A 288,358-nucleotide genomic window follows, 5' to 3' on the forward strand; every position below is an offset into this window, starting at 1 on the left:
TCGGAGAAATGAGGTGCATTCCGTGATATAACGATATTTTCAATATTTTTAAAACTACCGAAATGAATATGTCACGTGAGTATCCATTTTCACAAGGGACTTCGGAATTAACTTTTAAACACTCCACGCGAGTTCGACAACCGATAGCTCAGCGGACACCATTGCACGATAGCCATCATTCCAGAAAACCACTCATCCGTATCTATTTTATTTATAGACTCTTGACGTCCTTTATACCTTTTTTATTACGAAAATGTTTGCCGGAACACTATATTCTCCAATATTTACACAGCAAATGAATACAGGGTGAATACCTCACGTATTGTTATACTTGTGTAATTCCTGAACATTCAACTACTTTGCCATTTAAATACTGTTTGCAAGTCTTTTAAAAAAAACTGTGCTAATTTAAGATGGTCAATCGCATGTTTTAGTGGACACCACTACTGAAAAGAGTACCAAAAGACCCTTCTGTGAAGAAGGCATAAATAACTGTTTAAACAACATTTAACGGCAATTCGTTGTCATTTAACCTAAGTCACTTGCACAAGAGTACTGTTTCACTTATTTATGAACAAACCTTTATCTGTAATTATTGTGAATGATCTGCATGTGACAGAATAATCATAACATTTTTATTTAAATATTGTTGCAATGTATTAGATTAGTCCAGGAAATGGTCAAGCTGATTCAAATCATGTCAGTACAGCTAAAGGACGATGTGATTTTTGGTGTGGATGGACTTCAGCCAGTGGAAGAGCAGGCAGTAGCCGAGAACTACAGGAGTCAAGTGGAGCCTGGAATTTTTCCAGTGAACAGCTCAAGGGAGAATTATGGACACTTGGATGTTCATCCTGGAAGAAGGCAGCCCTACCTGTGGTATTGTCTGGTTTTTGATGGAGTGGGTGATAGATCCTGGACGGTATATAGCTGCTACCATACTTTCACATCTGAAGGGACTTTATATTTCGAGCGGTCCTAACAAATGTTCTCCATAGGGACTCTAACGTTTCCGCTATTATTACCGAATAGAGGACAGATAGGGTATGAGTTTGTACTCGCCATGTCGCATGTGTTAATTTGTAAATCATCATGCTGAACTCTGAAATTTTTGAGCTGGTCAACTTTTCGTATGCTGTGATTGCGAAATGGATTTAGTTTTCGTGTTACTTTGATGACTATTTAGTTTGGGGATTTTGCTATCTTTCTCGTAACGCTCTGAACTTAACTTTATCGCATTTGATAAGGGCATTTTCTGTCTGTGTTTTAAGGGCATATCGTAGGACCACTTCCCGATTATTTGATATGTCCTTTCTTGAATAAAGATTTTTCAACATATTTCTCTGTCGTCAACATCAATTACAGATGTTTGAATAGACTCCTTGTTATTAAATCATTTATTTAATTTTTCTTTCGTATTTCTGTGTATTTCATTAACTGCCAGTTCTAGCAAATGCAGACACTATTTGACTGCGGTTTCACAGCGAATTACCTGCAGGGCATGAAAGCTGATGTGCGTGGCTCGACCCTGTAACTACAACGAGCTATTATTTTTAAACAGAGCCGTGCATAGCGCAAGTATCTAAGTACGAGTAACCCCAAGTAAAGATGCAACTGATTTACTCGTATAGGACACTGTTTGGAAGAGACATTACACCAGCAGTAATTGTTAGGTAATGTCGCATGATGCGAATGCAGACTGATTTTTGCCTATTGTTAAGAGTGAAAGCTGCTAATTCTGGGAAATATACTGTTAACAACAAACGACATTAAAAATATATACTCAGAGGCCAGTGTGAGAATTCCCAGGTTCCTGTACAGAGGGCGACACGAGGATCGAGCATTTACACAACGCATTTCTTGAACTGTCCGCTTCTGAAGCCAAAATACCCTCTGTGAATGGGAAACGTTACCGCATAATATAACGCCATGTGCCACATGCGAATGGACATAAGCAAATCAGACTAATTTTCGTGCTGGATTATCGCTTACTACAGATACTATTCTAATGGCAAATACAGTAGCTTTTAGTTTTCGAACAGGATCCTGAACTTGTCCTCTCCATGACGTCTTACCATGTATCTGAACAGCTAGCAGTTTGGATGGTTCAGACTCACTAATCTTAAGCCCATTCTGTGTAATACAAGTATCAGTGTTAGTTGAACTGTGTGTTGGAAACTATGGTTCAGCATCAATTTATTTTCTACAGTCCATGAACTTACGTCTCGAACTGCACTGTCTGATACATTGCCTATTTTTCGCTCACAAGGAGTCCCTCCATACTATAAATCACGGATTTTGAAGCGCTTCAAATATGTTGTAGAGGCACTTACTCTGAGTACCTGGCTAGCCTGTTTTTTTAGCAACAGGCGTTGGTTTTTGAGAAAATCGATTTTCAACTTGATTGCGCGCTTTGTATATCCGCAACATTACACATATTTCGAGCTAATCAGCGTAGCGCAGCCGTAGAGGTTTATGGCTACCGCGCCAGAGATACCGTGTTCGAATCCTGTATGGGTACTTTTTTTTTTCAAAATCGACCGAATTTTACAATTTTATTTCAAAGACTATCAACAGTGTAAGGTGTGCGAAATTATAAAGATGTGTTCAATTATTAATTTTTTTCAAATATTCATTCCGTTTGTGGTTCGCAGTTGGAGTTCCATATGTTCGTACAATGGTCGCTTCTTGTGTTACCTGAAATCGACCTCCGCCCATTATCGCTCCCTCTCCCGTGAATACCATTAGCCCTAATGGGAACCCCAGCTCACAGGCCAATGAGGATGCGATTTGCGTTCCTTTACTTTCTCATTTTACTACAGATTCAGTTGCACGCAAAGCGTCTCTAGTGCCGTGTGTTAGAAAAATTCTGTGAAATGGAAGAACCAAGTGTTTCTGCAGTAATGCAGCCAGAAGATCATCCACAAGTAGAGGAGTTGAACGAAGAATCGAAAGGCGAAATCACAAATGCCATTAAATACGCGGAAAATCTACTCCGCTATTTGAATTTCGTAACGAATACACCGCCTAGCATGATCTCCGCCAATTCCGTTGCAATTGGCGATGAGATATGTATCGCAATACAGGATCTCTTGGTCGAAAGACAGATCATTATTGATGATGAATTGATAGATTTCAACGAAGAAGATGAATTGGGAGAATATGATGCGAATCACAAACTGAATGAATATTTGACAAAATTAATAAATGAATATATCTTTATAATTTCGCACGCCTTACACTGTTTGTTGATATTCTTTGAAATGAAATTGAAAAATTCGGTCGATTTCGAGAAAAAAGTACATGACCAGGATTCGAACATGGTACCCCCAGCGCGGTGGCCGTGAACCTTTACCGCTGCGCTACATAATGCGCTATGTAATGCTACGGATATATAAAGCACGCAATGAACTTCAAAATCCATTTTCTCAAAAACCACGGCCCGTCGCTAAGCAACCGGATAGCCAGATACTCAGGGTAGGTGCCTCTACAACATATTTGCAGCGCATCAAAATCCGTGATTTGCAGTATGGAGGGTCCCCTTGTCAGCATCCTTCACTACCAAGCTGGCGTCGTCAGCAATATTTTAGAATCGCCTGTCATGTCACAATGCGTGTCATTTACACACTGTCCAGGCACATTAATACGACGTGTCTCACGGATCGCTGCGAGGTGTGCAGGAAGCGAGTCAGTGAGATTCTGGAAGGTACCGACAGGGATGTGGCGTCATGGAGACCCCAGTATCGTTGCCAGCTGCGATAGGTTTCTCGGTTGAGGATCCGTGACGTGAACAACTCAATCCAGGTGGTCCCACAGATTGTCGAATGAGTTTAAATCCAGGGAGTTTACTCGTAATGGGAGTATCGTAAACTCATCCTGGTGCTCTTTGAACAATGCATGTACAGGGCTATTACAAATGATTGAAGCGATTTCATAAATTCACTGTAGCTCCATTCATTGACATATGGTCACGACACACACTACAGATACATAGAAAAATTCTTAAAGTTTTGTTCGGCTGAAGCCGCACTTCAGGTTTCTGCCGTCAGAGCGCTCGAGAGCGCAATGAGACAAAATGGCGACAGGAGCCGAGAAAGCGTATGTCGTGCTTGAAATGCACTCACATCACTCAGTCATAACAGTGCAACGACACTTCAGGACGAAGTTCAACAAAGATCCACCAACTGCTAACTCCATTCGGCGATGGTACGCGCAGTTTAAAGCTTCTGGATGCCTCTGTAAGGGGAAATCAACGGGTCGGCCTGCAGTGAGCGAAGAAACGGTTGAACGCGTGCGGGCAAGCTTCACGCGTAGCCCGCGAAAAATTGGCTCATGCCACAACTGGAGACCGACAGCGCCGACTTCATCTTTCAACAGGATGGTGCTCCACCGCACTTCCATCATGATGTTCGGCATTTCTTAAACAGGAGATTGGAAAACCGATGGATCGGTCGTGGTGGACATCATGATCAGCAATTTATTTCATGGCCTCCACGCTCTCCCGACTTAACCTCATGCGATTTTTTTCTGTGGTGTTATGTGAAAGATTCAGTGTTTAAACCTCCTCTACAAAGAAACGTGCCAGAACTGCGAGCTCGCATCAACGATGCTTTCGAACTCATTGATGGGGACATGCTGCGCCGAGTGTGGGACGAACTTGATTATCGGCTTGATGTCTGCCGAATCACTAAAGGGGCACATATCGAACATTTGTGAATGCCCAAAAAAACTTTTTGAGTTTTTGTATGTGTGTGCAAAGCATTTTGAAAATATCTCAAATAATAAAGTTATTGTAGAGCTGTGAAATCGCTTCAATCATTTGTAATAACCCTGTACATTGCTAACTGTATGACACATTGTATCGTCCTGCTGGTAGATGCCATCCTGCTGAGGAAAAAAAAAACTGCATGAAGGGGTGGACGTGGTCCGCAAGGATGTAAGCATACTTGTGTTGATGCGCTGTGCCTTCCAGAATGGCTAAATCACACAGGGAATGCTACTAAAACAATCCCCAGACCACAACGCTCTCCCCTCTGGCCATGGAACCTTGCAACCCCTGTTGCAGGGTGTTTGCTTTCAGACGTTCCACGGCCATGGAGCATAACATGTGATTGATCTGAAAATGCCAGCTGTCGCCAATCAGTGGACGCCCAGTTGCCGTTACTGACGTACAAATTCCAGCTTTCCTCGCTGATGAACAGCAGTCAGCATGGGTGCACGAACCAGCTATTAGTATGAGTGACATATCTTAGGTGTTGCGAAACAACTCAAATTACTTAAGAAAGGCAGGTCTTTCGATCCAGATGGTATACCACCCATGTTCCTTTCAGAGTGTGCAGATACAATAGCGCCTTTCTTAGCAGTGGTATACAACCGCTCACTTGACGAAAGGTCTATTCCTAGAGGCTGGAAAGTAGCACAGGTCACACCAATATTCAAGAAAAGAAATAGGAGTAACCCACTGAATTACAGACCCATAAAAATGGCTCTGAGCGCTATGGGACTTAACATCTGTGGTCATCAGTCCCCTAGAACTCAGAACTACTTAAACCTAACTAACCTAAGGGCATCACACACATCCATGCCCGAGGCAGGATTCGAACCTGCGACCGTAGCGGTCACGCGGTTCCAGACTGAAGCGCCTAGAACGGCTCGGCCACACCGGCCGGCTCATGCTCTCCTAAACGTCAGATACATTGCTCCATTTCCGCATTACGACAACGTCTGCTCTGTTTTCCCGGTCCGCCCCCCCCCCCCCCCTCCTACGCCAGCAAAAATTTGTATACCCTCCACTGTCAGTGCTGACACCTGCCGTGTGTAAGTTGTTGTTGTACACTTGTAAGTAGGCTGTTTATGTTTTCTTTATGTAAGTAGGCTGTTTATATTTTCTTATTGGCAACGTTACGTAGCGCTCTGTATGAAAATCACTGGCTGTGCTGTGTGCAGTCTGTGGCTAGTTTGCATTGTTGTCTGCCATTGTAGTGTTAGGCAGCGGCAGCTGGATGTGAACAGCGCGTAGCGTTGCGCAGTTGGAGGTGAGCCGCCAGCAGTGGTGGATGTGGGGAGAGAGATGGCGGAGTTTTGTAATTTGTCATGAACTGCTATATATATATTATGACTATTAAGGTAAATACATTGTTTGTTCTCTATTAATATCTTTCATTTGCTAACTATCCCTATCAGTAGTTAGTGCCTTCTGTAGTTTGAATCTTTTATTTAGCTGGCAATAGTGGCGCTCGCTGTATTGCAGTAGTTCGAGTAATGAAGATTTTTGTGAGGTAAGTTATTTGTGAAAGGTATAGTTTAAAGTTAGTCAGGGCCATTCTTTTGTAGGGATTTTTGAAAGTCAGATTGCGTTGCGCTAAATAATATTGTGTGTCAGGTTAAGCACAGTCGTGTATAAATTGTTCTAAGGGGACGTTTCACACTGACGCCGAACATAGGCGGTGGTCACGTTAACGTGACTGGACCGTGTATATGTAAGAAACAGCTGTGGTCTCACTGGAGGGCACCACCATTCAGACCATTGTTACAGCAGACGCCGCTCAATTCCGACCTGTCGCCACTCGGACGGTGTTCGCATACTGAAACTCTCTTATACTTCCTCCACGGGTCCTTCGAATCATGAAATTCATCCGACGCTAGTTTTGCCAGCCGTCACAAAGAGCGCTGACACCTGGAACTACCTCTCTCGCTAGCGGAAAATAGAGCGCGGATGGAAATCATTGCACATATTGCGGGTAAATGGGGGCACACCGCACATATTTACCAAGCTCCGGATCCAGCTCTCAGTTCGTGCAGTTTCTGTCTACAGTTGTCATCAGCTGGCGAGGCCAACAATTAACGCAGTAATAGCAAACCGCTATTTGCGAATGGTCGTCGGGCAGTTGAACACCGAGCGTCTGCTGAAATCCAAATTCAAACGCCTGGACTTAATGACTGTCACAATCAGTAGTCCAAACAGAACTCTACAGATTAGGTAGTTCTTTTCACTCTGTTAGGTTATTTAGTGAACAAGTGTGTATTGTGGGGGACCTAGAAACAACTGAGAGGCTTCGTACCGCTGTTGCCCTCATTGGCCTATAACCCCACAGTAGGCCACAGCAGCCCACCCACCTCACTGCCGCTCCACACCGAACCCAGGGTTATTGTGCAGTTTGACCCCAGTAGATGCCTCCCCCCACCCCTCCCCCGGGAACGTCTCATACCAGACGAGTGTAACCCCAATGTTTGTGTGGAAGAGTAAGTATGGTGTATGCATATGTGGAAATGGTGTTTGTGCAGCAATCGCCGACATACTGTAACTGAAGCGGAATAAACAGCCCGCATTTGCTGAGGCAAATGGAAAACCGCCTTGAAAACCATCCACAGGCTGGCAGGCACACCGGACCTCGACACTAATCCACCGGGCGGATTCCCGCTCGGGAAGCTGCACGTTGGACCACGTATTAACTGTTTTAGAGATAAACGCCCTATCAGCAAATACGTTGCAAGTGTGCAAACCCGCTACCTTGTGCAGCAACTGTTACTCTGTGTTAGGAGATTCGCTTCCCGTTACCTTGGATTTTGGTATAGTGAGATGCACGTAGTATAGTCAGATGCACTTGGTATAGTCAGTACAACAATTTGGAACGTGGTGCTATTGAACAGTGTTACACATTAAGAGGACAGATCAGATATGAAATGAAGTAGACGAGCAAAGTAGTCTACTAAAAGATCATTACCATAGTAAGCGGCAGGTCAGTGGAACATGTGCTACGACGTCCAGGAGTAGGTATTTGACTTGAATCTGGAAGGAGCAGTAGGAGAAAATTAGTACGAGGCAGACGAGTACTAGGATATGCGAAGCAGTTTACACGGAGTGTAGGGTGCTGCAATTACGCAGGGATAGACGGAACGCAACACGGGACCAGTCTACAGCGTGATAGCTTAGGTAAAGGCCGCCGGCGACTTGCGAAAAGATCTTAGTATGATTTATTCTTCAGAGACACAGAAAAACATCCACAAGCATCGTAGAAATGGAAATTAAGAGTCTAAGGAAAAAGCAGAAGAGACAAGATCAATTACAACGAGCACAGAGTCATTTAAGCATTCATTCTTTCCGCATTCTAAATGTGAGCGGAACAGGAAGAAACCCTAATGCGTGAGTCACTGGCTGTGAACTTCATAGCGTTTTTCAGAGTTTAGATAAAGAGTAGAAATGCACTAATTCGAAAATAAATGCACCAACATAGTCACAAATACTACAAAAACAAAAAACGTCAGAGGCTCACGGAAAAACGTACTCAAAGTAATACACCTGCACTTTGATATGACTGAATATCGTAAGCTTGTTTTTACAGAAAACAGAGCAGAGCATTGCCTTAGAACAATAATACCATCCTGACATTTGCAGACGAACACGTCTTACCAATCAAGGAGCCACGACAAGCGTGCCCTACCCACGAGAAGTGGCTATGGACCGATCAGAGCGTTACCCCCACACGTATTCTCCTCAAGTCAGTGTGCAATGTGTGCTCGAGGCTACTTCGTATCAGTCTTATCTAGTTTCTGTCGTATTCAGTTTGCGTATTGAGTGTCTACATGTTTCTCCGCCTGCTGTAATCTCTCTTATCTAATTCTCGTAATCCCTGAGTGAAACATACGATGCTGGCATCAGAACTTCCGATCAGTCCTTGTCGCATAACGGTTCTCTAAATTCAGCCAACAGAGTTTCGCGACAGCAGCTTTGTCCTTCTTCCCAAGATTCCACCTGTCCAGTAATATCGTTTCATTTATCTCAATTACTTACCGGAAAGAAAAGCAACAAAAATAAAAATAAAAGTTTTTAACACAAGAGAAAAAGTCGTTACTTAATTTTAAAACGTATGGATTGTTTTTAGTTTTTAATCGCGAAAATGAGAAAGAATTTTATTACTATTACTATTGCTCTTATTATTATCATTAATACTAATGTAATACGTGTAGAAAAAAACATACGTACTTTTTATAATACAAAGGAGGAACACAACCTTTCTTTCTATTTTACATATACATTCTTATTTTATAAATTTTAATTTTCTGTTTGAGGCCTTGGAACGGCATCGATGTTTATTGACACAAAACCTGGCAGACAACAAGAAAAACCTATGTGTCGGAGTTCGCAGCTCGTGGTCTCGCGGTCGCGTTCTCGCTTCCCGAGCACAGGGTCCCGGGTTCGATTCCCGGCGGGGTCAGCGATTTTCACCTGTCTCGAGATGACTGGGTGCTTGTGTTGTCCTCATCGTTTCATCATCATTTATGAAAGTGGCGAGTTTGGACTGAGCAAGGATTGTGAATTTGTACGGGCGCTGATAACCGCGTAGTTGAGCGCCCCACAAACCAAACATCGTCACCTTTGTGTCGGAAAAGGAATAATGGTTCAAATGGCTCGGAGCACTATGGGACTTAATTTCTGAGGTCATCAGTTCCCTAAAACTTAGAACTACTTAAACCTAACTAGCCTAAGGACATCACACACATCCATGCCCGAGGCAGGATTCGAACCTGCGACCTTTGTGGTCCCACGGTTCCAAATTGTAGCGCCTAGAACCGCTCGGCCACCAAGGCCGGCGGATAAGGAATATCCGAGATGAAAAAAATGTGGTTAAGTACCGTACTACAGATCCAAAGGTCTCAGGTCTATACTCCGTCAGTTCTTGTTATGTCTATCACTTCTCTTACCTCTGGCAATGCTCGTTAACATGAAAAATTCCACGTTACATGGTGGTTCTCACTCCACGACAGGCTATACCTTAGGTCCTGTTTTACAACTGGCTGAACGAGTCAGTTCAGAGACTGGAAGGAGGCAAAGGCCAACCATTCCCTACAGGTCCATACCCACTACAGCACTGTGACGTTTAACCAACTTTCTGGTTGATAAAATCTTCTACTAATTCTTTGGTATCAGCAGTACCGACCCAATCCGATACACTGGATTTGTTCAGTGTCTGGTATCACGCCGACTTTCCAAGGATTCCAAAGGGTGGAGCAGTACTCTACAATCGGTCTTAGTAGCGTATTGTGAAATGGAAAGAAGATAGACCTAATAACTTCTGGTCAGACGAATAGACGGTGATATCAACAGCAGCAGAAAATGGCATAACTGGAGTAGGATACGTTATGAAGTATTCTGGTCTTCTGCAAGTCTTCTGGTCCAGACTGTATACCAATTAGGTTCCTTTCGGAGTATGCTAATGCATTACCTTCATACTCAACAATCATATACAACCGGTCGCACAACGAAAGATCCGTACCCAAAGACTGGACAGTTGCACAGGTCACACCAATATTCAAGAAAGGTAGTAGGAGTAATCCACTAAATTACAGGCCCATATCGTTAACGTCGATATGCAGCAGGATTTTAGAACATATATTGTGTTCGAACATTATGAATTACCTCGAAGTAAACGGTCTATTGACACACAGTCAACATGGGTTTAGACAACATCGTTCCTGTGAAACACAACTAGCTCTTTATTCACATGAAGTGCTGAGTGCTATTGACAAGGGATTTCAGATCCATTCCGTATTCCTGGATTTCCGGAAGGCTTTTGACACCGTACCACACAAGCTGCTCGTAGTGAAATTGCGTGCTTATGGAATATCGTCTGTTATGTGACTGGATTTGCGATTTCCTGTCAGAAAGGTCACAGTTCGTAGTAATTGACGGAAAGTCATCGAGTACAACAGAAGTGATTTCAGGCGTTCCCCAAGGTAGTGTTGTAGGCCCTTTGCTGTTCCTTATCTATATAAACAATTTGGGAGACAATCTGAGCAGCCGTCTTAGGTTGTTGGCAGATGACGCTGTCGTTTATCGACTAATAAAGTCATCAGAAGACAAAAAAAAACTGCAAAACGATTTAGAAAAAATATCTGAGTGGTGCGAAAAGTGGCAGCTGACCCTAAATAACGAAAAGTGTGAGGTCATCCACATGATTGCTAAAAGGAACTCGTTAAACTTCAGTTACACGATAAATCAGTCTAATCTAAAAGTCGTAAATTCAACTAAGTACCTAGGTATTACAATTACGAACAACTTAAATTGGGAGGAACACATAGAAAATGTTGTAGGGAAGGCTAACCAAAGGCTGCGTTTTATTGGGAGGACACTTAGAAAATGTAACAGGCCTACTAAGGAGACTGCCTACTCTACGCTTGTCCGTTCTCTTTTAGAATACTGCTGCACGGTGTGGGATCCTTACCAGATAAGACTGACGGAGTACATCGAAAAAGTTCAAAGAAAGACAGCACGTCTTGTATTATCACGAAATATGGGAGAGGGTGTCACTGGAATGATACAGGATTTGGGCTGGAAATCATTAAAAGAAAGGCGATTTTCGTTGTGAGAGAATCTTCTCACGTAATTCCAATCACCAACTTTATCCTCCGATTGCGAAATTGTTTTTTTGACACCGACCTACATAGGGAGTAACGATCAACACGATAAAATAAGGGAAATCAAGGCTCGTACGGAAAGATATAAGTGTTCATTCTTTCCGCGAGCTATACGAGATTGGAATAATAGTGAAATGTGAAGGTGGTTCGATGAACCCTCTGCCAGGCACTTAAATGTGATTTGCAGAGTATCCACGTAAATGTAGATCAATAGGAAAGTAAGCCAGGGAGTGAGATATTGTGAACAGTTCAGTAGTAGATTTGTACTTTTGAGAATAGACGGCAAACCATCGCCAAGAATATAGTTCAGGTATACACGCTGGCGTCACAAACGGAAGCTGAAGAGATAGAGACAGTTTATGTGCATATTGAATGAGTAATCTGGTACATAAAAGAAGATGGTAATCTAATAACTACTGTGTACAGCTTTATACACAAGGATAAGGAGAGATGGGCCGCAGATTGGTGTGACGACAGTCCTCTTGGACAACGTGGACAGGAGCAAAAATTTTTAGCGAACGAGTTAACACAGTAAATAGAAGATTTACTTAACTTGTATTTCTCTGAGTGTACGAAGATGCATAACAAATAATGCAGCAAGAATTAAAGAGACCAGCTCATACAACAGCAACAAGGATGAGGCTCACTGTACTAAACCACGAAGTCGGAGCCGAGACTATGCGGTGTCTCCGTAGTGTCACGTGGTGGAGAGAGGTGGCTGGCAGCCGGCGGCCATCCTGTGCTGTGGCGGCAGGGGGCGCTCGCGGTATGGAGCCACCGGGGACTGTGGCTCAGCAGGCGCGCACCACTGGCTCCACCAGAACCCGCGCGACAACTGCCGACGTCTGACGAAAAATAGCGATTCCGTTGCCAACTTTGACGCCCGAGGCGTGGTATCGACATGTGACACCACACTAACTGTGGGGGAGTGGAACGTGGTAGTAAGCAAAGGAAATAACAGAAGAAGGAGTTACGGGAGAATATGGCCTTAGTACTATGAACGAGACACAAGAAGGATTAATTTAGTTCTGCAATAAATTTCAGTTGGTAACAGCGAACACCCTGTTCAGAAGTCACAAGAGGAGCAGGTATATGTGGAAAAGGCTTGGGAATATAAGAAGACTGCAACTGGACATGTCACGGTCAGTCAGAGGTTCTGAAATCAAAAGTGGGATGTGGAATAACGAAAAATGGTTTGAAACGTTTCAATGTCTCTGAGGTTATAGATACTATGTAAGTAGGCTGTTTATGTTTTCTTATTGGCAACGTTACGTAGTGCTCTGTACGAAAATCACTGGCTGTGCTGTGTGCAGCCTGTGGCTAGTTTGCATTGTTGTCTGCCATTGTAGTGTTGGGCAGCGGTAGCTGGATGTGAACAGCGCGTAGCGTTGCACAGTTAGAGGTGAGCCGCCAGCAGTGGTGGATGTGTGGAAGGAAATGGCGGAGTTTTGAAATTACATATATTATGACTTTTGATGATATTAAGGTAAATACAGTGTTTGTTCTCTATTAAAATCTTTCATTTGCTAACTATCCCTATCAGTAGTTAGTGCCTTCAGTAGTTTGAATCTTTTATTTAGCTGGCAGTAGTGGCGCTCGCTGTATTGCAGTAGTTCGAGTAATGAAGATTTTTGTGAGGTAAGTGATTTCTGAAAGGTATAATTTAATGTTAGTCAGGGCCATTCTTTTGTAGGGATTTTGAAAGTCAGATTGCGTTGCGCTAAATAATATTGTGTGTCAGGTTAAGCACAGTCTTGTATAAATTGTTCAAAGGGGACGTTTCATATGTCGACCCTTAGCCTAAGATACCTCACTGGAATCTTCCGATTTTTTCTTGTAGTTTGTGTATTTAGTGTAGCTTTTGTTTATTGCTAGCGCGTAATTGTAGAGAGAATCTCCTTTGTAGTTGCAGTCTTTCATTGTTGTACTGTAAAACAGTTGTGGCATGCATGTAGATTTGCACCAAGTATTTCGCAGCTGCGCTTGCAATTAACTACATATTATTTTCAGTGCTATGTTAATGTGTTCTCTTATTTTTGCTATCCAAATTGTGCTTTTCTGTGTTATCGTGTGAAATATTGTGACAATAATGGCGTGTTAAAAACGTAACACTAGGCTCCAAAGTAAACTGAGAAATAATAGTGACGACGAGCGTAGCTTATCAGCACCACTGGGTAGTGAATTAATAGACATTCGAAGTAGTAATTTGGTAATTGTGCATAGGGATATGGAGCGGGCGGCAAATAATGGTGTAGACAGTCAAACAGGTAGTGAACAGGGAAGCATTATCGATCGATCCGAAATGATAGGACACAATTTTGCAAATACTGCAGACTTAGGTTTTGGGTCCTCACCGTTTTCTCAAATGAGTCAAGACACATTTTCTGCTTGTCAAAATGTGAATGCTGCCGGTGAAAACGCACTGCCAAAAAGCATAGAGAAACAGATTCCAGACACTAATACATTATTATTGCAATTAATGCAAAAAATGGAACAAAATCACAAACAAACACAGCAACAGTTACACACAATGGAACAAAATCAGAGACAAACACAACAAAAGCTTCAAAAGTTAGACTCATTGGAACAAACTCTCGAACAAACACGTGAAGATTTAACTGCTGAGTTACATAACATTGAATCGAAATGTCAGAAAGTCTGTAATGACGTAAAAACACAAATTTGTGAGCATTTTCAACCTATTTTTTCGCGGCATGAAAATGCATTACAGAATCACGAAGCAGCCATAAAAGAACTGCACACCATTGTTCATGAAAATCATGAGACCTTGTGGGCTAAAATTGACTCAGTTGCATCTACCGATTTGGTTACGCAACTTTCAAAAACTCAAGAAAACTTAAAGGACACAGTAGATACTCTGAAAATTGGTTCAGAAAGACACATGGAGGAAATTAGTTCATTATCAGAGAAAGTAGTTGAACTTTCGGATCAGCTAAATAATTTATCTACGAAGGTAGATGATAATCTGAATGACACAAAACCGGTAGTCTTTAATAATACAGAAGAGTGCGAACAAATTAGGAAACTGAAACAAAATCTGAATCAAATTAATACGCAACACCAAAGAAAAATCCACGAAGTACAAGATCAGCTGACACAGGTAATACAAGAATTACGTATTTCAGAGGACACTCGCACTCCAATACGGGAAGAGGGATATAGAAATGCGGAACAGCCACAAAGTAATAACACAGGACAGTTCGGAAATTATGAAAGATATTGGCAAGGTACACCGAATTTTGAGATGGAACCGCCGAAACGACGTAACAATGACCGATATGCGACTCGCCGACATGATGATTTTGACTATAAGCTGTTCATTACTACACGTAAATTCAAAACGTTTAAGAATTCTGCCAACGACATTCATCCACAAGTGTGGTTCCATCAATTCTCTTATTGTTTTCCTCCCAACTGGTCATTGGAGCACAGGTTAGAATTTATGTGTGGCTACTTGGAGAATGAACCAGCTGTAAGAATGCGATCGGTCATTCACGATTGTCACAGTGAAGGAGAATTTTACCATGCGTTCCTCTCAGCATATTGGTCTCAAGCTACACAAGACCGAGTAAAACATAGCATCACAATGATGAAACATTTCGAACAATCTGAATTTTCCAGTCTTGTCAAATATTTTGAAGACATGTTGCACAAGAATCAGTACCTGTCAAACCCATACAGCCCCTCAGAACTCATACGCATTTGCTTAATCAAATTACCTGAACATTTAAGAAGTATTATTTTGGCAGGACGTTGCAAAGACGACATTGAAGCTTTTCAGGGACTCCTAAAAGAATTAGAAATTGACACAGACAGTCGCCGGATGCGAAAACAGGAAAACAATCACTACAGGTCACATACGTCACAATTCCGTGACGACAGAAACAATAACTGGACATGACAAGGCTATTCTTACAACGCAAATCGTGATCAAAACAGACACCACCCATATGACAACCACTGGCAGAGAAATAATAGATACAGAGAAAGATCGCATTTTTGTAGTAATGAATATGACAGAGATTACCTTAGAAACAGACAATATGGGAACCAAAAAAATTATTATCAAGGGAGACAGAATAACTTCAGACGCAACGGTCCAGCGCGCAGTTACGATTCAGGGAGAAATTCTCCACCACGTGACCGACAGGAAAGAAACTATGGAATGTACCGACATGACGACAGACGATATGATCGTAACGACAGACCTGAACTGCATCAGAACTGGCGGGATTTAAACAGAGCAGAGCCCTCTCGGCAAGGCGAATTTGTAGAAGTTAGGTCTCCTAATCCCAATAATGACGTGCGCCAACAAAGAAACAGACAATGACTCGCACCGCAGGCAGCCACTTGCGCCCGCTGGCTCAGGGAAAAATAACATTGACGCTAACCTTGAGCAAAATTCCAGTATTCTTTACCGACGTATACCACATGATAATTGCGTTAAAGTTGAAACTCTGCACACTAGGAAGAGTAAAGGTTTACACCACATTTCACATGTAAAACCGTTTATTGAAAAATAATCTGCTTTTTAACTTTGTCTTTGACATAAAACGTTTCATTTCACGTTACTAGTATGCTTTAGAAACCGTTACCATGCAACAACGTTTAAAGTTAAATATCCAGTCAAGAACCAAGAGAACTTATTCAAACAGAAATTACGAATGTATTGTTATTGCAAACAGACGACAGAGTGTTATTGTGTGTGTACATTCTTGCTTGTTAGTTGCACGATTACGTAAAGACTATAAGGCTTACATACTTAGAATATATACTGCTAATGAGATTTTAATGCAACGTTTTGGTTTACTTGAAAAGATACTCTTTATTTGTAGTACATTCGGTGAGATTAACGATGACACAGTGGTTAGTTTATGTGACAGCTACACGATTTTATCACGACGCTACTAATGAGTGACAATTTACAATATTGCTCTTGCGGTGTATCTGTTTTATATCTGCACAGTTTTTCTATATTATTCTGGAAAGTAAAACATGTTTTAGTAGTAACTTTTGTGGTATAGCTACAATGAGACAGCCTCTTTCGTAGCACAACAATACATTACAGCACAGTACTTTCTTCATCACGGCAATAAGCGTAATAAGTAAGATATCTATACGCAAAGCATTTCACTTTTGTTTATCATGAGGTAAGTACATTGACTTCTGCAGAACTTAGCTTTTGGAGGACGATAACTACGACACTTCCACAGAGATTATCTTACAGCAAGACGCACATTTAACGCTACAGGACACGTATTTGAGTGATTAATTTTGTACTAAAAACATTTATTTTCAAAGATATTTGAAGTACAATGATACAAAGGTTTTCCGTAATACATTTCATTCCATTCTTGTAATCTGTAACACCTGAGGGTATAATTACATTAATCCTCAGGGGGGTACACGCCTACTTTGTGTACCATGTGTTTGGCAAGCACAAGGAGCCCTAGCTAACATGGTATTTGCTTATACAACTTTACATATCGGTACCATATTTCTCCAACACAGAATTACACAGCTACCTGATTATTTGACAGAGAAACAAACATTTTTTATTTACTACGTCAGTGATAGATGTTTACGTAATTACACTGTTGTATAACTTCACACTTATGAAATTGTATTTTGTCTGTACTGTGTGAACTTTTCATATTTTTTCAGAACCATTGTGATACTATGAGAGCTTTGAATGATGTATTTGGTATGAGATCATGATTTTTAAAGTATGTTTGAGGTAGATGACACTACTGAAATGAGCAGAGAATTTTCTTTAGGTTTTGAAATTATTGCGGAAAGCTACGACATTTTTGAGATTTGACTGAGCTGTTATGATGTTATTATTACGACGACGATGTGTATTATGCTGCTGAGGTATGTTTATGATTAATAGGCTGAGGCTATATGAGTTATTTGATTATGCTTCATATTTATAATGATGAAATATTGAAGAGTGTCGATGAATACGTATATGTGTAATAAGGTAAGGAGTAATGAATAGTGGGTAGGGACTCTTGACTTGTGAAAAAGGATGTTGGAAACCTAGAATCGTACTTTAAGAGTTATGAAATGTGTGTAAATGCGTGAATGTATCACAATGCCAGCGAAAATTTTTTGGACATTGTTATATTTACAGGATTTTGTTTCTACACATTTGTAACGCTAATTCTTGACCTGTGAAATATTTTTATGAGACTGTCACTGTAGCAGAAACTGCTGTCGTAAATATTTCAGTAAGAAAGGTAAGTGACCACCTGCATGTAATGCGTTTTGGGCGCCCAGCAGACAGGTAGTCGTCTGACAAAAGAAAGCCATTAGTGTGTGCGCATTTCAGAGATAGAGGTGGAGAAAAAAAAAAGGGGAGACCATTAACCTCGCTATTGACATTCCTTTGTAGAAAGCATCACAAATATTACACGCTCATTGCTTGAAAACATATGATTACTCGTACTTTGTGCTAATTACTGAAATGCTTATGAATTGATGGGAAATATTCGTACATCTGCACACCTGATTATGACAATGGCTGCTGGCCATCTCTACGAGGACTGCGGTGGGTCTGCATCTTTGATGGCCCACCAATACCATACTCTCTACCAGGACTACAGTGGGTCTGCTCTGTGATGACCTACCTACCAATCTTCTTCAAACCGTTGAATGACTCTGCTGTGGGTTTGCTCTGTTGTGGCCCATTACCTGTCTGCATGTCAAGAGTCAGCACTGTCTTTCCATTGGAAGGACAACACTACTTCTTCAAGACTGCATGGAAATCCACTACTTCCGTGTGCATTGTCTTTTACTGCTCAGACTTTGAAAAAAAACCACTGAAATTTTACTGTGATGAACAATCTGGACTGTCTTTATGGACTGTGAGAAAATTTTAGCTTTTGACCAACATTGTATAAATAAGTGTGTGCATTTGATATCCTTGTTATTGTAATTATGAAAAATTTTATCAAATCATTATTGGCCACTGGCCAAAAAAATTTGTAAAATTTTTTGTGGGGAGCATGGGGGCTATGTAAGTAGGCTGTTTATGTTTTCTTATTGGCAACGTTACGTAGCGCTCTGTACGAAAATCACTGGCTGTGCTGTGTGCAGTCTGTGGCTAGTTTGCATTGTTGTCTGCCATTGTAGTGTTGGGCAGCGGTAGCTGGATGTGAACAGCGCGTAGCGTTGCACAGTTAGAGGTGAGCCGCCAGCAGTGGTGGATGTGTGGAAGGAAATGGCGGAGTTTTGAAATTACATATATTATGACTTTTGATGATATTAAGGTAAATACAGTGTTTGTGCTCTATTAAAATCTTTCATTTGCTAACTATCCCTATCAGTAGTTAGTGCCTTCAGTAGTTTGAATCTTTTATTTAGCTGGGAGTAGTGGCGCTCGCTGTATTGCAGTAGTTCGAGTAATGAAGATTTTTGTGAGGTAAGTGATTTCTGAAAGGTATAGTTTAATGTTAGTCAGGGCCATTCTTTTGCAGGGATTTTTGAAAGTCAGATTGCGTTGCGCTAAATAATATTGTGTGTCAGGTTAAGCACAGTCTTGTATAAATTGTTCAAAGGGGACGTTTCAACTACTATAATGAATACCACCGTAGGCAGTTCACCAGAAGAGAATAGACTTCTCGAAAAATAGCAGTCATAAAAGACACAAATATACACACAATGAAGGTAATTACGAAAAAACCTTGGGTAAGAGAAGAAATTCCTCAACTGATCGATGAAAGGAAGAAGTACAAATGCGTTCATGAAAAAAAACCAGGAATGCAGCAACAAAAGTCATATACGAATTAAATAAATAGGATATGCATAGAAGCAAGGCGAAATGGCACGACGAAAAATGTGAAAAAAAGCGAAAAAGAAACCGTCGTCGGAAGGAGTGACTCCGCACACAGAAGTGTCAAAACAATCTCCAGTGAAAATAAATACATGGTGTGCAACTTCGCTTCCGCCGTTTGCCGATAGTTGGTGACAACGGTAAGCAGCGGACGAAAGAAACAGATCGCAGACGTCAGGCAGCTAGCTTGGACCTCGATCAACATAACCTCATTCAAACGTTAGTCAATTTGTGTCTGCGTCATAAAGTTGTTCTTGATTGAAAATGTCAGTTTACGACCTAATTCTCGTCACTTGCGGGAGGTGTTACTGTTTTGTTTCAATATGAAGAAAACAGCGGCTGAATCTCATCGAATGCTCTCAGGTACGTATGCCAAGGACGCTATTGGTGAAAGAACGTGTCGTGAGTGGCTTCAACGCCTCAAGAACGGTGATTTTAACGTCGTAGACCGGGTTAGTGGTGGAAGAGAGAATGTTTTCGAAGATGCAGAACTGGAGACATTGCTGAGTGAAGACTCGCGTCAAACTCAAGAAGAACTGGCACGATTAGTGGGAGTGACACAGCAAGCCATTTCAAAACGTCTCAAGGCTATGGGCATGATTCAGAAAGAAGGAACTTGGTTCCCGTGTGAGCTGAAACAGCCGGCCGTTGTGGTCGAGCGGTTCTAGGCGCTTCAGTCCGGAACCGCGCGACTGCTACGGTCGCAGGTTCGAATCCTGCCTTGGGCATGGATGTGTGTGATGTCCTTAGGTTGGTTAGGTTTAAGTAGTTCTAAGTCTAAGGGACTGATGACCTCAGATGTTAAGTCCCATAGTGCTTTGAACAATTTGAACCAATTTGTTTCATTAAAGCCTCAAATGTTGAGGAAAAAACGGCGGAAGCAAAGTCGTACACCTTGTACGAGGGCGTCAGCATTAAAAGTGCAATGCGAAAGCCTCTTTTAACCACACAGAAGAGAATGGGAACATTGTAAGACTACACTCAAGGCATTTGCGATAGAGAGGACATGTGTGACGACGTGATTCAGGAAGAAGTGTGAGTCAATGCTGAAGGCATAGCATCACTACTGTATGGTTAAATGACGATGCCATGGTAATGGGTATAAAATATTCACGAGTTACAATAGTTCAGCATTCGGATATGCGGGCGGGTACTACTCAGGAAGAGGATGTCATCAGGAGAAACAAAATGGAAATTCTACGGATCGGAGCGTGGAATCTTAGATCCCTTAATGGCGCAGGTCGCTCATAACATTTAAAAAGCGAAATGGATAGTTTCAATTTAGATATAGTGAGAATTAGTGAAGATCGGTAGCAGGAGGAACAGGACTTTTGAACAGATGAAAACAGACTTATAATTACAAAATCAAATAGGGGTAAATCAGCAGTAGGTGTAATAATGAATAATGAAACAGGAATGTGGGTAACGTACTACGAACAGTGTAGACATTATCACAGCCAAGATATATATGAAGCCCACACCCACGACGATAGCACAAGTTTATATCCCAACTAGCTCTGCAGGTAATGAAGAGATTGAAGTAATCTGTAATGCGATAAAAGAAATTTCTTGGATAGTTAAGGGAGACGAAAATTTAATAGTAATGGGGGAATGGAATTCGATAGTAGTAAAAGGAAAAGACGGCAAAATAGTAGGTGAATATGGACTCGGGGAAAGGAATGACAAAGGTAGACGCCTGGTAAAATTTTATGTAGACCATAATTTAATCTTCGCAAACATCTGGTTTAAGAATCGTGAAAGAAGGTTGTGTACGTGGAAAGGACCTGGAGACACGGGAAGGGTGCACATGAATTATGAAATGGTAAGACAGAGAATTTCCAGGGGCACATGTAGCTTCTGACTACAATTTATTGGCTATGAACTGTAGATTAAAACTAAAGAAATTGCAAAAAGGTAAGAAATTAAGAAGGTCGGACTTGGATAAGTTGAAAGATTCAGAGAATGTTAAGAGTTTCAGGGGGAGCAATGGGCAACGGTTGACAAGAACAGGGGAAAGGAATAAAGTAGAAGAGGAATGGGTAGCTTTAAGAGACGAAATAGTGAAGGCAGCATATGACAGCACATGTAAAAAAGAAAAGGCCTAGTAGAAATCTTTAGACAAGAGAAGAGATACAGAACTGAACTGATGAAAGTATAAAACATAAAAATGCAGCAAATGAGGCAGGCGGAAGGGAATACGAACTTCACAAAAATGAGACTGACAGGAAGTACAAAATTACTAAGCACAAGTGGCTGAGGTCATAATGTAAGGATTTAGAAGTGTATATCAGTAGGAGAAAGATAGATACTACCTGCAGGAAAATTAAAAATGCCTTTGGAGTAAGAGAAGCAGATGTTCGAATATCTAAAGCTCAGATGGAAAACCAATACTAAGCAAAGAAGAGAGTGCTAAAAGGTGGAAGGAGTATATAGAAGATCTATACAAGGGAGATAAACTTGCAGGTAATACTACAGAAATGGAAGAGGACGTAATGAAGATAAGATGGAGATATCACATTGCGAGAAGAATTTGACAGAGCACTGAAAGACCTAAGTTGAATCAAAGCTCCTGAGGTAGACGACATCCCGTCAGACCTACTGATAGCGACGGGAGAGCCAGCCATAACAAAATACTTCCATCTAGTTTGCATGATGTATGAGACAGGTGAAATACCCTCAGACTACAAGACGAAAGTAGTAATTCCAATTCCAAAGAGGGCACTTGCTGAGGTCCGAATATCATGACCGAACTATCAGGTTAATAAGTCATGGTTGCAAAATACTAATACAAATTATTTACAGAAGAATGGAAAGACTAGTAGAAGCCGACCTCGGGGAAGATCAGTTGGGATTGCCGAGAAATGTAGGAACACGCGAAACTATACTGACGCTACGACTTATCTTAGATGGTAGGTTAAGGAAAGGCAAACCTAGATTTATAGCATTTGTTGACTTAGAGAAAGCTATGGACAGTGTTGACTGGAATACTCTCTTTGAAGTTCTGATGGTACAGGAGTAAAATACGGGGAGTGAAAGGCTACTTATAAATGGTATAGAAACCAGACAGCAGTGACGGGAGTGTAAGGGCTGCAAAGGGAATCAGTGGTCGAAAAGGGAGTGACACAGGGTTATAGCCTGTCCCCGATGTTATTCACTCTATAGAGTGAACGAGCAGTACAGGAAACAAAAGAAAAATTTAGTGTAGGAATTAAAGTTCAGGGAGGATTAACAAAAACTTTGACATTTGGCGATGATGGTTCAAATGGCTCTACGCACTATGGGACTTAACATCTAAGGTCATCAGTCCCCTAGACTTATAACTACTTAAACCTAACTAACCTAAGGACATCACACACATCCATGGCCGAGGCAGGATTCGAACCTGCGACCATGTGATACATGCCCAACTAAAATGTGATACATGCCCAAAATTCTACATTGGACAGACAGGCAGAAGTTTTGAAATTAGATACAAAGAACATATTGATGCTCTAAGACTTGGTAACTTGAACAAATCAGCATTTGCAGCCCACATTGCTGAAGAAAACCATTCAGTGAGAAATATTGAGGACAACTTAAAAATTTTGCATCTAGCAGAAAAAGGAGCCACTATGAATATATTAGAAGAATTAGAAATACACACACACACACAAACAGCACCCCAGACTATATCCTTAACGAACAAACAGAGTTAGCTAACACTCCTCTCCTGAAAAATTTCCAAAAATTACTTTCCAGCCTCCAAAGCAAATAATATTAGTACACCTATCTGCAGATCAAGTAGCACATTTATATGTTACTACAATTCTCACGATGCTAAATGTAATTAAATAGTATACTATTTTACCTATACAGTTCTAAATATATATAAAAAACTTTATAATTAATTTAGCAATATCAACTCAAAAATTCAATGTCTCTGTACTAATGTAAAAGGCATTACAGTTTTGTAAATGAATATATGATCCTTTCCAAACATAGGACATCATCGTCAAATGTTACGATATATCATAGCATCTGTGATACTCATATGTTTGTAAGCTCTTTGTATGTATCAAAACATGTGGTGTGTGGTTGAAATGATCTCAGCGACAACTCTAAAGTGTTCAGTGAGAACTATTTACGTGTGCAACAACGAGGATGCAGTGGGAATGCATTTACATCTGTTGGACGAATGTTATCAAAACAAACACTCGAAACAGACGTTTCACGTAAGTCACATGCAACGAAAATCTGTAACGCAACCATCTGTGTGTGGCGTGTTCATAATTATGTATTATTTATATTTTAGGACAATTAATCTGCAAAAACACACCACATGTCATAAAGAAAGCGTGTAAACCGTCTGAGGATGAATCACAACGATTCGAAACCGGTAACGGTTTCCTTTGAATAAAGGAACTGAAAGTAAATTTGTGGCTGGTTGCTGTCCTAACACCATCAATATTTCTATAGAGTATAGCAATGTATGAAAGTGAAATATGGACGATAAACAGCTTAGAGAAGAAGAGAATAGAAGCTTTTGATATGTGGTGCTACAGAAGAGTGCTGAAGATTCGATGAAAGATTAGACGGATAGATGATGAAATTAATAGTGAGGTACCGAATACAATAGGGTAGAAAAAAATTATGACTAGAAAACGGGATCGACTGAGAGGACACATTCTGAGACGTCAAGGGATCACCAGTTTACAGTGGCAGAAAAAAAAAATGCAGCCGCGTAATGACATTTCTGGAATACTTTTGTCTAGGTAGCATATTTACATGATTACCAATGCAAGATCACAGGTTAATATAAGCGCGAGATAAGCCATTGCAAATGTGAAATGCTGCTACATTAATAACTGGTGTAAACGTGAGAGTGTTGAATGCGAGCAGGCAAACGTGCATGCATTATCTTGTTCAGGTACCGGATGTCAGTTTGTGGGATGGAGTTCCATGCCTGTTGAACTGGTTCGGTTATACAGGGACGGTTAATGCTCTTTGTAGATGACGCTGGAGTCCTCGTCAGATGATGTCCCATGTGTGCTCGATTGGAGACAGATCTGCTGATCGAGCAGGCCAAGTCATGATGTCGACACTCTGTAGAGTATGTAGGGGGTACAACAACGGTATGTGGACGAGCGTTATCATGTTAGAAAATATCTCCTGGAATGCTGTTTATTAATGGAAGCACAACTGATCGAATCACCAGATTGACGTACGGATTTGCAGTAAGGGTTCATGTGATAACCACGGGAGTGTTCCTGCTGTCATACGAAGTCACACCAGAGACCATAATTCCAGGTGTAGATCCAGTGTGTTTAGTATGCAGACAGGTTGGTTGCAGGACGTTAGCTGGCCTCCACCTAATCAACACATGGGCATCACTCGCACCGAGGTAGAACCAGCTTTCATCAGAGAACACAACAGACCTCCTCCCTGCCCTCCAATGATCTCTCGGTTGACGCCACTGAATTCGCAAATGGCGGTTGTTTGGCGTCAGTGGAAAGCACGCTACAGGGCCTCTGGTTCGGAGCTGTCCTTGAAATAACCGATCTGTAACAGTTCGTCGTGTCGCTATGGTCCAAACAGCTGCTCAAATTACTGCTGCAGATGTAGTACGATGCCCAAGAGGCATACACCGGACACACGATAGTGCACATACATAGGAAAAGAAATCCACTACTGTACAGCTACAATACTTATGACAAACAGCTGCCGTAAAATATCTAGGCGTAACTATCCAGAGCGACCTTAAGCGGAATGGCCACATAAAACAGATAGTGGGAAAAGCAGACACCAGGCTCAGATTCATCGGAAGAATCTTAAGGAAATGTAACTCACCCACGAAAGAAGTGGCTTATAAATCGGTTGTTCACCCGATTCTTGAGTATTGTTCATCTATCTGGGATCCCTATCAGGTAGGAATGACAGGAGATAGAGAAGATCCAACGAAGAGCGGTGCGGTTCGTCACGGGATCTTTTAGCTGGCGAGAGAGCGTTACGGAGATGCTAAACAAACTCCTCTGGCTAACTTTACAAGAGAGGCGTTGTGCATCACGGAGAGATTTACTATTGAAGTTTTTGGACGCCACTTTTCAGGAGCAGTCGGAAAATGTGTTACTTCTCCCCACATACATCTCGAGTGTTGATCACGAGGACAAAATTCGATAAATTAGAGCCAATACAGAGGCTTACCGACAATCGTTCTTCCCAAGCACTATTCGCGAGCGGAACAGGGTTGGACGGATTAGATAGTAGTACCGAAGGTATCCTCCGCTACACACCATTAGGTGGCTTGCGGAGTATGATGTAGATGTAGATATAGTGCCACGTGACCGTCCGGTGCCAGGTCTTCTTAGACCACACATGTTCATGACCAACACTGCCGGCAGTGTTGTACACTGGCTACATTCCTGTCAAGTCTTTCTGCAATATCGTAGAAGAAAGATCCAGCTTCTCGTAGCCCTATTACACGACCTCGTTCAAACTCAGTAAGGTGTTGATAATGGCGTCTTTGTTGTCTTAAAGGCATTATTGACTAACATCAACTCACTACGTCCAGTCTCAAAGGTAACTTACGCTCGCCACCGCTACAGCCCTTAAAGCAAACCTGCTTTGATCATCGTAGTGGCGCTACTATCGCCATACTTAGGCGACTGGCAAGAAATTTGAACAGATATCGTCTTTCAGATATAGAAACACGCTTGCTAGCTTCCGTTTATGTCGCAGAACTCGTTTTTGATGTTGTGTTTTTTTCTGTCAGTGCAATATTGGAGGGAAGTGTAGGGGGTAAAAATTGTAGGGAGAGAGACCAAGAGATGAATACAGTAGGCAAGTTCGAGTGAATGCAGGTTATGGTAGCTATTCTGAGATGGAGAAGCTTCTACTAGAGAGAGTAGCGTGGGAAGATCACAACAGTAATAACAGTGAATCCGTCATTAAAGTCAGAGTTTAACAGAGCTTGGGTAGACTTGCGATTACATACGACAGAAACGATGCATTACATTCCTTCAAATTTCTGGAACCATTAGGGGAAGTGGCAAGAAAACGACTATTCACGCTGGTGTGCAGAATATGTGAGACTGGCGACATACTATCAGACTTTCGAAAAAGCATCATCCACACAGTCCAGGAGATAACAAAGGAAGACAAGTGCGAGAGCTACCGCACAGTCAGTTTTTTGGCTCATGGAGTCAAGTTACTGACAAGAATTGTAGACAGAAGGGTGAAAGAGAAAACGATCAGTTTGGCTTTCGAAAAGGTAACAGGTACCACAGAAGTAGTCCTGACGTTGCGCTTGATGATGGAAGAAAGTCTTAAGAAAAATTAAGTTCATGTGATTTGTCAACCGGGAAGAAACGCTCGACAATGTGAAATGATGTGACGTGTTCGCAATTATCAGAAAAATCGATTAATCTGTAGGGAAAGACGGAAAATATACAAAACGTACATGAACCGTGAGTGAACAATAAGAATGGAAGGCCAGATAGGAAGTGCCTCAGATTAAGAAGACTAAAACAAGGATGTAGTGTCTCGCTCCTGTTTTTCAATCTATACATTTAAGAATCAATGACGGAAATAAAAGGTTCAACAGTGGGATTTAACGTCAGGGTAAAAGGATATCAGTCATAAGACTCTCTGATGACACTGCTGTCCTCAGAATAAGTAGAAAATAATTACAGGATCTGCTGAATGGAATGAACAGTCTAACGAGTACACAGTGTGGATTGAGAGTAAACCGGGAAAAGAAAAAAGTAATGAGTAGTAGCAGAAATCAGATTTGCGATAAACTTAACTACAAAATTAGGGATCACGAAGTAGACGCAATGAAGGACTTATGTTGCCTTCGAAGCAAAATAACCCATGGCGGACGAAGCAACGAGGATGTGAACAGCAGACTAGCACAGGGAAAGAATTGAGGAAGAAAATTTGAGGAAGAAATCTCTGAGAATTTACGTTTGTCAGAGCCCTGTAAGGAAATGAAATCATGGACAGCAGGAAACCCAGAACTGAACAGAATCCAAGAGTTCGAGATGTGGTGCTGCAATAGAATGTATAAGAACAGGTGGTCTGATAAGACAAGGAATGAGGTCATTCCCGCAAAATCTGCAAAAACAGGAACATACGAAAGACACCGACAAGAAAAAGTGACATGTTTGTAGGAGATTTGTTAAGACTTCAGAAAATGACTTCCTTATTACTAGTAGCTGCAGAGAGTAAAAACTGTAGGGAAAGACAGAGACTGGAATACATCCAATAAATAATTTATGACATAGGTTGCCAGTAGTAGTAGGGCAAATCCAGTGTAAACCCAGATTGCATTGCTGCCAAATTTATTCAAGATGGCGGATCTAAGATGGCGGCCATAGATGTGGCACTGTCGTAGTGACGTCATGGCGGGAAGTTCCAATTTTGATGAGAAGGTAGGTCAATGGGGCTAAGCATGATTTCTGTTCACAACACTTTGGAAAAGACGCACAACACTGAACACTCACTTGAACATTGCACTAAAAAGTTGGCAGAAATATGACACACGACAGCCGAGGGCAGATGGGGGGAACCTGGACAGATGATGGGAAAGAAAAGGGGGAAGGAGAAGAAAAACGAAGTGGGGAGAGGGAGGGGGGGAAAGCAGCCGACGGAGGATGAGGACTCATAAGAGGGGAGGGGGCTGGGCAGACGCCAGAGGGAGTGGAAAAGGCAGAGGAGGGGAATTTGTATGTTGTTGTCAATACTGACTCGTGACAGTGCGAGCACACTTATTCAAACATTGTAAAACAACATAATCTGTAACTGCACGTGTTCGTTAAACCATCGCTAGTCACAAATGCATTTACAACAACTTTATTCAATATTTATATAGTGCTTCTCTGTACTCTCCGCCAATAGCAAACTTGTGATGTCAGCTAACAAACAGTTGCTGTATGTTGACATTCTTCAGTATTTCCATTGAGGTAACAGTGACACACGCGAGTTGACTACTGTCTTTGATGCTATCCTGGACGAAAGAGAACCGTCTGCCTCTAAACTTATTTGCATCTGCAGTGAAGGATGAAAGAGAATGGATGGAGTGATCGGTTGAGACGGAGTTGTAACGAGGTATGATTTAATGTTGATGCATTCTAGAGAGAGAGAGATAGGAAGATGTTACTGTAGGTCATTTAGCCATCTTTTTTTCTCTTGTTCTGTCGGGGCGCATCAGTTATGTGGCATAACCTGCGTTCGACTCGTAAACAATTGCGCGTTCTGTATATGACTTAGAGCACTATCTACTCGTGATCGTTAACAGCAAACCTCTCAGTCATCAGAGGACTTCCATCTTATGTGTGATGATCTGATGGAAAGTGTGCTAGGGTAGTCCACGCATTCGTGATGACTGCTGTGTCCGGATAGCGTAGTGGTCAGCGTATCTGCCTATTAAGGATGAGGTTCAGATTCCAGCATAGTAGAAATTTTCAACTTGCCTCACTCATCTAAATCACTGTCCACTGGCGGCTAATGCCTTTAATTCCTTTGGGTCTCAATTCGTAGTGGCTGCAGACGTGTCCAAACCAACACCACATAAATCAGGAAATTAATTTTTAACAACAAACATAATTATGATCATCCAGTCAAACGTCTGAAACACGTACTGAACTGTGAACATCCTGAAAATAATCTGACTGAAGTGCTGATTAAGCCTCGCGACTGAATAGTACCAGATAAGACGACAATAAAAAAATTATAAAGAGTGAAAACATAACAAAATATCTGTGCAAGCTCTGAATAGCTGCAGAGCTTCTTAAATATGTTGGGAACGAGTTACAGGGAGAGTCTTTCAACGGATGTGATATACCGAAAATATCCAAGTTGCCCTCTTTCATTTTGTTCTTACATCGCAAGTTCATCCATCCCGTGTTCTTCTAATTTATCCCCATAAAATTGTCTCAAAACGTTGATAGCATTTAGTGTCACACACAGATGTCTTTTGTTATAAATCAGCATATGTAAAGGACTTTTTTTATAAATTACCGCTACCAGTCACAAACTTTGTCAACTATTGTATTACTTATTTATTTAGCCACATGTTTCGAGGTAAACCTCATCTTCAGGCTAAATGGCACTGCAAAAACTACTTTAAAATAAGGCCATACTGATGTTACATAGTCTTTTCGTAAATGCTGTGGTCATCTTTTTTCTTCTGCCGTGGCAGTCTCGTAGTGACGCGCTGGGGTGCCTCCATTTCCGTGCCTCTCCTGGTCACTGTTCACAAATTGTCACTAACATGACAGGAACTTGGAAACGCGATCACAAACAGTTCTGTAGTGCAGTAGGCGACTAATGGAGGTGCGTTCCAAGCAGGGAGTTGTCACTGACTTTCTTTTGGTGTGAAACCAGGGCGTCGCTAATGTTCACGGCTGCTTGCAGCGTGTCTACAGAGACCTGGCAGTGAACAAAAGCACAGTGAATCGTTGGGCGAGACGTCTCGTCATCATCCCAACAAGGTGGCGCAAACCTACCCACGTGCTAGCAGGCCGAACATAGCTGTGGCCCTTCAGTGTTGTGACGTGCGGCCACTCTCGTTCAATGTGATCGACGGACCATAATCAATCACTTTGCTGCACAACTGAACGTCTCTATCGGTAGTGCTGAAACACTGAGTTCCTCGCGTCTAACAGAAGACCATAAAGAGCACTAGACTGTCTGCGGAGACTTTCTTGTGCGTTACAAAGGTGTTCGTGACACTTTTTGTCGAACATCGTCACATGCCATGAAACATGGGTTCATCACATCGAACCAGCATCAAATCAGCTATCCGCAGAGTGGCGCCACACCACGTCTCCTCTGAACAAAATGTTCGAAGTCGCACCTTCAGCCGGTAAGGTCAAGGCGACATTATTCTGGAACACTGAAAGGGTTATTCTGTTTGACATCCTCCGTAATGGTCCAACGATCAACTCTGAAATGTATTTTCCTATCCTCAGGAAACGGAAGAAACGTCGCCACAAAAAGCAAGCGAACTTCTCCTTCTCCATGACAACGCACTGCCTCACACAAGTCTGCGCACGCGAGAGGAGCTCACAAAACTTCACTGAACTGCTCTACCTCATCCACCCTACAGGCCGGGTCTCGCACCTTCCGACATATGGCTCAGTGAAGGATGCGCTGCGAGGGAAGCGGTACGTGGATGACGGAGAAGTTACTGAGGCAGCAAGACGATGACTCTGGCTTCGACCAGCAGAGTGGTACCATACGGGCATACAGGCTCTGACGGTAAGGTGGCGTAAGGCCGTCCCATTGAATGGAGATTATGTTGAAAAATAGGGTTTTGTAGCCAATAGAGTAGGGAATAATATGATGTATTGGACTCCTGGATAAACCCAACCCGCTATCAAAGAAACATTTGTAGCATTACTTGTTGAATGGTCCTGGTATATTAATCTACGTGAAGTTTTATTCACAGCTTTCGCAAAGTTTTTTGCATCCCGAGAAGAATTCCAGTTACCTCGAGGTCTCCACTTATAAGCTATTTGTATTTCCCATCGTGTGTAAATGTGAGTAACAGTTTAAAGTTTTTCGTATGAGTCCATCTGGTTAACTACATGAGCAAACGGAACAGAACGCAATTTGTTCGCATTGCGAACATGTACTACTTTCACTCTTACTTTACAAGCGTCCATGAATAAGTCGCAGTCATTTATAAGGAACTGATGGCCAAGAGTCTCCATAATAAACACGATATCACCACAAAAACGCATACCATCTTCCTTGGAGAGGAAAAAAACTCACTTTCGTATCTGTGTTGCTTGGTTGTGTGAGCTGCGCCACTTACTGTCTTTAGCATCACACCGCGTAGTTAGTTACAGACTCCATAGGTGGAACTTACCAAACAGTGATTGACTGTATCGGACCTTTGAACAGAATGCACATGGATTCTGGGAGGGCTAGAATCGGAGTGTGCGCCTGTCGCGGCGTATTTGGGTGCTGACAGGAGTGTGTGTGTGGGTCTGTCTGTCTGTTTACATATGCATAGCGATATTACAGTACGCAGGTTGTTCGTCATTTCACTTAGTGTCCTTGGTTACGTAATAAGTTCCGTAAGGAATTATGTAATACGAGATGAGAGCTTATGCCTCCGTGTTCCCCTTAGCAGCAGTGATAACCTCGCCCCTCCCTGAAACAGTTAATCAGTCCCACTGTAACGGCCAACTGCAGAATGGCAGTGAATAAGAAGATAGATCGACATGCACGTTGTTTGTTTAGTCACCCACGAGCGGCTTCAAGCGTCAACAAAGCCATTTTATCACGCACGGAACAACAACATAGAATATTAGAGGACACGTCATAGCTCATAGTCAAACAAACTAAGGACATGTAAACGTAGGCTTCCGCGGCAGTTCTCACAGTGAATACTGACTGAAACTAAGGACATGTGCAAATTGGACGTAATTCTGTTAAAAGACCACACATAAATTCCAATACATCTGATACTTGTATGTATCAACAGAAAAATTTATACAGGTATACAGGGTGTTCCATTGATAGTGACAGAGCCAAATATCTCACGAAATAAGCATCAAACGAAAAAACTACAAAGAACGAAACTCGTCTAGCTTGAAGGGGGAAACCAGATGGCGCTATGGTTGGCCCGCTAGATGGCGCTGCCATAGGTCAAACGGATATCAACTGCGTTTTTTTAAATAGGAACCCCCATTTTTTATTACATATTCGTTTAGTACGTAAAGAAATATGAATGTTTTAGTTGGACCACTTTTTTCGCTTTGTGATAGATGGCGCTGTAATAGTCACAAACATATAAGTACGTGATATCACGTAACATTCCGCCAGTGCGGACGGTATTTGCTATATTTACCCTTGTTAAAATGGATCGGTTACCAATTGCGGGAAAGATCGATATCGTGTTGCTGTATGGCTGTTGTGATCAAAATGCCCAACGGGCGTGTGCTATGTATGCTGCTCGGTATCCTGGACGACATCATCCAACTGTCCGGACCGTTCGCCGGATAGTTACGTTATTTAAGGAAACAGGAAGTGTTCAGCCACATGTGAAATGTCAACCACGACCTGCAACAAATGATGATGCCCAAGTAAGTGTTTTAGCTGCTGTCGCGGCTAATCCGCACATCAGTAGCAGACAAATTGCGCGAGAATCGGGAATCTCAAAACGTCGGTGTTGAGAATGCTACATCAACATCGATTGCACCCGTACCAAATTTCTATGCCCCAGGAATTGCATGGCGACGACTTTGAACGTCGTGTACAGTGGGCACAAGAGTAATTACGGGACGATGACAGATTTTTTGCACGCGTTCTATTTAGCGACGAAGCGTCATTCACCAACAGCGGTAACGTAAAGAGGCATAATATGCACTATTGGACGAGGGAAAATCCACGATGGCTGCGACAAGTGGGAATCAGCGACCTTGGCAGGTTAATGTATGGTGCGGCATTATGGGAGAAAGAGTAATTGGCCCCCATTTTATCGATGGCAATCTAAATGGTGCAATGTATGCTGATTTCTTACGTAATATTCTACCCATGTTACTACAAGATGTTTCACTGCATGACAGAATGGCGATGTACTTCCAACATGATGGATGTCCGGCACATAGCTCGCGTGTGGTTGAAGCGGTATTGAATAGCATATTTCATGACAGGTGGATTGGTTGTCGAAGCTCCATACTATGGCCCGCACGTTCACCAAATCTGACGTCCCCGGATTTCTTTCTGTGGGGAAAGTTGAAGAATATTTGTTGTTGATAATTCTTCCGGGTTATATGGCCGTGGTCCATGGAATACTTCTATTCCTAACGTTTCGTCCAATACTACGTTGGACATCCTCAGAGGTATGGCTGGTCCTGTTGAGTCCTGCCGACTGACGAGTCGGGCGTCGGAGAGCGGCCAAAATACCGAGGAAAGTGGGCGTACTCTAGCTTGCACATAGTAGCAGAGAGAAAACCAGTCAAAGATAAAATGTAACTATCGATAATAGTCCGTCATAGATAAAAATCACTTATCGATTCTGTAACGCCACTGTCTATATCTCGCTTAATTTCAAGGCCTCTTCTTTTCTATTAAAATTATCTTCATGTTATAAATTTCAAGCTAGAGAAGTTTCGTTCTTTGTAGTTTTTCTGTTTGACGCTTATTTCGTGAGATATTTGCCCCGGTGACGATCAATGGACCATCCTGTATAAAAATCGATTTATGTACGCCTACATGCGTTCCAGTGTAGCTCTATGATGCTGCAAGCAGTTTAAACCATTCTTCATATAGAGGGCCGTTCAAAAACATGGACCTAATTTATTTAATGTTTATTTTACAATATACAGAATGAACTGATATACATATCAAAGCAAAAGATTATGAAGTTAGCAAACAAGGATTATAAACTGTTATTTGTGTCCTTCCTTCTGTGTGGCAAACATCTACGCGGAAGCCGAACTTGCACCAGACGCAAAGGATCATCTCTCGTGTTACCGAGTTTTTTGCGAGTAATTTGCAGGATTTGCTTGACGGTACGAAGTACCTCTATAAATCTATCGAGGACTCGTCGAATCTGTGCCAGACAGAGACGATGCTCTGAGCGTAATAAAGGTGGACAGATTCGCTATCAAGCAGGCGGTTATACAATGAAGAGCCAAAGAAACTGGTACACCTGTCTGACATCGGGCAGGGTTCTCGCGAGCACTCAAAAGTGCCGCAGCACGACGTGGCGTGGACTCGAGTTATATCTGAAGTTGTGCTGGGGGTAATTGATACCACGAATCCTGCAGTGCTGTCCATAAATCCGTAAGAGTACGAGGGGGTGGAGATCTCTTCTGAACGGCACGTTGCAAAGCATCCCTGATATGCTAAATAATATTCATGTCTGGGGAGTTTGGCGGCCAGCGGAAGTGTTTAAACTCAGATGAGTGTTCCTGAAACCACTCTGTAGCAATTCTGGACGTGTGGGTGTCGCATTGTCCTGCTGCAATTGACCGTCAGAATGCACAATTGATGTGAATGGATGCAGGTGATCAGACACGATGCCTACATACATGTCACCTGTCAAGAGTCGTATCTAGACGTATCGTTGTTGAGACGTATCAGGGGTCCCATATCACTCCAACTGCACACTGTTTACATCATTACAGAGCCTCCACCAGTTTGAGCAGTCTACTGCTGATACGCATGGTCCATGGATTCATGAGGTTGTCTCGATATACCCATGTAAGTCTACCCGCTCGATACAATTTGAAACCAGACTCTTCCGACCAGGCAACATGTTTCCAGTCATCAACAGACGAATGTCAGTGTTGACGGGCCCATGTGAGGTGTAAAGGTTTTGTGTCGTGCAGCCTGTCATCAAGGGTACATTGGCTTCTTGTTCCTACACCCACATGCAGCCACCTGTTTCACACATCATTAGTTTCGGAAGTTCGTTCCTGCAGATGTTAAACTTTGATGTGCATTATTGAGTAAACTGTTATATTCCTACTTGTCGATTATTACTTTTATCCAGATGTTCTTCATAAATTTCTCAAATAAATACAGCCAGATTTCCTTTAGACCAATTATAGACCACAAAAGTTTATATTTCATGTGTTTCATTTCCAATCTTCAGCTGTACTAATGCTTCTTGTTCAGTAAAAATTGTATGGAACTCCATAGGTTGTACAGTTCTTATATACAAATATATTTTACTTCTATGAGAATTTATTAAATCAACAGACTTGTTTGTATCTTCACAGAATAATTTGATATAATGTTTTAGATCATTAAAATATCTTTCTCTATGTTATTTTTATGTACATCTAAACGTTTATCAACTATGCTTTCAACAAGCCTAACACTTAAAACACATAAAATAATTTATCATCATCCAGTCTGCTGCTATAACATGACGAAAATCTACCTTTTAAATACAATTTATATTGAACACCAAATACATTAAAATAGTTTTTCTTGGCATAATGTTTAGATGTAGCAATATAGTTAAGCTCTTCTTTCTTTATTTATCCCAAATTATCTACTACATCTTTTAAATGTAAACATTCTTTTTCTTTTTCTTGTAGTTGTAGTTGCAGTTGTGTTTGTTCTTCTATTTTTGATTCATTTTCCAGTAGATGAGATTTGTTTTGTTCTGTACTCCTTGTATATTCAGATAATTAAATGTATATATTCAAGTGTTATATATTAATCTTTAATTTCGTCAATAACTTTTATTTTCAAACTCATTACACGTTTCTTAAAATTTTTTGTTGTTAGAAGTATTCAAGTTTTCTTATATAAATCATTAGGTGTTACATTTTTAATTCATTCTGTATGTATTCATATTCTAAAGCAAGTGAATTATCATTTTTTTAATTGTTATTAGTCAAGATCGTAATTATTTAAAGACTGAGTAAAGTTGGGCTTTATTTTTATAATTTTTTTCACATCCTGCCTTCATAGGATCTGCATTACAAGTCAGACCATAATGAATAAAACAAGTATCATCTGTAATACACACATTTTCCCTGAAACAATAGAAACCAAATACCTTTGTATTAACTTCTTAAATAAACCTGATAGTTATTCTTTTGAATAGATTCAAATATATTCATCATAAATGAATCAACATTAGATGTACTCACTATAGCTGCCATTTAAGGAAAATAATTTTTGTTACATTTTTAATATTCTAAATTCTTCAGAAGATAAACTGTTATCCATTGGAATATTAAATTTTTGCAGGTTGTCAAATTCTTGACACCTTCAAAATCTTTGTAATTTCTTTTATGGAGATGAAATCTATATTTACATAAACAGTTAAAAATGTAGCCCACTGGATATCTTCATAAGTAAAGCATAAAATAACCTTTGTGACTAATTATTCTCTTTGAATAAAGAAAACCAGCAAATCTAAAGCAGTCTTTTACTGCAACAAATATCTTTAAACTAATTTCCCAAATTAAGTTGACAATCATTTTTCTGAATAAATTCAAAAATATTCACAGATGCTTCTGAATTGCAAACAGCATTAGGTGTACTCGCTGGAGGTGCCATTAAATGAAAATCATTTTTATTAAGAAAATTATTTTTTAATAATCATTCTCTTTAAGAAATTTAACATAAACATTTTATATTGTTTAATTTTCCAAGTATAACATTCACCAAACCAGTATCTTTTAATTTCTAGGGTGTATGCTCATACACCCTGAAATTCCATAATTAATAAAGCTTAAATTCTTTATAACTACAGTTGTCTGGAAATGGTTTCCATTTTCTAATAAAAATTAATTCTTATAAATGGAGAGCCTGTAAGTCAAAGATTTAAAGGTAGAGCAAAACATCTAGGAATAAAAGATTATTCTAAACTGAGAAAGCAACAACTTATTGATCATCTCCCTGACACAAAAGTTGTTTAGTTTCAGTGCATGTTCTTATTAACAATAGCAAAAATGATATTAACATAAATAATGAGGCCAATGAACTAAAAACAAATCAACAGCAATTTACTCAAATGATTCATCTTATGTGTAAAAAATTAAGTTTTTGGCAATTACATGCATTTGATTAACAAATGATATTAATGGAAAATAGCTGTTGATTATATTAAAATGAAAATCCACTTGATGAAATAGCATGGACGTATCTAAGATCACTATGTCATGGATTATTTGAAAACTTTATGATAGAATTTCATTATAAATTAAATTGGGAAGATACAATAAAATATTGTGAAATATCTGAAAACTTCAAAACAGAATTTCAAAATAAGTTTGATTGGTTGTGCATATCAAAGTATCACAAAGTAACTGATAATTTAATAAGAGAATTTCAATTTAAATTCAACTGGCAACATATATCAAAATATCAAATATTATCTGAAGATTTTATAGGAGAATTTCAAGACAAAAAAGATTTGGTTAGCATGCCATATAATCCAAAATTGTCCAAATATTTCATTACAGAATTTCAGGATAAAATAAGTTGGGAGGATATCTCATATGATCAAGAATTAGCTGAAGATTTTATGCAAGAATTTCAAGATACATTATATTGGGAATATGTATTAGTTGATCAAGAATTGACTAATGAATGTATGCAATAATTTCAGGACAAACTGTTTTGGGATACTGCAGCATTTGATCATGAATTGTCTGAAGATTTTTGAAGAGAATTTCAGGACAAATCAATTTGGAATGATATATCCATACACAAATATTGTCTGAAGTTTTATTATAGAATTTAAAGAAAAGTTTAATTAGGGATATGTTTTAAAATATCAACAACTAGCACCACTTCCATATTAAAAATAATAAAACCTTATGAAACAATGCAGCAGGCTGAAGATAGTGAATGACATAGCCAGGAGTCTTCTGAAGCAGTCACTTGTTCTCTATGCTTAATTGATCAAAATTATCTATTTCAAAACATAAATATAGTCATACTTTTCACAAAGAATGTGTGAACTGGGAACATGTTTCTTGTGCTATGTGTAGAAATGTTATTAAAAGAAAATAATTAAAAATTTGTTGTACAAAATCAAATATATCATTATTCAACTCTTCTTAAGTATAATCATTCAAAATACTAAAATATTTATGGTAGCAAATAGTTTGTAAATTTTCTCTCTATGTCTGATATAAATTTTTAGAATTAGGTTCATAATTAATTCTTAATATTTCTTCAAAAACTGGATGTCTATTTAGAAAAGTGTAAAGTTGCTTTCGGAAATTTTTCTTTGTGTTCTATAACATAATAATTATATTGAATGGCAAATAATGTTAAAAGAATGAAGTTGGTCTTAAATTCTAATCGAATGTTTGATGATCAACATATGGTAATAATGTGTCTATTTCTCTGTTTCTTTTGCTTATTATTCCTACCACATTATGAGCTATTCCAGTGAGGCCTTGTATATCTTCAACTTTGATTTTGTTTAAATTTTCCAAGTTAGTTACTTCCTCTTTAATTTTATTCTCCATTTTTATGAATCGATGGCAAAAATTCATGTGTAACCTATTTGTTAAACTATTTAGCTTCTTCTTTATGTAGTTTAAAAATTAAAGAATAGAGTCCCCCCCCCATTGATGAATTGTGTAATTTTTTCATTATTAGTTTTACCTCAAAAAATTGGAGGGCCTTAAATTTTGTAAAATTGTTTTGTCATCTTCATTTATGTGTTTGAAAGCTTTATATACTTTTTGTATTATAGAATTACAGCGGCATATTCAGATTTAATCTATGGATTATTTTGCTCACCAATAATCATAAAAACTTGTTCATTATTACATAGAAGGTTGTTGTGGATTATGTCGATCATTCATTCCAGTTAATTAAGATAATTTTTAATATATTTTTTGATTATTAATAAAATTTCATATATAGGTAATTACTACCCACCAGCCATGTGGAGCACATATTGGACTCGCCGCAGACTTCTAGTACTCAGCCACACACAATTCATTTCATCAAAGTGTACAGGCCTGAAGATGACATTGATGCAATGTCAAAACTAGTAGCCAAATAAATATAAAATCTTAAGTACAGCTGGAGGAATTGCATGTTTAATAAAAAAAATTATATCAGCTGTGTCCCACCATAATCCATTTTAAATATGGATGTACAAAGATTGATCAATTATTCTACATACTGCAGGTTCAGTAGATAATCTCATCTCACAAGGTTGGGGAATTCTCAGTGGTAGCTCCCCATCATTTAGGTCTGGGAATATCTGGCAGTAAAAGAGCTGTCACGAAAAAGATAGAAAAAACCAGTTGCAAGTTTCCCTAATCAAAAAGTCCAAATTTCTTAGAAGACATTCTGCAGTTGCTGCAGAGATTGCCAACTGAATGGAATGACAGACACACCTTATAAGTATTGAATGTGGAATCTCCCTTTTAAGTATTTCATATACTCCATTATCAATATTGACCAACACTCTACCATTATCTGTTGCTTTAATAGCTCATAAAACAGACTCAGCATTACATTTTTCAAGCTTCATTGGTGTGAGAAATGGCGACACAATCTTGTGAAATGTTTTGCTATGATAAATTATAGCTGCTGCTAGAAGTTCATTGAAACTAATATCAGTTGGTTCACCAATTAAAATACTGTACATAATGTCATCAAAATCATTTCTCAGATGTTTTGCAAAGGAACATTCTTGATAATAGCACTACACACTGTACAATGTAAATTAATCTGGCTTTATCTTTGAACCTATTTTTATACATTTCTCATGAGTGGTAACTCAACACTATCGCACAATGCCCAAACACAAAAGGGAGAAGTGACCATTCAGCTTTTTTATGTCCTACAAATCCTCCACAGCTTTGAATGAGAAGCACGAGCACAACTACTACTAACACAAACTGAACAATAAGTGATTAATATGAATAATAGCAAGTAGTATTCGTGAATTTGCATTTGGTTCAACTGTTCAGTCCTCGACAATGGAAATACTATGATTATAATGAAATTATACATTGTATCATGCCTTTGAAGTTAGTTAACTCATGTCATTGTTTCAAACTTTTAAAGTACTTTAGCATTTTGTTAATTTGAATATATTATGCTTACATCTTTAAACAATACAAAACGAAGTATAATAATTCCCTACTTACATACTTCTTGCATCCATTATTTACATTAATGCATATCCATAACAATTAAGCTTATGTTTCTCAACTGATTTGGTAGAATAACCAGTTGCAGGAAAGTAATTTTTTATAACCTGTTAAAAGCAATTTGAAGACACTGAAACACAACACTAAACTTTAGGAATGAACAAAACACATTTTTCGAAGAATTTAATATTAAAAAGACTAGAATTCAGCCAGATAATATTATAAGAAGACTAAATTTCCCATTGGCAACAAGATCTTAAATTTTTCAACAAGATGGTCTATCAAAAAATTAGATCTAGTTGGAAAACAACTAAGTTGGCAACACTGAATACCAGTATTTGTCTTCCACAAAAGCCTTTAGAACAGCCAGCTTGCATTTACATGTACTCACTGACTCAGCCTAATATTCATTGTCAAAGGATAATGTGATTAATCCATCCAACACTTCTCGTACTCGATCCTGGGAGTATTTTGTTTCTGAAACTCACGTGCAGATGTTAAACGTATTAATCTGACTTACAAAACTTTTAGAATTTGAATCTAAAGTGGTTCACGCTTTAACTTCTAAATAATCGCTTCTGTCTTAATTATAACACATAATTTTGACAACCGCTGCGCTTAGATTTTCTGTTATGGACTAACTATGCTGAAGTGCTATTACTTCCAAGAATGAGCTCAGCAGTAGCAGGTCTATGTATACATATATAGAATATGTGGACCAGAATAAGAATAAACCTGATGTAAACATTACGCCATGTATTCTTCCGCGATTGGATTTCTTTTCACGTGGAGCGGAAGCCAAGCTGTATCCAGTACAGTCAAGTACCATCATAAGGATACTTTTTATGCTGTGTCACACGTACACGGACTGAGTTATAATGAGGGACTACAGCTTTAACGGTGCATTAAACTTGGACAGCACTGACCAGTCAGCTGGTCAAAGTAACCTGCAATGATGTGAGCAGTTGCAGTTCAGACATAAAAGGAGACAAACAAAGAAACAAAATTGTTTAGAATGTTATATAATTTTTAAAGAGAATGAAATAATTTTCGGTAACACACCTGCACGCTTCTTAGGTGACCAGACGGAAAGCACAAAATGCTCTTGCTGTCACCTAACGTAATATTCTAAGTACAAACACGAGTGATGAAAATTCCTAACTTAAACACAGGTTAATTTTTCTGAGCGATCTATGTGTGATACAAAAGCATACTACAGGGATTTCACTGTACTGTTGAATGCTGAAGCCACTGAAGGTGATTACAGTCAGTCGTATGATAATCTGTTAGGTCCTTCCGTATCTGAATCCGAGAAATACAATTAATTTTTGCAACTGCCATTTACTACGTCTATGAAGGGTCAATGATCAACAGAACCCCACGTACACACCCAGGCGCCGCATTTTCTCTTTTTATAACGCGCCGTTGTATACCGTACCAGTGTACGGCAGTGACACGTGAAAAAGCTGTGTGCGTTAGTTCTAATTCGTCTGGCAGCTAAATAGCCTTGTTATTTCCCGGGCCAAATTCATTTGGCTCCACATCAGTTCTGTTTGGTTCGTATTGTAATGGTACAGCAGCAAATGTAAAATTTAAACATTTATATGGTGTGCTGGATGCTGTGAAAAATTTTTTTTCATGTTTCTACGACACGTATCTACATCTGTGACATAAAACGATGGACATAGTGTGAATAAAGTTATTTGGTTTTACGTTTTTGCCCAGAAAATTACATTGGTAAGTTTTCTACATTTAAACAACCTTTATTAACGATCTTTCATAAAATATTGGTACTTAAGAATGTATATTTGAAATGAAAACGGAAATTTAGCATTCAATATGTAATTAGAAACAAGACGTGCATTATTCATTAAAAATAATTAATTTCACAATTACATAATGTATTTCAAATCGAACGAAGAAAATGGTAACTACGGCGTGACTTGACCTCGCAATTCACAAAACACATTAGTTTAGTAAGCCAACTTGATACTGATTCCGCTATACATGTACTATGTGCTTGCATGTTAACTGTCTCAAATACAATGCCTCGGAAAACTTCAAAACCGTTTTTTTAAGAACAACCTATTTCTCGGCACCTTTCGGCTGTGTAGCTGGTCGTAGGTTGTGTTCCAAAAATGAACAGCATAGAGACAGAAGTGATGACACACTCTGCAGGACCTGACAATCATTTTGCAGGGCAATGCTGAAGCACGTACAGTGCCAGCTGTTACTGATTTGTTTGACTGATGGGGCTGCTAAGTGCTATACCACCTACTGCACTCCCCTGACTTAAGTCCTCGTGAGTTCAACTCGATTTCTGAACTGAAGGAAACACATCACAGCATTCGCTTCAGAACTGCTATAAATTCGTCGGGCAGTAGACCGCACCACTCGAACTGTCTACACAACTGGCACTGCTAAGAGAATCCTACGACTTCCACATCGCTGGCAACGGGTTATACACAATGCTGGTGACTACTTTTAGGGGACTGATGACATTAGAAGCTTTTAGGGGACTGATGACATTAGAAGTTAAGTCCTATAGTACCCAGAGCCATTTGAACCATTTTTTGATCACACGAGATTAAAGTTCCAACCCTCATATATAGCTAAAATATGATTAAGAACAAAGTTTATGGCTGTTAATACATTAGATAATCTTAAAGTTTCGTATAACGTAACTTAGTAATATGATACCTAATACATAAGTAGGATCTACTTCCAAGCGCGTAACGACACCAGTGTATGTGTGCTACGGTTTCTGACCAACCATCGCGTTTGTGTTTGTTTACATCAGGTTTATTCTTATGAGGAACGGAATATAGTCTGCGGTCAAAAGTGGTGTGACAAAAGATGCGACTTACGCTTTGCTGAGTTCGTAATTTTCGAGTTTGAACTCTCCAAAATCTTCACGGGGAACTTAAATCCTCTTTCTATTCTCTTGTGGCCTCGGAATCGTCTCGAAATTTTAATATTGCTAATTATTACAATCAAAAACCGCAACATTAAGGGAGATTCTTAGTGCTTTTAGTTCTCAGAAGGAACTGTACTGAATAACTAACAAATATTTCATGAACACCAATTCTCTTTTCCCTGTCACTGCAGTACATTCTCTGACCGGAGACACAATCCAACACATACAGTCACGACTCACCTCCTCATTTTTGTTAAAGATCGCGGCAGCAACGTTCCAAACGGATGCTGAACTACACTTCTGAAAACGATTTCGGATGAGTGCGAATAGCATCGTTTGTATTGATCTGTGACAGCGCATTTCTATTGGGGAAAAACCCACATAGGCGTGATACTAAAACGTCGAAAGCCATTAAACTGTTTCCCAACACAGAAGAAGCCAATTCTATGATTGTCTGCTACCTCTGAGTTACAATCGGCAAGAATCTCCAACACACTCTTCTCTTAAAGAAGAAGTAATTACATTTACAAAAAGATTCGTATATAAGATTATCGAGTGAAGAATATGTGAATCATTAGACAGCATACAAAATTCTTATGTGTCAAGAAAGGTACCTATCATAATAACTACTGATGACAACAGAAATATATGCTTCTCATGGTGAAACACTGTGATTATATTCTCTCGCTTTCAGCGGAGTAAGCTACAATTATACACGTATTCGAAAGTATTTCTTTATGAGTAAGTTGTAGCTTATGTTACTGAATCAGAGCGATTCAGTTCTTACTACATTTATTTCACGATCATTCATGTCTCTTGATAATTTACTGATGCGTCAAATGCAAAACTATAACCGATATTTCTTTAACTAACGTAGATGACGTTGTCTGTCTTCTCTTCATTCCTCAACAGGTTTTACTTCGCACCAATATAGAAATATGTTCTCAGATGCTTGAGTGGCTCGAAGACTCCTTAAGTAATAAAACCCAGTACATTGTCCTCGATAAGTATTAATCAGAGACGACTAGACAAGGATATCGTTGGTAGTGCCTATGGGAAGGGTGATTGGACAGCACTTGTTCTTTACATTACGTAAATGATGTGACGGATAGGATGCACAGCAGTCTGCAGCTATCTGGTCATGACCCTCTAGAAAGCTGGAAAGTGCCGTCGTTGAGCGACTGTAGGAGAATGCAGGACGACTTACGACAGAATTTGTATTCGGTGTGATCAATTAGTAGTGTGCGCCGCTTGACAATCACGGCGATTAGACAGTGAAGACTCAAAGAAACTGATACACCTGCCTAATATCGTGTAGGGCCCCAGCGAGCACGCAGAAGTGACGCAACACGACATGGCATAGAGTCGACTAATGTTTCAATTAGTGCTGGAGGGAACTGACACCATGATGAAACCTGCAGGGCTGTCCAGAAATCCCTAAGAGTACCAGGGGGTGGAGATTTCTGAATAGCATGTTGCAAGGCTTCACAGATATGTTCAATAATGTTCACGTCTGGGGAGTTTGGTGGCCAGCGGAGGTGTTTAAACTCAGAAGACTGTTCCTGGAGCCACTCTGTAGCAATTCTGACCGTGTGAGGTGACGCATTGTCGTGCTGGAACTGCCCAAGTCCGTCGGAATGCACAATGGACGCAAATGGATGCTCACGTACGTTTCTTTGTAATAGTTAGGCAACGCTCCACCCCCGATATATAAATTATCTAGAATGGTTTCTTTAACAAAAAGTTAGTTTAGATTTGCTAAATTCAAATGTAGCCTCTCTCGTTATTGTTAGCCAACTCACATAATTTAAATAATTTTTCCAGTAATTTAGAGCACTGAACTAAAACAGAACTGATCATTAATGCTTTTCACAGTAATTAAATGGCACATGTTTTCGTTAAATTCTTTTAGCACTTGCATTCGCTACACCTTGACTTCCAACAGTACTAACAAATATTCTATTTTATTTTTTGTACCAGGTTTTCCTGTGGTGGAAATTTTCGCAGCAGCTGTATAGAAATTGCCGTAGTTCAAATGAAAAACGCTGTTTGTATGCTGCACGTTAAGGTTTTTTTTATTTAACTTAAGCATCCAGACGCGTTTCGCCCTAGTTGCAAAGCATCTTCAGCGAGTGTCCAGAAATTATAAGATTTTTACATTTGCACAGAAAGTTTATCGTTTGCACATACAGGTTACCAATTTAAAACAATTCATTGAATTTTTGTAGTTAAACGGAAACGTACTTACGGATCAGCATCTAATTCGTTATATGTAAGACAAGCAGCTTTCTCTTATTTGGCAAACTAGTTTTCAGTTTCCCTTGTGGTCACTGTTTTCGAAATGTGTCACTCAACCTGCCATTTTCTTTCTCTAGAGTGTCATTCGTTCCTGTAAGTGTTGCCAGCTTTCTCAGGTTTTGCTTTCAGCTATTTTCATTCTGTAACCATATGTGTGCTGATGTAAGTTCTGTCGGTGTGAGTTTTGTGTGTGTGTGTGTGTGTGTATGTATGTCTATGTTACCTTTTTATTTTATTAATTTTTCCACTTTTTCTCCATTAATATACTTGGGAGACAAATGAGATTTGTGATTATCTATTGGGATTACTGTCTGTTATATAATCAGTCATTGTAAACAGTAAGTGATTAGTCATAATCACTTGGTCATTTAGTAGTAGCTTTTCTTCAGTCTTTGTTTTGTATATGTGGTTATTTTCTTGCAGGGTAAGGAGGCCTCTTCCTTTATTTTTTCGAACTATTTTCATGTCTTCATCTCTTGTAATAGATTTGTGATTATTTTCCCTTAAATTTTCCTCAAAAGTTGAGTGATTTCTTCCATATTCCATGCTCGGGTATGTTCTTCGTACTGAGTGTCAAATGTTCTGCTGGTTTGTCTTACATATCTTCCATCACATGTGTTGCGTTGTAGTAGGTGTATTCCTGCATTCTGGCAGATGTCTGTGTCTTTTGTTACTTTTGGAATGTACTTTTGGATTGAACTGTCTGTTTTAAATGCTATATTTATGCCTTGTCTTTTGGAAAAAAATGTTATTTTATGTGTGAAGTTGTGCTTTAAATCATTGTTACCATCTTGAACCCTCTTTCTTGTTTACATGTATTCTGTGTGTCGTAGTTGTTCTACTGCCATGTGTGCCTGTCGTGTGATGTGTTGTTTTTCGTTGACTATGTGTCGTGGTTATTGACTGTATTTGTTGTTTAATTTTTTTGTTTGATTTTGTGACTAGATTACTACCGTACTCATTGTCTGCTGCTATTTGTGTGATGATGTCTAGTTCTTTCTGGTAGTTTTCTGTGATCAACAAAATACCACTCAACACAGAAAACAAACAACAACATATTAGAGCATGGAAATACGTGACAAGCCAATCAACTTTTATGAAACATTTAAGAGAAAATAATCACAAAATAATGTAATAGAGGAAGATGTAAAAATAAATAATGAAAGACAGCTCCTAAATTTACAAGAAAATTATCACATATAGAAAACAAAGGTTGAAAAGAAGCTATTGGTAAAAGAGCAAGTGAATATGAGTAACCACTTACTGTTTACAGTGACATCATATAATAAACAGTAATACCAATAGATGATCGCAAATCACATTTCTCTCCCAAGTACATACATAGAAAAAAGATGGTTCAAATGGCTCTGAGTACTATGGGACTTAACATCTGAGGTCATCAGTCCCCTTGAACTTAGAACTACTTAAACCTAACTAACCTAAGGACATCACACACATCCATGCCCAAGGCAGGATTCGAACCTGCTACCGTAGCAGCCGCGCGGTTCCAGACTGAAGCGCCTAGAACCGCTCAGCCACTCGAGCCGCAATGGAGAAAAGAAGTGAAAGTAAATAAACAAATAATAAAAAACAAGTAAAAGTGATGCACAGACACACACACACACACACACACACACACACACACACACACAGACCGAACTTACAACAGCACACAAACAGTTACAGAAAAAAAAACTGAAAGCTAAACCTGAGAAAGTTGGCAACGAATGACACTCTAGACACACAAAATGGCAGTTACAGTTCTGTGTTTCGAAAACAATGACCACAAGGAAAACCTCAAACTTTCAACCAGAAATATAAAGGAAAGCTGTTTGTGTTACAAATAATGAATTAATGCTGACTATAAGTATTTCTCGCTTGTGTAGAGTTGTCAGTGCTAAGGAAAAAGCAACTCTGAGTGATATAACAGTAGAAATCAATGTAGAACGTACGACGAACTTGTCTGTGAGGAGAGTGCGGTGAAATTTGGCGTTAATGGGCTGTGGGAGCAGACGACTGATTGAGTGCCTCTGCTAACAGCACGGCATCGCTTGCAGCGCCTCTCTGTGGCTCGTGACCATATCGGTTGGACCCTAATCGACTGGGAAGGCATGGACTAGTGAGATGAGTCCCGGCTTTCTGTTGGTAAGAGCTGCTGATAAGGTTCGAGTGTGGCGCAGACCCCACAAAGCCATTGACTCAAGTTTTTAACAAGGCACTGTACAAGCTGGTGTGGCTCCATAATGGTGTGGGCTGTGTTTACATGGAATGGACTGGGTCCTCTGGTCCAACTGAACCGATCATTCACTGGAAATGTAAGTATGTTCGGCTACTTGAAGATCATTTGCAGCCTTTCATAGACTTCATGTTCCCAAACAATGACAGTATTTTCACTGGGTCACAACGGTTTGTGGTTGATTTGAAGATCATTCTCAACAATTCGAGCGAATGATTTGGCCGCCCAGATTGCCCAATATGAATCCCATAGAACATGGGACATAATCAAGAGGTGAATTCGCGAATAAAATCCTGCACTGGCAATATTTTCGCAATTATCGACGGTTGTAGAGGCAGTATGTCTTGGTATTTCTACAGGGGACTTCCAATGAAATATTGAGTCCATGCCCTGTCGAGTTGCTGCGCTGTGCCGTGCAGAAGGAGATCTGGCACAGTGTTAGGATGTATCACATGACTTTTGTCACTTCAGTATATTTCATTCAAAGTGTTGGTCAAATACGAGCTTACGAAAGTGTCCACTTTTAACTAGAGAACTTCGACCAGTGACGGCAGAATAGCTAAATTTCTTATGGTAGAGTGTTTAGACATGGGAAAACTTTAAACTGTACAGTTTCTTGTTGAATAGAATTTGTGTGCATGTAAGAACTTATCATATTCCAGTATTCCAGAGCCACTGAGCCAAACTGTTAGTTGCCATCATGGATATTAATGATTAATATACTACCAGTGACACTACTATTTGATAAATTTTGGAAAAAGTCAAATTTAATATTTTTTAATTATTCCAGTATTAAATACGAATGACTTTGACATCGTTTCATTAGTGAGCAGTAAGGCTTTCCCCATTCGTTAGTGTTATTCAACAGATTTCATTTTTATTTAATAGATCGATTAAAAGTTTGTTAAATTTTTTTACGAAGATGGGTCATTATTGATATGAAGGTTAATTAAAGGAGTGGGGAAATCTGTGTTTTGCTGTATATGGAAGTCAATGTAGTGTCGGGTGTATCTTAAGGTAGACTGCAGAGCCGCTACTGTTCACAACACATATGGGGTGTTAAAAGTTGAAAAAGTAAATGTTCCACTTTCCTACAAGGCATACACTATGTGATCGAAAGTATACGGACACCCCCAACAACATACGTTTTTCATATTAAGTGCATTGTGCTGCCACCTACTGCCAGGTAGTCAATAGACATCGTGAGACAGCAGAATGGGGCGTTCCGCGGAACTTCGATCGTAATCAGCTGATTGGGTGTCACTTGTGCCATATGTCTGTACGCGAAATTTCTATTATTCCTAAACATCCCTAGCTCCACTATTTCCAATGTGATAGTGAAGTGAAAACGTGAAGGGACACGTACAGCACAAGAGGATAATGCCGACCTTGTCTGTTGTGATATTATTGGATTTCAGACATTTTGCATATGAGAAAAGGACAGCCATCGAGCTGTAGTTTGTAATGATACTAAGCATGACAACGCGAAAGTAAAGAAACGAAATCTGTTTATAACGCCTATACCAAGACGCCCGGCCAGCGTTTAAAAGGTACTTTTAAACACTATGACTCGCTGGGCGCAGATATTTAAAATCATTGCCGCAGTGCTTGATAGCAAGAAGCTGAGAAACAGAAGAAAGAACAATTTATCATTTGTTAGGAAAATTCTAGAGTCTTTATAGTTAGTTGTACTTCTGGTCGCCGATATGTTAACATGTACTTCATTACCTTTGATGTTTGGTCGCCGACTTGTTAAGACGTGTTGTGTAGCACCGCTGCAAGTTATATTTCATTTAGTGTGAAAAACCACGTTATCACCAAGAAGAAAAAAAAAACGCTTTTGTAAACCTTGTGACGATAAAGAATACTTACACGCACGCCAGGACATTTAATTTTTACAAAATATCACACATACAAAAGCAGCGATTGTTGGACTGCTCCATGTATGAGAAAAACATAAAAATGTAAGTTTTGTATTCATTGTAAATTTGTTAATGTTTATAGTTTAACGCCTTTGTTCTTTGAGAATATATTGATACTTCACTGTACAGAAAATATATGCCTATTCTTTTCTTTAAATTAACCACAAATAATGTTTATGTTTAAATGAACTTTGTTAGAGGTTCGCTCTTTATCGCGGTGTCACGATTGTATTTGGGAGACCATTAATGTGTTCAATTTCCGATCTGACAACTTTTTTACAAAATTTCACTGTTTTGCATTCATTTCCAATTTATTTTTATTATTCAGATAGGTCCCTTAGGTAATTTCATTGAAGAGTCTGATTGCGTGAAGGCAATCCGGGTTAAGAGATCATTTGAGAAAGTATTTTCGCGCAATCAATCTGTACGTCTCCTGAACACAATCGAGAACCGACGCATCGGCGATCATTCATTAATTTTTCTCTCTTTCCAAGTCGTACCAAAAGACGGCCAAGGAGAACTGCCGTGAGTACGCAATTTAGTGTTAAAGGTTGCATTCTTTATCTTGTCGGCAAACATTGCCATAAATTATCATCATCAATGTTATATTTGGTTAAATGTGAGAAGCAAAACCTTTTAAGGCTAGATGTGGCGGCCTAACAGGGACTTGACTAAAAAAACTAATTTGTTCTTTTTATTTTCATGCTACAATCTTGAGAAAATTGGAAGCCAAAACCAGTGATATAAAAAAAAAGGACGCATATGCAGAAAATCGCAGTAAGAATCCACAACAGCAATAAATAGCAGCGCGCAAGAGAACTAATGTGAGTACGATTTTTCATTACGTTTGAAGCTTTGCGTACCGAGCATTCAGTCGGCTCGTGACATTCACTGTCTACGCTTTTTTCCTTTTCCTCAAGCAATTTAATTTTCAAATTTCTGTTTCCTTTTGCTATTAGATCCGCCTCTATCACATCATTTCGCTTACAATAGTTAGAAATAGTTAGCATGAATTTTCACTTTTGTGCATTTAAGTGAATTACAATGGCCGCTATCTGTGCCAGTTTCAGTGCTCTATAAGTGTTTTTCATTTATTTTATCACTCCGGGTGCCATATTGGCATTTTCGTGTGTCAGAATTTGAATTGTTTATAACGCGCAAGCAATATCTGAGAAATCAGGACACGAAATCCTTGGCGTACCTGACAAGCGAAAATCATAATTTAAAAAAATTATGTTTTCTAGCTCGTGCAGTGTAACTACTTTAAATTTACGATGGCTGATGAGCAACCAAGGCAACTTAGACCGCGCGCGGGTGTAAACAAACCTGAATCTCGTAGTGAGGGGACAACAGACGACGAAGTGACACGTGAGCTGTCGGCGCCACAGACCGCGTCGCAGTCACGTGAATGCTCGCTGTCAGATATACTAAAATTGTTTGCAGATATGAAAACCAGTTTTGAAGCAAACATGGCACAGCTTACAAACAAGAGTGATAACATTGAAGCTCACATGGGTAACGTTGACACTCGAATGGGACAGTTAACAAACCAAAGTGACAATATTGAAACGCAAATCAGTCAGTTAGCAAATCAAAGTGACAGCAGGTTCAACAGTTTAGAGGACACTCAACTGCCAATGAACAATATAAATTCTGTTATTACCCACATCCAAGCACAAATCAAAATTTCGAATGACACCATGGAGGAAAAAATTAAAGCCATTACCACTGCTTACGCAAGCGAGCTAAACGCAAACGTACACGCAAAAATTGATAGTGTTCTTTCGATGGTGGAATCCGCCGAGACCAATATTGGTAGCAAGTTCACAGATATGCAGGCCCAAATAGATGTGTGTAAATCAACTGCGAGTGACTCTTTGAAACATTACAGTGATGTTTCAAAGAGAGTAAGCCAGTTGACAGAAGGTGTCAACCACGTTGGCAAGCGAGTTGAAGACCTTGCTCAGCAAATATCCGATGTCAATATTGACAAAAAGATCGCAGATGTCAACACCGGTACAAGCAATACACTTAATAGGGAATTTGAAGAGTGGATGCAATCCAAAAAACAGTACATTGTCAGCAAGGTACACGCTGAACTAAAGGGTACGGTTAAATCTGCTACAGTAGAAATCTTAATCGCTCCCGGTACTTCTGGTGACACTTTAACCAGTGAATTAGGTGAAATCAGATGAGCATTTAGCCACGATCTTTCGGAATGGAAACGTCAGCTAAGCAATGATATAGATCAACTGAAACGACAAGTTACGGAATTACAAGGAGACAATCAAAGTGAGTATTCGCTACCGCCAGAACACGATAATCGTCAATATCCCGAGTGTCAGGTACAATTCTCACCAACAGTAAATAATACGCGTGACGAAACTTCCACGTCACGTATTCATGCCATATCAACTAACACTCGTTGAACTAATGCGAGACGAGAGTGTGCTAAAACACAGCCTTTTATACCTGAAAAACGAAATATACACCCCGTGGTATTTCTAAAATCATTCACAGGTGCTTTTCCAGGATCATGGAACGACAGGCAGCGGATACAGTTCATCTTAGGCTATGTACACGGTGAAGGATCAATTTGGGGTACAGAAATAATAGACAAATGTCACACCTATGCAGATTTTGAAAAGCATTTTTTAAATAAATTCTGGAGTTCAGGTATACAACAAAGACTCCGAAAGGAGGTTTACAACGCCGAACCTTTCAACACCAAAGGAGGAGGTTTGAGACGTATTATGAAAAAATCTACGTAAAATTCAGTATTGGGGCACGCCCATTTCAACCAAAGATGTAATCATGATCTTAAAGTCAAAACTTCCTGTGTCAATAAGAGAAAAACTAGTTAATGTGAGTGAAGAAGACCTAGAAGCCTTTCTTTGTGTTCTTAACAATTTGGATATGATCTATGAGGATGTGCGTGCGAGCGCGCGGAATGATTATAATAATGGACCGCCCGCTCCGCAGCAGCACATAACAAATTGCTTCAATGGAATGTCGTACCAACATAACACGGGACAACCAAACGCTCAGCCTTAAGGCAATCATAACAGTCTCAACCGTCGTAATGGAAAACAATATAACAAATATCCACACCAGAATAGATACAATCCGATTTATCAAAACACACAGCAACAATACGGTAATTCACCGATAAACCAAAACGGTAATTACCAGTACCAGAACAACAAGACGAATAATGGAAATCGTCACAAGGGAAAGAAATGGAACAATTACAACAGACCACAAAGGTACAGTCAGCCGAGTCACTTCACTCCCTCTCACCAAATGAATTTTTCACAGCCGAAAAATGCGACATTTTCTCACCAACCCAACCAACAGTTCAGGAACAATAGTCAGGACAATTCGTCGCATGCTTTTCCTGACACCGCCAGTCATAATAGCAAAGGAAATCCGACCATTTTCTACACACAGGCGAACCAAGCACCAAACGCGATGTCAAATAACACGCAATCAAGAGATGCACAAGTCGTATGGGATACGAACGCAAAATTTCGACCTCGCAAAATACTAGTCAAGTAAAAATAACTGACATTTCAGCTCCACCCCAGTCGGAAGACCATTAGCAGCTTCTTTAGCCACGGGGAAGCTGCGGCACCAATGGGGGTCAACTTCATTAAAAGACATATCAACGTAATTAGATACGAAGACGACAGAGACTTACAGGACGAACTATTAGACGAAAAGAACACCTACGAAAACAACGACCTTTGGGAAAACCAAGTACAAGCGTCAACTCTGATTCATATTTATGATATACCAATCATTGCCATCATCGACACAGGTGCAAATATTAATGCTATGTCTATGTGTGTATATAAAAAGGTGTGCTCTGTAACAAAAATTCCTTCACTTCCTGTACAAGGATGTACTGTATCCGGAGCAGTAGGCTCCCTAGTACAGAAGGTTAGCTTGCAAGTACAAGCAACAATACAATTTAAATCCGACTGTATACAGTGCACATTTTTAGTAGTAAAGAACCTGTCAGTGCCATGCTTGTTAGGAATGGACTTTCTACGAAGAAATCGTGCCATCATTGATTTAGCTGAAGATAAGTGCACGTTAAGACTAGATGATAGGACACTGGTCATACATCAAATGAGAACCAAAGTTAGGATAACCAACCTGGAACGTAAAGTGAAAATACGTAGACTTCCTGACAGGCAACATTACCACCGTGCGGTTGACGAGTTCAGTGACGTCAACAATGACCCTGACTTATTACCAACTGCCGACGAGTTACACATAAAAATTGTGGAAACAGACGGACTCGACGACAGACAGAAGTGTGAACTACATGACCTATTATTAACATTTGTGAACATTTTTTCCAGAAAACCAGGTATCATAGCAGACTATGAATTTAACATGAGAATGAAACCCCATGATACTTTTTGCAAAACAACCTATTCAGTTTCGCAGTCCCGTAAAGAAGCCGTCAAACAAGAAATACGTAAAATGCTTAAGTGGAAAATCATAGAACCGTCCGACTCTCCCTACAGTAGCCCATTGTTACCTGTTTTCAAACACGATGGGAGCGTCAGACTTGTCTTGGACGCAAGGAATATTAATAAAATCATCATTCCAGTATGCACAAGACGAGAACCACTGGAGGAACAACTACAAAAATTCCATAGTGTGAGGTTCTTATCCTCAATAGACCTCCGAAGTAGCTATTGGCAGGTGAAACTATCATCATCATCGAGGAAGTACACAGCCTTTATCTTTGCCGGCACATCCTATCATTTTTGTGTAGTACCTTTCGGTGTCAACATTAGTTCTGGTGTTTCTATGGCAGCACTTGATCATGTGCTAGGACCAAAGTTACTTGACCAAGTCACCGTCTATGTTGACGATTTACTGATAGCAACGACTTCCTGGGAAGAACATTTAACTCTCCTACAAAAGAGCTTTCAAAGATTCTCTGATTTTGGTGTTACCGCAAATTTACAAAAATACAAATTTGCCAAGAAAGAAGTCAAGTTTTTAGGACATATAGTTTCTTTGGAAGGAATCTCACCTGATCCCAGCAAGTTAACAGCAACAGAAAATTTCCCTGTGCCTTGCACTAAAAGGCAACTAAAATGTTTCATTGGATTAGCTTCATTCTTCCGTCGCTTCATTCCGAATCAATCAATGAACAATCCCGCATTGTTAAATTTGCTCAAGAAAAACGTCCACTGGATGTGGACTTCTGAATGCCAAAAAGCCTTTGACAAGTTCAAAGAAGCTCTTCTAAAGAGTAACATTTTAAGTCATCCAAACATGAGTTTAGATTTCTGCATTTCTTGCGATGCATCGTTTCAAGGATTAGGTGCATGTTCATTCCAAATAGACAAAACTGATGGGCAGGAGGAAGTCAAAATAATCAATTTTGCCAGTCGGGTCTTAACCTAATGTGAGAGATCATATTCGGTAACCGAATTAGAGGGATTAGCCGTTGTGTGGGCTTTTCGCCGCTTTAATTACTATATTTATGGTCACAAAATCAGAGTATACTCAGATCATCAAGCACTGAGCTTCTTACTCTCTTGCAAACTGTATCATCCTCTGCTTACTCGATGGTGTTTATTTCTACAAGAGTATGATTTTGAAATTATTTACGTAAAGGGCAAGAATAACATTATTGCTGATGCATTGTCACGTATGCCGGAAGGATTGCCGGAGCCTACTGAATTAATAGAACAGATTTCTAATCACAAAATTTTTCTTATGAAAGATCCTCTACATCGGAGTCACTTTATGCGTCTTTGCCGTCAAATGAATACTCTTCAAGACACAGATCGCAATTGGCTAGAAATTAAACAGCTTCTTCAAAACAACCCTGATCACTCGCTGCCAAAATTTTATAAAGTACACAATGGAGTTTTGTTTCACCGAACTTCTCTGTTGACAGGAAGGTGGTGTGTCTGTATTCCTAAAGATTATGTTGAACATCTCATTTGGTACACTCACCTCTCCTGGGGTCACTATGGCCCAGAAAAATGCAAACGCAGGATTTCAACATACTGCTATGTACCTAATCTTCACAAGAAGGTGCACCAATTATTAAGAAATTGTTCCATTTGCCAAAAGGCGAAACCTTTCAACTTGTCAAATGCCTTACCTTTAAACCCGATATGTACAGAAAGACCACACCAAATCGTCAGTTTGGATTATGCAGGTCCACTTCCTCAGGGAAGAGGAGGTGTGAAGTGTCTGGTCGTACTGTTAGATCTTTTTACCAAACACGTGAGACTCTATGCAATGAAGTCATCTAATATACTTCCACTAATTAGACGTATTGAGAAAGACTATTTTCCTCGCTTTGGCAAGCTTGAAGCCATGTTATCTGATAACGCATCAACTTTCGTGGGGAAACGATGAAGAAATTTCCTTGCAACCAACAACATCAGACAAATTTTGATATCCCGGTACCGACCGCAAAGTAATCCCACAGAAAGAGTATTCAAAGAGTTCAATCGTTTCATACGAACGTATATTCCAAACCAGCAGACACGGTGGATTGATTTCGTCACACCCTTTGAAGAGATTGCTAATAATTTACCTCACACATCAACTGGTTTCACACCATCAGAACTAGTCTCTAAACGACTAGAAAGAAATGAATGGGTAGACCCCATCCCAAAATTACAACACCCTGAAGTAACATTAGACGAAAAGTTAAGACAGGCTCTCATATCTTTAACCACTTATGCCAACCTAAGAAAAAAGGGGCATGACAAAAACATTAGCAAAGTCTTATCGTATCGTATAAATGAATGAGTGCTATTAAAGACCCACTTCAAACCATCTTTGATTCATCATAAGAATCGCAAGTGGCAGCACTTGTATGTAGGACCATATATTATATTAAGAAAGCCGCACATTGGTTGCTATCTATTAGCTGACCCTGTATCTGGACGAATAAAAGGATTATTTCATCACGCAGACTTGAAGAAATACAGAGTCAACCATTGAAAATATCTGTTAAGTTAAGCTGCTAAAATAAAATATACACACACTACAAGTTGTCATACTATGTGTGAAGTACCAACGTATGTAAGAGTAATGCACAGGACTAACATCCTGTCGACCTGCCACAACAAGATAAGTAATTTATATGAGCACCTGAAGTAAAAGACATTTATTGTAGGAGAGCAAGATTTGCCTTAGATGTAAGTTAGTTTTAAGTTAATTGAGCCATGAACGGCCACAGCCGAAAGAGCTGACAAATAAATACTATAGTAGGGACGTGCTAAGTGCCACCTGCTACTACTAGTTTTAAATATATCAAAGCTCTCTCCTCTTGAATGAAATAAATTAAAATGATCATTCAGACCAGAATGATTGCTTGTAGGTAAAAAAAAAATATTAAAGTCGCTTACTCTAATGAGGTAAATGTTATGTTATGCATAAGGAGTGTGTGACAACAAATTTTATGAGACCACCTATGAAACGCAGCAGGCAAAAAGCAGCAGCTTAGCATATAAGAATCAAGTAAGTCAATAACGATCCAGGTAGCAGGAAAGAAGTGCGCAACTCAATTATTTTATTATAATACGGAGAAAACCGTATACGCTCATAACTATTTTACGGCACAGTGCAGCTGAAATACTTACAAAGATCATTTATAAATAAACTAATTTAGTACTAGAAATATCTATTTCAGGTCCTCGAGATACGACGATTTTTTTTTTAGAAAACCAATTTTGCGATACATGGAACATGATGATGATGATGATGTTTGGTTTGTGGGGCGCTCAACTGCGTGGTTATCAGCGCCCGTACAATTTCCCAACCTTTGCTCAGTCCAATTTCGCCACTTTCCTGGATGATGATGAAATGATAAGGACAACACAAACACCCAGTCATCTCGAGGCAGGTGAAAATCCGTGACCCCGCCGGGAATCGAACCCGGGACCCCGTGCTCGGGAAGCGAGAACGCTACCGCGAGACCACGAGCGGCGGACTACATGGAACAGAAGATAGTTAACAGACACAGTTCACTGCTAATACATGGTTTAAGTAATTTTAGATATGGTTAGAAAATTGTTGTGAGAGCTGGATCAGACGACACTGAAACTACTGTATCGATTTAATTATACTATTTGTCATGAAAAACTAAGGTCATAATAATTTATGTTAAGCTCATCATATCATACGTCATTAACACTGTGTCTTCAAATCTCTTCACTCCATAGAAGTCTTTTGTGTTTTCCTCTAACCAGTATCCTTACCATCCTACCTTATCCAGTAGAGAAGTGAATTTTACGAGCTGGTTGCATGATTGATACATACAGGCTATACGAATGGATAGTCATGACACATTGGTTGTCGACGGGCTATGCGTATTCTCCGCAAATTGCGAGTTCAATTAAGATTTGTTATGTGCTATTGCACGACAGGGAACACCAAGCTTCCCAATTTCCCTAATGGTAGTTCGAACACGAACTGTTCATCATGTAAACGAAGCCACATTGACTATGTCTTCAAACTAACGACGTAATAGAGAGAAAATAAAAGAGCTGAACTTGAGAAAAGAGTAACTATTGTAAAAAGAAAAGAATAGCAAGATTTCGGATTTCGAACAAAGTGTAAACCTGAAGTGCCTTGGAAGCACAAACTACGAACAAGAGACACGCTTTTCGTCAGGCCTTGTAGTCACAGAGACTAAATATTTCTTTGTAAATAATTTTTAGACATGATATGTATACTAAATGTTAACTGTACTTTGTAGTAATAATGCAGTCAGTAATAAATAGACACGCATATGCTGCTGCGTGTGAACCGACTATAGACAAGTAATTAATGGACACGTATAAAAGTGGTACGTGTAAACCTTAACATGACGACCAAATAAATGTGAACACGAATTAATAATAACGTGTGAACTGAAAAGGTGACAACTCCAAGAACACGTGTGAAATACCGCGTGTGCAGTAATGTTATAAGTACTTGTACCACGAAACCACGATGTAGAAAGCCGAAGAGTGAAAGTGAATAACTGTTGTACTTACCACAAACGGTACTGTACGCCTTTCCACGGACACATTCTTCGAAACAAATGCGGGAGTCGCCGCATCTGGCTGCTTCCGTAACCCAGAGTCGATGAAAAACTGTGTAAAAACTCACACCACGGCTAGTAGACACCAAACGCTCTGTTTCTCGCAGAATACTGCTGCTAGCGTTGTGGAACTGTCAATTTATTATCACGTGATTGTGACCAATGGACTTAACAATGTGTACGCTGAGCGCTCAACAGTCAATTTTTCTTTGCACAACGAGCGCGGATGCCAAATGTGTTTGAAATGCATTCAAAATAAAATATGATAAAGCATTGAATTAAGCACTCATGTACCTTGTGAAATTATAAAGACACTAATCGGAAGAGTCTTAAGCTCGATTTTGACAATTGCTACCGAATTTACTGACCAGGCCGAGTAATGACGAAAACATGTCGAACCAAATAAAACCAGAAAAATAGATAAATATGAGAATTAAGCATTCCTAAGAGAATGAGACCTTATGTACATGTTGTTGTTCTTGTTGTTGTGGTCTTCAGTCCTGAGACTGGTTTGATGCAGCTCTCCATGCTACTCTATCCTGTGCAAGCTTCTTCATCTCCCAGTACCTACTGCAACCTACATCCTTCTGAATCTGCTTAGTGTGTTCATCTCTTGGTCTCCCCCTACGATTTTTACCCTCCACGCTGCCCTCCAATACTAAATTGGTGATCCCTTGATGCCTCAGAAAATGTCCTACCAACCGATCCCTTCTTCTGGTCAAGTTGTGCCACAAACTTCTCTTCTCCTCAATCCTATTCAATACCTCCCCATTAGTTACGTGATCTACCCACCTAATCTTCAACATTCTTCTGTAGCACCACGTTTCGAAAGCTTCTATTCTCTTCTTGTCCAAACTATTTACCGTCCACGTTTCACTTCCATACATGGCTACACTCCATACAAATACTTTCAGAAACGACTTCCTGACACTTAAATCTATACTCGATGTTAACAAATTTCTCTTCTTCAGAAATGCTTTCCTTGCCATTGCCAGTCTACATTTTATATCCTCTCTACTTCGACCATCATCAGTTATTTTGCTCCCCAAATAGCAAAACTCCTTTACTACTTTAAGTGTCTCATTTCCTAATCTAATATCCTCAACATCACTCGACTTAATTCGACTACATTCCATTATCCTCGTTTTGCTTTTGTTGATGTTCATCTTATATCTTCCCTTCAAGACACCATCCATTCCGTTCAACTGCTCTTCCAAGTCCTTTGCTGTCTCTGACAGAATTACAATGTCATCGACGAACCTCAACGTTTTTATTTCTTCTCCATGGATTTTAATACCTACTCCGAATTTTTCTTTTGTTTCCTTTACTGCTTGCTCAATATACAGATTGAATAACATCGGGGAGATGCTAAAACCCTGTCTTACTCCCTTCCCAACCACTGCTTCCCTTTCATGTCCCTCGACTCTTATAACTGCCATCTGGTTTCTGTACAAATTGTAAATAGCCTTTCGCTCTTTGTATTTTACCCCTGCCACCTTTAGAATTTGAAAGAGAGTATTCCAGTCAACATTGTCAAAAGCTTTCTCTAAGTCTACAAATGCTAGAAACGTAGGTTTGCCTTTCCTTAATCTTTCTTCTAAGATAAGTCGTAAGGTCAGTATTGCCTCACGTGTTCCAGTATTTCTACGGAATCCAAACTGATCTTCCCCGAGGTCGGCTTCTACTAGTTTTTCCATTCGTCTGTAAGGAATTCGTGTTAGTATTTTGCAGCTGTGCCTTATTAAACTGATTGTTCGGTAATTTTCACATCTGTCAACACCTGCTTTCTTGGGGATTGGAATTATTATATTTTTCTTGAAGTCTGAGGGTATTTCGCCTGTTTCATACATCGTGCTCACCATATGGTAGAGTTTTGTCAGGACTGGCTCTCCCAAGGCCGTCAGTAGTTCCAATGGAATGTTGTCTACTCCGGGGGCCTTGTTTCGACTCAGGTCTTTCAGTGCTCTGTCAAACTCTTCGCGCAGTATCGTATCTCCCATTTCATCTTCATCTACATCCTCTTCCATTTCCATAATATTGTCCTCAAGTGCATCGCCCTTGTATAGACCCTCTATATACTCCTTCCACATTTCTGCTTTCCCGTCTTTGCTTAGAACTGGGTTTCCATCTGAGCTCTTGATGTTCATACAAGTGGTTCTCTTATCTCCAAAGGTCTCTTTAATTTTCCTGTAGGCAGTATCTATCTTACCCCTAGTGAGATAAGCCTCTACATCCTTACATTTGTCCTCTAGCCATCCCTGCTTAGCCATTTTGCACTTCCTGTCAATCTCATTTTTGAGACGTTTGTATTCCTTTTTGCCTGCTTCATTTACTGCATTTTTATATTTTCTCCTTTCATCAATTAAATTCAATATTTCTTCTGTTACCCAAGGATTTCTATTAGCCCTCGTCTTTTTACCTACTTGATCCTCTGATGCCTTCACTACTTCATCCCTCAAAGCTACCCATTCTTCTTCTACTGTATTTCTTTCCCCCATTCCTGTCAATTGTTCCCTTATGCTCTCCCTGAAACTCTGTACAATCTCTGGTTCTTTTAGTTTATCCAGGTCCCATCTCCTTAAATTCCCACCTTTTTGCAGTTTCTTCAGTTTTAATCTACAGTTCATAACCAATAGATTGTGGTCAGAGTCCACATCTGCCCCTGGAAATGTCTTACAATTTAAAACCTGGTTCCTAAATCTCTGTCTTACCATTATATAATCTATCTGATACCTTTTAGTATCTCCAGGGTTCTTCCATGTATACAACCTTCTATCATGATTCTTAAACCAAGTGTTAGCTATGATTAAGTTGTGCTCTGTGCAAAATTCTACCAGGCGGCTTCCTCTTTCATTTCTTAGCCCCAATCCATATTCACCTACTACGTTTCCTTCTCTCCCTTTTCCTACACTCGAATTCCAGTCACCCATGACTATTAAATTTTCGTCTCCCTTCACTATCTGAATAATTTCTTTTATTTCATCATACATTTCTTCAATTTCTTCGTCATCTGCAGAGCTAGTTGGCATATAAACTTGTACTACTGTAGTAGGTGTGGGCTTCGTATCTATCTTGGCCACAATAATGCGTTCACTATGCTGTTTGTAGTAGCTTACCCGCATTCCTATTTTCCTATTCATTATTAAACCTACTCTTGCATTACCCCTATTTGACTTTGTGTTTATAACCCTGTAGTCACCTGACCAGAAGTCTTGTTCCTCCTGCCACCGAACTTCACTAATTCCATCTATTTCTAACTTTAACCTATCCATTTCCCTTTTTTAATTTTCTAACCTACCTTCCCGATTAAGGGATCTGACATTCCACGCTCCGATCCGTAGAACGCCAGTTTTCTTTCTCCTGATAACGACATGCTCTTGAGTAGTCCCCGCCCGGAGATCCGAATGGGGGACTATTTTACCTCCGGAATATTTTACCCAAGAGGACGCCATCATCATTTAATCATACAGTAAAGCTGCATGCCCTCGGGAAAAATTACGGCCGTAATTTCCCCTTGCTTTCAGCTGTTCGCAGTACCAGCACAGCAAGGCCGTTTTGGTTATTGTTACAAGACCAGATCAGTCAATCATCCAGACTGTTGCCCTTGCAACTACTGAAAAGGCTGCTGCCCCTCTTCAGGAACCACACGTTTGTCTGGCCTCTCAACAGATACCCCTCCGTTGTGGTTGTACCTACGATACGGCTATCTGTATCGCTGAGGCACGCAAGCCTCCCCACCAACGGCAAGGTCCATGGTTCATGGGGGGGGGGGGGGGCTTATGTACATAAACAATTGTTATCCTTGCCTAATCCAATTTTCTTTTAGACTAAGTTATTAGTAAGTAAGCACATTCTAATACAGATTTTTTTCTGTATTTTTCATGTACGAAAACATAAATGGAAGCACGGACAGGTGTCAAGTGAAATAGACACCGCCACCATACGGCTCAACATGTTGCAGAACCAATCTTCCAGTTCCTGAACCACGTATTTCCAACGCAACATCACAGCCCGACAACTACTCCAACTTCCACAGTGAAAGTGATGCCCTACTTTTCCTCCACTGTGAAAGCGTAATCAATTTCCCCACTCAAGTGCAGTGCTATCATTTATACCCGAGGTTCTACCACTCCCAGTGCAACTCATACCTAAACAAGTGTAGTGAAACATTTTTTTTGCAGGTCATGAGAGCCACAAATAAGTAAAGTGCTGCGAATTTACTGCAAGAAATCTTCGACGAAACAACGACAAAAATATTCCTGTAATATGCCATTATAAAACAAGAATGTCAATTTTTTGTAACATATTTTTTCCACGAGTGCACACAGCACCCAGCCTTCCTGCGAAGTCAAGTAATTTATTTCTTTGTTCTTTTTTAATATTTATTACGTCATGTATAATGTATCTATGTATGTGTATCTTTATCTTAATTTCATTATCTTTTACCGAGAAATGAACATTTGTTATCATTGTACAATACATTAGAAAGAGCACAGTTCAATTGTCATGTAGTTACCCTATGGAGAAATTACTATCAATTTCAATCGTACGAATATACTTACCTGATACTCTGTATGTTAACCACTTTGCCTGATGTAGTGTGTAAAATCTATTGTAAAGAATTTTTGCAAGTAATACCAACTTGTTTCACGAAAGCAATAATATCACGACTACGTGTGAGTCGCGATGATCCTGACGGAGTCATCGCTCCTCACGCGGGAAGCAATGTGATATTATTGGATTTCAGACATTTTGCATATGAGAAAAGAACAGCCATCGAGCTGTAGTTTGTAATGACATTAAGCATGACAACGCGAAAGTAAAGAAACGAAATCTATTTATAACGTGCGCCTATACCAAGACGCGCGGCCAGCGTTTAAAAGGTACTTTTAAACACTATGACTCGCTGGGCGCAGATATTTAAAATCATTGCCGCAGTGCTTGATAGCAAGAAGCTGAGAAACAGAAGAAAGAACAATTTATCATTTGTTAGGAAAATTCTAGAGTCTTTATGTAGTTAGTTGTACTTCTGGTCGCCGATATGTTAACATGTACTTCATTACCTTTGATGTTTGGTCGCCGACTTGTTAAGACGTGTTGTGTAGCACCGCTACAAGTTATATTTCATTTAGTGTGAAAAACCACGTTATCACCAAGAAGAAAAAAAACGCTTTTGTAAACCTTGTGACGATAAAGAATACTTACGCGCACGCCAGGACATTTAATTTTTACAAAATATCACACATACAAAAGCAGCGATTGTTGGACTGCTCCATGTATGAGAAAAACATAAAAATGTAAGTTTTGTATTCATTGTAAATTTGTTAATGTTTATAGTTTAACGCCTTTGTTCTTTGAGAATATATTGATGCTTCACTGTACAGAAAATCTATGCTTATTCTTTTCTTTAAATTAACCGCAAATATTGTTTATGTTTAAATGAACTTTGTTACAGGTTCGCTCTTTATCGCGGTGTCTCGATAGTATTTGGGAGACCATTAATGTGTTCAGTTTCCGATCTGACAACTTTTTTTACAAAATTTCACTGTTTTGCATTCATTTCCAATTTTTTTTTATTGTTCAAATAGGTCCCTTAGGTAATTTCATTGAGGAGTCTGATTGCGTGAAGGCAATCCGTGTTAAGAGGTCATTTGAGAAAGTATTTTCGCGCAATCAATCTGTACGTCTCCTGAACACAATCGAGAACCGAAGCATCGGCGATCATTCATTAATTTTTCTCTCTTTCCCATTCGTACCAAAAGACGGCCAAGGAGAACTGCCGTGAGTACGCAATCTTTATCTTGTCGGCAAACATTGCCATAAATTATCATCATCAATGTTATATTTGGTTAAATGTGAAAAGCAAAACCTTTTAACGCTAGACTGTTGACTGACAGTGACTGCCGACAGTTGAAGAGGGTCGTAATGTGTAATAGGCAGACATCTATCCAGACCATCACACAGGAATTCCAAACTGCATCAGGATCCACTGCAAGTACTATGACTGTTAGGTGGGAGCTGAGAAAACTTGGATTTCATGTTCGGGCAGCTGCTCATAAGCCACACATCACGCCAGTAAATGCCAAACGACGCCTCGCTTGGTGTAAGGAGCGTAAACATACGACGACTGGACGGTGGAAAAACATTGTATGGAGTGACGAATCACGGTACACAATGTGGCAATCCGATGGTAGGCTGTGGGTATGGTGAATGCCCGATGAACGTCATCTGCCAGTGTGTGTAGTGCCAACAGTAAAATTCGGAGGCGGTGGTGTTATGGTGTGGTCGTGTTTTTCATAGAGAACGCTTGCACCCCTTGTTGTTTTACGTAGCACCATCACAGCACTGGCCTACATTGATATTTTAAGCAGCTTGTTGTTTCCCACTGTTGAAGAGCAAGTCGGGGACGGTGATTGCATCTTTCAACACGATCGAGCACCTGCTCATAATGCACGGCCTGTGGCGGAGTGGTTACACGACAGTAACAACCCTGTAATGGACTGGCCGGCACAGAGTGCTGACCTGAATCCTATGGAACACCTTTAGGACGTTTATGGAACGCCGACTTCGTGCCAGGCCTCACCGAAACGCTATCCATACCTCTCCTCGGTGCAGCACTCCGTGATGAAGGGGCTGCCATTCCCCAAGAAACCTTCCAGCACGCGATTGAACGTATGCCTGCGAGAGTGGAAGCTGTCATCAAGGCTAAGGGTGGGCCAACACCATACTGGATTCCATCGTTACCGATGGCGGGCGCCACGGACTTGTGAGTCATTTTCAGTCAGATGTCCGGACACTTTTGATCACATAGTGTAGTACTGGTCACAATGACAGAAAGTTCCAAAAACATACAGATGGAAACAAATACGTATTGAGATACTGGCCACTCCACTCGTCTCGATGGTGCTTAGTACTGGATCGTGTGGGCCGCCTTCCTCTTGACGACCTCTGCTCATTTCTTATTGGCTGTGTGCATGTCTGTGCTTTGCGACAGTGAAGCTGAAGTCTGTGCCCTCTGTTAACGGGCCACCAGAGCATGTTCCACGCCATTTACGATAATCTTTAACCCAAGCAGCCTGTGAGCAATAGACTGGTCAAGGACGTCCATAGGCAGGGCTTTGCTTTTCATCTGACATTAATACCTCAGATTGCCAGCTGTGGAAACCTATAAAGGCGTTGGTGTATTACACACTCATAACAGCGTGCACAAGTTGCAGGAGCGTGCGTGTCATGGATGCGACAAAATACTAGAGAAGTCAGATGCTTCTGCACGATTTCGTGATTTTCTTAGGAGCACGACTGTAGGATATGTAAAAATTACAATTCCATTGAGCACCTCATCTGGTGTCAGTGGACACAGGGTTATGATAGGGAAGAGACTGCTCTATCTCAATCAGTATTTTTTTCTCTACGCCGGTTTATAGTTTTTTTTTTTCAGGAAGAAGATGGGACACCCTACATACAGGATGAGTCAGGAAACACCCATTTAACCATTTAATTTCGTGACTGTTCAAGGTGTTGGAACGTGCTTTTCAGGAAATAATGGTGCAGAGAAGTGTGCATAAATTTGTTATCTAAGAGAAGGAAGCAAGTACCTTTTTAAAAACGAAACCATACAAAACGTTCTGTTCGGAGGGCAGATGTATAAGTAGCTCTGGCGGACTTCTGCATCTAAATATCTCAAAGACACAAAACCACCCCTCAGTTACATTACTTTAAGATACTAAAATGTAGACTTTCACGGCCGGAAATATCATGTCCATTATAATTATACGGGCTGTTATGCCGTGGTCGGTTGATGAATTCTGTGTCGATTCCCAACGTTTCGTCTCCGACTGCGGGAGACATCTTCAAGGGGGTCCGTAGCTCAATGAAAGGTCCAACACACCCACGGGCTCCCGCAGTCGGAGACGAAACGTTGGGAATCGACACAGAATTCATCAACCGACCACGGCATAACAGCCCGGATAATTATAATGGACATTACTTTAAGATTTATACACAATGAAAATTAAATGCAAATGAGAAAATATTTGTCCTTGTGTAGTGAACCAGAGGTAATGCAACGGATTTTACTCCCAGACGCTCCTATTACTCCTCAAATAGATAAATAAAATTAATATAGATGATCAAGTAATCGTTACTACCTAAATAACAAATACGAGGGTCGTAATGCCCCACTTTTTTTCTGAGAACATATTTACTGTCAAGAGTCAGAATTTGGTGGCAATATACATCAATATGTCTAGTACATGCCGTATTTTTCTAAGTAGTTTCCATCACATTCTGTGGCCGTATGCCAATGTTGAAGCAAGAGCATATATTTCCTGCTGGTAAAACCTATTGTCCTGTAGGCGTAGCCATGTTTTCACTGCATGACTGACACTCTCGTCACCTTCAAAGTGTGTTTTCCGTAGAGAATCTTTAAGCGGCCCAAAGAGATGGAAGTCCGAGGGTTCCAGGTCTGGACTGTAGGGTGGATGAGGCAGTGATGTCCAATCCAATTTGGCGATATGTTCCCGAGTTCTCAGACCTGTGTGTGGGCGTGCATTATCGTGTTGGAGCAAGATTTCTGATGGATTCTTGTCCGATCGAACACGTCGAAAATGGTTCTTGAGTTTATTCAGGTTCTTCACGTATGCCTGTGAATTGATGGTTGAGCCTCTTGCCATCACATCCATGAGAATGACGCCCTCACAATCCCAGAAGACTGTCACCATGTATTTTCCGACCGAGGATGTTGTTTTGACTTTCTTCTTTTGTGATAAATAAGGATGATGCCACTCCATGGAATGCTTTCTTGTTTCCGGCGAAAAGTGGTGCACCCAGCTTTCGTCATCCGTAACGATACGTGACAGAAAGGCCTCTTCGTCGATCTCAAAACGCCACAACAATTCAGACGAATTGTCCTTTCTTTGAATCTTGTGGTCCGCTGTGATCATTCGTGCAACCCATCGTGAGCACCTCTTTCAATATCCGAGTGTCTCGATCATTGCAGACGCACTTCCGATGCTGACCGACAACTGCAGAGTTGTGATGCGCCGGTCGACACGAATAAGGGCATCCGCACGATTCAGCATGTCTGGAGCAGTGGCTGTGACAGGACGTCCCGAGCGTGCCTGATCATGGAGTTCTGTTTCTGCATTTCCTGAAGCTGTAACTTTCTTTACCCATCGCCCAACTGTACTCCTGTCAACTGCAGCTTCCACTGCACAGGAACGTTTGTGTATGTTCACCACGGTTTCTTTTTCTGCACACAAGAATTCAATAACAGCTCGCTGCTTGTAGCGTGAGTCGTATGTAGACGCCATTTTGACGCTGTACTACGGCTCTGCCATCTGCCAGAACGGTTCGAAACTTCACCGGCGCACAGAAGAAACATTAAATGTGAAGCACGAACAAGGACGTTTGTCTATGTATATAATGGCTTTAAAAAATGTGGAGCATTACTTATTGTACGACCCTCGAAGAATTCAGCATCGCGACGGAATTATTCCCGAAAGACATGTATGACATGGAACATAGCTTATCACTACACATCTACACATCAATTATCTATATGCTTGTGTTCATAAAATGAAGCGTACTGATGTCTACTGAATACAGGGTCTGAAAGCGACACTAATTCTGACTTTAAAAAGGTATAACCGGACGTGACTGCTCACTCAAAGGCTGATCTCTCAAAGGCTTTTGATTGTGTAAATCATGAAATTCTGCTAGACAAGCTCAAGTATTGTGGCATGAGTGGGACAGTGCACAAATGGTTTAATTCGTACCTAACTGGAAGAGTGCAGAAAGTTGAAATAAGTAGTTCTCGTAACATGCAAAGATCAGCACATTCCTCAAACTGGGGAACTATCAAGAATGGGGTTCCACAAGGGTCAGTCTTGGGTCCTTTGTTGTTCTTATTATATATTAATGACTTGCCATTCTATATTCATGAAGAGGCAAAGTTAGTTCTCTTTGCTGATGATACAAGTATAGTAATCACACCTGAGAAACAAGAATTATCTGATGAAATTGTCAATACTGTCTTTCAGAAAATTATTAAGTGGTTCCTTGTAAACGGACTCTCACTGAATTTTGATAAGACGCAGTACATACAGTTCCGTACAGTGAATGGTATGACGCCATTAATAAATATAGACCTTAATCAGAAGCATATAGCTAAGGTAGAATGTTCCAAATTTTTAGGTATGTCCATTGATGAGAGATTAAATTGGAAGAAACACATTGATGATCTGCTGAAACGTTTGAGTTCAGCTACTTATGCAATAAGGGTCATTGCAAATTTTGGTGATAAACATCTTAGTAAATTAGCTTACTATGCCTATTTTCACTCATTGCTTTCATATGGCATCATATTTTGGGGTAATTCATCACTGAGGAATAAAGTATTTATTGCACAAAAGCGTGTAATCAGAATAATAGCTGGAGTCCACCCAAGATCATCCTGCAGACATTTATTTAAGGATCTAGGGATATTCACAGTAGCTTCTCAGTATATATACTCTCTTATGAAATTTGTTATTAACAACCAAACCCAATTCAAAAGTAATAGCAGTGTGCATAACTACAATACTAGGAGAAAGGACGATCTTCACTATTCAAGATTAAATCTAACTTTGGCACAGAAAGGGGTGAATTATACTGGCACTAAAGTCTTTGGTCACTTACCAAATAGTATCAATAGTCTGACAGATAACCAACAAGTATTTAAGAAGAAATTAAAAGAATTTCTGAATGACAACTCCTTCTACTCCATAGAGGAATTTTTAGATATAAATTAAGAAAAAAAATTATTAAAAAATCAAAAAATAAAAATAAAAAATAAAGAAAAATAAAAAAACACACAAAAAATAAAGTTGTTATATTAACTTAAGTATGTTGTTAAATTAACCTAATTATGTCATGTATTGGAAAATTCGACTCGTTCCACATCATTACGAAATATCGTATTCATGATCCATGGAACTAGTATTAATCTAATCTAATCTAATCTAATCAACTAACATGATTGGCAGTGACTGAGATGTATTGACTGGAGCAAAATACCACAGTGCGCTTAAATCACACAGCGATTGCTGCTGCTGTGAGTGGTTGTTGGTGCAGTGAGTGAAATTCGCTCTAAAGGTTCATGGTGAACGTGCAGCAAAATGCTCATTGTGCACATGTAGGAATCTCTGTGTCACACTGAACGGTGGACCGCCATTTCTTTCTGTTCTCTGAATCCGGCTTCACGTCCAGACCTCACGGCCCAAGCTAAAATCGATTTCCCACCTCGATGGCGCAAAACCGACGCCACTTATCTGCTCCACGGCACCTGACCGAATTTTTCTGTGTTCCACAGCACCCAACCGAATTCCTCTCTTCCTCACACTTCACGCAAGCCTGTGGAACAAAAAGACAAGAAGCTAAAAACCACCAATCGATAATAGTTGCACTCTAAAAAAAGGTTCAAATGGCTCTGAGCACTATGGGACTTAACATCTGTGGTCATCAGTCCCCTAGAACTTAGAACTACTTAAACCTAACTAACCTAAGGACATCACACACATCCATGCCCGAGGCAGGATTCGAACCTGCGACCGTAGCGGTCACGCGGTTCCAAACTGAAGCGCTTCGAACGGCACGGCCACACTGGCCGGCTAGTTGCACTCTTTCTCCAATTGTACACCACATTGTGTACGATACGGTCTCCCTCCATCTACATCTACATCTACATCTACATGGGTACTCTGCAAATCACATTTAAGTGCCTGGCAGAGAGTTCGTAGAACCACCTTCACGGTTCTCTGTTATTACAATCTCGTATAGTGCGCGGAAAGAACAAACACCTACATCTTTCCGTGCGAGCTCTGATTTCCTTTATTTTATCATGGTGATCATTTCTCCCTACGTAGGTCACCGTCAATAAAATATTTTCGCAACTGGAGGGGTAAGTTGGTGACTGGAATTTCGTGAGAAGATATGTCCGCAACGAAAAACGTCTTTGTTTTAATTATGTCCAACCCAAGTCCTGTATCATTTCAGTGTTCACTCTCTCCCCTATTTCGCGATAATACAAAACGTGCAGCCCTTCTTTGAACTTTTTCGATGTACTCTGCCGATACTATCTGGTAAGGATCCCACACCACGTAGCAGTATTCTAAAAGAGGACAGACAAGTTTAGTGTAGGCAGTCTCCCTAGTAGATCTGTTACATTTTCTAAGTGTCCTGCCAATAAAACTCAGCCTTTGATTAGCCTTCTCCACCACATTTTCTATGTGTTCCTTCCTATTTAAGTTGTTCGTAATTGTAATTCCTATGTATTTAGTTGACTTTACGGCCTTTAGATTTGACTGATTTATCGTGTAACCGAAGTTTAACGGATTCCTTTTAGCACTTATGTAGGTGACCTCACACTTTTCATTATTTATGGTTAATTTCCAATTCTCGCAGCATAAAGATATGTTTTCAAAATCGTTTTGCAATTTATTTTATCTTCTGATGACTTTACTAGTCGATAAACAACTGCGTCATCTGCAAACAACCTAAGCCGGCTGCTCAGATTGTCTCCCAAATCGTTTATACAGGGTGTTACAAAAAGGTACGGCCAAACTTTCAGGAAACATTCCTCACACACAAAGAAAGAAAATATGTTATGTGGACATGTGTCCGGAAACGCTTACTTTCCATGTTAGAGCTCATTTTGTTACTTCTCTTCAAATCACATTAATCATGGAATGGAAACACACAGCAACAGAACGTACCAGCGTGACTTCAAACACTTTGTTACAGGAAATGTTCAAAATGTCCTCCGTTAGCGAGGATACATGAATCCACCCTCCGTCGCATGGAATCCCTGATGCGCTGATGCAGCCCTGGAGAATGGCGTATTGTATCACAGCCGTCCACAATACGAGCACGAGGAGTCTCTACATTTGGTACCGGGGTTGCTTTCAAATGCCCCCATAAATGAAAGTCAAGAGGGTTGAGGTCAGGAGAGCGTGGAGGCCATGGAATTGGTCCGCCTCTACCAATCCATCGGTCACCGAATCTGTTGTTGAGAAGCGTACGAACACCTCGATTGAAATGTGCAGGAGCTCCATCGTGCATGAACCACATGTTGTGTCGTACTTGTAAAGGCACATGTTCTGGCAGCACAGGTAGAGTATCCCGTATGAAATCATGGCGGTGAATCGAGGAAGTACAGTACATACTGACGAAACTAAAATGAGCTCTAACATGGAAATTAAGCGTTTCCGGACACATGTCCACATAACATCTTTTCTTTATTTGTGTGTGAGGAATGTTTCCTGAAAGTTTGGCCGTATCTTTTTGTAACACCCTGTATAGTTGAGGAACAGCAAAGGCCTGTAACACTACCTTGGGGAACACCAGAAATCACTTCTGTTTTACTCGATGACTTTCCATCAATTACTAAGAATTGTGACCTCTCTGACAGGAAATCAGGAATCCAGTCACATAACTGACACGTATTCCATAAGCACGCAATTTCACTAAAAGTCTCTTGAGTGGTACAGTGTCAAAACCTTCCGGAAATCCAGAAACACGAATTGAAATCCCTGTCAATAGCACTCCAGCACTTCGTGCGAATAAAGAATTAGTTGTGTTTCACAAGAACGATGTTTTCTAAATACGTGTTGACTGTGTGTCAATAGACCGTTGTCTTCGAGGTAATTCACAATATTCGAACACAATATATGTTCGAATATCCTGCTGCATATCGACGTTAATGATATGGGCCTGTAATTTAGTGAATTACTCGATAAAAGCCGGCATAAACCATTGCTACGATCCTAACAATGTTCGAATTATCGAACAGGCATCGACTGTTACGTTTTTGGACATAACAGTCGGCGATCCAATCAGCACACTGATATTTTGCATGCAGGGGAGACAGCGCGAGTTTTGTACCTCTGTAGCCTCGAAAAAAACGTAAAATTTCTCCCAACGACACAGCTTTGGGTGCCCTACAGTGCTGCCCCATTTCGGCCACTTCAGCGAAATGTTTTCACAGGCCTAACTGATGCCAATCTTACAGGAAGGTTCCCCCAGGAATGAACCTAAGCACCCTTGCAGAAACGGCAGAATGTATTTCTCCTCGGCCGAAAACAAACATCAGTAACCCAATCAGACACAACTCGCAAAAGCAGTCGTAAAATGTTGTGGCTGTGGGCCCTGTGACAGAACGCTGCGACCCTCTGTGGACTCCCAACTTCTCGTGGCCGTCAGCTCCCTGTGGCTTCGGCCGCGTCCTCTGGCTTCCTTGCCAGATCTGTGGCTGTCTGACAAAACAAGCTTCCAGCTCCACCACCTCCAACAGCTTCCTGCATCTAGCTACCACTGATTTCAGTATTACAACCACTGTCAACCCTCTTCGTAATCTCACTGACCGTAGGCTCTCCCCACCCAATGACAGTAAACCAGTTGTCTCTGTCTGCTCAATTAAATAAATGAAATGGAAGAATGGCGGGTCAAAAGGACTTTCCACCTTTCACAAGCCTCCATTCACGGTAAATGTTTGCATGGGACATACGAGGTGGTACGTAGTGGTACGTTCTTATGGGACCGAACTGCTGACTTCATCAGTCTGTAGGCTTACACACTACTTAATCTAACTTAAACTAACTTACGCTAGGAACAACACACACACCAATGTCCTAGGGAGGACTCGAACCTCCGACGGAGGCAGCCGGACATACGAAAGCTGTTCAAAAAACAAGGTGATTTTTCGAATTGCGCGGACAATGTATATTCTATCATCGATCTTTCTTTGTTATGTTGGTGCACATATCCCGAACATAAGTTCACAGTTTCAAGTGTACAGCATACTTCGTTTGTTTTTCACAGATAGAAAGGTTAGACGTGTTTTAGTGTACTTGGAGATTTTTCATTATTATAAAGAATGGAGCAAAGAATTTGCATCAAATTTTGTGTGAAAAATGGAATCAAGGCTCTAAAAGACTTGAAATGTTGACAGTGGGATACGGTGAGTCTGCACTAAGTTAAAAAAAATGTTTACAAGTGATACAAGCTCTTCCACAACGGCCGAGAAGATGTCACTGATTAATCTCGTTCTGGACGCCCCAGCACATCAACAAAGTCGAAGCTGTGAAGGAAATTGTTTTGGAAAATCGTTGAAATGCCGTAAGAGAAGTTGCTGAGGATGCAAGCATATCGGTCGACTAGTTTCACGCAATTTTTTCGGATGTTTTGGACATGAGGTGTTTCATCAAAGTGTTTCCAAAACTTCTCAATTTTGATCAGAAGAACTGTCGCATGAGAATCGCTCACGAGCTCTTTAATGACGTCAGTGATGATTCTTATTTGCTCAAAATGGTCATAGCTGGTGACGAAACATGGGTTTATGGTTATTACGTCGAAACCAAAGCCCAATCTTCCCAATGGAAGCATCCCGGAGAGCTAAGACCGAAAAAAGCACGCCAAGTTCGATCAAATGTCAAATTTTTGCCCACTGTTGTTTTCAGTTACCGTGGCGTAGTGCATCATGAATTTTTGCCTCAAGGTCGTACGGTCAATAAGGTATTACCTTGACGTTATGCTCCATTTGCGAGAAGCAATACGCAAAAAACGTCCGAAATTGTGGAAAAACAATTCATGCATCACGACAATGCACCTGCTCATTCATCGTTGCTTGTGAGAGATTTTTTGGCCAAAACCAACATGACAATCATGCCTCAGCCACCATATTCACCGGATTTGGCCCCCTGTGACTTTTCCTGTTCTCAAACCTGAAGAGACTTATGAAAGGACGACGATTTTCAACGACTGAGGAAATAAAAGCTGCATCGTTGGCAGTACTTAAGGCCAAAAGGTGTTCATGAGAAGTGCTTCGAAGATTGGAAGAAGCGTTGGCCCATGTGTATTGTATCGGAGGAGTATTACTTTGAAGGGACAACATGAATATTGATGAATATACAAATATTTTTTCATAAAAATAGAAAGTCACCTGACATTTTGAACACACCTCGTATTCCGCTTAAATTATGATAGTGGGCATGGAAAAGCAAAAGTCTCGGCTTAAAAATTTACTCATACATCAATTAATCTGAACAAAAGTAAAAAAGGAAGGGGGACAACTTTTCCAACCATAAGAAAGATGAAAGAAAATGAACCAAGAATCAACACAACAAACATACTCAGGGATTGCTGCAGATATCGCTATGTGTACTTTAAAGCTGAATACCTGGCTGAAGGCCATGCTTGAAGCTGCTGACATCTGAGAGGATCGTATGGTCTCTGTAGGCATCAAAAAATGGTTCAAATGGCTCGGAGCACTATGGGACTTAACATCTTAGGTCATCAGTCCCATAGAACTTAGAACTACTTAAAACTAACTAACCTAAAGACATCACACACATCCATGCCCGAGGCAGGATTCGAACCTGCGACCGTAGCAGTCCCGCCATTCCGGACTGCAGCGCCTAGAAGCACAAGACCACCGCGGCCGGCCTGCAGGCATCAGTGTCATCGAGTTACACAATGGAAGACTCAGATGAGAAGTGTTCAGTGTGACAAAAACCTGACACATTTACTGAGGCCTAAGAAGAAATGTCAACAACAATTCAAAGATATTAACACCTCTACAAAAATATGGTAACGCTGATTGCATCTTCAAGAAACAGGACTTGTAATTGAGTTATGATCCTAATATTTACTAATATCCTCCTGTCAACACTCCTTCACTTATGACAATTGCAATAACTGGTAATACAAGTGATGTGTGACATTTGTAAATAATACTAATATGTAGATATGTCTAATTGCGTATGGTGAATCATGATGTTATTGGAAGTTGAATATATTAGTAAATATGAATGTAACTAAATATTAAATGTGTTTGATAAGACTTATGACAGTAATAAGCTCAAGTCTACAACTGAGTAAGTGCATACTGTAAATTATAGTTTGTAGACAGTAAGCTAAACATTAAACTTGCAAATACATACAAACAAAATAGTTGCGTTATATATGTGTCACTGTAAATGCTATCACTGAATAGAATCATATTAACTTTGTAATGATAAACACAAGAAATGGTGTATGGATTAAACGCAAATATTAAATACATATCAGAATATCAACAACAAATGCATGATGTCAGTCACGACATAGTTAACAAAATGAGTAAACAGAGAATATATGTTAGATGTCATGAAGTGCAGGGCTAAGAACAGTGTAAAATGTAACAACATTAAAATATTACAGGAAAAATACAAGTTATTACACGTAATTGTTCACAACCATAGTTTGAAAAGATTTTTTTTCAGTGGCATTTGGGCAAGGTGAGAAATTTTTGACAATCTCATAAATTAGTAGTCGTAGCACTGAACGCATCACACGAATTTACAATAACCCTTCATTACACTCTGCATGACAATAATAACACTTGAAGCTGAGTGGTGAGTTGTGGATGATGTTGTTGGGTAAGCATATTATTCTAGGCTCGGCAGGCAGGGGGTAGGACCTCCTTACAGTAGTGTCTCTGGGTGTGGAACAGCTGTTGGCAGTATTGGACATCCTTCCCTCCTGTCAAAGACAGCGTGGGACGGAACAGTAGACTCTCGTTGACATGCTGGCAGCACAGTGTGAAGGATTGACATTTAAGACAATTTAGGCAGACAGTTGTATTAACTCCACAAAAGTGTTCCTTGACACAACCCATACATGATGTATCTCCTCCAGTTCATCTTCTTGGTTGTGACTGGCTGACAACAATGACAGTGCATGAAGCATGGCTCTATGATGAGAAAAATATGTACAAACAAAGAGGAGTAGCAGAACAGGCGTGTCGTTGCTATCCAAATGCCAGTTGATATAAGCCGGTCCTGATTGGTTCCATTTTCTCGGTCGAAATCAGATGGCTATTCTCGCTCGGAGAAAAAAATATACTTGCGCGTTGTAGGTTATCTCATAGCACAAAGCTGCTTTTGGTTACAACCTGGATGTAGGAAATGAGTCACCGGTACATAATCATCGAGAAGGAATCTGAGCAAATTGTGGGATCTGACCATAGAAAGATATGACTGTACTGGGTCATGATAAATGGTCTGCCAAAGAGGTGTTAATCCTTTCAGGAACCCTCTAGTCGTAGTTGTACCCAGGGGAAGCACTTTGTGGATGCACTGCCCCATGCGCCATGCTATCTGCTTCCTCTAGGAGTTTGTCAATAGTGGGCCCATCCTCCTGGGAAGCCCACTGCCATGCCTGCTTTGCCTTACTATGTCTGCTAACACAGGCGAGGCCACGTGCCTCAGAGATCCCAATGTGTCAGGCTGCCAGCAGCCACAGGAATGCCCCATCAGCTGCCCACCATCACTTGCGTCACCTCCAGTCCCTGCTGCCCAGTTGCCATTTGGGTTGACACTGTGAGTTGTGTATATGATCCATGCCAAGTCTAACTCTGCATTCACCTCATACATGCCATCAGTAATCGACTAGTCGTGATTTGTTTACCGTAATAATTTACAATAGAAAGGATACTGAGTATGTGGATACAAAAATGAACTCCATAATATCTAATACCTCCCCCCCATGAACCATGGACCTTGCCGTTGGTGGGGAGGCTTGCGTGCCTCAGCGATACAGATAGCCGTACCGTAGGTGCAACCACAACGGAGGGGTATCTGTTGACAGGCCAGACAAACGTGTGGTTCCTGAAGAGGGGCAGCAGCCTTTTCAGTAGTTGCAAGGGCAACAGTCTGGATGATTGACTGATCTGGTCTTGTAACAATAACCAAAACGGCCTTGCTGTGCTGGTACTGTGAACGGCTGAAAGCAAGGGGAAACTACGGCCGTAATTTTTCCCGAGGGCATGCAGCCTTACTGTATGATTAAATGATGATGGCGTCCTCTTGGGTAAAATATTCCGGAGGTAAAATAGTCCCCCATTCGGATCTCCGGGCGGGGACTACTCAAGAGCATGTCGTTATCAGGAGAAAGAAAACTGGCGTTCTACGGATCGGAGCGTGGAATATCAGATCCCTTAATCGGGCAGGTGGGTTAGAAAATTTAAAAAGGGAAATGGATAGGTTAAAGTTAGATATAGTGGGAATTAGTTAAGTTCGGTGGCAGGAGGAACAAGACTTCTGGTCAGGTGACTACAGGGTTATAAACACAAAGTCAAATAGGGGTAATGCAGGAGTAGGTTTAATAATGAATAGGAAAATAGGAGTGCGGGTAAGCTACTACAAACAGCATAGTGAACGCATTATTGTGGCCAAGATAGATACGAAGCCCACACCTACTACAGTAGTACAAGTTTATATGCCAACTAGCTCTGCAGATGACGAAGAAATTGAAGAAATGTATGATGAAATAAAAGAAATTATTCAGATAGTGAAGGGAGACGAAAATTTAATAGTCATGGGTGACTGGAATTCGAGTGTAGGAAAAGGGAGAGAAGGAAACGTAGTAGGTGAATATGGATTGGGGCTAAGAAATGAAAGAGGGAGCCGCCTGGTAGAACTTTGCACAGAGCACAACTTAATCATAGCTAACACTTGGTTTAAGAATCATGATAGAAGGTTGTATACATGGAAGAACGCTGGAGATACTAAAAGGAATCAGATAGATTATATAATGGTAAGACAGAGATTTAGGAACCAGGTTTTAAATTGTAAGACATTTCCAGGGGCAGATGTGGACTCTGACCACAATCTATTGGTTATGACCTGTAGATTAAAACTGAAGAAACTGCAAAAAGGTGGGAATTTAAGGAGATGGGACCTGGATAAACTGAAAGAACCAGAGGTTGTACAGAGTTTCAGGGAGAGCATAAGGGAACAATTGACAGGAATGGGGGAAAGAAATACAGTAGAAGAAGAATGGGTAGCTTTGAGGGATGAAGTAGTGAAGGCAGCAGAGGATCAAGTAGGTGAAAAGACGAGGGCTAGTAGAAATCCTTGGGTAACAGAAGAAATATTGAATTTAATTGATGAAAGGAGAAAATATAAAAATGCAGTAAGTGAAGCAGGCAAAAAGGAATACAAACGTCTCAAAAATGAGATCGACAGGAAGTGCAAAATGGCTAAGCAGGGATGGCTAGAGGACAAATATAAGGATGTAGAGGCTTATCTCACTAGGGGTAAGATAGATACTGCCTACAGGAAAATTAAAGAGACCTTTGGAGATAAGAGAACCACTTGTATGAACATCAAGAGCTCAGATGGAAACCCAGTTCTAAGCAAAGAAGGGAAAGCAGAAAGGTGGAAGGAGTATATAGAGGGTCTATACAAGGGCGATGAACTTGAGGACAATATTATGGAAATGGAAGAGGATGTAGATGAAGATGAAATGGGAGATACGATACTGCGTGAAGAGTTTGACAGAGCACTGAAAGACCTGAGTCGAAACAAGGCCCCCGGAGTAGACAACATTCCATTGGAACTACTGACGGCCTTGGGAGAGCCAGTCCTGACAAAACTCTACCATATGGTGAGCAAGATGTATGAAACAGGCGAAATACCCTCAGACTTCAAGAAGAATATAATAATTCAAATCCCAAAGAAAGCAGGTGTTGACAGATGTGAAAATTACCAAACAATCAGATTAATAAGCCACAGCTGCAAAATACTAACACGAATTCTTTACAGACTAATTGAAAAACTGGTAGAAGCTGACATCGGGGAAGATCAGTTTGGATTTCGTAGAAATGTTGGAACACGTGAGGCAATACTGATCTTACGACTTATCTTAGAACAAAGATTAAGGAAAGGCAAACCTACGTTTCTAGCATTTGTAGACTTAGAGAAAGCTTTTGACAATGTTGACTGGAATACTCTCTTTCAAATTCTAAAGGTGGCAGGGATAAAATACAGGGAGCGAAAGGCTATTTACAATTTGTACAGAAACCAGATGGCAGTTATAAGAGTCGAGGGACATGAAAGGGAAGCAGTGGTTAAGAAGGGAGTAAGACAGGGTTGTAGCCTCTCCCCGATGTTATTCAATCTGTATATTGAGCAAGCAGTAAAGGAAACAAAAGAAAAATTCGGAGTAGGTATTAAAATCCATGGAGAAGAAATAAAAACGTTGAGGTTCGCCGATGACATTGTAATTCTGTCAGAGACAGCAAAGGACTTGGAAGAGCAGTTGAATGGAATGGATGGTGTCTTGAAAGGAGGATATAAGATGAACATCAACAAAAGCAAAACGAGGATAATGGGATGTAGTCGAATTAAGTCGGGTGATGCTGAGGGAATTAGATTAGGAAATGAAACACTTAAAGTAGTAAAGGAGTTTTGCTATTTGGGGAACAAAATAACTGATGATGGTCGAAGTAGAGAGGATATAAAATGTAGACTGGCAATGGCAAGGAAAGCGTTTCTGAAGAAGAGAAATTTGTTAACATCGAGTATAGATTTAAGTGTCAGGAAGTCATTTCTGAAAGTATTTGTATGGAGTGTAGCCATGTATGGAAGTGAAACATGGACGGTAAATAGTTTGGACAAGAAGAGAATAGAAGCTTTCGAAATGTGGTGCTACAGAAGAATGCTGAAGATTAGATGGGTAGATCACATAACTAATGAGGAAGTATTGAATAGGACTGGGGAGAAGAGAAGTTTGTGGCACAACTTGACCAGAAGAAGGGATCGGTTGGTAGGACATGTTCTGAGGCATCAAGGGATCACCAATTTAGTATTGGAGGGCAGCGTGGAGGGTAAAAATCGTAGGGGGAGACCAAGAGATGAATACACTAAGTAGATTCAGAAGGATGTAGGTTGCAGTAGGTACTGGGAGATGAAGAAGCTTGCACAGGATAGAGTAGCATGGAGAGATGCATCAAACCAGTCTCAGGACTGAAGACCATAACAACAACAACAATATATAATATCAAAATTAGTATTATAGTTGCTTATCTACTACTTATAATATGTACATGATGGGTCAAAAGTACAAAATGGTGGACATATGAGGGTATGGAGCGTAGTGTGTGTGACTGTCCATGATGTAGTGTGCAGTTAGGAAATTACCAAATCCTATTATCTACCTTGTGGCATGCTATTAATCATGCATCACCCGCAACCTATTACTTCTTAATACAGGGTGATTCAAAAAGAATACCACAACTTTAAAAATGTGTATTTAGTGAAAGAAACATATTATAACATTCTGTTATACATCATTACAAAGAGTATTTAAAAAGGTTTTTTTTCACTCAAAAACAAGTTCAGAGATGTTCAATATGGCCCCCTCCAGACACTCGAGCAATATCAACCCGATACTCCAACTCGTTCCACACTCTCTGTAGCATATCAGGCGTAACAGTTTGGATAGCTGCTGTTATTTCTCGTTTCAAATCATCAATGGTGGCTGGGAGAGGTGGCCGAAACACCATATCCTTAACATACCCCCATAAGAAAAAATCGCAGGGGGTAAGATCAGGGCTTCTTGGAGGACAGTGATGAAGTGCTCTGTCACGGGCTGCCTGGCGGCCGATCCATCGCCTCGGGTAGTTGACGTTCAGGTAGTTATGGACAGATAAGTGCCAATGTGGTGGCGCTCCATCCTGCTGAAATATGAATTGTTGTGCTTCTTGTTCGAGCTGAGGGAACAACCAATTCTCTAACATCTCCAGATACTGTGGTCCAGTTACAGTAGCACCTTCGAAGAAAAAGGGACCAAAAACTTTATTGGCTGAAATAGCACAGAAAACGTTCACTTTAGGCGAGTCACGTTCATACTGAGTTGTTTCCCGCGGATTCTCAGTGCCCCATATACAGACATTGTGACGGTTGACTTTCCCGTTAGTGTGGAAAGTTGCTTCATCACTAAACACAATCTTTGAAATGAAAGATTCATCTGTTTCCATTTGAGCAAGGATAAAATCACAGAAATCGATTCTTTTAATCTTATTAGCTGCAGACAGTGCTTGAACCAATTTCAGACGATAAGGTTTCATAACTAACCTTTTTCGTAGGACTCTCCATACAGTTGATTGTGGAATTTGCAGCTCTCTGCTAGCTCTGCGAGTCGATTTTCCTGGGCTGCGAACAAATGCTTGCTGGATGCGTGCTACATTTTCATCACTCGTTCTCGGCCGTCCAGGACTTTTCCCTTTGCACAAACACCCATTCTCTGTAAACTGTTTATACCAACGTTTAATACACCACCTATCAGGAGATTTAACACCATACTTCGTTCGAAATGCACGCTGAACAACTGTCGTCTATTCACTTCTGCCATACTCAATAACACAAAAAGCTTTCTGTTGAGCGGTCGCCATCTTAGCATCAACTGACGCTGACGCCTAGTCAACAGCGCCACAAGCGAACAAATGTACAACTGAATGAAACTTTATAGCTTCCTTAGTTCGCCGACAGATAGTGCTTAGCTCTGCCTTTTGTCGTTGCAGAGTTTTAAATTCCTAAAGTTGTGGTATTCTTTTTGAATCACCCTGTATTATGTCTAACTATTCCATTCACTATTAAGCTAATTCTTTTTATTCTGACATGCACTTACCAATAGATCTGAAGATATAATTGCAAAACAAATGTGGATCTGCGCAGATATTCTACTGGTAGTTCAATAAATTAATTTGAACGTTCGCTGCGGTGGTGCACACGGTTGAACAACAGACAGTGCAACCTGTGGACAAGCTCACCGACAAACAACAGACAATAGTCGCAAACGTTTGTACTTTTATTTCAAGCTGACTTAAACATATAATATGTGGTCTTGGTCACACCAAAGTGATGCTATGGACTAAAAGCTTATGGTAAGCTATACCTTCTCTTACCTTCTAACAACAGACACTTACAATCTTCCGTGGGTCTAGATTACCCTGGTGATGATAGGCTCGGTTTTGTATAGGAGATTCCTTGCTTAATATTGTTGTGGTGCATAACGAACACAGTCCATTTCAGTATAATTCTTCGCGTATTTCCCGCTCCCTGAAACTCATGGTTGTATGTGAATGACATGGTACAAACTCTCTCACATGCAAAATTACAAGGGTTGGAACTTAAATAGTGGCAACTGTTTATTCACAAGCGATACAAAAGAGTTACATGTTTGCACCTGCTACTGTCCTTCAAAGTTGTCACCAGCGTTGTGCAGAACCCGTTGCCAGCGATGTGGAAGGCGTAGTACACCGTTAGCAGAGCCTGTTCTGTTGATCGTGCGAGTGGAGCGGTCTACTGCATGTCGAATCTCTGGAACATTTCTGAAGCGAATGCCACGAAGTGGTTCCTTCATCTTAGGAATCGAATCAAAGTCACAAGGACTTAAGTCCAGGGTGTATGGTGGATAGTACAGTATGCGCCCGCGCATTGCCGTGCAAAATGATCTACATCTACATCTACATCCATACTCCGCAAGCCACCTGACGGTGTGTGGCGGTCGGTACCCTGAGTACCTCTATCGGTTCTCCCTTCTATTCCAGTCTCGTATTGTTCGTGGAAAGAAGGATTCTCGGTATGCCTCTGTGTGGGCTCCTATCTCTCTGATTTTATCCTCACAGTCTCTTCGCGAGACATACGTAGGAGGGAGCAATACACTGCTTGAAGGTAAGTTCACGAAACTTCAACAAAAGCCCGTACCAAGCTACAGAGCGTCTCTCCTGCAGAATCTTCCACTGGAGTTTATCTATCATCTCCGTAACGCTTTCGCGATTACTAAATGATCCTGTAACGAAGCGCGCTGCTCTCCATTGGATCTTCTCTATCTCTTCTATCAACCCTATCTGGTATGGAACCCACACAGTTGAGCAGTATTCAAGCAGTGGGCGAACAAGCGTACTGTAACCTACTTCCTTTGTTTTCGGATTGCATTTCCTTAGGATTCTTCCAATGAATCTCAGTCTGGCATCTGCTTTACCGACGATCGACTTTATATGATCATTCCATTTTAAATCACTCCTAATGCGTACTCCCAGATAATTTATGGAATTAACTGCTTCCAGTTGCTGACCTGCTATATTGCAGCTAAATGATAAGGGATCTTTCTTTCTATGTATTCGCAGCACATTACACTTGTCTACATTGAAATTCAATTGCCATTCCCTGCACCATGCGTCAATTCGCTGCAGATCCTCCTGCATTTCAGTACAATTTTCCATTGTTACAACCTCTCGATATACCACAGCATCATCCGCAAAAAGCCTCAGTGAACTTCCGATGTCATCCACAAGGTCATTTATGTATATTGTGAATAGCAACGGTCCTACGACACTCCCCAGCGGCACACCTGAAATCACTCTTACTTCGGAAAACTTCTCTCCATTGAGAATGACATGCTGCGTTCTGTTATCTAGGAACTCTTCAATCCAATCACACAATTGGTCTGATAGTCCATATGCTCTTACTTTGTTCATTAAACGACTGTGGGGAACTGTATCGAACGCCTTGCGAAAGTCAAGAAACACGGCATCTACCTGGGAACCTGTGTCTATGGCCCTCTGAGTCTCGTGGACGAATAGCGCGAGCTGGGTTTCACACGATCGTCTTTTTCGAAATCCATGCTGATTCCTACAGAGTAGATTTCTAGTCCCAGAAAAGTCATTATACTCGAACATAATACGTGTTTCAAAATTCTACAACTGATAGACGTTAGAGATATAGGTCTATAGTTCTCTGCACATCTGTTCGATGTCCCTTCTTGAAAACGGGGATGACCTTTGCCCTTTTCCAATCCTTTGGAACGCTACGCTCTTCTAGAGACCTACGGTACACCGCTGCAAGAAGGGGGGCAAGTTCCTTCGCGTACTCTGTGTAAAATCGAACTGGTATCCCATCAGGTCCAGCGGCCTTCCCTCTTTTGAGCGATTTTAATTGTTTCTCTATCCCTCTGTCGTCTATTTCGATATCTACCATTTTGTCATCTGTGCGACAGTCTAGAGAAGGAACCTGGTGGTTGGGTTGCGTATAAAGTGTCGCCGCTTCTTTCGCAAAACTGGTCACAGTCGATGCTCCAAAAACGATCTCTGGCACATTCAATCTTGATCCAACTCCGTTGTTCCTGTTTCGAAAACATAGTGACACCGCTACGTTAGACCGCTCGCTCAAAAGTGACTGTTTTCCCCTCCAGTGTGAGCACGCCGGTGACGTGGGACGGGCAAGTTCATTTGCTCGGAGGTAAGGTAGGTATATCAACAACGTGTGCTATCAGCGACAATAGTAGATTCCATTGCATAGTGTCTCCACAGCAGTGTTGCCACTATTTAAGTTCCAACCTACGTATATTGTGGTGTGCCCAGGTCTCCTTTGTTTGTAGGTACAAAATAAATAGAAACTCCTGTTGTTCGTGGCGTCGTTTGTAAGATCCTCAGTCATTTGATGCTTGATGCGTCTCCTAGCACGGTCTGTGCTATCAATAAACCTTCTTAAAAAAAAAGAAGGAAACCACAACCTGACCACCTCACACATGTACTGCGACGAAGACCATTAACAAGAAACACTCAACAAACAAAAGGGTCCCTAAGCTACACTAGCGTGGACCAAGCTCAGTAACTGAAATTGCATCAGACATCCATACACAGGGTAGCCACAATACTGACTCAAGCGAAAACACAGGCAAACACATAGCTCCAGTGTTATGCAGATGAACATCAATGTCGCCAACAATAAGCGAATAGATGACCAAGTTTATGAGAGAGAACAACACACGCTACGGTCGGAGGTTCGAATCCTGCCTCGGGCATGGATGTGTGTGATGCCCTTAGATTGGTTAGGTTTAAGTAGTTCTAAGTTCTAGGGGACTGATGACCTCAGATGTTAAGTCCCATAGTGAAAAAAAAAGAACAATACAAATACAGTCAAAGTGGGATGACAAGCATTCTGACTTTGTCAGACAAAGGAGAACGACAGAAGACAGCAAAGCACACCTCTGCATAATCTCGTCATTTATGATTTGTGACATAATTGCTCCGTTTGAGTCTGTAGCACAATTTCTCGCCCTCTGTCTCAACGCAGGGGTCAAAAAACAAGCACGTATGAAGATATGCACCATACTTCGATTGTTTCGAGTGGAATGAGGCCACAATAATTACTGCGTTCCTGAGTTGACACAAAGTGCTAGTAAAAGGTAACCACCTACTGATACTAATTTCCCATACAGGAACAGTCTAAACATAACCAAAGTAATCCTAACCTAATTTGAATCTCTATTGTCTCCCTCTGTTAATCACAGAACGAGTGTCCATTACCGCCTTCAGCTGCTGTTTCGACCGCACCTCCACATTTTTGACTTCTTGTTGTCTGCTGTCTAGTTCTTTCCAGTTGAGTTCAGAACACTGATAGGTATTTGTGGGGTCCTACCCACTCGTCTCTTGTAGGATGCCTAAAGGATGCTGCTTTCGCTGATAGCTATACAACAATTCAAGCGAATCACATTAATGGTTTTTATAGCAATAAAGTAGACTGGCAATACCTAACTCTGGTTTGCAATGAGTAGTCGCAAGTGATGGGCGAAATGCAAATAATCAATGTCCTTAGCTATAAACAATGTCCATATAAGCAATTAGTATAAGGCGCTTATCTCTGTATAACAGGATGGAGGGCTCTGCTAGTGTGCATCTCCTACTCCGCGGTTTCTAGTCCGGGTCTGCTAGTGCCGGTGTATTACTGTCCGGCCGAGGTTGGCAGGAGCGGCGCTTATAATCTCTTTGTGTAGAGGCCGCTCCTGTCGTGGTGATGTCCTAGTCTGCATGCTATTGGCTGACGTCGTCTCACTGCTTTCTCTGCTCTTGTGTTTTTCATCTTCATGCCGGCGCTTGTGGTTACGCTGAAACAGTACTTCCTTCATGAAATTTATTTCTGTCATTCTATCTGCAGGGGTACCTGTACTTGTTGTCGCCCATTATCACTTTCTCTCAAAAATCCGTTTCTATTATTATTATTCCTTATCCTGTTTTTCCTCTTCTGCAGGTCGTGGAACTTTCTGTCATAATTCCTCCTCCTCTTTTGTGCGTTTCAGATGCGAACTTCATTTCACGAAGAATGCTTTTAAATGCTTCAATATTGTCTCCACCCCTTCCTGTGAGTATTTATTGATAACTAAGGCAGTTTTATGTAACAGAAACGAATAAATTCACTGGTGCTGCGCTGCTCTTCCAGAAACTGGTTTTTCTCGAGCCTCTAAGGACTCTTGAACCTTGATGATTCGAGGTCTTGACACATCATGACTTCCTGTTTTATCCTGTCTTGCATTTCTTGTGACCAATAGCTGGCAAGGAACCGATCTCCAAATTCTTTTGCAGGCGGCTGTAATACGACGCAACTTCTCTGCTACCAAACCCTCCAAATGTCCACAGACAAATTCCGATTTATATGCTAATGGCCAAGAAATTGCATCGACCAATCAAACTGCACAATCCAAGGGTTGAGGTTCAGTGTACAGGGCGACGTAAAGGCCGGATACACCTCTACGAAGTTCGAATAGTGTGAGGAACCGTAATGGCGTCTGTTATGGGGTGGTTGTGGATTGGCGCAATTATCCTACCTATGGTGACAGTGACGGCATCTTGAAAGCCATCATCTTGGATTTGGGTTATGTGTGTCACATGGGAAGGGGGTCATGTCACACATTATTCTGAACTTCCTCTTTCTCAGGAAAACAAATGTCAAATCTGTTTTAAGGTATCTTTATTTGTGTAGGAGTTATGAGCTGTAAACGTCTGAAATTGCAAGGAGGTGATCAATTCTGTTTATTGTTGCAGGAGATCCACAATGGCACGTACACAGCAGGAACACATTGAAATTTTGTTAATGAGTGGCGGTCGAAATACCAGGGTGATTACTGCTGACTTCAATGCCCAGCATCCTGAGAGAAACGACATTTCACGTATGACGGTATCCAAATTATTGGACAAATTTCGTGCAGCAGGTTCTGTGGTTGACAAGCCGTGCAGTGGACGTCCAAGAATTATGGCATCGTTTGTGAAAAATCCACATCGCAGTACTTGCTGGTTATCAGTGATATCGGATGTCAGTCAGCCTTCAATCTTGTGTCTTGCACACAAACCAATGACACTCATACAGGTTACAGTTGCAACACCATCTCCTGGAGGATGGACCTGATCGGCGGGTGCAGTTTGCAGAATGGGTTGTGGATCAGTGTAACTGGAACTAAACTGCATATAAGTGTTACTCAGTGATGAAGCTAATTTTTATGTGCAAGGAAAAGTAAACAAACAATCATCGTTATTGATCAGATGAAAACCCTTCATGGGTGGATCCCTGTAAAGATGTTGATGGTAAAAAGCTGATGTTTGCTGTGGGATTTGGGACACAAAAAATCGTCGGTCTGGTGTTTATTGATGGAACCTTAAATGGGGAGAGGTATCTTAACATGCTCCATGATTATGTGCTTCTAACGCTGTTGAATCCGCAGGGTGATTTCCCAACCTTCTTCCAACAAGACGGTGCGCCTCCCCACCATGCTGCTGAAGTCAGGTAGTTTCTGGAGGAACAGTTTGGAGATCACTGGATAAGTAGGAGGGGTCCATCGAATGTACAGTTTTTATCTGTCAGGAAGTTCCAAAAGTAGAATTATTCAAAACCACTTGGACCACTTGGGTTTTTCTTGCTCCTAAAGTGCTAGTGCATTTCCAGGGGAAATCTTTGGACGTTACATTAGCCAACATTTTCATGAATCACTTAGAAAAATTAATATTTGAAGACATAATAATAAAGAAAATGCACAACGTCATCTACTGGTACAGAAACATGGATGACATAATATGCATGGTAGATGAACCTAAAAACAGAATACAGCAACTACACAAAGACATAAATACTGTACACATAAACATAAAGTTCACAATAATAAACACACATTCGGCATACACAGAAAACCTACAACAAGTGACATTATCTGAAATGCAACTTGAAACCACCCACAGAACCACAAACAAACAGCAGTCAGATACATGTTAAACAGGCTGAACAGGATCCCCCTAAACACCTCTAAGTATCAGAAAGAGTTAGCAATTATAAAAAAATAGCAATAAAAATGGAACAAAGAAACAATGGTAGACAAACTAAACAAAAAAGAGACAAATAATGGAAAAAACTAACCAAACCACACTAACACGAACAACTTGCACTACAACAAAAAAAAATGGCATACAGTGACCTACCACAGCAAATTCTCTAATAAAACAGAAACATATTCAAAAAACAAAACATAAACATTGCTTACAAAACAAACAATTCCATACAAAAGCACACCCCAAAACTGAAATCAAAACCAGACGGATGCCATCAATGTGGTATCCATCAGCTCAGTTGCAGAGACTGTGAGAAGATATACATTGGAATGACCGGCAGGACATTCGACACAAGAGCATTTAAATACAGTACAAATCATTCAACATTTGCGGGTCATCTAAAAGAAGAATACCATACCCCAGGAAATACTGAAATCGATATGAATATCATAAAAATCAGTGAAGACAGACACCTCATACCTTTCCAAGAAAATTTCCACGTAGAAACAGCATTCACACAAAACAAACAGTTGCTCAATGACCAGATAAATATTGGAAACCAGACTCAATATAGAATAACTGATGCAATTACATGGAGAAGGAAAGAGCCTTTTCCGTCCTTCACCCCCTCCCACTCTCCCACAACTCCCTCCCCCCACCTTACCCACAGTTTCATTTCACTTCTAGCTCCTCACCCCTCCTATAACTCACAGTCCATCACACTGTTATATACTTATGTCCACCGATTAAAAAAAAAAACCTCCAGGGCTATTCCTTCTCTACTCTTACACTGTAAATGAATACTCAGGAACATAATGAAATAGAATTACACATATACAATAATGTAATTGGGAAAAAAATCTTGTACTTCAAAGACAAAGTAGTAGAAAGGTTATGTTGGCAACACTACAAAACACAAACAACAACACATACTTGAAGTACAATTGAAGTACAAAAACAAAATGGTTCAAATGTCTCTGAGCACTATGGGACTCACATTTTAACATCTGAGATCATCAGCCCCCTAGAACTTAGAATTACTTAAACCTAACTAACCTCACAACATCACACACATCCATGCCCGAGGCAGGATTCGAACCTGCAACCGTAGCGGTCGCGCGGTTCCGGATTGAAGCGCCTAGAACCGCTCGGCCACAACGGCAGTGTGTTGTGGAAAACATACGAAGTGCTTAGTGCTGTAGAACATGTAAATAATAGGTGAAAATTATCAATGTCAAAAACATAAAAACATAAATGTGCTAGCAGACCGCATTTCCCGATGTAAGCGAGAAATCAGCCGAAAAGTCACCGTAAATACAAATCCACCTATTCTTAACGAACTGTTTTTCGATCTAAAAGCAAATCGAAATGTAAATAACTTAATTACAGACCACAGATGATGCTTTACCGGTACCTAAATAAATCGAAACGCGTCTCGTGAAAAAATCAAGCATTTTTCTAATTGCAACGACAAAACAAAAATACCATTGTGAGTTAGATTATCCACGCACGAAGGCAAAATATTCAAGAAATAACGTTATCCGTTTGATGGATATTTTAAACGAAGAAGATGAAGCTTTCTTGCTACTATATTATCATATGTTGGAGTCCTTACTTAACGAAGACTGGCGAAGCTGTGTACGACCATATTAATTTTGTGAGCATTCTGTGAAACAATTGGATAAACTTCATGATAGTTCCTTGAAAAAAGTGGACTTGCCTACATGATTTCATCCGTTACTTAAAGAACGGGAGAGCGGAATACGATACCACACGCAAGTTACGTGCAGATCTGACTTTCCAAGAAATTCCTGTGCCTACGACATTTGCTCTGCAAGCAAAGGCTAAGACATAGAAACGCGAAGAGAAACATTCACCGGTGTTATAGTCTCTTTTGCGTGAAATCTGAGACTAAATGACTCTAGGGCCAATACTGCAAACAAATAATGAACATACACTGTATACAAACTGCCTCTTGGCTTCTGTCTCGGGTTCTTCGGCCGACGTTCATCTAACGATTTTTCTGACGTTTCGCCAGCACGAGTGGCTGGCAGTGTCAAAGCTTCACCCTCCATTGCCGGTGGTGAACTGGAGCCGAACTCGCGGCCGCAGACTATATGTACCTGGCGCGCCAACGTCCGAGGGCTTCTCCGTGGTCATTTCCGGTGCGGTTCTCCTCTTGCTACCTGCGATGGTCGTTCGCTGCAGTACGGGAAGCCAGGATCCGTTTACCTTAAGGCTTTCCTCTTTCTTGTTGAAACTGTTCGCGTGTTTTTGTGTTTCTACAGCTTCTCTGAACAAGCGCGTGTGATAGTGCTTCTCTACATCCAGAACTTCCGTGTCGGCGAATTTTATTACATGGTCGGTCTCATTCAGTGCGTGCTCTGCCACGGCCGATTTCTCCACCTGCCCCAACCTGCAATGTCGCTTATGCTCTTTGATCCTGGTGTTAATTGATCGTACAGTCATTCCGACATAAACTTTTCCGCATGTGCATGGTATACGGTATATTCCCGACATTGCAAGTAGGTCTCTTTTCTCCTTCGCCGATCTAAGACACTCTTTGATCTACCTTGTCGGTTTGAAAATCGTCTTTACGCCATGTTTGCGTAATATACGGCAGATTCTGTCCGTCACTCTGGGAATGTATGGCAGAAAGGCCGTACCCGACATTTCTTTTTCTGGTTCCTTACTTCGCCGAGTGTTTGGCTCTGTTACACTTCTAATGTAATTTGTGGAGTACCCATTGCTCCTCAGAACAGTTTCCAGGTGTTGCATTTCTCGTTTGAGGTGTTTCGGCTCACATATTCGTCCTGCTCGCGTTACGAGCTTACTAATCATGCCTCTTTTCTGGCTCGGGTGGTGGTTTGACAGTTTGTGCAGGTATCGGTCGGTGTGTGTCGGTTTTCGATACACGCTGTGTCCCAGGTTTTCGCCGTCCCTTGTGACCAGCACATTTAGAAATGGCAGTTTCTTGTGCTTTTCTACTTCCATGGTAAATGTTAAGTTGGCATGGAGGCTGTTCAAGTGTCTTAGGAAGTCACCAAGCTGTTCTTCGTCATGGCTCCACACCACGAAAGTATCATCGACGTACCTGTACCACACCTTAGGTTTGCAAGTCGCCGAGTCCAGTACCTGTGCTTCGAATTGTTCCATGAAGAAGTTGGCCACCACTGGACTGAGAGGACTACCCATGGCGACGCCTTCCAGCTGTTCGTAGAAATCGCCATTCCACGTGAAATAGCTCGTGGTGAGACATGTATGGAAGAGCTTTTTGATGTCTTGCGGGAACATGGAACCGATGTGCTCCAGGATCAAAGAGCATAAGCGACATTGCAGGTTGGGACAGGTGGAGAAATCGGCCGTGGCAGAGCACGCCCTGAATGAGACCGACCACGTAATAAAATTCGCCGACACGGAAGTTCTGGCTGTAGAGAAGCACTATCACACGCGTTTGTTCAGAGAAGCTGTAGAAACACAAAAACACGCGAACAGTTTCAACAAGAAAGAGGAAAGCCTTAAGGTAAACGGATCCTGGCTTCCCGTACTGCAGCGAACGACCGTCGCAGGTAACAAGAGGAGAACCGCACCGGAAATGACCGCGGAGAAGCCCTCGGACGTTGGCGCGCCAGGTACATATAGTCTGCGGCCGCGAGCTCGGCTCCAGTTCACCACCGGCAATGGAGGGTGAAGCTTTGACAATGGCAGCCACTCGTGCTGGCGAAACGTCAGAAAAATCATTAGATGAACGTCGGCCGAAGAATCCGAGACAGAAGCCAAGAGGCAGTTTGTCTTCAAGTGGCCACGAAAGCCTTAACAATTTTGTATACACTCTATAGTCACCAAACTAAAGAAAATGAACGGGTATTTCCTACGTATTTGATGCGGGCATAATTAAACCCAAAGTTTTTAACGGGTAAGATATCCTGCGCAAACCGTAGAACCAAACAGCTTATATTCAACTGCGACAGCCATGCTACAACAGCTAACAGAATGAGAACAGGGGCTTCCAATTCCATCTACTTACAGACTGCTAAAGCGAGAATCCCAGGACCAGAATCAGAAGTAAATTGACACGCGTTCTTTTGGTTACAGTAAGCTAATCAAGTTTCATCTGTCACTCGCCTACATAGAGAACTCGACGTTGCAGAAGGAGGTCTTTGGAAGTAACGATCAGCAAGTAAGCCTTCAGTTACCTTTCTCTCGCAGAAACGACCGTTTCGACGTGGCAGCGCACTCGAACGACTCTCAAGTAACGTTTACCGCGCTCGGCACTCATGCTGGATTTGCCCGTCAACAAACAGCGCCGCAAGAAGTCGCGGTTCGGGCTTATCGGGCAGAAACAAAGCTCGTGGGTCCGAAAGACGAGCTGCGACGTCTCAGTGCTGAAACACTTCTTGGGGCCAGACACTATAGGATGAGCGTTACTATTGGAAAGACCGATTAAGGCCTCACCTTCATTCGCTCTTCTATGAACTATTTTCGGAGATGCAGTCAGAACGGTCATCACCGCCGAAAACGTAGCCATCCGCGTAACTCAAAGCGACAACCAGATATCTGGTCGAGCATGGACGAAGAGCTGTATGTTGCGCATGAAGAAAGACGTTAACTTATCAATTTATTTCTTTTATGTACCAGACAGTCTGCAAAAGAACAAAGAATTAAGGAATATTTATCAAGAAAAAGAAAAAGAGGCGAGACAGAAAGTCCCCAAGTGACTAAACCGATTGAAATGCATTCCATTTACGATGATTCAAGCCTTTGTAAGGTGGTACATATTAGCACATTACATGATATTTATTCATAAAATAATATATGACAAGTACCACGCGGACAGAGATAGCCATTTGACAGGACGATACTAGTATCAACATGTTGTTGTTGTGGTCTTCAGTCCTGAGACTGGTTTGATGCAACTCTCCATTCTACTCTATCCTGTGCAACCTTCTTCATCTCCCAGTACTTACTGCAACCTACATCCTTCTGAATCTGCTTAGTGTATTCATCTCTTGGTATCCCTCTACGATTTTTACCCTCCACACTGCCCTCCAATACTAAATTGGTGATCTCTTGATGCCTCAGAACATGTCCTACCAACCGATCCCTTCTTCTAGTCAAGTTGTGCCACAAATTTCTCTTCTCCCCAATACAATTCAATACCTCCTCATTAGTTATGTGATCTACCCATCTAATCTTCAGCATTCTTCTGTAGCACCACATTTCGAAAGCTTCTATTCTCTTCATGTCCAAACTACACTCCTGGAAATGGAAAAAAGAACACATTGACACCGGTGTGTCAGACCCACCATACTTGCTCCGGACACTACGAGAGGGCTGTACAAGCAATGATCACACGCACGGCACACCAGGAACCGCGGTGTTGGCCGTCGAATGGCGCTAGCTGCGCAGCATTTGTGCACCGCCGCCGTCAGTGTCAGCCAATTTGCCGTGGCATACGGAGCTCCATCGCAGTCTTTAACACTGGTAGCATGCCGCGACAGCGTGGACGTGAACCGTATGTGCAGTTGACGGACTTTGAGCGAGGGCGTATAGTGGGCATGCGGGAGGCCGGGTGGACGTACCGCCGAATTGCTCAACACGTGGGGCGTGAGGTCTCCACAGTACATCGATGTTGTCGCCAGTGGTCGGCGGAAGGTGCACGTGCCCGTCGACCTGGGACCGGACCGCAGCGACGCACGGATGCACGCCAAGACCGTAGGATCCTACGCAGTGCCGTAGGGGACCGCACCGCCACTTCCCAGCAAATTAGGGACACTGTTGCTCCTGGGGTATCGGCGAGGACCATTCGCAACCGTCTCCATGAAGCTGGGCTACGGTCCCGCACACCGTTAGGACGTCTTCCGCTCACGCCCCAACATCGTGCAGCCCGCCTCCAGTGGTGTCGCGACAGGCGTGAATGGAGGGACGAATGGAGACGTGTCGTCTTCAGCGATGAGAGTCGCTTCTGCCTTGGTGCCAATGATGGTCGTATGCGTGTTTGGCGCCGTGCAGGTGAGCGCCACAATCAGGACTGCATACGACCGAGGCACACAGGGCCAACTCCCGGCATCATGGTGTGGGGAGCGATCTCCTACACTGGCCGTACACCACTGGTGATCGTCGAGGGGACACTGAATAGTGCACGGTACATCCAAACCGTCATCGAACCCATCGTTCTACCATTCCTAGACCGGCAAGGGAACTTGCTGTTCCAACAGGACAATGCACGTCCGCATGTATCCCGTGCCACCCAACGTGCTCTAGAAGGTGTAAGTCAACTACCCTGGCCAGCAAGATCTCCGGATCTGTCCCCCATTGAGCATGTTTGGGACTGGTTGAAGCGTCGTCTCACGCGGTCTGCACGTCCAGCACGAACGCTGGTCCAACTGAGGCGCCAGGTGGAAATGGCATGGCAAGCCGTTCCACAGGACAACATCCAGCATCTCTACGATCGTCTCCATGGGAGAATAGCAGCCTGCATTGCTGCGAAAGGTGGATATACACTGTACTAGTGCCGACATTGTGCATGCTCTGTTGCCTGTGTCTATGTGCCTGTGGTTCTGTCAGTGTGATCATGTGATGTATCTGACCCCAGGAATGTATCAATAAAGTTTCCCCTTCCTGGGACAATGAATTCACGGTGTTCTTATTTCAATTTCCAGGAGTGTATTTACCGTCCATGTTTCACTTCCATACATGGCTACACTCCATACAAATACTTTCAGAAACGACTTCCTGACACTTAAATCTATACTCGATGTTAACAAATTTCTTTTCTTCAGAAACGCTTTCCTTGCCATTGCCAGTCTACATTTTATATCCTCTCTACTTCGACCATCATCAGTTATTTTGCTCCCCAAATAGCAAAACTCCTTTACTACTTGAAGTGTCTCATTTCCCAATCTAATTCCCTCAGCATCACCCGACTTAATTCGACTACATCCCATTATCCTCGTTTTGCTTTTGTTGATGTTCATCTTATATCCTCCTTTCAAGACACTATCCATTCCGTTCAACTGCTCTTCCAAGTTCTTTGCTGTCTCTGACAGAATTACAATGTCATCGGCAAACCTCAAGGTTTTTATTTCTTCTCCGTGGATTTTAATACCTACTCCGAATTTTTCTTTTGTTTCCTTCACTGCTTGCTCAATATAAACATATAAAGGTTAATACTGGTAACGCCAATGTGCTTTGTTTAGGGTGTTTGCTGGTGATACTGCTACGGTCGCAGGTTCGAATCCTGCCTCGGGCATGGATGTGTGTGATGTCCTTAGGTTAGTTAGGTTTAAGTAGTTCTAAGTTATATGGGACTGATGACCTCCGAAATTAAGTCTCATAGTGCTCAGAGCCATTTTTTGTAAATGCACATCACGTAAGAAAATGCCATGTACAGTTGTTACCAGTTTGTGATGATGCTTGTTTGACGATTTAATACTGCTCCAGAAAAGGTACGCAGATCACCGTAGAATCATTGTTTTAAGTTAACTCGAGTGATGCTGCTAGTTTGGATGTAAAGTTTCGTGTATTTAAAATTAACAGTAAATGTGCAGGTCAGAAGAATTGAACAGAGAGTGGTCATGCTTCACCTTTGCATTTTATTCGAGAGAAGTAATTTTGCATATTTAAATTTTGAGTCACATTCCTTATCAAAACAATAAATTAAAGGGTGGACGGCCACAGTTCAGAAATGGCTCTGAGCACTATGGGACTTAACTGCTGTGGTCATCAGTCCCCTAGAACTTAGAACTACTTAAACCTACCTAATCTAAGGACATCACACACATCCATGCCCGAGGCAGGATTCGAACCTGCGACCGTAGCGGTCGCGCGGTTCCAGACTGTAGCGCCTAGAACCGCTCGACCACCCCGGCCGGAGGCCACAGTTAAGAAGTAGTTATGGGTATTAAGATAAGTGAATGAGTGTGGTAGCTGTTATGTATGAGGTACGTCTGAGGCCTCAAATAAGTATGTGGGGGCTACCATTGCAGTACAGACAGACAGCTACACTGTTTACTGTTAGTTCAAATGTTCAAATGTGTGTGAAATCTTATGGGACTTAACTGCTAAGGTCATCATCCCGAAGCTTGCACACTACTTTAACCTAAATTATCCTAAGGACAAACACACACAACCATGCCCGAGGGAGGACTCGAACCTCCGGGTGGGACCAGTCGTTACTATTAGTCTGATTTGTTTTAAATATTTTTGATACTTTATTGCTCTGGGTCATCTGGTTAGACACGTATCCATGACGAGTCACAGAACAAGAAGTTCTATCAATAGGTGACCAGTAGAAAAGTAATTGATGACCACAGTTTAAATGTTTGAATGTAGATTGTTTTTGAGGTACTCTCCATGCAAATCTGGATGAATGTGGCAGATTGGCACAATGGAAGTCAGTGAAAAATAATTAAATAAAATAAAAATAGAGTAATTTCGAGCTTGATCAGTCAATACTACCAGTATTCGCCACATATAAGTCGAAATTTGTTTGCTGAGTGGTATATTATGTAAGGTGGCATATTTTAGCACCTTACATGATATTTATTCAGAGAATAATACATGACAAATACCACGCGGACAGGGATAGCCATTTGACAGAACGATGCTAGTATCAACATATCAAAGTTAATACTGGTACGTAAGATTTTAGTACCGTGCATGTCATCATTGGGAAGATGGTTTGGACGGACACAGGAAAGAGTTGTTTGTGATGTCGAACAAGCGAGGTGGCCGGCAGCTAGCTTCAAACGGCGGCTGCTTTGTCGGTTGAGTGGCACTTTTGTGACCACAGGGGGTATTGGGGGAGCCTGAGAGCTGATAGGTGGAAGAAGAGAGAGAGGGCGTACGTGCGAGACAGAGAGAGACTGTTTCCGGCTGTTGCGGCTAACGGGACACAAATACGGCGCGCCCATGAAAGGTGGGAGATTGGCCGAAAAGCGTAGGAATGCATGTGAGAGGAACGGCAAAGTTTGACGGCAACAAGAACCGCGCGAAAATTCAGAGTCCTGATTGGCCAAAATACGCGTATGGATACATGTGCGAGGAACGGCACAGTCTGGCGTCAACAAGATCGGGACTCCGGTGTCGACGGTGGTGCTAGGCGGTCGCTGAGGGCCTGCTCCTCAAGAGCTCTCACAGGGAAAAGGCGACATCTCGCTGGTGCCTGGGACGACTATCGTAATCTACGTGCGGAGTTCTGGTGATATTAGAGCAAACAGCTGGCAAAGTAGGGCATTGTAATTGAAAATGCGTACGCGTTCCACTAGCTCTTTGCTTGAGCTCTCTGATTCTGTCTCCGTCTAGGTGGAACTTCAGTAAAACCACTTGCGTGGCCAGTATTAACCTAAGTAAGTTAGGGAAAGGGACGATTAGGGGTCGTGTCTCCATTGTACCAATGGTAGGATAGTTAGTTTAGGGAATTAATTTGATTGTAATGTTTTAGTTTAGGAATATTGCTCATCCTGTTTTTTAATGAATAAATGTAAGATTTAATAACAGACCATAATCAAAGCATTGTCACTTCCGTAGGCTTCAAACTACTGATAGAATAAGAGTTTTATTAACAAAATAAATTATCATATTAATTCGATGCAAACGATACTGTGGGTATATTCGCGCATTTAAACAGAGCCGTGGTCAGATAACAGTAATTAGCCAAGAAGTTTCGTAGTCATTATACCCACGTACGTTGCACGTTTACCGTTCTGACTTGCATCTGGCCCATTTTTATTTTATCAGCTTTCATAAGGGAGCAATCATTTTCTTCATATGGCGTACCGCAGCCGCTAAGTTACTGAATCTTAGAACAGAATTGTACCACGGCTGTTATTTTTTGATTTGCAGGTATTTGTGCTCGTTACGCACTGTACCACGAGTGAACGATCCAGGGTTCCGTTCTGGAAGAGGGAAAGGGAGTTTTCACGATTTTTTTATTGTCTCTCCCCCTCTACTTCACCCCCAACCGACCCAAATATTACTTGCCGACATCCCCAACTAACACGCATTGAATTTCAATACTGGGTCTATAACTTTGGTTCCTCCGTTTTGCAGTAGATGGCAGTAGCGGTAAACCGTGGTGTAGGTCTAAGTTGCAAATGTTACACGATAAGTTTAAGCATTTCAAACATAATGCCATCAAAATATTAGTCGATTTGTGATTGCATCGTAAAGTTATTTCCGACTGAATATATCAACTTAGAAGCCAAATTCTCGTCATTCACGGGAATGTTTAACTTTCTGCTTTAACACGAAAAAATATACTGCTGAGGCTTATAAAGTGCTGGGTAAACCTGTGATGAGGCACCTATTGCTGAAAGAAAGTGCAGAGAATGGTTTGAACGCTTTGAGAACGGTGACTTTGACGTCGGAGAACGACATGGCGGTGGAAGAGGTTTTCGAAGCTACTGAAACAGACAGAAACACCCACAGATCGTTATCGAAGGCAACTGATGCGTTTGAGCCGAACACTAAGACAAACGTCCACAATACAGTGACAGACATGAAAAGGCGATCTCGCAGCACAACAGTGCTCGAACTCATGTTGTAAAGTCCGTCAAAACATACTTGGAAACGTTGAAATGGGAAGTCCTGCCCCACGCACAGTATTCTCCAGACATAGCTCCCTCTGACCGCCACACGTCCTGGCTGATAAGCAAATGAACAAGTGCAAATTGGATCGATTCATGGACCTCCTCAAAAGACGTCTAGTTATTCCGCCACGGGATTCGTATGCTGCCCGAAATATACGAGAAAGTAGTGACTAAGGACGGTCAATACTTTGAATCGTAAATTATTTGTAAGTTTTTCACGATAAATTCTGGAATGACGGAAGCCAGGTTACAGACATAACAACAACAACAATAAAAATGTGAATGTTTTAATATAATAATAAGGAATTGTTTAATTTGAACAAAATGTTTTAATGTAAATAATACACGTCTTTAGCATAACTTACCAGACATTACAGATCAGAGAAACACAACATTTGAAAAGGATTCGTCCGAAAATTTTAGAATTACATGAGTCATACAGTTCGTTTATGAACAATAATAGCAATAAGCTCTCAAAACTTTGACGACATACGCAGCAGAAAATCGTAGTGTGGACTCAGCATTATCACGGATCACGGACTATGCCTACGTGTACGTGTGCGAACGCTGGTTTATCACTTTTTTTTTCCTGCCTTCCATTGCTCAGCTGCCTGTGTTTTGCCATTTCTACCTGTGCACTTACAAACTGTGCTGCATCCGTTGACAACAACCGCATGGGTCAGGCTGTGCGCCTTTCTCGTGGCTGGAACGCTTCAGGTCAGGCTGCAAGCACGTTCACGTGGGCTGGCTGTCACGCTAGCAACTGGGAAGTGTCCTATACTAAACGTAGCCGTAGCTTCTAGAATTCCTTGGCATTTCTGAGACTTTAAATTTTCATCCCATTTTATTCCCCTAAAGTTAGGAGGCGAGTTTTGAAATTTACACACACAAATGCTTTTAATGAAATGTTTTTTCGTAGGTTTGTCATGGTCTCCCCCCCCCCCCCCCTTCCCCCGCCCTTGGAATCCCACTTGCAGTGAGAACCACAATCCGTGAAACTGCTAATTGGGATGCTGGTTATGTTCCACTTACAGCTCTCCTTAGTCGCTGAACTACGACAATAGATTTTAAAAACTGGTTTTCGCTGATGCAATTTTAGGGTTTAACGGCCCGTCGGGGTGAGGTCATTAGGGAGAGCGAGAGGACAACAAGTTTGAGTTAGGGATACACGTGGAAGGAAGTCGGCCTTGTCGGAAAACGAGGTATGGAGGGGCGGACGGGGATTTGAACCGGCGCGCTCCTGTCTGAGACTCACGTGCCTTATGACTGCCTTCGGTTTCGCTGTGTTGTGGGTGCGTGTCGCTGCATTGTCCTGGATGGAGAGTCCTGAACAGACATTGAACTGATGTCTGCTATGTCCCAGGGGCCGTAAAAGGTCAGTTTTTGTTTATGCTCCACAGTAATGACATAGCGGACAGTTATTAGTAGCAATCAGAGGATTTTCAGATGATGCAAAGTCTATAAGTCTATAAGAAAAGTCGATCAGGTAAAAACTACAGTAAAATTTAGATACATATGTCGACAAAATATCAGCTTGGTGTAATTGTCTGACTCCACGATTAATGAGTCGCACCCAGGATCAGTGACGTGTTACAAATATCTAGGAGTAACAGTGCGGAGCCGGCCAGTGTGGCCGAGCGGTTCTAGGCGCTACAGTCTGGAACCGTGCGACCGCTCCGGTCGCAGGTTCGAATCCTGCCTCGGGCAGTGCTGTCCTTAGGTTAGTTAGGTTTAAGTAGTTCTAGGTTATAGGGGACTGATGCCCTCAGCAGTTAAGTCCCATAGTGCTCAGAGCCATTTGAACCATTTTAACAGTTTGGAGAGGTATGACCGCATACACTTAGTTGTGGGTAAAGCAGGCAGCAGACTACGATTCGTTGGTAGAGTACCGGAACAGTGCAAGTTTGAGAACAAAGCACTTATACTGGCTATACGTAAATACCGCTCAAGTCTGTAGGACTAAATTCAGGTCAGACTAGTTGGGGATATCGAGAGTGGACACAGTCTTCTTTGCCTGGCTAGACAGTAGAACAGAAATGTTGAAAAATCTTACGTGGCAGACGCTGCAAGAGAGACGCGACATCCTGCTTGGAAAACTTCGTAAACCATTTCTCAGAGAGGAAATTACAATGAGTGTGAGTGCTCTGTGTATCTGCACTGTAGAGCTCGTGCAGCAGGAATCAGGCAAACAACAATTCGCCACAGAGTCATACGTGCAGTCATTCTTACCACATCCCATCTTCGACCTGACAGGAAATATATCTTGATATGAGGCCAAGTAAAAAGAAAACCCGCCATAGTCACTCGCAGAGCGTAACGCAGCCACAGATACAAATCGCGCACAGCAATTTCACGCCAAAGATACACGGGTGGCGGGAGGGTTGACAGCCACCTGGCTCTCGCAGCTGTAGTGTACAGCCGCTCCTCGGCATGGCTCAGTCAACGCCACCTAGGAACAAGGCCTCGCATCATGAGTCTAAGGAGCCTGTGACGTCACGGGTAGGGGTCTGAGAAGCTAGGTAGTAGGTACCGACACACGTGATTCGAAGCGTTTCCATATTGTACTTTCTGCTGATCGTGAGTGGTTATTTGATCTATACTCAGTTACAATGCCCCGAAGGTGTTGTATGCCGAATTGCAGCGGCAATTACGATAATGGACCTAAAGTCAATGTATTTTATTTTCCATCTGACGAGAATTTAAGACGAAAATGGTTATCGGCTGTTCACAGACAAGACTGGACACCGAGTAAGCACTTTGTTGTAAGTATCAGTGTGTTTGTTTGGTTAATGTGTCGTAGTTACTTGAAATGTAGTCCAGCTGAACAAAATACAGTAAACAGAAGAATGTATTTATAATCTCATACCTCATTAATTTTCTTTATATGTTTTAAAGAGAACTGTACGCTTGTTTTTAGATATGTGAACTGCATTTCAATAAGGACGATATTTTAAGCAGTACCAGCATGTATGACCCAAAAACTGGTACACTCTTGATAGCACCGTCGGATCGTCGACGCTTGAGAAAAGATGAGTTACGAAACACGCTCTTAAGTAAAGTACTGTGGCATAATAACTATCTTTATTTCACTTGTATGCTGAGAGATCGGTTTCATACTTCGTTATTAATTTTTCAGATGCTATCGCATCGAAGTTGCCTGGATGCCCATCTTACTTGTAGAGTCATCAAACTGCAGTACGAGGAGACCCAGAAATTCGTAGGGGGCGTTTAGAAAATCGTGCTCTTCAAATTGCTATCCAAGAAAGTGTGGACACACATGCGAAAATGATTGATGCCATATCGTTCGATAGTTTAGAACAACTGAAAACAAAGTTGAGTGAATGTGAAAAGCACAGTGACTGGGTAGTGATAAACAAATCTGACAGTGTGAGCGTAGTGTTACTACAGCATAATCATTTCCCAAGAATTTTTTGCCATGCAGTTATAAGCAGTGGTTTATTACTCAGTGTCTTCAATAATGGTACTGAAGTGAAATGTATTGGAAACATGAAATTTCCCATGAAAGTAAACAACATACAGGTGGTAAGTGATGTTCTTAAGAACATTTATCTTCTGTATAACAGTTCTGAGACTCCTGTAGATAACATTTTGTCTATAATTGACCAGTTATTTCAAAATTTATTACAAAAGTTGCCAGGAAAGGAAACTAAAATTACATTTTTGAAGGAACAGATTTAATTTTTGAAGTGCAGAAGTTCAGCTCAATTTAGGTATGATACTAACTCTATGATAATGTGGTCATTAGTACATTCTATTAGCCCACATTACAAATTTCTGAGGAACACTGATAGTTTTTCTACGCCTAGTCCTAATTCCCTTTCAAGGCTTTGAAGTAAACTCTCAACAAATCCTGTCATTGAGCAACAGGGTGATCAGTTTATGAGCTACATCACAAATAAAGTAGGTACTTTATCCTCAGATGATAAAACTGTGCTCCTGTTGATGGATGAAATTCATCTGAAGTCTCTGCTTGATTACAAAGCTGGAAATGTTGTAGGGTGTGCCTTTAACACTGACAAATTTTTGTGTGCAACCAGTGCCTATGTTTTTATGGTTCAGAGCAGGGAATCACTTTACAAGGATGTGGTATCTATTCCGCCAGTTCATACTATCCAGGATGATGTTCTGTTATCTTACATTAAAGCAGTCATTCTTAAATTAGAAGCAGTTGGATTTGAGGTGGTTAGTATAGTAGTAGACAATAATGCAATTAATAAGAAAGCAGTGTCTAAGTTTTCTACTCCTCCAGATGTGAAAATAAAGTATGATCATACTGTACGCTTGAGAGACGGGAATTACGAAAAAGTATTTTCACCTTTGGAGCTATAGTTTACGAAATTTGAACAATTTAATTCTCCAGTGAGAAGGATTAGCGTTTGTTTACAGATTTATGTATAAAACACCATGAGTAGTCTACCAGGAAAGTGTTTAATGTTTTCATATACGTGGCGCAGAGCTTAACAAGCCGCTCGGCATTTCAGACCCCCTAGTCATGACGTCACGAGTCGCGCTGTGAGGCCTGGCGTTGGCTCAGACGTGCGTCTCGCGGGCCCCGAGGGATTGCTTCATGACGTCATCAGAAAGGCTGAAAGCGTGACAGCGCTGCCTGGTGACTAGAACTGTAAACAACTCTGTTGATTCAAGTGACGTCACACGTTGACTACAGTGTTTATACAGACTTGCCTTCATCTGTTGTTTTGGAATGTCAAATAAATCCAGATTGTTTGAATAAAGATTCCGTTAACAGAAAAAAATGCAGAAAGAAGGTTTAAATGCGAATAATCTGGATTATGGTGACATGATAAATCCGCAGCGTAGTCAAAGTTACATATTAGAGTCGCACGTGATTGATTGAAGCCAAATGATTACAAATTACTGGTCGAAAGGCAGAGTGATTTATAGCATAACACATATTACGCATTGCGGACAATGTGTCTAAATGTTTTTAACGCATTAACTGCATCTTACTAATGTAGGCTAACTACCACTGAGACGTTTGCAGCACGAATTTGTCTTTGAACCCATACCAGCAGTAGCAAATGCGGAAAAACGAATCGAATATCGTAAAGGATGCGTAGTTGAGCGCCCATTGCATTTTTCCAGTTTGTGTACGATATCTGTACGTAATATGTATCAAAACACGTCGGATGCTTGTTCATTTTCTAATATATATTTTTTGGGGATGACCTAGTAGTTTTATTTTTTTATTATGAGAAATGCGTTAAATGTGAGAAAGTGCATTTAAATATGCCGCAAACAAATATTAGGCAAAGACGCATATGTCTGTTACCACAACCTTTATTTCTCAATCGCTGTGTTCCACAACTGTCAACGAAATTATCGCTTTTCAACCTAATGTAGACCTCAGACTATGCTACAAATAAAGTTATTACTCCAGTCAAGGTTTCTAGGGAAAAGTGGGCGAAATCCAGTATAGTGCGCTTGCCCAGATATGTGCTCTTGCCCTGTGTGTGTTACCGATATGCTTAAATTTTGATCGTTGTTTTTCTATAAACAAACAGCTATATGCCAATCACATCTTCCTGTATGTAGTTTCTCAAAAATCCAGTTTATGTGATCTTAAGATAAAAAGAGCTCAATGAGGGAATATTAATAGATCGAAGCAATACTGACATCTCCAAATTGTAAGACTGCTGTAGATGCACTGATTGTCAGAGTGTGTCAGTGGGACAAAACATTTGAATTAAATCACGAAGCTTTAGGTTAGTTTAACTGTTACTTCTTAATGTAGTAGGCAGTCACAATTTTCTTCCGTATTTTTATGTATATACATACTACACAAGCAACCAAATGGTACCGTTCCACTCGCAAATAGAGAAAGGGAAGAAAGGCTGTCTATCATCCAAGTCCTGCTTTCTCATGCCTTCTAAATTTTCTCAATAGTGTTATACAAAATAATACTCGCACATAGTTTGAAACTACTGGTAACCTACCTAGCATCCAGCCTCTGAGTTGCTTCAATGTGTTGCTTAAATCTGACCTGGATCTCAAACTTTGGAGCAGTACTCATCAATGTGTCACATAAGTCTTCTATACGGGTGGTCTAAGTGATCTTCCCCTCATTTCCAGTCACAAAACGTATTCATCTTCCCAGAGGAAGGAAGTAATGATCCTGAAAGCTAGAAATGGTTTTTTTTATTCAAGTGCTGTTTTTCCGACATACTTCGTACAAAGCATTTCAGAATTTTACAATGAGTACTGGCAGCCCTACATATAATGGTAACATTAAAACCCTGTTAATTTGAACCTTAGTGTTAACTAGCATATGCATCCTTGAGTCGAAACATTACGTTTAATTATAATTATAGAAGGAGAGGCTAATAAAATAATTTTTTTACTTTGTATTTTTTTAATATCTTAGGATTTTCAGTTTTCTTCCTGATGTCTAGCAGCAACCTGTTAAAGACTTTCGATCAGAATGTGAAATTCCATTCTGAATTGTAGGCAGGTATGTATAGTCTACATGGACATTGTTTTTCCTTCCAGTATTTTGCAAGTTCATTTCACTGAACAGAGTAAAATTACCCCTATTATGAACAACAAATACTATTAGTGAGTAAATATGTTGACATGTAAGTGAAAGAGTCCGAAGGCCCTGAAGAGACTTCTGTAAGAAGCTGCACTATCGATTTTACACAATAATTTTACTCACATGGATCAAAAGTTCTGTTAACTTGCCATATCAGATTTGAATAATATCGCAAGCTTTTCATAACAGCCTCCATCACCGTCACCAGTAATGGTACTGGTATCTAATGCTATGGTGTACTGTAGCAGCACATTACAAGTGTTTCAATTGAATTGATTCTGCATTATTTCTCTTCCCCATGTCCTTGACATTAATGCTACCAAGTTATGTTCTTGTACGGTAATTAGTTTCCATGTTATAACATGTTAAATATAGAAAGTTTAACTGTAACCAAGCAGTAGTTTTCTTTCATGACAATATAAGTTCCAGTGCACAACTGAATTTAAAAATCTGTCTTGTGGGGTGAAAATCAGTTACTGCTGCTATCTTGTGCTGACAATGAGATGACTTTCATAGAAATACTGAGTTATTTCATTTGTAATACAGTTTCATAGTTTTTGTAGTTGCTCATGATCTTTACACTTGCATGCAATGGGTGTAGCATCAGCATATAGAACTATCCTTGAATTTGAGGAGCAGTATTTTGTCATTTACACAAATCAACAAAAGAAAGTATCCCAGTACAAAGTCCTGGGTATCCTGTATTACCTATCAGTAATGTTAGATCTGTGTGCGCCACTCACCATCCTTATGAGTGAGACCTGATTTATGTTAGATAAGTTTTTATTAAACTTATATTATCAGCATAATTACCAGCCATTTTCCCTTAGTATTTACTATCTCTCTCTACACGCAACTGATAGAGATTAGCTAAAACAAATCTGTAATTTCAGATGGAGGTCTGTCTATATCTAAAATTATGTTTCCTTTCCCATCTATAGCTTATCGCAGAAAGTTGAGTAACACCTTCAACACATAGGAATTACATCTTTGAGCACAAATTATTGCCACTTTTTGCAACATCACCATAAGGTTTGATATCCCTACTGAAAGATGAGCAGAAATGCTTTGTTAATGGGTGCATAATAAGATTCTTTTTTGGTATACCAGTGCTCAGTAATAACTGAAACATGTGGTTTATTAAAACATGCTATTATGTCCAAATCATTGCGCCTATTTCCTAGGCTCGTAAAGTTTTGGAGGATGAGCTTGGTTTGCAGGTTGCATTGTATCCACATATTTATTTTTATTTATTTATTTTTTGTAACCATAAATATCCCCATTAAGCAAATCAGATGTGCTTGTCAAACTGGGAAGAGGAAACAAAAAGGCCACACATGTACAAAATAATAATAAAAGGAAAGATTCCAAAAGAGATCCTGACAGCATAATGTAAAACTTAATTATTTCTGGATATATTACTTCTTATATCCTTCATTCAAAAACTTAAGAAGGCTGTTAGTTTAGTGCCTTCAAGGCATAATGCCGTTTCATTGAGCATCGCAACAATCAAGTCTGAGATAGTAGTGTACTATGATACTACCTATGAAGAAATTGATGCACTGGATGTGAAGTGCACAGTTTAGTCTACCCAGCAGGTGTTCCAGAAGATGGCCCTGCACTGTTCTATACCATCATGAATATACCTATACATTAGTGATATATTCATCACTGACAGAAAATTGAATAATCACATTTTTGCTTCAAGTTTCTGAAATGGCAGTTGATGAGATCATATCTGAAGAGACAGCTATCAACCCACACTTTCAGTATGAGGTAGGACTAGCAATTACCGGAACTCTGAAATGTGGATCTTGTAAACCTAGAGTTGTTCTAGGAAAACAAGTAAGATGTGACATGTGTTCCAGATCAAAGATGAGAAAATAAAAGGTTGCTGTATTAGTTATAGCACACGAATATGCAGTGAATAAGAAGTGTGAAATGACTGTGTTCGCCGGCCGGGTTGGACGAGCGGTTCTAGGTGCTACAGTCTGGAACCGCGCGACCACTACGGTCGCAGGTTCGGATCCTGCCTTGGGCATGGATGTGTGTGATGTCCTTAGGTTAGTTAGGTTTACATAGTTCTAAGTTCTAGGGGACTGATGACCTCAGAAGTTAAATCCCGTAGTGCTCAGAGCCATTTGAACCAACCATTTTTTGGCTGTGTTCAAAGCTATGTAGACTTGTTTAATTCCTGGTTTAAGTAATTCACATTATTTCATTGCTGTTTCCTGCTGTCATCCATTAATACCTCAATGTCAACAACTACTTTGTTACTTTAAAACCTTCAACATGTCCACTGTGGCTGATACAAAGGACAATAAGAGCTACTAACACCGTGCTTGTAAGTGTCATCCGCAGTGAATTTGCAAAACAAGAACATTTTTCCAATTTCATTGAAAGTCCTAATTCAGCTTCCTTTTTCAGGCATGTTTATTTTTAAATATTAAAACTGATGAGAGTTTCATTACTAGACCACTAATTTTGAAATCTGGATGACATCATCCCAGCACTGTAACAAAATGTGCACCATACACAACAGGTTCAATGCAATCTCTCCTCTCCACAAATTTGCACCTCAGATGTGTTGTACGTCATATAATACTACAGTTAATCTTCCATATATCTGAGCAAAACCAGTTCTTGACTGTCCAAGTTTATCTCATCTAGGCATTGCACCTTTCCCTTAACTTTAGTGTGCTTTACAATAAAATTTGTATGAAAAGTTTTCTGTGTAAATTACCTATTCTACACCTAGAGCTAATGCTTGTATAACACAGTGTGCCCTTAGGTGGGTTTACTTGTGTGTCAATATAACTGTCAGGTTTGGTATGAAAGGGTTTCTTGAAATATATTCCCACATAAATTTTTTAGTATCTATTCTCAGTTGCAAAATACATTACGCACTGTCAGTGCCATTTCAATGCAACAATTTTAAATCATGCTGGGGAATATACCAATAACACAGTTCCAGCACACCTCAGAAATTTGATTTTAGTTGCTTCAACCAATGAGAATTACGGACCAAGTCTTGCACTGCCCTGTTTTGTGTATTAACCCGTTGGCTGGCATGAATGTGCAGGTGGTCACAGCAAACTGCTCTGCTGGGGCCAGCAATGATATAGTAACAACCAGGTATCAGCAATTTTACACTTTTATCTTACTTATATTTGATATTCCTCGCCATTTCCAGACTATTTTTGGGTCTGCAATATTTTTTATTTAAATGTCTTACAAAACCAAACGGTTAAATGACTACAAAGTTATTCATGAATTCATTTTTAGATACATATTTAACTGTGTAAAGGATAATTCCTGAAACAGTAATTAGCATTTTAGCTGTTCTTTTTAGCCACGACTGTACCGATGCATATACCAAGCAAATTATGCTTTCAGTCAGTGATTTCTTTTGCCATAAATGACTAGTGAACGCACATGCCAGAGGATGGTAAATAATCATACTTTGCCTCTGAGAAGCAGCAAAGCCATTAGAAATAGCTATGCACATAGTCCAATTTATGTTGAAATTATCACCTGGGTATTTTAATTAAATTTGGTCTACTATAAGCAACATTATAAAGGAATCAAAAGAAACACACACACACACTGAATTAATTTCTTTATTAACAACGCTCGGATTTCCACATCACCATAGAGGTACCAAGCTTGATGCGTTACTCGTTTTTTTACGTGGCGAGTTTCCCCAGTAGGCCTATAAACCATGAAACAGACAAAAAGCTACTTCTCGCTGTCTTCTCTTCTTTGGATTTTCACTTCAGAAACTGAAACATCCATTACAAAAACAGATTACATCACTCACAAATCTGGATTCAGTCACTGCAATTTATACCTATTTTACTGTAAAAAATACTGACTATGATGAATGACGTTAGAATACAGTTACTACACAATTTTTGATCAGGAAAAAGTTACGATGATTGCAACTTAAATACCGAAGCCATTTGTTATGAGAATACGCCATTACCACAAATAATCAACATAGATGCATTGAAAGAAACTTTACTGGATAACATAATGCATCAGAATACTATAGGCACAAAGAATGAAATTTCTGTAGATTTACCATACACTTTACTTTTCTTGAGCATTATAAGATTACTAACGGAAGTTATTTACCGTCCATTATCTGGAATATAAACTATCCTTTCTCCTCTGCAAACATCTGATTTTGCAGCAAGTATTATCATTTTCTTTCCGTGATTGAAAAGCTTTAACGCACACAAATAACAAAACCCGCCATTATACACACACACCCACAATGGATTAGCATGTCATGTTCAAAGAATATCCGCGTTTCGAAAACTACCAGCGATATTGGCTAGCGTGAGAGACGACGTCATGTCATGATGTGACGTCATGATTCCTCGGGGCCCGCGAGACGCTTCTTTGGCTCAGTGCGGCGGACACGAGACACGTTGGCACGAGTGTGGCTCTCTGGCCGGCTAGACAGACGCAAGCCGAAGGCCGCGGCGCCTGAGGCGGGCCTCCCGAGCACTCACCCTAACCTAACCTCTTGAGTGGCCGAGCCAAACACGCGCGTACCGTCGCTGCCACGGGTATTCCAGCCACCGCTGCCCGCCACACACGTCGGCAAGTGTCGGCTGCACTAAAAGCCAAAGGGGGGCTGGCCACCTGTTCGCACTGCTTAGCATCCACCTCTACGTACAGTGTCTGATCAAAAGTACTGTGTTGTTAGTAGAGAAGCAGTGACGACACGTGACTTGGCACGTGGACTAGTTCTCGTATCTTACCTGAGTAACAAATTCACCAGGGACATTTCAAGCCTTCTAAGACTGCCCTAGTAGGACAGGCCTCATGCAGTGGTGCACAGGGACAGTCGAGCGTTGCGTTTTGGGAGCGTTTTCAACGCCAGAGAGTTGCCGACTCTTTAAAGATCCAACTCCTCTGGCTAAAACAGCTTCAAATGTCTCATTTATATACAAATGAGGCGATGTGTTAAATAGTTGAGGTTAAGCATGAAAGCGAGAAGAAGATTAGAAAAGGTTTGAAGTTATGCGAAAAGTTTGTTTGAAGTTGCTAAGTGCTCTCATTATGAAGCACTTGATTAACACAGTCTGAGAAATTTGCGCTGCACTTTAAGCAAAAGCTATTTTTTTACACATCTCAATGTTTTTAACGTCATATCTCCTGAACTGTGTATTGTACGATGATACAATTTCGGAGGTACGTTCAGTGATGTGTGGGGATACTGGCTGCACACTGTGTCGCGAATAGAGTCGATGGTACAGAAGTAACAAATTAAAACGTCGTGCCTGATGCTGAGGCTGGTCTGCGTGAACAGCGAAAAATGTAGTAAGCGTCAAACGTTTTTGAAACTTGAAGCTTCCTGGCAGATTATAACTGTGTGCCGGACCGAGACTCGAGCTCAGGACCTTTGCCTTTCGCAGGCAAGTCCTCGACCGACTGAGCTACCCAAGTCCGACTCACGCCCCGTCCTCACAGCTTTACTTCTGCCAGGATCGCGTCTCCTACCTTCCAAACGTTTTTCCTTTCATCATTTTGTGGGAGGTGTCAACGAAACAAAGATACGTAAAGTTTGAAATTATGTATAAAGCTTGTTGGCAGTCACTAAGCGTTCTCATTGCCAAATACAAAACATAGTTAATAAAGTCCGGGTATTTATGGGCCGTCGCTTACGCAGCCTCAAGACAAACACGCAGATTGGTTCGTTGATTTGGGGGAGCGGACGAAACAGCGAGGTCATCCGTCTCGTCGGATTAGGGAAGGATGGGAAACAAAGTCGGCCGTGCCCTTCAAAGAAACTATCCCGGCATTTGCCTGAAGCGATTTAAGGAAATCACGGGAAACCTAAATCAGTATGGCCGGGCGAGGGTTTGAACCGTCGTCCTCCAGAATACGAGTCCAGTGTGCTAACCATTGCGCCACCTCACTCGGTCACGTAGTTTGTAAGTATGAACTTGTCCTACTGTGTGAAACTTTTAACATACGATTACACGTCTTAATGAGTAGATTATGACACCATTTTCAATTTTTAAATTTGGTCAATAATTGCACGAACTAATGAAAATCAAATTATTGACACCGCTGGAAGATACCCGGATACAAGGTTCCGGGATAGCGGTTAAGTGATGTACAATGACAAATCTGGAGAATGAGAATCTCAAAGTATTAGTTGTTAACAGCCATAATACTCGCAATAAACCGCCAGATCTCACGTGTCCCTCGTAGAAAATAGGAGCCCCCACATCATACTACGAGATGACAGTTGATTGAAACCCGAGGTAGAGTGTAGCGAAATTTTCGACAAAATGTGGAATGTGCATCACTAAGACTGAGTAGGCTCTCCACGGGAGGATTGATCAACACGACGAGCAGAAATGGTACGTCCATTGAGGTCCAAGAGAAATCCATCTGCGAAGTAATACGGACAAGAGTACGTTGGGTGACTTAGATTAATGATGCGATGTTTCTGCCGAGCACCAGATGCAGACACATCGGTCATAGGATGCCTTGCGATTCATCTCTCGCGAATTCGTCTGGTGTTGACATTGAAGATAGCAGACTGAAGGCGGAAATTGTAAATTCCGCGGCTAAAAATATATCCACGCAAGAGGTTAGAGTCCTGGAGGGGAGAAAAAGGTTCTGCCAAAGAATTAGAAGGATCTAGGGAAAAACACTCGTGTGGAACGCAGCTTACTTTATTCTCACTCGATGTCTCGCAAACAACAGGTGCAGGTGAACGGGTAGCTCCCGTCTTTGTCTTCCTCGCATTCTGGAAGGCGTTCGCCACTGTGCCGCATTGTCGACTACTAGCGATCATAGGATGTTACGGAGTGTCATTACATGTGTGCGGTGGTCCGATACATATTTGACTGAAAGGGATGCAGTACGTTGTGTTGGACGGCGAAAGCTGTACAGGGACGAGAGCGGTATCGCGCGTGTCCCAGGCAGGTGGTAAACTGAGCTCCACTGTTCTCAGTGCACATAAACAATGGCAGATGAGCAGAATTATAAGACTGTTCCTGACGACGCCGATGTGTTCTTGGACGATATTAAGAAAATGCAGAAAGACTTTCCATGATGCTACCCCAGGCGGGTGTAGAAATAAATGTGCGCAACAGAAAATTAAAAACGCTAAAATGATGATTTGGCCCTATCTGACTACCCCCTGAAGCAGATCTTAGGATTTCTTAATGCTCTTTTTTCATGTAAATTACAATCTAAACATAAATGAATGATGAAGGCAACTAATACTACTAAATGATAAACGTTGTTGTTCAGTATATTTATTATAGATTAAAATCACCCTTTAAGTACAATTGTCTATATTTCCTAACTAAAATTATTAATCAATCGCCCAACTCTGCCCCTTATTATGACTGTGTGGTCTAATATCACTAACGCGAAATGACTGACATCATCTACGTACCAGACACTAGAAGACACTACTTTTAAAGATAATCTACAGTGGTGTAGAAACTCAGTGAAAATAAACTAACGTCACCATAGCTGTTTAGTTTTATGCCCTAATAAGCCGAGGCAATCTGCGATATCACCGTATGTACTGCGTCCGGTGTGTCGAAGTGATGTTCTGCGATGATGGAAGAACTCCAGCCACAAATAAACGCTTTCAAACACTAGGACGGCATAAGGCGGTCCTCTGACTAATATATTCTAATACTGCCTTCTCCTCTCTGTGTTCTACAGGCGAGAAACGCGAGCTCCCAGCCACAAGGACGGAGTTCAGCGTAAGCATAGGCAGCAGAAGTGCTCTCAATTACAGAACGCTGCGTACTTAACGACTTCCAACCCGAAGGTGAAGTCGAGAATCGTATAGTTTCGCAACAGTACAGTCCCCAACTGTTCTAACTATAAACTCTCCTGAGAGCAAAGACAGCAAGTCCGACTGTACCAACAAAGCTGATACCGAGCGACCGTCACACACGGGCGCTCACAATGGAAGACCTCGTCTCTCCAGCGCTGGCTTCCCAGCAAGGTTCGGCTCCCCTCCATCGTAATTCCGAAAACGAATCATAATCCCGAAACCACAAAATATTCTCCCTCTCTACAGATTTTTCCGTACGCCGACCAACCATATTTTAGTCTTTTGTCGTCCAGTGCGGAAAGTTTGCGAGGAAATACCTATACTCGTACAATGGTACGCTTCTGAGTAAAAATCCTGGGAAATAACCCAGCCTGCGTGGTTTCCGAGGTAACACTTCTTCGCTCCTCTCAGCTGCGCCCGAACTTTCCAGAGTTCGGAAGTATTATCCGGTTATCCTTCTGGCCCTACTACAATAGCGACCGGCCGCCCCTGTATTGTGTCTTCGCTCTCAGGTGTCCAGACTGTCCGTCTTGGCACTTCCTGTGTGGAGCTGGACCACCACACCTGTGTAGGCCTTCCACCCACGGCTTGAGTTCCGCCTGCTGGTTCATTTCCACTGTCGTTCCAACCGCTACTAGTATAGGCAATCATTCATTACGCTCTTCTGATAATAAAGACACTCCGTCACCTTTCATGCAATAAGCGTTAACAATTATTCACAAGGCGTAAGTTACAATATCAGTCTCCTTTATATATTCATATATACGATGTACAACCTATCACATTATACCTAACTGTGTTTGTAGATCACGGCAAAGAATGTGGATGAGTGCTTGTAAGATGCGAAATTATAGCCACCTTACAACTTGGGCAAAATTTGTACTTGATGCAATGAATGGCAACTACCATTGAATGTGGGTGGATGTAAGGTAATGCTCATAACGGAGCGAAGGGACTCGACAATATCTGAGAAAGAGGTTACTGGTGTGCATATTGAGCACCTCGCATCTTGTGTTTACGGTCAACCAATGTGAACCGTGACGATCGCGGAATATCGTTATTAGGGAAGCCCCATAGAACACTTACGAGCAGACACGTTGCGATGGTACTGAGAAATTGCAATGCACGTGTAAAGGAAATCACACACAAGGACCACTCCCAGATTATTGTTACAGTGTCGCGAGTCCTCATCAAGTAGGAGTGACAACAAGCAACGCATGAATTAAGACACACTGCTAGGGTCATCAAAGGAAGGGGCAGAGGAACAGAAATGCTGGGCTACTTAAGTGGGCTTCCTGCGGGGAAATACGACGCACTTCTCGCGAAAGCATTTTGGGTAAATTAAGTGAACCCACATTCGAAGAAGAGTGTGCGAATATTGTTCTGCCACCGTGGTGTATGTGGTGTATCTAGCAAAGCTACCGTGAGGGTGAGATGAGAGAGGTTGGTGCGTGTACAGAGGTGGACAAGCAGCCATTTCACCCTTACTCAGCACGTGAACGGCACAGCACAGAGAATCGCTAATACTGGTAGGATATACCCTCCGCCATGTACTGTCCAAATGTCGATGTAGACAGTTGGCAGAGAAAGGAATTTGAGAACAGACTAAAATCAGCGAAATGACTTATGATACGTGTTGCTCGGACCTTGAAACTCAAAAGAAACTAAAAGCGATACCGTTCCATCGAATAAACGAATCGACACGCCAGAGGGCTGAATCCGCAGCCAGCAAAGTGGCGAGGTGGCCGGCAGCCCTGGGAACCGCGCTAGGCAACAGCTGCTAGTCTGGCGTAGGGGTCACCTTTTACCACTGGTTTGCTGCACACACAGCGGTCTCGCCCGATTGCTTCAGACAGTGAACTTGCGTTCAGGCCAAACATGATTTTTAAGAGTAGAGATTTGGTACTTCGACAGTCGCGGTATTCCACACTTAAATTACGAACCAAACGTTTAACCGTCGCCTGAGGCTAGAGCTTGGACCCAGAAGACGCCGACGTCGACATGCGACACTCCCAGGATCTCGGGGGCAGTCATTTCTGGCGCAACGCTCCGGTCGTCACTCTGCCTGCATTCAGAATTATTTAAGTTCAACTCCCTATCCAGCCATCTTGATTTACGTAGCACACGCAGTCCCTAAGTAACTTCCTGCAAATTTTACCATCTCTGTCTTTTTCTGCCTCAAGCCTACCAATAAACCATATCGAAATCTGAATATTAGATAAATTTTACCACCTACGATTAAGTAGGGCAAAGATTCGTATTCTCTCTACGCATTCTTTTGTCTCTCTCCTTTCAAAGACGGAGACACTACCAGAGAAGTTAGCTCTTGTTCGTCACTGAAAGCAATAAGACGGTTTGCCTTAACTGATCCTCCATTATCACATACTCGCAGCTGAAGAATGCAAATTAAAGTGGCGGAGTACTTAACATTACTGCAACGAAGGAAATTAAAATGCTTGCTCGGAATAATTTTCTGAACCAAGGAAAATTAAGACATCAATGTAATTTGAAAAGATATTGTATGTCTTCTATGTATTAACAATGCGAAAGAATTTTATTTTTCCAGAACCACATGTACAGAATACGAACCCAATATTTTATTGTTATACTATTTATAATCAAAAGACAGAGCCTACACGGCACATAATTATCTAATTCATATGGGACAGATAAGGCAGTGAAACACCAAAAGAATACAAAACAATAAGAAGACAAAGTAAGAAGACCAAACGAATACTACAAAATACTACGAGAATGTTGCAGATTCCGCAGCAAGACGGCATTGTAGCAGGGCAACTGTTGTATCTGACTTCCTTTTATTAAGTTCACTTGTCCACACAAACGTGCTCTGTTAAAATCTATTAGCGCACATGCAGTGTACTTCGTGGTACTCAGATCGTCTCCTGAAGCACCCTAGCCAGTCCAGAACACGAAGCCGCGACGGCCACCAGCCATCAAAGCGACCAGTGAGTGTGGTGCCAGAGGACGGGATTCAAGGACCCTCAAATCGACCCAAAAACAGCTGCCAACGTAACATAGAAATAGGTATACTCGGAGTAGTGAAGCAGCTTAAATCACCTAATGAAAGCAAGTCGTCTAGTGCAGAATGTATACCAATTAGGTTCCTTTCAGTGTATACTGGTGCAGTAGCTCCATACTTAACAATCATATACAACCGTTAGCTCAACGAATGATATCCACCCAAAGACTGGAAAGTTGCACCGGTCACACCAATATTGAAGAAAGGTAGTAGGAGTAATCCACTAAATTACAGGCCCATATCATTAAGGTCGATATGCCGCAGGATTTTGAAACCTATACTGTATTGAAACATTATTAATGATCTCAAAGAGAACGGTTTATTGACACACGCACACACACACACACACACACACACACACACACACACACACACACACACACACACACACACAATGGCTCTGAGCACTATGGGACTTAACTTCTGAGGTCATCAGTCCCCTAGTACTTAGAACTACTTAAACCTAATCAACCTAAGGACATCACACGCATCCATGCTCGAGGCAGGATTCGAACCTGCGACTGTAGCAGCAGCGCGGTTCCGGACTGAAACGCCTAGAACCGCTCGGCCACCCCGGCCGGCTATTGACACACAGTCAACACGGATTTAGAAGACATCGTTCTTGTGAAAAACAACTAGCTCTTTACCCGGACGAAGCGCTGAGTGCTATCGACAAGGGATTTCAAATAGATTCCGTGTTTCTGGCTTTCCGGAGGGCCTTTGACACTATGCCACACAGGCGGCTTGTAGTGAAATTGCCTCAGTTATGTGACTCGATTCGTGATTTCCTGTCAGAGAGATCACAGTTCGTAGTAACTGACGGAAATGAGTAAAACAGAAGTGATTTCTGGTGTTCCCCAAGGTAGTGTTATAGGCCCTTTGCTGTTCCTTATCGATGTAAACGATTTGGGACACAATCTGAGCAGCCGTCTTAAGTTATTTGCTGATGACGCTGTCTGTTATCGACTAGTAAAGTCATCAGAAGATCAAATAAATTGCCAAACGTTTTAGAAAAGATATCTGTATGGTGCGAAAATTGGCAATTGACTCTAAATAATGAAACGTGTGAGGTCATCCGCATGAGTGCTAAAAGGAATCCGTTAAACTTCGATTACACGATAAATCAGTCAAACCTGTAAATTCAAGTAAATACCTAGGAATTACAATTACAAACAGCTAAAATTGGATGTAACACATAGAAAAAGTTGTGGGGAAGACAAACCAATGACTGCGTCTTATTGGTAGGACACATAGAAAATGTAACAGATCTCCTAGGGAGACTGACTACACTACGCTTGTCCGTCCTCTTTTGGAGTACTGCTGCGCGGTGTGGGATCCTTACCAGACAGGATTAACGGAGTACATCGAAAAAGTTCAAAGAAGGACACCACGTTTTGTATTATACCGAAATAGGGGATAGAGTGTCACTGAAGTGGAACAGGATTTGGGATGGACATCATTAAAACAAAGGCGTTTTTTGCTGCGGAGGAATCTTCTCACGAAATTCCAATCACCAGCTTTCTGCTACGAATGCGAAAATATTTTTCTGACACAGTTATTCATATGGAGAAAGGATCAGCATGACAAAATAAGAGAAATCAGAGCTCGCACGGAAAGCTATAGGTGTTCGTTTCTTCTCCGCGCTCCACGAGATTGGAGTAATAGAGAATTTAGAAGATGGTGCTCTACCAGGCACTTAAAAGTGATTTACAGAGTATCCATGTAGATGCAATGTAGATTGCCTCTTTCGTGATAAATTTTCACCAGCTGTATGTGGATGCAAATTGAATAAATAGAAGCCAGTACCATAATGGTTCGGTGAACCACGTCGCATACGATTGTTCGTACTATCGTCTTCCATTTGAGGTGTGTAACTTAAAAACGAAGAAGGAAGAAACATTCCGCCATCAGACCCAGAGTACCTCGTGACGCAGACGGCTCGCCGTGCCCTCCTCGGCCAGCGTCATGCGCCTGGCGTATGCAGCTCGACGGCTCGGTGCTAAACTGCCGGACTACAGAGCCAGAGATCTTGGGTTCGGTCTACGGTCAATCGTAGGATTTTTGCCACTTGTTTTGCTTCTGGAAATGTTTGTTGTTGTGAAAAATGGCGAGTTGCGCTGTTGTTCGGATTCTATGTTAAACTGTGGGTAACAAGCTGGGTGAGGCAGTGCAACAGCTGGAAGGAGGGAAAAGACGGCATACCACCTAGAAGAGAATGGTGGTGCTCTATGTTCCGATTGATGACTACTTTGCTTATGGAGGGGCATTGCGTCAACACATCAGGATCGTTGTCGGCTTCTCAAGTCGGATCACGAGGCTACATTTCTCCCACCGAGGAAAAATCTGTGACAGTGTCGGGAGTTGAACCAGGGTCTTCCGCGTGGCAGGCATAGGCGCCGGCCGCTCACCTACGTTTTTTTTTTTTTATCTCAAATGGTTCAAATGGCTCTGAGCACTATGGGACTTAACTTCTCAGGTCATCAGTCCCCTAGAACTTAGAACTACTTAAACCTAACTAACCTAAGGACATCACACATATCCATGCCCGAGGCAGGATTCGAACCTGCGACCGTAGCGGTCACGCGGTTCCAGACTGTAGCGCCTAGAACCTCTCGGCCACCGCGGCCGACTTTTATCTCATTTTGTTCCATATTGTTCTTTGACTTTGTTCGTGACGGACGTCCGATGACACGAACAGGTTGTTCGTTGATCCGTTCACTCAGTTCTTTTCTTTTTTTTTTCTTTTTTTTTTATTACAATTACAGAGGGTAGCTAAACCCTCTGACCGAACACGCTAAGCTACCGTGCCGGCTGACTACTGAGGCGCACATTGAACAAAGTGAACAAAATTAAAACCGAGTTAACGGAGTGCACAGCGAGTGGACATTCTGCACTTCTAAGAGTCAAATTTCGACAAGAGACTCTGGAAGGGCTGGACGTATTTTGGTACCTAGGAAGCAGAATAGATAAAAAAGGAAGATTCCAGAAAGACACAGCAGCATGAATTGCGCAGAGGAAAAGAGCTTTCTGTAAAAAGAAACAGACATACATCTTGAGATCAGAAAAAGATTCGTGAAATAAAATTTGGGTCATAACTATCTGTGAGGGTGAAATGTGAAGAGCTGCAAAGACAGAAATGAAATGCACAGACAGAACTAAAACGATTAGAAGTCTTTAACATGTGGTGTTACAGGTGGCTGTTGAAGATCAGTAGTATTGATCGAGTAAGGAACGAAGTCATCCTGCACAGGATTAATGAGGAAAAGCACTAAATATGGAACGTACTAGACGGGGAAAGACAGTGACCAGGCACGTATTACGACACGAGACAGTTGTTGAATGGTGGCGGAAGGAAATCAATCGCAGCGGCAGTCCTACATGTGAGTGGACGGGGCGAGTGGTAAGCATTTCGTGCCTTGTCACATCCACTGAAGTACAGGCAATAAATAGTTTTCCTCGTGTTCTTGTGACAATAGAAAGTAATGCAACTGAAGTTGATAAAATCGTAAAGTATGAAGGGAACCATCCGAGTATACCTGTTCGGCTACATAAGCCAGGTGGGAACAGGGGAAAGACTGCACAATTTGCCCACATTGTGAACAGCGTTATTCCTTCAGCTATCGGCCGCTCTTTCTGTCCACAGTTGTAATTCCACGTGGCACGACACCGCCACTAGAGCCTCTGTCGCTTTCGGCAACGTGTGGTTCACAAATTGTAACACAATTGCTTGTACTCTGCTGCGAGCTGAATTTTCACCGTCCGCTCCCAGCACCGTCTGATACAAATTGGGATTTTTCTAGCTCAATTGATACGTGAGTGGGAGAATGACATGTGCAGATCTTAAGGTTCTTCAGTGCCCCGTTAAATGTATCATTTTCCTTGATCAAGTTAGTGAACAACAACAGGGAAAAAGAGATAAAGGTTCTTCAAATGGTTCAAATGGCTCTGAGCACTATGCGACTTAACTTCTGAGGTCATCAGTCGCCTAGAACTTAGAACTAATTAAACCTAACTAACCTAAGGACATCACACACATCAGTGCCCGAGGCAGGATTCGAACCTGCGACCGTAGCGGTCGCTCGGTTCCAGACTGTACCGCCTAGAACCACACGGCCAATCCGGCCGGCAAAAGGTTCTTCACTTGCGCACAACACTAGCGGCCATCGTTATATTTTGAGGCATTTGTGGCTTACCCCGTGTAAGAGAGGTCGCCGACGATGTGGGATACGGCAGTTAAGCCCTCTTCACATGGCAGAAGGCAGCTAACAAAGAGGTGCGAGAGGAAGGGACATCCGAGCTCAACGAGACACAGCGCCGCCGACACACGGCACGTGAGGGTTAACGAGATTTTCCGTACCGGCAGTTGTCGTTTTGATCTGGCTCGCAAATCACACAGTTTGACTAGGAAAATGGACGCATGTGCAATTCGTACGTTAGCCCTAATGAAACGCACATTTCCTCCCCTTTGTTCTGCCTGTAGCATACGTAAACGAAAACTTCAATATTCATGAACATGTAAGACGAAAAGGATAGATAGATATCGAGTCAGTGAGGGCATCGACTTATAAAAGTCCACAAAATCGAACTTACTCGTGACAGAGAGCGCACTTTTATTCACATAACATTAAATATCACAGAAATTATTTCTATTAATATAGTAAAAATTCCCACAACCTTTCAGAAAACGCGAAGTTAAAAAAAAATCTACTGTTTCGTAGCATGGCATCCCTGCCAACTACTTTATGCTGACGTTCTGAATTAAGCGACAGTGTACTTCACGTTACGGTGTTGTGGAGACTTTAATCGAATCGCGGCGCCGATAGGTTATTAACTGACATTCATTTATTGCAAACCATACCAAGAACTACACGGTTTTGATTGATCATCAACGTGCCGTTCCTTAAAACAGGGCACTCTCATAACACGCGAGAATAACTAACTACGAAAATACTTAATCGTCGCAAGTCATTTGATGAAACAAATCGTGCCAATAACGACGCGATCTCGAGAGGTCGGTCAATGCACCGGTCCTTAAATACAGCGAAGGGTTAAGTTGCGCACACAACCCACCAATTACAGGTTTCAATCATAAACATACATTACTAGACATGCAATACCGTATACAGTATCAGTGGTGTCGCTGAAACCAGGAGTTTAGAATAGCAGTAAGGCGACGAGCGCAAAGGACGTGTAAACAGCTGTTTATTTAGCGATTAAACACTCGTAAGAAACGGGAATAAACTGGTGTAGCTACGTTGCCTTTAGGCTTTTCACATAATGGTCAATACAAGCGTCGTGTTTGGCTGTAATTTTTCGTGCAGCAGATGGAAGACAAAAACAAAAGACGTGTCTCAGTACAAGCACAACTAGAAACATCTTACTTTGTGCTTTTGCACTTTATGTAAGCCTAAATAATTACATTAAAGTTTGTCTCATTCGAAATACTGGCAGTATTTAAATAGCTTATGTATATTTTAAGGAGTTCAATGAATATAGTACTAACAGACATAGCTTAATGATGTGCTTTCAACCAGTTTTGATGAACTTTGGATTTTCTTCTAATAATATGCTCGTTATGAAAGTGCTCCTATAAGTAGAACGTGGTATTTGTCGTCGACAACAAGTGTCTTACTTCATTTGAATGTTCAGGCGAAAACTGTAGTCTGCTTTAAACGTGTATATATGTATCTTGATGATTTTCTTATTACACGATTCTACATTTACGATGTATGTGTTAGACTCGACTAGTATGCAAATATTTGTTCAACTGCAGAAATTCTTTTAAATCACCTCGTAAAGCTTAGAGCGCCATTTCGTTTCAGAAAATCGTGCTAGGACTTCTTGACGCCGACCATCTTCCCTCACCAAACGTCGTACTTCAGTAAAAGCGACGTCTTTTGCATTCTAGTTATGTATGTCTGCGGTTTCAACTGAAAACGATAAATACAATATGGCGTCTCGCAAGTTCTGCTCGTGGCATAGAGGGCGTTCTCGATGCTTATTGGCTGTGCTTTACGTGGCACGCTTCCGAAATATCGCGAAACGTATTTTGTGTTTCACGCGACGAAATGGCTCCTCACCGTGAAACAGCGGGAGGTGACGTCAGAAAAGCAGTAGAGCGCCACGTCAGCGCTAGCTAAGTCGTGCCGCGCGACGCCGGCTCTAGGCTGAGGCGAGCTGCGGCCGGCGCGACGGAGGAACGCACAACTGCGACAGAGCGACCCGAGGTCTGGTGTCCAAAACGACAGCTCGCCGGCCAGACGTTGACCCCTCGACCTTCCCCGTGAGACAGCAGCCCGCGGGGTCCCGCACTCGCGCTGCGGCCTGTTTGCGGAGGCAAACGGCACGGCGGGCGCCGAGGCACGCCGTCTGCGCCGCGCTGCTCGTTTTTTGGGGCGTCCCGTCTGGAGCGGGCCAGAGCTCGGGCGCCCGTGTGGTCCAGCGCGCGGCTGCGGTTCTCTTGCGCGGCGCTGTAGCGGGCCCGCCAGAACCGCGCGGAGACAAGTTTGGGGCGAGTGCGCAAGGCCCGGCCCGCCCGCTTTGTGAGAGAGGGGAACGGGCCGTCTGGTCGCCGGGAGTGGGATAGGGAGGGTGGGAAGGCGGAGGGTGGGGCGGGGCGGGTGTGTGGGGGCGACCTTCACTTTCGGGAGGCGACGCGTGAGCAATGAACCCAGCAGACGGCGCGCACTTTTTGGGGCCCCGTCCGGCCCGGCTGCTACCATCTGCCGGCGGGGCCCGGAGTCTAGCGTCCACTCCAGCCTAGGCGACCGCGTGGGAAGGAAAGAGCAGACAGACAGCCGGCGGGCCGTGGCTGACGCGGCGCGGCGCGGCGCGGACACACCATCACGTGCTCGCGGCAGCCCGCCGAGCGGCGCCATCTTGAGTCCGCGGCCGCCAGAGAGGCTCCTCGAGCAGCCAGAGATCCCCGCTGCGCCGGTCGCCAGCCTGCGTTATCGATCTGCACAATATCGACCGGGCAGTCGCACCACCTGCACCATACGTTATTAAAGCTGGGCCTCCCCACACAGCAACCACAAGTGGCAAAACGGTTCGAAGTGCAGCTGCGACGAGACCTGCTGTTTCCACGAGCCACAGTGAAACTTCCCGAAGCTCGGTTTTCGGTAATCATTCAACTGAAATCGTATGGGCAGGCACGATTTTGTCACAGTGCAGGTGTTGACAGTACAGCCGTCCCGAGAACCAATTAAGAGGGAAAAAAAGAACTTTTGAGCCCAAAATTGGATGACGCGCAGAAGCAGCTCGTAGGTATCGAACATGCAAATGAACACGAAAATTCACTGTAACTAAAATACGAGTCGTCGTGGAAACGGTTTATGCGAGTTGATAACAACAGAACTTCAGATGCAATTGTTTAAAAAGGAGGACAAACAGCTTCAAAAAGGAGGACAAAGAAAGAAAAAAAGAGGACACATCAAACGGGTCAACTACAGACGAGGATACCACCCGTCAGCTTTGGACAAGTCACGTGACTGCAGGGAATTACTGTTAAAACTAGCAGTTAACTGTTACTCATGGTCAGGTGGTGGTTAACTGAGCAATATGAAAAAAATTAAAAACATTGATTGCGGTGACAGTGTGGCGTCAATTGTTTTGTTATGTCAACAACACGGAATTGTTTACAAAGCGAAAAACGTAAGACCATTCACGTCCCTTCATTCGGCGCACCACTACCAACATCTACAATTCAAGCAGCAGCTGACGACATGTAAACTGCACTTTAACATTCTGAATACAAATAAAGTTAATGACTATGAAACAATGAAATAAAACCATGACAGTTAATCTGTCGATTTATTTTTTACCTTTATTGGCCACTGAGACTTACGTTCCTGCTCCACATATCTTACATTACGTTTCAAATTCATTTCTCCCTTTCTTGAAAGCCGGATATTTGCAGGAAAGGACATCAGAAAATGTACACTTTCGTTTAGGCATAGCCAAATATTTTACGTAACTCACTCGGCTAAAAATTACACTCACAAATCACTCGTGCACTACAGGGAGCCAAGCCAATACAAAGCGAAGTTACGAAACGAAAATTTTAAATAATCGATATTTGCATTCGCTTATAGGTCGATCAACGATAACAACGACGATCCTGCTGCCTCCTACTAACACCGTCTTCGCGAGTGTTTATCACGAAGGCTGTGCCAATAGTTAAAGCATTTAAGAAAAGAGCAATAGAACGGGACGAATAGTAAATTTAACTGTACTACGCTCAACTTTGTGAAAAAGCTCGACACTGTAAAAATCCGCCCGGAGCTAAAAGGAGGACATGTCCGGATTAATCCGAACGTCTGGTCACCCTAGGATTAACTTCGAATCAAACCACATTTATCGAACCTGTGAGGTTTGAGGATGACACTATAATTTTGTCAGAGACAGGAAACGACCTGGAAGAGTAGTTGAACGGAATGAACAGTGTCTTGGAAGGAGAAGCAAAACGAGGATAATGGAATGTAGTCGAATTAAGTTGGGAGATGCTGAGGGAATTAGATTAGGAAAAGAGACACTTGAAGCAGTAGATGAGTTTTGCTATTTGCGGAGCAAAATAACTGATTATGATCCAAGTAGAGAAGATATAAATATAGACTGGCTATGGCAAGCAAAGCGTTTCTGAAGAAGAGAGATTTGCTAACATCGAGTATAGATCTAAGTGTCAGGAAGTCTTTTCTGAAAGTATTTGTATGGAGTTTAGCCATGTATGGAAGCGAAACATGGACGATAAATAGTTTACACAAGAAGAGAATAGAAGCTTTCGAAATGTGGTGCTATATAAAAATGGTGAAGATTAGAAGGGTTGTTGTTGTTGTGGTCTTAAGTCCTGAGACTGGTTTGATGCAGCTCTCCATATTACTCTATCCTGTGCAAGCTTCTTCATCTCCCAGTACCTACTGCAACCTACATCCTTCTGAATCTGCTTAGTGTATTCATCTCTTGGTCTCCCCCTACGATTTTTACCCTCCACGCTGCCCTCCAATACTAAATTGGTGATCCCTTGATGCCTCAGAACATGTCCTACTAACCGATCCCTTCTTCTGGTCAAGTTGTGCCACAGACATCTCTTCTCCCCAATCCTATTCAATACTTCCTCATTAGTTATGTGATCTACCCATCTAATCTTCAGCATTCTTCTGTAGCACCACATTTCGAAAGCTTCTATTCTCTTCTTGTCCAAACTATTTACGGTCCATGTTTAACTTCCATACATGGCTACACTCCATACAAATACTTTCAGAAATGACTTCCTGACACTTAAATCTATACTCGATGTTAACAAATTTCTCTTCTTCAGAAACGCTTTCCTTGCCATTGCCAGTCTACATTTTATATCGTCTCTACTTCGACCATTATCAGTTACTTTGCTCCCCAAATAGCAAAACTCCTTTACTACTTTAAGTGTCTCATTTCCTAAGCTAATTCCCACAGCATCACCCGACTTAATTCGACTACATTCCATTATCCTCGTTTTGCTTTTGTTGATGTTCATCTTATATCTTTCCTTCAAGACACCATCCATTCCGTTCAACTGCTCTTCCAAGTCCTTTGCTGTCTCTGACAGAATTACAATGTCATCGGCGAACCTCAAAGTTTTTATTTCTTCTCCATGGATTTTAATACCTACTCCGAATTTTTCTTTTGTTTCCTTTACTGCTTGCTCAATATACAGATTGAATAACATCGGAGAGAGGCTACAACCCTGTCTCACTCCCTTCCCAACCACTGCTTCCCTTTCGTGCCCCTCGACTCTTATAACTGCCATCTGGTTTCTGTACAAATTGTAAATAGCCTTTCGCTCCCTGTATTTTACCCCTGCTACCTTTAGAATTTCAAAGAGAGTATTCCAGTCAACATTGTCAAAAGTTTTCTCTAAGTCTACAAATGCTAGAAACGTAGGTTTGCCTTTCCTTAATCTTTCTTCTAAGATAAGTCGTAAGGTCAGTATTGCCTCACGTGTTCCAGTATTTCTACGGAATCCAAACTGATCTTCCCCGAGGTCGGCTTCTACTAGTTTTTCCATTCGTCTGTAAAGAATTCGTGTTAGTATTTTGCAGCTGTGGCTTATTAAGCTGATTGTTCGGTAATTTTCACATCTGTCGACACCTGTTTTCTTTGGGATTGGAATTATTATATTCTTCTTGAAGTCTGAGGGTATTTCGCCTGTTTCATACATCTTGCTCACCAGATGGTAGAGTTTTGTCAGGACTGGCTCTCCCAAGGCCGTCAGTAGTTCCAATGGAATGTTGTCTACTCCGGGGGCCTTGTTTCGGCTCAGGTCTTTCAGTGCTCTGGCAAACTCTTCACGCAGTATCGTATCTCCCATTTCATCTTCATCTACATCGTCTTCCATTTCCATAATATTGTCCTCAAGTACATCGCCCTTGTATAGACCCTCTATATATTCCTTCCACCTTTCTGCTTTCCCTTCTTTGCTTAGAACTGGGTTTCCATCTGCGCTCTTGATGTTCATACAAGTGGTTCTCTTTTCTCCAAAGGTATCTTTAATTTTACTGTAGGCAGTATCTATCTGACCCCTAGTGAGATAAGCCTCTACATCCTTACATTTGTCCTCTAGCCATCCCTGCTTAGCCATTTTGCACTTCCTGTCGATCTCATTTTTGAGACGTTTGTATTCCTTTTTGCCTGCTTCATTTACTGCATTTTTATATTTTCTCCTTTCATCAATTAAATTCGATATTTCTTCTGTTACCCAAGGATTTCTACTAGCCCTCGTCTTTTTACCTACTTGACCCTCTGCTGCCTTCACTACTTCATCCCTCAAAGCTACCCATTCTTCTTCTACTGTATTTCTTTCCCCCATTCCTGTCAATTGTTCCCTTATGCTCTCCCTGAAACTCTTTACAACCTCTGGTTCTTTTAGTTTATCCAGGTCCCATCTCTTTAAATTACCACCTTTTTGCAGTTTCTTCAGTTTTAATCTACAGGTCATAACCAATAGATTGTGGTCAGAGTCCACATCTGCCCCTGGAAATGTCTTACAATTTAAAACCTGGTTCCTAAATCTCTGTCTTACCATTATATAATCTATCTGATACCTTTTAGTATCTCCAGGGTTCTTCCGTGTATACAACCTTCTATCATGATTCTTAAACCAAGTGTTAGCTATGATTAAGTTGTGCTCTGTGCAAAATTCTACCAGGCGGCTTCCTCTTTCATTTCTTAGCCCCAATCCATATTCACCTACTACGTTTCCTTCTCTCCCTTTTCCTACTGAAGAATTCCAGTCACCCATGACTATTAAATTTTCGTCTCCCTTCACTATCTGAATAATTTCTTTAAATCATCATACATTTCTTCAATTTCTTCGTCATCTGCAGAGCTAGTTGGCATATAAACTTGTACTACTGTAGTAGGCATGGGCTTCGTATCTATCTTGGCCACAATAATGCGTTCACTATGCTGTTTGTAGTAGCTTACCCGCATTCCTATTTTCCTATTCATTATTAAACCTACTCCTGCATTACCCCTATTTGACTTTGTGTTTATAACCCTGTAGTCACCTGACCAGAAGTCTTGTTCCTCCTGCCACCGAACTTCACTAATTCCCACTATATCTAACTTTAACCTATCCATTTCCCTTTTTAAATTTTCTAACCTACCTGCCCGATTAAGGGATCTGACATTCCACGCTCCGATCCGTAGAACGCCAGTTTTCTTTCTCCTGATAACGACATCCTCTTGAGTAGTCCCCGCCCGGAGATCCGAATGGGGGACTATTTTACCTCCGGAATATTTTACCCAAGAGGACGCCATCATCATTTAATCATACAGTAAAGCTGCATGCCCTCGGGAAGAATTACGGCTGTAGTTTCCCCTTGCTTTCAGCCGTATTAGAATGGTAGATCATGTAAATAATGAGAAGGTCCTGAATAGAATTGAGGAGAAGAGGAATTTGTGGCAAAAACTGACTAGAAGAAGGGATTGGTTGATAGGACACGTTCTGAGGCATCAAGGGATCACCAATTTAGTACTGGAGGGAAGCGTGGAGGGTAAAAATCGTAGAAGTAGACCAAGAGATGAATACACTGAGCAGGTTTAGGAGGATGAAGGTTGCAGTAGTTACTCGGAGATGAAGAGGCTTGCACAGGACAGAGTAGCATGGAGAGCTGCATCTAACCAGTCTCTGGACTGAAGGCCACAACAACAACGGCCTACAGTAATTTCTCTTCCGACTTCAGTTGTAGGCATTTAAGTACATTTACAGCTAGAACACGATGTAATTTCAGAATTTCAGTAAACTACCTGTATGAATGACAGACTGTCATTAACGACAGACCTTTCGTTTTCTCTGTTTCAGGAATGCAGTGATTTGCTGGAAAGTAAACCTATATAATTAATTACTCTATTACACTTTTTTTTAACTCCAGCACGTTTTGTAGCTATAACATATTAAAAGACTATACACCTTTTTAAGCATAAAAGCTGCTCCTTTTTATCACCTAGCAGTAAATGAAAGACGCATCCTCAGTTTTATGAGAAAAGTGTCCTAACTTATTTTCACTTGGTCACAATATGTTCATCTCCTACAATAGTGAAAACATACTTATTTGCACTTTACTTCCAATAATTTGACTTGTTTGTGACTGTACAACGTGACTCGAATGATACAATTTAATTGTTAATCAAAGATGTATTAAGGTAGGACAGGTCATATGTCTATAAAGTCTGCTGGAAGGAGCAGATAAGCAGTTGCTCAACCACCTACTTAGACAATGATGGGCATCATTCAGCTCCGATATGACGCACTTAGAAGGATTATGGGCAACTTTCAAACTGATTGAAAATCGCGCACTGGAGAAGTATGTGCACACTAAGTGAGACAACGGCAGTAAAAACTCACGTTGGTAATAGCAAAATTTCGTTCAAAAAACAATACGGAGCTGTCAACGGCAAAAGTTAGTAGAAATTTGTCCGTATACTAAAGGACTGATGCGCGAACCGTAAAACAACTTCCACCGTCATACCTTAGCGTATGATCTAGTCGAGAACCCGAGAAAATTCCGGTCCATCACAAAATCGTTAAGCAGGTCGAAGGATTCTATCTAGTCACTCGGCGACCAGTCTGGTGAGGCAACAGAAGACAGCCAAAGGGAAACAGAAGTTTTGAATTTCGCTTTTAAAAAATAATTCGCGCAGGAGGATTGTAGAGAAGTACCACCATTTAACAGTAGCACAGGCTGCTGTATGGGGGACATAGTAATTGGCACCCCAGACGTAGAGAAATAGCTGAAAGACTTGAAAACAAATAAGTCGCCAGGTTTGGTTGGAATTCCATTTCGATTTTACAGAGAGTTCTCTTCGGCACTGACTCGTTACATAGCTTGCATTTATCGAGAATCTCTCGCCCAACGCAAAGTTCTGAGCGACTGGGAAAAGCACAGGTGACACCTATAAAGAGGGTGAATCACCTAAAAAATGCTCAAATGTGTGTGAATCCCTAAGGGACCAAACTGCTGAGGTCATCGGTTCCTAGACTTACACACTGCTGAAACTAACTTATGCTAAGAGCAACACACACTCCCAGGCCCGAGGGAGGAATCCACCTCCGGCGGGAGGGGCCGCGCAATCCGCGAAATGGCCCCTCAAACCGCACGGCCACTCCGGAATCACCTAAAACTTCCACAGCAAATATTACGTAAATGGAAAGTGCTGTTTTCACAGAATGGATTGGTAATCAGGGGCTTGTATTGTTAGCCAATAAAGAGACTGTAATAATACTTAGTAAGTGTATTTTTCGTGCAAACATACATATTTTTAAATTGAACAATACATACTGAAAACTTTGAACATAGATGCTAAGGTTCAGTGACCGTGTCAGAATTATATTAGAATAAATAAGCCCTCGGTCACAAATATTAAGTCAAAATTGACCAGGTTTCGACGCTACTATGAGCGTCGTCTTCAGAATTAAACTAACTGTTCTAAAACATATTAGGTGTATAATACATTAATAAAATTAAAGTTTGTACTGACTGGGAAGAGATGCAGTACTTACAAGTCACTTTTTAAAAAATCTAAGCCGGAAAGGCGACGTCATGAATAGTTGTAAATAAGATGGCGAGCCGCTAAGGGCTGCTCGTACTTGAGTGAACAAGGGTTGCAACCTGGTCAATTTTGACTTAATATTTGTGACCGAGGGCTTATTTATTCTAATATAATACATACTGACGTTAACAAACTTAAAGCAGGGTAAATTAGAATGTCAGTGGTGTTTGTTGCAGGATTCTAGTTCAAAATGGTTCAAATGGCTCAGAGCACTACGGGACTTAACTTCTGAGGTCATCAGTCCCCTAGAACTTAGAAGTACTTAAACCTAACTAACCTAAGGACATCACACACATCCTTGCACGAGGCAGGATTCGAACCTGCGACCGTAGCGCTCTCGCGGTTCCAGACTGTAGCGCCTAGAAATTCTCGATCACTCCGACCGGCTCTCTATCCCACACCACCCGTTTACACTACATGGACGCTAACGTTTCACCTGGCGAAGCCAACGGAGTTGTCAACAGATCAACAGTACATGTTTCGGCGTTTCATCTGGCCATGGTTGGCAAATGTGGCTTCATCTCTAAACAAGGTACATGAAACATATGGAACATCCCATCTTAAAGCCCATGTACGGAAGTTAACACGATTCTTAAAATCGTTTCCTTGCAGCACTTGATCGAGAGAGATGTAGTAGGGGTAGAACATATGTCGCTGGAGAATGCGAAGGGCACTTGCGTGACTCATGCCACTTCCTCGTGCGACTGTGCGGAAGCTAACGTGCGGATCAGCTACTTGTTTCCTTCCGTTACGTTTTCTAGTTTTACACTGTCACTTTCACGTAACTCACGTCGAGATAGTTGACGTCAATTGGGATATTTTTCAGCACACACAGTACAAAAACGAATTGCATTCTTCCTACATTCTCCATACACCACGAGCTTGTCGCCTTTATCTGCATCATCGTCCACTCACCACCTACTGTTTGGACCATCACACACTAACTGACTGGCAAGTCGCAATGCACTCAACGGAGATATAAGCACATGGTAACGAAATATAACAACATCGTACCTAGAAACTACGCACGTTAAATGGCACAAACATGTGTTGGTGTGGAAACTTTGAACAATACGATATCTCTTAAACGACTGGCACTCGATTCCTGTAATGAACAACACTGACATTCTATCTAAGGCGCTGCAGTCATGGACTGGGCGGCTGGTCCCGGCGGAGGTTCGAGTCCTCCCTCGAGCATGGATGTGTGTGTTTGTCCATAGGATAATTTAGCTTAAGTAGTGTGAAAGCTTAGGGACTGATGACCTTAGCAGTTAAGTCCCATAAGGTTTCACACACCTTTGAACATTTTTGAACATTCTAATTTGACCTGCTTTTGGGTTCTTAATTTCAATAGGCATTGTTCCATTTTAGAAAGTGTATTTCTGCAGAAAATACACTTTCTAAGTATTATTACAAGCTGTTTATTAGCTAACAACGGAGCACCTGACTGCCATTCTGTTCTGTGAAAACCGCACATCAGTAGCACTTACCATTTCAGCAATATTTGCGGTGCAAGTTTTAGGTGATTATCCCTGTATAAGAAGAGTAAAAGAATGGACCCGCAAAATTATACTCCAATTTCCTAAATATCGGTTTGCTGCAGAACTCTTGAGCATATTGTTGTATGCCAACCTTGTGTAGGTCAGTAAAACCGGTAAAATTTTCAGAGTCCTAGAGCGGAGCTATCTCACCACATTACGCCAAGTTCAGTCGCGACAACACGGCTCGGATTTAAAATAGGAAACTCAAGGTTTCATGAGCAAATGGAAGTGTTGCCAGCTGTGGGACAAGGTGTCGCTTCGCTACTTGGATCACATTTTCTGTTTAGGCATCGTGCTAGAATCAACCTTTCGCACCGGACTATTGAATTCGATCGTAATTTATTTCCGTTCGATACAACAGTTGCAAATGTTTCTGTATCACAAGATGTACCCACTGCAAAGGTGGAATCGAATAAGCTGTGTATAAGTGCCTTAAAAGTTGTTTTGCATGACAGAATACCAGCCGGTGCAGGAAAACAAATCTGGGTACCAGGAGGCAGAACAATCCAACAGGGGGTCGTGTGTTTGCTGGAGCCAATAACGAGTAATGACATGTTGAATGAGCAACATCGTTTTGAACGTAGGTGCATAATGCGTACAAGGGTTATTAATGTTCAGATTATGGTGCCAATAACCCTGGATAATTTTGGGGGACATGAAGCGAGTCTCTAAATGGATTACTGATAACCACGTTAGAGGTTCTTGAAGAGGAAGATATTGAGGATTCTAAAGAAAAAAGCAAACCATCAACATACCTGTATTGCGAGAAGAAGTCAAACAACTTAAGGGTGAAGACATTAATGGAATCAGTATTAGTACAGTATAAGCATTTGTTCATCCACAAGGAGAGTTACCTGCTACACCAATCACACAACATAGAATACCAACAGGCAGTCATTTGGCAGTATTTAGGAAACAGTAACGGCTACCTGAACATTTACAGCAGTTAGTAGAGGAAATGGTGAATCAGCAGTTATCACATGGGATTATAGAACATTGTAAAAGCCCGTGGTCACCGAGCACCATGATTGTGGATAAGAAGCTGTAAGACGTCATGGTTTCCTGACCTTCATTGCTTACATATTCCGCCCTCACAATCATATTCCGCACATCAAGACGCTTCATTCGAGCCCAAACTCGATAAGATAAAGTCAATGTTGTATGAATTGGAGTGGACAGCATTCGCCCGAGGGAAAGGAGGAACGACCCCGTGTTCGGCTTAAAAGCAAATTCCGCTACATTGTGTGGGAGCGGCCAGCCTGCGCATTCTTTACACATAACACGCAGTTTCAGAGATTTTCACAGGGAGACAGCAAACGCCAAACGCTGATACTACAGATTTCCGGATTGGTCGCCTTAAACGAAACACCATTCTCCCGTTTTAGAAGAGCAATGCTGATTGGCAGACGATATTTCTGACGCCTTGAGCTGAAGGAGTAATGGAAGAGACCGAAAGATATACCCCTTCATGGCTGTTGTGGAGAGGCGCCGTTCCGTTGTCGCTCTTGGAGCGAGGAACAAGTGTCTCCTCAGTACTTCACTGGGAGAGCACCTCTGTCGAGAGCGAATCGAAGTGTGACTCTCTATATTGAGTCCTTGCGATTAAGAGTTGTTCACTGTGTTGGCCGACACACTTATTGTGCAGTGTGAATGGACAGAGTTATAGTTAAACGCCTGCGAGCGAATTTTTGAGTGGCACTGTGGTGGACTCGTTATGTGGCCGGTGCACCATGCCAATAGTTAGACTAGGGGCAAATAGGAATCCTTGACTTCATCAAGGCGTAGGGAGAGTTTGACTGGCGAAGGTCAATCCAGATAGAACGAGAGTTATCTTATTTGTCAGTAGCGAGCTGCGCAGACAGCAGTCATTGCAGCTTACGGTATTGTGCTCTACATCTATTGCGAGCCCCATATTTCCTCCACAACAGTACACTTCACTGCATTTCACATGCGACAGCCTCGACCGTACCTAGCAACATTCTAAAGGATAATTATTCAAGTTGAGTAGGCGCGCCTCTCAGCCATTCTGCCAAGTCAACAACCATCTTAAGCTGTCTATAGAAATTTCATTAGCGAATCCCATCCTTGAGAGGTAACTTCACATTCCGAAAAGAACCAGGATATAACATGTTCAATTCATAACTAAAAGTGCCATTGTGACTTCTCAGAATTTTTGCAAAATAAATAATAACTTTCGTAAGTTTCATGTTTTTCTTACACTAACTAGCACTACTCCAGTACCCAAGTATCCCACTAGTTTTGTAAGAAATTTTGTAAATTTTTGGTCATTTTCTTACAGTGGATGACTCCAGAAGATATTTATTGCTGAAAGTTTTGCAGGCATTTCTCTTTAGAACGTTAGGAGCGTCTGTCTGACTTCTGTAGTAGTGTGGGGCTGGAAATTGCATTTTGCAGGAGCCACAGGGTAAAGGGTACATCTCAGATTAATACGTTGCGCAGAATAACAGAATAGCAGATCAAACCCACACTCACAGAGTCACAAGATGGAACAAGGAAATATTGGCTTTGTTGTGACAATAGATCCTTAAATGTAAAAAAGAAAAAAGAAAGAGTAACAGGGGGTACCCGGTCCCTAATATTACTGACGAATTAGATAATTTTGGTCAGTGCAAATTTTTTTTGCACCCTACATTTAAGAAGTGTATATCATCAAGTTGAGGTACGCCCTGAAGATAGACCTAAAACAGCATTTACCACAACTTACGACCACTTCCAATTTTGTAGGGTACATTTTGGGCTGAAAAACGCACCAGCTACACTTCAGCGTTTATTAGATGGAGTTCTCTGCAGTTTAAAATCAAACAAGTGAATGGTGTATCTCGACAATATAATTATATTCGCAAAAAGCCTGGAAGAGCATGCTTAGCATTTGCAGTTGATATTTGACAGGTTGAGAAATGATTGGCTTACACTTAACATTGATAAATGTCACTTTGGACAATCACAAGTAAACTATTTGGGGCAAATAATAAGCCAAGATGGAGTAAGGACACATCCACGCCTTACATCAGCAATACATGACTTTCTGGGCCCTCAGACAGTAAAATAATAACAATCTTTCCTTGGAGTACCAAAATACTATATAAAATTCGTGAAGGGGTTTGCTGAAGTGGCACAACCCATAACAAAATTATTGCGGAAAGATATTACGTTTAGTTGTACACCTGAGTGTCAGACAGCATTTCAGAATTTAAAAGATATATGAACTTCAGATCCAGTTTTGATTTTTCCGGATTTCACGAAAGAATTCTTATCGTAATGTTTTGGGGGCAGTTTTAGGGCAAATCATTGATGGGGAAAAATACCTAGTTGCACATGCATCTCGTCAACTTAATAAGGCCACACAAAATTATTCTACTACTGAAAAGCAGATGTCAGCATTAATATACGGTACTTATTATTTTAGATGCTATTTATATGGACTAAGTCCACAGTGATTGCCGATCATGCAGCTTTAAAATGACTACTAGGGCTACGAGATCCTTCAAGTTGTTTAATGAGGTGGACTTTTAAACTAAATGAATTTCAATGCGATGAAATTCACAAATCGCGTGTTAAACACACAAAAGCAGACACAGTTAGTAGGAACATTGGTGCATTGCAAATCTCTGATTCGATCTAAAAGATCTACAGAAAGCACAAGCAAATGATAAAGAGTATCAGGTGTATTGCAAACAGCCACAGTTCGTCATACAAGAAGGTTTTTGGTATAGATCAACAAAGTGCTGAGTGCGTGTTGTTGTTCCAGCAGCTTTGCAAACAGAAGTACTAAAGCAATCACATGATCATATCTCATTTGGTCGTGGAGGTAAGATAACAACAGATGGAAGAGTGCAGAAATGTTCTGGTAGAGAACAAGACACGCTGATGTTCAACAGTACGTCAAGAACTGTATTCAGTGTGCACAATGTGCTGATTTATGACATCAAAAGATACAATTACAGAAAGTACCAGAGTCAGACTATCCATTAAAAACAATAGGAGCAGACATTTTGAGGCCGTTTTACAGGAATCAATCGCGTAAGAAATATGTGTTAAAAGTTATCGATCACTTCTGAAGGTATCTGGTAATGGTACCGATACGAGATCAGAAAGCAAACACAGTAGCTCACGATATGGTAAATCATTGGATAATTAAATTTGGGGTGCCGAAAACGATTATTTCGGACCAGTGGACAAATTTCATGTCCGATCTCATTAAGCAGTTGTGCTGCTTAGCGAAAGTTAAGAAATTACATGCAGATACATTCCACCCACAGCCAAATGGTGGTACAAAAAGAGTTCAAGAGACTATATCTAAGATGCTAAGCCATTGCGTGAATTCTCAACGCCCAGACAGGGATGTATATTTGTAATTTGTGCCTACATTCAAAACCTCATACAGCAACAGCTTTATCACCTTACGTGGTGGTATACGGACGCAAAATGGCTTCTCCATTTGCTGTGAATCAACCAAAGGTGGGAAAAGAAGGTGAACACTTCAAGGTATTAGCAAAAACTCTACAGGAAGTCTGGCAAAAGATAAAACTAGCTAACACAAAAACGCTTGAACGTCATGAGCCTGTGGAGTTAAGTAATACGAATTCCCCACAGTATTGGATACGTCAGTGGGTATTACTTACAAACCCTTACCCTCTCAAAGGTAAGACAAAAAGTTTTTTACGAAGTTTCAGAGTTCTTACTAGGTGGTCGAGATAAAGTAACCTATAAATGGAAAGTTACAATTACCAGGACGAACTTCAGTAGTCCATATCAGTAGAATTAAACCTTTTCAAGGCGCCATAGATTCCTTTCCTCAAGTACCAGCGGTGATGACACATATGAGAATTAAGAAGCAAAAGAGTAAACACCGCAAAATAGTCCATATCGGTTGAGACCAAGGAATATGTAGTTGTTTTCATTGATTTACGTAGTTTATTTAGGAATATAGGTATCTTTGTTATATTCTAACTTTTTTCTAAGGAAGAAGGGAGTACACAAAAAGTATTTCCTCTAGGTGATGGCGAGGATGACGCATAGATGGAATGAAGCGAGTGTTGTGATCATGCTCACCGCTGAAGCAGAAGGAATTGTCAACCAGTCTTTACAGAACAGTTTTGTTCGCGCAGCAGCTGGATGTAATCCTCACGAATCGCAGGTAGTCGTTGAGATTGACATTAGACATCTGGGAGGTAAAGACCGAAGTGAGAAGCTTGCAAGATATGTTCTTAGAAGTACTAAAGGAGGCGAAACGGGGCAGTATGATAGGGGATATACGAAATGACTATTATGAACTTAAGTTCTCGTATGATAAGCTGAGAGAGCAGTTGCAGCAAGTGACAGGTACTATTTCATATTCCGTTGCACAGAAGAAGACGGGATGGCTGAATGCTGGTTGGAAAACTACTAAAAACCGAGTTTGGCACAGCAGATAGTGAAGATATTTTAAGTTTGAATAGTTCAGTAGGCCAAGTGCAAGAAGTAGCGAGACATACAGAAAGAACAATGAATTGGCACACGACCCAAGTTGTGGGTATGGAGCAAGGGTTGTTAATCATAACTAAAAGAATGCATAAAATAATTACAACAGTATGCTAATGACACAACGATAAGGATTTAGGAATACTACAGAATCATCTAAAAACGTTGGACAGCAAAGTAGGCAAAGATAGACTACTGAAGGAATGAGCAAATAGTGTAAGTGACGCTAGAACGGAATTGGAAAGAATTCAATAAACTATCCAGCACGCTACGCATAAAAAATTAAGCATTACACTGCTACCCCCGGAAAACTGTAGCAAGGGCTATTGCAAGCGAAAAAGGAATTTTCCGCTGGTGTGCAGCATGTTATTTCCCTAAATCAGTATAGCCTTTTACTATCATGTGTCCATGGTTGAAGTTTATTCTGATAAAGCATGTACGTATATTAATATACAGTTCATAATTAGCTTTAAGTCACAATCTGAGTGTTATACGATTCAAGCACATCCAGTTGGATGGAGTCTTATTAACAGATGGATTAAATTGTCGGTTAATAAAGTGTTACTTGTATCTATACAACTCGAAATGCACGTAGCTCTGTCAGTAGAAGATCTTGGCACGTGTATTAATGAAATTATTACTATTTGTCCCGCATGAGCAGTTCAAACGTATAACTGATCGTTTGAAGTGCAATCATTCTTGGGAAATAGGAATGCGTCAGAGTGTAAGACGGGAGTTAGGAAGTCATGGAAAAATTTTCAGCGAGTCAGAAATCACTGGATTTATTCTGTCTACAAACCACAAGCGGTAACAGTGAACTGTTATAAAATCAAGACTTTCACAGGAATGACAAGAGTAGAATTACAGCTTGTTGTTGTTGTGGTCTTCAGTCCAGAGACTGGTTTTATGCAGAACTCCATGCTACTCTGTCCTGTGTAAGCCTCTCCACCTCTGAATAACTATTGCATCCATTTTAATCTACTGGTCTTCCTCTATGATGTTTACCCTCCCCGCTTCCCTCTAAACTAAACTGGTGATACCTAGATGCCTCATAATGTATCCTAACAACAATCCTCTCTTTTAGTCAGGTTGTGCCAGAAATTCCTCTTCTCCCAAATTCTGTTCAGTACCTCCTCATTAGTTACGTGATCTACCCATCTAATCTTCAGCATTCTTTTGTAGCACCACATTTCTCATCTTGTCTAAACTACTTATCGTCCACATTTCACTTCCATACATGGCTACACTCAACACAAATACTTTCAGAAAAGACTTCCTGACACCTAAATCTATACTCGACGTTAACAAATCTCTCTTCTTCAGAAACGCTTTCCTTTGCCATCGCCAGTCTACATTTTATATTCTCTCTGCCCAAATAGCAAAACTCATCTACTACTTTAAGTGACTCATTTCCTAATCTAATTCCCTTAGCATCATCTCATTTAATCTGAGTACATTCCATTACCCTCGTTTTAGTTTCGTTGATGTTCATCTTATATCCTCCTTTCAAGACACTGTCCATTCCGTTCAGCTACTCTTCCAGGTCCTTTGCTGCCTCTCACATAATTACAACGTCGTCGGTAAACCTCAAAGATTTATTTCTTCTCCATGTATTTTAACTCCTACTCCAAATTTTTCTTTTGTTTCCTTTACTGCTTGCCCAGTATATAGATTGAATAACATCGGGGATAGGCTGCAGACCTGTCTCACTCATTTCTCAAGCATTGCTTCCGTTTCGTGCCCTTCTAATCCTACGACTGCTGTCTGGTTTCGGTACAAATTGTTAATAGTCTTTCGCTCCCTGTATTTGGAACCTACCACCTTCAGAATTTGAAAGAGAGTATTCCAGTCAACGTTGTCGAAAGCTTTCCCTAAGTCTACCATTGCCAAAAACGTAGGTTTGCCTTTCCTTAACCAATATTCTAAGTTAAGTCGTAGGATCAGTATTTCCTCACGTGTTCCAACATCCCTACGGAATCCAAACTGATCTTCCCCAAGGTCGGCTTCTACCAGTTTTTCCATTCGTCTGTAAATAATTCGCGTTAGTATTTTGCAGCAGTGACTTATTAAACTGATAGTTCGGTAATTTTCACACTTGCTTTCTTTGGGATTAGAATTATTGTATTTTTCTTGAAGTCTAAGGGTATTTCGCCTATGTCATACATCTTTCTCACCAGATGGTAGCGTTTTGTCATGACTGGCTCCCCCAACGCTATCAGTAGTTCTAATGGAATGTTGTCTACTCCCGTTGCCTTTTTTGACTTAGGTCTTTTCGTGCTCTGTCAAATTCTTCACGCAGTATCATATCTCCCATTTTATCTTCATATACGTCCTTTTCGCCTTCCATAATATTGCCCTGAAGGACATTACCCTGTTAACCCTCTATATACTCCTTCCACCTTTCTGCTCTCCTTTCTTTGCTTAGGACTGGTTTTCCAGACGAGATCTTGATATTCATACAGGTGGTTCTCTTTTCTCCAAAGGTCTCTTTAATTTTCCTGCAGGCAGTATCTACCTAGTCCCTAGCGATATATGCCTCTACATCCTTACATTTCTCCTCTTGCCATTCTTGCTTAGCCAATTTGCACTTCCTGTCGATCCCTTTTTTGAGACGTTTGTATTCCTTTTCGCCTGTTTCGTTTACTGCATTTCAATATTTTCTCTTTTCCTCAAATACATTCAGTAACTCTTCTGTTACCAAAGGATTTCTAGTAGCCCTCGTCCCTCGTCTTTTTACCTACTTGATTCTCTGCTGCCTTCACTATTTCATCTCTCAAAGGTACCCATTTTTCTTCTACTGGATTTCTTTCCCCTGTTCTTGTCAATCGTTCCCTAATGCTCTCTCTGAAACCCTCTACAACCTCTGGTCCTTTCAGTTTATCCAGATCCCATCTCCTTAAATTCCTACTTTTTTTTACAATTTCTTCAGTTTTAATCTATAGTACATGACCAATAAATTTAGGTCAGGGTCCACATCTGCCCCTGGAAACGTCTTACAAATTAAAACGTGGTTCCTAAATCTCTGTCTTACCATTATGTAATCTCTCTGAAATCTTCCATTGTCTTCAGGCCTCTTCCACGTATATAACCTTTTTTCATGATTCTGAAACTGTTATGTATGATTAAGTTATGCTCTGCGAAGAATTCTATCAGGCGGATTCTTCTGTCATTCCTTACCTCCTGTGCATATTCACCTACTACCTTTTCTTCTCTTCCTTTTCCTACTATCGAATTCCACTCCCCCATGACTATTAATTTTCGACTTCCTTGACTATCTCAATAATTTCTTTTATCGCATCATACATTTCTTCAATCTTTTCATCTGCGGAGCTAGTCGGCATATAAACTAGTTCTATTTTGGTAGGCGTGGGCTTCGTTTCTATCTTGGCTACAACAATGCGTTCACTATGCTGTTCATAGTAGCTCATCCGCGCTCCCATTTTTTAAATTCATTATTAAACCTACTCCTGCATTACCCTTATATGATTTTGTATTTAGTATACTGTATTCACCTGACCACAATTCTTGTTCTTCCTGCCACCGAACTTCTCTAATTCCTACTACATCTAACTTTAATGTATTCATTTCCCTTTTTAAATTTTGTAACCTACCTGCCCGATTGAGGGATCTGACATTCCACGCTGCGATCCGCGCGGAGTGGCAGCGTGGTTTGAGGCGCCATGTCACGGATTGAGCGGCCCCTGCCGTCGGAGGTTCGAGCCCTCCCTTGGGCATGAGTGTGTACGTTGTTCTTAGCATAAGTTAGTTTAAGTAGTGTGTAAGTCTAGGGACTGATGACCTCAGCAGTTCGGTTCCTTAGGAATTCCCATACATTTGAACATCTTTCTCCTGATAATGACGTCCTTCTGAGTAGTCCCGCCCAGACATCTGAATGGGGGACTATTTTACCTGCGGAATGTTTTACCGAAGAGGACACCATCATCATTTAACCACACAGTAAAGATGCATGCCCTCGGGAAAAATTACGGCTGTAATTGCCCCTTTCTTTCGGCCGTTCGCAGTACCAACACATCAAGGCCGTTTTAATGAATGTTACAATGCCAGATCAGTCAATGATCTAGACTGTTGCTCCTAAAACCACTGAAAAGGCTGCTGACCCTCTTCGGGAACCACACATTTGTCTGGCCTCTCAACAGATACACCTCCATTGTGGTGGCACCTACGGTACAGCTGTCTTTATCGCTGAGGCACGCAAGCCTCCCCACCAAAGGCAAGGTCCATGGTTCATGGGGAGAAGTTACAGCTTAGTGGTATATTAATCAATGGGACTGAATGTGATATAGCTGGAGAAGACTTTCATCTACCATCAAGCATCGTGGGAACTACAGTGATTACTAGTGTACAGCTGACATTGTATTGGCCATAAAATCTCTTCACATTTTTATCTGTCCAGAATATTTCTTTCGAAATTACACATAAGGTTCTATGGTAGTACAGAACTGATCGGTGCAGAAAAGGGGGAAATTTCTGTCGATCAGTTGTTAAGATATGTTCAGGAATGTCATCGGGAGCGAAAGCAGAACACAGTTATCATCAGTATAGCAACAACTAGTATAATCGCAGTACTAGCAGTTCTATCTGAAGTTTATCTTTTCCTAAGGAGTAAAATGAGGAAAACAGAGTTACAACTCACACGCGAGATCCCTCTGGAGTGGGATGCACCAGAAAGGAATAGAGAAGCTGTAACACAGGCTACAGTGATAAAGAATTTTGTAAGTGGAGTAAGATTAATGTATTAAAATTTAAGTATTTTTTCCCAAAATTCAGGATGAATTTTTCTCAGACAAGAGGCATATGTAGCATGCCAGATTTGTACAATGCAGTAAAATGAGTAAAATTTTCCAAGTTCCATAGCGAAGCTATCTCGCTACATTACACCTATGTCAACATGAGGCTGCCGCAATGAAACTATTTCCCCATAAAGACTGGATCAGAGGAAAACACGACATCGGCTTTTCTTGCAGCAGACTTCAGCAGAGTGTAGAGGGTCAGAGCAGGCACACAGTGTCCCGTCACCTTCGTTATGTGACGACAGAAAGGCTAAGGTGAATGCAGCTAACGGTACCAAGAGTTTTTACGAACCAGATCTGTACTATAATAAATTCGTTAAGCAACCAGGGCAGAAGGAAAACCGCTATCACCTTCGTAAAAGCAAGCCCTTTGTGGTCATGACGAATGACCTCGGGTAAACATTAGGTACCACTTTTCTCCATAAATACCGCAGCGGTTTAGCTCGTAAGGCAGTCGGTCAGACAGATCGATGGCATACATGACGTATGCACTTGATTCCCTGACTGCAGTGAAGTGACATCTGGCACAAGTCTGTTGTAGATTTCCTGCACTCCGTAGACAGAGGCTGGTAACATACAATATGTACAAGAGCCAAGAGGGAATGATAAGAGTGGACGACCAAGAACGAAATGCTCGGATTAAAAAGGGTGTAAGAGAGGAATAGAGTCTTTTGCCCCTATTGCTCAATCTGTATATCGAAAAAGCAATGATAGAAATAAAAGAAAGGTTCAGGAATGGAATTAAAATTCAAGGTGAAAGGGTATCAATGATTCGATTCGCTGGTGACATTGCTATGCTGAGTGAAAGTGAAGGGAAATTACATGACCTGCTGAATGGAATGGAAAGTCTAATGAGCACAGAATATGGATTGATAGTAAATCGAAGAAAGACGAAAGTAATGAGAAGTAGTAGAAACGAAAACAGTGAGAAACTTAACATTATGATCGATGGTCACGAAGTAGATGAAGTTAAGGAATTCTGCTACCTATGCAGCAAAATAACCCATGACGGACGGAGGAAGGTGGACATCAAAAGCAGAGGAGCATTGGCAAAAAGGGCATTCCTGGCCAAGAGAAGTCTACTAGTATCAAACATAGGACTTAATTTGAGGAAGAAATTTCTGAGAATATGCGTTTGGAGCACAGAATTGTAAGGTAGTCAAACATGGACTGTGGGAAAACCTGAACAGAAGAGAATCGAAGCATTTGAGATGTAGTGCTACAGACGAATGTTGAAAATTAGGTGGACTGATAAGGTAAGGAATGAGGAGGTTCTGCGCGGAATCGGAGATAAAAAGAATATGTTGAAAACACAGCAAGGATAAGGGACAGTACAATAGGAGATCTATTAAGACATCACAGACTGACTTCCATGGTACTAGAGGGAGCTGTAGAGGGCAAAATCTGTAGAGCAAGACAGAGATTGGAATACATCCACCAGATAATTGAGGGCGTAGGTTGCAACTGCTACTCTGAGATGAAGGGGTTGGAACAGGAGAGAATTCGTGGCGTCCGTAGAAAAAAAAAGGCCACTACTGGGAGAGATGGCTACCTCACCATAATCACCAGTATTGTGCAGGAAGGTGTTGTCGTTGAGTGGCTGTAGGAACACACAGGATGATAGACAAAATTTCTGTTTGATCGCTCTACGTATAGAAAAATGTAAGTTAAAGTGAATGAGTAGGAAAAGCAATCCTGTCAAGACCAAATACAGTACGAGTGGTACACTGCTTGACACAGACACGTCAGCTGACTATTTAGAACTACACTGCAAATCGATATGAAATGGATCGAACAGTTAAGTTCGGTAGTAGGAAAGGTGAATGGTCCACTTTATTCTAGTGGTCGAATTCTAGGAATGTGTAGCCCATCTATCAAGGAGACCTTGTACAGAACGGTTGTGTGATCCATTATTGAGAAATGTTCTAGTTCAAAAATGGTTCAAATGGCTCTGAGCACTATGGGACTTAACAGCTATGGTCATCAGTCCCCTAGAACTTAGAACTACTTAAACCTAACTAACCTAAGGACATCACACAACACCCAGTCATCAATGTTCTAGTGTTTGGGATCTCCACCAGGTCGGATTAAGGGAAGACATCGAAGCAATTCAGAGGCGACCTACTGGATTTGTTACTGGTTAGTATTACCATGATGCTTCTAGAACTCAAATGGGAATCCCTGGAGGAAATACGTCATTCTCTGCACGAATCGTTATTGAGAAAATGTAGGGAACCGGCATTTAAAGCTGACTGTAGAACGATTCTACTCCAGCCATCGTACATTGCGCATCAGGACCACAAAGATACGAGAAATTATGGCTCGTATGGAGGTATACAGACAGTCGCTTTTGCCTCGCTATCTCTGTAAGTGGAAGAGAATGTCTAGCAATGCACAAGGCACCCTCCGCCACGTACTGTACGGTAGCATGCCGAGTATTGTAGATGTAGATGTAGTTGTAGATGCACTCCTTGGAAGTGGAGTTGTAGCTGCGAAAGGTGTTGGGCTGAAACAGAAACAAAAAAATACTGTCACTAAAGACCGAATATTCCACGTGAAAATATGCCTATCCTAAATTACTGCATGAACATGGGTTCCTAAACCCTCTTTTCCATAAACTCATTTTCCAAACACTATTTTCGGTTGATCATCGTTCATCATATTTGGATCATACATGGAGCATGAAAATCAAATTTCAGAATCTAGTTTTCACTGTCATGTTGTATGTTACACCTGAATTGAATCAGAAGTCTGATCATGTATAACTTTCCTGAATATCAATGTTTTTAGATAAAGGCATATGTAAATGCTGATTCTTATTAGAACTCAATGGACCGTCATGTGATGGAATGTAATAACACCATGCTCAGATTAGGAACAACAATGTAACATCTCATCACTCAGTCCATTACCATTTGTGAAAATTAGATTATGAGGGACAATCTGTCTTACAGCAGATCTGAAAATATTATCAGCATTAAAATTAGCAATTCTAGGATACTTTATTATAAATGGAAACAAAATTCATAAAGCGTGTCTTTTACAAACGTCACGTGATGAATTTTACACTTTGCAGAGAAATTGCAAGGACTGGAATAATGTAACAAGAACGTTTCGAAACAACAACACTTATTTTCACGATAAAATACATACATACAAATGTAACAAACCGTACCTTTATATACAAGTCATAACTTTTCAGCTTTCTTGCTTTATCCTTAGTGTCTTGTTTTCTTTCTAATTGACAAATGGTGACCAAAAAATCTGGAGTTGACAGTTACACTGTTAAAAGAATTTCCTTTTTTAAAAAAAATTGTCTAAGTTCTTATGTTTGCACAGTTACAGCTTTATCTCTGTCTAAGTATGTAAAACCTAAATTTGTTTTTCCTCTCGCGTACTTGGTTTCTTTTGCAAGAGAGAATGCGTGGAAAAATAGCAATCATTATGCAGCGTATTGAATGTCTCATGATAACAAGACAAGCAATAAAATAAAGATTAAGAAGAGTCGTAACCACAAAATGCTAATGTGGTAAAAATGAGTCAGTTTACAAGCCTTGTAGGTGACAATATCTAAGAAACACTGCCTCAGTTACAAACATTAGCCACTAAGAGAATCTAGCCACTTTGTCCCAATCTGAATATCAGCAGTTATAGGGCCAGACACTGCACCATGTTGAAACTGTGAGTACAGCCATTGCGACAGATGCTCCTTGATCACCCATCAGTCTGCAAAATATGTGTGTCGAGCCATAGCTTTACCAACACGCATTCCCAAATCCAGTTTCCCACAAACTGATTTACCTGACCACTTTTAGTTGGTCGTATAGAAAAAAGTTAGTTGTGTATTTTATAACAAAGCATCATAAATAAAAAAACATAAAACATTATCTACATTGCCGTATAATTTAAGAGGTCATCTGATCTAGGTTTGTTGTTACAGTGTAAGGGAGATTGTAGAATGTAGTATTCAACATTGTCACACTATTTAAATAATAAACTGCAATAAGAATACATTTACCTCCTTGTTCTTTTATCAGCCACCAAATAATATCACACAAAGACATTTTTTTCATATATACAACTGTACACAGGATATAACAAAAATGTATGGCACAAATTGCGGGACACATTCCTCACACATAGACGAAGAGATTATGTTATCTGAACATGGGTCTATGTTGCAACTCATTTTCTCCAACTTATTAATCCAGAGATATACACAAGAATAGAAAGTTAGAATCATGGAGAACATGCACTCTTGGTGATGTCTGGTTATGTTGTGGACTCCATTTTAGTGTTAATGCCCATCAGCTTCTAAATAGCAGATTTGCTGACAGATGGATAATTAGAGATGGACCAATTGCCTGAACGCCATGCTCTCAGGACCTAAGCCAACTCGACTTCTATTTGAAAGCTCTTATGTATGGTATTTATGTACAAGATTTTCAGAGTCTCCATGCCCATGTTATGGAAGTCTTTGAAACCATATGCAGTACTCCAGGGATATATCAGCACATCTGAGATTCATTATGATGGCGGGTTGATGCATGTATCAGTGCCCACAGAGGGCATATTGAACATCTCCTGTGAGAATGAGTTGCATGTGGTATGCTGGTCCACTCCGTTCAGTGTGTTTCCCATGATTAATGAGTTGGAGAAAATGAGTTGTGACATGGAAACAAATCATTTCCAGACGCATGTTCATGTAACATAATTTCTTCATCTACATGTGAGGAATGTGTCCTGCAATTTGTGCTGTACATTTTTGTTGCACCCTGTACAGTACACTTTACTTCAAACTTGAAATTTATGTAAATTAGGAGAACAATTTATTTCAGGTACATACTTGTGTGTGTGTGTGTGTGTGTGTGTGTGTGTGTGTGTGTGTGTGTGTGTGTGTGTCCAGTGTGTGTACAAATAATGTAATCAGTGGATGAAAAATAAACAAAAAGTCAAAAATTTTATTTATGTGTTAGTTAAAACGCTTACCACAAACCCTGAAATATAGCTATATAAGAGTGCATAGCACAATACCTAGCATAATATAGAGAAGTATCTGAAAATTCTAATACACATATGCAAGGCTTATTTAAGAAGACTATATTAAAGCACTGAAGCTCAGCTGGAGAAAGACGTTACACAGCATTCTTCATAACTGACTGTAGTTAATAATAATTATGACAATTGGTTCTACTTAGAAATTTATGAGTTGAGTATAAAATGGCCATCAACAATTCATGTTGGCTTCTCTGCACTTTACTGAAAGCCAAACATTTTGTAGGTGCTGGTAAGCTGTTGAAGATACGTGTTAATGAATAGTGGTAACTTTCTGGACCAAGATGAGTGTCTTAAAATTTTCACGAAAATTGTTCTTGTTGCTGTTACTGATTCTATGGACTAATCTGTTGGTTTGAGAAAGAGATGTATTGCTCAGGACTAATCTCATTGATAAATACAGTAAATAGACTAAAAAGCATTACTAAGAATTTTCAGTTCTTTGCACAGGCTTATGCGAAACACTCTTGAATTATGAATTTTTTCTGCATCTCTGGTGTAAGTTTTCTGCAGCATAAAATTGAGGCGTCAGCTGTTTGCCACATCTCCAAAATACCGGAAAAGACAATGAATTGCTGCTACACTATCAGCCCGCAATGACACGTATCAACACTTAATTAACAAAATTCTATACTCACCTTTTTTAGGATTTTTTAACCTAAAATTTACGTTTACGCTTGACTGGCGGTTGATCCTTTTTATCTAATGTACACTTTTCGTTTTATATGTCTTAGTATACATTTTGTTTGTCTTTGTATGTTGTAGTGGGCTGGGGGCAGGACGCTATGGTGAGTGGTGCCCTGAGGCCAGGTCGAGATCAGGAGGCTGGGTTCACCAACTCAGAAGGTAGATGCCCGTCTCATGTCTTCAACATTTATTGTCCATAAAATACGACAGTTGATACTACGACTTCCAGGCAGTCAGGGTGGGCAGAGCTGGTGGTATTGTACCACCATGGAATATGCTGGTCACCACTCGGCACACAGATGGCAGCATGTCAACTCAGCAGTCATGATGTCATGAGGCTGAGCAGCCCACGTGAGTTATTGCCTTGCGCATTCACGTCAAATACGGCTGTACAACGCTTCAGGGATACGATGGCAAGGATACCCATGGCCCCGTCATAGACTGCACATAGGGTAGGCATCTACCAGCTCTGCTGGGAGTATGTCAACTGATGCATAGAAGTGCCATCGCCTCCCATCAAGAGAGTGAGTCTAGTACCATAGACGTCTGCTGCAGGAATCGAGGTGGGCAGCAGGAGTGGCTCATCTACACGATGACGGATGATGATCAGCTCCCAAGCCCTGCTGGTTAATCCTCCAGGTCTGCCAAATTGTGAAAACCATAGCTTCCCATCAGTCTTGACTCTGTAGTTCATGCTGTTCCTCACGGCGACCAAGGCCCTCCACACAGGACTTGCTGCTCCTTGAAAGATCCAAGGCGACTAGATGAGTAGGCCTCTCCTTTTGATAGGATGCCTACAAACTGAATAGAACTCCACCTGATCAGATGTATTAGGGGCAGTCAAATAAAAGCGAGACAGGTGGGAAAAAACATAAGTAAAGTGTTTATTATTTCGAAAGCAATTACCAATATACATTTACTCCACTATCAGACAAGCTGGTCAATGCCATAATGGAAAGCCGATGTGGTCTACTATGGTGGGGTGGCAATGACATCATTCGTTCTGGTTTTAGCATTTGGTAACTTCTCTTTTTCGCTTCAGGATTTAGTAACTGTGCCTTTCTGACGCTCTTTTCTGCCTTCTCAGTAACCTGCTTAGTTACTCTTGCATCTGACGTAAGCTTTTTGTGACACTTTGTGCAGCCTCCATTATAACAGTATCATGATATCATTTTCCAATATTGCTTGCTCAGGTGCTCAGACAATTCAGGGTGTCACAATAGCTTCCGCGTTTGTTGCAGCGTCAACAGCGATTCTTCCTCGTTGGAATTCAGCATGGCAATTGACCCACTTAGCTCTGCCTCTAGCATTGGGAAAGAACTTTGAAACTCCTCTGTCTGCACCAAGTATACTAATATGCTGTGCAGCATATCCACAGCCTTTAAGAAATCTACCTTAGTTTTCACTGCGGTGCCTCCGAAACAGTTTCGACATCTCATTTTCTTAAACTCAGTCTAGGAAAGCCATATTCTTAAAAAACAAATTTTGTCTAAATTACTTTTTTACTAGTGCAATTAGTTTTCAAATTCCACTCATAATCTTGTTATTATTTACTATCTCACTCACTTCTCCATACTTAGCAGGTAATTCGTTCTCTAGTTCTATATTAACTATCCTCACTTGTATTAATGTACCTTTCCATTGGCATTTGGTGCACAGATGGTTCGCAAGGGGTTACAGTTTTTGTGTTATGACGGCTATAGGCCACGTAAAGCATAATCAGAACCAGCACAGCGCTAGGGTCTGTGACGCTTCCGGTGAATAAAGTATGGTGTTGCTTTAGGTGATAATGTTTTTTATGAAGTGAAACTTCTACTCCACAGTGATTTGTCTCTTTTGCGATGATCTGAATTTGTTCAAGAATGTAGAAGGTCTGGTTTTAAGGTCTCATTTGGAAAGATTAGGTTCTGGGATGGCAATACATCTAGCGGCTTCCCTGGCCAATACAACGTAGATTGTGTCAGATTTATGACAATCGTTCCACTTGAAAGTGGCTGGGAGACAGAGTGTTCTACCAGTTATCTCGCAAGTCATACCACTAATTAACATCCCACTACCTCGCGATTGCAACCTTCTCATACTTCTTGGATTCCCTTGTTCATAACAGTTTACCAAAAAAACTTCTGCAGAGAATACTGAATAAAATCAATGCATGCCCACTTTCTGAAAATAAGAGTGTGGCGACAACACTTCCTTCTGACATTATCTTATCTCAAAACAGTTGTACATCGCATGCCTGCATAATAGTCTGAACCATCCTAGTTAGGCAGCTCATAATACTCTCTCTGGCAACCCTTTAACTCTTCTGCTGATATTATCATATAAGTTTCTTTTTTTTCTGACACCAACATTACTTCTTATGTTGTTACCTGCACTCATTATCCCACAGATTTCCACTCCACTGAATAAGGATGTTTCATAAAGCATTGATAGTGTGCATCCATGCTAGTCACTTGGGAAAGAGGAGTTTGTGTCACTTTCATCTGACTTTCAAAATTGTATGCATTCAAATTTCTGTTCTAGGCACACAGCTTGAAGTATCCTACGTCATATCATTATAACGTGTAACACCATTAACAAAGAAAAAAAGAAAAGTCACCAAAATATAACAATCCATAGTAACAAAAGAAATATGTGGTATAACCCAGATACATCAAAACAATGACAGTCAAAATAAACTATTCAGATATTAACGACGAAACGTTTCACAAACCTATGTCATTCAGTTATTCTGCAATGTGGTCTAAGTGCATATGACACGTTTTGTATTCCTTTATTGTGGAATTTTGCTATTGATGATGATGTGATGATGTTTGGTTTGTGGGGCGCTCAACTGCGTGGTTATCAGCGCCCGTACAATTATCCAATCTTTGCTCAGTCCAATTTCGCCATTTTCCTGGATGATGATGAAATGATGAGGACAACACAAACACCCAGTCATCTCGAGGCAGGTGAAAATCCCTGACCCCGCCGGGAATCGAACCCGGGACCCCGTGCTCGGGAAGCGAGAACGCTACCGCGAGACCACGAGCGGCGGACAATTTTGCTATCTTTCTTTTCTTCTTGGACATGACGTATTGCACTCACGATGACACTGGCACTTTTGGTAGTGCATCTACAGCTTCTTTAAATGGCTGGACACATCCAACTGGCACAATAGAGGTCATCACTAGCAGTTGCAACTTGATGTTGGCAGGTGATGTCATCTCTATGACTTGATACGGTCCTTGATACCAGTTTATGAATTTCTTGGGATTCATCAGTAGAATCCATTGTCCATTCTATATCGAAGTAACTGACATGGTGTTCCATCCATTCTTGTGACTCGAGTACTTTCGTATCTGCTTTTCCACTTTCTGCCAAACATTAAGGCAACAACTTCATAAATTTCTTAACTGAGTCCATTTTTCCCAGTTTGGACTTTATAAGTCATAAAGTGATGGCATCTTCCTACCATTTACTACCTTGTAGATAGTGAATTTTAGAGTAATACGTGGACATGATCAATGGAAGATAGACGCTCCATCGTTATGATGTGTGTTTACATAATAGCTCAATATTTTTGAAATTGTGTGATGAATGTTTTCCATTCTTCCATTCAATTGAGGGTGTAAATGGCTAGCCACAAGCTTATGAATTCATAGTATATGATATAGTTGTTTCACCAGATCAGAAATGAGATTAGTTCCTTATCTGTGATTATTGTGTCAGAATCACCGGATTTTTAATGCCAGTTGTTAGACATGGCGTGAGTCACTGTATTTATCTGTTGATCTGGAACTGCAATCAGTTCAAGATAACATGAAAAGTGGCCTATCACAGGTAATATATAAAGATACCCAATGGTGGTAAGTTAAATGGTCTGAGAATATCGAGACCTACCATTTCAAATGGTTTGGAGTCTTACAGCAATGTTTGTAGTGGGACCTCTTGATGGTTAAGATCTGGATGCTGCAGGCACGATATACACTTTACAAAGTATTGTCGTGCAAATTGTTTCTTTATTCTGCACAAAAATTTTTCGGCTACCCGTTAATCAGTTGCTCTCCTCCATGATCTGACAGAACATAGTAATGTGCTTCCCCCAGAACTTCGTCTTTAAAGGCTGCAGGTTGCAAGATCACTTAATTTCACATCCTAGCGTGTCAGTGTAGTTGACAGATCTCTTAATCTATGTAACCACTTCAGTGTAGCGTGGTCTGTTACTACCTTAAGTTTTCTTTCATAGAGTTAACAACAGAATTATGTAATACCATAGATGACAGCCAGCATCTCTTTTTCCATACCAATATAATTCTGCTATTTATTTAACTGTCTTGATGAATATGCTACTGGGTGTTCCTTACCAACCACACTTTGACTTAGAATACTTCCAGTCGCCATATTACTTGCATCTCAAGATAAAATAAACTCTTTTTCAAAGTTCAGAATCACCAATACTGGGCTAGAGGTAAGTGCCTGTTTTAACTTATCGAATACATTCTGACAGACAGTAGACCACTGAAACTTCGCTCCTTCTCTGACAAATGGCTGAACAGCTCAGCAATTTATGCAAAACCTTTGACGAATTTTAGATAATGATTACAGAGTCCTAGAAATGACTGAAGGAGTTTTTTGTCTGTGGTGGTAAGAAATCACCCACTGCAGAGAAATTACACTTAGATCAGTTGCACACCTTATTGACTAAATACATGCCCCAGATTATTTAGTTCCATCATTGTAAAGTGACATTAATTCACACCCAGTGTCAAATATGCTGTAAATAGCCTCTTGAAAATCGCTGCCATTCTTTGTACATGTTCTTCCATCTTTTTAGAAAACACAGTTATGTCATCAAGATAAGCTATGCACTGTTTCGGTTTGAACCCTTTAAGCACTCCATTTAAAAACCTTTGTGAAGTGACTGGTGCCTTCTTTTATGACCAAACAGCAGTCTACTGTATTGGTAATCACCCTGTAGAACCTTAAAGGTGGTATTGGACTGGTCGATTGGAACTATTTCTGACTGGTGATAATTACTTTTTAAATCCACTGAACAAAAATATTTACATTGTTCTAAGTAGTTGAAAGACTCCATTATGTTTGGTATAGGATATGCATCGGCGATAATTTTTGCATTCAAGTACCTGCAGTTGCAGCAAAACCTGTACTTTTGGTACCATCTTGTGATTTCTTTGGGATAATTACGATTGATGCTACAGAGGGGCTACCACTATTTTCAGTATTGCCATAAGCCAACTGCTGGTCGATAAATTCTTCCATTATCGGCGTACTGAAGTGTTATTTCCAGGGCCAGATTAAAGCTACAGTAAGAACAACACCCAGGGGCCCATGGGAGGCCATGAAATTGAGAGGGCCATGCCATGGTCCTTGTCAAAATTCGTCTTTACTTAGTGAACAGTCTCGTTTCCTGATAAAAGAAAAAAATCTTCAAATTCAGAATGTTAATAGGCTGGATTCACACTAGTCCCATTGTCTAAAGCACCTTCATCGTTGATTTTATTTTTCCTTTACCCAGCCAGCTTCGATGAATACCATAACAGACGTTCTCTGCAGGAGCTGGTGACACTACAGATTTCCATTTCACACCCAGTCGGCGGCCTGCCTGGCATAAATACCAGAAATGTTTGATGTTACTGACCGATGTGGTATTCCTTTTTACTTACAATACTAGACAAAGCGCGACATGTAGGCCAAGATCGACAGGTAGCCTGTGTTGAAAGCTCTCAACGCTTGTGAATGTCAAGCTGTTTGCAATTTCCACTGCCTATCAGTGTGCTGCGTAGGTTTGAGTAAACAGTCCTAACGTCTTGGTCCAACATAGCAGTCATGCATGAAGCGCAGACACAGCCATTGTGTCAGTGTCCGTGTCTGGTGCTATCAGAGCCTGCGATTCGTTTTACGCAGGAGTGTAGAATGGATCGTAAGTACTTGTCAGGTGCAACAAAAAATATAGGTGTGAAATCCTGAAAGAACAGCTGCAGCAAAACCGTTCATAAAATAAATTTTTAAACTGAACTGGCAGTGTTTCTGTGAATATACAGTGTGACGTGAAAAAATATAGAGTTAGTAAAGCTTCATCAGTTCATAACACTGAGGAAACTGTATGTTTTATGCAAGCAAGAATTGCTGGCTGATGAAACCGTTTCACTAGCTGAAATAGCTTGTGACACTGCAGGAGAAACTGGACCATGCCAACATCACCAAAAAGAAAGAAAAATCATCCGAGGCAGGTAAAAGGCTTCAAGCTGTCGATCTCAGTGATCAGGAAACAGCTGGGTATTATAAACGATAATTTTAGAATAAGAACGATTAAGGAAGGTCTGGAAGATATTAATAAAGAAAATGTAAAATTTCCTATTAATAGCTGAACAAGAAGGAGTTTTACTGTTTTTCATTCCTTCTTTCATCTTTGAAATGACGAAAACTTTAGCGAATTTGGCTTGTATGTATTCGAACAAAAGATGCTGTGTACTTCTTTTCTTGCAAGTTGTTCGATTAGAGTGTTAGCTCTCTCACGAGAGATGGTTTAAAAAACTGGCAAAGCTTGCCAAAAGTTCTCTCTCGGCACGAATTGCCCTGCAACCATATTACTGTAATGTGCAAGCGGAAAGAGCTTTTTCAGAGAATTAAAAACTCAAAATTAATGGATCAGGCTACTCAAGATCAAGTTGATCGGGAGTAGAACAGGTGGAGATCTGTTTTGTTAAGGTGATTTTCCGTAGTATATCTTTGGCGAAAGAAATCTGCCATTAAGAGACGACACTGAAATGTTGGGAAATCCAGCTGATGGAAACTTTTAGGGCCATAGAACTAATGGCCAAGTTCGAACCCATATTAAATGATCACATTAATAGTGTGGCTAAACCAGGAAGATTGATTACTTGCTTAAGTAAGGGCATATAAAATGAAATTATTGCCGTAACTTCTGATGAGAAAGCATCTATCATGAAGAATACCACACCTAAAAATAAACGCATTGGACTGTAAGCCAGATGTAAGTAACAAGGAGCAACAACTGAGCGTGCTTTTAAGAGTTGTAGACGTGTTTTTGAAATTACTGTAGTTGTAACTCAAGAAGACTTTTTTTAAGCGAGTGACGCTACTGAAAAAGGTGTAAAATAATAGTTGCTTCAGATACTTCATAAGTATAGCATAATGCTAGGAGATTATCAGGGACAATCTTATATCAACAGAAGCAACACAAAGGGGAAGAAGAATGGTACTCAAGCTCATATTGAAAGGGTACAGTACCGCCCGACATTGAAAATAGATACAACATACTTCATTATTTTTGTCAGAACAACACATTTTTTTTGTAAAATAACTCAATTTTAATTAATACAGCGAACCCGGATACCAGTGTGGGAAAGAGTGACAATTTATTTATTTAATTGATCACATGTGCACTCCCACAAAATAAATCCCTACATCCAGTTTGGTGAGATCTGTGAAATGAATGAATGTATGGTCGTCTGCTAACCGCAGATAGTGAATGTGCATATATGATCATCTTTGAGACGATCCTTTGGCCACCTTTGGTGGGACCAAAGAGATGAAATTTACCTGAGCTTTGAGCGCCTGAAATGTGGCTGACCAATACGGTAGCAAGGTGCTCCCCCACTTCGGCAGAGGTGCGAGAGAACCTGAAGAACGGCCATGTTTCAGCACTCTGCCGCTGGATCTTGTGCTGTTAAGACCTGTCTTAAGTGTGCTCCATAAAAACAAAAGAGTGGAGACATGGTATGCATGTGGAATATTTAAGAGTAGTTTAGAATAATAATTTCCCTATTTCAGGAACCTTTGGTGGGGAGAATTAAATGTCAGGCAGGTAATATTAATGGGATCGTAGTAATCTTCAGAAGTGACCAACGGTCACAATGAAACGACGTGTAACAATAAGTTGAAATACTTCTGTGTGCTTAAGTTAAGCTGAATTACTAGCGTGTGTACTATAAGTTGGAAATATTTAAGAAATGGCGTGTGCAGGACTTGAAATTAGAGACGAGTACTTCCACGTGGTGAGTACTGTGTGAGTCTCAATCTGTGTATGAGACAAAGGATAAAGTGAAGTACTCGTCCATGGTATCAGTTGAGGACTCGCGTGTGTGATGAATATGCTCTTAATATTACTTTGCATGTTATGTTTCCGTGTGACGCTTGATTCAAACTATAATACTCTGAGAGAGAAGCAAGGTGAGTCATCCGTCCATCCAGCAACGCCACTTGTCTTGCATTGCACAGGAAGACGTGCATATATCTCCAGAGTTCATAGTAGGAAAGAAGAATTATGAAGTGGGGCAGTGTCATGAGAACTGGGATAAATACTAATTGAAGTGGGAAAGCTGAAAGTGATAGTGTTGTGACTATTTATTGTGATGTATTCCATGTTATAGTGTGGTGTATGTCATGTAATTTGGGTATGTGTGGTTTGCATGGGAGAGTAGCTAGGTAGTTACAGAGGTAATGGGTTATGCATGTTCCTTTTGTACCGCTTGGTCTGGAGGAAAGTTTCGTGATGATGGTTGTGAGAGTCGAAGTGTGAGATATAACAAAAAAGATCCACCATCCTATCCAGAAAGTGCACTGTAGCGTTGAATAATTACGAGACTATAAGATAGAGAATCACCAATGTAAAGCCATGCCCACTGGGCGGAATTTCTCATGTGTTATTGTTGTAGGTTATAGAATTTGTGTGTTTAGGTTATAGAATTTATCGGAATAAATAAGATAGTGAAAAGAAAAAGATTGGTGGCCTTTTCCTTCGAATTGTATGTTGTCATGATATCCAGAATTTATAATGTGTGCGCCACTCATATTCAGTGCGATGGCCACGTGTTGATAAAAGCCGTTAAACAAAAACAGAAAATGTTGTATTGCCAGTGCGTAGTGAACAGTCAGAGTTCTGTAAATTACTGATAGTCAGATGTGCGTTTCCGTTGCGCATTATTCATACAGGAGGATAATTTGTAACTTTATTGTGTGTACTAGAGTTCATGTTACTCGACAGATAAGAATGAATCCACTCGCTTGGCAGACCACTCATCTTGCAGGCCTGACTGCTTGATGCCACAGTATGAGCAAGGCATGTGGATGCGTCTCAATATAATCGAAGAAACTCCAACGGCTCATTATAACACTTGCTGTGATCATAGCTTGAAGTTAGTTTTAGTGATGCAGTTAAGTCATCTACACTTGCACTACATTTTTTGGTGTACTTCAAAGATAGTTTACATTATTTTATTTTCTCTGTGAAGTCACTGTGTGATACAAGATGGGACACTAAGATTTAAAGTGTCTGGGTGGTGATATCTGAGCTTAAAAAAAAAAAAGACTTGCATTACCAGAATTAAAGAACACTTACGAAAATCATCGATGTGTTTCAGTGAAGTATCTAGTCTCAGAAAAAAAATCACAAAATTGATGTTTTCTTTGTATGCTGTGATATTGCACAGCGCCCTTTACTGTGTCAACGGCGTCAGTGAAGCAGTTCAGCAAGAATGTCTGCAATTGGACACTACAATAAAGTTAATAAACGCAACGCTTAGTTTTATTGAAGAATATAAAGTCAATAGTTATAATAAGGCTAAGAAAGAAGCAGAGGAATTGGTTGCTGCTTTAGGAAATGTTGAATTAATAGAATGCAGATCTGCAGCTGTTAAAAGGAAGTCTTGGTACGAAAGTAAGATTGAACCCATTCCAGGGGAAGAGGGCTGCTTCATGGTAAACTTCGTCTATGTTGTGGAGAACGCTGTTATGTCTTTGAAGGAAGGTTTCAACAGCTCAGTAAGTGCTGTGACGTGTTCAGTGTCATCTATGGCATCAAGAACTTGGCAACAAGGAAATAGGATCTCAACAGAGGATTTATAAATCCTGTAGATGGTTTGAGACCTAGCATGGAGCCAGGAGACACAATTTTACAGGATCCTGTAAATGAATTAAAGTCCCCTATACTTCCACAAACTACCGACACATGTTTAAAAGCACTTCAGTATATCTTCGAAAAGAACTTGCAACACGTTTTCCCAAATGTAACAATTACGTTAAGAATATTTTTGTTAATGCCAGTGTTTCTAGCCTGTGTATAACATCGCTTTTGCAGGTTAAAGATCATTAAGCAACAAGCAATGAGCAACGAACAGTTAAGATCTCTTGCCATAACACCATTGACAAGACAGGTTGCACGTTCGCACGATATGGAGAAGTTGCTGAAGGTCTCCATTGCTCAAAAAGCAAGAAAAGTGGATATTTAAGTGAGTAATATTTAAAATTATCATTTTACATTTTAGAAGGCTTTTCACTCTTTTATTTCTTATTAGAAAGAATAAATTACACGAGTTGCCTAATTTTGTATGGTTATAGTGGTGCATGTAAAAGTTACTACTACCATTGTTAACTCTTACTATCGTGTGGTCAACAGTTATAAAAGATCACGTACACAAAATATAAGAATGCATATCAATCGAGTTTATTTCTGTGTCAGTTATCACTGGCAAGTTGTCTTAGTAGCGGAAACAGGTCAATGTATCACATTAACCTGTATCACAGCTGAATCAGCCACTCATTGCTTCTTAAAAAAAAATTAAAAAAGTACAGTAAAACGCTGAATCGCTACAGTTGTTGCAATTTCTGTAGTAATCAGTGGTTCTCTCAATTTTTAATACATTACAAAACAGACATATACCTGCTTGCTGTTACATGTGCGTGTTAATTTTGCAAACGACATTGCAACAATGAATTTCGCTCCTGACATAATGTGATGCAGAGAGGGCATTTCCGAATGTGAGATCTATTTTGACAGATGTAAGGAAGGCCACTCTGATGTATTTGGAAAAGTATTCAATAATTTACTGTGACAGACACACCTAAATCATTTTGATTGAATCAACTGTGGGTTCTTGGTGAAACATTGCAAATTAACTAAACAAACACTGTTTTTTTGCCTTGCTTCACAAATTTTATTATTGTTATTGCAGAAACTAGGTTCCAGGTTATAACCAAAAATCTAGGATGTGCAGTAACAATAATAAAATTTGTAATACTAGGCAAAAAAACAGTGTTTGCTTAGTTGAGACACACCTAAAATCAATTCAGAACTGGTTTATTATTACTGTAATGTTAGAAACACTTAACACGTTGTTAAGTTGTTATTTTTTCTAATTCTAATATTTGTTGGTTGTGGTTGGTTGTAGATAAGGTTAGTTTATTTTAAGTGCGCATTTGTATATGTTTGTCGCATATTTTCATTGTACTAGTGTATATTTCCGATATTTTTGTGCATATTTAGTTGATACATGCAAACATTTAACACGGCAAAGCCAATTGGCGATCTAGTTGTGGTGACAGCAACGTCGTTTTTACATTTGGAAAAAAGTAAACAGATGTATTTTGAAATCTACAATGTTTTGTGTGCGTACAGTTCGAGCTTAACAAGTTACACTCCATATAAAAAAATCACTGAATTTTAATGCGTTATATATATATATAGGGTGGTCCATTGATAGTGGCTGGAACAAATATCTCACGAAATTAGCATCAAACGAAAAAATAAGACGAACAAATCTTCATGAACGTGACGGGGGAAAACAAATGACGCAATGGATGGCCAACTAGATGGCGCTGCCATAGGTCAAATCGATAGAAACTGCATTTTTTAAAACAGGTACCCCCATTTTTTTTATTATACACGCATAAAGAAAAGTTTTTCAGCACCGCAGTTCCCAGAACTCCTGAAGATAGACGTTGACTGTGGATACTGTATCACAGACACAGTCCCTTAGACTGTTCAGAGATGTCACTAAGCCCGCCCAAAGATGTAAACAACCATGTATGAGAAACGCCTATTAGACGGAGGGGTCTGACAGCCGATCAGTTCCAATCATTCCACCAGGAAGGAGGTACACGGCTCGGGAAGGAGGTACACGGCTCGTGTCGTCTGTAGTTCAACCGTGCCTACACGGTCAATACCGCGGTTAGACCACATCCGCATTGTTACTTTGTTCCAGAAAGGGCTCTCAACAAGGGAAGTGTCCAGACGTCTCGGAGTGAAACAAAGCGATGTTGTTCGAACATAGAGGAGATACAGAGAGACAGGAACTGTCGATGACATGCCTCACTGAGGCCGCCCAAGGGCTACTACTGCAGTGGATGACCGCTATCTACGGATTATGGCTCAGAGGAACCCTGACAGCAATGTTACGATGTTGAATAATGCTTTTCGTGCAGCCACAGGACGTCGTGTTACAACTCAAACTATGCGCAATAGGCTGCAACCTCACTCCCGACGTCCATGGCGAGGTCCATCTTTGCAACCACAACACCATGCAGCGCGGTACGGATGGGCCTAACAACATGCCGAACGGACCGATCAGGATTGGCATCACGTTCTCTTCACCGATGAGTGTCTCTTATGCCTCCAACCAGACAATCGTCGGAGACGTGTTTGGAGGCAACCTGGTCAGGTTGAGCGCCTTAGACACACTGTCCAGCGAGTGCAGCAAGGTGGAGGTTGGAGGTTCCCTGCTGTTTTGGGTTGGCATTATGTGGTGTCGACGTTCGCCGCTGGTGGTCATGGAAGGAGCCGTAACGGCTGTACCATACGTGAATGCCATCCTCCGAGCGATAGTGCAACCATATCGGCTGCATATTGGCGATTCAATCGTCTTCATGGACAACAATTCGCGCCCCCATCGTGCACATCTTGTGAATGACTTTCTTCAGGATAACATCACTCGACTAGAATGGCCAGCATGTTGGTCCAGACATGAACCCTAACGAACATGCCTGGGATAGATTGAAAAGGGCTGTTTATGGACGACATGGCCCACCAACCACTCTCAGGGGTCTATGCCGAATCGCCGTTGAGGAGTGGGGCAATCTGGACCAACAGTGCCTTGATGAACTTGTGGATAGTATGCCACGACGAATACAGGCATGGATCAATGAAAGAGGACGTGCGGCTGGGTATTAGAGGTACCGGTGTGTGCAGCAATCTGAACCACCACCTCTGAAGGTCTCTCTGTATGGTGGTACAACAAGCAATGTGTGGTTTCCATGAGCAATAAAAAGGCCGGAAATGATGTTTATGTTGATCTCTATTCCAATTTTCTGTTCAGGTTCCGGAACTCTCGGAACCGAGGTGATGCAAAACATTTGTTTTTTTTTTTTGTGTCTACCACTGGGTATGTGAGTTTTCTGCTACTTGAATGTGAGAGTGCATTGCTCTTTGTTTGTCATAACAATGGGACAAAGGTTTTGGCGAGTCTCAGTGCGCTGCTGTAGTATGCAGGAGTGTGTGCATGAGTGAAGAGCTGTGAATTGGTCGGGCGCGTAAGACGTTTATATCTTTTGGGTATAGCAATGGCACACTGTTATAGAAGATCCAATAACTGTCAGGATAAGTGTTGCATGGAATTGATGGATAAATGTGGCCTTTGTTCCACGCTCGTTGACTTATATGTTCACCTATATCCTTCCAATGAAGTTTTTAAGCGCGCTCCATAACAGAAGATGACAGTGGAGGAGCTTACAACGTAATGGGCGACGTGCGGCAGATGCAGATCGTAACAGTTATGTGGTGAGTCTGTTCGCGAAATGAAATGTGGAGCAGAGTCTCATAAGAAATTTTATGTGCAACGTTGGATAGAGATATGGGAAGAATAGACCGTGAATTTTAAATTTCAGTGAGAATCGTTACAAAGTATTTACATTTTTTTCGTAGTTGGACGTAACTGGATGTGAAAGGCTGTGACTAATGGTACAGAGAACTGTGACTCTGAATTGGTAACAAACGCAGTTAATTATTCTAAACCAGAAGAAATTACACAGAATCATAAAAGCAGTACAAATTAGTGAAAACTATAATGTGAATTTGGCCACAACAATACCGGTTTTTCAACCTGAAACCATGATTGAAGACTTATTTGGGGGACACAGCTTCAGGCATTATTTGAATTCCTTCATAGTTTAAAGAAAGAAGTCTTGCAGCAAGTAATCTAGTCGAGGGAGTACAGGATGAATTAAAAAACGCAAAGAGTAAATTTCTTCACTTAATTTCGTAAAAACATTATGCTCTTGAGGCCGAATTCCAGGGTAAATACTTTCACCATTGCAGAAAAACACATGTCAAAGAATGAAAAGTTGAGTGTCAAAAATCTGCAACTGAAACTTCTGATTTGCCCAGACAGCAGAATCAAATAATTGCTACAGTAAAGTAAAACTGCATTTAAAACACAAAGTTGTTAACTCAAACTCAGTGCAATTATTCAGAAATTAAAAAAGAGGCTCTCCATATTGTGTATGGTGTGAACTAATTGCGTCTCTATTTGTATGGTCGCAAGTTCTATTTAGTGACAGATCACAATCCTTTGCACTCGTTGTTTCATCCGTCAAAGCCGGTTCTTACACGCTCTGCTCGAAAATTGCAACGCTGGGTTTTGTTGCTTTCGCAGTGGCTCAAGTGGTTCAAATGGCTCTGAGCACTATGGGACTTAACTTCTGAGGTCATCAGTCCCCTAGAACTTAGAACTACTTAAACCTAACTAACCTAAGGACATGACACACATCCATGCCCGAGCCAGGATTCGAACCTGCGACCGTAGCAGCAGTGCGGTTCCGGACTGTAGTGCCTAGAACCGCTCGGCCACTCCGGCCGGCCTGCTTTCGCAGTATCAGTATGAAATTGTGTACAGACCGAGGGCAGAACAATGCAATGTAGACACCCTATCTGGCCTTCCGATTGGCGCAGACTCTGATTTTGATGCATCTGTCGCATCTTGGTGCCAAATCCATGCGCAGGACTCTGAATTGCTGGAATCTTTTCCCTTGTACTACAGACAAATTGTACAGGCCACGGAAGGAGACCCAGATCTCAAGATTTTGTTGCATTAATTTCGCACGTCTTGGCCTCGTTCTTTGAACAATATCCAGAACTCAGTTCTACGCCGATACTTTGCACGTCGGCATAACCTTTCAGTTCAACAGGGTGTGATTCTAGTACAAATCGACAGTGAAAAATCGCCTGTGCTCATTCCCAAAGAGTTTCAAAAGGATTTGTTGCGACTGCTCCAACAAGGGCTTTGGGGAATTGTTCGCAGTAAACAGCTAGCGCGATGGCAGTGCACTTGACAGGGCCCACATTGAACAGATGACATCGCAGTTTGCACATGCGCGGAAAATCAATCCGCTCCGGCACAGACATTCTCGGCTTGGCCTAAGACTCAATCGCCATGGCAACAAGAGCACATAAATTTTGCAGGACCATTTTGGAACACTCGTTGGCTCATAGTGGTAGACTCTTTTAGCAAATCCCCATTTTCGGTGCTCATGGCTTCTACCATATCATGTAGCACTATTCAAGCGTTGTCCTCCATGTTTTGCATGGAAGGTTTGCCAGAAGTACTTGTGTCGGGCAATGGACCACAGTTCGCTTCATGTGATTTCGAACAGTTTTGTGCTCCGTTTCACTCGCAGCCCGGCGAAGAAGCAGAACGGTTCGTACGCACTTTCAAACAACAGATGGCCAAGCTTCGCACCACCCACACATGGGAACAGGCGCAGCAACTCTTTCTCGCCTCCTATCGCTCCCACCCACAAGACGGACCATCACTGGCGGAACTTCCGGATGGCCGCCGCCATCGGACGCTGCTGCACTTGCTACACCCACTGCAGCATCCGGCACCGCCAATGGTCCGCAAGTATCGCTCTGCACTTCGCGGTCTTGTTCTTTTCAGGGTTTATGGTAACCTTGGGGGGTGGGGGGGGGGCTGGAAAGAGGCGCGATACAGGAACGCTTTGGCTCTTCTATGTATTTGATTATAGGTCGTGATGGTTTACAGCGTCGCCACCAGAACCAAATTCGTGCGTGTCATTTGCCCCATGATTCTGCTGCTTTTCTTCTCCCAGATTCACGGCCTCACGGGAGCGCATGGCCTTCGCAGCCGCCCGCCGGTGCCACCAGGGTACCCCAGAAGGAGCAGATGAACGATGCGCCCTCCCCCCCCGCCATTCCCTCTCGCCGACCCAATGGACCTGGATCCGCCGTCGCCGTCGCCGTCGCCGTCATGTCCCCAGGAAATGCCCTCAGCCCTGGACGTGTGCCCTGGCAGCAGTTTTCTGGAGGGTGTTTCTGGCCTCGCAAGCCAGATGGCGGGGTACAGTTGGGAGTATGCTGTCCTCCACAGTCACGGCTTCCGGTTCATCTCTATGTCCAGTGTCCTGCCTCTCTCCCCATTATTGTTCGCACCCTACCTACATGACAACGGTGGGGAATTTCTGGGGAAAGGAATGTTCTGGCGTAAGCTGTCACCAGCACACCAGTCGGAAAAGAGGTTGCAAGAAGATCGATACTAGAGCGCTGAGTCAGTTGCAGCTACCAGGACAAAGGCCAATGACAGACTCATAAACAACGTTCCGCCAACGCCTTCTCAACCGTCAGTATTTAGATCGCCACAGCAGACCAGAGGCCCAGTCAGTTAGCCAGTCATTCACAGTTCAAAAATGGGTCTAATGGCTCTGAGCACTATGGGACTTAACAGCTGCGGTCATCAGTCCCTTAGAGCTTAGAGCTACTTAAACCTAACTAACCAAAGGGCATCACACACATCCATGCCCGAGGTAGGATTCGAACCTGCGACAGTAGCGGTTGCGCGGTTCCAGACTGAAGCGCATACAACCGCTCGGCCACTCCGGCCGGCTTCACAGTTCCAGTCACCGACTATGAGAGAGCAGTGTACATAGTGGGACTTGTAATTCATCAGCAGTTTGGCTAACGTGGACTACTACGGAAGAGCTTGTACCACAATACAAGGAATAGCTTCTTGTTCTTAAGAATAAAAAAGCGTGTTAATACATGTGTGCAGTTGTGTTGTAGTGAGTGGATACCAGCCACCAAACAACATCCCCTACCTTGCTTCACCTGGTACAAGACTCTATAGTGTCAATGACAACACAGAACTTGTGAAAATACACTCCTGGAAATTGAAATAAGAACACCGTGAATTCATTGTCCCAGGAAGGGGAAACTTTATTGACACATTCCTGGGGTCAGATACATCACATGATCACACTGACAGAACCACAGGCACATAGACACAGGCAACAGAGCATGCACAATGTCGGCACTAGTACAGTGTATATCCACCTTTCGCAGCAATGCAGGCTGCTATTCTCCCATGGAGACGATCGTAGAGATGCTGGATGTAGTCCTGTGGAACGGCTTGCCATGCCATTTCCACCTGGCGCCTCAGTTGGACCAGCGTTCGTGCTGGACGTGCAGACCGCGTGAGACGACGCTTCATCCAGTCCCAAACATGCTCAATGGGGGACAGATCCGGAGATCTTGCTGGCTAGGGTAGTTGACTTACACCTTCTAGAGCACGTTGGGTGGCACGGGATACATGCGGACGTGCATTGTCCTGTTGGAACAGCAAGTTCCCTTGCCAGTCTAGGAATGGTAGAACGATGGGTTCGATGACGGTTTGGATGTACCGTGCACTATTCAGTGTCCCCTCGACGATCACCAGTGGTGTACGGCCAGTGTAGGAGATCGCTCCCCACACCATGATGCCGGGTGTTGGCCCTGTGTGCCTCGGTCGTATGCAGTCCTGATTGTGGCGCTCACCTGCACGGCGCCAAACACGCATACGACCATCATTGGCACCAAGGCAGAAGCGACTCTCATCGCTGAAGACGACACGTCTCCATTCGTCTCTCCATTCACGCCTGTCGCGACACCACTGGAGGCGGGCTGCACGATGTTGGGGCGTGAGCGGAAGACGGCCTAACGGTGTGCGGGACCGTAGCCCAGCTTCATGGAGACGGTTGCGAATGGTCCTCGCCGATACCCCAGGAGCAAGAGTGTCTCTAATTTGCTGGGAAGTGGCGGTGCGGTCCCCTACGGCACTGCGTAGGATCCTACGGTCTTGGCGTGCATCCGTGCGTCGCTGCGGTCCGGTCCCAGGTCGACGGGCACGTGCACCTTCCGCCGACCACTGGCGACAACATCGATGTACTGTGGAGACCTCACGCCCCACGTGTTGAGCAATTCGGCGGTACGTCCACCCGGCCTCCCGCATGCCCACTATACTCCCTCGCTCAAAGTCCGTCAACTGCACATATGGTTCACGTCCACGCTGTCGCGGCATGCTACCAGTGTTAAAGACTGCGATGGAGCTCCGTATGCCACGGCAAACTGGCTGACACTGACGGCGGCGGTGCACAAATGCTGCGCAGCTAGCGCCATTCGACGGTCAACACCGCGGTTCCTGGTGTGTCCGCTGTGCCGTGCGTGTGATCATAGCTTGTACAGCCCTCTCGCAGTGTCCGGAGCAAGTATGGTGCGTCTGACACACCGGTGTCAATGTGTTTTTTTTCCATTTCCAGGAGTGTACTATACAGAACTATGCCATAGGCTATATTCCTCTAGGTATTCTCTCATCAGACAGGTAAATATCTTTTCTTATCCGTCGTATCCTGCATCACAGGACTGGAATATTAAACTCATTTTTGGCTCATGATGGAGTGCTAAGATCTACCACTGTCACTGGACGCCTTCTCGCTTTCAAACCCTCCCTTAAGGTAACAGCATAGGGAAGTTGTAAATATAAGGTTTATGCTATGTATCACTCTATATATTCGGTAATACGAGTATTACGATGGTCGTCTCTGCGTGTGTAGGTGAGACATTCAAATATCGTTAATAGATATTGTCCCAACGAACGTAACGCCAAGTGAAGAATCATATCCATGGTACCCTAGCCATCGCCTGCACCTGCGAGGTGGCATGTCACTGATATCAAATTGATAGGCTAATTAATAAAATTGATCATGAGAGTCATTTCGCATGGCGAGAAATTTTTCTTCTGCAGTAGCCAGATTTCACTCGCCAGGTAGTTCAAATGGGAATCCCTGGAGGGAAGACGTTGTTCTTTTCGAGGAACACTGTGTTCTGTGCTCGAAGTTGGATTTACCAGCTCGACGACCGGGTCATGGGAGTCATCCACGACGCGTGCACAAACATAGACATACAGTAAAAAGAACAAATGCACTGGAAATGTAGAATAAGTGGTTGGAGATGACTGGATACATTCGAGTACAGTGCATAATATACCGTCCGAGATCTCCTTCTGAGCGCGGTATCTGAATGTAGTTTGGAGACACACTTCATGTACTGTCTTTTAAACTACCTTGTGTAGCAGGAGCCGGCCGGTGTGGCCGTGCGGTTCTAGGCGCTTCAGTCTGGAACCGCGTGACCGCTACGGTCGCAGGTTCGAATCCTGCCTCCGGCATGGATGTGTGTGCTGTCTTTAGGTTAGTTAGGTTTAAGTAGTTCTAAGTTCTAGGGGACTGATGACCACAGATGTTAAGTCCCATAGTGCTCAGAGCCATTCGAACCATTTGTGTAGCAGGAGTAAGCTTCGTTTTAGCGCTGACCTTACACATCTTCCAGCATTGGCGGAGCTACGACAAAATGTCCCCATTCCCACCAAATGGTCAAAACAGACGGACCTGTCATATTAACTCAACTCAATCCGTTCCTCCACGGGATGCAGAAGGTGGAAGATAGAGGGTCACCGGCTTCTGCTCATTTCCAACTTAAAGTGGGACGATCACATTGACTAAGCCGCAGGGAGAGTGGGGCAGAGACTGCGGAACAGTTAAAAGATGCAGAGGGGCTGTCGTTGGAGTTTTGCTGTAGCAGATAATTCGAAAAAGGTGACTCGTTTCGGGATATGAGAGTGGCACAAATATGGTTCACAGTGGTTGTAATCATTAAAAGTAAATGGTTGAATGGAGGGATTTGATTCCAAATTGCAGACAGTATTTCTACCAGAGAGCGTTAACGCCATTAGCGACTCTTGTGTGTGTCTGTTAAGCGACTACCGCTTTTTATACAGGGTGATGGTAACAAAGTCAATGTGATTCTGTTTTTAATAAGGCGGTCCTTACGGGAAATGTACGTTGCCGGCGGTAGAATCCTTCTATGGTCAGTTTCAAATGTCAGTTCTCAATATTGTTCCTCGATATTAACATCGTTTTCCCTCCAAGCTGCGCGGGATAGCCGAGCGGTCTAAGGCAACTTGCACGGTTCGCGCGGCTCCCCCTGTCGGAGGTTTGAGTCCTCCCTCGGGCATGGGTGTGTGGGTTGTCCTTAGCGTAAGTTACTTTTAGATTAAGTAGTGTGTAAGCTTACAGACCGATGACCTCAGCAGTTTGATCCCATAAGACATTACCACAAATTTCCAAATTTCCCTCCAAGGATTCCCATTTGAACTACCTGGTGAGTGTAATCTGGCTACTGAAAAAGAAAAATTTTTGGCCCTGCGTAGTGACTCTCATCATCAATTTAATTAATTAGCCTACTAATTTGATACCAGTGACATTCCGCCTGGTGGGTGGAGGCGATGGCTAGGGCACCATGGATATGATTCTTCACTTGGCGCTATTTTCGCTGGGATGATATCTCCCTGCGTATCTCACACATGCAGAGGGGGAGACGACCATCGTATTAAAATCATATGTATTACCAAATTTATAAAGTGATATGTAGTGCAAACCTTGTATTTACCACTTCTCTGTGCTTAACTTAGGAGAGAGTCTGAAAGAGAGAAAGCGTCCTGTGACAGTGGTGGATCTTAGCACTCCATCATGAGCCAAAAATGAGTTTAATATTTTAGTCCTGTGATGCAGGACATGACAAATAAGAAAAGATATTTTTCTGTCTGATGAGAGAATGCTTATAGGGAATATAGCCAATGCCTTAGTTCAAATGGTTCAAATGGCTCTGAGCACTATGGGACTTAACAGCTGTGGTCATCAGTCCCCTAGAACTTAGAACTACTTAAACCTAACTAACCTAAGGACATCACACACATCCATGCCCGAGGCAGGATTCGAACCTGCAACCGTAGCAGTCGCGCGGTTCCGGACTGCGCGCCTAGAACCGCGAGACCACCGCGGCCGGCCCAATGCCTTAGTCCTGTACAGGATTTTCATAACAGGTAACGATACTTTAGCGATTTCAAAACGCGTGTGTGGTTCGATTTCTTCTATCTTCGAAAATAACGTATATAAGAAAGAGAAATCTACATGTCGCGTGAGAAATTCGAGGTGTATGGTGAACACCGCTACCTCGGATTGGGTAAAGTAGGTTCTTTTTTTTAAATTGGTGGGTCTATGTCAGCGTGGAATTGTATAGAACTGCTACACAGGTCCAAGCTGCGGTTGCTTGTTCCACAGGGCACCACATATGGCTGAAAGGGCGGTCACCACGCTTCGGTGACTGGAAGTAACGGATTAGCTCACCTTGTGATGTGTACAAAGAATGCACCGACCTGTCTGATCTTGTCCATGGCGGAGAGGGCTGGCGAATTGACCAGTGTGCTGGGTGAGGGAGACAGAATCGGATGTGTGTGTGTTGCGTGAGAGAAGATTCAAAATGATGGGTGTTTGCGCTGGGTGTATTGGTAACATCTGAATTCCTGCCACTTCGATCGTCCCCGGACGCCTTCCATGGTCAGGTGTTGTGCACTCTGGCACACACGTGCGTCCACGACTGCAGCTGCGATCGCAGCAGTAATTTTCGCCAACCTCTGCTCCTGAACGTCGGCGCTGGCAGTGTACGAGGGGACAGGCGCTGCTGTATATGGACCTCGGGACAGGAGCGCACAGGATGAGAGAGTGTTTTTCAGCTATCTCCGACATCTAACCGTGGCGCCTACTGCTACAGACTGAATTGTGGTTTAAGTGGGTCGTGCCTAGCGCTTCTCACAACACGGCAGTGGACTCTGTCTTGCAGTGGTATTTGCTGTTCTCTCTATCTTGTCATGCAGTAGATCTTCCTCCTTCCGAATGTAGTGGAGAGAACCAATTTAGGAATGTTATAGTGCTTGAAAAACCCAGTCGTGATATCAACTTCCCGACTCGTAGCGATCTCCGACATCTAGCCACGACAAGTACTACTACTATGGATTGGATCATGGTTTGGTGTGTCGTGTTTAGTGCTTCTCAATACATCGGAGTGGACTCTGTCTTGGAGCGGTATTTGCTGTTATCTCTATCCTATCACGCATTAGAACCTTCCTCCTCCTTCTTCAGAATGTAGCGGAGAGAATCGATTTAGGAATTCTATAGGACATCAGATTCCTAGTTAATAGCCATCTCTGAGAACTAGCTGTGCCAGCTTACTGCTACAGACTGGATAGTGGTTTAAATGTGTCATCTGTAGTGCTCCTCAATACATCGCGTGGACTGTGTCTTCCAGTGGTATTTGCTGTTGTCTCTATTCCATCATGCAGTAGAACTTTCCTCCCTCCTTCCTAGCAGAGAGACCCAGTTTAGGAAGTCTATAGTACTTTTAAAAATCCAATCACGACGTCAAATTCCTGATTGATTAACTCATTGTTTCCAATAGTTGTAATGCGTGCACGCATGCGTTTGATATGGGAGGCAATGGCCGGTGTCGTTGTGGGTCTCTCTGTCCGAGCCGGCGCGGACTGGGTTACCTTACAGTTGGCGGATGGCGCGCTTCGTGATCACGAGTTTGTGTGATCGTCAGGATTTTTTTTCACCAGGTATGTTTAGTGGAAACGTTGTGTTGGAGGAGGGTGTTTATGCTCTCAAAACGTCGGTGCGTACAAGACCTCAGATACATTTAGTGCTACGATCTATTTGTTGCGGAAATTTCATTACTGGATTCGTGTAATGTTTGCATGTGATACTAAAACGTTGAAAATAGGTTTTATTATGAAGAAGAATCATTGTAGGTGAAGAAAGTGAGTGTTTTAAGCGATCTGTTTTACTTCTGTAAATTGTTAAACAATTAATTTGACAGGGTAGTGCAAATGTATTATTTCACTCAATTTTTTATATCTAAATTGCAACAGCTTTCCCTCTGTCTCCTGCATTACCCAATAGGAATACAGTATTCTGAAGAGGGATGAAAACTTCCATTTTCTTGTTTGGAGGCGTTAGACATGAAGCGAGTCTGGAATTTGCCCATCATCAGAATGCAACCACTTGATGCTTTCTTTGGGGGCCGCAAGATCAAAGGAGGCCGATATCCGGCCCATGGTCGGTGGTATTTAGTAACATGATCTGTAATTAGGACTCGGGGTTGTTTTGACCTTTGTGGCGGCACCCTGGCTATAGACACATATGTGGAAGACCCCACAGGGTGGCTGCTATACCACACTTCATTCCACTCCCTGGTGATTACAGTTGTTGTGTCATGGAGAGCAAGGGTGGGGAGTAGTCATGATGTCTACCCAAGTGGGGAAATCCTGTCTCCAGCAAGATGATTAAATAAAGAATATGTATCAATATATTACTTTCTTTGGGGGCCGCAAGATCAAAGGAGGCCGATATCCGGCCCATGGTCGGTGGTATTTAGTAACATGATCTGTAATTAGGACTCGGGGTTGTTTTGACCTTTGTGGCGGCACCCTGGCTATAGACACATATGTGGAAGACCCCACAGGGTGGCTGCTATACCACACTTCATTCCACTCCCTGGTGATTACAGTTGTTGTGTCATGGAGAGCAAGGATGGGGAGTAGTCATGATGTCTACCCAAGTGGGGAAATCCTGTCTCCAGCAAGATGATTAAATAAAGAATATGTATCAATATATTATTGACTTTGATTTGAATTTCGTGTCATGAGATCCTTCCTCTCCAGCACTGAGTTAGTCTTTTTCCTACAAACTTTTTCTGTGATGGCTGGGGGGGGGGGGGCGAGAGGTGGGGGGGGGGGGACGTCCTGTAGTCGTGGCAGTGTGCACTAACTCAGTCGGTCCCTGCATGTCACAGTGAGTGCACACACGAACATTTTCCGGTAAGATGACACCTTGAATCTGCAGCAGTGTAATTACGTACTTAGGACATGTAGTTGCTGGATGTGAGCTTTTCCCACCAAATAAAAGTGAGAACCAGCTCGTGTGAATGGAATTTTATAAATAATCCGTATATCCTACGCTACATAATTGAATTTCGTGTCGTGAGATCCTTCCTCTCCAGCACAGACTGAGTCCTTTTGCTGCCAATTTCCAGATTGGGTAGGGGAAGGGCTGGAGGATTTACCAGAGGGGGAGAGGTTAATTCTCCTAGCAGATCAATAGGTTAAGGACCTGTCTATCAAAAGAGAAGAATAGGTTTGCCCCTGAAGTTATACTTGCCTCTGAATGTAGACAACCCACATGAATGAAACGTCTTTGTACTGCCCTCGTCCCACTACTAGGGATATTGGTCTGTAAGTTTGCAGGTCCATTCTTTTACCCTTCATATATACTGGAGTTACTTGCACTTTTTTCCACTCACTTGGAACTTTGTCCTCACGATAAATGCAAGTTAGGTAAGGGGCCAAAACCGTAGAGTACTCTTTGTAAAACCAAACCGGGCTTCTATTCAGAGCTAGTCATTTATTTGCTTTCAAATCTTTCCGTTGTTTCTTTACGCCAGAGATGCTAATTACTATGCCGTCCATACAGGAGTCTGTCTGTCGGTCAAATGATGGTACGTTTGTACGGTTCTCCTTTATGAACGATTCCTTGAACATGAAATTTAAAACTTCGGCTTTCTTTTTGCTATCTTCAGCTGCCACACCAGACTGGTCAACATGGGACTGAATGGAAGCCTTAGACCAGCTTAGCTATTTTACATAGGACCAGAATTTTCTTGGGTTCTCTGCCAGATCTTTTGCTAAGGTGTAACAATGGTAGTTCAAAAAATGGCTCTGAGCACTATGGGACTCAACTGCTGTGGTCATAAGTCCCCTAGAACTTAGAACTACTTAAACCTAACTAACCTAAGGACATCACACACATCCATGCCCGAGGGAGGATTCGAACCTGCGTCGTTCGGTTCCAGACTGTAGCGCCTTTAACCGCTAGGCCACTCTGGCCGGCCAATGGTAGCTGTTGTATGCTTAGATGTGCATAGCTCTTTTCACACACGCACGAATCTCTTAATCTCTGCTGATCTTCGCTTGTCGTCATTTGTCCATTCTCTTTTGAACTGGGAATGTAACAGCCCTCTGCTTCCTCAGTATCTTCCGAATTTCGTTATTAAATCATAGTGGGTCTTTTCCATACCTTAACCACATACAAGACACATAGCTCTCCAGACCACATTTACAATCTGATTAAACTTTGCCTATACTTCCTCTACATCCATCTTACTGGAACTAAGTGATTCAGTTCACTGTCCAAACAAGATGTTAACAACAGCTTATCTGCTTCATCTAGCAGAAATATTCTTCCAGCCTTCTTCACTGATTTATTGACTTTCGTAACGATAGTCGCTATAATGACATCATGATCGGAAGAGATTAGTATTTAACGTCCCATCAACAAAGAGATCAGCCGGCCGTTGTGGCAGAGCGGTTCTAGGCGCTTCAGTCCGGAATCGCGCTGCTGCTACGGTCGCAGGTTCGAATCCTGCCTCGGGCATGGATGTGTGTGATGTCCTTAGGTTAGTTAGGTTTAAAGTCTAGGGGACTGATGACCTAAGATGTTAAGTCCCATAGTGCTCAGAGCCATTTTTTTGCCAACGAGGTCATTAGCTCGGATTAGGGAAAGATGTGGAAGGAAATCGGTTGTGCCCTTTCACAGGAACCAACCCGGCAATTGCCTGAAGCGATTTAGGGAAATCACGGAAAACTTAAATCAGTATGACCCGAATTCGAGTCCAGCGTGCTAATCACTGCGCCACCTCGCTCGGTATACATCATGAGCTAATCAACTTTTCTATATTGACTTGTCCATAAGGTCCTGCCTATCTGTAGCTACACGCCTAGAACCGCTCGGTCACAACGGCCGGCTGATCTCTTTGTTGAGGGGACGTTAAATACTAATCTCTTCCGATCATGATGTCATTATAGCGACTATCGTTACGAATGTCAATTTCCATTGTGTGTGGGCTGCCGAGGTAACAGCTCAAGACAGTTTTCAGAAAACGTGTTCACAAGTACACTCCTGGAAATGGAAAAAAGAACACATTGACACCGGTGTGTCAGACCCACCATACTTGCTCCGGACACTGCGAGAGGGCTGTACAAGCAATGATCACACGCACGGCACAGCGGACACACCAGGAACCGCGGTGTTGGCCGTCGAATGGCGCTAGCTGCACAGCATTTGTGCACCGCCGCCGTCAGTGTCAGCCAGTTTGCCGTGGCATACGGAGCTCCATCGCAGTCTTTAACACTGGTAGCATGCCGCGACAGCGTGGACGTGAACCGTATGTGCAGTTGACGGACTTTGAGCGAGGACGTATAGTGGGCATGCGGGAGGCCGGGTGGACGTACCGCCGAATTGCTCAACACGTGGGGCGTGAGGTCTCCACAGTACATCGATGTTGTCGCCAGTGGTCGGCGGAAGGTGCACGTGCCCGTCGACCTGGGACCGGACCGCAGCGACGCACGGATGCACGCCAAGACCGTAGGATCCTACGCAGTGCCGTAGGGGACCGCACCGCCACTTCCCAGCAAATTAGGGACACTGTTGCTCCTGGGGTATCGGCGAGGACCATTCGCAACCGTCTCCATGAAGCTGGGCTACGGTCCCGCACACCGTTAGGCCGTCTTCCGCTCACGCCCCAACATCGTGCAGCCCGCCTCCAGTGGTGTCGCGACAGGCGTGAATGGAGGGACGAATGGAGACGTGTCGTCTTCAGCGATGAGAGTCGCTTCTGCCTTGGTGCCAATGATGGTCGTATGCGTGTTTGGCGCCGTGCAGGTGAGCGCCACAATCAGGACTGCATACGACCGAGGCACACAGGGCCAACACCCGGCATCATGGTGTGGGGAGCGATCTCCTACACTGGCCGTACACCACTGGTGATCGTCGAGGGGACACTGAATAGTGCACGGTACATCCAAACCGTCATCGAACCCATCGTTCTACCATTCCTAGACTGGCAAGGGAACTTGCTGTTCCAACAGGACAATGCACGTCCGCATGTATCCCGTGCCGCCCAACGTGCTCTAGAAGGTGTAAGTCAACTACCCTGGCCAGCAAGATCTCCGGATCTGTCCCCCATTGAGCGTGTTTGGGACTGGATGAAGCGTCGTCTCACGCGGTCTGCACGTCCAGCACGAACGCTGGTCCAACTGAGGCGCCAGGTGGAAATGGCATGGCAAGCCGTTCCACAGGACTACATCCAGCATCTCTACGATCGTCTCCATGGGAGAATAGCAGCCTGCATTGTTGCGAAAGTTGGATATACACTGTACTAGTGCCGACATTGTGCATGCTCTGTTGCCTGTGTCTATGTGCCTGTGGTTCTGTCAGTGTGATCATGTGATGTATCTGACCCCAGGAATGTGTCAATAAAGTTTCCCCTTCCTGGGACAATGAATTCACGGTGTTCTTATTTCAATTTCCAGGAGTGTATTTCGCATGACTGTCTCTCTATACCCCCCGCAATGAATCCATAGATATCCAGCCTATATTCGGTAGGTTAAATTCGCCTCCAACCAGTAGGTTAAAGTCGCCTCCAACAAGTATTGCGTAATTTCGGTATTTCCGCGCTACTGACCGTAGACTTTCTTTGAATATCTCCAGAAGTGTCACAGCGGAGTCGGGTGGCCAGTAAAAACACCCAAAAATTAACTTGTTTTCACCTATGCCTGTTTTACGCGACCTGATAACTTCTCTGTCACACTCAACTTCGACATCAAAAATGGTTCAAATGGCTCTGAGCACTATGGGACTCAACTGCTGAGGTCATTAGTCCCCTAGAACTTAGAACTAGTTAAACCTAACTAACCTAAGGACATCACAAACATCCATGCCCGAGGCAGGATTCGAACCTGCGACCGTAGCGGTCTTGCGGTTCCCGACTGCTGCGCCTTTAACCGCACGGCCACTTCGGCCGGCAAACTTCGACATCAATAGAGATAACATTTATGTCAACTGCAGTGAACAGTCCCCCTCCTATGGCCTCTAATCTGTCTTTACGATATACATTCTACGACTCGCTATATATCTCAGGGCTTTTCACTTTGGGTTTCAGCCAGCGGTCCCAAGAATAATTTGAGTGCGAGAACTTTAAGTCAGCTAGTGTATGTCAGAATTCATCATTCGAGTCCCATGCTCCCTGAGGTCAGACTCCCAGCGCATCAGGTCAAAAGCTTGATACTTCAGGTGGAAAAATAACTTTCTTTTAAAAGAATGGTTAATGGAATTTTGGCACTTTTAAGCGAGTACGATGTTGAAAGCCGTACCTCACCATACTGCGTCCTAATCAAGACCCTCTAAACTTTTTACTTACTGTCGCCTCATGCACATCTGATTTCTTGAAACTAGGTAATACCATGAATGCTCAAGTGAAAAGTTCAGCACTCAAATAAACTGCACAGTTTTTTAAAACATTATCAATATATTTAAACAAACTATATTTCTTTGTCATAATAATCCTACTACTGTCAAGTGGAAACAGCCTTAATAATTTGCCAACGTCCCTATTACAGCAGCGGTGTACCGTAGGTCTCTAGAAGAGCGTAGCGTTCCAAAATATTGGAGAACAATGACTTTTCTGGAGACTAGAAATCTACTCTGTAAGAATCAGCAAGGGTATCGAAAAAGACGATCATGTGAAACCTAGCTCGCGCTATTCGTCCACGAGACTCAGAGGGCCATAGACACAGGTTCCCAGTTAGATGCAGTGTTTCTTGACTTGCGCAAGACGTTTGATACAGTTCCTCACAGTCGTTTAATGAACAAAGTAAGAGAATATGGACTATCAGACCAATTGTGTTATTGGATTGAAGAGTTCCTAGATAACAGAACGCAACATGTCATTCTCAATGGGGAGAGAAGTCTTCCGAAGTAAAAGTGATTTCAGGTGTGCCGCAGGGGAGTACCGTAGGACCGTTGCTATTCACAACATATATATATGACGTTGTGGATAACATCGGAAGTTCAGTGAGGCTTTTTGCGGATGATGCTGTGGTATATCGAGAGGTTGTAACAATGGAAAATTGTACTGAAGTGCAGGAGGATCTGCAACGAATTGACGCATGGCGCTGGGAATGGCAATTGAATCTCAATGTAGACAAGTGTAATGTGCTGCGAATACACAGAAAGAAAGATCTTTTATCATTTAGCCACAATATAGCAGGTCAGCAACTGGAAGCAGTTAATTCCATAAATTATCAGAGAGTAGGCATTAGGAGTGATTTAAAATGGAATGACCATATAAAATTAATCGTCGGTAAAGCAGATGCCAGACTGAGATTCATTGGAAGAATCCTTAGGAAATGCAATTCAAAAACTAAGGAAGAAGGTTACAGTACACTTGTTCGCCCACTGCTTGAATGCTGCTCACCGGTGTAGGATCCGTACCAGATAGGGTTGGTAGAGGAGATAAAACAGATCCAACGGAGAGCAGCGCGCTTCGTTACACGATTATTTAGTAATCGTGAAAGCTGTACGGACATGACAGATAAACTCCAGTGGAAGACTCTGCAAGAGAGACGCTCAGTAGTTCGGTACGGGCTTTTGTTGAAGTTTCGAGAACATACCTTCACCGAGGAGTCAAGCAGTATATTGCTCCGTTCTACGTATATCTCGCGAGGAGCCCATGAGGATAAAATCAGAGAGATTAGAGCCCACACAGAGGCATACCGACAATCTTTCTTTCCACGAACAATACGAGACTGGAATAGAAGGGTGAACCGGTAGAGGTACTCAAGGTACCCTCCGCCACGCACCGTCGGGTGGCTTGCGGAGTATGGATGTAGATGTGGATGTTGATAATAGCTGTTCCCGTTGTTGTAGCACAATACACAGAATTTCCGAGAAGACTGTACCGTACCATTGTAGAGGGTTAACAGCCGTGTAACAGCAAAGCAAAGCCAGCACTGTGAACATAAATTATATAGTACAATTTTATGGAATTAATAAATAAACCATAAATACTACATTATAGATTTTACTTCGACAACTGCTCTAAGCTGCTATTTTTGTGCGTTAGTTATCACGAACCACAGGTTCAGCCTGAACTATATCCTCAATACGGTCCTGCACACAAAGCTGGAATTTTGCCGAGATGTAACCGGCTAAAACTACAGTTTCGATCACATAATACATCCCTGACTATATGATCTGCTTAAATTCTGACATCGTGTTTAACATTTTTTGGTACTAGTAACTGTCATCGACAGCAGCCACTCGATATCCACTTGTAAGTGTATCCTACGTCCCAGCGCCCATCTGCTTTGGGATGCGTTCAGCCGTTGTCCATTCTCTTACTGACGATGCGAGTCTTTTCAATTTGAGCGCTGGTGCATTCAGTAGTAATCAAGAGAGCAAGTAAGTGGAATTTAGAGTGGAACACAGTTATACTGAATATTAGTGAAGATGTAAGTGAAATAAATGTCTGTAATAGGTAAGAAGAGGTACAGTTATGAGAGAAAGGATAATATTTAAAAAATTCAGAGGAAAAGATAATCATAAGAAGTCAATTAAGGAAGTAGGGTTTGGGTTTCAACGGCGTAAGTGTTGAAAGTCAACAATCACGTGTGAGTGATGAGAAACAGTAATTCTCCTATGCAAGGTTTCATCTAAACTCTATTAATTTTTATGAGGAAATTTCAAGGATGGACGTAACGGGAGTAGAAATAGTGTCGTTAAAGTTGTGATGAGCGAGAATGTGGACTGAAACTTGTTACGATCAAAAATTTTTGCCTAAAAACAGTGACTACAACTACAAGTGCTCTTTCTTAATAACCAGTATACACTTCAACCCCAGTTCTTTAAAGAATCAAAGTCACACCTGAAAACAGATTCAGAAGTTTGATTACTTGAAAAATTAGTTAGTGTGAACTGTGGCTGACTCATGCTATGCGTTGGATTAAACCTTGGTTGCTATTCTGTGTTTAGTCTCCCACAGTTATCGTGATTATGCTGTTATCCTCTCTTTCTGCGGGTGGCAGCAGTGGTGTGTATCGATATTCGCACCTTGGACTATCTTTGGCCTGGCGCTTGTAGTTTCGGCTGGGCTGTGTGCAGGCATTTGGTCGGTTGACGTGGAGCAGTGATGAAATCTCCGCAGCGCGTAGTTTGGCCAGGCCTGCTGGCGGCCTCTATGCAGTGTCGGAGTGTGTGGTGCTGTTCCCATTGCTATGATGTTCATGGCTCACTGACCCTGGACATGAAAGTTGAGTTTTGACTTAATCTACGAGGGTCAGTCAAAAAGTAATGCCTCCTATTTTTTTTTATACGTTTAATTGTCAGGAAATTTAAATGCAATTACATAGGTTGAAAACCACAACATTGAGGATCATTTTGTCATTTTTCAATGTAATCTCCGCCCATCTCTACAGTTTTGGTCCATCTTTGAACAAGGGCATGTATCCCAGCACGGTAAAAATCACAGCTCTGCTTCCTAAGCCATTGACGCACGGATGTTTTGACGGCCTCCTCATCTTCAAAATGAATCCCACGATGAGCTTCTTTTAGTGGCCCGAACAGATGGAAGTCTGATGGTGCCAGGTCAGGGCTGTATGGGGGATGAGGCAAAACTTCCCATCCAATTTTGACAATCTCGTCAGAGGTGTGACGACTGGTGTGTGGTCTTGCATTGTCATGCAAAAGAAGAACATCTGCCATTGATTTTGTTGGGCGAACTCGCTGAAGACGTGCTTTAAGTTTTTTGAGGGTTGTGACGTATTGAACAGAATTTATTGTGCATCCCTGCTCCAAAAAATCAACCAGAATCACACCCTCTGTATCCCAGAAAACTGTTGCCATAACTTTCCCTGCCGATCGCACAGTTTTGAATTTTTTCTTCCTCGGCGAGCTTGTGTGACGCCACTCCATTGACTGCCTCTTTGATTCGGGTTCAAAAAAATGCACCCATGTTTCGTCCCCGGTCACAATTTTTTTCAGAAACTCATCTCCCTCCAAACGGAAGCGCTGCAAGTGTTGGGAGGCTATTGTTTTCCTTGCCTCTTTATTCTGATCGGTTAACATTCTTGGAACCCACTGTGCACAAACTTTTGAGTACCCCAATTGTTTAATAATCGTGATCACACTGCCTTTACTAAGAGAAATAATGCGACACACTTCATCTGCAGTCACCCGACGGTCACCACGAATGATGTCATCAACTTGCTGAATGTTGTGTGGAGTCACTGCACTCACCGGCCTGCCGCTCCGCTTTTCGTCAGTCAACGGTGTTTGCCCTTCAGCTTCCTTACAACGACGAACCCATCGTCTAACAGTGCTGACATCCACTGTCACAACACCATACACCTTCTTCAGTCTTTCATGAATGCGTATGGGCGTTTCACCTTCTGCATTCAAGAATTCAATCACACAACGCTGTCTCAAACGAACATCGATGTCGGCCATCTTACAAACTTCTGCTGTGCTACCACCTGTTGACACAGAAAGTTACTACTGCAGTGGATTGCAGAAGAAGGTTTGAGGAATGGCGCCAAATTCAAAATTTTCACTTAACTTAATTTCTTTAAGTAGAAAAAAATGGGAGGCATTACTTTTTGACCGACCCTCGTATCAGCAAGTCACGACTGTTCACATTGTGTCGTTTGGAGTTCGTTGTCAGCTGTTGGGATATTCCCTCGAGACACAACGTGTGTTTTCAAGTTGGCAAATTTGGGCCTACTGCTTGTCTCACCTAAGCGAGCGTTAGTGTTTGAATTCCAGGCCGACCCTCGGAACTTCTGAGTGCCCTAGGGTGTACTGCCTTTTCTTGTTTGTTCTTGTTGTTTGTCCTTGTATGGCTTCTAGCCGATTTTTAGATTAAGGTTGTTTTGCCCTTAAGGTGTTGGATGGTTTGGGCCTTCAGCCCAATTTAAGAACTGTTTTACGTAAAGCCTTTGGCATTTTTAAAATTAATGTTATTGAGTTTTAGGTGTTGGGCCTTCGGGCGATTTTGAATTTAAGTTCTTTGCTCTAAAAGTGTCAGATTCTTTGGGCCTTCAGCCTAATTAAGGAACTGTTTTAAGATAAGGCTTTGCCTATTAAACTTCTGATTTTGGTTGAGCTTTAAGTTATTGAGTTATTGCCCTTAAGCCATTAGATTGTACGGCGCATTCAGCTGCTAATTAAGTTCCAAAACTAAAGCTATGTTTTTTTCCTTTTTTAATTTTTCTTGGCTCTTGTAATGTTTGATCAAATAAAAGGTTGTATGTTCGAGTGTAACTGACAGCCGCTTATTTTAGCCCCTTTCCACAACCTAAACTACCTGTCCTGTCCTGCGGGTTTAGCAGGGCGTCTCATAATGTATTAAATATTTGATGTTAAACATGCAGGCGAGAAAAAGTATAGAAAAGGTTTGAAATTACGTTTAAAGTTGGTTGGAGGTCGCAAAGTGCTCTCATTATCAAACGCTGGATGAGTAGGCGTATAGTCTGGAAAATTTGTGCTCCGTTTTAAGCAAAACCTAGTTTTTCATGTCTGCCAATGACATATCTCCTGAAGTATGTGACGTACATTTACTAAGTTTTCGGGTACATTCAAGGTGTGTCTGGATACTGTATCCAACATGTGTTGCAAATAGCGTTGTACTAAAGAAGCAATAAATTAAAACGTTGCGCCCGATGTTGAAGTTTTACTGCATGAACAACGAAAATGTAGTAAGTGATTATCTTTTTTTCCTTTCATCATTTCAAGAGGGGAGGGGGACGTGTCAGCTAGAAAAAGTCTTGTGAAGGTTTCAGAGTACATGTAAAGTTTAAAAGAAATTACAATGAATGCCTGGGTGTTGTCTGATGTCCTTAGGTTAGTTAGGTTTAAGTAGTTCTAAGTTCTAGGGGACTGATGACCATAGCTGTTAAGTCCCATAGTGCTCAGAGCCAATTACAATGAAATGAATATCCCTAGCTGCATACAGGCGTTGATATAAGTCAACGGGGACAGTTGAAAATGTGGGCCCCGACCGGGACTCGAACCCGGGATCTCCTGCTTACATAGCAGACACTCTATCCATCTTTTTTTTATCTCATTTTGTTCGTTTCAGTTCGTTGCATCTGCTCGGGACGAACGTCGCAAGACACCCGTTTCAGTTCGTCGTTGATCCATTAACTCAGTTTTTTTATTACAGAGGGCAGCTAACTCTCTGATCCATCTGAGCTACCGAGGAGACAGAAGGTAGTGCGAATGCAGGGACTTATCTCTGGCACGCCTTTCGTGAGACCCACATTCGCAACTTATTGTCCCGCACTATGTTCATAGTGCTAAAACCCATTATACTCATTACTCGCGGCTTTACTGCCGATTCCCGTAAGAGTTCGGGCACTGTTTGAGCATTCGCACAGAAGAAGATGGTCAAATGGCTGATGAGCCTTAACTATATATCTGGTGTCTGTTCTTTCGGACGTGAAATTACAATGAAATGAATACCCCTAGGTGCATACAGGCGTTGATGTAAGTCAACGGGAACAGTTGAAAATGTGTGCCCCGACCGGGACTCGAACCCGGGGTCTCCTGCTTACAAGGCAGACGCTCTATCCATCTGAGCGACCGAGGACACAGAGGATAGTGCGACTGCAGGGACTTATCTCTGGCACGCCTCCCATGAGACCCGCATTCCCAACTTACTGTCCCGCACTATATTCATAGTGCCTCTGCCTATTATACTCATTACCCGCTTTCTGCCGATTCCCGTAAGAGTTCGGGCACTGTTTGTGCATCCGCACGGAAGAAGATGGTCAAATGGCCGGTGAGACTTAACTATATACATGTATATAAAGTTTGTGAGAGGACGCTGAATGCCCTCATTCTCAGATACGGGATGCATATAGCCCGGGTAAACTGCGTGCTGTCACTCACGCTTCCTCACGACATAAACACAGTTTCTAACTGTACTACTTGTCTTTCTGAGTTAAATCTTTAGCGTAATATTATACCTCCTAATGAGTAGATTATGACAGTATTATAAATTTGATCAGTAATTATGTCAAATACTGTAAATCAAACTTTTTTTGTCCTAAGAAGACTTTAGGGAGGCAACCAGAACCTTTTTAGTTGCAGTAGATGATGGCTAAATATAAACATGACACATTCTGCTGTCTATTTAAAACAAAAATTTCGTCAAACAGTTACTACAGATCGAAACCAGGACATGTGATTACTACCAGGCACAGAGTCACAACTCTGAAACTTCCCTCGTTCAATTTAGGTGAGTTATTCACCCCCAGCTACACTTTGCATCACAATTAAAGAGTTACTTTTTAGAAACCCCGTAATTGTCTCCCATTACGACGCACACGTTTGAAATTTGGCTCAAAAGGTGCCTATAAAGTTCCTCTGTAATTACGCGGAAGCTTGGCGCCCTACGATGCCACTTGGGTTCGGCGACGCATCAAACACCGAAGTGTAGACACCTTCGGAAAAAATGCCACAGCTCAGAAGTCCATCTGACGTGTAAGGTGGGTTAATGACGTCACATTGGTACCAAATGTCACTACAATTCTGCCCAACGCCACGATGGACGTGTCACACTGTGGGAAGGTCTTCACAGCTCCTCTTACCCATGTTTCGCGCGTTCGTTTGACGCCCCTGCGATGTAGGTGAGAACCGCGACTCCCAGCGTTGAAATCACGCAGTTTTCCTATGGGAGGCCGACGAAAACATCTCAGACACACCACCACTCAAAATCGACACGAAAAGGCACCAGTGAATGACATAAAGGGCGTCAATTGAACCACCCCTTTACTTCAGGCATCGATTCCCACACATTCCGCGTTCGAAAACGGCAGTTCACAGTGCGATGAGCGACGGGACGACGTGCTTCGACACTGCTGGACCGGGCGGTTCAACCCTCCTCTAAGGACATCGTGCTCCTACACTGAACACGATCGCACCCCTTTGGACTGTAGCGCGACCGCAATTTGTAGTCTGGTTTACAGGGAGGAACCACTATGGACCATCCAAACCCATTCGATGAGACCGTGATTCGAAGCATGAAATGGTGTTTATTCTTCTTCACACCTTCTGTTTCGCACCATGCCGGGGCGTGATCACAGGGGGGAGCGGAGGAGTGACGTTGACACATGCGTCAATAAAAGTAGCAAAGTGCCCCTCTAAGATACCCCGGTTTGTCAGAGCCCTTAGTGTCACCCACGCACCTTTGCTGAGCACACAAAAAGTGTACGTGTACGAAGACAACCTGTGGAGGGGGCCTAGGCCTTTTTGTATCGATTCTGAGCGTCAGTGTGACCTCCAACGCAGAGCCGTTAAAAGAAGGGGTGGAAAGTGGAGGTGTGCCGACTCTCCCATCGTGTGAGACGTCCACGGTGACGATTGGCAGAATTGTGATGAAATTTGGTGCCAGTGTGATACCATCAACCCACCTTAAAAGTCACGTGAACTTCTGAGATCTGGCGTTTTTTTCGCGTGTGTCGACACCTTGCTTTTGAAGTGCTGCCGAACATGAGTAGATTTTCGCTTATATCTTTCGACTCGATCGTTTCCAGACTAGGGTACCTTGCCTCTGATTGACACTTTTACCCTTCTCCATCATCCTTGCAAGTTTGTAACACCGTCACGCTGTAGGCTGCGTGATCTTGTGCACCACGTTTGTACCTTATCTGTCTGCCTTCTCTGTACGATGTACGAAATTATTACATTCGTCCAGGAATACTTCAAGAAATCTCATTACTACGCTTCTTCTAATCATCACGTCGTTTAATTTTATTTTAGGATTTCTTGCTAGGTTTCCTTTCTTCAGGTGGTACGTAGTTTTGTGAGATGCTGCTGGCAGTTTGGCACTTCGACACCAACCTTCAATTTCGTGAAATGCTGCATTACGTTTGGCTTCTGTAATTCTTCTGCAGTTACCGCTTAAGATGAACAACACGTCATCTGCACATGCCACCAGTCCGCTTATGTTACTGCTGTCATTTGACTTCTATTGTATGAGCTCCAATGCTGTATACCAATGTTCCAGGCCATACACTGATCCCTGCGGAAAAGCCGTTTCATATGGTATTTATCGTTATCTCTGCTGCACATATTACAGATGGATGTCTCCCATGTCAATAGTCTCTCAGGCAGCTGTCTGGCACCTGGTCACTCCAGCTCCCTAAGGGGACCAAAGAAAGGTCACAGTAGGTTGTGGAAAGTACCAGTATACTCGCAGAGCGTACGTAGAATGGGTGTTCGTCGCTAGAGACACTGCTTTATTGACTGCGTATTCAGCAGATTTGTCTCTTCTATATCTGTACTGGTGTGTGCTCATCCCCTGTGGCAGTCTATGAAAGCGTAATCTGTAGCATAATAGCTTTCAAACATGTTACTAAGGAAGTTCAGTGTCTGTAGCACATTGTGACAATTCTAGAAGTGATGCTAACGCCCACAACTTTAAAGAAGCTGCATTGCGGAGGCCGACGTATCAAATCCCCGTCATCCATCGAGATTTAAGTTTTACGTGGTGTGGTGTCCCTAAATCGCTCCAGGCAAATGCCGGGATGGTTCCCTCAAAAGGGCACGGCCGATTTCCTTCTTAATCCTTCCCTAATATAAGCTTCTGCTCCGTCTTTCGACGGGACATTGAACTGTCATATTCCTTCAATGAATCTACTAATGTACTTATTTTCTAACTACATTAGTTAAATTTAAAACGAAACTTTGTTATCTACAGTTTACCTACTATGCATTTTAATTGATATCGTGTAAATAAACTTTTTAATGGGCAATGTGGAGGCTGTTCTCGTGTGGATTTATTGACCAACTTCCAATGCCCAATATGACAAAACAGGCCGAGTAATCAACTTCACAAGATGGCTATTTGAAGGCCATTTTAGCTTCCTGGAGTCTTTTCTGGATCCCACCTCTCCCCTCAGTGGAAGGACATTCACTGGAGAGAAAGGAACTGCGTAGTTCCTCTGTGAGATCACTCCTTGGGAAAGACGACATCACCATGTGTCCAAAAACAGTGCCACATATTTGTCTTTATTGCAGTACGATCGGCTTGGACTACAAAGTATTGCTTGGGCTCTAAAGTACCGCCTCCATAGGAGCAGATTTTGGATACGCTACAACAGCAGAATGAAAAAGTTGACAAAGGCTCGAGGAGGCCGTCTATAAGTTCCCAAACCGAAACACATACACGCACCAGTATTCCGGAGAACACAGCTGAGGGTGGACACGACGGTATGTCTCTGCGGGACTACGGTACATACCGTACACCGTACACTGCCTGGACGCCCCGCTCTGCTCTACAGTCGCCGACCCAGGCCTCCAGCTCCAGGTGGGAGGCAGCTGGACAACACAGCTGCTGATACCACTGACAACCGGTGACGATCTGCCTTTCTGCCCGTCTAACTCGCAGACGACACTTTCCATTGTTGCTTTAAAGGCGTGTGACTATGTCAAAGGACCCTGTATTGTATGAGTAAATGGCTGCAGACTGGATACGGTTAGCATTACCTCCTGCTGGCATTTAGAGCTAAATACACATGGCAACAAGTTACTAAGAGAGTATTTTAAGGTGTAGGATATCTCTCTTTTAGTATGAAGGTGAACTGAGCACTCCTGCCGTTAACGTTTGCACTGGTAATTGGCAACTCCTGCCGTTAACGTTTGCACTGGTAATTGGCAACTGATAGCCTAATGCAGGCATCTCTGCTAGTAAGGCCAAACAAAAATCAGGAAATATTTGTTTCTTCGTGTCAAATAAATACCTGTTTATAAGGAATGTCAACTTTTATGCCCTTTGTCCCCCGTTTGTAGGAATTCTTTCTACTTTTAAGTACCTGGAGACACAATTGCTGCAATGACCGTCTAGCGGCGCCTGGCACGTCAGCAACAGCCGGCTGATGGCAGAGGGAATCTCGCACCTCTTCCTGAAATTCAGCGGCGCAGCGACAATCCTACAGGCAGACGAGGCTTAGAATAGGTCAGTGAGCAGCGCATATGATACAATGGTAACTGTCTCCCAAAGAGGCCGAGTAATCAGCTTCACAAGATGGCTATTTGAAGGTCATTTTAGCTTCCTGGAGCAGCTGTACATGCATTTAACTCAGCGGAAATCACTCATTTGTTCGCTGTGCTCCGTAAATCCCATCAGTAATAAGAACGTACAAGAACGTGGAACAATTCAGGCTGGTTGGGAGTCCCCATTTCTGAATACCTTTGGGCGAGAGTGAATAACTCCAATCCGAGCCATAGACAAGGAGACAAAGCCTACACGAAAGTAATTTTTGCACTTTATACTATGTGGCGCAATTCGTAGCACAGCTGGGGCTGATTTTTATTGTCAACAACAGAAACCATTAAGGAACGAATGTGTTGGAAAGTGAGTACATGAATTACAAAATGTTTATGCAGGGTTCTATAACACGTACGTACGGTTACCTACTTTTGACACTATCTCACTGTTCACTTGTGCGGAATAAACGCTTTTGCTGCGCAGGGTAGCCGCGTAATCTAGGGCGCCTTGCCACAGTTCGCGCGGCTTCCCCCGTCGGAGGTTCGAGTCCTCCCTCAGGCATGGGTGCGTGTGTATTCTCCTTAACGTAAGTTAGTTTACATTAGATTAAGTAGTGTGTAAGCGGAGGGACCGATGACCTCAACAGTTTGGTCCCACAGGAACTTACCACAAAATTCCAAATAAACACCTTATTTGCTTAACAGGTGCACTATTCCAGGAGTTACTCCCATAAGACGACAGGGATATGCAAAACAAGCAATTTTCTTCTTTTTAGGTTAACACAATGTGAGATGCTTCTAAGGAGTGGGTTTCTTTGTTGGTTCGTCTATGTGTTGACTCCATTTCAACTTGTCATTCAACAATGGACGCAGCGAAATTTTACACAGGGCTTTTCACTTAGTTTGTGCCCATTAATGTATACTAGGAGGTCGTTTTTGCATGTTTGACGTCACGTAATACGAGTGTCTGTGGGATTAAGATACTGTTGGCCGTAAACGACTTGTAGCATTGCTCAGATGTCACGTGAGCCGTGTTTGTTTGTTGTCGAGTCTGGGACCTTCATTACTACGCCAGTGACATCGTGTCAGACGTTACAGGTTTCTAACTGCCCGTCATGTCATTGGAAGATCATTTATGTACGCTACTGGCCATTAAAATTGCTACACCAAGAAGAAATGCAGATGATAAAGGGCTACTCATTGGACAAATATATTATACTAGAACTGACATGTGATTATTTTTTCACGCAATTTGGGTTCATAGATCCTGAGAAATCGGTACCCAGAACAACCACCTCTGGCCGTATTAACGGCCTTGATACGCCTAGGCATTAAGTCAAACAGAGCTTGGATGGCGTGTACAGGTACAGCTGCCCATGCAGCTTCAACACGATACCACATTTCATCAAGAGTAGTGACTGGCGTATGGTGACCATGCCCACCATTGACCAGACGTTTCCAATTGGTGAGAGATCTGGAGAATGTGCTGGCCCGGGCAGTAGTCGAACATTTTCTGTATCCAGAAAGGCCCGAACAGGACCTGCAACATGCGGTCGTGCATTATCCTACTGAAATATAGGGTTTCGCAGGGATTGAGTGAAGGGTAGAGCCACGGGTCGTGACCGAGACGTGTAAACAATGGCACCCCATACCATCACGCCGGGTAATACGCCAGTATGGCGATGACGAATACACGCTTCCAATGTGCGTTCACCGCGATGTCGCCAAACACGGATGCAACTATCATGATGCTGTAAACAGAACCAGGATTCATCCGAAAAAGTGACGTTTTGTCATTCGTGCACCCAGGTTCGTCATTGAGTATACCATCGCAGGCGCTCCTGTCTGTGATGGAGCGTCAAGTGTAACCGCAGCCACAGTCTCCGAGCTGATAGTCCATGCGGCTGCAAACGTCGTCGAACTGTTCGTGCAGACGGTTGTTGTCTTGCAAACGTCCTCATCTGTTGACCCAGGGATCGAGACCTGGCTGCACGATCCGTGACAGCCATGCGGATAAGATGCCTGTCATCTCGACTGCTAGTGATACGAGGCCGTTGGGATCCAGCGCAGCGTTCCGTATTACCCTCCTTAATCCCACCGATTCCATATTCTGCTAACAGTCAATGGATCTCGACCAACGCGAGCAGCAATGTCGCGATACGATAAACCGCAATCGCGATAGGCTACAATCCGACCTTTATCAAAGTCGGAAACGAGATGGTACGCATTTCTCCTCCTTACACGAGGCGTCACAACAACGTTTCACCAGGCAACGCCGGTCAACCGCTGTTTGTCTATGAGAAATCGGTTGGAAACTTTCCTCATGTCAGCACGTTGTAGGTGTCGCCACCGGCGCCAACCTAGTGTGAATGCTCTGAAAAGCTAATCATTTGCATATTACACAGCATCTTCTTCCAGTCGGTTAAATTTCGCGTCTGCAGCACGTCATCTTCGTGGTGTAGCAATTTCAATGGCCAGTAGTGTACATTAAGAACGCGAGTGGGTGCAGTGAGAGATGCTGCAAAGGGCTCTGCCTCAAATTCCGCGCAGGACCCGGCAGCGGCCACTGTCGAGGGGACCCCAGGCACGCCGTAATAAGTTGTCCGACTGTCGGTGTTCCTTCCCCCTGGCCGGCGACCTTGACGGGCCGCCGGCAGTGTGTCGCCGGCGCGCCGCGGCGGGGTCACCGCCTGTCTGCAGTCCGCGGCAGGACCGCCGAAAATTCCCGCCGTCGCCGGCCGTGCAGCGGCGGGCCGGCCTGCAGAAAACAAAGAATGTGTGGAAACCGGTTGCTTCCCGCTGCAGCCCGCGCCTGCTCCGCTGTGGCCGCGGCTCGCGCAGTTCGGTGGCCCGCGGGGGGACGTTGCACTGTCTGCGCCGCGCCGCCCTGCCCTTTGTCCGCGACACCTCGCCCTCGCCCTCGCCATCAGCCCGTCTTCACCGGCGCCGCATCCACCTGGCAGAGCCTGCGCGCTGTTACGCAACCTGGCGACACGGGCCCTACTCTACGTCGCGATACCGCAGCTGTTCTTCGATGGGGTCTACATCTACATCTGTCAGTCAGATGGCAGGCAGTACGCGTATTGCGCCTGATATGAAGGTACGACGTTCCGTCTGGTTCCTTTGAAGGCCGAATCGCGAAAAACGCGATTACTCGTGCGTCACTGCGAGCCCGTGCTCGTCTGATCCCATGCGTACCACGTCTACAGGGGCTCGACATAATTCGCGGTGTCCCGTCTGAAAGTCGGTTCTCGAAGTTTTCTAACAAGGGAACCTCCCCACCGCACCCCCCTCAGATTTAGTTATAAGTTGGCACAGTGGATAGGCCTTGAAAAACTGAACACAGATCAATCGAGAAAACAGGAGGAAGTTGTGTGGAACTATGAAAAAAATAAGCAAAATAGACAAACTGAGTAGTCCATGAACAAGATACGCAACATCAAGGTTGGTAGGAGCTCAGGAGCGCCGTGGTCCCGTCGTTGTGGCCGGCACGGTAGCTCAGCGTGTTCGGTCAGAGGGTTACGTGTCCTCTGTAATAAAAAAAAAAAAAAAAAAAAAACTGAGTAAATCGATCAACAACGAACTTCAATGGATGTCTTACGACGTCCGCCCCGAGCAGATGAAGCGAACAAAATGATAGTAAAAAAAAAAAAAAAGAACATGGTTAGCGTGTGGAACGAGAGGTCCTTGGTTCAAGTCTTCCCTTGAGTGAAAAGTTTATTTTTTTTTTTTATTTTCAGACAATTATGATCTGTCCATCCGTCTGTCCGATGCGAGGTAACAACGCCGTAGTATGGGAACGCTACACCTAAACAAACATCGAAACACACGACGTCAGTCGACTACAGCGCACGGAAGAGAGAGGAATCGGCTGACCTATGACCTTGCGATCAAATGTTTTCGGTTCCCATTGGAGAGGCAGTCCTTTCGTCTACTAATCGCACGGTTTTGCGGTGCGGTCGCAAAACACAGACACTAAACTTATTACAGTGAACAGAGACGTCAATGAACGAACGGACAGATCATAACTTTGCAGAAATAAAGAAAGTACACTTTTCACTCGAGGGAAGACTTGAACCAAGGACCTTTCGTACCGCAGCTGCTCACGCTAACCACGGTGCTGCTGAGCTCGCACCGTCCTTGATGTTGCATATCTTGTGCATGGACTACTCAGTTTGTATATTTTGCTTACTTTTTTCATAGTTCCACACAACTTCTTCCTGCTTTCTCGATTGATCTGTGTTCAGTTTTTCAAGGCCTATCCAAAGTGCCATCTTATAGCTAAATCTGAGGGGCATGCGATGGGGAGGTTCCCTTGTAAGAATTTCCTCGCGACGAGTACTCTTTCTTTCTCCGAGTGTCTGCAGTCGACCACCACACTCAGCCAAACAATCCCGTGGCGACGCGCACCACACTTTTTTTTATTTTTTTTTATGAAGAGTCCCTACTTATCCACTCTGCTGTGTGCCGCACGCAGTAGACTAATATTCCAGTACACGCTGTACGAGTCTTTTCTGCACAGTCTTTTTTGCAGCCCAACTTTAGTTTGCAGCACAGTTTGAGTACCTTCTTAACGAGTTGTGGCCTGCAGTAAGCTTTGCCCGCAACTGGTCCTATGCCGTCGTTCCACTTCACATCTCTACACGTTATTACCCCCAAATATTAGCGTTATACACACAACTCCACCTCTGACTCATTAATACTTTTGCCAAACGTTACCACGCTTTTACACTACTGGCCATTAAAATTTGCTACACCACGAAGATAACGTACTACAGACGCGAAATTTAACCGACAGGAAGAAGATGCTGTGATAAGCAAATGATTAGCTTTTCAGAGCATTCACACAAGGTTGGCACCGGTGGCGACACCTACAACGCGCTGACATGAGGAAAGTTTCCAGTCGTTTTCTCATACACAAACAGCAGTTGACTGGCGTTGCCTGGTGAAACGTTGTTGCGATGCCTCGTGTAAGGAGGAGAAATGCGTACCATCTCGTTTCCGACTTTGATAAAGGTCGGATTGTAGCCTATCGCGATTGCGGTTTATCGTATCGCGTCATTGCTGCTCCCGTTGGTCGAGATCCAATGACAGTTAGCAGAATATGGGATCGGTGGGTTAAGGAGGGTAATACGGAACGCCGTGCTGGAGCCCAAAGTCCTCGTATCACTAGCAGTCGAGATGACAGGCATCTTATCCACGCCGGCCGATGTGGCCGTGCGGTCTAGGCGCTTCAGTCTGGAACCGCGAGACCGCTCCGGTCGCAGGTTCGAATCCTGCCTCGGGCATGGATGTGTGTGATGTCCTTAGGTTAGTTAGGTTTAAGTAGTTCTAAGTTCTAGGGGACTGATGAACACAGATGTTAAGTCCCATAGTGCTCAGAGCCATTTGAACCATCTTATCCACATGGCTGTAACGGATCGTGCAACCACGTCTCGATCACTGAGTCAACAGATGGGGACGTTTGCAAGACAACAACCATCTGCACGAACAGTTCGACGAGGTTTGCAGCAGCATGGACTATCAGCTCGGAGACCATGGCTGTGATTACCCTTGACGCTGCATCACAGACAGAAGCGACTGCGATGGTGTCCACATCGACGAACCTGAGTGTACGAATGGCAAAACGTCACTTTTTCGGATGAATCCAGGTTCTGTTTACAGAATCATGATGGTTGCATCCGTGTTTGGCGACATCCCGGTGAACGCACATTGGAAGTGTGTATTCGTCATCGCCATACTGGCATATCACCCGGCGTGATGGTATGGGGTGCCATTGTTTACACGTCTCGGTCACCTCTTGTTCGCCCTAACGGCATTTTGAACAGTGGACGTTACATTTCACATGTGGTCCGACCCGTGGCTCTACCCTTCATTCGATCCCTGCGAAACCCTACTGCACGGGCCTTTCTGGATACAGAAAATGTCCGACTGCTGCCCTGGCCAGCACATTCTCCAGATCTCTCACCAATTCAAAACTTCTGGTCAATGGTGGCCGAGTAACTGGCTCATCACAATTCACCACTCACTACTTTTGATGAACTTTGGTATTGAGTTGAAGCTGCATGGGCAGCTGTACCTGTACACGCCATCCAAGCTCTGTTTGACTCAATGCCCAGGCGTATCAAGGCCGTTATTATGGCCAGAGGTGGTTGTTCTGGGTACTCATTTCTCAGGATCTATGCACCCAAATTGCGTGAAAAAGTAATCACATGTCAGTTCTAGTATAATATACTTGTCCAATTAATACCCATTTAACATCTGCATTTCTTCTTGATGTAGCAATTTTAATGTACGTTTCTCAAAGTGCAGAACCGCACATTTCTCTTTATTAAGATCCAGTTGCCACCTTAGCACCAGAATGATATTTTGTCAGCGCATAGCTGTATATTCCTTCAGTTTTTGCAGAACGCAATTTTCTCATACGTGATTGCATCATTTATTTATTTATTTATTTTATTTATTTATTCTTTGCCCATGGACTCCAGCTGAAAATCCAGCTGAGAGTATTGGGTGTAACATGCCATTCCAAACAATACTATCCGCTAATTCAGTAGCGTGTAACATGAACAGCGCCAATAATATTACACTCCTCCCTAAGACACCAATATTATCTGACTGCCTATAGATGACTCTCGATTCAGGCTAACACGCTGCGTCTTGCCTGTCACGAAATGTTCGATCTGCTCGCAAACATGGCTATATATCTCATAGGAACTTATTTTGTGCAGAAGGTGATGATGTGGTGCTGAATGCGAAGCTTATATACACATAATTAACTTGGCTCTCTCTGTCCACGACCTGTAAGAATCTACTGGCCTGAAGCTTTGTGGCAAAAGCTCAACTGTTGCACTCTATAACAGAAAATTTAGCAGAGTGTAATAAGTGCTTTTGTCCGCGTCGGATTGCAATTCACCCGAGAAGTCGTCAGAAGGTAGTGGAGTCAGCTATAGCTACATTAACAGAGCAGAAGCAGCAGGAAAGGTTATTTCTCTTCTGGAGATTGCAGTGTTTAGAAGTCTGTATGGCCGCATTACAGTGTGGTGCAGGTCCAGGTCTTTGTGAAAAGATGTCTATTCCATTTTCAGTAGAATGAAGTCGATGCAGACCATTCGCAGTCTACATTAACACGTGGCAGACTGTTTTAGTTCCGGTATTATGCCTAACTTTCCCATGTAAGGGTAAAACAAAATGTTTTGAACCACTCAGTTCTTTACTCTACGAGATAAAGGGGCCATAACCATACAGATGGTAGACGGTCATAAACTAATTTATTCTGAGATGAGGAACCAATGGCAGGAAATGAAACATATTTGGTATTCGTGTATTAGGATTTGTCTCGAGACCGACCAACTCCTATCTAGGAGCACTGCTAGTGTAAAACCAGTTTGCTCTCTTCACTTGAGAGATCCAGATGACAGCTGGTAGCAGAGCTCAAGTTGATGTCATGATTACTGAATTCTAGAAAGCCTTCAATCCAAATCCGCACTGTCACTACTTATACATAATTAGCGAACCTGTACAGAATATTCAATCAATTTTTTTGATGCTGAACTCAACACACTATTCTTAATGGGGCAAAATTTTCAGATGTAAAATACATTCAGGTTTACTCAGAGTGAATGTTGCAGTTACTGTTTACACTGTACATAAAAGATATAGTGGATAATGCTAGTAACTCATCAAGACTGTTAGCTATAGGAAGGTTGAAACACCAGTAGACTGTAGTGAGATGCAGAAAAAGCGGTAGAGGACTGACTCTTGGTGCAGGGATGGCAGTTGACTCTCAAATAGCATTTTACATTTAGAACACCCATTCCTCATCAATTATATTGTTCACAATGAAACACTGGAAACAATAACAATGGCAAAACATCTACAAGTAACAGTCTGGAGCAATCTAAAATGGAATGACTATGTAAAACTAGTTGCGGGAGTAGTAGACGATAAGATGACATTTATTGAAAGAAGCTTAAAGAAATGTATGTCAGACACAAGAGAAATGGCTTACAAAACACTAGTTTAGCTGCTTCTTGAGTACTGCTTATCAGTCTCAGAAATGAAGAAGATGCAAAGGAGAGCAGCACATTTCAGCATGAATTCATTGAAACATGAGAACATCACAGAGTTTCTTGGTGAATTCGAGTGTCAGACACACCAAGACAAGCATTCTGCATCATGGAGAGGCTTACTACCGAAATTCCGTGCACATACTTTCCAAGAAGAGCCAGGTAAAATATTAATTTCTCCCTCACATATTTTGCAAAATCATGACATGGAAAAAATCAGAGAGATTAAGGTTCATACAGGGGCTTACCAACTGCTGCTCTTCCTGTGCACCATTCACAATTAGAACAAAGATGGGGGAAACAATAACGATGCATTATAGATGTAGGTGTTTTCGTGATACACAATGACTTCTGCACAGGTATTAACCATAAGGAACATGTTATGTGTCATTGCTAGTTCTAATACCTTTTGAGGGCACTTTGCAACCCTGAGGGCAAGAGGATCTCCCAAAATTATTCCAGTGGCTGCCCTGCCTTCTTATAGGCAATTGACTGTATATATGAATTATGTTACTTTTGTTGCTCTTAAATTGTAGCACCATAGCAATTTAGAGTTGCAGACTGCTGTCCAGCTCACACATGTGAAAAGCATTAATGTGCTTTAAGAGTATAAAAACACAAATTAGCCCAACTGAAAACACTCAGGAATTGCAAGTACTTTACTGAGTGAAGCAGCACAGAGGTTAGCACATTGGACTCATATTTGGGAGGATGATGGTTCAAAACCACATCTGGCCATCCTGATTTAGGTCTTCCGTGATATCCCTAAATTGGTCCAGGCAAATGCTGGGATGGCATTTTTGAAAGGGCATGGCCCCCATCCTTGAAACAATCTGAGCTTGTGCTCCATCTCTAATGACCTCAATGTCAACATGACATTGTTGTGAAATTTTTTATGAGATTATTTGTCTGGAGTGTAGCATTGTACCAAAGTGAAACATGGATGGTAAGTAATACAGATGACAAGAGAACTGTGCTACAGAAGACTGCAACAGAATAGATAGGAAATCAAGTAACTAATGAAGAGGTAGTGAATTGATTAGGTGAGAAAAGAAATTTTTAAACAACTTGGTAAAAAGAAGGGATAAATTGACAAGAGATATGCTGTGGTATCAAAGAATAATCAATTTGCCAATGGAGGGAAATGCTGGGGGTAGGAACTGTAAAAGGAAGGTGAAAGTGCAACTACAGTGAGCTTATTCAGATGCATGTAGGTTTCACTAGTTATGGAGAGATAAAGAGACTTGTAAAGGATAGATCAACGTGGAAAGCTACAGGAAAGCATTCTTTGGACAGAGGACCACAACAACATGAGTAACTAACAGGTGAAGGGGAAATGTGCATAAATTATATCCAACCATTAACTAAACTTTTGCTAGCATAAACTGTGTGAAATAAGCCTATTTAGATGGTTTTTGTACTACAATTGGTATAAAAGTTCTCCAGCTTAGCCTATGTAAGCCTATATATATATAAATAGACTCATGAAAGAAGGCAGAGTGGGGTTTCTCATACAGTATTGTTAATAACACCAAGTAATGCACAGTACAGTAGAAGCAGCAATTTTATTTTAGAGTAGTGGATACTGGACATGCCATGGTGCTACAATTTAAGAACAAGAAAAGTAACATAATTCATATATACAGTCGATTACATACTTACAGATCTAGTTGGACAAGTATGGGGCAGGTAGTTGGCTGTAGCTTTAAAGTAGGAACCAGCCTAGTATTTACTTCAAGTAATATAAAGAAACTTAATCAGGATGGCCTGATGAAGACTGAAGCCTCCACCCTCCTAAGTACAAGGCAGTCTGTTTAAAATAGTGCTACCTCATTCAGTTTATCCTCAGTATGAAATAGTTTTACAAAGAAGTTATTTAACAATCTAAAAGGCTGGTGTTACAGTGTCCATTCATTTCTTGCACCCATTCACTGCTACATTACACACAATACACACATTATTTCATAATTAAACACTACACACACTATAAGATGACATCAAGAACATAGTGACTATGTTCATTTTCCACTTTATGTACTGCAATTTTCCATTTGATAGCCTGGAAAACTCAGTTAGCCCCCTCTATAATGAGTGAGAATTTGAACTCAGAGAGGGGGTAAGATTTTAGTATTATATGATGCATAGCTTTTCGAATTAGGTGTCCAGAAAATAATAAAAAGAAGAAAACAAAAGAAAGAAAGAACATAATATGAAAGTGTTATGTGAAATTACAGACATTTTATTAGCATTATTATTGTTCATTTGAATTGCATTTTTTACCAGACCTTACTCTGCATCATATAAGAATTCCTTCACTGTGTCTAATGTACTGCTTAATAGGTACTGTTATGACTGTCTTTTTAAATAAGTTCACTTTAGTAATCTCTTTACTCTTGGACAATTTGTTGTACAGTCCTGTTCCTTGATAAAAATGCTGTTTTGAGTTTTATGTTTATTCTTTCTTGGTAAATGTAAGTTCAGTCTATAATTGTGTGAGGAATGATTTGCTAGTTATTTATTTTATTTTATTTATTTTGAATTCTGTAGATCCATATGATAATATATCTCTGGATATAGAATGAGTCAAATTTTACAAATTATTGTTTAGTGCACAAGTACATTGTTCTTATCATATAAATAACAGAACAGATAAGCTAACATATAACCTTACATATGAGTTATCATACTTGATTTCTGAATGAATATACAATTATACATACATTCCAGTTTTAAATTACACTGCAGATAGGCAAAGAATAATGATAATGTATTTATTACATTTTTCCATCAATCACTGTTCTATATCTTCATCTACATCTACACTCTGATAATAATTGTAACTGCACAGCAGAGGGTCTCCACAATGACCCACATATCAGGATTTATTTCCAGTTTGTTCACATATTGAGTGCAGAAATAATGTGTAATTGTGTGTGGTTTTGTGCGTACGTGCGTGTGTGCGTCTGTGGTGTGTGTGTGTGTGTGTGTGTGTGTGTGTGTGTGTGTGTGTGTGTCAGCTGTAATTACTATAATCTGGTGTTCACATTTCCTTCATGTATGATACGTAAGGCACTGTAGTATATCTCTAGATTCCGCATTCAATAGTGCTCCCTGAAAGAAGACTTTAAAGGCTAGTTGAAATTTCCCTGGAGTTCAGTTCTTTCAGCATTTCTATGATGTTCTCCAATGGATCAAAAAAACCTGTGACCATTTGTGCTGCCCTTCTTTGCATACATCCAGGAGTAGGAGGAGTTTAGTGTTTAACATTCCACCAACAATGAGGTCATTAGAGAAAGAGCACAAGCTCTGATTAGTCAGATTAGAGAAGGATAAAGACAGAAAGTGGCCATGCCCTTTTGAAAAATCCATCCTGCTATTTGCCTTTAGCTGTTTAGGGAAATCATGGAAAATCTAAGTCAGAGGATGGCTGGAAGCCATCATCCTCCTGAATGTGAGTACAGTGTGCTAACTACTGTGCTAAATTGCTCAGTGAATATGTCCAATACCCACTGTTAGTCCTATTTGGTATGGGTCTCATTCACTTGAACAATATTGTAGGATGGGACACATTAGTGTTCTATAAGCAATAATACAATTGGATGGTTTGTGTTGAGTTTGCAGAAAATGTAGGAAATCTGAAGGTATCAATATTATGAAAAGGAAAGTTGCTACTCACCATATAGTGAAGTGCTGAGTCACAGATACGCACAACAAAAAGACTGTCACAAATAAGCTATTGGCCAACAAGGCCTTTGCCAAAAATAGACAAAACACACACACACACACACACACACACACACACACACACACATATGCAAACACATCACATGCACACATAACTGCAATCTCTGGCAACTGAAGCCACATTGCAAGGAGCAGCAGCAGTGCGTGATGGGAGTAGTAACTGAATGGGTGTAAGGAGGAGGCTGGGGCAGGGAGGGAAAGGGATAGTAGCATATGGATGGGGGACAGTGAAGTGCTGCACACAGGGATGATGTGGAGAAAGAGAAGGCAGCTAGGTGCAGTTGGGAGGTTAGACAAAGAGCAGGACAGAGGAGAGTGGGGGTGGGGGTGGGGGGAGGAGGGTAGTGGAAAAGACTAGGTGCGATAGTGGAATGAGGGCTGTGTTGTGCTGAAATGGGAACAGGGAAGGGGCTTGGTGGGTGAGGACAATGACTAACGAAGGTTGAGGCCAGGAGGGTTACGGGAACGTAGAATATATTGCAGGGAGAATTCACACTTGCTCAATTCATAAAAGGTGTGGGAAGGATCCATTTGGCACAGGCTGTGAAACAGTCATTGAAATGGAGGATGTCATGTTGGGCAGCATGCTCATCAATGGGATGGTCCACTTGTTTCTTTGGGGAGGTGTCGGAATAATAGTGGGCAGGACATTTCTTATTTCAGGGCACGACAAGAGGTCTTCCCACCCCTCCCATAGTGGTATTCTGCTGTCCACCAAACCTGCACAATATAGTCATCCATCCCAACCTCATGGCCTAGATGCAAGACCTGTCCCATACATCCTCCCACCACCACCTATTCAAGTCCAGACGTGAACATCACCTATGCCATGAAAGGCAGGGTTACCTGTGAAATCAGTCATGTGATCTACAAGCTAATCTGCAACCACTGTGCTGCATTCTATGTGGGCACGACAACCAGCAAGCTGTCTGTCTAGATCAGTGGTTCCCAACAGGTGGTCAGCGGACCCCCAGGGGTCTGTGAGCTATGCCAGAAGGGTCCGCAAGATGCTATTAGAATAAAAAATATATTAAATATATTTCATATGATAACAGATTTTTTTGTTTTGGCCACTTCCTGCTTGAGCAGAGCTTTAGCGAACACTAACTTCTGCGTCTAGCATCTTCCTAGAGCCAACTGACACTGACACACTCTAGTGCAAAACTATAATTAGATAGAGGCAAATAGTTCTGCTGTATGCTGTTAGACTGCAGGATTTGAAATAAAAGATTTTGAACAATAATCAAAAATTTAACAATAACAATGATGGCTAAATCGAAAAAGTTTTAAGCTCAATATTTTTTCAATAATGAATATGTCAATGTTTTTTCTAAGTACCAAAAACGGAAAACATTAAAAAGACTCTTAATTTGACTCTTTTAGGTACTTGATACTGTGATATGACAAGGTACCAATCATGCTCGATGAGGTGGTCCTTGAGAAAATTTTGTTGGGAACTCCTGGTCTAGATGAATGGCCACTGACAAACTCTGGCCAAGAAACAAGTGGACCACCCTGTTTCTAAGCAGGCTGCCCAACATAACATCCTTCATTTCAATGACTGCTTCATAGTCTGTGCCATATGGATCCTTTCCACCAACACCAACTTTTTTTTAAATGAGCAGAAGGGAACTCCCCATCTGTATATCTAACATTCCCATAACGCTCCTGCCCTCAACCTTTGTTAGTCCAGCACTGTCCTGACTGCATCTAGCTGCCCTACCCTTCTCCACCTTGTCCGTGTATGCTCCTACAAGAAGCAGTTTACTGTCCCCCAACCCAACTGTGCTATTCCTCATCCTTATCCCCACCATTGGGCTGCTTCTCCCATCATGCACTGCTGCTCGCAGTCTGGCCTCAGCAGCAAGAGATTGTGGTCACGTGTGTGTGAGTTGCGTTTGCGTGCGCGCGCGCGCGCGTGTGTGTGTGTGTGTGTGTGTGTGTGTTTGGGCTTACAGGCGCTCAATGTCGAGGTCATCAGCGCCCTAACACATATTAAATGAAACAAATGCGGACAGACTTAGCAAAATGGAAGCATACACGCAAAGAAAGCAGGAAAATAAGAAAAATGCTGTACAAGAAAGTAAAACAAAAATGGGGCATCAAGAATGCCACAGGAAATTGTCACTGACTGGCCACTTACATAAAATATGGGCGAGCCAGTCACCCTGTGAACAAATTAAGCAGTCACAGAACTTTAAAACTTTAACCACATTCAGTTGAGTATTTCCTAAAAGAGATGGCAGATCTGCCGGTAAGTCAGCCACAGCCCGCTGCTCAGAAAATAAAATGCAGTCCAATGAAACGTGGCGCACAGTGACCTGGACGCCACAAGCACCACACATTGGAGGGTCTTCTCACCGGAGCAGGAAGCGATGCATCATAGGACTGTGGCCTATCCGAAGTCGAGTGAGGAGAACCTCGACCTGTCTATGGGGCTGGAAGGAAGTACACCACACACGCATTGTGTGCTTGACTAAACAGAGCTTATTGTCAGTCATTGCCAGCCACTCATCCTCCCACCGACGCATGACTCGTGAGCTCAACAGTGAGGTGAGTGCATGCAGGGGGATGGCACACTTGCAGATCGAGACATGCCTCCTTCGCTGCAAGATCTGCCCTTTTGTTCCCAGAAATGCCGATGTGCCCGAAACCCAGCAGAAAGCCACCTACTTCCCCAATCGTTATAGTTGGAGGAGAGCATCCTGGATAGTCTGGAAGGGCACTTAGTAAATCAGAACAGACAAGAAATTTAGGACGGGAAGAACATCTCATCTGCTTCAGTCCCCGCAAGATCACAGACAATTCTGCATCAAAGACAGTAAACGCTGGAGGCAGTCGGACCTTGAGGACATGATCCGGATAAACAACAGAGCAACCAACAGAATACCTCTGTTTCGACCCATCTGTAAAAACAGCGACATAGTCATGGTTCTCAGATAAAATGGCAGAAAATGTTGCATAACAAACGGTGGCAGGAGGGCCACACCAAATCAAAAATCACTCTGGGCCTCTCCAGTTACCAGGGTGGCAGGCAGTTAAAACCCTGGATTTGGGGTCGTACTGACTCCATACTGAGGGACTCCAGCACACGTTGCACACAGATCCCAAACGGCATCGTGGCCCTGGGAGAATGGGAAAAAAAGACAGTCCAGAGATGGATCAGCAACAATATGGTGAGCAGGCGAGGTTGGAGCTGCAAGAAACTTATAAGCGTGGCGCACCAGTGAGAGCTGCCACCAGATGGTAAGTGGCAGTTCCCTGGCCTCAGCACAGAGGCTGGGTATGGGACTGGTCCGATAAGCACTCGTGGCCAGTTGAATCCCCGCATGGTGGACAGCATCAAGGATCTGCAAATAAGAGGGCCTAGCTGACCCATACACCGCGCACCTGTAGTCCAGCCATGAATGCACAAAAGCCCGGTAAAACTGTAGGAGATGTGCCCTGTCTGCTCCCCAAGATCTGAGGCTAAAGCACTTGAGGATGTTCAGCGCCTTCAGGGTTCGGGCTTTTAAGTCTCGCAGGTGTGGCAACCACGACAATCTGGAGTCAAAAATGAGGCCCATAAACTGCACTGTGTCTCTAAAATGTAGGATAGTGTCCCCAATATGCAAGTCAGGCAAATTAAAAAGACGACGAGAACGATTAAAATGAACACAAACACACTTATCGGCAGAAAATTGAAAACCCGTCTTTGCAGCCCACTCCTCTAACTGCTGCACTGTAAGTTGCAGCTGTTGGCTCACCATTGCAGCACTGGAGGACGAACAGAAAACAGCAAAGTCGTCCACAAATAAGGAGCACTGTACTGGACTTCTTACCGTAGACAGTATGCTGTTGATGGCTATGGCAAAGAGCGTAACACTTAAAACACTGCCCTGGGGGATACTATTCTCCTGCTCGAATCGATCAGACAGTGTGTGACCAACTCGGGTCCGAAAAACCCGCTGAGACAGGAAAGACTGAATGAAAATGGGGAAGTGGCCACGAAAGCCCCATTGGTGCAGTTGTGCGCGAATAAAATGTCTCCAAGTAGTATAGTATGCATTACTGATATTGAGAAATATGCTGATAAAGTGATGCTGATGGAGGAAAGCCTGCTGAATAGCCACCTCTAGGAGGGTCAGGTTGTCGACTGTGGAGCGAAATGTTCGGATTCCACACTGAGAGCAGCTAAGGAGTTAACTGGTCTCTAACAGCCAGACCAGATGACGGTTAACCATCCGTTCCAAGGTATTTCCATCTTTCCAACACACCTCGTTGAGGCGATACTCCGATAACTACTGGGACATGCGCGGTCATTTCCTGGTATGAGTAGAGGGATGAGAATTGCCTTCCTCCATGAGGTGGGAACAGTCCTGTCTGCCATACGAGATTAAAACATTCAAGGAGGATTTCCTTTGACGCCGCTGGCAGATGAAGCATGGAATACCAGATGTGGTCGTGACCTGGTGCAGTGTCAGAAGTCTCAGTCAGTGCCGATTCGAGTTCCCACATGGAGAAAGGAGAGTTGTAGGCTCAGAACAGTTCGACTGAAAGTTCAATTTTGCTCTCTCGACAGTCACACGGTAGCAACGAAACGTTGGATCCTGGCTTGCATTGGCAGTAGTTTGTGCAAAATGCTCTTCCAGCGTCTGAGCAATGTGTCTGGTCGTCGTTTGGAGGCACCCCTGGTTCAGGACTGCAGCTATTGGTAAACGGCTGTGTTTACTGTAAATCTTCCCGATGGCTTCCCATACTTTTGAAGAACAAGTGGAACGATTTATGGAGTTCAATAACTCATGCCATGACCACTTTTTGCTCTCTTTAATGACACGGCTAGCCTTGGCTCTCCCGATTCAAAAGGTTGAGAGATTGTCTACTATCGGGCGACATTTAAACCCTCAAAGAGCTGCACACCTGTCCCGGATAGCAAAATGGCATTCTTCTGTCCACCAAGGCACAGGTCACCTCTGGAGAGGGTCGAAGGACTTTCGGATGGAGAGATCAGCAGCGTGATGGATCACATATGTGATGTGATCCACCCATTCCTGGATGCCTCGAACCTGAGGGCAAGTAAATGTTTAGCCCAACAGGACATGGTGGGCATTGAAGTCGCCCAGGAGGAGAAATGGTCGGGGGAGTTGGGCAATAAGATCAATGAGAGCCTCAGAGTCTACTGCGTCCAATGGAGGCAAATAAAGAGAACAATCTGTAAGCCTCTGACGTGCAGAAATTGGAACTGCAATTGCTTACAGGTTGGCATCCAGGGGAAGAACAGAGGAGTGGTGACCATTATTGACGAACACAGCAACTCCTCCCTTGGCTCTTTCCCAAGTCAGGTCATCCTTGCGATATAGGGTACAGCTCCATAGTGCGGGGACATGGGATGCTTTGAAGTGTGTTTCCTGCAAACACAAGCAGAGAGAGCGTTGCTGCACTAAGAGTTTCAGGTCCTCCATGTACGTTCTGAATCCATTCATGTTCCACTGTATAATGGGAGCCATCTATCAGGGCTGTAATACTTTCATCCAGACTCTCTGATGGGGAAGGGAGCCCACAATGGGTGGAGGCTCTGTTTTGGAGCGAGACAGTTGCCCCAATCCAACATCAAGCTCCATAGCCTCTAAGGAAGAATCGACAGAGACGTCAGAGAGGTCGATGTCGACATCGTCTGGCTGTTTTCTGCCCGATTCCACCAGTGTTTGACGCTTTGCCTTGGATTTTTCCCGCTGGGTAGACTTTGCAGCCACAACTGCGGTTGCAGGTGTGGCAACATTGGACACTGTACCAGACAGAACGTTTGCAGGGGCAGGGAGCTCTACAATGTCAGCAACCACAGCTTTTTCTGAAGTTCTTGGGGGATGGTTAGGCTTAGAAACGACTGCAGCAGCACAAGTGCATAGACACACGCAGGTATTAGTGTCGACACTAGTAGCCTCCGTTTATGTAGCAGTGTCGGCTTTCCATGTGGGCTGTTTAACAACTGAAGTGAAGAAGGTAGCAAAACATGGCGGCAGCATGGCTTTATATTTTTTGGTGACATAAATATTGATATAAGGCAGAACACACCTAAACAACTTAATCTTCTGAATATGCTAAGATCACATGACCTGCACTGCATTAATGAAAACCCGACAAGACAGTCTGCCTGCCTTGATAATGCAATATCAAATGTTGAGACAAATCGGTATGAACTAGGGCTATTCAATACTCATTTTTTATCAGACCATAAAGGTATTTGGTTAAAATTGATAACAAAAGAGCCAGCATATGTCTCCAATAAAATTAAGTACATTAGGCTTTTGAATGAGGAGAACGTTGACAACTACAGATCACAAATAAAGATGACAAATTGGAATTACATTCTGCTGGAAAGTAATCATACTGAAAAAGTGTTTACATTATTCATTAGTGCATTGTCAAATACATTTAAAACTTGCTGCCCTAAAGTAATGAGAAAAAATAAGTGAACTATGAGGAAACATGGTCTCACATCAGTGCATAACTGGTTCAACCTGACCTACGAAGGCTCAGAACTCTGTTAATGATTTCCTATGACAAATCAAAAAAGTAATGAAGCCGAAAAAGCAAACTACATAAGTTTGAGGAACAAATGCAAGGCAGAAATTAGGTTAAGCAAGTGCAAGGCAAATAATGATTATATTCATAAGTCCCAAAATAAATGCAAAGCAGCCTGGACTGTTATCAAGACTCATCTGGGTAGAAATAAAGATGTTAACAAAAATAAGTCATGTGATGCTTGTATCACACCAGATGATTTCAACACCTTCTTCATTAATGCTGCCAGTACAAATAACAGTGCTGCAAATGAACATAATATCATGCAGGGTGTACCACAAGGCTCTGTGTTTGGACCTTTACTTTTTATAATACACTCCTGGAAATTGAAATAAGAACACCGTGAATTCATTGTCCCAGGAAGGGGAAACTTTATTGACACATTCCTGGGGTCAGATACATCACATGATCACACTGACAGAACTACAGGCACATAGACACAGGCAACAGAGCATGTACAATGTCGGCACTAGTACAGTGTATATCCACCTTTCGCAGCAATGCAGGCTGCTGTTCTCCCATGGAGACGATCGTAGAGATGCTGGATGTAGTCCTGTGGAACGGCTTGCCATGCCATTTCCACCTGGCGCCTCAGTTGGACCAGCGTTCGTGCTGGACGTGCAGACCGCGTGAGACGACGCTTCATCCAGTCCCAAACATGCTCAATGGGGGACAGATCCGGAGATCTTGCTGGCCAGGGTAGTTGACTTACACCTTCTAGAGCACGTTGGGTGGCACGGGATACATGCGGACGTGCATTGTCCTGTTGGAACAGCAAGTTCCCTTGCTGGTCTAGGAATGGTAGAACGATGGGTTCGATGACGGTTTGGATGTACCGTGCACTATTCAGTGTCCCCTCAACGATCACCAGTGGTGTACGGCCAGTGTAGGAGATCGCTCCTCACACCATGATGCCGGGTGTTGGCCCTGTGTGCCTCAGTCGTATGCAGTCCAGATTGTGGTGCTCACCTGCACGGTGCCAAACACGCATACGACCATCATTGGCACCAAGGCAGAAGCGACTCTCATCGCTGAAGACGACACGTCTCCATTCGTCCCTCCATTCACACCTGTCGCGACACCACTGGAGGCGGGCTGCACGATGTTGGGGCGTGAGCGGAAGACGGCCTAACGGTGTGCGGGACCGTAGCCCAGCTTCATGGAGACGGTTGCGAATGGTCCTCGCCGATACCCCAGGAGCAACAGTGTCCCTAATTTGCTGGGAAGTGGTGGTGTGGTCCCCTACGGCACTGCGTAGGATCCTACGGTCCTGGCGTGCATCCGTGCGTCACTGCGGTCCGGTCCCAGGTCGACGGGCACGTGCACCTTCCGCCGACCACTGGCGACAACATCGATGTACTGTGGAGACCTCACGCCCCACGTGTTGAGCAATTCGGCGGTACGTCCACCCGGCCTCCCGCATGCCCACTATACGCCCTCGCTCAAAGTCCGTCAACTGCACATACGGTTCACGTCCACGCTGTCGCGGCATGCTACCAGTGTTAAAGACTGCGATGGAGCTCCGTATGCCACGGCAAACTGGCTGACACTGACGGCGGCGGTGCACAAATGCTGCGCAGCTAGCACCATTCGACGGCCAACACCGCGGTTCCTGGTGTGTTCGCTGTGCCGTGCGTGTGATCATTGCTTGTACAGCCCTCTCGCAGTGTCCGGAGCAAGTATGGTGGGTCTGACACACCGGTGTCAATGTGTTCTTTTTTCCATTTCCAGGAGTGTATATGTAAATGACTTGCCCAGCACCAAGTTATGTAAATCCACACTCTATGCAGATGATACAACTTTCGTTACAGCAGGGAAAGATATAGGAAAATTAAACGAGGAAAGTGAGGCTCATCTCAGAGCAGCCATCAAGTGGTTCCAACTCAATGACTTGCATATAAATCATGATAAAACTGTAAATATTCTCTTTAGCTTGTGTGCTAAGCGTGATAAGATTGATTGTGTCTCAGCTAAGCTACTTGGGATCCATCTTGACTCAAAATTAACATGGAAGAGTCATACCGATTATATTTGTACTAAGTTAGCACGTGTGAAATATTTGTTAGGTAAACTAAGGTCTGTGTTAGTGGTAAGTTATTACTCAATGCATACTATGCCTTTTTCCACACCAATTTAACACATGCCACTTTGTTGTGGGGAAACTCACCCGGAGCAAAACAAGTTTTCATTTGGCACAAGAAGGCAGTCAGATGCATCATGGAGTCAGAAATAATGAGTCTTGTAGACCATATTTCAAAAATCTAAAAATACTAACAGTTGCAGCCCTCTTTATACTAAGTTGTCTGATACACACAAAAGAAAACCAACACAGTCACAAACTACGACAATCTATCCATCACCATGACACACGTATAAAACAGCAAATTGACATCCCAGTTGCTAGACTAAAGAAAACTCAAGATAATTACAGGCACATGGGAGTAAAACTATTTAACATGTTGCCAATAGAGGCACATAATGTGTCACTGAATGAGTTTAAAAGTGTCACAAAGAAATGGCTTAGACAAAAAGCTTTTTATACAATAGAAGAGTTTATAATGTGCACTAAAGATGATCTTAAGTACTGGTACTAATATAGTTTCACGTAGATTAAACTTGTACATGTAAATATAATGCAAATTTATTAGACAATAATGATCTACAATATATTACACCATTTCTGTTAGTTATGTAAACTGTATATGTACACAAATGATGACATCAACTGCATTTTTAATGCCTAAAGATGGATAATAAAATAAATAAATAAATAACCAGTAGCTTCATGGTATGCTCATATTAATGACAATCAGTCATATATATAACATCAATGAATGAAGAAAAATTAATTATTTTAATTTACGACGAGTAGCTGAATTTTCCACATTCTCTCTCATCATGGAAGAAAGAATAATTTATATTAATTTGTTGTTAATATATCTGCCTTATCATGTAGATAGACAAGAATCGAGAATCAATATGTTCATGTATACATAATGACAATATTTATTGCATGAAAATGATAAAAGATAAATGAATTAAATAAAGGAATATGTAAACTGTGCTGTCTTCTTTGCAAAATGTGGTAATGGTGGCTTCTGCTCTATTATGAGACAAAATTTTGGTCCTGTGAATACATATAAATTTGTACACTGCATGTATTGCAACCAATTCCTCTGTGGGTGCACTGTTCACTATAAAACCAGGATGTATACTGACATTGTGAATAAAAGTAATTTATTGCACCAGCATACAAAAGCTACTGACTACTGAGACATAACAGTCCATTGAAACCCATTTAAAACACATATTTTTTGATCCAATTTGAAATAAACAGCAATCACTCATGTAAACAATATGTGGATCTGTGCTTGTAGAATTATTGCAAAGCAACTGGTTACTAAATTATAATTGTACTGAAGTGTATAGGTCCTATAATTGGTAGGAACATGTATCTTTTGCATTTTATAAAAATAGTAAATGTATTGTTAATCTTTCATATTCTGAGTATTTGTACACTCCTAAAATGTTAAATGCTTGAAAATCCATATATGTATTTGCTCTATAATAGCCTGTGCAACTGTTCAAATATGTCATTAATTTTGAGGTAAGTTTTAATCGTAATTTTATTAAGAAACTCTTTATAACAATACCAAGGATTGTTTGGAATTATATATAAAGGGGCAGCCATGTTGGCATTTTACGTCAGTCTTATGAGATTTTGTGCAAGAAGCATATAATTGCTTAAGTAAGATGTACCTCAGTGTTGTAAGCATGTCAGTATTTTTGCATTTTGTCAATGTAACATAATAATTATGACATGATATAGAATAAAAGTTCTGAAACGTAATGTTAGTATTGGTCAATTTTGGTGTAAAAACCAAGTTACAGTGGACATGAAGGAACACAGTGGTTGTGGCAGCAGCGGATAAAAAAAGCAGTTGGATGAGTACACCCTACAAAACTATAAGAATATGTGGTGAATGGAGCTGGGATATGTAATGATTCTGTAAATTAATATTACATTTTGTTTCAGAGAAAGTTTGTAATTCGATATTGTATTTGAAAGTTACGAGATGGTAATCAGCAGCACCACAATATGAAGAATGTAATGATAAACACGAAAAACAAGGTAAACTGAAATAATCAAAAAGCATAGAGAAAGAAAACTACTGTACGTAGAAATTTTATTTGATTTGTTTTGTTACTTGTTTGTAAATTTTTTGCTAGCTTTGATAATATGGAAGACAACAGAGAGGTTGACATAAATAATCAGAATGGTGCAAATGTTAGTGGGGAGGAAATAAATGATAATGATGCAAGTATTTGCTTATCAATCCATGATGAAGATAATGTAGTTAATCAAAACAATGGAATTTGGGAGAACAGTGACCACAATAATGTAAGTGTATGTTCACCTTTTTGTGGGTTCAAGTTAAGTGTGTCTGTTTTGGATAGATTAGTTCAACTAATGGAGGAACAGAAAATGTTGATTGATGAACATAAAATTTCTCTTGATCAAAAACCTGACTCTATTGAAAAGAAATTAGATGGATATGGGAATAAAATATGTGAAACAAAAGATAAATTAGAAACATATTGGGTACAAGTAGACAAAAACACCAAAAACGTGTCAGTTACAGAGGGGGGAAATTTCTTCTTTAAAACAAGGACAGCAGAATTTTGAAAGAAGGTTAGATTCTGTAGAGAGAAGATGATAGTTTCAAAAAATTTGCAATCTCAGAATTTCAGCATTTAAAAAAGTTTAACAAAGATGTAGTGAAAAAATTTCCTGAGACAGATAAAAGTATACAAAACTTTACCAAAAATGGGAATGATAATTTAACAGAACTAAAAGAAAATGTAGGTACATGTTCAGTGCAAATTTCAAATTTCAGTTCAAAAATTCAGGAAATTGAGGACACTGTTACTATAAAATCTTTCAGCAACTACAATCAATTTTCGAACAATATGAATATAAAAACCTTTTCAGGGGAAGGGAATTTATATCCTGTCAACTTTATGTTTCAAACTAAAGACAAGTTTGAAATTAGCATGAGTGGCAATTTAAAAATTAAATTCATTAAAAAATTCTTGGATGTTGAGGCTCTCTCATGGGCTAACCAGACAATCAAACCTGACATGACTTTTTGTGAAGTTGAACGTGCTTTTATGAATAAATTTTGGTCGGAAAAAAGAAAACCCAGAAACAAGTCTGAGTTCTTCAAATTTCAAGCAATGTAGTGGTCGAATGAAAATATTTTGTGAACAGCAGTTAAAAATATTAGTGCATTTAGATAAGCCACTAGATGAGATGATTCAAATTGATGTTTTGAAAAGACTTTTTTGCCACAAAGAGTACAGTGGAGTCTGGTCTATGGGCCAGATGACACTATTGAGGAATTTTTGAGATATGATGACAAATTAGACTTAGCCTGAGAAAGGAATGAAAGGTGTAATGACAGTAGAAATAGAAACAACAGAGCTTTCAATGATCATTTTGAACATAGGGATAGGAGGGGAGATTTTAGAAATGAAAATTATAGGGGAGAGTACCAAGGGAACATCAGATTCAGAAATGATGACAGAAGAAATGGGGAAAGGAACTATAGGCAGAGACCAGAGAACAGAAATTTTGAACCAAGAAATAGGCAGTAGGGACAAGGTCAAGGAAATAATGGTAACAATTTTGATAACAGAAGGAATGGTCCGGGAAACTAAGGCCTGCCTCTTTTGGAGCCTGGCTGAGTCAAATAGAAATGGTGTTTATAATCAGGCACATTGTGGTGATTTCAGAAAGGGAAGGGGTAGAGCAAATAGGGTGTACCAAAACTATGTATCCAGAAGACAACCTGAAGTGAACAGAATAAATTTTGATAGGGAATTTTGGGAGAATTTTTAATGTGAAAACAAAGATGAACAAAAAAGGAAAAGAAAATCTGAATTTAAAATAGAGGAAAACATTTTGACAAATTTCTTTGATAGTAGTAATGTAATAGTAGTTACTGGAAGTGATAAGAACAGATCTGATGAGTACTGTTTAGTAAAATGTTGAGTGATTGTGAAATGTGTGAAATAACTGATATGGTGTTGTATGTATGGAAGCTGATGATCATGTACTTAGAAATGAAAGTGAAGATGACAGTGTTATCCCAGATAAAATTTCAATAAGCAATTAACAGGAAAAAGATGCTGATGTGGTAGAACAGAATCATCAGAGTGTTGAAGTTGTTGGTGTATTTGAAGAAGTTTGTGAAGATGGAAATGAATTTAGTGTTGAGAATGATATTAAGTGTGATGATAGGTTTCTAATGCTGATGAGGTTGATGATACTGTATTGCTCACAGAATTGGATTGAACGGTATATGCAGAAGTTAAGGTTGATGATTGTATGCTAAGTGATTCTGGAGACTCTGATGTAAGCTTGAGAGATAATTTTAAAACAAGTAGAAAAGTACATGATAGGTTAATTTTGCCAGTAGATTTTAGTGATATTGTGTCTGACTGTATTAATGAAAATGAGAGAGAAAATTTGATCAGTGATAAAATAGTGAAAGTAGTTAGTGACTACGATAACAAATGTAACCATAGTGACCAAAGGTTTAAAATCATAAATGAAATTTGTCAAAATGTGTATTTAGGGAAGGAAAGTTGTTTTGAAAATCTAAAACAGTTATCTAATAGAAAAATAATCAGTGGATGTGTAGAAACAGTAGAAGAAAGACATGACTGTGACAAAGGGGTGAATTTCCAGGATATAGAGGAAGATCTGTTATTTGAAAATGAAGTCAATGAAATTGGTAAAGAACTTGAAAGTCCATATATTGTAGTACAGATTTCTGATTGGAAACTGTCTTCTGGACACAAGTAGCCCAATTACAGGATTATCAAAGAAGCTAAGAGATAGGATTAAAAATAATGAGAATTTCACAGAATTTCTAGTAACAGGGGTGAGGGTAAAGAGTGCAACAGAAAAAAGCAGTAAACTGATTACCAGACAACTCTTACTAGAATTTAAAATTAATGATGTGCAATTTGTACAGGGATGTTTAGTGACTGATGATTTGAATGAAAACTTGATATTGGTTATGAACTAGATAGCTAAGGCAAAAGTAAATTTTATCTGGGGTGACATGAAAATAACATTTGTTGAACCAAAGAGTGGAATTCATGGGGAAGCTAGTATTGTAATGGAAGATCATGTCCAAAGTAATCTGATTAGAGGGTGCAAGAGACTAACGGCGATGGTTATTGTGAGAAAGGGGAAGATTTTGTATTAATGATAACAGTGTTCACTCCTAAAGTGAACTGATAGCTAAAAAAGTGTCTGAAACTGAAAACCTTAATGTAGAGAACAAAAGAGAACTTGAGGATTTTTTGTGGGATTATAATGACTTATTTGATGTAAAACCTGGGAGAGTAAAAGGGTATCGATATTAACTGAAATTAAAAGTGCATGATCCATTCTTCATTAAACCATATGCTATTCCCATCTGCAAAAGAAAGGAAGTGGAAAGAGAGCTTCAGAAAAGGGAAAGGTGGGAAATTATAGAAAGAAGTTGTAGTTCATACAATAACCCATTAGTGGTGGTTTCAAAATGACATGGGGATATCCGATTAGTTCTTGATTCAAGACATTTAAATAGATACTTAGATAGAGAAACTGACCATGCAGAAAGTATAGATGAACTGATTAACAAGTTTGAAAATGTAAGGTATATGACTAGCCTTGACTTAACTTCTGGGTTTCATCAGATTGAACTGTAGAGAGATTATAGAAAGTACACTGCATTTTTGTTTAATGGAAAAAGTTTTCAGTACTGTGTTCTACATCTACATCTACATCTACATTTATACTCCACAAGCCACCCAATCGTGTGTGGCGGAGGGCACTTTACGTGCTACTGCCATTACCTCCCTTTCCTGTTCCAGTCGTGTGTGGTTCGCAGAAAGAACGACTGCTGGAAAGCCTCCATGCGCGCTCGAATCTCTCTAAATTTACATTCGTGGTCTCATCTGGAGGAGGTATAAGTAGGGGGAAGCAATATATTTGATACCTCATCCAGAAACGCACCCTCTCAAAACCTGGACAGCAAGCTACACTGCGATGCAGAGCGCCTCTCTTGCGGAGTCTGCCACTTGAGTTTGCTAAACATCTCTGTAATGCTACCACGCTTACCAAATAACCCTGTGACAAAACATGCCGCTCTTCTTTGGCTCTTCTCTATATCCTCCGTCAACCCGACCTGGTATGGATCCCACACTGATGAGCAATACTCATGTATAGGTCGAACGAGTGTTTTGTAAGCCACCTCCTTTGTTGATAGACTTCATTTTCTAAGGACTTTCCCAATGAATCTCAACCTGGTACCTGCCTTACCAACAATTAATTTTATATGATCATTCCACTTCAAATCGTTCTGCACGCATACTCCCAGATATTTTACAGAAGTAACTGCTACCAGTGTTTGTTCCGCTATCATATAATCATACAATAAAGGATCCTTCTTTCTATGTACTCGCAATACATTACATTTGTCTATGTTAAGGGTCAGTTGCCTCTCCCTGCACCAAGTGCCTATCTGCTGCAGATCTTCCTGCATTTTGCTGCAATTTTCTAATGCTGCAACTTCTCTGTATACTACAGCATCATCCGTGAAAAGCAGCATGGAACTTCCATTTGTACCATTTGGTTTAAATGTATCTGTAACAGAATTCATTAGGGGATTAGACTTTGTTTTGGTAAAGAACTCTTGGAAAATTGATCATATATGTGGATAACATTTTAGTATCAAGCAAGACCAGGGAAGAGCATATACTAATTTTAAAGGAAATTGGAGAGAAAATGAGACATGGAGGTATGCCACTAAAATTATAAAAATGTAAATTTGCAATGAAACAATTAAAATTTCTTTTGGCCATTGCATAAGTGAAAGAGGGATTTTGCCTGATGGAGAAAAGATTGAGGCCATCACAAAATTCCCAAAACCTAGGAACTGTGGCGTTGATCAGTCACATCGACCACACAAATTACAATCTTTGGAACATTAACTGCATGGCATGTGATTTTTGTGCTGCCTTTTCCCACTCGCGCTAACGGCTACACCTCATCGTGCCCCCCTCATCCCATCGTCAGAACATTACTCATCCTAAGGTGCAGTTCTCAGTCTCTTCCATCACTGACAGAATAACACACAATATAATTACCACTGCCAGTCCTCCTATTAGACACAAGGTTAGATGCTTCAACCCCATTAAGTTGCACGTGGCCCAGCAGCAAATTAAGAACTTCTAGAGGCAGGCATCCTACAGCCATCGGACAGCAATTGGTTTTCACCAATTCACCTCATCACCAACCGCAACAGTTGTTTTTGAAAGTGTGGTGATTACAGATGTTTAAATCATTGCACTGTCATGGACAATAACCCCATGCCAAACATAAACGATTTCAATCATATGTTATCTGGTACCACAATCTTCAGTTTGATTGACTACAAACGTGCTTATCACCAGATTCCCGTAGCGCCAGAAGACATTCCAAAGACTGCGATCATCACACCACTTGGTTTGTTCCAGTACAACTTCATGCCATTCGGTTTAAAGAATGTGGCACAAACGTGGCAATGTTTCATTGACTCAATCTTTCGACGATTCGAGTTCTGCTTCGCATACCTGGATGACATGCTCATTTTCAGCAAATCGACTGAAGATCACAAAGATCATTTATCCCAGGTCCTCCAGACTTTGGCATCCAATGGTGTCAAGGTCAACAAAGAAAAATTCCAACTGCGTCAGTCTTCTGTGACATTTCTGGGCTACACTATGTCCGCAGATGGAATACAGCCTCCCATATCCCGTGTGCAGGCTATCATGTCGTTGCCACTCCCAGCTATGTATAAAGAACTCAGACATTTCCTAGGTACTATAAATTATTACCGCCATCATCTACCTCCTGCCGCCGCCGTGCAGGCCCCGCTGACAGACTCGCTCTCCGTCAAACAAACTTCAGGCATTAAACCCATCCGTTGGAATGAACCCATGCTAGAGGCCTTCAGGGCTCTTAAAACAGCTTTAGCTCATGCAGTCGTACTCACCCATCCTGATCCGTCTGCTGATTTGCCATCACTACAGGTGCCAGCGACATCGCGGTCAGGGCAGTATTACAACAGAGCAAAGGTAACACAGTTTCACCACTTCATTTCTTCTCCAAAAAACTGTCTACAGCACAGAAGAAATATTACACTTTTGATAGAGAGCTTCTGGTGGTGTACGAGTCTGTCAAACATTTCTGCCCTGACATCGAGGGCCGTCCTTTCTTCATTCTTACTGATCTCAAACCTTCTGCAACCCACAAGAGGATCCTACCCCCCAACGTTTCTGCCACTTCAACCTGGTCTCTCAATTTACTACAGATGTACGCTACATCAAAGGCACAGAGAACATCCCCACTGATTTCCTCTCACGGATCAATGCCGTTTCAAGTATCGTCGATTTACCCGACCTCGCTGCTCTACAGGCTTCGGGCGAGGACACTGAGGGTCTGCTCATGGACCCGTAGTCGTCGCTCATGTTTACCAAGGCTAAGTTCCCTGGCATTTCAGATGAAATGTGGTGTGACTCTTCTACGGGCATTCTGTAGCCTTTGCTCCTGCCCACGCTGCGCCAACAGGTTTTCTACGCATTGCATAATCTCGCCCACCCCGGCGTCCAAGCCACCAGTCACCTCGTCACCGAGTGTTTTGTGTGGAAAGATGTGGAACGGGATTGTCAAACATGGGCACACAACTACATTTCCTGTCAAGGAAACAAAATAGGACGTCACACCTTTCCACCACTTGGCTAGTTTGACATCCCTAAGGGAAGTTTCCGTCATGTACATATCGACCTTATCAGTCACCTGCCTCCGTCAGAGGGCAACAGGTATATCCTGTCCACAATAGACCTAATGTCTTGTTGGTTGGAAGCCGTCCCCTTATTCAACATCACAGCAGAAACTGTGGCCAATGGATTCATTTCTTCTTGGATCACTAGGTTCAACTGCCTGTCCACCATCACGACCAACCAGGGTTGACAGTTTGAATCTGCACTTTTTACGATTCTCTGTAATCTTTGAAGTATTAAAAAGATCCATACGACAACCTACCACCTGCAAAGCAATGGGTTGGTGGAACAATGGCACCGCACCCTCAAAACTGCACTCAAGTGCCACAACTGTCTCTGGCCCGAGGCACTTCCTTGGGTGTTGATGGGCGTACATCCTACATTTAGACCAGATTTACATGGGACGATTTCCGAATTCAGTTTCAGTGAAAACCCAGGTTTATCTGGGGAACTAATTCTCCACCAAGATCCCAGGGATTCCCCCTCCTTCCCAGACATTATCGGAAGAATGCGTGCACACTTTAGAAACACCCGGCTACATCCGCCTGTCAGCTGTTCTCCACCTGACACTTACACGCCAACTGCACTTAGCACTTGCTCACACGTCATGCTCAGGGACGACTCTATCAGACAACCCTTACAACCCCCTTACCTCGGCCCCTTCGAAGTACTCTGGAGGGGCGAGATGACGTTCGACATTATGATAAAAGATTGCCCGCAAATTGTTTCTCTACACAGGCTCAAGCCTGCCTTCATAGACTCTGACACCCCTCTGTGTCCCAGTCGGACTGCCTGAGCACATGTTCTTTTGACAAACCCGCTAATGACTCTGTTCAATCTATTGCAACTGAACTCGGGCTCGTTTACTACCTATTTTTCGCGTGGCTCATCTGTAAAGGGGGTTGGTAGTAAACGGTTGCATTTGCGCCCCTATTATTGAGTCTGATATTGGCTGGCTATTGAAGAGCAGTGAATTGAACTATACACGTTCGGATTGAAACTTATTTATTCAAGAGAAACACTTTAATGTTGTGGCCATGCATTTTTAAGTTCACAGATAATAATCTGTGCAATTCGTACACTGTTTGTCTCACACCCACACACTTTCACTTTGTTCCTTCGCATACCCTGGCGTCCATGCTTGCACTCGCGGCACTTTGCCGCTCCCAACTTGCCACCACAACGGCCAACGACCAAAGACCTCGATTTTCCCGCTCACATCCACAGTCCTGAGTCGGGTCACATGACACCACAGTAGTCAAAATAATTGCTAAACATGGCCACAATTCGTTTACAGTATTTTATAATATTTAAATACTTAAATCTAAATACATTATATAATTTTACAAATTATCACCACACTTATATAATTCGTTGCAATTAAAAGAAAACCAAAACACTATCAAACGGAACTACAACATCCATCAAAACACAAACAAATATTTTCCGGTCTATTTTTGCCCAGCATATTATCTCTGCTGCTGTGCTTTAAATTTTAAACTACTTGAAAGAGTTCCATATTATCCCCTGTTACCTTACATACCCCCACTTCATGGAGACATTACCTTAGTAACGGCAACATGAAGTAGCACCAAATGGAGTGAACCCATATTACTTTATATATTAAACATTTTAATTATAACTATAATGACACCAAAACACGTAGAACAGTGTTATAGTGGTGAGTTAATCAGTGTATGTACTGTCATTAGGAAACATACATACATAATCCAACAATGTATCCAACTCAAATATACAATTAGATAGTATCCTATTGAGTGACTGGGCAGGCAAAATAAATGCCCATGTTAGTCTATATGTAGGTTGCCCACCACTGCACATTAACACTTCCACTTTTTACACAGTTGTTTCTGTAAGTTGCACGAAGTTGTTGTAACCAGATCCTTTTGTTCACAGGTTTATGCATTGGAATACAGTCTTTACAAACTTGCCAGCCAACAGCACTGTGCTTCCTCTCATTAGCCAAGCCATCCTATCAAAATTTAATCAAATCCTCATGAATCTTGCCTAGACATGCAGACCCACATTTCCCAGGAATCAAGCTATCCAAATCCTCCCCAGAACATCCTGTTTTCACTGATCAGTTCTTATTGAGGTTTGTACAAATGACAAACATGCACACAAATCAAACACAAACATGGCATAGTTAAATATATTCTATTTCACCCTTCAAATGTTCCCAGATCAGGAGCTCCGACACTTCTACCCCCTGCACCAAGAGAATTTATTCCCAGATGCAGATTCTTTTTTTTTTTTTTTTTTAAGCATCCATACAGCTATATCACTGTACATAAATACACTCAATTTTTTTTATAATTTCTATATAAATTTTCACATAATATTTGGCAATATCTTGAAACCCATTCTTTCATGACATTTCCATGGCTATCTAGATTCAATCATAAATGGCAAACAAACTCACCAAGGTCATAAACTTTTACAAGCATCCACTTAGCCATTAGTATTCTTTCCCTCACTTCCCTCATGAACATCTTATAATAAGCAAGTTAATTATTTCCCATATGCCTCTACAATTTGCATATTTAGTGACTGCCCTACATGACTGTCCCAGCAACACCAGCAACAATCCTACCCCCACGCACCAGTATCAACTCCAGGTGCCACAGATACATTAGAAATTTTAATAAAATCTCAACCTTTTTTTTTTTTTTTTTTTTTTTTTTTTTACAAACTATTTGCAGATTTCCTCCCTCCTATATTCTCCACACATTTATACAGAAATAGATTATATGTACAGTAGGTTTCAGTTCCCATATGACTTTCAACAAGGCTTCTATCACACCCACACCAGTTGTGCAAATCCATTGGACAACAGATTCCCTTATTGCAAATACATACAGTATAATGAAGTTTGTTGACCACCAACAATGGCATCGCAACACAACTTACACAGTAACACAAATAATACTCCAATTATAAATACACGTATACATAGCCCCCAATAATTTTTATTTTTTATTTTTTATTTTTTTTTTTAAACAGACATGCATGTCAAGCTTCGTACCTCCCTATGTTCCATGTATTTAGGTCTGTAACACAATGCCCTGTCCATATTACCCACAAAATTAAGAAATTCTTCCACTGAATCTGTTGCACTGTGAATCAAATCCCATTGCAAATGCTCTGGTAATGTTCTCTTTAGTGTAGATATTTCTGTTAATATGCCCAGTGACCTATCCAGATGATTTAATTTTTTCAGTTCTCTAACACAGAACTCTCTCATACTTTCCTTTCCACTCTTGTAACTGGATCCATTCAAAAAATCGTTTTGCAATCTTAATTGTTTTGCTTGGCCCCAGTATATGTTCAAGAACAGGTTTTCGAAGGTTTTAAAATCACAAAATTTATCATCATTTTGGTTTGCCCATGTTTGAGCTCCCCCTTCCAACTGCCTCTTAACATATTTAATTTTTGCCTGCTCACTCATCCCTGTCACAAAGTTATCCTTACACACAGCTAGAAAGTCAACTGCATGGTATTTATTCTCCCCATTAAAAGGTTTTGACTGAAATCCATGCCCCAGAGGATATCCCAACAATAAATTTCCATTCCCTGCTGCCACAGTATTAACTGTTTCCCTCAAGACATTTATTTCCCCTTCTAATTCCTTCTTATTGTCAGTAATTCCCTTATGGCAATCCAGCACTCCTATCTTAATGGATTCAATGTCTGCCTCTGTTTGTCTTTGAAATAATGTGCATTTCTGTTCCTGTACCTGAATCTGCCCCACAAGATTACTTTGCACAGTGTCCACCTTGGCTACTAGGCCTCTTTCAACCTCATCAACTCTCTCAATAATTCCCTCAACAATTTTAACTATGTTTTCAACTTTATCTGTAATTTGAGTGACTTTGAGATCTAGCTGATCAAATTTTTCACTCACTGTCTTTATTTTATCACTAAGCCTTAATTCCATATCCCCTATTTTCGAATCCATTTCTCCAACTATTGCAGTTTTTATATTCCCTATTTTCGAGTCTATTTCTCCTAATTTACTAGTAAGTTTTACAAAAAATGTGCTGAGGTCACTTCCTGGTATCCAGCCTATTTCTTTTGGCATGCTAGGGCTACTACAGGTACTCCTAACATCCACTGATTCGCCTTCACTTTGAGATTCATGCGTCTCATTGGCCATGGCTAATGAAAGGACACAATTTTGCAATGTAGCTGCTGGCTGTACTTATCTTTTAAATCCTCGTGTGACGCAACGTCTGCAGTGAGCTCCGCAGCACAGCTATGCAATGAATCTTAATCGGCAGTGTGGACACACAGCAAACTCAATCAGGAGCGAGAACACGTTGCGTAGGCCCCTGGCAGCATGTAGTTGTGCTGGTCGGTGGCACGGACGACGGCGTTGATCGTCGGCAGCACGTGGATACAGCTTCGACTGCTTTACCCGTAGCAACACATGGACGTGGCACGGACGACGGTTTCTTCTCACGGCAGCAAGTATCGCGGCACGGACGACTGTTTTACCCGCGGCAAACACGTGGTTGACTCATCAGACTGTGTAACTGACTGCTTCACAATCGTGGTGGCCTTATATCGGCGTAACCACGGGGCAGCGCGTATCTTGTCCAGCACAAACACTCCGGTACTGCTAATGCACCGATTTAGCTCAGAGCCCCCGCACTGACTGTTCAAAAGCCTAACATCAGACGGACATTCGATTCCGAAATACTATGGAATATGGAAGAAAGTCCTATCCCGGACGAGCCCCCAATTGCAACTGAACTCGGGCTCGTTTACTACCTATTTTTCGCATGGCTCATCTGTAAAGGGGGTTGGTAGTAAACGGTTGCATTTGCGCCCCTATTATTGAGTCTGATCTTGGCTGGCTATTGAAGAGCAGTGAATTGAACTATACACGTTCGGATTGAAACTTATTTATTCAAAAGAAACACTTTAACGTTGTGGCCATGCATTTTTAAGTTCACAGATAATAATCTGTGCAATTCGTACACTGTTTGTCTCACACCCACACACTTTCACTTTGTTCCTTCGCATACCCTGGCGTCCATGCTTGCACTCGCGGCACTTTGCCGCTCTCAACTTGCCACCACAACGGCCAACGACCAAAGACCTCGATTTTCCCTCTCACATCCACAGTCCTGAGTCAGGTCACATGACACCACAGTAGTCAAAATAATTGCTAAACATGGCCACAATTCGTTTACAGTATTTTATAATATTTAAATACTTAAATCTAAATACATTATATAATTTTACAAATTATCACCACACTTATATAATTCGTTGCAATTAAAAGAAAACCAAAACACTATCCAACAGAACTACAATGTCCATCAAAACACAAACAAATATTTTCCGGTCTATTTTTGCCCAGCATATTATCTCTGCTGCCGTGCTTTAAATTTTAAACTACTTGAAAGAGTTCCATATTATCCCCTGTTACCTTACACTATGGTTGGGTTTTCTCCATCCAACGAGTCACCACCACAGTTTGTGGGTTCCTCAGGCATGTCATAATCATCCCCATTCACAGGATTTGAAGACATTTCAGGTAATAGAGACACGGACGCCCCGTCCTTCATTTTGCACTGCAATGTACCACCCAACCGTCTTGACGACGTGTTGATTATGGTGTTAGATAATCGTGTGCTTGTACTGCTCACCGACAGCACAGACCCGACCCTCACCGAGGAACTCAACATCAAGATAGTGCACAGCTTGTCCCTCCCACAAGAGTGCGACCCATCATGTGTTCAAGCTTTCATTTCTTCAAATGGCTCAGTATGCATTCAGGGAAGGCACACACACACTCTGCCTCCTCTCCCATGCCACTACTCCCAAGTTGGCTGACGCATCATTCCCCCAGCTGGTTTTTGTATTACAAGTTGGACCAGCAGCCACCTGCCATGCCACACCTTTGCATGCTGACCCAACAGAGATGGAGCTTCCGGATGTGTGCCTGCCGCCTCGCACGACTCATGCCGATGCTGACACCCACACGTCACCACTCATGGCTCATAGGCCGTCCTCCGGACTGCGGGTGGTAAGGGGGGGGGGGGGGGGGGCTTTGTGGTGTCGATTGGTCACATCGACCACACAAATCACAATCTTTGGAACATTACTGCTCTGATGAGCTGCCATGTTTAATTCAGTCTGCCTTTGTACTTCATGCAGTGATCAAGTGTATCAGTCTTTATGGTAAAATATATGTGTATATAGGAAACTAGGGAACTGTTTATTACATATATTATGATCTGTATCCAGAATCCCATAGAACAAAAGATTTGAAGTTGTATTTTGGATTAGCAAACTTTTATCGTAATTATGTGAAAACACAGCCACTTAATGTACCATGTTTAAATAACCTGTTAAGAAAAAATGTAGTGTGAGATTGGTCTGATGAATGTCAATTAGCTTTTGAGGAAATTAAGGAGAGTTGACAAAAAGTGAAATCCTTTATAGGCCTGATTTATCATTACCATTTTGCTTGATGACTGACAGTTGTAATTATGGTTTGGGGGTACATTTGTTCCAAGAAATGGAAATCAGTGGGGAAATAGAACATCATTCTATAGCATTTGCAAGTAGAAGCTTACAAAAACATGTGAAAAATTATATGATTACAGGAAAGGAACTTTTGGCAATACTATGGGGATTCAAAAAATTTAAAAAATTATTTGTTTGAGCATAAAGTCAAAGTCTATACAACTCTTAAAGCATTAACTTACATACAGGAATGTAAATTGTATCATGGGAGAATTACCAGGTGGTCAATGTTCTTACAGCAGTTTAGATATACAGTTCATTTCATAAAAGGAAAGGAAAATGTAATTGCTGATGCCCTGTCAAGAATGCCAATGGGAAATGTAAATGATAGTGTAAATGATAGTCAAGGAAAGTATTTCAAAATTATGTACTTTAAAGATGTGGAAGAAGAAAATGAAATTAGGGAAATCTGTAATCAGTTGAGAAGATACCAAAATGGTGATGATAATTGGAAGCTTGTTAAAAGTTATTAAGGGATGAAAGGTCATGAGGAGGTATAAATGTACTACCAAGTCTTCAAAGGTATTCTGTTTTATAGACAAAACCCATAAAGTGATGTACAGAAAATTTTCTGGCCAGATTCTCACATCAGTACTTTGATAAAACATACACTTGAAAGTTTCATAAACTGTGGTGCACCGAAATGTATTCAAGAAATCCAAGAATGTATATATTTTCATTATATCTCTAGGAGGGTTAGGACTTTACTTACCAGTTGTGATCGATGTCAAAGAACACAAGTTATTAACAAAACCAACAAGGGTCTTTTACAAAAGGTGATACCTCATAAACAGTTGGATTTAGTGGAAATAGATTTGTATGGCCAACTTCTGAGAGCTAAAGGAGGGTTTCAGTATATTTTTGTTATTGCAGATTTATTTTCAAAATATGTAACATTTTATCCTTTAAAGAAAGCAACTAGCAAGAAAATAGCAACAAAATTTGTGAAAGGCTACTTTATTAAAGTGGGTATACCAAAAGTAATTTTGTCAGACAATGGGAGTCAGTTTACTTCTAAGTTTTGGAAGAAATTTGTAGAAGAATATAATATCAGACATATCCTAATTTCATCTTATTCACCAAAATGTAACCTGACTGAGCGTTATATGAGGGAAATTAGACGATTATGTAGAACTTACTGTCATAAAGGTCACACTAACTGGTTAAATTATATCAATGATTTTGAAGATATTATGAATAGCCTACAACATACTGCCACAGGATACTCTCCATACAAGATCATATTTGATAAAAAGTCACCTTACTTAATTAAAGAACTTATAGAGTTTGCAGCATGTAAAAGCTCTAAAAATGAAATTAAAAAATTCTTTGATATTTATGTAGGACCATTTGAAATTGTTGAAAATCCACATCCAAATGCATACAGACTTGTATATCCAAAGTCCAAAAGGTTATTTGGACTTAGGGATGTTACACAGCTAAAATTGTACAAACAACCTTAATTACCCATTTAGCATCATGATATTTGTTCTTTGATGTCTGACACACCATCAGAAATTTATTTGAAGTGCCTCTTACATTACACAGTCAAGATCATACTGTATACTTTAGCAAACCCTACAGTGAGTACTTTAACCCAGTGAAAGTGAAATAACTACTAGAAAGAAATTTATTCTCATGTGTTATCATTGAATTTCTGAACATTTTTTTGAATTCTTATAACCATCATGAATTACGAATTAAAAAGTGATTTGAGGAGTTGAAATAGTTAAGACTACATTCTGTGCACTGTTCAGTCAAGGCAAACTTTGGGGGTGAAAATCCTCTCAGAAACATTTTTTCAGTAATTTTGTGGTGAAATTTAGCAGGTAGGGGATCTGTGGTACCTTCATAGATACACCATGTGGCATATGGTGCCTTGCCTCAGCCAGTGACTTCATATTTATTTTCTGGAATCACTCCTCTTCTACTATCCTATCTAGATAGTAAGAGCAGTTAGGTTTCTTCTACTATCCTAGGGTATACAGTGTGCAACATGTAAGACACAAGACTATATTTTGACCAGTCACTTAACTTACAGTGTGGGAAAAGAAAACAACACAGTTTCATATTTTAGCAACCAGTATTTTCAAAAATGATATCCATTTTTCTTATTAAGTTTCAACATGTAGAAATTTGCCATTGTATATGCGTAAAATAGAACAGAGTAAGAAAGATTTTTGTGGTAAGATGTGGTAAGATTTTATGCTGATTTTGTAAGCTATGTCTATGAAATGGAAGACAAGGGAGCTTATTTTTGAAATGAACTGATGTTAGATTATGACTAAAGATGTTTTTCTTATGGATATAAGTGCATGATAACTATGTATATTACTGTAGAAATTATTGAAATTCCGTAAGTCTGTGAGAGATGATGATGTTGTTGTGGTAGGAAATTTGCAATGAAGTGGATTATAGATTGATATTTGCAATTTTGGTTTGATGATGATGATGATGCATATATGAATGTAGTGGATGTGTAGGTAGGTTAGTGACATGATATTGGGACACTCTGTTTCCTGCTGAAATTTAATTTCTTTGACTAAGGAATATCTCATACAATTTGCTTGCCAACTACCTTTGCATGATATGATGCACACTGCAATCATCTGTTCAACTTGATCCATTTTAACTTCAGCAACTGTTGATGTACTGTTACAAGTCTACGCATTCTCAGACTTACAGCTGTTTATTTAAATGCTCTTCTGCTTTTATCTCTATTATACACACTATTACTTGAAGTTGATTTTCTTGCATGAAATATGTCATTGGACTTATACTTTACATATGCCTTGTCGATTGGAAGGAGAACATATGTGATGCATAGACCAGAATTCTGTAACTCGATTTTGTATCTCTCAGATATGCCTCCTGAAAGAAAATACTGACCAGAAATGGTACATATTCATGAGTGAAACATAAACATAACAAACTCAATAAGGTGAGATATGGTGACAACTCATGTCCGTGTTATGCTGGAATATTACTGATTACAGTTTGACTTGTTGCAATAAAAAAAGATTTATATAATTTTTTTTTTCTTTGTCACTTTTCACACCTTACTTTAAGGTGTCTAGCAATTATATGAAAGTTTATGAATACTCAAATTAATGATATGAATATAATAGAGGGAAACATTTCACGTGGGAAAAATTATCTAAAAACAAAGATTCTGTGACTTACCAAACGAAAGGTAAGTCTTTCTGCTCCCGGGACTGGAATGACTCCTTACCCTCTCCCTTAAAACCCACATCCTTTCGTCTTTCCCTCTCCTTCACTCTTTCCTGATGAAACAACTGTGGGTTGCGAAAGCCTGAAATTTGTGTGTGTGCTTGTGTTTGTTATTGTTTCTATCAACGTACCAACGCTTTCATTTGGTAAGTCACAGAATCTTTGTTTTAAGATAATTTATGAATACTCAGTAACACATATTGCTAATTCTGAAAAAGTAACATTCATCACATGTTTTTTCTTGTGGTAAACACACTATTCAGTTTTTAAAAAAAATTAAATAAGTTTATCTTACCTAATTATGCATGAGAAACTTTTTCTCAAAATGAGAGCATTTTTCACACTTTGATGATCAGCCCAAAGTGGCATTCCACTTTCTTTGTTTATTGATATGAAACTTATAGTGATTTGATATGATATTTGTGTACCTTATTTCTATATTTTCATGTTTATGTATTAATTATGTTTGATCTGAACCAGATATCAGAGGAACTGCTTGCAAGTTAGCTGGTTATATCTAGCATGTGATACGTGTATTAACCAATACAAAGTTAGATATTTCAATTACTCTGTCTAGCAGAATGCTATTGTTTACCCTTCATCAATCAGTTAATAGGGAGTGCTGAGGTTAATTTTCAGGGACTGAAATGGTGAAGCTGTGGTAAGTCCATTCTGTAGGGAATGCTGAACACACTTCTCCCTCTGGTGCCACAGTGAAGTACTCAAACAGTGGGGGTGCTGAGTGGGGGGGCTGGGGGTTTTCCTATCTTAGGAGTCTGTCATATTTCCTTCTTCAGCTCCAATACTCCAAATCTTCAGTTTCATTTCTTACTTCTCACCAGAGTACCAAGCTGTCCTTCCCTGTGTCCACATGCATATGTCTCTATTGCCAAAGCATATTGTATAGGAGAATCTGGGAAACAAGTCATCATTTCTGAATTATTAAATATACTGAGTTTCAAAGATGTCACAGGTCTAGATAATACACTTTTGCTAATTTGAGAGCAAGTATACAGTTTTCAACTTAATGTACTCGTGGTTTTTGATAAGGATGATTTAAACATGTATATGTATAGATGAATAACCATATTCTGTCATGATATATTACTCATGTTTCATTTTGTTGTGTGTGGGAACCCAAAGTGGTGAACACATACTAATGTATAAACATATTCTGTCATGATATGTTTGATTTTGTTGTGTGTTGGAACCCAAACTGGTGAACACATACTGATGTATCAACATATTCTGTCATGATATATTACTCACTTATGTTTTAATTTGTTGTGTGTTAGCACTCACTGTGAAGGAAAAAGCAACAACTGCATTGCATTAATGTTACTTATGTAATCCATTAATTAATGTTTGAGTAATTATAAAGGTAGGAAAGAAGTGTTGAAAGTGTCTTGACAAATGAAATATAAAGAAACTGATCATTGGTCAGACATTTCATTCTGTGCATATAGGGTAAATAATGTTAACTGTTGAAGAACCAAATTCTTGTATTATTCAGTGTAGTACAGTGTAATAAAGGACAGGGTGTGAGCAGCGCTTGGGTAGCTCAGATGGTAGAGCACTTGCCTGCAAAAGGCAAATGCCTTGAGTTTGAGTCTCAGTCTGGCACACAGTTTTAATCTGCCAGGAAGTGCACACTCCACTGCAGTGTGAAAATCTCATTCTGTGAAAATTAGTTTTCCAACAGATGACAGTGGAAGCATTTGGAATACAACCTTATCAGTTATTCTTATTTTGCAAAGTGGTTTTTTAGTGTTCAAGGCAACTGTGCATTTTATGTTTTTATTGATTTAATAATGAATATCAGATCAAGTTAACAACATAACACAAAAGCTTTAACTTTAGAAATATTTACCTTATTTTGATACCTCTCTCAATGTTTGTCATATTCACAACTATCTAAAATAATTTACATTTGTGAATTATAGCCATTAATTTGAAACTATGTTAAAACTAAAAAACAGAAAGAGTCTTGTCATTAATTTGATTTATCAAATAGCCTAGAAGCTTCTACAACAATGTGGAATGCATACATTATCTATTTTTGGCATCAAGAGTGGCATTCTTGTTTTGCAGCTATAACCATGATCAGTGTATAAGGGTCTTTGCCATGTATATACCACTAGGCAGTATGTGTGTTTTCAAAATTTTTGTGATATTTTATGAAAATTAACAGCATTTGTGACTCTGTGGCATGTGATATGGATTGGAAATAAATATCCAATATGTGGAAGCAAGTTGTAATACTTCTGCCTTGTCCATTCAACAAACCTGGATCTGATGATTTTTATTAACACCACACAGTTATCGCAAGCTCTAGATGCTGGTGCTATTTGTAACTTTAGTACATGATTATAAATATGTTTAAAGGTTCCTTCCTAAAACATTATGTACTTTTATTGCATGTAAAGTCGTTAGTACTTGGAAGTAATGATATTTAAAATTAACATTTGCAACATGGTAAATTAAGAGAGGCTCTTTATAAAGGACACAAAAAGGTATCACTGCCACATTCACATTGCAAGATCCAACACAGTATTTTATACACCGTCGTCGTACTCAATAGACTTAAAAATAAAGTATACAGAGAAGGGCAGCATGAATGGGCACAGGTTTGTTTAATCCATGGGAGAGTGTCACAGTGATACTTAAGAAACTGAATTCCTGAAGACAGACGTAAACTATCCTGAGAAAGTCTATTAACAAAGTTTCTCGAAACAAGTTTTAAATGATTACTCTATGGAAATACTACAACTCCCTATGTATCGCTCACACATGGATTGTGAGGATAAGATTAGAATAGTTACTGCACATACAGAGGCATTCAGACAATCATTCTTCCTGTGCTTTATATGTGAATGGAACAGGAAGAATCCTAATAATGGTGATGTCAGGTACAATATATTTGTGGTGACCATCAACTTACAGTAACTGCCGCCTGCTAAGTGCAGAGTAAATTGTCTATGTACTCAGTGTTTTTTAAGACTTTGTGTGCTTTTGACTCTGGTGTAGATGTCTGAGTTGTTATTGTCTGTAATGTTTTTCCTGTGTCTGGCGTAATTACATGAGCTGTAATAAAAGTGCCTAATCATAATAAGTTGGAGTTTTCTATGCATGATCAGTCGCCATAGCTAGAAAACTCACATTGGTGACCCCAAGACATAACAGTATGTTGCATTCACTTGCTGTGTATCACTGGTTTCATGCCCATAGACAATGTCACAACCTCCAGTTTTTCCAGGAGTGCAGGACACTGCAACCCATGAATGGACCTTTGACTGCGAAGTGCAATGCTTTACCCTGTGTGCTACTAATATACTGGGAATGTTCATGTCATCACTGTTTGCTTCAAAGGCCAGACAATCCTAACCTCTGCCAGAACACCACACCGGGCACTGTACACATCAGTGCAGATGGCTTCTAGGGCATTCTACACTTGACAGGATGCTTCTCCAGCAAAAGAGTCTGGATTCCCCTTGCCCAAGTTTCTACCACACTCCAATACAAACCATGTGTCTGTCTAGTTTTGGGGTCCACACGTATGGCTGCCCTCTCCTCAGAGCACCATTGGGCAGTAGAGGCTGAATGCATGCAAAATGCAGACAGCACATGGAACAGCAGTCACCTAGTGGCCAAGACCAGGAACTGCCAGTGGTTCAGAGCCAGCCTCCCCCACCCCCAACCAGGCTAGTGCCTGCCCTCCTTGCCTTCCCTTTGCCAGCCACTTTGGATGGTGGGACAAATACAGCTGACTCATGCATATACTGGTTCCACTCCACTTATGGAAACGCTGCTCACAACTGTTGCCTGCCCTGTGCATTTCCAAACGACACATGGGGGCCACAGTAGGCGCCACGGCTCATGGATACATGGAACAGCACCCACAAATATTGCATTCAGTCAAATCCTCCACTTCATGAGGATGCCTGTAGGCCATGGATTTAGGTTCAAGCCGGTATTTTTTTGTCGAGACCAGAGCAAATGTTAGCGTCATACCTCCCTCATTTACTGTAAAGGACATAACATCAGCCAAACTGTTTCTTCAAGCAGCAAATAAATTGTCACTTCGTGTTGACGGTTTTGCTGAGTTACCTATTGATCTCACATCTGGCGAACATTTCACTTGGTCCTTGTATGTGGCTGACCTAGAAGATCCAGTATTAGGCACTGACTTCCTTTTTCACTTTGGTCTATCTCCAGTTTTCCAGTCAGTCACATTATTGCAACACACTTCATCTACTAATATTGAGTGTTCAGTTGCCTCCTTGTCTCCCCCTCCCAATCAGCAGACAATTTTGATACGGCTCTCATCAAGTGCTCTTCACTGGTGGACAGCCTCACAGCTTCCATCACCCAGCTTCAATCCGAGTGCTCTGCTGTTGATGATCTCTACACTTGCAATGCCGAACTGAACCATGTCATATCATCAGCTATGCAAGCCCTCACTGAGGCACAATGCCTCGTACAAAGCACGTCAATGCCGCCACCTTCTGACACCAGTGATGGACATCACAGAGCTTTGATGCTGCCACCATGGACACCTCCGCTGACACATTAGGTTAGTGACTTCTGTGTGCTACCAATTCCTGTTTGCAATGGCCTTGAGTGAGCTCATCAGCTCAGCTGAACACTGTCATGAATGGAAGGATACATAAACCTGTCATTACAGACAGACTACCAGTGCATCACAAAGTGTGCCAACTACCACTATAAACTATGCCTTACTAAGTCCATAGTAGAGAAACTTCTGCAAGCAGTTATTGTGCATCTGTTGGACAGTAACTGGTCTTCACCCAAACATTTAGTTCCCAAAAAGGACAGCACAGTGTGCCTCTGTGGCGATTATCACTGCCTCAACATGCAGACTGTATTGGACAATTACCCTGTACCTCAAATACAAAACTTCACGCAAGTACTTAACAGTGTCTTGGACTGCCGCAAGGTATATTTACAGATACCCATGGAACAGAGTGACATACCAAAGACAGTGTTGGTCACACTCTTCAGCCTCTAAAAATTTTGTTATATGCTTATGGTCTCAAAAACGCTGCTCAAACTTGGCAAAGTCTTATAGACTCATTTCTTTTTTAACTACTCATATTGTTATGCATACCTCGAGGACATAATCATTTTTTCCTCCTCTAACAGAGAACATGAACTCCACCTGGCCATGATACAGGACCTATCGACATGCAATGGAATCAAGATCAATAACGACAACTTACAACTTTGATGCACTGCTGTCACTTTCTGGGGTACACTGTCTCCTCTGAAGGTATATGCTTCCTTGGGAGGGGGTTTACTGTATTCATGATCTACCTCTCCAAGTATCATTTGCAGAACTACACTTGTTTTTAGGAACCATCAATTTCTACCATTGTAACCTAATGATGGAGGCAGCCATTCGAGCCCTGCATCAGCTGGTAAACAAACCACTTTGGTTTTTTTCCAAAAACCTATCTACAGCTCAACACAAATGATCTGCATTTGACAGAGAATTACTTGCAGTGTACAAAGCTGTATAACATTTCTGCACCGACATTGAAGGTAGGTACATAACAATTTTCGCAGATCATCATCGCCTCATGGATACTATCAGTAACCCCGCTGTCGATCTTCCTCCAGGTAGGTTTCATCAGATGGACTTCATTTGCCAATACACAACAGACATCCATTACATCCAAGGTTCAGAAAATGTTGTGGCCAACTACTTATCACTTATCAATGCAATTTTGTCCCCCATTAATTTTGACAAACTGGCCATCTTACAGGACAATGATACTGAACTGCACAACCTCCGACAGGACCCCACTACTTCCTTCCAGATTGTTTCCTGCAACCAATCTGGCTCAGTCAGGTGACTATGATGTGATACATCCAGGGGCATTGCCTGGTCTATTGTTCTGTCCATGCTGCGTTGCCAAGTATTCACTACATTACATAACCCTTCACAATCTGGTGCTAAGGTTAGTATGCACCTTGTTACAGAATGCTTTGTGTGGCCAGCTTTGAAGAGGGATTGTCATACTTAGGCTCATGCTTGTATACTGTGCCTGCACGGTGAAGTCAGCAGGCTTGCACAACCCTCTCTAGGTAAATTCAACATCCTGAAAGGCTAACATATGTATCTGGACCTCGTAGGATCGTTACCCATGTCTGATGGTTTCAGGCATACCTGTCATTGACCGTGTTACATGAGTGGAGGCGATATCCCTGCAGAACATTACAGTATATTCTGTAGCACAAGCATTTGTATCCTCCTGGATAGCTAGATTTGGCTGCCCTACATCCATCACCACCAACCAGAGTAGACAGTTTGAATCCCTTCTGGTAAACTCTGCGTGCTCTGTGGGATGAATAGATTACACACTATGGCATACCACCCACAGAGCAACAGACTGGTCGAGCATTGGCATGGGACTCTGAAAGCAGCCCTCATGTGCCACAGTGGTGAGTGGTCTGACGCCCTTCCCTGGGTTACGTTAGGAATACACATGGCTTATAAAAAAGACCTCCAGGCTTCACTTGCAGAGCTGCTGTAAGGCAAGACACTAGTTCTCCCTGCAGAATTCATCAACAAAGCAACCGTTGACCTATCCGACTTCCCTGCTCTAGCTGAGCATGTCCGGTCACACATAGCCATGATCCACATGCCCCCTCCATGACTGCACATGCATCCTCAGATTTTTCTGCGTTCAGCTCTCAGCATTACAGCTGCCTTACTCTGGCCTTCACTGAGTATTGGCTCACATGGACAATACTATGGACATTCTCATCAATGGCTGTCAGCAGACAGTTTCTCTTCAATGTGTGAAACCAGCCTGGACAATCGAGGAATCTGACCAGACCACAACCTCTTGAGTCAAGTGCTCCTCCGTCACACGACAGCTCTGATCTCACTCATGTTGCCCACTTCCCTGCACCCCACCCTGATCATATGTGCACTGAGCCTACACCTTCAGGCAGCTCAGTTGTTGTGTATGATGATGTTCTACTCTCCCTTCACTCAGGCACTTTGTGTGACGATCACAACCTCAGGCCCAACCTAATGTTGCGGATGACATTACCCCGTTGTGAGTGTTGGCATCCAGTGTCTCCACGGAGTGTTCTAGTGCTTCCCCCAAACTATGCTATTTTGGTACGCCCCCCTCCCTGGCCTGCTACATCCCACATCACATATATATTACCCACTGCATACAGTTCCTATCCCATGCGGGGTGGGTGCAGCTGGCACAGCAGCAACGTTCAGCACTGATGGGGACACTCAAGATTTGCATCCCCCTCTCCACCTGTACTCCAACACCAACATCTTCAGTGCCAGTCCAGTTCACGCACGCAGGTTGACCAGTCCATCTTCCCTGCTGGATGGCGGACTATACCACCGTTAGTCCAACCTGCACAGACAGCATGGACTCTTCACACGTGCCTCTAATCAACCAGCAAGCATCCCACAAGCCCACTACACAGGAAGACACCCACGTCCTCCCACCCAGTGCTCTGCACTCTCTGAGGGAGGAGCATGGTCAGGGAACAATGTTTTCATTTCTGTACAGTAAAATGTTTTCCATAATGGAAAAAACCTGTAATCTATATCCATTTGGCTGCCATCTTTGATGTACTGAATTACTGTTAGCAGATGGAAGGAGCTTGAAAAACATAACTTGCAAAGGGGTAAAGAATTGCCAGAAAGTGAAAGCTGGGAGGTATGATGAACTGGAAAATGTTTAAATTCAGGGGCTACATCAAGTGAGGACTGTATCAGTATCTCTAAGTGGATTAGTCATTTATGCAAAGCACAAGACATTGTAAGCAAGATAGAAATAGAAAATTTTACTAGTTCTAATGGTTGGCTTGCTAAGCTTAAAGGAAATGCTGGAATCATTTACTGAAAAATGAGTGGCGAGTTTTGCAGTGTGTTTAAAAGAGATTCTTCTGGTCATACAAAACTATAACTTCTACATGAATGAAGCTAAAAACTTGGGGTAACTTTTAACTTGACCCTCAAAAAGAAGTGTTGACCTCAATGCCATTTGTGCATTACTGGTTCATGTAATGGCCTGTAGAAGATTTCCTGGTGCAGTTATCTTGTTTGGAATCATATATCTAGATATTTTGGAAGAAAGAGAGGAAGACTAGAGTTTAACATCCTACCAACATCATGGTTATTGGAGAAGGAGCACAAGCTCAGACTATGAGAAGGTGGGGAAGGAAATCAGCTATATGCTTTTCAGAGGAACCATCCCAGCATTTTCCTGGAGTGATTTATGCAAATCACAGAAAAGATGAGCCTGGATGGCTCTATGGGGATTTGAGCCATAGTCCTCTCAATTGCGAGTCCAGTGTGTCGACCATCATGCCACCTCACTCAGTGATATGTTGGAGATTGAATTTTTTCAAAGTTACAAGAACTTGCTAATTACATTTTACAGCAGGACAGAATACCAACACACTGGTGGCTGTACATTATAGCATTTATTAACAATGAGGTTCCTCAAAGATGGATTGGCCAGAAGGGATGTACATATGTTGCATTGCATCAAAGGCCTCATCGATAATCTGTTTTCATTGTACATTGGTGTTTTTTGGTGGTGTTGTGAAAGACTCTGTCTATGTAACTTTCCTGCTGACAACTATCAGTGAACAGGTCTCAAAAGTATGGGCCGAATTTGATTACCACATGGATGCTCATCACACATTCTGTGGTGGGCACACTGAACATGTTTGAAATGTAAATCAAAACTTTTATTGAGAACTTAATTGCAGGAAGTATCCCAAGATTGCATATGCATGCATGTTATAGTATCTGCCCTCTTGCCTGGCCGCATACCAATGCGAAATGCATCTGTTGCTGGCACGTTGCCGTACCCTAGGTGCCATCCACTGAAGCCAGACCCATGGGACAATCTCAGTTCTGGTCGTACACACCACATCATGTACATGACAGATGATGGTAGCAACACATCTCAGTGTACACACCAGAGGACAATAGAAGGATAAGCAGCCCCCCCCCCCCCCTGTGTAAATGTCAGATCCAGTGGGCTACATGAGAGACACCAGCATCGCCCACCGGCAGCACATGAAGCAGATCATGGCACTGAAAACGTGGCTCTACATTTAGTCAATGTGACACGTGATTGTATCACACATGACTTTCATGAAAATCCTACCACCAGAGTAATTAAGATGCTGCACGACAATTAGCCTAAGCTTTTGCTCTTGCTCTGGGCTCAACGTCAGCTGCTCCTTGCAGTTCATCTGTTGGTATTGATCTTCAGCATCGGTCTTCAGCACCAACCTGTTCCCTGACTGAACATTGACCCAGTGAAGTGGAGGACTCCAGCAAACACACCGACCTACCTGCATCTGACTGAGCTGGACACCAACCCAGACATTGGCCAGATCATCGTCTTGGACCTCAACTGGGTACTGACCAGACACTAACACAGGACATCAAACTGAACAATAGTGAGAACTCTACATTTCTACCAGAAGTGCTCTTATTTTCTATTTTACATCAGAACTGTGAAATCTTCATATGTATGTTACCAATAAAAGTGTTATTTCATTGTAACCTGTGGACCGACTTTATTACATGCTGTTAAGACCAAGACATAGAACATGTAAAAGATATACCCTTCCAAAATCATATAGTCAGAGAAAAAGAGAGAGACAATAGAACAATCCCTTTTGTAGTCCTATGCGTAAGTTAAAATTACCTGAAGTTTCCATATTCATCTATGCAAAAGCTGTACTATTTGTAAAATTTGATTAATGAAAAAAACTGTATTTCAGGTGTGTGAGTGTTCTGGAATCTGAAGTCATTGAAAACTGTTACCTGAAGGCTAGAGTTTTTTCGATGAATTTATTAACGTCTTGATGTGGACACACACACACACACACACACACACACACACACACAGAGAGAGAGAGAGAGAGAGAGAGAGAGAGAGAAAATCAAAGTAGAAGATGAGATAGGGAAAAATTATGGATGACATTAGGTAACAGGGAGGAAGAGAGGCATGTAGCAAAATAAATATGGGAAGAAAAAGCCCTTCACAGAATATAAATAATGGAAAGACTAAACATGTAGGTGAGGTGCTGAGTTAATTGCCTGTCCGTATTTTTCCCTACATTTTCCTTCTCACTTTTCTTATGCATACACACAACTGACCATCAATATTGTAGTTGTGCTGGATGTCTGTGGCATCCTGCAGCATTAGCATGAGGGCAACTCAGAAAGTCTTTGTTCTTATGTTTTATTAGCCAAAGTAAGGTAAATTACACTATTTTTTCACAGTCCCCACACTAGTTCACACATTTGTCCCATCACAGCACTAAATTTGAGATGCCCCTTTGGTAGAATTCATCTGGCTGACTATGGAACCACCATCGGACTGCTATTTCAGCTTCATCATTACTTGTGAATAGCTGTCCTGCCAGGAACTTCTTCAATGGTCCAGAAACGTGGAAATCACTAAGGGTGAGGTCTGTACTGTATGGTAGGTGGTCCAGAATCTCTCAGTAAAATGCCTGGAGATTTTTGGCAGTTCTGATTGCCACATGCAGTCACTCATTGTCTTGGAGCAGAATCACATTGTCCACATCGAGAATACCTTGGTCCCTTCACCTGATAGCAGCCCTCAGATGTGACAGTGTGGAATAAAAACTATTGACATTGATGGTTGCACCTTGTGGCATGAGATCGAGCAGGAGCACCCCGTGGCTGTCGCAGAAGGCTGTTAACATCACTTTCTCAACAGATGGCACTGAATGAATTTCCCCCACCCCCTCAACCCCCCACAGGTGAACCTGGATGTTTCCACATCATGTTATGCTGACGTGAAATGCAGTATCCACATTTCATCACCAGCAACAGTGTGGTTCAGGAAACCTTCACCCACCTTGTAGTACCATTCCAAATGATTCAATGAAGGCATCATTTGCTTGCCTTTCATCATCTCATCCAACTGTTTAGGCATCCATTGACATGAAATCTTCTGGTACCCTAAGGACCCATGAATGATGCCGTAAGCACTCCTATATGATATGCCAAGCTCCAGGGAAATGAGCTCAATGTGCACATGCTGATCTGCTTTCACCATTGCATCCACACAGAAATGTTGTTGTCAGTCAGTGCCGAACATGGCCTCCCCGACCGAACATTGTCATGCAAGACTTCACGACCTTTGTCAAACTCACAACACCATCACCTCACATTTCTCAAAGTGAGACAGTTTTCCCCACATGTAGGCTGCATATCCCTGTAGATCTTGATGGGCATTTGCCCTTGCTCCATAGAAAACAAATTGCACTTTGTTGTTCTAACGCTGTGGGCGTGTGAAGCACAACCGCCACCTCTAACAACTGACAGGAGTGCCATGTGGCAGAACTACTGGCAGATAAGGCCAGTATGAGCCAAGGAAGGTCGAATGCTGGGAATTGATATGCTGATTTCACATTTACAGCCATAATTTGGCTAAAAAAAGTAGGGACAAAGACTTTCTGATTTGCCCTCATAATACACACTTCAATTACAATGCACTTTTAGGTATGCATACACTGAAGAGTAATGCAACCACTTGAGGAAAAAACTGGTGTGGAGAGCCCTGCATGAGAATTCTGCACACCAAATTGCATGTGAGCACATAGGCCATGCAACAGTAGTATTCACACTGAGTCTGAGCAGCCCTTTCAGCTTGCTGGAAAAACTGACAGCAGCTGGCTCACACTAAACTGCTCATGAGTAAAGGATTCACTTGCCAGCAAACAGGTGATGAGTATACTCCATTCACCGAAACAAGACACGTACTGTAAACACGGCAAGGCGCGTGACCACAGCGCTGCCATCGAGGGGTGTACAAGGCAGGGGCGCCAGAAATTAAAAAATGAAAGTCGTGTTTTTTAATAATTTGGCACCTGAACATGATAAAATGAGCCGAGAACTACCTTCCGACACCTTTTTTTACATTACATTAAAATTTATTGTCACTGGAAAAGAGAAATATTTAAGCTTTCAGGAAAAGTTGTTTTTTCGCGTTACTCTATATTCACCACGCCATATCTCCTAAACTATGTGCCGCACAGCAAAATATTTTTATAATTGTCTTCAGTACTATATGTTGATGACGTCCGCAAATTTTCTGTGCAATAGAGCCAGTAATAGTGAAGTAATAAATTAAAATCTTACGTCTGATTCAGAACTTTTACCAAATCATCAGCCAAAATATAGTACGCTACAAACTTTTCCCCTTTAAATTTTTTTGTGGGGGTGTAAGCGAGAAAAGTTTCAGAAAGGTTTGAATTTAATTTTGTAGTTTTTTCCGAATGCGATGGATGCAACCGTTTGTCCTTTTTGAGTGGAAACTCAAATGTGGAAATTGGACTGCATTATAGAGGAGAGAGATGAGCGGTTTGTTATAGACCTCAATGAAAACAGTTCACGTTCGACAGAGTGAACTTTGTTTCGTCCTTTATCATTATTATTACTGGTATTGTTATTAAAATTAACAATTAATTGTGTTTGAATGTAGCGTTTTGTTAGCAACCTGAATGAAAATAAATCTGATTCAACAGAATGAACTCAGTGTAACATTATTGTTAAATTTATTTTGTACATTGTTGCCCAGGTTTCTCACGGTCCGCTCTGACAGCTCAGCAGCCAGCCGAACGCCGCCAGCCGCAAAGCGTGCGCCAAAGATTTTCCACACCCCTACGTATCACGTGAACACCGAATGCTTTCTCTGGAAACGAGCGTAGTCGCTCACGTGACACTGATTATGTTTCGTCCCAGCTCTCGGTGAATAGACTGTAGCTCATGAGCAGATCTGCTCGCAATTTTAAATGTCACCTTTTACAGCCCCTCACTTCAATCAAGCTGCAGTGCCATTGCAATGTAGCTCACCGGGAGGCAAATAACATGGTTATTCAGGAGAAGCAAGTAGAATAATTCACATGTAAAATAGATGACTGTACATCTCACAGAAGCCTTTTTAAGGGTCTTGGAATATCTCTGCCCATTATGTTTGCTCCTCAATGGTTTTCATTGTTAATATTAAAAACCAATTTCCACTTAAATTTACTTTGCATAGTCACAATACAAGGCACAAAAATTATTTTCAGGTCAACTTTGCCTCCTTGGTGAGGAATGGGATTGGAGTTATGTACTCTGATGTGAAGATATTGAAAAGCTCTCCTCTGTCATAAAGGAATTCAAAACAACTGCCTACATGATAAACTTAGAAGTAGATATCCTCAGTGTAGCAAAGCAGCTTAAAACACTTAAGAAGACAAGGCTTCTTGTCCAGACAAGTTACACCAGTACCCAAGAAAGGAAATAGTAGCAATCCACTGTACTACAGACCCTTATCACTAACACTGATTTTCAGTAGAATTTTGGAACATATACTGTGCTTAAACATTCTGAATCACCTTGAAGAAAACAATTTATTGGCAAATAGCCCACACATACTCAGAAAATATTGGTCTCGTGACACACAATTCACCCTTTATCCTGATGAAGTAATGAGAGTTATCAAATTAATTCCATATTTTTAGATTTCCTGGAGACTTTTGTTACTGTTCTTCACAAGCGACTTCTAATTAAATTGTGTGCCTATGGAATATTGTCTCAGTTGTGCATCTGGAATCATGATGTCTTTTGACAAAGATCACAATTTGTAACAACTGATTGGAAGTCATCAAGCAAAACAGAAGTAATATTTGGTGTTCCCTAAGGAAGTGTTACAGGTTGTCTGTCATGCCTGATTTACATAAACAATTTAGGAGACAATCTGAGCAGCCTCTCTTAAATTTTTTATAGATGTTGTTGTCATTAACCATCATATAATGTCATCTGATGATCAAAACAAACTGTAAAATGGTTTAGACCAGATATCTTTATGGTGAAAAATGTGGCAATTGACTCTAAATCATGGAAAGTTTGAAGTTATCCTCACCAGCACTAAAAAAGAATCCACAAAATTTGTGTTACACAATAAATCACACAAATCTAAAGGCCATAAACTCAACTAAATACTGAGAAACCACAATAATGAACAACTTACATTGGAACACCCACATGGATAATGTTGTCGGGAACACAAACCAAAAACTGATTTATTGGCAGAACATTTTGAAAATATAACACACCTACTAAAGGGACTGCTTATGCAATGGTAGTCTACTCTCTTCTGGAGTACTGCTGTGTTGTGTGGGATCCACATCATATACGATTGATGGAGGACATCAAAAAGATTCAAAGAAGAGCAGCTTGTTTTCTATTATTGTGAAATAAGGGAGAAAGCACCATGGATACAACACACAAATCGGGGAGCCTGACATTAAAACAAAGATGTTTTTCACTGCAGCAGGCTTTTATCATGAAATTTCAGTCACCACTTTTCTCCTCAGAGTGTGAAAATGTTTTGTTGGCATCCACCCACTCAGGGAGAAATGACTGTCATAATAAAATAAAAGACATCATAGCTTACCAGGAAAGATTTAAGTGTTTCTTTTCCCATATGCTATTCAGGAGTGGAACATTAGAGAAGAAGCTGCCAGGCTGGGGAACTGCAGAGCAATCATGTAGATGTAGCAGTGGATGTAGATAAATAAATTGCGAATCCTTACGAATTCAAAATAAAATTAGACTACATCTCATTACCCATTATTTTTATAAATTATTGACTATCTACATTAAGGGGTTGAAAAGTTCTGTTAGCTGCTTGGTAAGTAGCAGAGTTCACTGTACATGTGCTGGTGCCAAACAACGTCACTATGGAAATTAAATAGCTGGTGCAGCAGTACTGTTGACTGATGTGATGCCACTACACAGATGAAGCTTGTCATCACGAGTGCCCTCTGATGAGACCAAACAAGATTCCTGCACATAAGCCGACCCAGGGCTGGTCTGAGTCAACTGTAATGCAATCAGTGAAGTGCGTGCCGATCAGTGTATTGATCAGGTTTATGGTGTTTGTATTTTGGACTCTGGTTGTTGTTGGTGGAATTCTGATACTATCTCAACTGAACTTGGATTGGATTGCTTGCTCTAAGACAGCTTGTACTGATCTGGAAGTGTTCTGAAACAGATCTCAAATTGTCTAATAAACCTGAATTAGTCTCCATTAATTCTGTGTGCAGCTCATCTTTACAAAAATAAAGCTACATGGCAGTTAGTGATGTACTGTAAATGATAATCAGTATTTACAGACCTAAGTAACTGCTTTCTCTGAAAAATACAAATATAGTCACGAAACTATGAAGGTACCAACTGCAGATAAACAGTAGCCTTCAGGTACAACTGAGAGAGCAGTTTTATTCAAAGTAGTAGCCGATGATACAAGTATAGCTACCAGACCCAATAGACAAGGATTAACTGTTGAAATTGTAAACGATGTTTTTCAGAAAATCATTAAGTGGTTCTCTGCAAATGGGCTCTCATTAAACTTTGACAAAACACAGTATATACAGTTCCACACAGTAAATGGAATGACACCATTAATAAATATAGACTTTGATCAGAAATTGGTAGCTAAGTTAGAATATTCAAAATTTCTAGGTGTATGCATTGATGAGGAGGTGAATTGGAAAAAACACACTGAAGATCTGCTGAAACGTTTGAATTCAGCTACTTATGCAATTAGCTCATTGCAAATTTTGGCGATATAAATCTCAGTAAATTAGCTTACCATGCCTATTTTCATTCTCTGCTTTCGTATGGCATCATATTCTGGGGTAACTCATCATTGAGTAAAAGAGTGTTCATTGCACAAAAGCGTGTAACCAGAATAATTGCTGGAGCTCACCCAAGATCATCTTGCAGACACTTAATTAAAGAGCTAGAGACCTTCACTGTAGCCTCACAATATATATATTCACTTATGAAATTTGTTATTAACAATCCAAACGAATTCAAAACTAATAGCAGTGTACATGGCTACAACACTAGGAGAAAGGATGATCTTCACTACTCAAGGTTAAATCTAACTTTGGCTCAGAAGGGGGTAAATTATACTGCCACAAAAGTCTTTGGTCACTTACCTAATAGCATCAAAAGTCTGACAGATAGCCATATAGCATTTAAAAGGAAATTAAAAGAATTTCTGAATGGCAACTCCTTCTACTCATTAGATGAATTTTTGGATATAGTAAGTGGGTAATTTCCCCAGCCCTATCCAAAAAAAATTACAAATATTAAGTGTCATGTAATATTTTGTGTATTGTAATATCTTGTATAGACACCTTTTATTAACCTGACACGTTCCACATCATTACGAAGTGTCATATTCATGATCTATGGAACAAGTACTAATCTAATCTAATCTAATCTTCCTGATATACTTGATTAAATTCAGTTGGCATAAGTGTGAACAGCACTAAGCAGTGCCATGTTATGTTACTCCATTGTTAATACAACACACAGGTTAAGTTTCCATAATTTGCTTGTCTTTTGTTAACGTGTACCTTGAATTGTTCCACATTTCTGAAGGTTCTTCTTATTGATGGGAACTGCAGAAGATGATGCATGAGATGAAAGACTCTGACTCTCTCTCTCTCTCTCTCTCTCTCTCTCTCTCTCTCTCTGTGTGTGTGTGTGTGTGTGTGTGTGTTTGTGTGTGTGTGTGTGTGTGTGTGTGTGTGTGCACATGCGTGTGCGCACATGCAAGTGCATGCATCTCTAACAATGATATACCATTTCAATAATATGCTGAAATGTGGAAAGAACTAAACAGAATCAGTGACATCAACTGGATATAGGACTTGAGAATAAATGACATTCTGCCAAGGAATGAGATCTCTGCTTAGTTTAGAGAACAGATGGAATCAAACTGTTAATGAAGGTCTGAGGGTATTTGAGTTGCTCAAAGACTTCTTACATAATAGAACACAGTTCACTGTCCTGGACAAATGTTCGTCAAAGATAAGGGTATCATCAGGAATGCCCCATGGAGGCGTGTTAGAACCACTCTTGTTTTCCACATGTATAAACAATCTGGGTGACAGAGTGGACAGCAATCTAAGACTTTGCTGATAACACTGTAGAAGTGCCATCTTGAGTGACTGTAGATGGCAATAGGATGACATAGAGAGAATTTTTATTTGGTTTGATGAATGGAAGCTCGCTCTAAATGAGAGAAAATGTGAGATTTAGAAAGATAAGACAACCAGCATTTTCAATAGATTGTAGAATGATCCTACGGCCATAAACATACATCTTGCAAAGAGACAACAGGGCTCATACAGAAACATATAGACATTTGTTTTTCCTTCATTCAATTTGCTAATTGAACAGGAAAGAGAATGGTACAACCCCTTTACCTCCTGCATCCCTACCTATCACTGTTGGCCTTGTTGGTACTGAACACTACCTCTCCCAATGTTCTTCAGACTCCAAACCTACCTCTCACTCCTTGTACACTTTACAAACTTTATTCTAATACACAACTACATGTCCTTTGAAGGAAAGGAACGCAAACAAATCCATGGCTCTTCCATAGGCATCCATATGGCACACCCTCCTATGCCAGCCTGTTTATGGAGCATCTAGAGGAAACCTTCCTACCCTCCAGTGGTACAACATATTCTCCCCCAGACACCATATGGTGGCTTTCAGAGTATGTATGTAAATGCAGATGAAATTCCATGATCTCCAGTACTATAAAATTCTTCAATCTGCAATAAAAAATGAAAATTCTCCTAACTACAAAAACAAAACACTTGAAACCTAAAAGAAAAACAATCTAGAATAGTGTGAGACAAATATGGAATAGCAAGAACAAATGCTATTTATGGAACGTAGTATTTTATAGAGAAACACGTCAGATAGCATGAAGTGCAGGTTGTGTGTAGCACCTAATGCACTGATTGAACTACAATAATACAGGTTACAGAATACACTGAGCACTCATTTGTGATCGCTTAAATAACAATGTTTCTTTAGCAGCTCACTAGAATGAGCAGGTGCAGCCCCTCTATAAGCAGACCTGTTAACAGAATGGATGTGCAATCTCTAAAATTGTGCATGTCATGAGTGAAGGTGCATCCCTCCCCCCTTCCAGAGGTGGGAAAACAACATACAAAAAAATTTTGGCACCGAAAAATACATAGTACAGAAAAAAATGCGTGGTACAGAAAAAAGTACTAGTACCAAATAATCGCCGATACTGAGAAAAAAAGACTGATCCCAAAAGGCGCTGAGATTACTTGTCACGGAAAACACCAATGACTGTGCTGATGTCCATTCCATCACATGACTATGGCTGCTGCTGCAAGATGTGATTGCCAGGCACTGGCCAGAAGGCGTGGAAGTGATGAGGGAGCAGTTTGGCATGCTGTCACTCCCCTCTGATGAGAGGCCGTAGGGCAAGACCAGGGATGAGATCTCCATTGTGACATTCTTGTTGAAATCAACAGTCAGCACTGGAGGCATCAGCAGGGGCATCAGAGACAACACTCACACAGGACCCACCAACAGAGGTGGCAGAGTCTTTGGCATCACCTGCAGTGGGAGCTGCACTAGCAAGGCAGTCGAGTAGTAGGGGTGGAGGCTGGAACCCTATACAGTGATTTTCCAGGGAGCAACCCCTGCTGCAGCACAAACTGGACCATCTGCAACACAGGGACAGGCGTCGGTGGTGCTGGGGGCAGAGGAGATGGTGGGCCCGCTGTAACAGACCATGACATGGGCAGCTGCAGCTGGTCAAAGTGACAGGATATCTGTGAGTCAGGAGTGTGGACAACACACAGGTGATGGCCTTGGCAATGCTGGATGATGGGAGGAATCCAGTTTGGCCAGTGGCTGAAACCATGAGCGCAGACTGGTGCACCCAGTCCGAACTATCACAGAGCCAGTGATGCCAGCGTACATGATGTCGGATGCAGCAGGTGCAGGAAAGTCCGCAGTTGGTGCCCAAGTAGCAGCTCTGCCAGCCTCTTGTCCCTCACTGGGGTGAAATGGTACAAAGTCAAAAAATCGTCTAAAGTAGCTTCATGGACCTGCTGGATACATACCTCTGCATCTGAGTATTCTACTGGATTGAATTTATTCATCCTGTTGTCTACAAAAGCATCTTTTGCATTAGACAGTGGACAAGTCAAGTTATAAGTAAACTTTTGAAAGTGATTTCTAGGCTTTCTTATTTAAGGTTACAATAAAACACTTTATGCATTAAGTATTTATATAGCACACTTCTAAAATTTTAATCTTCTTCAATGGGATAAAAGCAGTGGCACTGTAAATATGACTTTAGAGATTTTTCAATGGTTTTAACCTCATTAATAGCTTTTATTTTTTTCAGGAAGTTTGTTATAGGATTTAACTCCCATGTGGAAAGCACGTTTTTGGCACAAATATCTGTTGAGTTAGGTTATTTGTAAATTTTTGTCTTTTCTGGTAAAATGATCATGTATATCACAGTTTTTTTGCAGTCTGTTTAAATGGTAAGAGCCATCCTTTTGGCTTCACCATTAGATTGAGGATGAAATGGAGATGAATGGTGGGGGGAGGGCATTGTGAGATGGCAAACACCACTAGCCTGACAAAAAGATGTGAATTCTCAAGAAACAAACCGGGGGCCATCATCGGTAACCATGGTATATGGAAGTCCCTCAACTGCAAAAATCTTAGACAGAGCCCAAATAGTGGCTGCCACAGAGGTGAATGGACAATGTGCCATGTAGGGAAACCTGGAATAGATGTCTATTACAATGATCGAATACTGATTTAGGAAGTGCCCAGCAAAATTGACTTGTAGCTGCTCCCACGGGCTCTGGGATGTAAGTTAAGGGGGAAAAAACAACTGCTAGGTTGCCTATTGCTGAATGCAGTACATGCAAGCAGCGATAAGTGACATAATGTCCCCATCTATGGCTGGCCAAAGCCGGCCAGAGGGCCAAAGCTATTTTGCGAGAAGTACCTCAATGACCAACATGCAAAAGCTGCAGTACAGCATGGTGTAAGGAAGTGGGAATCACAACCTATGGAGTATCACCCTCCACAGCTAACAAAAGAACCCTGTCAGACACAGAAAGGTGGTGCTGGAGGGAGAAGTAATTACGCAACAGATCCGAGGCATGGCCCGAGTGTTTTCCAGCCAACAGTGCTACATAAAAGAGAGGACACGACTAAGTATAGGGTCCACAGTGACGGCCAATGCCACCATGGAACCAGTGATGGGAAAACCAATGACTGTGTTCTGGTTCTCAGTATATAAAGAGAAATGAAGCAACTCATCCTGATCAAACACCAGGTCTGGTTTGATTGGAAGGTGAGATAAGGCATAGGCATTGGCGTGTTGGGCCATCAGCCAGTAATGGATCTGATAATGATAATGGGAGAGGAAGAGAGCTCACCTGCAAACAATGTGCTGTCCTGTCACAGAAGCAGTCAACGGCTTGTAATCTGTGATTAAATGGAACTTAGAACTATACAAAGGATGTAAAATTTCTTGAGGGCAAATGGATTCGCTAAAGCCTTCTTTTTAATCTGAGAATACCACTGCTGAATGGGAGTTATTTTCTTGGGAGCATAGGCAATGGGTCATTTAGTTCTGTCTGCGTATTTGATTGCAAAAACCATGCCCAAATCATGCTGAGAGGCATCTGTAGCCAACACTAGATGCTGACCTTGCTGAAAAGTGGCCAGACACAGGGCATATTGAAGTTTGGATTTAAGCAAAGCAAAGACTCAGTCACGTGTTGTGGACCACAAAAAATGGCACACTTTTATGCAAAACTGCATGCAGGGACTGAGCAACAGTGGATGTGTCCACTAAAAACTTATGGTAGTATGCAACTTTACCTAGAAACGCCAGCAGTTCCTTAATGGAGGTTGGCAGCAAAGCTACAGTTATGTCAACATGATCATACAATGGCTTGACCTCTGTGTGAGGAACCTCAAACCCTAGGCATTCGACTGATGGTTGAAGAAACTGAGGTTTGATAATACTCCACTTCAGACCTGCTGACTGCAAAACAGAAAACAATGATTGGAGATTGCTAAGGTGATCTCCAATGGAAGAACGCAAAACAATGATATCGTCAAGGTAAGTGATGCAGCTGGATACAGAGGCTGTCAGCTATTCTAAAAACACTGAAAAACTGTGGGTGCAGTGGTGACACCAAAAGACAAGTATTGATACTGGCACAGGCCAAAAGGTATATTGACAATCAGAAGGCATCTAGTGGCCTAATCCAAGTGGAGCTGCAGGTATGCTGCTGAAAAATCAGTCTTGCCAAAGTAGTGGCCACCTGACAATTTTGCAAGCAACTTGTCAGGGTGGGGCAAAGGGTATGTACCTACCACAGACTGTGCATTAATCACAACACTGAAGTCACCACCGAGGCATAGCTTACCCATCGGTTTCTTAATGGTAACCAGTGGTGTAGCCCATCCACTGAAAGAAATAGTTGAAAAGACACTGAGAAATTTCAGATGGTCTAATTTGGCCTTGACAGACTCCTGCAGAGTGACAGGGATCTGTTGTGCCTGAAAAAAATCAAGGATGGGCAGACTCTTTCATGGTAGTGTGAGCCTGAAAACTGGTAGCACAACCATGCCCAGAAGAAAACAGAGATGAAAACTCAGAGCAGAGGGACTCCTGTTGCTGATATGGCACTTGATCTGACACAAAATTTACCTCCTTGGAAGTGGAGAAACCGAGAACATTTAACACATCTAACTTGATCAGATATGCAGTATGGGAATGATACTGAACGAGGAAGGTGAGAGGGCAAGCAACAGATTTGTAAGATACAGACAGAGAACTGACTTAGGATCATAACTGCTGTTAATTGTAGCTAACGAACTTCTATGAAACCTGTGTGAAGGGAGGGGATCCTAGGTCCATGTGCATTTGCACATTTACTAAAGTCACTGCAATTCCTGTGTCCAATTGCATTTTTAGGTATTTATTAAACACATGCATGTCAATAAACAATTTTCTCAGGGGAACAGTCATTGTAGAGATACAGTTTATGTCCATCGGTACTATTGTGTCCAACATGTTTGAAGAAGAGTTACACACAGATGCAATATGGCCTTTCATTTGACACTTGTTGCAAAGTGCCTACCCAACACTTCAGCACACAGCATGCTCATGTTGGACGAAGCAGTATGGGCAAGATGTTAGGGGGGCATGAGGCCACAGCCGTGATGTGTTCTGTTCCTGCTGTGGCCATAACTAATGCTGTCCCATGCGACACTGAGTTGAAGGCTGTACTGCTGCAATGGCTTCCCCATCATCCTGAACACTTGCAGTGTGCCTAACAGGGGTGGACTGAGCAGCTTCTGATACCTCTCCTCATTCAGTAATCAGATCACCTGGACACTTTATTTATTTATTTATTGTATTTTTTTTTTTGCATAGAGACACCAACTGGTGTCTTTTGCAAACGTCATAGCATTTTTTACAAGTTTAGTACAAAAAAAAAAAAAAAAATATATATATATATATATATATATATATATATATATATATATATATATATATATATATATATATATAGTTATAATAGAAGGAAACATTCCACATAGGAAAAATATACCTAAAAGCAAAGATGATGTGACTTACCAAATGGAAGTACTGGCAGGTCGACAGACACATAAACGAACACAAACACACACACAAAATTCAAGCTTTCGCAACAAACTGTTGCCTCATCAGGAAAGAGGGAAGGAGAGGGAAAGACGAAAGGATGTGGGTTTTAAGGGAGAGGGTAAGGAGTCATTCCAGTCCCGGGAGCGGAAAGACTTACCTTAGGGGGAAAAAAGGATGGGTATACACTCGCACACACACACATATCCATCCACACATATAAAGACACAAGCAGACATATTTAAAGACCAATATGTCTGCTTGTGTCTATATGTGTGGATGGATATGTGTGTCTATCAACCTGCCAGCGCTTTTGTTTGGTAAGTCTCATCATCTTTCTTTATATATATATATATATATTTGCAAAAGTCATAGCATTTTTTTACAAGTTCAGTAATATATATATATACCAAACAAAAGTGCTGGCAGGTCGATAGACACACATATCCATCTACACATATACAGACACAAGCAGACATATTGGTCTTTAAATATGTCTGCTTGTGTCTGTATATGTGTGGATGGATATGTGTGTGTGTGTGCGAGTGTATACCCGTCCTTTTTTCCCCCTAAGGTAAGTCTTTCCGCTCCCGGGACTGCATTTTTTTACAAGTTTATATATATATATATGTATATATATATATTACTAAACTTGTAAAAAAATGCTATGACGTTTGCATATATATATATATATATATATATATATATATATATATATATATATATATATATATATATATATATATATATATATATATATTTGCAAACGTCATAGCATTTTTTTACAAGTTTAGTAATATATATATATACATGTTTAGCCACAGGGTGATCCTCATTCTATTATAACCGTTTCCTTCTATTATAACTATATATATATATATATATATATATATATATATATATATATATATATATATATAGTTATAATAGAAGGAAACGGTTATAATAGAATGAGGATCACCCTGTGGCTAAACATGCCTTGGTGCACGACCAGCACATCTTGGCTCAGTGTTACACCGTCCGGGTTATCTGGATACTTCCTACTAACACCAACCTATCCGAACTCCGGAGATGGGAACTTGCTCTTCAATGTATCCTCTCTTCCCGTTATCCACCAGGCCTCAATCTCCGCTAATTTCAAGTTGCCGCCAATCATACCTCACCTGTCATTCAACAACATCTTTGCCTCTGCACTTCTGCCTCGACTGTCATCTCTGCCCAAACTCTTTGTCTTTGAATATGTCTGCTTGTGCCTGTATATGTGTGGATGGATATGTGTGTGTGTGTGCGAGTGTATACCCGTCCTTTTTTCCCCATAAGGTAAGTCTTTCCGCTCCCGGGACTGGAATGACTCCTTACCCTCTCCCTTAAAACCCACATCCTTTCGTCTTTCCCTCTCCTTCCCTCTTTCCTGATGAGGCAACAGTTTGTTGCGAAAGCTTGAATTTTGTGTGTATGTTTGTGTTCGTTTGTGTGTCTGTCGACCTGCCAGCACTTTCATTTGGTAAGTCACATCATCTTTGTTTTTAGGTATATATATATATATATATATATATATATATATATATATAAAAAGAAAGATGATGAGACATACCAAACAAAAGCGCTGGCAGGTCGATAGACACACAAACATACACACAAAATTCTAGCTTTTGCAACCAACGGTTGCCTCGTCAGGAAAGAGGGAAGGAGAGGGAAAGAAAAAAGGATTTGGGTTTTAAGGGAGAGGGTAAGGAGTCATTCCAATCCCGGGAGCGGAAAGACTTACCTTAGGGGGGAAAAAAGGACAGGTATACACTCGCACACACACACATATCCATCCGCATATACACAGACACAAGCAGACTGTGTTCCGCCACCCCCCCTCTATTATATATATATACCAAACAAAAGCGCTGGTATATATATATATATATATATATATATATATATATATATATATATATATATATATATATTATTATTATTATTATTCACGTTTGGGCCCTACTGGACCACGCGAAGTACAATCACGGGGCATTCAGTTATTTTCTTTTAGACTTTCTCTCTGCCCAAATTGTTTTCATTCTCTCGGAATGAGCTCTTTTCCTTTCATCAGACCATGTGGTTCCAGTTTTCTTTGGTTTTTCAGCTTGACCAACTACCCAGTCATGAATTTTTTTCCTAAATAATTTTCTGTCTTGAATTTCATCTTGTTTTATATCTGCCTCTTTCATGTCCTCTTTTATAGCAGCAATCCATTTTATTGTCTCAAATTTAGCTTTACTTCGATTTTCGTAGAATTCCACTACTTGTTTAGTTAGTCTGGTAGCATCCATTCTTTTAATATGCCCATAAAATTTTAATCTGCGTTTTTTCATATCCGAATATATGCTGGTGTATTGTTGAATTTCACTATTTGCTCTTAGCCTGTATGTTCCTTCTTCAGTATATTTTGGACCTAGAATTTTTCTGATTACTTTTCTTTCTCTTTTTTGGATTTCTTGAATGTCCTTTTTTCTGTTTAAAATTAGCGTTTCAGCCCCATAAAGGCACTCTGGTTTTATGACCGTGTTGTAATGTCTCAATTTAGAGTACCTCGAGAGACATTTTTTGTTGTAGATGTCTTTTGTAAGTCTAAAAGCTGTCTCCATCTTTTGACAACGAATTTCATTTCCAATTTTTTCTAGACCAGTCTCTGAGATTGTTTCACCTAAATATTTGAATTGCGAAACTCTTTTGATTTTTCCATACTTAGTTTCCAAAAGTTTGGGTGCCAGTTTGTTGCTAGTCATATACTGTGTTTTTTCAAATGAGATTTGGAGACCTACTCTTTCTGCTGTTTCTTTAAGAATTTCTATTTGTTTCTGAGCAATTTGGATGTCCTGCATTAGAATAACCAAGTCGTCTGCAAAGGCCAAACAGTCTATTCGAATATTTGTTCATCCTAATTTCACTGGTTGGTCAATTTTGAACTCCAATTTTCGTTCGCGCCACTCTTGTATTACTTTTTCTAGAACGCAGTTAAATAGCAACGGAGAGAGTCCATCACCTTGCCTCATGCCTGTTTTTATTTCAAAGGGTTCTGAAATTTCTCCTCTGAACTTTACTTTTGATTTTGTACCAGTTAGCGTGTCTCTGATAATTGCTGTGGTTTTAGGATCCAGGCCTTGTTCTTTCACAATTTGGAAAAGAGATTCACGATCCACTGAGTCATAAGCCTTTCTAAAATCTACAAAGGTACAAACTAGTTTTTTATTGTAAATTTTTTGATGTCTGAGAATTAGTTTGAGGACTAAAATCTGTTCTGGGCAAGATCTATTTGGCCTGAAACCTGCTTGATATTCGCCAATTTTCCATTCAAGTTGTTGTTGTGCTCGGTTCAGAAGACATTGAGAGAGGATTTTGTATGTGACTGGAAGAAGAGAAATTCCTCTGTAATTATTAACATCAGTTTTGTCTCCCTTCTTATGAAGTGGGTGAATCAAGGCGGTTTTCCATTCATCAGGAATTTTTTCAGTTTGCCAAATGTTTTGCATGATTGAAGTAATTTCTTTAACGGTTTTTGGACCAGCTGCCTTTAAAAGTTCTGCAACAATTCCATCTTCACCAGATGCTTTGTTGTTTTTCAACCTATGAATTTCTTTAATGATTTCCTCTTCATTTGGTGCAAGTGAAACTGGATTGCATTGTTGGGGAATTTTTGGTGGAAATCTTTCTGTGGGCTCGGGGCAATTTAGAAGATTCTTAAAATATTTAGAAAGTTCTTTGCAATTTTCTTGGTTGTTATATATATATATATATATATATATATATATATATATATATATATATAATAGAGGGAAACATTCCACGTGGGAAAATATATATCTAAAAACAAAGATGATGAGACTTACCAAACAAAAGCGCTGGCAGGTCGATAGACACACAAACATACACACAAAATTCAAGCTTTCACAACCACTTTTGTTTATATATATATATATATATATATATATATATATATATATATACAATAATTTATTTTAGTTTAATATTAATATTCACTTAAAGAGTATAAACACTTGTAAATCAAGAAATGTTTCAGTTTCACTTTGAATAAGTTCCCTTTGTGGCACCTTATAGAGCTCGGTAATCTGTTGTACCATATTTGACCACTAATGCATGGACTATGGTCTGTTGTTTTTAATTTTGTTCTTAGTCTGTAGTAGCAGTCTTTATTTCTTGTATTATAGGCATGCATATCAGAGCACTTTGTTTCTTTGTTTCGATGTGTCACAAAAAATATAATTAATTTGTAAAGATGCAGTGAATAGACTGTGAGGTATTTATGATGAACAAAGATTTCCCTGCATGAATCTCTATACCCTAATCCATGGATAATTCTGATTGCTCTTTTCTGTAGGGTTAATATTCTGTTCATATGTATGTCAGCAGCACAACCCCATATCTCTATCCCGTAATTAATCTGTGCAAAAATGGTTCCATAATAAATTGTTTTTAATGTCTGATGTGGAACTACTTTTGATAACTGGCTGATTAGATGTAATGAACTGCTGATTTTATTGCATAAAAATTTGATATGGTTTACCCATCTCAGATTTTCATCTAGGTGAATACCTAGAAATCTGCAGCCTTCTGTGTCCACTACTTCAATTCCACCTATGTCACTTCAAAGGACTGTGCTATGTAGAGCACATCCGTGAGTGTCAGATTCTCACACTGGAGTGCTCTTTTGTGGACTTCCCTATCTGGAGCCAAATGAATAATAACATCATGCACTGTGTGATCAGTGTAGGATTCATGATGGGTACTAGTAAAAATGTACGATGATGACTTGACCCACGTAGTTCTGCAGCCGAGGTTTTGTAAGATTGGTTTGTGCATTTCTGACAATGGTAAAATTCTACACATGTCGCAATGAATGTGTTCTGTCACAATAATTGGTTGAGAGAATCTCACACATTTCATCAAATAAAAACCTGGCCAGTTCTTGCAAAGGCACAAGTTGGAACAACAAATGATAAATGCATGGCAAAACCAGGAAAGAAAGAAAGCCCTACACAGGTTTGCATTGTCCATGTGAAAAACCTGGCAGTGTTGTCATAGCTGTGTCTTGTGGGAGTCCCAATCATCAGCCGATTCATCATACACTGGAAAGGGTGATGGCTGCACTGACAGGAGAGTAACCTTCCACTTGACTTAGAGTGGTGATGAGAGCATGATGTTGTTCCAAGAAAGTTTGCTGCTGGGCAATGATGCGTTGGAGTATTTTTTTTTTCCTACTCAGACATTTGTCAGGTGTCTTAACACTGACACAACATGCAGAGAAAACTTAACCCTCACTTGCCACCAATTTTGCTACAGTGAGCCAAAGCCTTCTTCAGAAATGGAAACACACGCACACCAGACGCAAAAACACACACACACACACACACACACACACATACACACACATTTATTCACATAAACAAGCATACCTCATGCGCACATGCTGAAGAAGCAATCTGAAGGGGGCAAGAAGGGGAATGGGGCAGGGAGGTGGAAAGGGGAGGGGGAAGGATGGGGAGTGGAATAGGTGAGAAGCATGGAAGGGAAAAGACAGGTAAGTGCATTGGCAGAGGGTGGCACACAAAGAAGGTGAGGGGATGAGAATAGGGAGGAGGTGATAGGATGGAAGGCGTATTGGAAGCTATTGGGTGGAGGGTGTGGGGACAGTAGGTTTCTTAGATTGAGGTCTGGATAATTTTGGGAGCAGAGAATGGGTTTAAGGATGACTCCCATAGTTCAGAAAAGCTGAAGGAGAAGGGGAGGATCTAGATGGCCTGGGTTGTAAAATAGCCATTGAAATCAAGCATGTTACATTCTGCCGCTTATTGTACCACAGGTTGGTCCACTTTGCTCTTGGCCATAGTTTGGTGGCAGTCGTTCATCCAGGTGAACAACTGGTTGGTAGTTACACCAATAGAAAAAGGTGTGCAGTGGGTGCAGCAGAGATGGTATATGACATTGTTGCTTTCACAGGGGCCCAGCCTCTGATGAAGTAGGATAAATTTGTGACAGGCCTGGAATAGGGTGGATTGGGCGGTTCTTGCACCTGGGTCTTCCACAGGGATATGATTCCTGTGGTAAGGGGTTGGGATTTGGAGTGGTATTGGGATGTACAAGGATGTTGTGGCGATGGAACACCACTGTAGGAGGAGAGGGAAGGATCTTGGGTATGATGTCCCTCATTTCAGAGCATGATGATAAGTATTCAAAGCCCTGACAGGGGATGTGGTCCAGTCGATCCAGTTTGGGATGGTATTGGGTGATGAAGGGGGTGCAGCTTTGTATCTTGTTCTGGGGGGTAAGGGGATGAATTGGAGGTGTGTGGGGATGTGACATGGGAAATCTGCTGGCAGGCTAGGTCTGGGGGTTAGTGCCTACCTGTGAAGGTGTTTGTGAGACCTTCAGCACATTTGGCAAGGATGTTCTTGCAACTGCACATACACTTGCCCCAGGTGGCCAGGCTGCATGGGAGAGATTTTTTGGTGTGGAAGAAATGGCAGCTGTTGAAATGCAGGTGCTGTTAGTGGGTGATGGGTTTAATGTGGACAGAAGTGCAGATGGTGCCATCAGAGAGGAGGTGGTCAATGTCCAGGAAGGTGACACTGGGTTGAGGAGGACCAGGTGAAGTGGATGGGAGAGAAGGTGTTCAGGGTGTGAAGGAATGAGAATAGGATGTTTTGACCAAAAATTCAGATCTTGAAGATATTGGGGGTTTGGGAGGGTAGGAAGACTTCCTCTAGATGGCCCACAAACAGGTTGGCATAAAATAATGGACCTGCATAATGACAGACCAATATCCTTAACATCAAGTAACTGCAGAATTCTAGAATAAATTCTGAGTTTGAAAATAATAAATTTCCTAGAGACAAAAAAGCTTATTCCCTTGAATCAGCACAGTTTTAGAAAATATCGCTCTTGTGAAGCTCAGCTTGCCCGTTTCTCACACGATATACTGCAAACTATGAATGATGGGCAACAGGCAGATTCATATTCTTAGAATTCTGAAGAGCATTTGGTGCAGTGCCCCATTGCAGACTTAACAAAGCTATGAGCATACAGAATAGGTTTACAGATATCTGAGTGCTCAAAGACTTCTTAAGTAATAGAACCCAGTATCTTATCCTCGATGATGAGACAAGAATTGAGCAGCAATATGCATTTGTTTATTGATGTTGCTATGGTGTATGGAAGGTGTTGAAGCTGAGTGATTGCAAGATGATACAAGATGGCTTAGATAAGATGTCTACGTGGTATGATGAATGGCATCTGGCTCTGAATGTAGAAGAATATAAAGTAAGACGGCTGCGTAGGAGAAACAACTGTAATGTTCATATACAGCATCAGTAGTGTCCTGCTTGACACAGTCATGTTATTAAATATCTGGGTTAATGTTGCAAAGTAATATGAAATAGAATGATCATGTAAGGACAGCAGTAGGAAAGACGAATAGTCGACTTTGGTTTATTGCAAGAATTTTAGAAAAGTGTGGTTCATCTGCAGAGGAGACTGCATATAGGACACTAGCACAGTCCATTGTCAAGTACCATTAATGTGTTTGGAATCTACACCAGTTGAATAAAGCATAGGTGGGCTGCTATATTTGTTAGCACTAGGTCCATACAACATGCAAATGTTGTGGTGACACTTCAGGAACTCAAACGGAAATCCCTGGAGGGAAGGTGACTGTTTTTGGTGGCAACAATATTGAGAAAATTAGAACCAGCATTTGAAGCTGATTGCAGAACAGTCCTACTGACACCAACATACATTTCACATGAGGACCACAAAGATAAGATACAAGGAATTAGGTCTTATGTGAAGGCATACAGACAGTCATTTTTCTCTCACTCTATCTGTGAGCAGAACAGGGACCGAAATCACTAGTAGTGGTACCAGGTACCATTTGCCACACACTGTACAGCAGCTTGTGGTTATGTATGTAGATAGGAGGGTGCCTTGCATGTGCCCATGGCTGTTCTCTGGATTTGTTTCTAAAACTCAGTCCCACATCCTGTTACTTAAATGCTGTCTAAACCATGGAATCCCATCCAATGGCCTGCCCATACAAGTACTGTCTGTGGAACCCTCCACTCCTTTCACAATGACCTTCAACTTTTCAAGTTCTGCCAGTCCCTGTTCCTCACAAGCAAGATACTACATAAGCACATATCCATGGCATGGGCATCCCAGAACCACCTCTGCCCCCTTTGAAAGATACTGTGCTGTGCAATCCCTACTACATGCATCAGATATCTGAAATTGAATCCCTTGCACTCTATCATCTGGAAGAACATTCCACACACCACCCCCATAAGTTGCCCAGTCTGCTGACATCCTACTGCTGCACTGAGGCACCACTAAACCACCCTTATCCTACTACTGTTTTCCTTCTGATGAGCCCATTATAGCATGAGACACTACCTAGCTGCCATTTTCAACTTGACACACTCTCCAAAATTCCCTACAACACCTTACTAAGTCCAGAGCTGAAACAGTTCCAGGACGATGTTGTTAACCTTTTCACCAAAATCCTCAGCCTCACAGTAGTTTCAACCCTAACCAAAGGCCTAACATCCATAACCATTTTGGACTTGTCAAAGTCTGACAATCCTTCTCCCAATCCCTTCTTTGGCACTAATCCCTCCAACCAATGACAACCAGATCCTAATGTTCAACCGTGCCTCCCAGTCATTCCTCCATCTGACCATGATCTTCCACTCTCCCTCCTAAGTGCAGCCTTGTCACCTTCCAGGATATTCCTTACCATCTACTTGGCCTCACCGTCCTTCAGCAGGTATCTTCTTTAGAACACCAACTTTTCAGCATGAGAAAGGACAGCCATAGACAGCTTCAAACCTGTGGACAAAGGTACCATCACTGTTGTTGTGAATCACAGCGACCACTGGTGTCTGAGGCCCTTCCCAGAAATTCTCCCCTGAATCCATTTGCCTCCTCATCCCTATGACACCCTATGCACTCACCTTCTACATGCTCCCCAAAATCCACAAACCCAACAATCCTGGATGCCCCAGTGTAGCTGGTTATTGTGCTCTCACTGAAACAACTTCAACCCTCATTGACCAACACCTCCAACCAATTGCCTGAAATCTAGTCTCTCATATCAAAGATGCCAATGACTTCCTTCACCAACTCTTCACCATACCCATCCCTTTACCTCATGCATCCCTACTCATCACTGTTGACACCACCTCCCATACACCAATATCCCTCATGGCCGTGGTCTTGTTGGTAATAAACACTACCTCTCTCAATGTTCTTCAGACTCCAAATCCACATCTCACTCCTCGTACACCTTACCAACTATATTCTAATACACAACTAAGTGTCCTTTGAAGGAAAGGTACACAAACAAGTCCATGGCACTGCCATAGGCATCCACATGGCACACCCTCCTATCCCAGCTTGTTTATGGGCCATCTAGAGGAAACCTTCCTAGCCTCCAAAAACCCTAAATCACTGTTCCAGTTCAGGCTCATTAATGATACATTCATGACCTGGTCTCTGGCACAAGAAACCCTATCCTCATTCCTTCACAACCTCAACGCCTTCTCTCCCATCCACTTCACCTGGTCCTCCACGACCCAGTGTGTCACCTACCTGGATGTTGACTTCCTCTTCTTTGTTGAATGTCTCACAAAGGCCTTCACAAATAGGCACTATCCCCCAGATTTCCTGTGTTTTATCCAAACACACCCCAGCAACCAGGATGAATGGTCACCACCAAACTGTGGCCATGAGCAAAATGGACCATGCTGTGGCACAACATGCAGCTGAAAATAACTGTTTGATTTCAATGGCTGCTTCACAACCTGGACCTTCTGGGCCCTCCCCTCCACCACCATCATTTTTGAACTCCAGAGATGGGGACCACAGCATAGGGGTGAGGAATCATAAAGAGCTGCCTGTGGAAGCATTAGGACGAGGTGGAGAGAGGGTACGGTGAAACTGAAGGCTGAGTAATGTTGGAATGGGAACAGGGAAGGGTCTAGATGGGTAAGGACAATGACTAATGAAGATTGAGGCCATGAGGGTTATGAAAGTGTAGAATATATGCTCCCAAAAGCATCACTTTACTGTCCCCCATCCTTTCCTTCAATCCTTCCCCCTCCCTGCTCCATATTCCCCCTTACCCCCACCACCCGCTGGCTTCTCCCATCATGTGTTGCTACTCACAGTGTGGGCTCAGCAGCCAGATACTGTGGTCATGTGTGTGTGAGTTGTGTTTGCATGAGTGTGCGTCTGTGTGTGTTATCTGTTTCCGATTAAGGCCTTGTCGGCCAAAAGCTCACTTTCTGACAGTATTTTTGTTGTGCCTATCTGCTACTCAGTAGCTACACTATATTGTGAGTAGCAACTATCCTTTTCACAATACTGTCAAAAAGAAATAAAAATGACTTACAAATATCAGAAGTAGAGATCAATGGGTATACATAAGGTGATGCTCCCTGTGTGAAGTTCTTAGACATCCATGTGGATAATAAATTGAGGTGGCACCATCATTTGGATGAGTTAGCCAAAGAGCTCATTTCTGTCTGATTTGCACTTAGAAATCTCCCTCTTTGCATTGACTTCCATCCTTTTGTTCAGTAGTGTCCATGGCATAATCTCTGAGACACATTTTGTAACTATGGCTACTGCTTTATGGTGATGAGCTTCTTAAGCTAAATTAATAATTTAAAAATTGTTGCTTATAATTTCACAGTTGCCAAAGTTTAATATTAGCATTTATGTAGCTATAAAACAATGCACCTGCACTACTGTTATGAGGAAACACAAATCTAAAGGATTCTGATACTGTGACCTTATAGGGGGTGTTTTTGAAATTTGACTTCTTGAAACATTATTTTAACACTTTTCTGAATACTTGAAAAGTGTGAATGTAACATCTGGTTTACACAACTTATTGTATCCCATAATAGGTATTAAGTAATTAAACATTATTTTAATTTGAAAGTGATATCCATCAATGTTGAGTTCTGGACCCACATAGTTGTGAATACACTCTTGTATTGTCTGTGGCAGGTAAGTAAACAATCTCTGAATGTGGTCTTGTGACCTTCCTGGCGTGCCTGAAACATATGTTGTGTCAGGTAATGAAAACTGCTGAGTGGAAGCTGGTATTAAAGTACAAATCTTCTCATCACAATTCAGATATGCTCTATGTGTCATAAGTCAGGGAAACAGGCAGACTAGTCAACAAGCCTCAAAGTATTTGTTGTACAAACATAGATGTCTGCAAGGGGGCAAGCGAGGCACTTGAAATCAACATCTGTGTCTATACTCTGCAAAACACTGTGAGGTGCATGACAGAGAGTACATCCCATTGTACCAGTTATTAGGGTTTCTTCCTGTTCCATTCACATACAGAGGGCAGGAAGAATGATTATCTGAATGCCTCTGTTCATGCAGCCATATTCTAATCTTATTCACACGAGCCCTATATGAATGATATATAGGGGATTGTAGTATATTCCTAGAGTCACCATTTAAAGAAAGTTCTTGAATCTTTGTTAATAGACTTTCTTGGGATAGTTTACATCTATCTTCAAGAGTCTTCCAGTTCAGTTCTTTGAGTATCTCTATGACACTCTTCCACAGATTAAACAAACCTGTGACCATTCATGGTGCATTTCTCTGTATATGTTTAATATCTCATGTTAGTTCTCTTTGGTATAGGTCCCGCACACTTGAGCAATATTCTAGGATGGGTCGCATGAGTGATTTGTAAGCAATTGCCTTTGTAGACTGATTGTGCTTCCCCAGTATTCTACCAATAAACTGAAATCTACCACCTGCTTTAAGAGTGTTCTACCACCTGCTTTACCCATGACTGAGTGTATTTGATCATTCAATTTCATATCCCTACAGAGGGTTACACCCAGGTATTTGTATGAGTTAGCCAATTCTAAGAGTGGTTCATTGACATCACAGTTAGAGGATACTAACGTTTTTCTCATTTTGTGAAATGGATAATTTTACATTTCTGAACATTTAAAGTAAGTTGCCAGTCTTTGCACCACTTTGAAATCTTATCAAGAGCTGACTGAATATTTATGCAGCTTCTTCTGGATAATACTTCATTACAGATAACTGCATCAACTGCAAAAAAACCTGGTGTTACTATCAACATTGTCTGCAAGGTCATTAATATATAACATAAACAGCAAGTGTCCCAACACATTTCACTTGGGTACACCCAAAGTTACTTCTACATCTGACAATGACTATCTATCCAAGATAACATGCTGTGTCCTCAATCCAGTCACAAATTTCACTTGATACCCCACATTATCAAACTTCTGACAATAAGTGTAGTTACGGTACTGAGTCAAATGGTTTTATGATATCAAGAAATACTGCAACTACCTGACTGCCTTGATCCAAAGCTTTCAGTATGTCGAGTGAGAACAGTGCAGGTTGGGTTTCACATGGTCGATGTTTTCAAAATTCATGCTGGTTGGCATTGAGGACATCATTCTGTTCAATATACCACATAATGTTTGAACTCAGAATATGTTCTAAGAGTCTATAACAAATTCATGTCAAGGATATAAGACAGTGGTTTTGTGGATCACTTCTTGTAGGTGGATGTAATGTGTGCTTTTTTTCCAGATTAAAGTTGGAAGAGGGGGTAACTCACCCACAAATTCAATATATAATCTGACAGGGATTCCATTGGGCCCTGGAGATTTGTTCAATTTTAACAATTTCAGCTCTTTCTCAACACCACTGACACTAATACTTATTCCATTCATCTTTTAAGTGGTATGAGGATTAAATTGGAACAATTCTCCAGAGTTTTCCTTTGTAAAGGAGCATTTGAAAATGGAGGTAAGCATTTCAGCTCTTGCTTTGCTACCTTCAATTTCAGTTCCTGTCTCATTTGCTACAGACTGAACATTGACTTTGGTGCCACTAACAGTCTTTAAATTTGACCAGAATTTCTTTAGGTTCTGTGAAAGATCATTTGACAATATTCTGCTACAGCAGTCACTAAGACGTCACACATTGTTCTCTTGACAGCCACATGCATTTCACTCAGAATCTCTCTATCTATAGACCTACACTTTGTTTTACATCTGTTATGCAATAATCTATGTTTCTTTAATAGTGAATTTACAGTGTCTGTATACAATGAAGGTTCCCTCCCATTATGGACTTTTCTACTGGGTACATATCTATTCAGAGAAGGTCAACTCTTCTTTTAAACTTGAGCCATAACCCTCTTCATGGCCCTTCCCTGCACTGAATGTTTCAAGTTCACGTTGAGATATGACACTACTGATTTTTTATGTAGTTTACTGAACATATATATCTTTCTGCTTGTTTTAGTTGTCATTTGTACTTTGGTAATCATGGTTGCCGCAACCACATCATGATCACTGATACCAGTTTTGATGTAGACATCCTCAAAGAGGTCAGGTCTATTTGTTGCCATTAGATCCAATGTGTTTCCATCGTGAGTGGGGTTCCTAACTATCTGTTATAGATAGTTTTTAGAGAAGGCATTTAGTACTGTTTCACAGGATGTCTTATCATGCCCACCACTAACAAAGCTGTAATTTTCCCAGTTAATTATTGGATAATTAAAGTCTCCCCTAGTGGTTACAGTATGACTGGTGAACTGACATACAAGAGAACTGAGGTTTCCTCTAAAGTTTTTGGTTACGTCAGGTGCCAGGTCTGGTGGGCAGTAGAAAGATCCAATTATCATTTTATGCCAACCCCTGATAGTACGTACTTTTTATTTGTATATTCGATGGATAACCACCAATTCTGTGGAATATAATAAGTTTTTTGTGACACATAAAATATAGTTCTTACAAATTTGCATGTTTTGAATCTGACCAACTCATTTATAGCAAAAATGGTAATAACAGGGTTTACCATCTCTGTCACATATTGGCAAGCATCAGCCTTCCTTGAACAACTTCCAAACCAGATAGGTTATCATATACACTAGCACCCCATGCTATGATTCCAGGAGTTGGAGAGGTATGGGCCTCAAGAACTGTTGCATTCTGTGGTCTTCACCAGGTCACCTGGGCATCAATCTGACCAACACAAACAGAAATGAGATTCGTAGCTGAAAATCACAGAATACCACTCAACATCCCAGTTAACTCTGACTTAACAGCAAGCAGGTCTCTGTTGTTAACTGTCAGTTGTAAATGATGCATGACAACTCAAGATCTGAACTCAGTTTCCACTAACCTGTTGCTTAATATTCTCAGTGACACATCTATATCTACATCTATACTCTGCAAACCACTGTGAGGTGCATGGCACAGAGTACATCCCATTGTACCAGTTATTAGCATTTTTCTTGTTCCATTCACATATGGAGCATGGGAAGAATGACTAATTGAATGGCTCTGTGCTGCCGTAATTATTCTAATCTTATCCTCATGGTCCCTGTGTGAGTGATACATACACTGTCTGTAACCTTAACTGTTGTCATCTGTCTATTTGTCAGAGCCAGTTGAACAATTGACTGTTTTCCTCAAAGTGCACCAGTGGGAGAGCAATATAGCGTACGCGCGCTCTGGCTGTACTATGAGTGGGTGTCGGATGGTGCACCGGCCTAGCGCCAAGCCAGGCAGGTTGCATAACTGGCCGGCTGGGCGCCCAGCAGGCAGTGCGGCACTACGCCTTGTTAATTTTTCAAACTGTTGCATCCTTGAGCCCCCGATTACCACATGTACACCTAGCAGTTTTCGGCTGACGCCCCCGGTTACAGGAGTCAAGGAAAGCACTTTATTAATAATTATAATACAAAGTAATATCACCTGTTACAGTTACATTCTCAGCAAGTACACCAAGTCCTTTCATCCATACATGTATTACTATAAACAAAACTAGGTCTACTTTGCGTCTTCGGGTCGATCCCACAGTGCCAAGTCGTGTAGGCAATGACATCTCAGTCGGTGAAAGATTCTAGTCCTTCTCCTTCTGGAAGAACCCATGCCTACTCTTCTTAGCACATTATTGGCCCAAGTTCATCTTGTCACCATTCATTCTGCAGTCAATGAACTGTAGCCCATTGTCTTTGTGATCTGTCAGTATGATACTCCCAAGTCCTTCGTGCCAAAGTGTGAAATTTGGCAACAAGCTCTACATGCACGTCCTCCAGGCATGCTGTGTTGAAATCTGCACCTGATAAGATCCACTAACAATATCATTTGCACCTTGTACCTTATCCATGCTTTCTTCAGAATTTTAAAGATGATGTTCCAATAAATATCATCAAAGGCTTTTTATAAATACAAAAACACTACAAATGAAGGTTTATCTTTCATCAATATCAATCATTCCATTCCATTTTAGAAAATTCATATTAGTATTTTGCAACCATAACTTATCAAACTGACAGTTCAGCAATAATCAGTCTGTCTAAATCTGTCTTCTTTGTGGTTGAAGTCTGAGGATATTTTGTCTTTGGCATATAGCTTGCATGCTAAGTGGGAGATGTCTGTCATGATTGGTTTTCAAAAAGATTATAATAATGCTACCTTGTTCTGAAGTAGATCTCTCTGAAATTCTTCTCCCAGTATCACATACTCAGTCTGATCTTTGTCCACTCTCTCTTTCCTTTCCATAATATTAACTTTGAGTTTATTTGCTTTACCTAGCCTTTCTATATGCACCTTCCACCTTTCAGCCCCCCTTTGCTTAGTACCCACTTGTCATCTGGTCTCTTGACAAACATACAGCTGATTTTCTTCCCTGCACAGATTGCTTTAATTTTCCTATACACAGTATCTATCTCCCCCATGGTCACACATACGTCTGCAGCTTTGCATTGCCCCTCTAGCCATTCCTTCATTTGCGTTTTTAATTTTCTGGAAACCTAATATTTTAGACCATGGTCCTCTTTGCTGCATCATTATTACATTTTCTCCTTTCAGCTATTACATAACACACTGAATATCTTTTCCGTTATCAGAAAATTTCTACTGGACTTCATCAATATGGCTAGTTGTTTATCTGCTGCTTTCACCATTTCATCTCTATTGTATTTCTTTTTCCCAGTTCAGCCAATAGTTGTCCAATGTTTCTCATGAAACTCTCAAAAACCCCTAATTCTTTCTACTTATCTGGTTACCATCTCCTTAGTTTACTACAATTCTGCCATTTTTCAGTTCAAATCTGCATGTAGTAATCAATAAATTATGGTCAGAGTGCATAAATGTGTTATGTTTTTCATCTTTATGAATGACATCACAGGCTTCTGAGTCTTCTTCAGCCTGGTAGAATGTGCTACATAACATGCTGCTGCCTGGTAGAAAGTGCTACATAACATGTTGCTAACTGCACATTGTTGCAGTGTTTATGATTGACACTCACTGCAAAATATCAGAAAATACTGGTTTTTGCAGGATTCAGTGTTTAAGAAAGAGTTAAATATTTAATATTGATTCCTTTAAATATGCTTACCAAATAAACATTTTTGCACAGCGTATTTGAACTGGTTGTGTAACTCAGCCCTTTCCCATGCTGCTTGAAACACAAGTGGCTGCCAGAACTGTCATCAGCTAGTGATATACCTTGTATTTGCCATCTTGACAGCCTTGATGTAGCATCACTATCACCAACTGCATGTAAGTTACAATACCAACTGTGGGTAAATGAATATTAATTAACAGCAGTCAAAACATTATAGAGTCCACATCTCCCATGGAAATGTTTTGCTGTTTAAATTTATAATTTTAACCTCTGTCTTACCTATATACTGAGCGAGGTGGCACAATGGTTAGCACACTGAACTCGCATTTAGGAGGATGACGGTTCAATCCTGCGTTCGGTCATCCTGATTTAGGTTTTCCGTGATTTCCCTAAATCGCTTCATGCAATTGCCAGGATGGTTCCTTTGAAAGGGCATGGCTGACTACCTTCCCCATCCTTACCTAATCCGATGAGACTGATGACCTTGCAGTTTGGTCTTTTCCACCAAATCAACCCAGCCCAGACTTACCATTATATCAGACGAAATGCAATGGCTCACCTATAGATGACTCATGTGCGGCACATAGAAACACACAACAGAAAACTATATTTCTACTAGCTTTCAAACTCTTGCACTTTCTCTACTAGAAGTACACACACAACCATACAGACACCCAAATTCACACAACTGTGATCATGGTGGGGGTCTTGCCTCAGATACACAATATGTAAACATTTAGAAAACTTTCACTCACTTCCACATGAATAACAATAAAAGCAGATAGGTGGGGTTACATGTATTCCATCCCAGGCAGAGAGGGGGAGGGGGGTAATGTGGTAGCAACAGCAAGGGCTTCTGGCCACTCATTAAATTAACAGTGCCAAACCCATTAATAACAATGCTAACCCTGCAATTATGGGGGGTCAAAGCCACAAGAAAAAGAAGATTACTCCATCCTGGAATGTCCATTGTTGTTATCATTATATCATCTCTATTTAACCTTCTGACAGCTTGTAATATAGAATGTACTTTCGTGATTCTTAAATCACTATTAGAAATAGTCAAATTGTGATTGTGCAAAAATCTACTAGAAGCTTTCCCTTTTTATTTCTCTGCTACAACACATGTTCTCCTACAATTTCTGCTTCTCCTTTTTAATTCCAGCCTCCCCACCCCCACCCTCTCCCCATCACAATTAAGTTTTCACCTTCCTTCATGTACTGAATAATTTCTGGAATTTTCTTAGATTTAATAGGCTTTAGATGTTATAGATCATTCAATTCACTTGAAAAATCTTTACTCTTATAGTGTGTGAGAGGTGCCAAATGAGTGGCTGAAATACTACTTAAGTAACTGATCTCAGATTACAGAAATCCAACACAGACATGTTAATACTACATGGAAATACCTTTCAGGCCCATCCTGACTAACACAAGATGTAACACAGGGCTCTGCTTAGGAACATTTCTTTTTCTAGTACATATTAATAATGTGCCTTCATGTATTAATGATCTCTCCTCAAGTGTAAAAAATGCAGAAGCAGTACTATTTGCAGATGGTACTAATCTGCTTATTGAAATGAAAATCAGTAAAATTCTTACAACTGCTGCAGGTGTCTTCACAGATAAAGTTTTGCAGTGGACCTATAGGAATGGGAAAAATGATTACTCTGCACTTTACTTTCAGCCCCTGCAAAATAAACATACTGAAAAGCCAGAAACTCATATGAACAATCATGAATTTCAGAATGTCTCTGTGACAAAAGTTTCTTGGTCTTTGCCTGCTAGAAAATCTACAATGGAACTCTCTCATAATGTTCTTTAACTTACAGCTCTCTAGAGTAACATAGAAAATCAGAGTCCTAATCAGCAATGCAATTCTTGAAATAGTAAGAACTGTGTATTTTTCTCTGATACACTCACTATGAACCATGGCCTTGCCTTTGGTGGGAGGCTTGTGTGCCTCAGCGATACAGATGGCCATACCATAGTTGCAACCACCATGCAGGGGTATCTGTTGAGAGGCCAGACAAACATGTGGTTCCTGAAGTGGGGCAGCAGCCTTTTCAGTAGTTGCTGGAGCAACAGTCTGGATGATTGACTGATCTGGCCTTTTAACCAAAACAGCCTTGCTGTGCTGGTATTGGGAATGGCTGAAAGTGAGGGGAAGCTACAGCTGTAATTTTTCCTGATGGCATGCAGCCTTACTGTATGTTTAAATGATGATGGCATCCTGTTGGGTAAATTATTACGGAGGTAAAATAATTCCCCATTTGGATCTCCGGGCGGGGAGTACTCAGGAGGATGTCGTTATCAGGAGAAACAAAACTGGTGTTCTGTGGATTGGAGCATGGAATGTCAGATTCCTTAATCAGGCAGGTAGGTTAGAAAATTTAAAAATGGGAGATGGACAGATTAACGTTAGATATAGTGGGAATTAGTGAAGATGGTGGCAGCAGGAACAAGACTTCTGGTCAGGTGAATACAGGGTTATAAATACAAAATCAAATAGAGGTAATGCAGGATAGGTTTAATAATGAATAAAAAATTAGGAGCATGGGTAAGCTACTACAAACAGCATAGTGAACAGATTAGTGTACCCAGTACAACAGTAGTACAAGTATATGTGCCAACTAGCTCCGCAGATGACGAAGAGATTGATGAAATAAAAGAAATTATTCAGATAGTGAAGGGGACGAAAATTTAATGGTCATGGTGTGACAAATCAAGCTGGGATAATTTTACTTCCCCTCTTGTTTTGCCATCTGCCTACTTAGTTTCTTTTTTTCATTTTTCACTAATTACCATTAACATACATGAATATAATCTGCGTTTTCACAAAAGAGGAAGGTTGGCCCTTAGTTTTAATGAATATAACATCAGATCTAATTTTGTGCTTAGTTTTATGTATGTAATTGATTTTCTAATTTATTTTGACCAGTACTAGTTAGTGTCTTTCATTATAGGGTGAAATCAGTAACTGTTTCGCAACTTAAATTCTATTGTTGAAATATAAACAAATATAAATTCTGTAATAATTACAAACATTTGGAAGAAGAAATACTAATAACCTGAAAGTATCTATTTGGCTCTGTTCGAAAACATGTTATCAAAGCCAGCCCTTAATCAGTTCCAAAGTAATTGTTTTGCCAAAAGTCCTGTTTCCATAACGATATCTGTTAATTTCACCATTTCAACAAATAATTCGATTTAACCCTCACAGTAGACAAAACTGTTAAAAAGAACCAATTTTTCAATGTATTCAGTTAAATTAATGAGTTAAGTTTTAATTGTAATTTCTGTAAATTTAACTTTGAAGAATGTGTAATTTCAGTACCCATTATTGTGATGATACATAAGGACCTGATTTTTTGTCACAAGACAGTCAGTCCAGGGCCAAGTTTCAGCGGAGGAACCTGTGTTGGTTAGAACGACAACAATCTGTCAACTTAACAGTGAAATAAGTGTTACATCAATAGGCTGTGTGTTAAAACAATGACATACATACATACCTTTCTATTCTTCAAGAACTGTGAACCTTGTGGTTAGGTTTTTACAGCTCGTAGATGTTCAGTAGGAAACTAATTTGGCAGAAAACTATTAATGAGGTTTATCAAAAGTTAAACAATAGTGCACTGGCCATATAACTGTGTATTATTGGGGGATTGTGAAACGCAACTGTGCATCTGTTGGCTACATCATTTACAGGAGACAGTACTAAATGTCCACTTGCTATTTTTTCTGCCAGTATGTTGACACCAGGGACAACAAATGAAGAAACAAAGTGAGTGAGTATCATCACAATGGGGGACTGGAATCTGATAGTAGGAAAAGGAAGAGAAGGAATAGTAGTACCGTAAAATGGGGTGAATAGAAACAGCAGGGTGAATAGAAACGAAATGTCATATACACAATTACTATGAATACTATAAGTCTATACTGGACATTAATTTTAACTATTATTGGTTTTGGGCTGGCAACACTTCAGACTAACAAGGAAATTATATTTTGATGGCTTGGCAGCATCGCAGGTTGTTGTTTATCCTTGTGTCTGTATTGATAGTTTTTAAGTTGTTTTCCTACCTACTCTGAACTTCTCTGGTAAGTAAACATGTATTCTACATATGACAGTTAATGTCATTGTAAGTACTAGGTGTAACATCTATATAAAACAGTTATGGTTGGTTTTTGTTTAACTTTCAATGAAATCAGGTCTGTGAATTTTCAAATTTTTTAGGTTATGTTTATAAACTTTGTGGGGTGAATAGAAACATATGAATTCTGGTGTTTCTATTAGTATGTCATATTAATACTATATAATTCTCTAGTTATGTTACATTCACAACTAACATATCTTCCTTGTTTCAGAGTTGCTGTTCCAATATGCAATGGAAATACAAACCCATCATAGGAGGTGGCTACAAAAAACACAGATCTAACCATATAAACAATGCCCTCTCTGACATCAAATCGAGGGTTAGCTCCCGGAAAGCAGCTGAAAAACACAGGATTCATTTTAGCATACTACACAGACAACTAAAAAGAGGTGTTAACATTAAACCTCAGGGTGGACAAACTGCTTTGTCTTTTGAAGAAGAGAAGCTGTTTGTAGACAGATTGAAAATATGCAGTGAATGGGGCTGTCCTATTGACTTTAACAACCTTAAGACTTCTAGTAATGGATTCTCTGGACATAAGGGGAACAAAGTGAGAAGGCTTACAAATAATATCCCTGGTCGTGATTTTGTGGAATCATTTATCAGGCAACACAAAGATCAATTAGCAGTGCTAATGTGCCGAAACATAAACCACTCCAGAGCTGGTGTTACAGCAGAAACTGTCAACAGTTACTTTGATAAACTGTCAAAGGAATTGGAGACTGTGTTGCCATCTAATACTATAAATTATGATGAGGCAAACCTTACAGATGATCCAGGAAAACGAAAGGCAGTCACACGGAGGGGAACTAAATATCACGAATAGGTCATGAACTCCTCAAAAGCATCAGTCTCCATAATGTTTGCAGCTGTTGCAGATGGCACTATACTACCCCCTTATGTCATGTATAATGCTTGCATTTATATCGAATATGGACCTAAGGTCAACCAAAATGTGCAAGATACAATCAGACAAAATCTGGCTGGTTCGATTCAGTCTGCTTCAATGATTGGGTCCTTACATTTGCTGTCTCATATCTGAAAAAGCTGGAAGGTAAGAAATTTCTCATCAGAGACAATTTATCTGCTCATCTGTCCATAGAATCATTTAAGCTGTGTCAGGACAATGACATAAGAGTTATACTCGTACCAACTAATTCAACACACTTGACACAACCATTGGATGTGGCATTTTTCAGCCTCTTAAAGCTACTTGGCCCCAAATGTTAGAAGATTGGAAGAAAAGCAGGAAAAAAAATGAGGCAACAGTTCCTAAGGATAAATTTCCACCACTTTTGATAAAGTTCACTACAATTTCGTTTAACTTATAACTGGTGTATATAATCTCTGCAATCTACCAGTCACAGTCATACACACACACCAGAGATATCCCCCTTCTCAGATTGTGAATCTGAATATTATCCTGCTGTTTCAGAGATGTTGGCCGAACGAATGAAATTTCTTCTTTCTTGCTCTTTAAAGTGTGTGCAATATGATTTCACCCATCACTTAGAGTCAAAAAACGTGTCTTCTGAATTCATTTCAGAGGAGTAGTTTGTCTGAACCATTCTTCTTATTTCTGCTTATGGGATTCTTTGCTTTCCTGTTTGGACAGAAGAAGAAGGGCTGTGGATGTGTAAGATTTCATGACTCTCGTAAAATCCTCAGCATTCTGAATCACAGCTGTGTCAGGACAATGACATAAGAGTTATACTCATACCAACTAATTCAACACACTTGACACAACCATTGGATGTGGCATTTTTCGGCCTCTTAAAACTACTTGGCCCCAAATGTTAGAAGAATGGAAGAAAACCAGGAAAAAAAATGAGGCAACAGTTCCTAAGGGTAAATTTCCACCACTTTTGAAAAACTTATTTGACTCCTAGAAGGAATAAAATGTCACTGCAGGTCTTAGGAAATGTGGGATTGTGCTTCTAGACTGCAATAAAGTGTTGTCAATGCTTCCAGGTACTGGTACCGGTATACCAGTAAATGAAAACCAGAATAAGAACAATCTTAAAGAATCCACTAATGCTGTTGACAACAGTTTTAAAGAACTCTTCCAGAGTCTTAGACAAGACCAGACTCCTAAACAAAGGAGAAAAACGACAAAAGTTAATGTCCAACCTTGCAGAAGTGTTAGTGTTGAAGACTTTGAGGTATGGATGGGGACCCAATTCTTCACTTTACAGTGATCCAAGCCCTTGCACATCTAAACAAGCCAAGCCAAGACAAAAAAGTCTTGATTCATCATCAGAGGATGAAGATGCATACTCAGGGCAGGAGTTTGATGAAGACTTGATTTTGTCCTCTTCAGATTCTTCAGATCAAAATGAAAATACTGGTATCTCCATATGCCAAGATGACTATATGGTGGTCAAAGTATATGGTAAAACATAATCTTTTCAGTGTTGTGTATGCAAAGTTAATTACCCACAATGGTTTTGTTGGAACATTTTTAAAAAGAGTTTCTCAAACCAAAAAGTTCACAATGACTGAAGAAGAATCTTTTGTCTCAAGAACTGATGTCATCCTAAAATTGTTGTCACTGGTTCTCAGTTCAAGTGCTCATTTCAAAGACATGCTATGTTTTGGGGATGACCTCTCTGATTCAACAATTTATTAATAATACAGTTGCTGGCTCATGGTAAACAGCTGTGTTCTGTTACTTCATCTTAAGTTTGACTTGATTAGCCATGTGACACAAACATGTTGTATATTTTACTCACTTTTAAAATTCATGAACCATTATCTTTTGAAATAAATATTTATCTGTTTATTTTATAATATAAAAATATACTTCATAGCTTTTATCAACCTCTCTTTGCTTTTAAAAGAAACAATGATAGTATTGTATTGTATTGTATTTTTTATTGGTCCTGTTGTCTACATAGCAGCTTATGCATAAGACATTGGACAAGTCAAGTTATAAATATACAGGCTGAAAGTCATTACAAGGCATACATATTTAAGGTTACAATAATACCTTTACACGTAAGTATTTATATAACACATTTCATAAATTTAAATATTGTTCAATGGAGTAAAAGCAGTGATGCTGTAAATATGACTTAAGAGATTTTAAAATCTATTGACCTCAGTGATAGCTTTTATGTTTTCAGGAAGTTTGTTATAAAGCTTAACTCCCATGTGAAAAGTACCTTTTTGGCACAGTGCCGTGCTGATTTGAGTCATATGTAAATTTCTGTTGTGTCGTAAAGTGCTCATGTATATCACAGTTCTTTTGCAGTCTCTGATCCATGTCTATTACATTTAATATAAAGAACAAAAGGGTTTCCATAATGTATACACATGGTAATGGAGGAATACCAGATTTCTTAAACAGGGGTTTACAAGAGTCTCTAGGCTTGCACCCAAACAAGATTCTAATGCCCCTTTTTTGTAGTTTAAAAGTGCTCTATTAGCTGTTTTAGAGTTTCCCCAGAAGGTGACCCCATATCTAAGACGAGAATGAAAGTACGCATGATATGCATTCAATACTGTTTTCTCACTACAGCATGATTTTAATGAAGAAAGAAGGTAACATGTTTTTCTCAATTCTGCATTGAGATATTCAATATGCTTATTCCGTCTGATGTTACTCTGCAGCCAAAGTCCTAAAAATTTGGTTTCAGTAGTGTTACAAACTGGTTCGTCATTGATAGAGACTGATGGGATAAACATGTCCTTGTTAGGAACATTGTGGAATTTTAGAGCAATGGTTTTCTTATTGTTTATTACAAGCTGATTACTCTGTGCCCAGCTGCTAAGTTGTTTCATGACCGTGTTTAATGATAGTTTTATAACACTGTTTCTATTCACTCCTATCTGTGGGGTGATTAGAAACACGATGTTCAAATTTTTCTTATTAATTGAAAGAAAATAATTTGATAATAATATCATAAGCTGATAAGAGCAATGCAGACTGAGTTTTGGGTATTATTTTTTTGTTTAAACTTGATGAACAATAAGTAAATTTTTCAACCAAAGTTCAAATTTGTTGCTATTCACCCCGTTTTATGGTAGGTGAATATGGAATGGGGGTGAGAAATGAAGGAGGAAGCTGCCTGGTAGAATTTTGCACAGAACATAACTTAATCATAACTAACCCTTGGTTTAAGAATCATGAAAGAAGGTTGTAAACGTGGAAGAGGCCTGGGGACACTGGAAGGTTTCAGATGGATTATGTAATGGTAAGACAGAGATTTAGGTATTAGGTTTTAAATTGTAAAACATTTCCAAGGCCAGATGTGGACTCTGACCACAATCTATTGGTTATGAACTGTAGATTAAAACTGAAGAAACTGCAAAAAGGTGGGAATTTAAGGAGATGGGATCTGGATAAACTGAAAGAACCAGAGGTTGTAGAGAGTTTCAGGGAGAGCATTAGGGAATGATTGACAGGAATGGGGGAAAGAAATACAGTAGAAGAAGAATAGGGAGCTTTGAGAGATGAAATAGTGAAGGCAGCAGAGGATCAAATAGGTAAAAAGATGGGGGCTAGTAGAAATCCTTCAGTAATGGAAGAGATATTGAATTTAATTGCCGAAAGGAGAAAATATAAAAATGCAGTAAATGAAGCTGGCAAAAATGAATATAAATGTCTCAAAAATGAGATCCTCAGGAAGAGCAAAATGCCTAAGCAGGGATAGCTAGAGGACAAATATAAGGATGTAGAGGCATATATCACTAGGGGTAAGGTAGATACTGCCTACAGTAAAATTAAAGAGACTTTGTAGAAAAGAGAACTGATTGTATATCAAGAGCTCAAATGGAAAACCAGTTCTAAGCAAAGAAGGGAAGACAGAAAGGTGGAAGAAGTACATAGAGGATCTATACAAAGGTGATGTACTTGAAGGCAATATTATGGAGATGAAAGAGGACACAGATGAAGGTGAAATCAGAGACATAGTACTGCATGAAGAGTTTGACAGAGCACTGAAAGACCTAAGTTGAAACAGGGCCCTGGGAGTACACAGCATTCCATTAGAACTACTGATGGCTTTAGGAGAGCCATCCATGACAAAACTCTACCATTTGGTGAGCAAGATGTATGAGACAGACGAAACACCCTCATACTTCAAGAAGAATATAATTCCAGCCCCGAAGAATGCAGGTGTTGACAGAGTCACAGCTGCAAAATACTAACACGAATTCTTTACAGACGAATGGAAAAAAACAGGTAGAAGCTAACCTCGGGGAAGATCAGTTTGGATTCTGTAGATTTGTTGGAACACATGAGGCAATACTGACCTTACGAATTATCATAGAAGATAGATTCAGGAAAGGAAAACCTACATTTCTAGCATTTGTAGGCTTAGAGAAAGTTTTTGACAATGTTGACTGGAATACTCACTCTCTTTCAAAATCTGAAGATGGCAAAGCTCAAATACAGAGAGCTAAAGGCTATTGACAATTTGTACAGAAACCAGATGACAGTTATAAGAGTCAGAGGTATGAAAGGGAAGCAGTGGTTGGAAAGGGAGTGAGACAGGGTTGGGAAAATTTTTAAAATGCTGTATCTCTGGAACAGTTCTAGATATTTTGTTGATTTTTTTTATTTGAAAGATAATTGCTTTATGAATACAAAGAAATCCTCCATTTGAACTTATCTGTCAAAGTTCTTTTACGGTAGCATTCTGAACTTTTTTTATAATTTATGGAAATTTTTTTTCTCAAAAGTTCAAATCCATAAAATTTTGATTTTTTTTCTGTTGATTAGTACCATATAGTTCTACATTCTCTGAAAAGGTGAGTTTCCACTTTTAGGTTGAACAGGTTTTATAAACAATTGAAATTTTTGCCATACATAAAAACTGTTTTATTACCACATTATCACATAACAGGCTCATATAAATCAAAACTTAGCCTTATTTAACATAATTTCAGTTTTGAAAAATGAGTAAGAGACTAATTTTCAAGTATTTTAAATGGTTCCAAAAAGTATGTGAGAGGTCTAAAGGTTGAAGGTTACAATTTATATAACTTCTGTGCACTCTGTTTTGTATTGAAATTAGTCAGTCAATGAACTAAAAAGTGTTCCACTGCTTCAGTATCTTCCTTTGATACAGAGTGAAGCTTTCCCATTGAGCCAATAGTAACTGGAGCATGGACAGGAAGTGAGTGCTGACGGCATTGTTGCTGTCCTTCAGCTGGTCAGCTGGAAACCTATATCCAGCAGCTGGTCCATGCGGTAGCATAAAGTTCACTACAGTTTCGTTTAACTTATAACTGGTGTATATAATCTCTGCAATCTACCAGTCACAGTCATACACACACACCAGAGATATCCCCCTTCTCAGATTGTGAATCTGAATATTATCCTGCTGTTTCAGAGGTGTTGGCCGAATGAATGAAATTTCTTCTTTCTTGCTCTTTAAAGTGTGTGCAATATGATTTCGCCCATCACTTAGACTCAAAAAATGTGTCTTCTGAATTCATTTCAGAGGAGTAGTTTGTCTGAACCATTCTTCTTCTTTCTGCTTATGGGATTCTTTGCTTTCCTGTTTGGACATAAGAAGAAGGGCTGTGGATGTGTAAGATTTCATGACTCTCGTAAAATCCTCAGCATTCTGAATCACAGCTATATTTGGTCTGGAAAGATTAGGTTTTGTAGCATGGTGCTTCAGCAGGCCTCCTACACCATCACAAGGCCTCTTCCTGTGATAAGTTGCAATGTATACCCAGTCAGTTGGCATGAGCAACTTACTCAATTCAAACAGCTGGTAACAATTTTTAAAATGCCAAGGAGCACCATCAGAAATAAAGATGATCTTCCCTGCCCCTGCTTGCAGTTGAAGAATTCTGCACATTGCTAGCAAGGAATGTGCTGAGTCTTGTCTTGTGGCATCACTTATAACTGCAACACTTGTGGTCTTGTTTTGAAAATATGTCACTCCTGTAAAAATTGAAAACTGGTCATTACTCCAATGATACCATTGTACCTCTTGTAGGAGAGGTACAGACCAGTTCTCAGCAAAATCGCACTGAAGCACTAAACGTAGTTCTTCAGCCTGTACACACCCTTTCACTTCTGCAGTGTGTTGTTGTTGCAAGTTCTTCAGATGCTGGTGTGTTACTGCTTTTACTGACCATTTACCAAGTTCATCAATGACACTGTCAAAGGCAAAAGTTTTCTTAATTAGTTTATTTTTCTTCCATGTCACATATGTAATTTCTGCAGAGTTACCTGATATGTCTTCCATGCCAAATGTCTGAAAAGATGTTACTCCCTTTCAAGAGCATTTGCCACATTCTTGAAACAAACAAATCTCTCGCTTTCTGTCACAGACTACTAATGACTTCACACACCCAACCAAGGTGTCATATGTCATGTATTCCAGTAAGTTCTTCAAAGTTACCACACAAAGTTCACACTTCATCTCTAGCTAGGTGTGGAACTACTTACTTAGGTTGTAGTGCATAAAATTTTGATCTTCCAATATGTGAAGTTGTTTAGTTGCTCTTATAAATTGCAAAAGTTTCTTTAATACTGCGAGTCCTGTATCTCTTCATTTTCATAACTTTTTGACCTTCAACTGCTACAGTTATAGTGTCGTTTTTTTGGCACACTTGTGAGAACAGTCCCATTTATATTCCAGATAAAATGACTGCACTATTTGAACTTGAGCTGCTTCTACAGGATAACCATAGTAGGGATCTCATCTTGCAAAGACTCCTTCTACAGACCTCACATTTCGTGATTTGTCTACCATGTACTTTGACACTAATAGAATGTTGTTCAAGATTGTTTTCTTTGAAACTGTCTCTGGAATAATAGTTAAAACTTGCACGTTTTCACTGTTGGTTGCACAATATCCAACAGCTGAACTGATATTTGTGAAAGTTCCCAGCAAGAGGTGCAAGAGTGCTTTGGTTCATTTTTTTCTGAAGATAGAATTTCTACTTTGAAGAGTGTGGTCAATTTTGCTGTAGTGTATTCATCCATGGCTTTACTAAATTCTCTGTGCTTTCTTGATGCATAGAGCTTATGACTCAACTTCACTGACCATGGTTTCTTAAACCTTTAACTGCTCTGGATGTGTTAACATGTGTGCCTTTGTACCTGTCCCTGTGTGCTCTGAACGTGTTTATGTGCGCCACCAGTCCTTCTACCTGGTACTCTGAACGTGTCTATGTTCAGAGCACACAGGGACAGGTACAAAGGTGCGTGCATTAACACATCCAGAGCTGTTAAAGGGTTAACAGGAATAACACCTACCTCTGTAGTTGACTGAGTCAGGGTATTTAGTTCTTTCTCTATTGATAGAAAATCTGCATCATCTACACCATGGGAAGCTTCACCTTGTTCTGATACTATCATTGTTGTTATTCTGTCAAAACATTTAGAACACAAAAAGTCATCAGTAGAAACATATTCATTTTGAAACAGAGTCTCCAAATGAGAACACTTGTTCCCAAACTGAACTAAGCCTGTTTTTTGTTGGTCTTATATATCAGTCTTTTATGGATTAGCAAATAGTCAGCACACTTCACCCTCCTGTGGCCCCAGAAAGAAGACATTTCAAACAGTCCTTTTCATACACCACACTTCAACTATGTCAGCTGGCAAATTACTCACAAAAACACAGAATTCACTGGATGGTCTCATGACCATGAATCAAACATTTCTATGCACGAGGTAGCACATTCTCATTTACACAGTGTCACTACACCCCCCCACACACCGTTTCAGCGATGCCGGTCGGCTTCACCACTCTGGTTTCTGTGACCATTGCACTGTTGTTGCACTACGAACACTTTCTGCTCACTTTCATAATGGCGCTGGCCATTCCGCCTGCACCAGTTACCGAGACCACCGGCCCACCGCTCCACCATGACCACTGTTGCCACAGCACTGCCACAGTCGACTGGTGTGTGTTATATCTTAACTATTTCACAGTGCATATAGACAAAACTGGAATACAATCGTACATAAAAAAGTGGAAAATGTGCATGGTCTGATGTGTAACGACAAGAAAAGCGACCTGCTAACCTTACCTTGCCGGGCACTTGCCAAGAAAAAATACGATAATCATCAGTAATTAGTCAGGTGAAATAATTGCATTAGTAAATGGCATCATAGCATGTTACATCATAAAGTGATTTCATTCAATAAACGGTTTAATGTTTGAGACATGGTGATTGCCTTTCGATTTTCTGGTTCTCAAAGTTTCGACGTGTACAACATTGGGGTGAGGGATGCTGCGAATCCGATATGGACCTGCGTATAGCAGTTCAAATTTACTGCACTTACCTTTTAATTTGCTGGATAAATAGTGTGTACGTACTAATATTTTCTGTCCAACGTGAAAGTCGCGGCGTGTACAAACCTGTTTTTGCTGTCTTCTCCGGCGATCTGCGGCACGTTTGATGTTGTTCAGCGCAATGTCAATTATTTCGTGGTGTCGTAAGCGACGAGATGTAGGAAAATTTACAAATTCTTTAATTTTGTTTGGTGGTTCAACGTTTTTCAGTATAACAGACGGAGATAGCATAGTGGATTCATTTGGAATGGAATTAATTACATCTTGGAATGAGAGTATGTGTGTATCCCAATCAATATGTCTTTTGTGGCAGTATATTCGGCACAGCTTACCAATTTCTTTCATTAACCGTTCCCAGGGGTTCGAAGAAGCGTGGTACTTGGATATATTGATCGGAGAAATGTTTCTGGCTCGTAACATGCGTGTCCATATGCTACTACGAAATTGAGATCCATTGTCAGAAATTACTTTCATCACATGCCCTACATGAAATAGAAAATGTTTTACAAATGCTTTCGAAACAGTTTTAGCAGTAGCTTTGCGTAACGGAGTGAAAGTAACAAATTTTGAAGTGAGCTCAACAGCGACAAAGATGTAGCAAAAACCTCTGTTAGTTCTCGGAATCGGACCAAAAATATCTACTGCGGCCATGTGTCTTAATTTAACAGGTACAATGGGATATAAAGGAGGAATATGTGAAGTGGTGTCTGATTTAGCTTTCTGGCAAATTTTACAAGACGCTAAAACTCGTCGTATACGTTTCTCCATGTTGTTAAAATAACAGTTCTGTCTCAGTATAAGAAAACATTTTCGTGCTCCGTAATGTGCGTAACTTAAATGAGTGTACCAGATTAATTTGTTAACAAGTTCGTCAGGGATGCATAATAACCAATTGTTGCTGTTAGGATGAGAACGGCGAAACAGAATGTCATTGCGTACAGTGTAATGGTTTCTAATCGTAACATTTTTCCTATCTTGCCAAAGGTGTTTAATTTCTTTCCACACATTGTCTTTATTTTGTTCTTGTGCTATGTCCTGTAATGACGATGAAATAAAATTTTCAAATGCTACTTGCTGAATGTACATGACACTGAAATTTGTTTTGCAGAAGTTGGTTGCTACGTCTTGCTGATTGTTGCCGAGAGAACGCGATAGTGCGTCTGCTATAACATTTTTCGTACCGGAAATGTGAACTATTGTAAAATTAAATTCCTGTAAATAAAGTTTCCATCTGCTTAATCTGTCGTGCGTGAATTTGGCCGAAAGTAAAAATTGTATCGCTCTGTGGTCTGTGTACACGGTGGTATGTCTGCCATAAAGAAAGTGCCGAAATCTCGTAAAAGCCCATACAACACATGTTTCCAGTTCTGTAACGGAATAATTTCGTTCAGCGGGTGACAAAATGCGGCTTGCAAATGCGATGTTTTTAATTACTATCGAACCATCTTCTTCAATTTCCTGGAAAATGTGTACGCCTAAAGCGGTGTTAGAACTGTCGGTGGCAATGGAAAAATTTCTGGTAAGATCTGGGTGCGATAAAAGTGGAGCATTCAACAAAGTATGTTTCAGGTTCACAAATTCAGAATGTGCTTGCTTATCCCAAGACCAAATACTGTTTTTACCTGTCAGTTGACATAATCTATGTGTGTCTAAAGCAGAGTGATGAATAAATTTACGAAAAAAGTTAATTAAGCCCAAAAAACTGCGTAGTTGCTTTTTTGTCGTAGGAACAGTAATGTCACGTAGAGCTTGAAGTTTTTCCGGATCAGGCGCAATGCCTTCCGCTGAAATTACGTGTCCAAGAAATTTTATAGAAGTTTTGCCAAAGTGCGATTTACTAAGATTAACTGTGAGTCCTTGTGCATGGAAAGTTTGTAACAGTTGTTCAAGAATCAGATTGTGTTCGGACCAGTTAGCTTCTGCAATAAGAATATCGTCTACGTACGTCGTAATTCTGTCCTTTAAGTTCTGTCGGAAGTATTGTGTTCAAACCGCGAATAAAAGCTGCAGAAGAAATAGTTAAGCCGGATGGTAATTTACAAAATTGATAACAGTCGCCGAAACAGAGAAAAGCTGTATATTTTCTGCAATTTGGATGAAGTTGAATTTGCCAAAATCCCGATTTCAAATCTAATGTAGAATAAATAGCAGTACCGTGAAATTTCTGTAAAAGTTCCTCTAGTGTCTGTGGACGATCTGTTTCATTAATAATAATGTCATTAATGTGACGTGAATCAAGTACGAGGCGAAGTGAGCCATCTTTTTTCTTAACAATATGTAGCGGGTTTATGTACGGACTAACTGCTGGTTCTATAATTCCTTGATCAAGCATATCCTGTAATTCTTTTTTAACTTGTTCTCTGTGAATATACGGAATAGGATAATGCTTTGCTTTAAATGTGTCGTGCTGTTTCACTTGAAATTCATACATAAATCCGGACATAGTACCAGGAATGTTGTCAAAAACTGGAGCTTGCTGTAAAAGAATTTTGTGTAGTTGCATTCGTTCGTCGTCTGTAGTTGCACTGCTTTGTCTAACTTTATCGGAAATCATTTGCATTACGTCGTAGTCAGCTTCGTCTGGAGTATTATCGTTGTGTACGTACGTATTCGTGAACAATGTGGGATTACAGTCTATGTTACGTGTTGCGGAAATGACCTCTGTGCGGTTAATTGTTTGTTCTTCCGCAGATAAAGAGTGCTGAAATTCTAAAGCCAATTGTACATTTTCATCCTTTAACATTAAATAAGAATTCTGAAAGTCAATGACTGCGTCGTGTTGTACCAGAAAATTCGTACCTAAAATTACGTCTGTTGTCAATAAAGGAACAATCCAAAAATTAGAGTGGAAAGTATGACCTCCAATACAGAATGATACATGTGTCTGCAATTTAACGTCTACTCCTTTACTCGATACTGCTCCTTTCACTTTTGTTTTGCCTAAAGGTAATGTCGGATAAGTATTCTCTTTGTTGCACACGTTAAAAGTCTCCTCATTTATTACTGATATAGGTGATCCGGAATCGATTACTGCTGAGAATTTTGATGAACCAATTTTAATTTCGATGACAGGATGTGAAATAGTTTTCTGAACAAATGGTCTTTCCTGCAAGAGAGTGTCTCTGATATCGTCAAAAGTAATTACATTTTCGTGAACAACATTTTGCGTGTCAAACGTAGTGCTTGTGTTATTGGAAGATGCGTCCTGTACAGTATCTAGTCAGATTCTATCTGACGTGTTATTATTATTAGGAGGATTCTGTGGCATTTCGACTATTTGAACTGTCCTGTTACTTCTTCCAGACGTATTACGCTCTGGATGGTACCTACTGTCGGGTTCATTCATGAGAATAGGTTCTTGTGTAAAATTTTGCTGTTGGTATGACCGACTGTTGTTAGATGTACGCTGAAAATTGTTCTCATTATTTTTACGTCTGTCGTAATAGTCATTCCTATACGGTGTATTTCGATAGGAATTGAAATACTGTCTTCTTTGTACATAGTTGTTTCCTTGCTCCCGTTCGTTACTATTTCTTGTATTAGGGACTATACGTGCACGCGGCGAAACATTAAAGCCTGGTTGACCTTGTGCATTACATTGTTGGTTACGTATGCTAACCGGTTGACTTTCATGCTGTTGCGGTGAAAAATGTCTATTGTTACCAAAATGCGTTTACTGTTACTGATAATTTTACACATACTGATGATTAAAATTTTGTCAGTTATTAAAATTACGCTGGTAGTTGTGGAGTGCCTAATAAAAATTGTCACTTTCGGTAAAAATTTGTCACATCGGGTTTTCATTACATATTCTTAATTCTAGGTAGAGCAATAGTTAAAGAGCGGTTTTGATAGATATAAAGGATAGTAGAAGAGAAGGCAGCAGTGCAGAAAACTAAAGATGAAACAGCACTACTACAGCTCGGGGCCCTATGCTCGCTACGGCACATATTCATTAAAGCGTAATGAATCCCCTGAGGTTTATTACGCACTGCAAATACTTTTCAGCTTTTGCCTTACAGGCAATGCCGGTAAAAATTCAGAAATAAATTGCTGTATCCATACTAATTCAAGTTTTTGCATTACACGAAATGTTGGTAAAAATTCAAGAGCAAATTGTCGTATCCAGTTCAAAGCTAGTTTCTGCGTTACAGGTAATAGCGGTGAAAGTACAAAAATAAATCGTCGTATACAGTTCAAATCGTGTATCTGTGCTCTGTTATTATTAAATTCCTTAGTTATTCTTACGGATAAAAACTGCTCGTAATCAACGTTATCGTCTCTGAATTTGTGAACACGTTCAGGTTTGTGTGAGAATCTGTTTTTCTGTGTCAGTTCGGATTTCAAGTTGTGTAGCTTTTCAGATTTTAAATCGCGTACTCTTTGTAGATTAGCCAAATTATACGCGCTGCGTGAGTCTGACAAATGTTCATAAAGTGGTGTCTGTTGTATGTTATTATTAACTGAAATGCTTTTCATCTCTATTACTTCTTGCTCTAAACTTGACAGTTTTCTACGCAACGTGTTATTAGATGAATCGATCTCATTAATTGTCTGCTGTAAATTTTGAAATTCAGGTGTTTGATTAAATGAAACCGGTGAAGTATCGTCTGATTTATTCTCATTAGCACTTTCGATAGCATCAAAACGACTGGCCAATTCATCATATTTTTCAGTCAGTATTTTTGCCTGTTCATCGGTTTTAGAATCGGATGCATTAATCTGTTTTTGCAACTTACGCGTAGTTTCGCTCAGTTTTTTAACATCAGCTTTGATGACATCGCAATCCTGTGTTAGTTCTAATTGTTCGAATCTGTCTGTCACTGTTTGAATATTTACTGTGTGTGTATCTGTTTTTGATTTAAGATCAGAAACTTCATCCCGTAATTCCGCGTTCAACTGTTCTATGGTATTAATTTTGTCGGACACTGTAGTAATATTATTGTCTACATACGTCTTCTCTTTCGCGAACATTTTACGTTTGTCTTCTTGTCTTTGTGCAGTGATTGTTTCCATGACCTGACGTTTGACTTTATTTTGATCCTGAATAAATTTGCGGAAACGCGTATCACTGTTCTGTATGTGCTGATTAAAGCGTTCGTCAATCTGAGTGTTCTGCTGTTCGAATTTCGCGTCTATCTTTGCGTCCACTGTGCGCGAAAGTTCTATCGTCATTGCTTTAAACTCGTCCCGTAATTGTGTGGCTTTTTCAGAGCATTGTTTAGCGACTCCGCTAATTTCGTCTCTGAGTGTTTCTGTTGCGGCTGTTTGCATCTCCCTTAATTCTTGCGCAACAGACTTGATTTCTTCGCTATTTTTTTGTGAACAAGCCTCAATTTCCACGCGCAACTGTTCCTTAGTGTCATGACACTGCGCGGCAACGGCTCTAATTTGTTCACTTAACTGTCTGGAATTGTTGTCTAATTTTTCATTTAACTGTCTGGAATTGTAGTCTAATTTTTCATTTAAGTGTCTGGAATTGTCGTCTAATTTTTCATTTAAGTGTTGTTTGAGTTTTTCGTTATCTTGTTTGACCTGTTCACTAATTTTATTAAATTTTTTGTCCTGTTCACTAAATTGTTGTTTGAAATCTTCACTCTGCTGTTTGTTTGATTCAAGAATTTGTAGCAACAATGCCTTAAGTGGATCCGACACAAAATTAGCATTTCTATTCTCCGTGCTGTTTAATGGTGGATCTGGAATTGTTTCGCTTTCTGTAACCATTTGGTTATTTTGAGATTCACAAAAAGGTTTGTCAGTCGAATGTACACTGTCAGTCATCATTTCGGTATTAAATAGATCCGTCGTACTTTGAGTATCCTGTTCATTTTCATTAGACAAATTTGTCTGTACGTTACTTGAATTTTCCAAATCGGGTATGTTAAGCTGGGCAGCGCTCATTACAATAGAGCGTTCCGCGTCATCAATTGTCGTCAAATTAACAGACGAGACAATTGAGTTCGTTTGTTCATCATTAAGGTAAAAGTCATCATTAGTGGTTGGAATGCACTGATTGTTAGTGAACGCACGATTATCATCATTACACTGCGCGTCACAAGTCCTATCGGTAAAGTTATTTGAGTCGGTAATTTCATTCATAATACTTCGCGATACACTATTCACAGTCTTTCGCGGCATTTTTACAATAGTCACAAATATTCACAAAACAAATAAGCACAAATGCAAAAACAACACACAAATACAACAGAGCAACGAATTGCCGTTGACCTGTAGAAAGAAAGTCACAAGATTAGTAAAAGCGTAGCGCCAAATCCTAATTATATCTAAGCAAATAAGAACAGATATCTGACTGTTGTTAAAAAAAATGATTCTCAACGAAATACGATCCTGGACTGGGTGTCGCCAAGTGTAACCTCCCGTAATGAAATGTACTGACAAAGGCAACAAAAATGTGAAATTCGCAATCTGACTCTGGTGTAAGCTCCCACAAAAATAATGAAAAACAATTCAGTGCTAATGAAATCTCAGTGATAATGATAATTCAATTAAACCGAAATATCGGTCTTTGGCCCTGTGCAAATCAGAATTAAATTCTTACCTCATTGTAACTGCTAGTCAAATTTCTGCTCTTATTCTTGCGCACAGCTTGGAGAATCTGCATTGCAAATAATAATATTCCTTTTTTTTTGTAATTTAACTGAAACTTGTCTTTAAGGGAAGTGGAATGAAATCGTTAATTCAATTAAATAAATTTTTTTTGTAAAATTGCTTTTGAAATCAAAATTATTATTGGGGCACTTGTTGGAAATTAATTACAATAAATAAACATTACATTATCTGATGATTACCTTAATTAACAATATACCTCATTCAGCCTCTTGACCAGTATTGCCAACAGACTACATCACACAACCGCACTGAGCTGCTACTACTGACCGACCGCTCTGCATGACGACTACTAGCGTACTGCACGACGACTACTACTGTACTCCACTACATAACAACTACAACTGTACTGCTCGCAACACTCGCGCGGTCAAGCGCAGACTAACTACGATTATAGGCTCTCTGGTCAAAGATTTTAACGTGCCTTACCATCGCTGCTATGTTACATACGTGTTTCAAGCTGAGAGTGGGTCTCAAGGTCACCATCTTTGCAGGTAAGTCTGGCAAACTTCGTTTTAGTCGCATATTTGTTGGCGATAATGGATTACTTTCCTCCAACCATTTTATTATTCACAAAAATTGAACAGTTAATGCAAAGAAGTCACTTTTTAAATTGTGAGAACATCAGCCATGGATACTGTTCAAAGTGATTATCGTGCACTTGTCTGCGTTCAACCTGTCCCCTCTTGTTGTGCTTGGAAGTAGGAAAGACATAACCTTGGAGCTGTGAGAAGCTTGTGTTTTATATCATCACTAATATTTCCTGACGCTAATACATCCAAATAATTGCCAATATCAGTGGGATCAAAGTAATTAGTCGATGAACTTTGTTGTGGAAATTTCGAAGAAGTTCAGGGCTCTGCCTCTACATCTGGTGGTGCTTTTGTGACTGAATGGTGACCGGAATCTTCAGATGTTTCTACTTTTCTTTTTCTTATTACATAGCGATCCATTTTATTATACTGTTACTTTGTTGCTAAATTAGATGCCAATTATTCTCAAATAAACACTTTATTTACACTGAAAAATGCAGCACTAGTACACTTAACACTAAAGCACACATGGCCACACACCACGTATTTGTAGTATAACAGCCAGTCGTGGTGGCCAAGCGGTTAAAGGCGCTACAGTCTGGAACCGCGCGGCCGCTACGGTCGCAGGTTCGAATCCTGCCTCGGGCATGGATGTGTGTGATGTCCTTAGGTTAGTTAGGTTTAAGTAGTTCTAAGTTCTAGGGGACTGATGACCTTAGAAGTTAAGTCCCATAGTGCTCAGAGCCATTTTTTTTTGTAGTATAACACAACACTGACTGGAGTCCATGGTAATAGCCAATAATCACATTTGTTCACTTTTTATCACTTCCAAGTTATCGCCACGATTGTAGCTTTCAAACTGGCTACGTGGCAGTGACTCTGCTTCCCTTATATATGTAGCTCGGTTGTTTCGAGAACATTGGCTGCTGTAATGTTCGCTTCCAGACTTTTATGAAGTGTGAACAAAAACCTACTGTGAAAGCGACAATATGTACCTTACAACGTATAATATAAGGGTGAGTTTATAATGATGACATCATCTGGCAATTTAGGTGTGTGGAGCTTAGTATTGGAACAAAGTATGCTCTACCACAAAGTACCATTATCCAAGATGTCGGCGATGACGTCATCCATGATGGTTGCAATTACGTCATTCTAGATGGCTGATTATGGCGGAAAAGTGCCACGCCCCCCCCCCTCCAGAAAATTTGGTGGGAAGTTCAAATTCCAACAGGATAATGCACCACACCTTTGTTATCTCTATTAAGCAAAGAAAATGGAGGGAATATATCTCATTTGGGCTACCTCCACTAACCTAAGTCACCCAACCGCCACTTCCTCCTACAAACTAGCGCCAATTTTGGATGGAAGATAGCTCACTTGGAGTTTTGCTGCTGGTGCAAAAGAAAGGACACTTGTACTAACCTCAGTCGATTCCTCCACCTAAGGATTCGTTGTAAAAAAGCACTTTTCTTTATCATTCAACCAATTTCAAGCAGGTGTGTTTGCCACTGGGTCTGGACTCCAACTGGCTTAGTTCAGATCACCACAGGCAGAGGGAGCTCTCAGCTCGTCAGGTGATGACGCAAGTACCATTATACAAGATGGCGCCACCCAGTGTGACCACCAAGAGGTCCAAAGCCCAACTGACTTAGTTCAGGAGATAAGGAAGCAGTGCACTCTATTTATTTTTGAACATTTTATTATCACACTCATACAAAAGATATCCTTCGGACCGTCTCACACAGTCCACAAACTTGTTAACTACTTCTAAATAACGCTCTCCAGACACCCAAACAACACCTAACTTTGGCAAATAATTTCATTGCACACTTGAAGACTTCCTCTAACTTACATAGCACAGGGATGTGTAGACTCGCTCAGTACTCGTAAACTGTCCAAATAACGCAAAGCACAGCCTACAAGCCTGCTCCCAAAATAATGCAATCAACGCGCGCAAGCACCCTCTACCTACCCTTGTCCACTAGAGCACACAAACAACCTCAACGAAGGGGCGTGATCGTCAGCTGTCAAAACACACACAGGCCTCCGCCTGCCCACATTTTCTTGTATACACTCACACTTATACTGACGTCACTGAATTCCAAGACACGCTCACACGAGACACCTCCGAGCAGCAGATGTCTTTACTGCCAATGAGAGAAAAGCACGTGGCACATTTCTCCTAGCACGACATGAGACACCCATTTAACCATACTTAACTACCCAGCGTGGCTCTCGCCTCGCTGCGAAACGTCTGGGTGGCGACTCGCCATCTAAAACGTTCTCAATGTTATTCTTACGTCACATGGTTTTTTTTTTTAAAAAATAAGAGCCAAGTAGACCTCTCTGGAATTGTATAGTGTCCCAGAAATAGCTAATGCTCGCTTTCTACTTGTCTCATATTGTATGCAAGGAAATTCTTACCCTAACAGAACCTGTTTACGAAAATAACATCCAATAAACTCGTCCCAGCGCACCTAACGTGATATCCTTCCTGCACTCAACATACGCAAACGTCCTCAGTGCTATGTAGATTCTCCTGTATCCAAGCACAAACGATGTCAACCAATCGAACATTACAATTCGTTCTTATCGAATTTTCCCATCAAATTACTGATACCTCCGATATCGAAGCACTGTTCACCTTTTTTCCTTCTGCAGACCAGACTTTCAGGGGTTATTTTGCACAGATCGCCATACTGTACTGAGAATGAAATCATACAAACTACCATACATATCGTCAAATACAGAAAGACT

The 288,358-nt window shown here is 41.3% G+C and overlaps 1 non-coding gene across 1 annotated transcript; it reads right to left on the reverse strand.

Annotated features, from left to right (window-relative positions):
• Positions 1-182,381: 182,381 nt before the first annotated feature.
• Trnat-ugu (transfer RNA threonine (anticodon UGU)) lies at positions 182,382-182,455 on the reverse strand. Its single transcript has one exon. It is a non-coding gene; the product is annotated as a tRNA-Thr (tRNA).
• Positions 182,456-288,358: the final 105,903 nt, after the last annotated feature.

This window comes from Schistocerca cancellata, chromosome 3 (assembly GCF_023864275.1).
Source record: "Schistocerca cancellata isolate TAMUIC-IGC-003103 chromosome 3, iqSchCanc2.1, whole genome shotgun sequence".
Classification (NCBI taxonomy): Eukaryota; Metazoa; Arthropoda; class Insecta; order Orthoptera; family Acrididae; genus Schistocerca; species Schistocerca cancellata.